At 37.7% G+C, this 288,358-nt stretch overlaps 2 protein-coding genes and 3 long non-coding RNA genes across 8 annotated transcripts; 3 read left to right on the top strand and 2 right to left on the bottom strand.

Annotated features, from left to right (window-relative positions):
• The first annotated feature begins 1,311 nt into the window (after nt 1-1,311).
• On the top strand, nt 1,312-116,283 carry LOC103036603 (adhesion G-protein coupled receptor D2). 2 transcript variants are annotated; one of them, XR_007424931.1, is made up of 26 exons: nt 1,312-1,527; nt 1,802-1,838; nt 1,936-1,963; nt 20,655-20,852; nt 21,239-21,877; nt 22,472-22,585; nt 23,296-23,363; nt 23,450-23,737; nt 24,467-24,578; nt 26,118-26,255; nt 27,487-27,592; nt 27,794-27,905; nt 28,185-28,240; nt 28,381-28,507; nt 30,114-30,217; nt 32,248-32,350; nt 32,796-32,949; nt 33,824-33,957; nt 34,487-34,602; nt 35,684-35,804; nt 64,759-64,800; nt 72,198-72,251; nt 77,186-77,342; nt 94,553-94,635; nt 113,841-115,308; nt 115,931-116,283. XR_007424931.1 is itself a non-coding variant. In XM_015601270.3 (25 exons), exons 2-25 carry the CDS (start codon nt 1,803-1,805, stop codon nt 113,967-113,969), a joined length of 3,219 nt encoding a protein of 1,072 aa, XP_015456756.3. In that variant the 5' UTR covers nt 1,312-1,527; nt 1,802; the 3' UTR covers nt 113,970-116,283. The 2 variants fall into 2 exon arrangements, 1 of the variants encoding a protein (XP_015456756.3); XM_015601270.3 differs by having other exon boundaries at nt 113,841-116,283.
• Nucleotides 11,500-12,063, top strand: LOC125782311 (uncharacterized). Its single transcript, XR_007424934.1, has 3 exons — nt 11,500-11,661; nt 11,834-11,984; nt 12,028-12,063. It is a non-coding gene; the product is annotated as an uncharacterized LOC125782311 (long non-coding RNA).
• A 2,254-nt stretch (nt 116,284-118,537) lies between the features above and the next one.
• nr5a2 (nuclear receptor subfamily 5, group A, member 2) lies at nt 118,538-172,752 on the bottom strand. Its single transcript, XM_022669757.2, has 8 exons — nt 172,704-172,752; nt 170,362-170,496; nt 168,436-168,554; nt 166,111-166,252; nt 161,788-162,479; nt 141,402-141,521; nt 136,171-136,318; nt 118,538-119,563 (listed from the first exon to the last, which is right to left on the bottom strand). Exons 1-8 carry the CDS (start codon nt 172,735-172,737, stop codon nt 119,316-119,318), a joined length of 1,638 nt encoding a protein of 545 aa, XP_022525478.1. The 5' UTR covers nt 172,738-172,752; the 3' UTR covers nt 118,538-119,315.
• LOC125782312 (uncharacterized) lies at nt 168,470-175,178 on the top strand. Its single transcript, XR_007424935.1, has 2 exons — nt 168,470-168,594; nt 174,403-175,178. It is a non-coding gene; the product is annotated as an uncharacterized LOC125782312 (long non-coding RNA).
• Nucleotides 175,179-199,207: 24,029 nt separating this feature from the next.
• LOC103038064 (uncharacterized) lies at nt 199,208-270,172 on the bottom strand. 3 transcript variants are annotated; one of them, XR_453095.4, is made up of 9 exons: nt 269,739-270,171; nt 259,501-259,621; nt 247,528-247,629; nt 245,188-245,299; nt 242,865-243,025; nt 222,375-222,468; nt 200,256-200,339; nt 199,626-199,710; nt 199,208-199,436 (listed from the first exon to the last, which is right to left on the bottom strand). It is a non-coding gene; the product is annotated as an uncharacterized LOC103038064 (long non-coding RNA). The 3 variants fall into 3 exon arrangements; XR_007424933.1 differs by lacking the exon at nt 200,256-200,339 and having other exon boundaries at nt 269,739-270,172; XR_007424932.1 differs by lacking the exon at nt 242,865-243,025.
• Nucleotides 270,173-288,358: the final 18,186 nt, after the last annotated feature.

Below are 288,358 nucleotides of genomic sequence, written 5' to 3' on the forward strand. Positions count from 1 at the left end.
CAGTGTTGTGTTATTGGAAACAGCTTGTACCTGGTTTTTAAAAAGAACAGCAGTGATTCTACTGTATATGTATATGGCATATTCTGCCGAATCTGTGCCATTTCTGTTCCCAGGAAATTACATGTATAAATGTGCACACAAAATAACTTTAAAATACATTTTATTATTAAGCATAGTGTCTTGTACATTGACCTAATTGCAAATGTAAGATATGTAATTTAAAAAATGAATATAGAAAAAAAATAGCATTTGTTACCTGACCCCATTCTAACTATAAATTGTACCATAGTGTAATTGTTAAAATCTTTTAGAGATGTAATTTTTGCATTGTTGTGCAAGTCCAAATCCCATCTATACTTTAAAAAAAAGTTTTTTATAATAAATCCATAAAAATTCAGTTAAAATACCCATTTTAGTTGTGTCCCTGGGTTTCACTTATTCCTGTTGCCATAACACATTACCCCATCTGAAACATCTGGAACATTCTACAAGTCACATCTACAACAGGAAGCGACATCAGTCAGTTCTTGTAATGTTCATGGGAAGACCAAAATTAAGTTCCCTCATTTGTTTTTCTGTATATTTGATCTTATTGTAACTATGACTGAGGAGATCAATCACAACACTCATTCCTCCTCCCTAAATTAATTCTTAGATGTTATTTGTTTATTTTTAAAATACAAATTTTGGGGTAATCACTAGCATTTAGTTTTTTTTTATGTTTTTGCGAATTCTATGGTAAAGACTCATTCCTGTTACTTTCTTTCCTGTTACTTAAAACATAGTACAAAAGTAACAGGAATGAATGCCAGTAACAGAAGTGATTTTTTTTGTAATAAATATCAGTCATTTAAACATGCAGTTGACCATTTCTTTAAAATAAAGACTTTTCTGAGAGATGATCAAAGGAATTAGTGGACTTGCTTTTAAACATGCTTTTTAAATGTCACATGAGTTTTGTAACCATCTTTGGATAAGAAACCTTGTAAAAATTAAGTAAAGCTGCCTGAGTTTAGGAAGATGTTTTGAATAGTAAAATACATGTGTTATTAAATTCAGAGTTCAAAAAAAGCAAATATATGACCAGTGAGTTCCATTTAGTTAAAGTTTAGTAATATAAAAAAAAAACTTTTTCCCTAGTAGTGTATATGAGGTGGATGAAAAGCAGGATTTACAACGTTTATTCTGTGTAAATTTTCAGAGTAGCCCATAAAGATAAAGCTACAGCTCCACTTTCTCATCCTCACGTGTAGAGCGTGCACGCGTCTCCCCACTACTCTGCTCGCGCTCTCGCTCTCGCCGCCGCTGCAGCTGAGCTGCTCTCAGTAAATTCCCCGATTCTGAAATCATTCAGGAGTTGTCCTCAAAACCCAGCGGAGAAGGCGTTTCCCCCAAACCCCGCTTCACAGTTCAGTTTTCGAGAACTGGAGAAGGGGAAACCGGCGGAACGAAAGGCTCGGGACGTATTTTAGTGCTTTTCTCAGTACTAAAACTTCAGAACTCGGGCTGAGAGGAGAACTCTGGAAGGTAACGTTACTCTACAGGTATCCACAACTCTGTCCGCCTCTCTGTGGCGGAAAGCCAATAACCAAAGCTAGCTAATTACGCACCCAATGACCATTACTTAATATTGTCTTTAGGTTTAACTAGTTAACTACCTGTTGTGTTTAGCTTTAACTGTTTTGCTTTTTAACAAAAAATGAAGAATAAGAACCAGCACAAGCACATTTAGACCATTTAGACTTATTGTTTTCTCCTCAGGATGTCCTTAAACACTGTTTATTTATTTTTTTTTCTGCAGGATGCAGTTTTTGGGAATTATATGTTCAAATATGATTGTAAGTTCAACCTGAATCTCATTTAAATATGGCCGGCTGTGTTATTTATTGTAGCTAAGATACACATGTATGAAAGTGTTAAATATCTCTTTCCCAGATTTTGATTCACCACTGGATGGGAAAAGGTAAGTTTCTTCTGTTTCTTAAAAACCTGTGACTAACTTTTTGTATCCAGTTTTTCTGTTTTCAATTACAATTCACTTTAACTACATTTTATAGATGCACAGAATATTCATCAGAAATTATTCTTCTAAAAATCACAGAAAAGCAGAATAAGTGAAAATGCCTAGTAATTTTTACTAGGCGATATGGCGCTAAACTTAAATACATTTTAAGTAAACTACTGCAACAAAATAAACTAGAAAAGGCAAAGTTCGTGAACGAACTTTAAGTTGGCTTGGAAAAGTACGCTAATAACGTTGAAAAGTTAAAATGATTGCTAAGTGGTTGCTAGGTAGTTGTGATCATTACTAAAGTGGTTGCTAAGCGTTTGCTAGGCAGTTGCTAACGTTTTCCAGGTGGTTGCTTAGGTGTTGCTAAGCAGTTGCTAGGCAGTTGCTAACGTATTCCACACGGTTGCTAAGCAGTTGCTAACGTTTTCCAAGTGGTGGCTAAAGTATAGCTAACTGGTTGCTAGGCAGTTGCTATCATTTCTAAAGTGGTTGCTAAGCAGTTGCTAGGCAGTTGCTAACATATTCCACATGGTTGCTAAGTGGTTGCTAGGCAGTTGCTAACATTTTCCAGGTGGCTGATAAGATGTTGTTAAGTGGTTGCTAGGCAGTTGCTATAATTTCTAAAGTGGTTGCTAGGCAGTTGCTATAATTTCTAAAGTGGTTGCTAGGCAGTTGCTAACGTTTTCCTAGTGGTTGCTAAGGTGTTGCTAAGTGGTTGCTAGGCAGTTGCTATCATTACTAAAGTGGTTGCTAAGTGGTTGCTAGGCAGTTGCTAACGTTTCCCTAGTGGTTGCTAAGGTGTTGCTAAGTGGTTGCTAGGCAGTTGCTATCATTACTAAAGTGGTTGCTAAGTGGTTGCTAGGCAGTTGCTAACGTTTTCCTAGTGGTTGCTAAGGTGTTGCGAAGTGGTTGCTAGGCAGTTGCTATCATTTCTAAAGTGGTTGCTAAGTGGTTGCTAGGCAGTTGCTAACGTTTTCCAAGTGGTTGCTAAGGTGTAGCTAACTGGTTGCTAGGCAGTTGCTATAATTTCTAAAGTGGTTGCTAGGCAGTTGCTAACGTTTTCCTAGTGGTTGCTAAGGTGTTGCTAAGTGGTTGCTAGGCAGTTGCTATCATTACTAAAGTGGTTGCTAAGTGGTTGCTAGGCAGTTGCTAACGTTTTCCTAGTGGTTGCTAAGGTGTTGCTAAGTGGTTGCTAGGCAGTTGCTATCGGTTCTAAAGTGGTTGCTAAGCAGTTGCTAGGCAGTTGCTAACATATTCCACATGGTTGCTAAGTGGTTGCTAGGCAGTTGCTATAATTTCTAAAGTGGTTGCTAGGCAGTTTCTAACGTTTCCCTAGTGGTTGCTAAGGTGTTGCTAAGTGGTTGCTAGGCAGTTGCTATCATTACTAAAGTGGTTGCTAAGTGGTTGCTAGGCAGTTGCTAACGTTTTCCTAGTGGTTGCTAAGGTGTTGCGAAGTGGTTGCTAGGCAGTTGCTATCATTTCTAAAGTGGTTGCTAAGTGGTTGCTAGGCAGTTGCTAACGTTTTCCAAGTGGTTGCTAAGGTGTAGCTAACTGGTTGCTAGGCAGTTGCTATAATTTCTAAAGTGGTTGCTAGGCAGTTGCTAACGTTTTCCTAGTGGTTGCTAAGGTGTTGCTAAGTGGTTGCTAGGCAGTTGCTATCATTACTAAAGTGGTTGCTAAGTGGTTGCTAGGCAGTTGCTAACGTTTTCCTAGTGGTTGCTAAGGTGTTGCTAAGTGGTTGCTAGGCAGTTGCTATCGGTTCTAAAGTGGTTGCTAAGCAGTTGCTAGGCAGTTGCTAACATATTCCACATGGTTGCTAAGTGGTTGCTAGGCAGTTGCTATAATTTCTAAAGTGGTTGCTAGGCAGTTTCTAACGTTTCCCTAGTGGTTGCTAAGGTGTTGCTAAGTGGTTGATAGGCAGTTGCTATCATTACTAATGTGGTTGCTAAGCAGTTGCTAACGTTTTCCTAGTGGTTGCTAAGGTGTTGCTAAGTGGTTGCTAGGCAGTTGCTATCATTACTAAAGTGGTTGCTAAGTGGTTGCAAGGCAGTTACTAACGTTTTCCTAGTGGTTGCTAAGGTGTTGCTAAGTGGTTGCTAGGCAGTTGCTAACGTTTTCCTAGTGGTTGCTAAGGTGTTGCTAAGTGGTTGCTAGGCAGTTGCTATCATTTCTAAAGTGGTTGCTAAGTGGTTGCTAGGCAGTTGCTAACGTTTTCCAAGTGGTTGCTAAGGTGTAGCTAACTGGTTGCTAGGCAGTTGCTATCATTTTTAAAGTATTTGCTAGGCAGTTGCCAACACATTCCACATAGTTGCTAAGTGGTTGCTAGACAGTTTGCTATCATTTCTAAAGTGGTTGCTAAGCGGTTGCTAGGCAGTTGCTAACCTTTTCCAGGTGGTTGCTAAGGTGTAGCTAACTGGTTGCTAGGCAGTTGCTAACGTATTCCACATGGTTGCTAAGTAGTTGCCAAGTGGTTGCTAGGCAGTTGCTAACGTTTTCCAGGTGGTTGCTAAGGTGTTGCTAACTGGTTGCTAGGCAGTTGCCATCATTTCTAAAGTGGTTGCTAAATGGTTGCTAGGCAGTTGCTAACATTTTCCAGGTGGTTGCTAAGGTGTAGCTAACTGGTTGCTAGGCAGCTGCTATTATTTTTAAAGTAGTTGCTAGGCAGTTGCTAACGTATTCCACATGGTTGCTAAGTGGTTGCTAGACAGTTGCTATCATTTCTAAAGTGGTTGCTAAGTGGTTGCTAGGCAGTTGCTAACGTTTTCCGGGTGGTTGCTAAGGCAGTTGCTAAGGCAGCAGCTAACTGGTTGCTAGGCAGTTGCTATCAATTTAAAGTAGTTGCTAGGCAGTTGCCAACATATTCCAAATGGTTGCTAAGTGGTTGCTAGACAGTTGCTGTCATTTCTAAAGTGGTTGCTAAGCAGTTGCTAGGCAGTTGCTAACGTTTTCCAGGTGGTTGCTAACTGGTTGCTAGGCAGTTGCTAATTTATTCCACATGGTTGCTACGTGGTTGCTAGGCAGTTTCTAATATTTTCCAGGTGGTTGCTAAGGTGTTGCAAGGCAGTTGCCATCATTTATAAAGTGGTTGCTAAGTGGTTGCTAGGCAGTTGCTAAAGTTTTCCAGGTGGTTGCTAAGGTGGTTGCTAAGCAGTTAATAGGTGGTTGCAAAGCCCTGACTGGGGTGCCGGGGTGTCCAAACTTTTGACTGATAGCTGCTCCATACAGCAGCTCCTCCATACACTCACAGTACTGGAGGAGCAGGGGAGAGAAAGGGTTCCGTGCGCAGAGCTGCTCGTGTGTGAGATGGAACTCTGGTCCCCCCATTCATTTCTATGGGGCAACTTCGTACGACATTTGTACGAAATCCGTACGACATATCGTTTCGTAAAGCATATTTTCGGAAAGAACTCACTAAGTTCTATAGACCATCCGAATTTCGTCTTCGTATCTCAAAAATTGTGACGCTCACAGCCATTCAAAATTCTTCTAGTTCATTGTCTATGGAAAAAAGGGCGTACGTTTACGAAGTTTTTACGAAAATCGTACGATGTATCGCTCCAAAAAGCACAAGCACACCCCGCGGCTATAAGTTCTACCATTGTGTGAAGTTTCGTGGTTCTAGCTCGAAAGCTCTAGGAGGAGTAGTTGTTTATAAAACGTGGCGAGAATAATAATAATAATAATAATAACTAGAAAAGGAAAGTTCGATAACGAACTTTAAGTTGGCTTGGAAAAGTACGTTATTAACGTTGAATAGTTAAAATGGTTGCTAAGATATTTCTGTCTAAAGCGTGTGAAGAGTGGTTGCTATGCTGTTGACTTTCGGCTAAATGTTGAAGTCCAAAAAGTTTTGGCTAACATGGTGAAAAGCTTATAATTATCTTATAAAGTAAAGTGTTGCTAAGTGGTTGCTAGGTAGTTGCTAGGCAGTTGCTAATGTAGTCCACATCGTTGCTTAGTGTTTGCTAATTGGTTGCTAGGCAGTTGCGAACATATTCAAGGTGGTTGCTAAGCTGTTGCTAACTTGTTGCTAGGCAACTCCTAACGTATTCCAAATGGTTTTTAAGTGGTTATTAGGCAGTTTCTAATATTTTCCAGGTGGTTGCTAACTGGTTGCTATGGTATCCGGGGTGGTTGCTAAGATGTTGCTAGGTGGTTGCTAAGGTGTTGCTATGGTATCTGGGGTGGTTGCTAAGGTGTTGCTAGGTGGTTGCTAGAGGGTTAATAGGTGGTTGCTAAGGTGTTGCTATGGGATCCGGGGTGGTTGCTAAGGTGTTGCTATGGTATCCGGGTTGGTTGCTAAGGTGTTGCTAGGTGGTTGCTAAGGTGTTGCTATGGTATCCAGGGTGGTTGCTAAGGTGTTGCTAGGTGGTTGCTAGGGTGTTGCTAGGCGGTTGCTATGGTATCCAGGGTGGTTGCTAAGGTGTTGCTAGGTGGTTGCTAAGGTGTTGCTATGGTATCCGGGGTGGTTGCTAAGGTGTTGCTAGGTGGTTGCTATGGTGTTGCTATGGTATCCAGGGTGGTTGCTAAGGTGTTGCTAGGTGGTTGCTAAGGTGTTGCTATGGTATCCTGGGTGGTTGCTAAGGTGTTGCTAGGTGGTTGCTAGGCAGTCGCTAAGGTGTTGCTATGGTATCCTGGGTGGTTGCTAAGGAGTTTCTAGGTGGTTGCTAAGGTGTTGCTAGGTGGTTGCTAAGGTGTTGCCATTGTATCCGGGGTGGTTGCTAAGGTGTTGCTAGGTGGTTGCTAGGCGGTTGCTTAGGTGTTGCTATGGTATCCGGGGTGGTTGCTACGGTGTTTCTAAGTGGTTGCTAAGGTGTTGCTAGGTGGTTGCTAAGGTGTTGCTATGGTATCCAGGGTGGTTGCTAAGGTGTTGCTAGGTGGTTGCTAAGGTGTTGCTATGGTATCCAGGGTGGTTGCTAAGGTGTTGCTAGGTGGTTGCTAGGTGGTTGCTAGGGTGTTGCTAGGTGGTTGCTAAGGTGTTGCTATGGTATCCAGGGTGGTTGCAAAGGTGTTGCTAGGTGGTTGCTAGGTGGTTGCTAGGTGGTTGCTAAGGTGTTGCTAGGTGGTTGCTAAGGTGTTGCTATGGTATCCAGGGTGGTTGCTAAGGTGTTGCTAGGTGGTTGCTAAGGTGTTGCTAGGTGGTTGCTAAGGTGTTGCTATGGTATCCGGGGTGGTTGCTAAGGTGTTGCTAGGTGGTTGCAAGGTGGTTGCTAAGGTGTTGCTAGGTGGTTGCTAGGGTGTTGCTAGGTGGTTGCTAAGGTGTTGCTATGGTATCCAGGGTGGTTGCTAAGGTGTTGCTAGGTGGTTGCTAAGGTGTTGCTAGGTGGTTGCTAAGGTGTTGCTATGGTATCCGGGGTGGTTGCTAAGGTGTTGCTAGGTGGTTGCTAAGGTGTTGCTAGGTGGTTGCTAGGGTGTTGCTAGGTGGTTGCTAAGGTTTTGCTAGGTGGTTGCTAAGGTGTTGCTATGGTATCCAGGGTGGTTGCTAAGGTGTTGCTAGGTGGTTGCTAAGGTGTTGCTATGGTATCCGGGGTGGTTGCTAAGGTGTTGCTAGGTGGTTGCTAGACGGTTGCTAGGCGGTTGCTAAGGTGTTGCTATGGTGTCTGTGGTGGTTGCTAAGGTGTTGCTAGGTGGTTGCTAAGATGTTGCTATGGTATCTGGGGTGGTTGCTAAGGTGTTGCTAGGTGTATCTGACTGGTCGCTAGGCAGTTGCTACCATTTCTAAAGTGGTTGCTAAGCAGTTGCTAACGTTTTCCAGGTGGTTGCTAAGGTGTTGCTATCTGGTTGCTAGGCAGTTGCTAACGTATTACACATGGTTGCTAAGTGGTTGCTAGGCAGTTGCTAATGTTTTCCAGGTGTTTGCTAAGGTGTATCTAACTGGTTGCTAGGCAGTAGTAGATAAAAAGAAAGAGTGTTAAATGTAGAAGTACAGAAAAAGGGAGAGCCTGAAATAGAGAAGTAGAGAGAAAATCAGCGTGAGAAGTAGAGAAAGAACACCCGAGAATGTGAGAAAAAGAGTGACAAGTAGAGAGAAATATTGAGCGAGAGAAAGAGAATTAGGGAAAAAGAGAGATCGAGAAATAAAGAAGTAGAGAAAGAAAGAGGATGTAGTAGAGAGATAGATAGAAAGAGAAAGCAAGACAGAAAAGTAGAGTGAAAGAGAAGTAGAGAGAAGAGCGAGAAATAAAGAGTAAGAGAGAAATAGAGAAATAGAAAAGTAGAAAGAAAGAGACAGAAAAGTAGAGAGAGTGAGAAATAGAGAAGTAGAGAGAGAGTGAGAAAGAGAGAGTGAGAAATAGAGAAGAAGAGAGCAAAAGAGAGTGAGAAATAGAGAAGCAGAGAGAGTGAGAAATATAGAAGTAGAGAGAGAGAGTGAGAAATAGAGACGTAGAGAGAGAGTGAGAAAGAGAGAGTGAGATAGAGAAGTAGAGAGAGAGTGAGAAATAGAGTGAGAAATAGACGTAGAGAGAGAGTGAGAAAGAGAGTGAGAAATAGAGACGTAGAGAGAGAGTGAGAAATAGAGACGTAGAGAGAGAGTGAGAAAGAGAGTGAGAAATAGAGGAGTAGAGAGCAAAAGAGAGTGAGAAATAGAGAAGTAGAGAGCAAAAGAGAGAGTGAGAAGTAGAGAAGTAGAGAGCAAAAGAAAGAGTGAGAAATATAGAAATAGAGAGAGAGTGAGAATTAGAGAAGTAGAGAGCGAAAGAGAGAGTGAGAAAGAGAGAGTGGTTGCTAAGCAGTTAATAGGTGGTTGCAAAGCCCTGGCTGGGGTGCCGGGGTGTCCAAACTTTTGACTGATAGCTGCTCCATACAGCAGCTCCTCCATACACTCACAGTACTGGAGGAGCAGGGGAGAGAAGGGGTTCCGTGCGCAGAGCTGCTCGTGTGCGAGATGGAACTCTGGGCCCCCCATTCATTTCTATGGGAAAACTTCGTACGAAAATTGTACGAAAACCGTACGTCGTATCGCTTCGCAACCTGCTATTAATTTAAAGATCTCGGTAAGATCTATAAGCTCGCCAAATTTGGTCTTCGTATCTCAAAAATTGTGGCGGTTACGGACGTTTAAAATTTCGCCCCATTCATTCCTATGGGGAAAAAATGCGTACGTTTACGAAGTTTTTACGAAAACCGTACGATAAATCGCTCCAAAAAGCACAAGCACGCTAAGTTGGCATAGGTCCTACGATCCGTGAAAGTTTCGTGATTCTACGTTGAAAGCTCTAGGAGGAGTAGCGTACAGAAAAAAAGGCGTAAGAATAATAATAATAACTAGAAAAGGTAAAGTTCGTGAACGAACTTTAAGTTGGCTTGGAAAAGAACGCTAATAACGTTAAAAAGTTAAAATGGTTGCTAAGCTTTTTCCGTCTGAAGAGTGTGAAGAGTCATTGATATGCTGTTAACTTTTGGCTAAACGCTAAATGCTAAAAACGCTGAAATCTAAAAACATTTGGTTAAACGCTGAAATCTAAAAACATTTGGTTAAACGCTGAAATCTAAAAACGTTTGATTAAACGCTGAAATCTAAAAACGTTTGGTTAAACACTGAAATCTAAAAACATTTAGTTAAACGCTGAAATCTAAAAACGTTTGATTAAACGCTGAAATCTAAAAACGTTTGGTTTAACGCTGAAATCTAAAAACGTTTAATTAAACACTGAAATCTAAAAACGCTTGTTTAAATGCTGAAATCGTAAAACTTTTGGTTAAACTTTTGATTGCTAATGTGTTGCTAGGCAGTTGCTATCATTTCTGAAAAGGTTTCTAAGCTGTTGCTACGTGGTTGCTAGGGTGTTGCTATGGTATCCGGGGTGGTTGCTAAGGTGTCGCTAGGTGGTTGCTAGGGTGTTGCTAGGTGGTTGCTAAGGTGTTGCTATGGTATCCGGGGTGGTTGCTAAGATGTTGCTAGGTGGTTGCTAAGGTGTTTCTATGGTATCTGGGGTGGTTGCTAAGGTGTTTCTAGGTGGTTGCTAGGTGGTTGCTAAGATGTTGCTATGGTATCCGGGGTGGTTGCTAAGATGTTGCTAGGTGGTTGCTAAGGTGTTGCTATGGTATCTGGGGTGGTTGCTAAGGTGTTTCTAGGTGGTTGCTAGGTGGTTGCTAAGGTATTCCAGGTGGTTGCTAGGCAGTTGCTAAGTGGTTGCTAGGCAGTTGCTAATGTTTTCCAGGTGGTTGCTAAGTGGTTGCTAGGCAGTTGCTAACGTATTCCAGGTGGTTGCTAGGCAGTTGCTAAGTAGTTGCTAGGCAGTTGCTAACATTTTCCAAGTGGTTGCTAGGCAGTTGCTAAGTGGTTGCTAGGCAGTTGCTAACGTTTTCCAGGTGGTTGCTAAGTGGTTCCTAGGCAGTTGCTAATGTTTTCCAGGTGGTTGCTAAGTGGTTGCTAGGCAGTTGCTAACATATTCCAGGTGGTTGCTAGGCAGTTGCTAAGTGGTTGCTAGGCAGTTGCTAACGTTATCCAAGTGGTTGCTAGGCAGTTGCTTAGTGGTTGCTAGGCAGTTGCTAACGTTTTCCAGGTGGTTGCTAAGTGGTTGCTAGGCAGTTGCTAACATATTCCAGGTGGTTGCTAGGCAGTTGCTAAGTGGTTGCCAGGCAGTTGCTAACGTTTTCCAGGTGGTTGCTAAGTGGTTGCTAGGCAGTTGCTAACGTATTCCAGGTGGTTGCTAGGCAGTTGCTAAGTGGTTGCTAGGCAGTTGCTAACGTTTTCCAGGTGGTTGCTAAGTGGTTGGTAGGCAGTTGCTAACGTTTTCCAGGTGGTTGCTAAGTGGTTGCTAGGCAGTTGCTAACGTTTTCCAGGTGGTTGCTAGGCAGTTGCTAACGTTTTCCAGGTGGTTGCTAGGCAGTTGCTAAGTGGTTGCTAGGCAGTTGCTAACGTTTTCCAAGTGGTTGCTAGGCAGTTGCTAAGTGGTTGCTAGGCAGTTGCTAACATTTTCCAGGTGGTTGCTAAGTGGTTGCTAGGTAGTTGCTAACATATTCCAGGTGGTTGCTAGGCAGCTGCTAAGTGGTTGCTAGGCAGTTGCTAACGTTTTCCAGGTGGTTGCTAAGTGGTTGCTAGGCAGTTGCTAACGTTTTCCAGGTGGCCGCTAGGCAGTTGCTAAGTGGTTGCTAGGCAGTTGCTAACGTTTTCCAAATGGTTGCTAGGCAGTTGCTAAGTGGTTGCTAGGCAGTTGCTAACGTTTTCCAGGTGGTTGCTAAGTGGTTGCTAGGCAGTTGCTAACGTTTTCCAGGTGGTTGCTAGGCAGTTGCTAAGTTGTTGCTAGGCAGTTGCTAACGTTTTCCAGGTGGTTGCTAAGTGGTTGCTAGGCAGTTGCTAAGTGGTTGCTAGGCAGTTGCTAAGTGGTTGCTAGGCAGTTGCTAACATTTTCCAGGTGGTTGCTAAGTGGTTGCTAGGTAGTTGCTAACATATTCCAGGTGGTTGCTAGGCAGCTGCTAAGTGGTTGCTAGGCAGTTGCTAACGTTTTCCAGGTGGTTGCTAAGTGGTTGCTAGGCAGTTGCTAACGTTTTCCAAGTGGTTGCTAGGCAGTTGCTAAGTGGTTGCTAGGCAGTTGCTAACGTTTTCCAGGTGGTTGCTAAGTGGTTGCTAGGCAGTTGCTAACGTATTCCAGGTGGTTGCTAGGCAGTTGCTAAGTGGTTGCTAGGCAGTTGCTAACGTTTTCCAGGTGGTTGCTAAGTGGTTGCTAGGCAGTTGCTAACGTTTTCCAGGTGGTTGCTAGGCAGTTGCTAACGTTTTCCAGGTGGTTGCTAGGCAGTTGCTAAGTGGTTGCTAGGCAGTTGCTAACGTTTTCCAGGTGGTTGCTCAGTGGTTGCTAGGCAGTTGCTAATGTTTTCCAGGTGGTTGCTAAGTGGTTGCTAGGCAGTTGCTAACGTATTCCAGGTGGTTGCTAGGCAGTTGCTAAGTGGTTGCTATGCAGTTGCTAACGTTTTCCAAGTGGTTGCTAGGCAGTTGCTAAGTGGTTGCTAGGCAGTTGCTAACGTTTTCCAGGTGGTTGCTAAGTGGTTGCTAGGCAGTTGCTAACGTTTTCCAGGTGGTTGCTAGGCAGTTGCTAAGTGGTTGCTAGGCAGTTGCTAACGTTTTCCAAGTGGTTGCTAGGCAGTTGCTAAGTGGTTGCTAGGCAGTTGCTAACGTTTTCCAGGTGGTTGCTAAGGTGTTGCTAAGTGGTTGCTAGGCAGTTGCTAACGTTTTCCAGGTGGTTGCTAAGGTGGTTGCTAAGCAGTTATTAGGTGGTTGCTAAGCCCTGGCTGGGGTGCCAGGGTGTCCAAACTTTTGACTGATAGCTGCTCCATACAGCAGCTCCTCCATACACTCACAGTACTGGAGGAGCAGGGGAGAGAAGGGGTTCCGTGCGCAGAGCTGCTCGTGTGTGAGATGGAGCTCTGGGCCCCCCATTCATTTCAATGGGAAAACTTCGTACGACATTTGTACGAAAACCGTACAACGTATCGTCGAAACGTTAAAATTTTCGGAAAGAACGCGGTAAGTTCTATAGACCGTCCGATTTTTGTCTTTGTATGTCAAAAATTGTTACCTACACAAACGTTCAAAGTTGTCCCCCATTCATTTCCTATGGGAAAAAAAAGCGTACGTTTACGAAGTTTTTACGAAAACCGTACGATGTATCGCTTAAAAAAGCACAAGCAACCTATTCGGGTATAGGTCCTACGATACTGCAAAGTTTTGTGGTTCTACGTCAAAAGCCCTAGGAGGAGATAGTGATTAAATTTTGCGAATAGAATAATAATAATAAGAATAAGATTACGAAGAACAATAAGTTGGCTTTTCCAAGCCAACTTAACTAGAAAAGGAAAGTTCGATAACGAACTTTAAGTTGGCTTGGAAAAGTACGTTAATAACGTTGAAAAAGTTAAAATGGTTGCTAAGATATTTCTGTCTAAAGCGTGTGAAGAGTGGTTGCTTTGCTGTTGACTTTCAGCTAAATGTTAAAGTCCAAAAAGTTTTGGCTAACATGGTGAAAAGCTAATAATTGTCTTATAAAGTAATATAAACACTTTACTTTATATATACCTATATAAAGTAAAGTGTTGCTAAGTGGTTGCTAGGTAGTTACTAGGCAGTTGCTAATGTATTCCACATCGTTGCTCAGTGTTTGCTAATTGGTTGCTAAGCAGATTCTTACATATTCCAGGTGGTTGCTAAGCTGTTGCTAACTGGTTGCTAGGCAATTGCTAATGTATTCCACATGGTTTCCAAGTGGTTGCTAAGGTGTTGATATGGTATCCGGGTTGGTTGCTAAGGTGTTGCTAGGTGGTTGCTAAGGTGTTGCTATGGTATCCAGGGTGGTTGGTAAGGTGTTGCTAGGTGGTTGCTAGGTGGTTGCTAAGGTGTTGCTATGGTATCTGGGGTGTTGCCAAGGTGTTGCTAAGGTGTTGCTAGGTGGTTGCTAGGGTGTTGATATGGTATCTGGGGTGGTTGCTAAGGTGTTGCTAGATGGTTGCTAAGGTGTTGCTATGGTATCTGGGGTGGTTGCTAAGGTGTTGCTAGGTGGTTGCTAAGGTGTTGTTATGGTATCCTGGGTGGTTGCTAAGGTGTTGCTAGGTGGTTGCTAGGCGGTTGCTAAGGTGTTGTTATGGTATCCGGGGTGGTTGCTAAGATGTTGCTAGGTGGTTGCTAAGGTGTTGCTATGGTATCCGGGGTGGTTGCTAAGGTGTTGCTAGGCGGTTGCTAAGGTGTTGCTAGGTGGTTGCTAAGGTGTTGCTATGGTATCTGGGGTGGTTGCTAAGGTGTTGCTAGGCGGTTGCTAAGGTGTTGCTAGGTGGTTGCTAAGGTGTTGCTATGGTATCTGTGGTGGTTGCTAAGGTGTTGCTATGGTATCCGGGTGGTTGCTAGGTGGTTGCTAACGTGTTGCTAGGCGGTTGCTAAGGTGTTGCTATGGTATCCAGGGTGGTTGCTAAGGTGTTGCTAGGCGGTTGCTAAGGTATTGCTATGGTATCCGGGGTGGTTGCTAAGGTGCTGCTAGGTGGTTGCAAGGTGGTTGCTAAGGTGTTGCTAGGCGGTTGCTAAGGTGTTGCTATGGTGTCTGGGGTGGTTCCTAAGGTGTTGCTAGGTGGTTGCTAAGGTGTTGCTATGGTATCTGGGGTGGTTGCTAAGGTGTTGCTAAGGTGTTGCTATGGTATCCAGGGTGGTTGCCAAGGTGTTGCTAGGTGGTTGCTAGGGTGTTGCTAGGCGGTTGCTAAGCGGTTGCTATGGTATCCAGGGTGGTTGCTAAGGTGTTGCTAGGTGGTTGCTAGGTGGTTGCTAAGGTGTTGCTAGGTGGTTGCTAAAGTGTTGCCATGGTATCCGGGGTGTTTGCTAAGGTGTTGCTAGGCGGTTGCTATGGTATCTGGGTTGGTTGCTAAGGTGTTGCTAGGTGGTTGCTAAGGTGTTGCTAGATGGTTGCTAAGGTGTTGCTATGGTATCTGGGGTGGTTGCTAAGGTGTTGCTAGGTGGTTGCTAAGGTGTTGCTATGGTATCCGGGGTGGTTGCTAAGGTGTTGCTAGGTGGTTGCTAGGCGGTTGCCAAGGTGTTGCTATGGTATCCGAGGTGGTTGCTAAATGGTTACTAGGCAGTTGCTAACGTATTCCACATGGTTGCTAAGTGGTTGCTAGGCACTTGCTAATGTTTTCCAAGTGGTTGCTAAGGTGTTGCTAACTGGTTGCTAGGCAGTTGCTAACGTATTCCACATGGTTGCTAAGTGGTTGCTAGGCAGTTGTGATCATTTCTAAAGTGGTTGCTAAGTGGTTTCTAGGCAGTTGCTAACATTTTCCAGGTGGTTGCTAAGGTGTTGCTAACTGGTTGCTAGGCAGTTGCTAACATATTCCAGATGGTTGCTGAGCGGTTGTCATCATTTCTAAAGTGGTTGCTAGGCAGTTGCTAATGTTTACCAGGTGGTTGCTAAGGTGTTGATAACTGGTTGCTAGGCAGTTGCTAACATATTCCAGATGGTTGCTGAGCGGTTGTCATCATTTCTAAAGTGGTTGCTAGGCAGTTGCTAATGTTTACCAGGTGGTTGCTAAGGTGTTGATAACTGGTTGCTAGGTTGTTGCTATAATTTCTAAAATGGTTGAAGTAGAGAAAAAGAGAGAGTGTTAAATGTAGAAGTACAGAAAAAGGGAGAGCAAGAAATAAAGAAGTAGGGAGAAAATCGCGAGAAAAAGAGAAAGAACACGCGAGAATGTTAGAAAAAAAGTTGAGAGAAATATTGAGCGAGAAAAAGAGAATTAGAGAAAAAGGGACATCGAGAAATAAAGAAGTAGAGAAAGAAAGAGGAAGTAGTAGAGAGATAGATAGAAAGAGAAAGCAAGACAGAAAAGTAGAGTGAAAGAGAAGTAGAGAGAAGAGCGAGAAATAAAGAAAGAGTAGAGAATAGAGAAATAGAAAAGTAGCGAGAAAGAGAAATTGAGACGTAGAGAGAGAGTGAGAAAGAGAGAAAGAAAGAGTGAGAAATAGAGAAGTAGAGAGTAAAAGAGAGAGTGAGAAATAGAGACGTAGAGAGAGAGTGAGAAAGAGAGTGAGAAATTCAGAAGTAGAGTGAGAAAGAGAGTGAGAAATAGAGAAGTAGAGAGCAAAAGAGAGTGAGAAATAGAGAAGTAGAGAGAGAGTGAGAAAGAGAGAAAGAGAGAGTGAGAAATAAAGAAATGTAAAGAGCAAAAGAGAGAGTGAGAAATAGAGAAGTAGAGAGAGTGAGAAAGAGAGTGTGAGAAATAGAGACGTAGAGAGAGTGAGAAAGAAAGAGTGAGAAATAGAGAAGTAGAGAGCAAAAGAGAGAGTGAGAAGTAGAGAGCAAAAGAGAGAGCGAGAAGTAGAGAGCAAAAGAGAGAGTGAGAAATAGAGAAGTAGAAAGCAAAAGAGAGTGAGAAATAGAGAAGTAGAGAGCAAAAGAGAGTGTGAGAAGTAGAGAGCAAAAGAGAGAGTGAGAAATAGAGAAGCAGAGAGCAAAAGAGAGAGTGAGAAGTAGAGAAGTAGAGAGCAAAAGAGAGAGTGAGAAGTAGATAAGTAGAGAGCAAAAGAGAGAGTGAGAAATAGAGACGTAGAGAGAGAGTGAGAAAGAGAGAGTGAGAAATAGAGAAGTAGAGAGCAAAAGAGAGTGAAAAGTAGAGAGAGTGAGAAAGAGAGAGTGAGAGAAGTAGAGAGAGAGTGAGAAAGAGAGAGTGGTTGCTAAACAGTTAATAGGTGGTTGCAAAGCGCTGGCTGAGGTGCCCGGGGTGTCCAAACTTTTGACTGATAGCTGCTCCATACAGCAGCTCCTCCATACACTCACAGTACTGGAGGAGCAGGGGAGAGAAGGGGTTCCGTGCGCAGAGCTGCTCGTCTGTGAGATGGAACTCTGGGCCCCCCATTCATTTCTATGGGAAAACTTCGTACGACAATTGTACGAAAACCGTACGTCGTATCGCTTCGCAACCAACTATTAATTTAAAGATCTTGATAAGATCTATTAGCTCGCCGAATTTGGTCTCCGTATCTCAAAAATTGTGATCGTCACGGACGTTCAAAATTCTCCCCCATTCATTCCTATGGGGAAAAAATGCGTACGTTTACGAAGTTTTTACGAAAACCGTACGATAAATCGCTCCAAAAAGCACAAGCAACGTAATTCACTATAGGTCCTACGATCCGTGAAAGTTTCGTGATTCTACGATAAAAGCTCTAGGAGGAGTAGCGTACAGAAAAAAAGGCGTAAGAATAATAATAATAACTAGAAAAGGCAAAGTTCGTGAACGAACTTTAAGTTGGCTTGTCAAATAGTTACTAAGTTGTGTAGTGTGGTGTGGAGTGTGTGGGGTGTGGAGTGGGTTGTGGAGTGTGTTTGGTGTGGTGTGTTTGGAATGTGGGGTGGAGTGTGGTGTATGTGTGGTGGAGTGTGGGCTGAGTTGTGTGTATTAGGTGTGGAGTGTGTGTGTTGTGGAGTGTGTGTGGTGTGGGGTTTGTGTGGTGTGGAGTGTGTGTGGTGTGGGGTATGTGTGGTTTGAAGTGTGTGTGGTGTGGGGTATGTGTGGTTTGAAGTGTGTGTGGTGTGGGGTATGTGTGGTTTGAAGTGTGTGTGGTGTGGGGTTTGTGTGGTGTGGAGTGTGTGTGGTGTGGGGTATGTGTGGTTTGAAGTGTGTGTGGTGTGGGGTATGTGTGATGTGGAGTGTGTGTGGTGTGGGGTGTGAAGTGTCTGTGGTATGTGTGTGGTGGAGTGTGTGTGGTGTGGGGTATGTTAGCTGTGGAGTGTGTGTGTGGTTTAAAGTGTGTGTGGTGTGGGGTATGAAGTGTGTGTGGGGTGGAGTGTGTGTGGTGTGGGCTATGTGAGCTGTGGAGTGTGTGTGGTTTAAAGTGTGTGTGGTGTGGGGTTTGTGTGGTGTGGAGTGTGTGTGGTGTGGGGTATGTGTGGTTTGAAGTGTGTGTGGTGTGGGGTATGTGTGGTTTGAAGTGTGTGTGGTGTGGGGTTTGTGTGGTGTGGAGTGTGTGTGGTGTGGGGTATGTGTGGTTTGAAGTGTGTGTGGTGTGGGGTATGTGTGGTTTGAAGTGTGTGTGGTGTGGGGTATGTGTGGTTTGAAGTGTGTGTGGTGTGGGGTTTGTGTGGTGTGAAGTGTGTGTGGTGTGGGGTTTGTGTGGTGTGGAGTGTGTGTGGTGTGGGGTATGTGTGGTTTGAAGTGTGTGTGGTGTGGGGTATGTGTGCTGTGGAGTGTGTGTGGTGTGGGGTGTGAAGTGTGTGTGGTATGTGTGTGGTGGAGTGTGTGTGGTGTGGGGTATGTGAGCTGTGGAGTGTGTGTGTGGTTTAAAGTGTGTGTGGTGTGGGGTATGAAGTGTGTGTGGGGTGGAGTGTGTGTGGTGTGGGCTATGTGAGCTGTGGAGTGTGTGTGGTTTAAAGTGTGTGTGGTGTGGGGTTTGTGTGGTGTGGAGTGTGTGTGGGATGGGGTATGTGTGGTTTGAAGTGTGTGTGGTGTGGGGTATGTGTGGTTTGAAGTGTGTGTGGTGTGGGGTTTGTGTGGTTTGAAGTGTGTGTGGTGTGGGGTTTGTGTGGTGTGGAGTGGGGTATGTGTGGTTTGAAGTGTGTGTGGTGTGGGGTATGTGTGGTTTGAAGTGTGTGTGGTGTGGGGTATGTGTGGTTTGAAGTGTGTGTGGTGTGGGGTTTGTGTGGTTTGAAGTGTGTGTGGTGTGGGGTTTGTGTGGTGTGGAGTGTGTGTGGTGTGGGGTATGTGTGGTTTGAAGTGTGTGTGGTGTGGGGTATGTGTGGTTTGAAGTGTGTGTGGTGTGGGGTATGTGTGGTTTGAAGTGTGTGTGGTGTGGGGTTTGTGTGGTGTGGAGTGTGTGACGTGTGGGGTATGTGTGCTGTGGAGTGTGTGTGGTGTGGGGTGTGAAGTGTGTGTGGTATGTGTGGGGTGGAGTGTGTGTGGTGTGGGGTATGTGAGCTGTGGAGTTTGTGTGTGGTTTAAAGTGTGTGTGGTGTGGGGTATGAAGTGTGTGTGGGGTGGAGTGTGTGTGGTGTGGGCTATGTGAGCTGTGGAGTGTGTGTGGTTTAAAGTGTGTGTGGTGTGGGGTTTGTGTGGTGTGGAGTGTGTGTGTGGTGTGGGTTATGTGTGGTTTGAAGCGTGTGTGGTGTGGGGTATGTGTGGTTTGAAGTGTGTGTGTAGTTAGTGTGTGTGTGGTGTGGGGTGTGTGTGTGGTGTGTGTGTGGTGTGGGTTATGTGTGGTTTGAAGCGTGTGTGGTGTGGGGTATGTGTGGTTTGAAGTGTGTGTGTGTGGTGTGGGGTATGTGTGGTTTGAAGTGTGTGTGTAGTTAGTGTGTGTGTGTGGTGTGGGGTGTGTGTGTGGTGTGGGTTATGTGTGGTTTGAAGCGTGTGTGGTGTGGGGTATGTGTGGTTTGAAGTGTGTGTGTGTGGTGTGGGGTATGTGTGGTTTGAAGTGTGTGTGTAGTTAGTGTGTGTGTGTGGTGTGGGGTGTGTGTGTGGTGTGGGGTATGTGTGGTTTGAAGTGTGTGTGGTGTGGGGTATGTGTGGTTTGAAGTGTGTGTGGTGTGGTGTGTGGTGTGTTGTGTGTGTAGTGTGGTATTGGTTCTGGTGTGGGTTGTGTTCAGCAGTCTCTTCTCCATACAGATACAGTACTGAGGAGCAGGGCAGAGAGGGGGGCCGTGCGCAGGATCGGCTGGTGTGTGTGAGATGGCCAACATTCCGCCCATTCATTCCTATGGGGAAAGTTCGTACGATAATTTTACGAAAACCGTAAATCGTATCGGTGAGATCAGCATATCGTCTGAAACGTCTCTGCAAGTTCTGTATGTCTTGTGAATTTCGTGGTTCTAGCTTGAAAATTGTGACTTTTAGAGCAGTTTGAAAAAAGTGTGAATGGAAGTCTATGGGGAAAAAAGTGACTTTGACGGAACCGTGCTAGAACCCTGGTTCTCCGATCGCTTAGAAAAGCACAAGCACACTCCACGGCTATGGGTTCTACCATCCTGTGAAGTTTGGTGGTTCTAGCTCGAAAACTGTAGGAGGAGTAGCGTTGAGAAATTTTAGCGTAGAATAATAATAATAATAATAATAATAATAATAAGAAGAATAAGAAGAACAGTAAGTTGGCTTTGACAAGCCAACTTAATAATAAGAAGAAAACGAAGAACAATAAGTTGGCTTTTCCAAAGCCAACTTAATAAGAAGATTACGAAGAACAATAAGTTGGCTTTTCCAAGCCAACTTAATAATAAAAAAAATAAGAAGATTACGAAGAACAATAAGTTGGCTTTTCCAAGCCAACTTAATACAAATGTTTTATTTAGTATATATAACAGTTTTATACACGTGCTGTTTTATACTACTGTGCTGTTAGCAGGTAGCCTGTTAGTTAGCTAGCATTAACATTATCGGCCTGTGCTGTTAGCAAGTAATCTGTTAGCTAGCTAGCGTTAACATTATCGGTCTGTGCCGTTAGCGGTTAGCCTGTTAGCTAACGTTATCCGTCTGTGCTGCTATTGGTTAGCCTGTTAGCTAAAGTTATTGCTCTGTGCTGCTATCGGTTAGCCTGTTAGCTAACGTTATCTGTCTGTGCTGCTATTGGTTAGCCTGTTAGCTAAAGTTATTGCTCTGTGCTGCTATCGGTTAGCCTGTTAGCTAATGTTATTGATTTGTGCTGTTAGCGGTTATTCTGTTAGCTAACGTTTTCGACCTGTGCTGTTATTGGTTAGCTTGTTAGCTAAAGTTATTGCTCTGTGCTGCTATCGGTTAGCCTGTTAGCTAATGTTATCGATTTGTGCTGTTAGCGGTTATTCTGTTAGCTAACGTTTTCGACCTGTGCTGTTATTGGTTAGCCTGTTAGCTAACGTTATTGCTCTGTGCTGCTATCGGTTAGCCTGTTAGCTAATGTTATCGATTTCTGCTGTTAGCGGTTAATCTGTTATCTAACGTTGTCGACCTGTGCTGTGGTGTTAGCAGTTATCCTGCTAGCTAACGATATCTAACGTTAGCTGGGTTAACTCCCTAACACTCTTTTTTCCTCTTTTCACTAATATGGCTGAAACATTAAATATTTGAAACCTTCTTTTTCATCTGATGTATCAGTGATAAAACAGCTTAAAATTATAATGATAATACTAATTACAGTAATATTAATAATAATTTCACCCTCTGTTGGATTTGCTGTAACATTTAATCTCTTCTCTTGTTTACCACCTGACAGCTCATTCCATCGCTCCGGAAAGCAGAACCCCATCAACAAATGAGGAAATTGATGTGGTCAAGCTGTGCAGACAACAGTTAGGGATCGTAGCAGTAGTACCTAGTACTGAAGAAAACCATAACCAGACCATCTTCCTTCTGTCTGGGAACATCTCTCTGCCTCAGTGGATTATAGGAAGAGATACAACTGAAATAAGTGGTGAGCTCTATTAGTCATCTAGCTTTTTTTATTCTTTGCTTTGATAATGTCAAAGTTTCCGTCACTTCCAACCTGTTAAAGAAATAATAATAAAAATTCATAAATGTCATTATGGAGATAAAACGCTTATTACAGATTTCTCAGATGCTTGATAAATATGTGCCTTGATACGGGCAACATGACCCCATTATTGAAATTGAAGTTGAGTGGTTAGTTCTCATGGTAGTTTAGATGGCTGCGATGTTACCCTCCTGGCTGTGAACAGGTTGATGGACGTATAGGATGTATGGGATGCTATACAGTGCCACCTATGGATCCAAATGATGGAATTTTTTTAGATGTAATCTTTCAAAACCAATTACTCATTGTTTTGTCTTTTGTCTAAGGTACTGCCTCTGATACCCTGGAATTTCTGTGCCAAAATGAACACGGGTCTGCTCGTCTCCAGCACACATTCTCCAACATGTCTGCTGTTAGTGTGTGCTCTCGAGTTCGATTTGATCCAAATCATTATGGAGATTTTATTGTGTTCTCTTATTCCACAACCTTATTCACAAATGAGTTCCAGCTACGAGCAAAAGTTAGTCCAAAAGAAATCAAGGTTGCACTTTGTGTTCATGGAAATCAGAGCTCCTATCACACTGCCTTTGCAAATAATGCCTCCTTCCATTCGTTGTGTGTGATCTGGGCAGGAAATAGTGGTAATTGGTCTTTTTCAGTAGACGGTCAAGCGTTTGATGGTGGGAATCTTCAGCACCCGTCCAAACACATCAGGGGCGATGGCTTTTTCACCGTTGGCCAGGAGCAAGACATGCTCAATGGATCTCTCAACAGCGAGAAGACATTCTGTGGGAGCATTACTCAGCTCTACATATGGAATCGGACGTTAGGTGCCAGTGAAATCCAAACCATGGAAAAAGAGTGCAAACCCGTTATTTCTGGCCTGATTTTCAAATGGAACACCTCTGGACTGATTATAAAAAACAACTTCATACAGATGCACCGGGAGTCCTTCCATTGTCGAGGTAAAGTGTTGCTGGTGTTGATATTTTGGTGTTTGTGTTGTATTTGAACTGGATTTAGTTCTAAACTGCTTTTGCAAATACGTAATGTGTAATGATTTCCAATTCTCCCAGCCCGCTCCCTGTAGACACGAATGCAGGAACTCTCAGCCAAGTTGTAATTGGCAAACTCAGGCTTAAACAGTTGTAAATATTTCATCTATGCTGTAATTCAGAAACCCACCCATCAAAACAAACCACTGACACAGTCCGAGCTCATAGGAAACAGACTCACAGTTCATATTACTCATTTGAGCAAGGTACATACGTTAGGACAAGCTTTATATGTGTTTTACTCTTGGATTAAAGGATTATACTGCAGTGGTGACTCATGGTGGCATCAATTCAAATTAGTCAGACCGTTAAACATAATCAGAGAATTCAGCATTGTCTGATTTCAGACTGTTAAATATACATAGAAAAAAAAACTTTTTTCATAATTCTGTATTTTATATATATATATAAAATTTTGTGTGTGTATTTTTCATCATACATCTGATTATCCAGTGTATCATAATGGGTTGTATTAAAATTTACAGTGCTACAATTTTTCTTTAGTGATTTCCCAGATGCCAAATAAGGATACCTGTGTCACGTATGACCCTGATAGTGGAAAGTGTTACATGGATCTTTGTGAGACACAAAATGGAAATGACAATCAGTTCCAGAAAGGTAATAACTCGATGTATGGTACAGAATATTGCTAACTCTGTGTGCCGTATTGTTAAAAAAAATACAAATAAAAAAACGCAAAAATACCACATATTTAACATCAAACAAAAAAGGTTAGTGTGTCAGGTGATATTTTGTTCCATTCTTCCTGTAAACACATCCTAAGGTGTGCAACAGTACTAGGCATCATTGTCACATTTTTTTTTATTATTCTCATCACATTCTCTATTGGGGACAGGACAGATTTTCAGGCAGCTCAGTTCACTACCAGTACCCTCTTCTTCTGCATACATGGTTCTGTAAAGAGTGCAGCATGTGATTTTGCACTGTCTTGTTTAAAATGTGTGGGATCCCTGGCATATGTTGCTCTAACATCTTAATGTACATTCTGCATTAATGCTGCTTCACCAAAGTTTATTGACACTCTCCATACCATGACTCATCCTGGTTTAAAACATTATATAACATTATATTACATTATATAACATTATATAACGTTATAAAACATTTATACTGTCTGCAACGAAATTAAGTAAAACTAAATATCAATCACTGAATTTTTTAACTTACATTCCCCATACTACACTAAATTCTCAGCTGCTCACTATTTGTAAATCTAAAATTAATCTATTTAATTAAATTGGTTCATATTATGATAATGCTGTGTCTTTCACCCTACAATATAATGATTGTTTCTTTTTTGTTTCCAGATAACACAGAAAACTTTCCCAATACACCATTTTTTACAGAAGTCATCAAGTATTTACAAGCCAGCCCTGTGAGTGAGAGAGCTTTCTCAGTAGCTCTAGCTTTGCTTAATTCACAAACTGTATCTTATATCTGCTGTTTTTCATCTCTCAATAGGATCTAGAAGATTTCAATTCAACTTCACCAACAGATAGTGAGCTTCTTCGGCTGAGCTTGATTGCTCAATCCGTTGTGAAGGTTATTAATAATAGTCCTGGCATAATTACACCCTCTGATCTTCTGTACCTCACACAAACCATTGAAATGGCTGCTGCTGCTCAAGCCAATAAAACATCTGTCTCTTCTGCAATCGTCATGTCTATGACTACCAACTACCTGAACCTAGCCAGTGGTCTCATTGATCCTGCAATGGAGAAGCAGTGGGAGGATTTGAAGCCATTAGGGGTATGTAATTTGAGTTTGGATGTGTGAATTTCCTAGTTCCAAGTAGAAAAGTTTAACTGTAATGCTCCTATAGGGTGTTTTTTTTACTAGTTTAAAATTCAAGATGGCTGCTTTGCGCATCATCAGTAGTAAAAGTAGTAGTATTATACATTTTATTAGCACTTTTATTTATTTGTGTCTTATTAAATTAGTAGTACACAAAGTAGTGCTGCAAAATTACATTGCAAATGTTCTTTTTTTGATTATATATATCGCGATATTAAACATTACAAGGTCCATGACATCACCAGCCCCACCCCCACCTGAGCACTGTTTTGCGTCTAGACCGATCAAGAGTCAGCCAAGCACTTAAACCGGAGGAAAAGAGCAAAACAACAATAATCGCCTCTTTAATCAGGCATTTACATGGCTTTTAAAAAGGTAAATAAGAGCATTTTTCTGGAATTAAAAGCGTGAATTCAGCTGTAACTGGAATTATCTGCATAAATCTGTGCTGGACTGAGGTGCACAGCTTTCCGCACGTGAGTTTACAAGCACCTGCCCAACCATGTGGATGGAGGCCATGCAGTCACCTTGTGTTTACTCCTGACAGCTGATATTTAAATGTTTAATTATAATGCAGTTAAATCGGGTGTAACTTTATTCCCAGCTTCAGCATCCAAGGTAAATGTAAGGAGACAACTGCAATATGCAAAAATACTTAATAATGTCATTGTAATCTTTCTACAGATTCAACATAGACCATGGATGGTTGTGGAGAACATTGACAAATTACTTTGGGCGCTGGCAGATACAATCTATGCAGAAAAGACAAGCTTCAAAGTTTCATCCAAAAACCTAGGCAAGGTTTTTTTACTCTCAGTTGTTTATAATGGGTTTTCATAGTCTGTGACCTGCCAAAATGCCAACAGTTCCTTATGTTTCCCATATAAACCACTAAAACTTATGTTGCGACTAGGGTACTGTACGGAATGCATAGTGTTCATTGAGAGGGAAGAACACTTATCATTTTTAGGATTTTTACCTCCTTTACTCTTGTCCAAAAATTGAAAGTTGCTGCACTTGCTGGTGATGTTGCTGAAGCCTCATCTCTGGTTAAATCACACATCAAATCAAGCATTCTATGAGTTATGAACATTTAATTTGTTCATCTATGCCGTCAAACAAGTCGTAAAGTTTTTATGGAACATGATCTGAGAACAAGCATCAATAAAAATACACAACTCATAAAATGATTCTAGTACAAGACAGAAACTTTCTCATAGGAAATAAACATTAAAACAGACATTTAACAAGATTTGTATTAAGTGTAGTTGAATGATTAGGGTAAGCACACTTTATCAAAATTGCATAGAAATATAATAGCATTCAATGGAGCTCAACAGAACCTGAAAATGAAAGTTAAGTTAACAGTTTAAAAGGCTATATAAACTGTTATGTTGATGGATAATTAGCTTTTTAACAGTTAAATATACTAACTTGTACTCTGCTACCATGTTAGCTGTATGCTAATCCAAATGATCCACATCATGTAAAAGTACACATTAGGTGCATCCCACTTGTTTTTTTTTACAGTGACATGCTTGTCACTTTCTTTATTCCTGATTAAACAGTAATGGCAGAAAAAATGCATTTAATCTGATCTGATCGTTCACATTCATGCTGCATACCCAGAGAAATCCAACCGGATACACGTGGTCTAGGACCACATATGAAAGTGGCTTAAACCTGATTTGTAAAGATTTGACACAACCCTGAAAAACATCTGATTTCAGGCAACTTCAGGCTGGTAACGTGAACATAAACTTTGCTATTATTAAGTCACACGAAATGAGTCATGAAAACATATTTCATTATATTGTAATGATTCATGTTTGTGGACCAGAGTGCAGCAGGCATACATCAGTGACACATGCTCATAATTAAAGAAACTGTTGCAAAAATATTTGCACCTGTTTGAATAGTGCAACAAAGTTTGCATTCAGAAAATACTAGGGCAACTGGTTTCAGGACCTCTTTGGGCTGTCAAAGTGCCTGTAATATAGACCAAAGGTTAGCTGGCATTGTACAAAATTGCACCATGGCACCAGGTCTTTTGGATGTGTGACTTGGGCAACACATCATTATTCTGGGTGCTGACCATGGTGCCTAAATTCAAAAGCAGGACTAGTCACTGAGCTTAACCTGCTGAATTCTGAGCCACGCCATGACAATCTAAAAAGTTTTATTCCTTACAGCTGATTCCTTCTGGGTGCAACTATTTATTTTGACATGTGACTTATATATGCTTAATATGCCTTTTAGACTTTTCAGTCAGCCTTATTCTAATCATGGGTGCTTATTGATTTCTGTGAGTTAATATGGTGTGGTTGTTTTGTAGATGTTTATATGGAGCCAAAAAGGTTATCTCAGATGAGCTGCAGCTGTGTGTATAAACCTTCCACCCAGGCTGTTCAGTCCGGCAGCCAAGATGAAATTCTGATTCCAGACACCGAGGTCCAAAGAGTCTACTCCCTTGGTAACCAGTTCTGTCAGATTTTGACTGTTGTTACTAATTTATTTTCATGTTTTGTTTCTTTGGAACTGGGCGTTTCTCAGTTGCAGAGTAGCTCTGTCTTTCACAGTATCATTTTTTGCTCTGCTCTACACACCTGTATTAACACAAGAGTAACTTCTTAATTCACTGATTAGTTAGATGAGGTGTGCTAAGGATGTCAGTGACATGCCAAAAGTCATGGGATATCAGTATATAGCTCGATCATAAAGTGTTACCTCAGATGGGATGTTGTGAACACCCACACCTGTATTGTGAGACGTAAGTTGTGAGTTGTCATCCTGTGAATGAGGTAAATGCTGGGCAGCATGTTCATGGTTAGTTGAGGCCTGATAGTTGGTTCATAAATGGGACATTCCATTTCCAAAAGGGGTTCAGATATTTAATGTTACTTAATTCACAGTGTCACATTTGTACCAGAAAAATATCTTAAAAGACATAACCACCATGGAATTGTCCATGTAGCACACAAGTAGCTCTGGCAGAAGTCACATCTGCATTCAGTACAGGAGTCCATACACACATACATGCAGGTCAGGACAGAGTTCCTTAGTGTCCATAGGACATGACAAAAGACAAAAGAAAATGGCATAATATTTCTCGTCAGGTGTTAAATGTGTCAAGTAAGATGGTAAACAAAAGAACACACGTGGCAGCAAGGTTCATCAGGTTGCTAGGTCAGTAAAGAACCATCATGGGGGGTGCCTGGAGGGATGTTTGAGTAAACTGAACATTATTGATTTATTCTATAAACTGCGGACAACATTTCTCCCAAATTCCCAATAAAAATATTGTCATTTAGAGCATTTATTTGCAGTAAATAAAAAATGGCAGAAATAACAAAAAAGATGCAGAGCTTTCAGACCTCAAATAATGCAAAGAAAACAAGGTAATAATTATAAAGTTCAGAAATCAATATTTGGTAGAATAACCCTGTTTTTTAATCACAGTTTTCATGCATCTTATCATGTTCTCCTCCACCATTCTTACACACTGCTTTTGGATAACTTTATGCCACTCCTGGTGATTATATTGATTGATTATATTCCATAGGTTTTCAATTTAGTAAAATGAAGGAAACTCATCCTTTTTAAGTGGTCTATTATTTTTTCCAGAGCTGTAGATCAACATCAATTACAAGATGATTACTTACAGTCTTGTCACATTCCTACTCTTGACACTCTGTTGTTGACAGGTCACAAGGATGTGATGTTCATCCATTCGTACTACAGCAGTCTGTCAGACATACTTTTCCAAAGTGAAATCAAAGCTCCAGTACTGCAGAAGACAGACAGTGCACGGTATGATTATGATTATTTGACTAATCTAAGAACATCACGAATGAAATAAATAATCACTGTTTATTGAGTTTCACCCTTTATTAGATTTTTTATTTTATTAAGTATCAAAATGTCTACTGAAGAATACTGGAAGAAAAGAATATAGTTTTTTTCAGAGTGATTGTATGCCACTACATTGAGGCTGTTTAATTTTGTTTCCAGTTCATCTGTTCGTCGTCTCGCTACAGCAATCATATCGGCTACAGTACGAGATGTGTCCATGGGAAAGAATGTTCCAGTCTCTGTCCAATATTCTTTATCCACTGTGAAAAAGGCAAGGAACAGAGTCTAATTGTGATATTTTTTGGTAATGTTGTGTGTTGTTCATGAAATGGTCTAATTTGACAGACATTTACAGCCTGTAGCCTAAAGAATACTAAGGAAAGTTGAAAGAATTGTAATGTGCACTGTGTATTGCCGATACGCAATTTACATGCAGAGCTGAAGTAGTTAAGTGTTAAGTGTTAAGTGAATGTTAACTGCTACTCAGTCTTGGCTCTGGGTTGCGCTAAAGAGGGAGTTGTATTAGAGCAAACATCTGTTCTCATTATAGGTGGAGTATTCCAAGCCTGTCACGCCTGCTTGCATGTTCTGGAATGTCAGTATGATGTAAGTACATCACAGTAAAACACTTTCCTACAAACAGTGACTAAAAGTGGCAAATTTACTTTTTTGGTTTATTTCTGTGTTTTTTATTATATTGTATTTTAGTAACGAAATCATGTATTTATTATTTCACTTTTTTTAAGGGGTACTTATGCAAGTGATTGGTCAGATAAGGGCTGTGTAGTGTTGCATTCTGGATCTGACACTACCTCTTGCTTCTGCAACCACACCACCAACTTTGCTGTCCTTATGAATTACATGGAGATCCGGGTATGTGCTGAAATAACATGGGCATATATATATATCTTTATTTGTATATATCTTTAAATGTATAAGCTATTTTGGATTACAGTGAAGGTTTTAAAGACAATTTTTAGTTTTTTTTCTTATTCAGAACCATTTAAAGCTATCAGGTATGCAAATTATTGTTTCTTTTATATTTATTTTCAAGAAAATCAAAGCGGTGCACAATAAAACATCTTTAAAGCACTTAAATCTTTTTTTATGTAGTTTAATTTAGCAATTTGTTAAATGCAAAAATAAAATTTCAGTTATTTCCATTATGGAATCATGCAAAATGTTTAAATCACTGCCAAATAAAATAATTCCTTACGGGATTCTTAATAGAAGCACAGCTCTATTTACTGAGATGTCCTCTGGCAGGTTATGTAGGTAAAGATAAATAATTTCAAATATCCGATTTTGAAACTCGCATTAAAACAATGATTCAGCTAATTGTGTTCATTTATTTAGTCTCCCAGCACTGTTTTATTGTATTTCATAATCACGTATTGTTTGATTGTATTACATTTTCTATGAATTTATTTAAAACTATTGAAATTATTGCAATTTTATTTATTTATTTATTATTCAGTACCATTTGGAGCTATCAAGTATGCAAATTATTGTTTCTTTTATATTTTCAAGGCAGCCAAAGCGGTGCACAAAAACATTTTAAAACATTTTTTTTTAATTTAAATTTGTTTAATGTAGACATTTGTTTATGCAAAAACAGCATTTCGATTACAGAATAGTGCAAAATATGAAAATCACTGTCAAACAATAGGTCTGTGCTTCTATTAAGAATCTAGGCAGGTTCTGTATGTTAAGATGAGTAATCTCAATTTTGAAAATTAAAACAGAAATTCAGTTAATTGTGTTTATTTAATCTCCCAGCACTGTTTCATTCTATTTTAATATCCATTATTTTTATTGTATTGTATTAGATTGTCTGTGAATTTAAAACAATTAAAATTAAAGAACATTTGTTTTTGTTTTACAGTGTGTTAATATACTTTTGTCCAGCAGAGGTCACTGTTAGCTTTCAGATCTAAAAGGTTGCTTGGTTTGATTACACAGGTAGGGCACTAGTCCCTTTGCTAATAGTACAGTATATACCAAATATTATTTAGGAAGTCATTGAAGAAGCCAGTGTAGAAATATATTGGTGCTGTCAAGCAAAAACCGTGCACCTCTATCTCCAAAATACAAGAAACATTTAAATCTTTTTGCAGTGTTTCTGTTGGTCTATTCATTCACTGCTGGATTCAAATTCTGTCAAAAAGTGGAAAAAAAAACAGAAAGTTTTTGCATGAAAGCGCTTATGTTCTGGAATTACTTGGGCTGAGTGCAGACAGACCCATCACTTTTAATCATAACCTATAGTCTGTACTGTTTTTTTTTTTTTTTTTTAAAGAAACATTCAATCACTCTTAATAAGATTCAGGACATGCAGCCGAATATATGATCTAGTTTGTATTCTATGGCACTTAATCTAAATGCACTTAATGAAGAAAAGAAGTCAGAGAGTTAGTGAGAAAGAGAGAGAATCTAGGGGCTGTTTGTTTTGACGGGCCTTTACTCTCTGTCTATGCAGTGGAGTGCGGAGGAGGAGAGCATTTTGACCAAGCTGACGTTTATCGGGTCGGGAGCATCGCTCTGCGCACTGGTGGTGACCTTGATGCTGTTTACCGTGCTGGAGTAAGTGGTTTCCAGGGATACACTGCCACAGCAACAGCACCCCTGTGAATGTGTGTTAGTGTGTGTGTGTGTGTATGTCTGGGTTTGCGAGGCCTTCTGAATTTAATGTAATGGACACGTATTATGCCATGATTTGCTTTAAGTTCAGCCGGGCCATTAGCTTCAGTTACTGCCATTTGTAGTCCTCATAATGTCAGTGCAGCACTACTGTAAGAAGTAGCAGTGCCATTCCCCCATTATTGGCTGAAGCCATATATCATGCATTTGTGACTGTAAGCTATCAGGCCCTCATCCACAGGTCAATAGGACTCGTTTTTGAGGCAGGAGAAGTATTGAACATTGCTAATCTGGTAATTAGTGCTCTGAGTCTGAACAGACTCGCAGAGCTCAGACCTGGGCTTTTATGGTAACATTACAGTGGAGATAATTAAGCACAAAGATCACTTGGGGACACACTAATCAGTACTTGGCTAGCTGATTTCATTAGGAGATTTATGGCCAGTTTGCACCTAATCAGCCGGTGAACTTCCAGCTTTCTAAAAGACACAGAGAACCAGGACAGTATTAAAAAAAAACAGTAGTCGATTAAATTGATGTCCTATGTAAATCTGGGATGTTCTGTATTTTTGTATGTTAGTTAAATGTACAGTAATAAATAAATGTAGACTCGAAACATTTTACTGTAAAAATCTGCTTAAAAAACATTTGTTCTTGAGAAACGTATTGATTCAAGATGTGTTGTTAACAGTTAAGACTAATCAACAACATTTTATTATACAAAGATTTATACAAAGAATTTTAGAATCTTTGTAAAGACCTTTTGGTAAGTGATTCTATATTATTGTATATAGAGATATCCCAATCACATTTTTTGCCTTCGAGGCATCTGAATTTGAGTATCTGACAATATCGAATCCCAATCTGATACTATGGCAATGCAGTAAAAAAAAAAAGAATGCACAAGTGTTTAAAAAATGTTTTAATTATTTTGAAATAACGGTATCAAAAAACACTGTTTTTATGGTATGTACAATACAGCCATAAAAATGACTACAGACTATAAAAAATTATAAAAACTATAAAAATGTCACACAACAACAATTCTGTGATTAATCATAATTAAGATTATGATTCATATTTCTTTTTAAATCCTGGTAGTTTCCTGTATTGCTGGGAGGTGTGGTTTAAGCCTGGCAGGCTAGATTTAGACTAGACCTTTTGTGTTTTTGTGGGGGTTTTTTTTGTAACAATATCTCAGGGTAGTTTTGATGCTTTTCAAATTAAAATATTGTAATATATTTTTTTTCACCTTGGAAAGTGTGTGTGTGTGTGTGTGTGTGTGTGAGAGAGAGAGTGAGTGCACCTGAGAGCCTTCACAATGTGTCAGCGCGAGTGTCCACAAACACACTCAAGACATGAGGGACTTGTCGCGTCGAGTGAGGGCAGCATGGGCATTCTAGCGTCTATAGTTAACTGGTATAACAACGCAACAATATATTTTTGATAAATTAGTGATCCAGATCTTTTTTCCCCCGATTCTGATCCCCAAGTGATTATGTGATCAGATCGGGGACATCCATAGTTACTGGAGTAAAAATATAAGACTAACTCAAGTTTCATTTACTTTGATCAGACAGTTGTGCAAGTTACAGTTTGTTCCACCCATTTGTGCCGTGTTACACTCCCTGAGCTAGTGTGTTGTGTTAATTAAGCAGGTCTTAGCATTAGCATGTTTATTATGTTTCTACCCACACCAAAAACACCTAGAAAACTCACCCAGTCCACCATGGTTTCATTAGCTGAAATGAGATGATGATAGTCAGAATGTCAGTGAAATGTTGGTTAACTGTGTGAACAAAACTGTCTTCCTGTACTTTGAAAGAAAATATGACATGTATTGTTAAGCCCATATGATGATTTTTGCTACTTTAACCATCTGCATGTATGTACAATATTAGAATGTATTTTTAGTATGTGTATTATTTGATTAGTCCTTAATGTTTAATATATTTTTGCTTTATCTTTTTCAGTATTCCAAAATCAGACCGGATATCCATCCACAAGAATCTTTTCATTTCTCTGACCTTAGCCCAAATTGTCCTTCTCTGCAGTGGCTCTGCTATTCATAATAAGGTATGTGTGGCACAGCTGTGGCAAATGTTAAATTTCCAGTTTAAAATGATAGCTCATATTTAAATAGCACAAAGAATGTAGTACAGTTATTTGTACAAGTTGTAAAATGTGTAATCAATTAAAGATAAACTGAAGTAAAACAAATAAATACACACATTTGAAAAAACACTTATTTTATAGAAGCCTTGCTTTCTTTTAAAACAGCAAATCTAAAACATATTACAGAGTATATTTTAAAATCATTTAGCATTCTTATACCGAACAAAAGCCTCCGATTGAATAACAAAGGCCGTAAACACCAGCCCAAGAAAGCAGTGCCGCTGAGTCTTTAAACGTTGTCTCTGCTGCCGTATTTGGTGTGATGGATAAGTTGGCATGTGACTGTGTTATGTGGTTGTTGGACCTTTTGACCTCTGAGCGTTTATCCTTTGACCTATACCCTTAGGTGGCCTGCACCATGGTGGCGGCTCTGCTCCATCTGTTCTTCATGGCAGCGTTTAGCTGGATGCTGGTGGAGGGGCTCCTGCTCTGGAGCAAAGTGGTGACTGTTAACTTGAGCGAAGATCGTCACATGAAATACTACTACTTGATTGGCTGGGGTAATACGATGAGAAAACTTATCCAAATAAAGCTTTTAATATTATGTTTTCATTATTCAGAAAATTAGGCCATACATAAAATGAAATATTTTATATAAAGATTAAATATTATTAATAGTGTGTTTATATTATTACAAACAATATTCCTAATCAAACTGTAGCAATCTATATAAACTTTGTACATTTTCAAAATATATAATTTGAAATAAAGAAAACAGAGAAGCCTTTAGAAATATAATTAAACTGTATTGTAATAGAGTGTTCAGGCTCTTATTATAAGCCAGTATGATGTAAGCAAATTGGCAGCTTCTCATTATCAATTTATTAAGCAGGATTCTTTTTAGCCATAATATGAAACATGTTGTATTATAGATGTGTGTTCTTGTTTGTGAAATATAGGTGCTTTTTTTCAGATTTATATGTGCACATTGTTTTAATCTAGAATATATGTGCATTTAACTTGATAAAACAATGCTATTCATCATTCTATCCAGAGCAAAGCACTTAAACACATGATCATAATTCTACCATAACAGAATCTTGCTATGGATTTAGTGTGTTTTGCTGGTGCTTTTCACAGACTCCATTGACTTTTTACTTCCATTTAAATGCAAATATTTTAATGCATTTACATTAAAATTCTTAACTAGCTCAAATAACACATCTGCATTGAATGAGTAGTTTTATTCGTATGACACTTAAATGCACCGTTGGGCAAAAGTTTTCTTTATGAAAAAAATCAAAAATCAAATGATTTAGCAACAAATGAAAGGGCTGTGCCCCACTCACCCATACAGAACAGTACAGTACAGTAAATGCATCCTTATGCAGATGTGCATGCACTCATCTAACTGCAGTGGCTTTCTTCCACTAGGTCTGCCTGTTCTGATAGTTACCATTACTCTGGCCTCGGCTTCAGGGAACTACTCCGCTGACGGCCACTGTTGGCTCAGCGTACAGAATGGAGTCATTTGGGGCTTTGCTGGCCCAGTTATCTTCATCATTATGGTAGGATGGAATCTTTTTTTTTCTTGCACCGTTTATCTGTTTCACATGTACACAGTTCCTCTCGTTTATTCATTTCTGAACCCTCCACTCAACTTCAATTTAAATTCAGAGTGGGTATTTTCTATATTCTGTATCCTTATTTATTATGGTACTGCTATAGTACAGTATAAATCTTTAAATTTTTTTAAAGAAAAAAATAAAACTTCTGTATATCAAGACAATGCATGTAGTCTTATGTAGATTTGTAAGTAATTGCAATGTTTTAAAATAGTTCAAGAATGAAACGCTACACATTACTATTGCTTGTTTTTCATAGAAGTATGTTTTTCCTAAAAATATTATATAGTTAAAATTGTAAAAACAGAAAAAAGAAAAAAGGAGAAAAGAATATGTATTTGTAATGCTTTTGGTGTTCATTAATTTACAGTACATTTTTAGAACCATATTCCAGTTTGACTACTGGTCCAGTTCATGATTTCTATAGTGGTCATTTTAATCTAAATAAAAAATATTTGCTGGTGTGCTGCAGGTGAACATTATGGTCCTGACCCGAGTGGTGGTCATCACCATCTCCACAGCCAAGAGAAGATCTTTAATGTTGGCAGCCAACACAAGTCCAGTAGAGCAGGTGTCTGAACAGATAAGGTAAAGGTTTCTTTCTCTTTTTTTGCTGTCTTCCCTCTCTCTCTTAATAATTAGTAGTAATTTATATACTAAACAGAACTAAAATCAGTTTAGATTGAAAATGATTACAAGTTAAGACTAAGCAAGTCTTATTTAAATTTCACATCTTTCACTCTTTTACAAGTCCCTTTTTTTCCATTCACCACATGGAGGCGCCATTTCATAACTGTAACATCTGTAACAACTGAACTGAAAGCTGTTTAGTTTCTTTTGAAAATATCCTCAGATTTTAATTTTGACAGCAGAGAAATATATGTCTAGTTTTATGAATGCCACCTTTATTTTAATTTTTATTTATTTATTTATTTATATTTGTGGTCTTTTAGTTGAGCATCGGACTGCACCTTTGGGAGGTCTAGCAAACATGTAAGCTAGCCCTATTACTAGGGTAAAATTAGATTTAACCAACAGACCCATATACTGTCAGTCCTGTTGACTTGTAAATAGTCTCCCTTGCTCTTGATATTATAAACAAACATAATACAAATTAAGCTGCCACCATCAACAAGAACTTATTTGAAGTGAAAGTGAATTTGTTTTAGTATGTGAAGTGCGGTCCACACAATTAGACCTGCTCTGTGAAGGATTTTAGCACAGATCTCAATAAGTCTGTGTGAGTGAGTATCAATGCAAGCGTTGAAAGTTGGTGGCCAAGCGTGGCGTCGGCATGCAGGGGAAAATCAAACACACGCTTCCTCCGCCTGGCGAGGCCGACTTCTCTCACAGCTGGTTCACTTTAGTGGTCACCTGAACTGGAAGGTAATTTTATACTAAACAGAATTAAAAGCGATTTAGCATGGAAATTGTCACAATGTGAGACTAAGCAGTAGTTCTTGTTGTGCTTGGAAAGACCCCCAGTGTGGCCAAGAGGCTCGATAAGGCATGAGACTGGCAGGAATGAACAGAGAGACTTTAAAGAAACATTAGAAATTCATTCATGTGTGTGTGTGTGTGTGTGTGTGTGTGTGTGTGTGTGTGTGGGAGAGAGATCCAGCCTGCAAGTGTTGATTCTAACAGATCAACTGTGTTTCGCTTTTCACAGGGCAGCAATAAAAGCAGTGCTGGTTTTGTTGCCAATTCTAGGCCTAACCTGGCTGTGTGGGGTTTTGGTGCCTTTCTCCATCATCATGGCCTACATCTTCATCCTCCTCAACTCACTCCAGGTATGCTAGTTCTCTCTCTCTCTCTCTCTCTCTCTCTCTCTCTTTCTCTCTCTCTCTCTCTCTCTCGCTCACTTTCCCCTCCCCCCTTTCACTCAACTTTGTTCTTGCTCACTGTTTCTTAACCTTTTTGTCAACTGAAATACATTTATGTGTTTAGGTATCAATTTTTATTTTTTTCTCCAAAGTGTTAATTAATGTACAGACCAGAGAACACGCTCAAATTTAAAATATAAATTTGTTTTAGGAATGATTTATGAAATTTAGTTCTCATATTTGATTTCATTCATTTTTATACCTGCTTAAATTTGATGAAAAATGTATAATCTAGTATTTCAGCTTGTCTGGTAAATATTGTGTGGAATTCTTTATTACTGTTTTTAAAACGTTTGCTGCAAATCTGTTTTCAGCAAACTATGCTATTTATTCTCTGTTTATAATTTGATTTGAGGCATTTTATCTTACTAATACTAAATGTATCCAAAAATCAAAAATCTACTATAAATTGGCAAACTAAAAAATATACTTTTTATTTATTATTACATATGTATCTATAATCTGAACATTTCAGTTCATTCCTGTTTAGTTTTTTTTTAAACGTGTATGGTATAAATTATATTATATTAGTTTATTCATTAAAAAAGAAACAAAACTAGGCTATTGCTTTCCTTATGCTTGCTGCTTAAATACTGTGTTGGCAATTTGTGTTGCTTAATCAGTTGCCTCTACAATAGAGCCGTATATTTAACAGTAAAATCAATAGAGATTTAGCCCGATTCAGATCATTAAACATCTCACTATAAATAGTTTATGTTATTCACTCACATCTAATTAAAAGATGTTTCACCACAGTGGTAATTAATGCAGACGGTTGTTAGGTTCATAGTTTTGTTGGGTCGCTTTATTTTACATCTGTGTGCACAAGAAAAAGTTTGTTTGTATATTTGTCACAGAACAGTAATTATAGTAATGACACTGGATTCTCCTAAGGGTCTAAATTATCTGTTTTTTTTGATGGAATGTATTTTAAAGTGTATTTTGGCCACATTCTGAGTGATCTTGCTTTTGAAGTAGAGCTGAGTGATATATGAAAATTTTTATATCACAATTTTTTTATAGAAATATTTATTATAGTAAGATAAAAACTGCTGTTCATTCACTTAAAAAAACATATTTGTTACAATAAAGACATTTATCACAATATGATAAAAGTAGATGTTGACAGTATTATGATATAATGATATAATGATATAAAGTACAGTAAAGTAAGTAAGCGTTTTATGGATAACCAGTAATAATGCGGGTCACTACTGGGGATTGGTTAAGCCAGTTAGATTAGTTATACGCTGGGTGTGTGATAAATCAGTAATAAAAGAAAACCCCCAAACCAACATAATTAGTGATATTGCTGCTGTTGTATCTGGGTAATTGTTATCAATTGCATTCAGTGTGTTCATTTGGTATCCATTCATTATAGAGAAGCCTTGAATTCTTGGCAGCAGCATCATCTGGATCATCATTGCACTACTTGGCAATCTGATGCATAGGAAGCTGGTGTCCCTGGTTTGTCATTTAGCACTGGGGCTGTGTGTTGGCAAGAACCTGCCAATCCGATACGCATCATATTACTGCGGTTACAACTCAGCATATTGCCATATATTACGAAACTGTAAGCAAGTCGATTTGTTGCAGTTTTTTATGGTACGAAACCCAAACTATTATAATCTTAAAATCTGAATAAAACAAGAAAATATGTGTTATCCAATTAAGAAAGTAGGATCTAAGGACAGACTACAACACAATCTTCTGTCTGACAGTAATCTTTATGGACCCTTAAGTCTTAGAAGCTTTAAACCAGGCCTTAAGTTGTCTATTAAAAATGCCACAGACAGTATATACTGATTTGGTTTCATTTCTGTAGGCATTTCACAATTTCCAAATTTGCTGTGCAGGTTAGCAGAGATGGCAAAGTGTAAATTTAACACAAACCCCATTTTTGCACTGAACCCTGTTTTTAGTGTATAAACAGGTATTTTGATGCAAATTTGTTACTTTGTATTTGATAAAAATATTGGGAAAACTTTTGTGACCAGTACTTACGACAGAATGCCTTAACTAATAAATAATTGACTTAAATTAAGACATTGTTTATTGCATTTATTTTTAACTGATGCCTCAATTCATTATTATTTTAAAAATCTTAAGCATTAAGATTTAGTAATGGTTTTAATAATGTCTTAACTAGTATTAAATAATTAGTGAGACATTACTTATCATCTTATCATTTGTGTCACTTATTGTAAAGAGTTACAGAAATGTTAATTTGTCAGAAATTACATGAATCATAAGTTTTCTATAAATCCTGTACACTAATTTTGTTGTGTGCTTCTTCCATTTTTGTATTATGACAATAAGTGACAGTTGCTGTGTTTTTGTTGAGAATGTGTAATTGCAGCAAACACTCTAAGAAGTACCTTTAAAACATGCTTTGTGGTGCAGTCTCTTTTCGGAGTGAATGAATCTGGTGACTTTAGCAAGAATTCTGTTGTGCTTTCTTTTAGCTTGTCAGCTCTCTTCAGTTCTAGTTCTGCATTTATTCATTCGTGAGTGAGCAGAGTGAGCAAGACTTTTGACTTTGCTGTTGCTATCTCCAAGTTCGCAATAGCTTATGTATTAGCTCTAGTTCAGAAAATAATAGAGATTAGTAGAGATTTCCCACTTTATACAGCAGGAACAAAGTGTAAAATGAAAAAAATACTCTGATTTCTTGAAGTGACTCTATGGGGTGTCATATTGTATCGTTATTTTCAGTCTGTTCTGTTTTGCTGTTTACTGTAAAGCTATCAGTGTATTTTTTTTTTGAGCATTTTAGTATTGCAGTATTTTGATAAATGACATTTTATTTTTATGTTACATTGCACTTTTTGTTTGGTTACATAACTGTTATTTTATACAAATTAGGGTCTTGCATAGTTACTGTTGTTTACAAGACCGCCGCAAGTTTGCAGAATTTTTTGTTAATACTGAATGGTTTAAAAATGTATGTAGTTTTGTTGCAAAAGTATAATTTTGGTCGTATTCCTAAGAATATTGTTATTGCAAAAATACTTAAATATTGTGGCCATGTTGCCACATGTTGCCTGGACTTCAGAAGGTTAACCACAGTCTGAAGATATTGATGCATAACTCAAATACTCAAACTTCACTTCAGAATTCACACAACAGTGAAATGTGAATTGTATTGCAAACTGTATGTGCTTTTAAGTGAAGGGTAGCCTATATATGTTCAGCCTTTTATTTGTGGATTGTATATTCTTAATTGTGTGGCTTAGATACTTTCTAAGCACTGCCCTTGAACATTATGAAGGCACAATAGCAGCCTTAATGTAGAGCGTGTGCAAGAACTTGGTGGCCATTTATGAAATTCCTGTTATGATCCCTCCACCCCCTCCATGTTTCATCGTATTTTCAATAGGCAGCAAAAACAACATAAAACTTAAGCTAGAGGGCTTTATTGTTAAATCAATAAAACAGATAATGTTGACAAGCCCTTTTCATTGCTCACACTTTCTGTTGGTAGCTTGACAAAGCTGCTTTACTTTTACTGTCTTTTCTGTTGCTTTTTTTAATCTTTCTGATACAGTGGCATGCAAAGGTTTGGGTACCCTTTGTTAGGGTACAGTATCTGTTAATGTGAATAGTTAAACATGTAAAAGATTACCTGATTTTTAAAAAGCAAAATTGTTAAAGGTGAAACATTTCTTCATTCAGAATATTTAGATTTATAAGATTGTTCTTCCAAAAATACTGGATGGTTAGTTATTTAGTAACACTTCCTTAAAATATTACAGCTTGTAAATGTTTCTCTTTTTTTTTTAGCCAGCTATACGTAAAAGAGGCTCTCAGTTTTGGTTTGAGAGATTTTCACCCATTCTTCCTTGCAAGAGGCTTTTAAATTTGTGAGAACCTTGGCTTGTCCTGCTGCACTGCTCTTTTAAATTTCATACGGAGATTTTTAATTATGTTTAGGTTACTATGAGAACCAAATCAAAGCAATTAGCATCTTCCTCTTTAGGTAGTCTATTGTAGATTTTGTTGTAGATGGATGGAAATCCATGTTTCTAATACAGACAGTTTGATTTTTAATTCCAGTATTCACAATTCCATTGTGTTTTATTACTAGTACAGTGTTTCCTGTGTTACTAACTGCAACACAAGTGCAAAGCATGTTTGACTCAGCCCATACTTAACAGTTGGAGAGGTGTTCTTTACTTGAAATACTTGTTGTTCTTTTGTAGGGCCGCAAGATTAACTGTGTGTTAGTTGTTACCACAATATAAGCCTTTGAAAAACAGCAAACTCAAATTGCATTATCCCCATGCATAATGTGCATGCATCAACAGAGGGAGCTCTTAATGCTGTAAATTGTGCTCATGTGACATAAAGAGGCTGGAGGTAGAGCGAGTTAAAGCAAGATAAAGTAAGTTAAATTTTCGCAGGGAACACACAAACCAAGCTACTTCTTAGACTGAAAAAAATGAGTGCAGTCAAGTTTCAAAATCCTTGTATAAGCTTACCGGTAAACCAATTAAGAGTATAAATTTATCATGTTTTAAGTTGCTATTGCAGGGCTCCGGACTAACTTTTTGCACAACCGTCTCAGAACCATCCCAAAGCTTTTTGGCATCTGTCCCAGACTAAAAAGCATTACATTTTTTTTACCATTTACCATTTACTGTTGTATTTATTTGTGTATTTTTCTACAGCCTTAACATTGTCAGTTGTTTGCCCCTCCTCTTCTTGCAGCATTACCAGATTATGCGCTAAGCAATATAAAAGCCCCCAGTCATATTTCAACCAGTCTCCACATAAACAACTCTTAACCAGTTTTACGGCGCACAGATTCACCATTCCAAAAGAGCTTTAATATTGTCCCATTTTTGCCTATAACGTGCACCCCTACTCTGTAATCTAAATACATTGTTTCTAGTTGCAGCTAAAATGTTCTGTTATTACTTTATCAGTCAACAGGACTCTCCAAAATATTTTGGGAATATTTGGATGTTCCTTTCAAAACTTCCTTTTTTTCTGGTGAGAATGCAGACTGAAGATCATATATCTGCAGCTGTCACTGCACAGTAGGACAGTGCACCACCATTGCAGTGCAGAGTCTGCTAAATCTGCTAAAATTGTGTTCTATCAATCCTTAACTTGACCTCCACTGTTTCTGTTAACTGCTATTTTTTTATTAGATTAAGAACTGTAAAAACTGCTACCTGAAAATAACTTATAATTAGCATAAAATAATAATAATTAGCATTATTTAAGAAAATATTAAAAGACCACTTCAGTTTCTGAATTAGTTTCTCTGATTTTACTATTTATAGGTATATGTTTGAGTACAATTAACATGTTGTTTTATTCTATAAACTATGGACAACATTTCTCCCACATTCCAAATAAAAATGTTGTCATTAGGAGCATTTATTTGCAGAAAATGAGAAATGGCTGAAATTACAAAAAAGACGCAGAGCTTTCAGACCTCAAATAAAGCAAAGAAAACAAGTTCATATTCATAAAGTGAAAAAAATGAATATTTGATGGAATAACCCTGGTTTCTAATCACAGCTTTCATGCATCTTGGCATGTTCTCCTCCAGAAGTCTTACACACTGCTTTTGGATAATTTTATGCCACTCCTTGTGCAGAAATTCAAGCAGTTCAGCTTGGTTTAATGGCTTGTGATTATTCGTCTCCCTATTTGGTAAAACAAATAATTTTTAAGTTAGCCTTCTTTAAAAAATATATTATCATTTTACATACTTCATGTTTGCTCAAACAATTGTATTCATGGTTATACTTTATGTGTTTGTGTTTGATTACAGCGATGCAGTCTCTTAGCATTTTTTCAGAGCTACAGATACTTTCAAATAGCATGCTTCCAAATGATTGAATCGCACAACCCGATGATTACCAGCAGGAAAGGCTGGTAATATAATGCTAATACACCTCTTGCAGTTACCCACAAATCACAAACGAAATGATTCTACTTGTGACCGAGAACAGCGTTCCCCTGTTTAGGAAGGTGCCTGAAACAACAGGCAGATTAAATGATTTCAGTTCTATTTACGAACCTATGAACCCCCTGAAATAGCCGCGTCTCGTGTGCCCCTTTATCAAGCTGGAAGTGGAAGGTTGTGGGAGGAGGAAGGACTTGATTTGACCATAAATCGCTCGACCCTCTGTCATCCAATCTCAGTGCAATGTCATTCAAAAGCTCGCCACTATCTATTACCTGCATATAATAGGCCCTCACCATGCATTGTCCGTCGCATTATTAGCCCATAACTCCACCCTATCAATAACTTTGAGGGTAAAGCGAGCAGAGAGAGAGGGTTGGGGTCACAAACTCGAGTCAAGTTTTTGGGGGATTTGAAGCGTAGAGTGCAGAGTGGTTTGCTGGTGATTTATTGAAGTTTCTTAATACTTGATCTTGTGGATTTTCTGTTCTAGCGTGGCTGCAGTTTTCTCAGTTGGTTGCAGTTCTGCGGGCTCTCACCGCAACAGGAACACGTCTATTTAGTGCTCAGTGGGGTTCTTTGTCAGTTGAAAATACAGAAGTGTGCTATTCTCTGAGCACTATTGTACTAAAATCTGGCTTTGAGGGGAAGAGATTTTTTCTGGGTTGTTTGAGTTGCCACGGATATTTGTTTCATTTGGTTTGGACTGAATCTGTACAAATTGGTTTCAGAAACCCTATTGGTGAGCATGTGACGTCTGTAGCACAGATTTCAGCTTATAAAGTAAAACCTGAAACTTTCTTGTGCTGCAAAAATGAAATTTTCACTGGATATTGAGGAAATTACATGCTTTCTCTATTTGAACAAAGTAGACTTTTAGAAAGCTTAGCATTTTCACAGTAATAATTTAAGAGGGTGTATGAGGTTATGTGTGTCTATTATCTCATGCAATAAATTCAAATGGAACACTTTAATTTTCATTTACATCATGTAATAATTGTGGACTTTTAAATCATGTAAAGTCATGTAATTGAACCTTTGGGTTTAAAAAAATCTCAGTGAAACTGTACAAAATGTGTAAATCCTTTTTATTCATTTTTCTTAATTTTGTTCTGTTAAAACCCCCTTGTAAATCAAATGAAACTGTTCTTGATTATGTAATGAACTTCAAGCCAAAAGTCAGTGGCATGTTGGTTCACACAAAAGTGTGTAATTGTTAAATATTTATTGTCAGTTATTGTAAAATCTATAACATCAAAATAACACATATTCTATTGATCCATCCATCATGAAAGTTCACCAAATATGAATGACAACTGCCCGATTTACATTTACATGTCAAAAAGTCAACACTGAGGTGAAAATAACAAGGTTTTGTGTGACACTGGCGATAATTCATTAATAATATTAAATAATGCTTAAAGTATTAATTTACTTTTACGTTATTACATCATATTACACTTCATTAAAATTGTTTAAAATAAGTGCTATTTGGGTAGAGATATTTAACTTAATTGACTCAACCCAAAAACAGTTTTTTACACTCCAGTGGCCAGATTTGGAAAAAAAAAACAATAAAAGAAATTCAGAAGAATCTTTAATCATACGACATTTATAAGAATATGCTATAGTGCAATTTAAATTTTAAAAAGTTCTCAAATATTCTCTTGAGCAAATATTAATTATTCTCTTAAGATTTTCTAAGATTATGCATTTTACAGCTTATTAGTAACAACGTGAAATTATTTTTTACAATTTTCCACTGTTCTGTTAAATCCATTCAGTGGAAAGCAAAAGGGGAAATAAAAGAAACAAACTAAGCCTTTGAGGAGGGGATTTATCTTATCTAGACACTAACAGTACACTTAGAATAGTTTCCACTTTTAGTTTTAGTAAATTGAGAATAAATTCTATCAAACTATAAACTCTATTAGACTATATAGTCATACCTTTTGAATTATTACAAATATTTTCTTTTTTACCAACTGCTCTTAAAAATTGTCATGAATGTGCAAAAATAATTAAGATAATTTGTGAATCCAGCTTTGGGTAAACATCTGTTCTGTCCTGTTTAATCTTGTTCAAGCTGGTTTTGATAAACTATAATGGCACAAAAATTGCATCAAGAAGAATACAACATGAATGCATGGGTGCATGTGTAAAGAAGTATTCTCCATCAGGTCTGTTACCCTATGGATTTTTATACTGTGTGTAGTTAATGATTAAAAAGGCAGCACTGACAAAATATCAGTACGTGGCATTGAGATGCAAAAAACGACAAGAAAAAAACACAAAAAAAGGTAAGGAGGTGCCAAGTCCGTAGTGGAATGTAACAAAGGATAATCATTGTGAATAGCGTGCTTCCTGTCAGGAGTAAAGGGAATTTCACTGTGATCACACAGCACTAAAAGAGCTTGTCGTCGTTGGCACCCACCCGCATTTATTTGCTTTAGAATTACCTGCCAGATCCATTTAGTAATAGTTTGTGTCATATGAAAGCAAACCATGCTGTTTCCCGGGCAGGAGACTAGGGATCACATGACCCACTGGGCCTGACCTCACGACCTCACTAAGAGCACCCCAACCTCTCTTCTCACACAGACCTACACACACACACATACATACAGACACTCAGTTCCCCCTCCCTCTGAAAGTGTCAGACGCCCCTTTGACACCCAAATTGTCTGTGTCAAAACAACGACTGTTCTATATATAAGTTTACCATTTTGCCATCGCAAACTGTCATGGGATCGTGAGGTGATGTGAAGTAGGGGGTTATTGTAGGGGGTTATCTTGACGGGTTGGGGCGGGAGGGTGGTGGGTTCGTAACACACAGATCTTTTAAATCTGTTTTAATCTAACTGCTGTGGACTGGTTGGCTTTGAGGTATACTTTGCAGATAATTAACAAGAACTGGGTCAGCGTAGGGCAGAAAAAGCTTGCTCTCTCTCTTCCTGTCTCTCTCCTTGTCTCTCTCTCACTTTCTCTCTCTCTCTCTCATTCCATAAAAGCTGTCAAACGCTGATGCCAATTTGCAAGTGAGCAATTCGTTTGCTGCATGGAAATGAAATCCAAAATAAACACATGCCGTATGTATTATTCATGCCTCCACTCTTTGCAAGTCGTTATTTCTTTTGAACGCAAGCTTAATTGTGTAGCGCTGTTGTTTCTGACTGAACAGAACAAATTCAACAAATGGGCCACAGATCCGCTCCAGTGTGAATTATCGGTAAACAGCAAATCAATCTGATGTCTGGCGGTTGAGGTTTATTTATTAGCATTGGGGAATCCTGTGCATATTTCATCTGCAGGAGGAGTGTATACGCAAGAGGTGAAGTGAGGGGGAAGAAAGAAAGAAGCCTAGTGAGCTTAGTTTCAGTGATAGCGCCGAAACCTCTTGGCCCCTTGACCTTCCTGCATGGCGAGGCCGTCACGAGGGCCCGTCGCCCGCGATGGACGCACCCCTCCTGTGTCATTCCCCCCTGGGCCCGCTGTGCTGCCTCGTCCCTAACGAGTGTTTACCGAGACACGCTGATTCTTATTAATCTGGTTCTTGTCGGCTGCTCCCCTGCGCCGGGAGGGGAGCCGGGGGCCATGGTTTGTGTTAAGAGTTCGGCACCCTAGGTGGGAAAAACACAAAAAGCCCTGACAGATCCGTGGGCTACTCTCAAGCCTGGCTCTTTACACTGTGCAGATGTGGCCCTCCACTTTGTTATTCTTAGTAATTATCCTCATTAAGTGAAAGCATGTGCCAATCACAGGCCTTTGAATCGGACCCGGTTCAGGTCTAAAACCACCCCCTCCCTCCGCACAACGTCTCAGAGCGTGTCAAAGCCTGTCTAAACTGAGCTCATTAGCAGATGAAGAAAGCCGAGGCGTGAGGCGTGAGATGGTGCAATGAGCGGCAGCGGCGACAACATTATCTGCGGCTCATTTGGCCCCTGAGTGGGTACAAATTTGATGATTATGAAATTTAAGACTCTTCACCAAACCCACCCAACCCTCCCCCACGCAGCCCCAGTTTAACCATATGAAAGTATCTATGGCCCATTTAAGTCAATACACATCTTATGCAATATTTTCTCTTTGACTAAATGAGGCTGGTATGGCGGGAATGACAGCGAAGAAAAACAAAGTGAAAGCATTCCCAAAAGCAAAAGCATGATAAGTGTCTCCAGCTGAAACGATTCCAAGAGTGAAGAGACTGTTTTACTGTGCTGAGGAGAGCGGGAGCGAAAGAGGCAGAAAGACAGAGAAACAAAGAGACTGGAAAACTAAGATGTATGAAGTCTTCATGACGATGAGCTACTATTCGTTTTCACTTTGGACTCCTGTGATCCGTAGTCAGCTGTGATTGCATGTGACGCTCGCACAGAGCAACGCCTGATAAGGATTGATGCTTTCGGTAAGAAGTGCCTTAACCGCATGTGGCACTCCTCGGGCACATGCCATTAACCCCCGGCCCACTCAGCTCTGGAGAAAAGAGGGGGCGAAACAAATGACCCCCATGTGTCTGTCTTTGGACATTTCAGATTTGAATTTAGTACTCAGATACACTTGTCAGATTTATGATATCGTTGCCTGTTTATATATATATATATATATATATATATATATATATATATATATATAAATTTGCTTTTTAAATTTTTAAACTCTGTCTGAATAGTTGTTCTACTGCTGTTCTTTTATTTGAGCCCTTTCTATTGAATAACCATATATCGACTAATTTCTCATTTTTGGGGAAAACAGTTCTTCTTCTTCTTATTTTTTTTACTGTAAGTTATTGTGTTTTAAGTTACATCATAAAATAATAAATATACATCTCAATACAAAAAAAGCACTATTTAGTTTAAAGTGAAAAAATATATAGTTATTCGTTTGAAAGGGCTCTTTTATTATGCAATCTGATTATTAAGTTCACCAAAGGAATATTAGTTTGTTTGAGCATATCGTTTCAGGATCATCACTGTGATGTGGGCACACTGCAGTAATTTGTAAAACAAATCAAACACCTCATGCTGAACATTTTTGCTGCTTAATATAAAATGAACATTTACTTTAGTTATTATTGTTCATGCCATATCTACCAAAGTCAGAATAGATTTGCCCCAAATATATATATATATATATATGTAATGATGGATACACAGAATGAAAGTCTGAACATTTTTTAAACATCCTTTATTTTTATTTTTTATTGCATGTATAAATGTATATCAGGAAAAAAATGCCATGTAATTTTTTCTCAATATTGTTAAGACTTTTTTTTTCTATTAATCATGTTTTATTTTAGAAATAAATATCATGACATATTAGGGATGCTCCGATGTGAGAATTCTGGGCCGATGACGATATACACATTTAAAACTAGTCAGAGACTAGACACCCCGGTATTACTTTAAAACTAATACAAATGAAAAAAATGTTTAAATCAATGAATTTTAAAGTAGCACAGCAAACAATAAATACATCAGCAAGTATTGGTTTGAAATTTTGGCAATATCAACACATAGCAAATTTTCTAAAAAAAAAAAAAGAAAAAAAGAAAAAGAAAGCAATTATCAGCTGATGCCAATATAATTCCGATATCATCATATATCCCTGTTGGCATATTATTTTATAAACTTGAAAATATTAAAACTAACAAGAAATATCATGTTTTGCTTGTACAGTGACTGTATTTTGACACAAAATTTGTCAGCCAGAAGTTTTGAATTATGTGAAGTAAATTCTAATTTATGAGAGAGATTAGTCTTCCCAAACAAACACTTGTATAACCTTTGGATGATAAATGTACCATGAGTGTTTAGTTTGATAGACTACTCTGGTCTATTCCAAAAATTCCAATTCCGTTCTCATTTCTTGCAATTGTTTTTAAACTCCCATATTAAACGCTCTCCACATATCTGCTGTATTTTGTTTTTTAAACCATCTAGATGGCTTGTGGCGGTTTTAAACATCAGTACATCTGCACTTTGTCTGATGAAGCTGACATGCTAACTGAGAGCGAGCCTGAGTTTGGTGAGAGCTCGAGGCCCAGCTGTGCTGTCTTAACTGGCTACGGCTTCACATTTTTCCCGCTGTCAGTGGAAACTATGTAATTAGAATATGCCTGACACTGGCGGTACAGTCTCATGCGTTTTGACAAGGGGGCACTCAGAAATGTCTGTTGGATACCTAAGTATTTTTAATTAAACAGTTTTTTGGCACACAGATGTCTCTTTCCTCCGCGAGTTCAAAGAGCGCGGTTTGACCCATGTGCTAAAAGTTTGTATCAATTTTCTGCAGGGATGTTTGACTTGGCCCTCCGAGTATGCAATGTGAAATCGTCTTGTTTAAAAGCTGGTTTGTTTACCATTCATTCTCTCTCTCTCTCCTCCCTCTCTCATTCACTCACTCTCTCCCTCACATATGTGCACCATGAGTTTTTGGGATATAGTTACCCTGCGGATTCACAGTATTTTGGAGTTTATGGTCGACGTTCAAAACAAAACTTAGATGTGAAGTTCACAAGTCACCATTTCATTTGTAGAATGATGCGTGTCAGTCTGACATCTGTCAGTTTTCTAACCACATTGTTCACCACTAGATACGTCTCTTATGACAAACATATTTAAAGCAGTAAACTGTAGTAGCATCTGTTCTTTCAGAGGTTTAATTTGGCATTACTATTGTTAGCCTGAGTTTATTCATTGTCACGCTTTGCATTACCCTGATTTCTGACTTTTAAGTCACCTTGAATTTAAAGTCTGCTACATTCAAAAGGCACCTTTAGTCAATTTACATGTTTTGTTTACCACAGTTTATTTGTTAAGAAGGATGCTCATTGACCTTTCCTAAAGAAATTTTGCTAACCCATCATCATGCACGGGTTAATTGATGTTCTGTGCATTATCAAGTTGAAATATTCTTTATTTTTTGGACTTTTTGGATACATGTAAACCTCAGAAATCCGAGGACCAGCTTAGAGAACCTGGAAGTTAACATATGTGTGGTTAGTGGTGTTTGCTAGCTTGGCTGTTTTATGATACTCAACAAACTGGGCTGTGTAAGATACTCTTGACAGGGGTATCCGATGAGTGGTGTTAAAATTCTTTACTCTGCTTCCTCAATGTTAGTTTTACACATTCTAAAAATATGTAAGTTTGAGTCAGATACAAAAAAGGCATTTGCAACTGTGCACAATGTCTGCTTTGTCAATTTTTTTTGCCAAAATATTATAGTCGATATTGATAAATAGTCAATCGATTCAGATAGACAGAAATTTTGCACTAACATAAGCAAAAAATATGTTTTCTGCAAAAAAAAGAGGAATTGAAGAGGAATTGTTTAGTTATTTGCACTTTGAAAAACTAAAGAACATCACATTTTTTGTGACACAAAATCCTTTTTCCAGACCGTATATTAGAAGCCAAAATCGACTTTAATTTGAATATGAATTAGCCTAAAAAAATAATATTTATTGTAAATTCAGTTAGTTTGTATTCGAGAGTTGAGGTTTACAGCAGCACTGTAATAGATCACTGGCCACAGAAAGCTGCAGTTCCTCGTTTATCCACTAGATGGAACTCTGGAGCTGAAGCACAGCTGCAGACACTTAGCTTAATCAGAAGCCAGTCAGGGCTGGAGCAGCGTTTCTGGCTGGAGCGTCTGACAGAGAAACTTCGGCTTTTGGCTTGATTTAATTTAGCTAGTCTGCAGTTTTTGCAGTTCATATTTGTGCAATGTGTTGCTAAAACTCATGAAGGAACGAAAATGAAGAATTTTAACCCTGCTAACCGGATAATACCACCCTCAACAGAGCAACTTTCAGCCCAGACAGTGAGTAGCAGAGCAAACCAGCAACACTGCTAACCACAAAACACCAAACATTTAACATAATGGAGTTTTAGAGCTGGATAAGAAGCTCTTTTCACTTGTGTTTCTCTTTTAATCTCCACAGTGTTTTAGATATGGGGAATTCACATATTGAATTTCACACTGTTTTAATGTGTTTTTTTTTTGTAGAAAGTAAAGTATATTTAATGTTGAGAAACAGTGCACAGCATAATACAGAAGCCTGTCTTTCACCTCTTGCATGCAGGCCAGTCTATTCTGACAAAAAATGAAATAAAAATAAAAATATGCTATTGCAAATAAATGTTAAAAAAATAATTATATTATTTAACATAAGTATGTAAAAGCTAAATTACAATGACTTTTTTTTTTACACAATCCTATGTATGAATATTTAGTACATGTAACCAATGTAACATAAAATAATCTAATATTATCTAATATATCTAATAATATTTTCGCATATAACAGAAGCCTGTTTCCTGTTCATGCAGTATTGCTACCTAAATTGACAAAATTGTGATTATAAAACAGGTTTTGGACAATAATCTTCACATATCTCTTCTGAGAACTGTATATTTGGATGAGTTGATCCCTTCTGTTTATTAACAGCCATTAATTTGTTTATTAATGTGTATAGAGGTGGCCAATATAATGCAATATTAGGTTCCCAAATCAGCCCTAAAAAGCTTATATATGTATATATGTGTGTATATATGTATATATATATATATATATATATATATATATATATATATATATATATATATATATATATATATATATATATATATACATACATACAGTACAACTATGCAACTAAATACACCTATTGGCTATTATCGGTCATCTCTTGCATGTAGGCCAGTCTTAGGCATGCCAATGAAGTGTTTGTATTGATATTGACCCCTCTGTTTTTATTAGGGATGCACAGTGATATCAGAATTATATGAGTATTGGCAGGTAATCGATACATGATTGTGGATAGGGTATGAGGGTGGGATGCAGTATTTATGATTTATTGAGCTTTCTAGACTCTTGTGCACATTTTGTTGCAGTCTTTTCATGAATCATATCTTTGAGAGCTTAATTAGATTTCAATAATATAACAGCAATGAATTCTTAACATACAGGCCAATAATCAGTTTTAATTAAGGTTGTTTTTCTTAGCGCTTTGAATCCCTGTAAACATTCCATTCAGTCTGTTTTTTCTGTACATCACATGTAGTATCTATACAGTATATATACAGTATCTGTGTGTGTGTATATATGTGATGCTGGATGCTGGTGTTGTTGTACACTTATTGTTTGTATTATTCTTATTATAAACTGTAAATGTCAAATAAATTAGTGTTTATCAGATACGTTAAATCAGTTCATAATCTAATAATAGTGTTAAAAGGTACCTCATATTTTGTGCACTTTATGGAGACTGCTGCTGAGCTTGAAATGAAAGCTTGGCAGATTTTTTTCATTCCATGTGCAAAATCCCCTGCAATTTGCAGTTATTTAACTGTAGGTGTTAGTTATTTAACCTCCCACATTCTCCTGAACAGATGACTTTCACAGCATGCATAGCAAATTGCTCCATGATATCCTTTTCCAACCTCTGTATTGTTGATGGCACTTAAAGGTGGATTTGGCCTTAGAGCCAAGCTATAGTTATTAAGTCTGCTCTAAATAGGGTTATGTATTGACAAGAACAGAGGCAGTACGATACTTTATTATATATTAGATATTTTGCACAACACGGGTTATGATTAAATATCTTGCAATATACTGTGATTTGGGATTAGTGATATGGCCAAGGGTATTTTTGCAATACTAGTATTATAGATGGTACTAAAACAATACATTGAAAACTATTTATTTAATTTTATAAATATACTACTACAATATTTAGCTCAAATATAACAGCTTCATAAATCCATAAATAGAAATAGGGGAAAAAATAAAGAAAAAACTGGACAATATGACCCTAAATTAATATCACCATATGCAAAAACACTGAAAATGTATGAATTAAAAATATGCTATTGCAACTAAAAAATGTTAAATAACAAATAAAAACTGTTTTAAACTTATGTATGTAAATGATCAATTATTTTACACAATCCTATAGTAAGGAATATTTAGTATGTATAAAACTTTAATGTAATAAAAATCATTTAAAAAAGTGCAGAATATTTAGTTTACGTGCAAATATAAATAATTATACAAAAATGCATTTAAGGCTTCACAGTAAAACACAGCAAAACAAATACAGAATAGTCTTTCATAGTTTTCAAGACAATACTGCTTTTATCATGAAATGGATTTTTACAATTTAAAAAAAAAATATGGTGTATGTGTTTAGTGTTGCAGTCAAGACTGCTAGAGCCGAGGCAAAGGCAAGTAGTGTTTTTTTTTTATTTATTTCTTTTATTTATATATATATATAAATAAGCGCTGCATCGTTGCTAGTTTACCTGTATGTGGCGGAGTAATACATGGAGAGCTTTGGTTGCAGTACATTACCGGCTGATAGAATGTCTCTCAGCCAATCACATTGCAGGGCCGGAACTAACTGTGGTAAAATCGTATGTAATATCGCGATACTTTGATTTATATATCAAAATATTCTTACATCTCTAACTAAAGCTGTAAAGTTCTGTAATGCGCCGTTGTGAAGAAGTCTTTATGTGAACTTACATGGTGATATCCTCGGCTCACAAAGAACATGCATAGCACTGTTTCTTGCTAAAAGGCATATAAATGTGGATATTATTATGGCCATGATTGTTGTTTTTGTCAGTGTGTGTCAGATTTGAAAGGAGGGCGAGGTATTTCAGTTGTATACACGGTTGCACCCAGTGGTGGAGGGAACATCTGTTTTGCGCTTGTTGTTCCTCTTGGCTGCTTTTCAATTGGATTTCCTCAAGCAGGTCCAAGAGCTGTCACCTCTGCCAGGCTCTGTTAGCTATCACTGCTGGCCCCTATATTAAGTAGGTGTTTCAGGGCTAAGTTAATAACTCTCCCCTCCTCTCCTGACTGCCTCTCTGGTGGTGCTCCTCAGCCCCGTACCCTCCTCCTCTCCTGTCCTCAGGACTGGGTGGCCCATGGATATCCCTCCATCCTTCTCACTTCTCACGCTGTTTTTTTCTTTTTCTCCCTCTTCACAGCCACAGGCTTGCCGTGGTGTAGGGTGGATTTTCTGAACACTGGCCACCCTTTGCTTTCTGTTTTGCCTGCCCCCATTTCTCTCTCTGGCTCTCTTTCTTTTTCTTGTTCCTGATTACTAGGAGTGGGCAATATGACCCTAAAGAAATATCACAATATTTTAGAGTAATTTTGCGATAATGATATGTCAAAACACTGTAAATTGTATTAATTAAATATATACTACTGCAACTAAATAAATAGTAACAAATAAAAATGTATATAAAAAAAAACTATAAACGTGTCTTATTTTTGTAAACAGTAAATTCTAAAATATTTTTAATATAATATAAATATTATATAATATTTTTAGAAAGTTGTTTGTTACTGTAATGCAACATAAAAATAAGAAAAGTTATTTTAAAATTGACTAAAAACCTAAAGTGCAGAAAATTTAAGACATGAATAAAATGTTTACAATATTTTTAAAAGAATATCACAGATTTTTTTTTTTAGTGCTTCAAATTGTATTGACGATATTATTGTGTACGATACAATATGGCACACCCCTACTATTCACTCCCATCTTCTTCCTCCTCCTCCTCCTCCTATTTTTCTTCTCCTTCTTCTGTTATGATAAGCCACTGTACATTTATAAATTAATAAAAAATGCTAATTCATATAGTTGTGTACATTGAGTTACATTAATAGTTACATTATATATTGACAGCTTTGGGTTTGCTGACGCATTTCATACACTTCACTTTGAGGTGATTGAGTTCACTTTATAGTAATATAATACAGGAAATTGACAAATCCTGCACCTAACAGCTGGGGTTATGCATAGGGCTCAGCCAGGATCTACTACTCACTCAACTAACAACAATAGCAAAACCACCACAATCTGATACTGGCTCGACAAGAATCCAGAAGCACAGCCTAACACTATGTTCATGGTCCATTGCCTCAACTGCCAAGTAACAGACCTACCAAAAAATAACCTATGAACACATAGAATCCCTCCTTAATCTAAGCTCACTTCCTTTAACTATGGCAACAACACACTTACCTAAGCACAATCACACACAATAAATCACATTATAAGTTGCGTGAGCAGAACACAGCAACCACTACCATCTGATACTGGCTCGACAAGAATCCAGAAGCATAGCGAACTATGTTCATGGTCCGTGCCTCAACTGCCAAGTACTCAGACGTCTACAAAAACTCATGAGGCAAATTATTACAAGAGCAGGACCACACCAATCCCCTTCATCCAAACTTAAACACAAACTTCAGTGCAAGCTCTTCTCAGGGGTCATCAGGCAGGCACCTTCCTTCGTCAGTGTTTCGCTGAATAGGAGATGAAATAGTCTATAGTTGCATAGCATAGTATATATGCAGTGTATAAAGACTGATGAAGATTTTGATCAAATATCTAACTCCAATGATAATTTGTATATTGTCTTTATTCAGAAATAATCTTGCATCTTCAAACCACAGGTTTATGACAAACATGGATGCTAAAACTGCATCTGATTAAAACTATTATTATTAACAATTATTAAAAAAAATGTTTTTGATTAATCAGTTATTACAATTAATTACTATGTTCTATTTTTAGGTAATTTATTAAGTATTCTAAAGCATGGATTGTTAAGCTTGGACTTGCTTTGGATTATTTTTTTTTGTCAAAGGTGTTCAAAGGGTTTTATTGTGTGCTTCTCAGGAATATTAATTATTTATAAAATATGATAAAAATAAACAAAACATATCTTATTATTTCTATATTTTTTAAATAATATTCTCATAAAATACTAAACTACTTAAGGACATTATTTTATTTTATACAACCATTCACCTGAAATAAAGCATTATTTTTCAATTTAATACTGGAGTTCAGGCATAAAATGAGTATATGTTAGAATGATTTGGTAAAAAGATTTTTGCAGTAATGTATTAGAAGGAAAATGTACGAGGTGTAGCAACAGATGGATATGTTGATATGTTGTTATTGTTAATGAATGCACTTCTAATAGTGGTGCAATATTTTAAACACTATTTAGTGCAGGTTTGGAACACAGACCCTTTTTTCAGTGAATGTGATCTTTACAATGTTGAGGCACTTTTAAACAAATTATTACACAAATAATTTTCGATTAGATTAACGTGTCGCCCCAGTCTTTGTGGGGATACAAGAATTTTGTGTGAACATGATGATATAATATATATTCAACCCCCTGGTTAACTTTGTACAAAAGGAAATACAGTTGCAAGACAAAAAATATGTGAACCCTTTGGGATTGCTTGAATTACTGCATAAATAAGTAATTAAAGTGTTCTGATCTTCATCTAAGTCACATCAATAGACAAACACAGTCTGCTTAAACTGATAACACACAAATTATGTTTGCATGGTTTTATTGAACACATGTTAACATGCACAGTTTAATAACTGCTTGACCGTCCTTTGGCAGCAATAACCTCAACCACCATACCCTGCACTGTGAATGTTAACATGTGTTCAATAAATCCATGCCAACATATTTTTTGTGTGGTATTAGTTTAAGCAGACTGTGTTTGTCTATTGTTGTGACTTAGGTCAATTTATGCAGAAATCAAAGCAGTTCCAAAGGGTTCACTTATTTTTTCTTGCAACTGTACATATTACAGCTGTGTCTAGTTTCAAAGTTCTGGCAAAAAAGCTGAATCATTTGTGTCTGGGTGAGTCAGTGAATTTGATACAATACATGGGTCTGCAGTGTGTCAGCACAGAGCTGACATTTGTACAATTCTTTAAAATCTCAGGGCATTTGAAATGATTGTAGTGTACACAAGTTCATTAAACTGCTTTTGTGCTGAAGGTGTCAGAAACATTAGCAGGTCTTTTTCCAAAGTATGCATTTACTTTTTATTTTTTTCCTTCTTTTTTTGGGGAGGGAGCGTTTTGTGTCTTATTTCTGTAATTACAGCCACATGTTGGAGAGTTTCTTGCTCACACATGAAAAATTCTCTGCTCTCTTGACCTTGTAGTGATTGATTTATCAAACCTCAGTTTTATAGAAAGAGACGTTTCTCCATGTTTTGTGCGTGTAATCTCACAAAGATTAAAATGAGAATGAATGCCTGAAACATCTGATATTCCATTAGCTGCAGTCCCTTTACGTTTGTAGAAGCGGCACATTAGCCATGCATGTTTATCGACCTTGGAAATAAATTTGTTGATTTTTTTTTTCCAACAACAATGAGGATAGTGAATTAGCAATGCCATTAGCATTTTATTTATTTACTCTGTGCGTAATTATTTATCTGTTCAACAACAGGAAGTCTGGCAACAGTCGAGTCTGCTTAGTGCAAGGGTCTTAGGAGAATATGAAAAATACAGAATATATCTTGTTTGTGTGTATATGTATGCACAGATGAAGCATAACAGTTTGGCTGCTCATAGATGAAGCAAATGATGTTGATTATCTTGTCAGAAATGCATGAGAATGTCTGGGATAGGGGTTGGCGATATGACCCTAAAATAATATCACAATATTTCACTGTATTTTCATGATAAAAATACTCTTGACAAAATGACAAAACACGGAATTAAAAAAGAATTATTTCCAGAATACACTGCTGCAACAAAATGAAAATGAAATGTTATTATTGCATGCAATATGATATGGCTCACTCCTAACTCAGATATTAAAAAAAATATAAGAATTTTATCAGATTAGTAACAGAAGTCAAAGATGACGAATGTCATGATGCTTATAATGCACTCTAAATATCTCCATATATCCAGGATTAAAATTAAATAAATGATACTGGACAGATATAATCTGTCTCTAGTAGATATGTAATGGGAAATGACAACAGTGTGACACATCCCAAAATGGAAAGACTTTGCTGTGTTTTGTATTAGTGGACTTGAAGAAAGGCAAATCCAAAACCACTGACGGGCTGTTGGGCATCCAAGACTCATGAATGTTTAAGGGCAACGAAGGCAAACCTGTCTGGTCAGAAAGACAGAAGGGCAACTATGTGGCAGAGAAAGGTCTCAAATATTTTTTGCTGGCTTATGGAGGAATATCTCAGAAAACACAGTATTGAACCCTGTGTTGCCTCCTCTGCTGTAAATATTTCTTAGAATTGTAAAAATTAAAAGTGAAAAAAAGCTGCTTTTCCCTTCAAGTAATAATCAACTATAGTCACACACAAATGTTTGGGTGGCCCTGGTCATTTTTCTTATTTTATTTTAGAAATGACAGTAAGTACACATTTAATGAATACACACAGCTGGCAAAAATGTGGTTGGTGCAAAAATTGGTGCATTTTATATACAGCTCTGGAAAAAATAAGATACCACCTAAAAACAATGAGTTTCTTTGAAAAATAATCAATAGGAAGATGAATGATCACAAGCCATAAAACCAAACTGAACTGCTTGACTTTTTGTACCAGGAGTGGCATAAATTTAATCAAAAGCAGTGTGTAGGACTGGTGGAGGAGCACATGCTAAGATGCATGAAAACTGTGATTAAAAAACAGGGTTATTCCACCAGATATTGATTTCTAAACTAAACCTTGATTATGAACTTTTTTTTCTTTGCATTATTTGAGCTCTGCATTAGGGCTGAACGATTAATTGCATTTGCGATTATCTCGCGATATTTTAAAACGAGATTCTCTAACCGCACAGGCTGCGATTTGACTGGTCACGTGACTTGGGAGCGAGCCGAGCCGAGGACGAGCGGAGCAAACCCGAGCAGGAGGCAGGGAGGTGGAGAAGTGAAGTCAACACAGCGCACTTTCACACCAGCACTGTTTGGTCTGGTTAAATCGAACTCTGGTCCGTTTGTAACTTTAGTGCGGTTCGATTGAGCAGGTGTGAAAACAGTAATCGCACTCGGGTGCGGATCAAAAGAACCGAACCGAGACCAGCTAGAGGAGGTGAATAATGTTAATTACCACAGCTGTGAACAAACACTGTCTCCATGCTCGCGCCGTCTGCGCTGTATTCACCGCTCACAGCCGCGTGACTCTGTTTATTATGTATAAATCTGCGCTGCACGTAGAAACACAATCTTCTCGCTGTATTTACTTTTTTCGTATATTTATATTTAACGTACTCCCGTGTCAGACAGCTCTGACCAATCAGAGGACACAGGCTGCTCGCGTGGTTTATTGATGCGCATTTTGGTGCGTTTACATTTATGCCTATGTGAAACCAGACCGAACAGAGCGAGAAAGCGCTCCAAGTAAACAAACTCATTAACTGATTCAGACCAGAGAAACCAACTACAGGTGTGAAAACGCCCAAAAAAAACATCACAAAGCCTCGTATGGTATTTGCAAGGCTAAAATGCCAACGACCAGTGCTGCATCTTCAAATACAGAAAATAACGAGTCGGTTAAAGCAGATTCTCTTTATGTTTTTTGCACTTTATTTTTTTATGATGTTACTAGCTGGAGAGCAGTAAGTTTAATTTTTTATATCTATTTTTTCTATAAAAAAAATGGTGAAAAGGAAAAGCTATTTATATATTTATATTTCTATTAAAAAAAATGGTTAAAAGGAAAAGCATAGATTTGTTTGCTTTATTGTTATCTGTGCTTTAAATAAATCTGACTGTTTTATTATTAAACAAATTGATTTATTGCTTCTGTTTGTTGAAAAATACTTGAGAAGACATTAAAAAATCGCGTTTTAAATCGCAATCGCAATTTATAGATAAAAAATTGCAATTAGATTATTTTCCAAAATCGTTCAGCCCTACTCTGCATCTTTTATTTTATTTCAGCCGTTTCAGGGATTTGGGAGAAATGTTGTCCGTAGCTAGAATAAAACAACAATGTTCATTTTAATCAAACGCATACCTATAAATAGCAAAAATCAGAGAAACAGATTCAGAAACGGAAGTGGTCTCTTAATGTTTTGTTTTTAAAAAATGTAATAATAGTATGAAACTGTGTTCTTCTATTCTGATTAAATATTTTGTATTGGCTGTATTATGTTTTTTGTAGAGGAGATTAAGCTTTGAAAAGCTTTGTTAAATTTACAGGACAATGAAAGGCAATCTGATCTTGTAGTTTAAATAGTTTTTTTAGCCATTTGTGTTTCCTGTTAATTTTCATTTTCGCGAAATGTCAGTTTCAGTTGGACAAATTATTGTGGAAAACAATATTATTGGTAATTTAAGACATAAGTATAATGATCATATAACACATGCCCCTTTAAAAAGCATCTTAAACTAACTAAACATTTTTGCCATTTTGGTAAAAAAAAAAAAAAAAAAAAAAAAAAAAAACTAAATAAGTAGCTTTTGGCTAAAATAATTTCATAAAATGTGAAACGCACACATTGTAGGTTTGTGTAATGTACTGTAATGTCCAAAAAGGTACATACACACAATGCCTATAGCACTTTCCAGACAGCTGTTACCGTGACTGACGGTTAGAGGGAGTTATTATTTGGATTCCCGTGTTTAAATCTGCCCTGAGGGTAACCCCCGCCTAGCCTTCAACTCCTAAGTGAAGTCACTAGCAAACCACACACACCTGATACTCCTTGTGCTATCATCAAAGCTCGGTGGCGCTATTTGCAAAATTGAAAAATTGGTTCCAAACTTAAAAAACAGGAGGACGCCCTCGGCTCGAGTGGTTCTCATTTTGTAGCAAGGTGTTTTTAATGAGTGATACTGTGGACACTGTTTCTGTTTTTTTGCATGTTGTCAGTTTATGAAAGCAAGTTCTATAAATCCATCAGCCTGCTTATTTATATATTTATTTATTTATTTTTTATAGTTAATTTCAAAATTTCTCCCATTTTCTCCCAATTTGAGAGGCTAATTATCCTACACACTCACTAAGACTGCCCTTATCATTAGTTAAGCAAGTAATGCCCCTAACACTAGGGGGGTGAAGACTGGCACATGTCTCCTCTGACACATGTGAAGTCAGACACCACCTCTTTTTCAACTGGGAAGCCAGTATGCTCGGAGGAAAGCGCAGCTTCCCAGTTCTGAACACAACAGCCATCAGACCCCTGTGCTGACCAACATCACACTAGCAGTAACGTGGGAGCACACAATATACACCTAGTCAAAGAGAGCAAAGCCAGTTGAATCTCAAAATAACAACAAATATAAAATAGAAAAACAGTAAAACATATGTAATACATTCTTATTATATGACCAAAATTTATTAGACTAAAACTAGACTAAAATGTGACTAAACCTAATAATATCCGATAGACTAAAATGTATTTATTATACAATTTAGTCAAAAGACTAAGACTGAACTGTATCAAAATCACCTGTCAAAATGAACTGTGATATACTCTTGTACTTTGCTTTATGTATTTGCCTGCATTCAGGGAGGGGAATAATCCTTTGTTTAAATATAATTATATTAAAAATCCAAGTGCTATTGCAATTTAAATAAAACAGACAAATAATGTAAAGGATCTGAATTTTTTTTTTAGTTTATATATTTGTCCCCATGTACTTTTCCGGACCTGTGTGGATGTATAATGACTTTTTAAAATTAATTTAAAAGCTGTCTGAGCACCTTGTACCCACCTAGCAAGATGTGAACATCCTAGTGTCTGTCCACAAGGCTCTGAGCCTGCTAGTGATTTTGGCCATAACTCTCTTATTCTATCACTTATGAATAAGAATAAACCTTTAAGTGTAACAGAAAGTGATTTGATTTATATTGTGATGCATATCGATATTGGCTGATATGGAAAACTATATCGTGATAAGATTTTTTTTCTATATCGCCCAGCCCTATTACCACACCTTTCATTATTTACTATTGATTTTGTGCTAATAAGAAATATCAGTGTTTGAGTATTTGTCTTCTGAAAGCTCTCTCCATCCATCCGTCCATCCCTCCGTCCGGTCAGCTCCGTTTGCTCCTGAAGTGATGTCACAAGGTATCATATCCACTCAAGAGACAGAAAGCTGCAGCTCTCTCTCTCTCTCTCTCTCTCTCTCTCCGCCAGCCCCCTCTGCCAAGACGCTGTGTCTCTTTAATCATAGTTTTCATTTCAGTACATTGAAATTTCTGTTACCAAGGACAACGTCATAAATAAAAAGGGGTTTGTGGGGATTTTTACCTGCTTGCTCTCTAACTTTTTGTGCATTAGAGGAGAGTACAAAAGGGAAAAAAAGATGAGGTGGTCATCTGTGAAAATTTATTATCATTTATTACGCAGGGGCTGGAAAGGGGAAGTAAGTAAAAGCTTGAAGGCACACATCCATAAAAAGGGACGAGAGACCCTTAAATGAAAAGCAAAGTGAATTTCTGTATCTTGTCTTGCCCTAATGAGGAGGAAGAGCCTTTATTCATTCTAGTGTATGGCGCCTTCACTCTCTTCAGTTGAACAGCATGTGCTCTGTACTGATGTATGGTCAGAATCTGAGAGGAATTTGTCTGGGCTTCATACGGTGTGTGTAGGCTGCATTGTAGATGTTGTAGTGCATGAGTATGAATGGCCTACAATCTAAGGCTTTATTTTTTAAATAATATCTTTATTCGATTTTCACAATTATAGATGGAAAGACAGTTTACAATTTAAAAACAACAAAAAAAAAACACAAACAATAAATAAACAAAATATGTATGTAACCTTTATAATTCACTTTATATGGGTCTGTTACACTGCTTTTTTTGTAGTGTTCTTCTTTACACTTCATATTAAACTACAAATCATTTAATTATTAATTATTAATTAATTATCAAAGTCAGCAAGCTCCCTTTTTTAATATTCAGAAAAAATTTATCTCCCATTTATCTCTGAATAATTTTATTTTACCCTTAATGAAATTAAGTTATTCCATTTTTAAGGATTAAGTTTAAAAGTTAGTCTTCCAAAAGATGTGGGTTAATCAAGATGAATTCTTTTATTTAGACTTAGAACTTAGGATTTAGGACTAATTTATTGTTTATTTAAAACCATTATTTTAATTACAATAATATTATTTATTTATATAATAATTTGATATTACCTGTCTTCTATCATCACAGACCCTTCAGCACACTATAAGAAAGTATGCTTCATTGGATTTTTAGGAATGTTTTCATGAGATTTTTCCTCATCTTGGTCGTATCTGGGCCGCTGATTATCTAAATGAACTGAAGTTCCTGCCTTCCTTTGCACTACATTGCAGCCTCAAGGGTGCTCGTTTCCAGAGCGCAATGTTTACTGAAATCATCTTTTTTTTTAACCATACAATTGTTTCCTAATTAATTTTTCCCGTAATTAATTTATGCGTTTTGTTTGATGTATAGCAATACTTTGAAAGCAGGACTGCCAGTCTATTGCATACTTTTCGACCATTTCGCTGTGGCGAGTTCAAAAGAAACAATGTATTTAAACCCAAAAATGCACAATGCATTTAAATGTGCTCCATTTTTACGTGTTTGTTTTTAACTGGACATTAATGAATTAACATTTTTAAACAATCCATCATCATTGTTTTGATGCCACTTATTTTTAACTCAATTATATTCTAATTGCTCATTTTTTTGTAATATGCAGGGGATGCTTTCCCCACTTTGTTTAACACACAACAAAAGATTAATCACAAATAAGAGCATGATCAAAAACATGGTAATTAATTTGCAGCACTAAATAGGAAATTGTAATCCTAATAAAAACAATGGGTTATGCATTGTAAATTAACACCCTCTGTCTCTGGGTATTCATTCAGTGTGTGGTTTTATGTGCAGAGTAGCAGAGCAGCAGGCAGTGTGTGTTTAGACATGGCAGAAAGTGGTCCTACGGTGTCTGTTACTATGCCGTTCCCACACACTCAAAATTATATATATATTTTTTAAGTGAACAGAAAAAGTATAAATTAGTTTAAAGACATGTCATGTTTTCCGCATGGCTGAATGTATAGGAAATTTCATCATGTTTCATCCTCAGGTCAGAGAGTCTTTGGTCATTTTGGTCATTGGTCATTTTATTTTTTTGCGAATATACAGAATATCCACACAATAAATGTGTTTATTCTAATAATTTCACAACATGCCTGTAAATACTGTTTACAGTTTATCAGGTTGACATTTAATGACATATTTCAGTTTAATTCAGTGGAAAGACCCGTCACTGTTTGAAATATGAATTGGAATTTCTGTAACGCTCAGCGTGGCACCTGTGTACACGTAAAGTTTGGCCCTTTGACAAAGGAAACGATAAGCTCACTAGTTACTGTCTGAGTAGAGTTTGATTGACTATTGGGGAAAGCCAATAAGAAAGGGCTCCATCTACCCACCCAGAGAGAGGACGGTCGGTTGTGCTCTCTCAGACTCTGGCAGCTGATGGTATGCTACATGATTCGAACCAGTGATCAGATTATAGTGACAGCGCTTTAGACCACTGGACTACTTAGCGCACTAAAAAGCATATTTAACATCACTGATTAAATATATAAAAGCAACAACTCCTTTTGTCAATAATAACCAATGCCTTCTGGCTACTGCGTGATGTGGTGATCAACTGGTGGCTGAATCTTTTTGTTATTTCAGCCATTTTTCACTGTCTGCAAATAAATTTTCTAAATGACCATATTTCTATTTGGAATTTGGGAGACATGTCTGTAGTTTATAGAGTAAAACATGATGTTCATTTTACTCAAACAAATACCTATAAATAGCAAAATCAGAGAAACTTATTCAGAAACTGAAGTGGTCTCTTATTTTTTTTGTCAGAACTGTATATTAGTTTTTCCAAGTACACACATATTCCAATAAGCGTTTTGGTATTTCTCACTTTCAGCACTGGTTTAATTCAGCTTTCAGAAAAGGAACATGATTCTTGTTAGAACCAAAATAAGGCACAGATAGGTGTATTTCAATTTTTTAATGTTTATTCTTTAATCGAAAACCAATGCACCTCTTAATATGACTAAAATATATATTCACACAACACACAGCTCACTCTGGATTCTGGGCTAACATTTGAAACAAGCCACTTCAGATTGTCAATAATGATATATTGAGAGAGCTGTGCTGTGCTGTCCACTAGCTGTGGCAAAGTGGATGTTCCAAACTCCTGGTTGATTGATGGCTGGATGCTGCCATTCTTTTAAAGATGTCATAGGTGTGTGATATTAGTAAAAATGCTGCACCTTCCATAGATGAAAACATTTAATTGCACAGTTGGACAAGACTCTGCAGAACTTCTCTTCTTGTATGAATCGATGGATTTCTAATGGCTTTTGCGTCTTGTTATTTTGGTACAGCATGTCTCTTGCTTCCCTGTAAAGTGTTCTTTTTCAGCCTGTCCTTTGTCCAAATCTCTTTACCTCTGGATTGTATTGAGCTGGAAGGTGAATGCGTTTCTTGAACATTCAATAAGAACAGCGCTGGAGATAATGAAAAACTGCTGCTGTTTTGCCACCATATGCGCCCTCATTGTGTACCCAAGGGCAGCTCATTCATGTTCCTCTCAGCGTTGGCCACAGAGGGTTTTATTTTTTTTGTGGTTTTGAAATAGTTGTACTTTGTTACTTTCATTATTTTATCTTTACCTCTTCTGCCGATTGTTGTTGATTAGCTACTCCATAACTGGCGCTTTGTCTTCTCGCATGTTTGTGCTTCTGGCTCATCTCTGGGTGAGTGGGTATTGAACGTGGGCACTTAAAGCTGAAAAATGTGAGCTTCACAAAGCTGGAGAAAACCTTGGGATGAGCTTCTCAATTAGGTAGCATATGAGCAACAGTGGCTGCTGGATGCTTAGTTCTCAGTGCTTGTCCAGTTTAGAGAGCTTGCATCATTTTAAACATATAGAGGAATTATATTTTCTTCTTACTCAGCTGTACTTGTATTGGGTTTCTAAACATGGTCCCTTTTTTGTTGTCTCTATCCTATAGCATCCTCAATGAAATGAAGAGGAAAAAAGAAAATAGCCCTAACAACTTCTTTTTCTTTTTTCTTTTCCGTTTTCTTCTTTTGCAGGGTCTCTTCATCTTCCTGATATATGGCGTGTACAACACGGAGGTAAGTCTGCAGTGTGTCTCAAGGCTGAGTGAGTGAGTGAGAGAAATGACAAGTTTCTGATGGCTCCCCACCAATGGGATGTGGGGTGAGTGGTGGGGGGAGGCCCGAAGTCAACGTTGTCTTTTTTTTTTTTTTTTCTCCTCTCTCCCCTTCTCCTCTCTCTCTTTTTTTTCCACATGAGCGTCCCACTGCCCTTCATGCTTGGGCTAACTTATATGCATCCAGGCCCGCCATTAACCACTGACACGCAGAGTAAAGAGCTAGTCATTCCTCACCCACATTGGCTAATATTTCACTGCCTCTTTAAGTTTTTAAACTCATGGTCCTCCATTTAACATCCTGACATTAGGGCCCTGCCAGCTTAGGGCGTCTTTGCTGGAAGTCCAGGGTGAAAATAGAATATATGCAGGACAGCAGGCACATAGTTCCAGGCATGTCACAGAAAAACAGATATTAACATTTAGATGCTCCTTTAGAGGGGAAAACTAATGGTACACAATAAAATAGAATATCGGTTTAATGGATGAGGGCTGTTTTTGAATAAACACTTCTTGGTAAATTGTCCTCTTTAAATTCTAATGAAAACATGAATAAAGTAAATATGGATAAGTATAGCACACGCACAGAATTGGTTATAGATCATCTTTGTAAACGTGTATTTGTAAGGACATATGCTATACAGTATATGAGTATCTGGCATACATCTGTCCGGTTGGGAGGCTCAAACACCTGCACCTTTTTGTTGGGTAATTTTTAAAAAGTATTTTATTTATTTTACAAAAGCTAATTGATTATTTAATTATACATTAATTAGCCATCGCTTTATTTGGAAGATGTTGTTATCGATTATGTGTTATTTTTTATCATTAATAAAGTTTTCACTTATTCACTCATTAAACCCATCCTATTGCAAACCTCCTTAAATCTCTTTTAATCCTTTATTTGATTAAATCTACAGGCAAAGTAGTTTACAATGCAGGGTTTTTAACTGCACATAGTAAAACAGATCATGTACAATATGTGCTTTCTGGATTATTTCTGAACCACTTACTCATTTACTTAATTACTCATTTACTTACTTATTTTCTCACAGTATGAGTCTAACGTATACATTTTCTTCTCAGGCTAACTTATTTTATTTATTATTATACATCCATTTCTGCATTCAAGGCCTGAAAAACATTCCAAAATCAATGAGATGAAGCTATAAAGGGCTAATAATGGTAAAAAAAAAAAAAATACAAAAAAAAAATAAAATATTGAATAATAATGTAATTTAAGAACGCTAATGTCAACAGGTGAAAAGAAATATCCATGAAAGGCTTAGTCTTTAAGAAGCAAAATGGACAGGGAATCTCCAATTAGTCAAAGAGTGTGTGAGAAGATTAATGCTTTCAAAAATGGCACTTACAGCTTTACTGTTCAAAACAGAAGTTGTATATCAATCATGTTAAGAAGCAGTGAAAACCTCTCTGGGATGGATCTAGAATGGACCAAGTTATACAGTTGAAACCTGTATTATGCTCAGACAAATCAGGACTCCATATCATGAGCTCCTGACCAAAGCTTAAAAGAACCATTCAGACTGTTAGCCAATGTGTCATGGTACAGGCATTATTCATACAGACAAGTGCATAAAGAGCTCAAATAATTGAGTTCTGCCTGTAAAATGACATTGTTTTTAAATATGTTCATGCACTTTTCAACAAGACAATGGAAAACCACATGCTGCACATATTTAAAAGGTGTGGCTGCAGAAGAAGAGAGTAAAGCTTGCAGTGCTTATCTGTGGAGAGTTTTGAGATTGAGACCCCTGGAGACCCTTGTACTGCATGGGTTGCAGGGAGAATGGGACAGTATAACATTTAAAAAAACACTTAATTGTTTGGTATCCTCCTTTCCAAACATCCCTCCCTGTGAGAATGATAGCATTACATATAAATAAATAAATAAATAAAACATTTTTACCATCACAACTTTTTGGTATGGATGTATATCAACAGATGAAATTAAGCTGACCCATAAAAAATGTGAAACCTCTTTGGTTCATTTTAGGGCAGGGAGGTTAATTAAATTAATTTGAATTGATTAAATTACTCTTTTTATGAGATTTTCAAAATAGGATAATTGAGATTTTACATATTTACATATAGAAGCTGTCAGAGGGAATCTTAGTAGATAGACAATTGCTGTTGTCAGAAACCTGTAAGGTATTTTACACTTTTTCTTCGGCTGGAGGTTATGTTTACACCACGTTTTATATAAAAATGCACCATGTAAGGTTGAAGGGTGCTGCTTACTATTTAAAAAAAAATACTGAAATCATTGAAATTAAATGTAAAGGAAACAACAACTTGAGCATCACTTTAAATTTTTCTGTCTGTTTACAAATAAAACAAACTGAAGTTATATAAGAACTAAAAATTCAAATTGAGAATCGCTCAAGATTTTTTTCTTTTACAAAATCACCCAACCTTAATTAATGCTGTATAATGCTGCAATTAAAATACTCTTAATGTCAAATCGCTAACAAGTCAGACATTTTATTTACTAATGTACGAAACACCTACATGTTTTTTTTTTTTCATTTTGTTTGTTTTTGCATTTTATGTACATCGTGCTTTTTATGTTCTTCTCTAGTTGAGAGTGCTGTCTCCTTTAGAGCTCATATTCTGTGTGATTTGAGAAAGCTTTTATAATTATCCACCATGTATCAAGCAAATGCAATAACATCAGTGAGGCAATATATCTAATAATAATATAAAAGATATTAATAGAGTAAGGTTCAATAAAGAGTGGAAATCAGCCTGAAAAGGAGGTTAAAGGTGAGCCATTTGCAATATAAGCTAGTTTGACAGAATAATACGATTAATAATTTGTACAAAAATACCTATGTAAAAATAGTCTGCTGTAACCAAAGTGTAATTTTGACTGCCATGCTAAAATTTAGTCTTTGCTTATTGGCCTTTTCATCCTTTTGTTTTTTAATTGGAATTTCTGTCTTTTCATCACTTTGTTGAAATAGTTCAACATCATTGACGTGACCTTCTGTTGCGTACTGTAGGCTTTGGTGTGCTTTTCTATTAGAAATATTTTATGATCGTGAAACAAGATGTGTAGCAAATGTAACGTAATTAACCTGCTTAATCTATACATTAACTCATATAAATCATATTCGATACTAGCTAGAATAGAACTGGAATGAAAATTAAATAATTTAGACCTGATCACTGTTACAGTTTATTTCAGCATTAAATGTGTATTTAAAGTCATTTTCAGGTAAATCAATATTTTTAGCTTTTATCAGCTTATTTAAAAAAAATGTAATTAACTTTATTGGTATAGTAATGTTGAGGTTTGAGGGTTTTTTTTTTTTTTTTTTTTTTTTAAAGATTTTTTTAGATTTTTTTTTATGTGCTGCTTGGATATCAGTTCTTGCTGTACTTAAACAGGTTATACTATAGTTGGTGTTTTAAAATCTTGAACCTGTCTGTTCAAGATTTTAACAGCACAGGTCTGGTATGTGGCAATGAATGTAAAGAGCATTTTAAGATGCTTGTGCATTTAGTATTATTGTATTCTTTTGTATATTTTACATTTTAAGGTTTACTTTTATAATACAGTTTATACTGTTTTAACGCCCACAACTAATACATAAAGCGTTCATTTCTATAGACCGTTTCCTTACATTTTGTTGGATGGAAAGAAATCCGCTTCTTATTTAGATGAGCTCTCATGCAAATAGTGTTTATATAGCTTTGAGTACGTGGGCAAGGTCAGAGCCACCTGGGTACAGACCTCCACCCTTCAATACCTTCAGCCTGGCACAGTCTGAGTGCCTCAGCCTTTTGTCTTCCTCCGCTTGTACCTTTTCACCCACCATAAAAGAGGTGTGAGGAGGTGGCCCTGAGTCAGAGCCCTGCATTGACATCGCACAGTCTCGCCGCTGACCCTCTCCGCATTGTAAAATAAATCATCGCTGCATTCTTGCTTAAGTGGCTTTTTTAGTGCTTGGGAATCTATTTTCCAACTCCCAGCTCTCCTTGACCCTGGGGTCTTCACAATTTGTGAGCAACCCATGTTTGCTTTATGCGCTTTTCAAAGGGGGTTTTGTAAATATAAAATGTAATAATCTTTCCCTTTTTCTTTTCTCCTGCTCGCTCTTTTTTTCCATGCTCCTCATTCCTCTGCTTTGTTCACTTTCGCGAAGGTGTGACAAGAAACACTGGCAGATTAGGTTTCACCCCTCCCAACACAGCAAAGGAAATTCTCCTTTAATAGAAAAATTACACAAAGCTGAGGAGAATGGTCAAAGTTTTAGTTTATGAAGAAAAAAAATCGTAGTAATTATAGAGCGGAAGAAAGAGGCCAAAGGGAAAAGTTCTGTTCTGTCTGCTCTCATTGAAGAAAACCTCTCCACATCTTCAAGAACCATGAAATCTGTTTCAGACATCTGTACACTTGATTTTCCTTCACATGAGGGAAAAAAAAACGGCTAAGATGCTCTGTTGGAAGATTCTTGCTGAATAAAAGAAGCAAGTGAGCTCATCATACTCATAATTGGCAGAGATCAAGTTCAAGTTGACTGATTGCAGCATATATTCTTTTTTTTATATATATATGTTTTTGATCTTTAGATCAGCAGCTTACAGTTTTTTTTCTTATTTTGATATGTAGTGCGTTTGGTATTTGTGGAATGTAAGTTTACATACGCTGTAGGTCTCACATCTCTAAAGTAAAGTGTTGTAGAGATAATGTAACGTAGTACACACATGTTCAAGTAACCTACTTCAGTGTGTGTGTGTGTGCTACATTTAGTTATCTCTATTCACTCTCTCTCTCTTGTTGCACTCGTATGATTAAATTCCCATTAAATTCATTTCATAGACTGCGCTATACACATTGGATGAACTTCTTAACATTGAGGGAGGTTGTTAAGTTCATGCAGTATATTCATTTAAAGCAATCCCTCATTTCCTCTAAATGATTAGCGTTTCCTTGTGGCAGCACGTTAAACCTGGATGAAGCGTTTTACTGTAATCATAAGACAAAAGGGCTCGTTATTGATTTAAGTGAGATTTCCCTCGCTGGTCACCTTATTATTTCCCTTTTTTGATGACCTTGCTTTCTTTCGTCCTCATTCCAAGGATATCAGCAGGTGTTACCATTTGCATCACTTTCATATGGAAATCACATCTAATACATTTTTACATAGAAAGCCTGAATTGCATCACTATAGTAATAATAATAATAATGATAAAAAAAAAACCTTGAGAGCAAGGCAGGCAAACAGCCCATCAGTATAGTAAGTTGAAGCTGTGTCCTCGGCGGCCCAATTGCTGGAAATATGCTTTTTCTACATTGCTTCCCCTGATTTTCTCCTGAAATAAATTGATTTGATTTCCCAATTCCATTCATTAGGGCTACAGTGCACTTTGGACATTTCAAATCATAACTCACTGGAGAAGCAGAAAGAGACAGAGGAAGAGAGAGAGAGAGAATCCAAATCTGACATATTACTGTTGACTGGGGGTTGTCAAAGGTGCTTTGTTCTCTTCATTAGCCCTGTCGACACAGGCAATGGTGTCTATGCAAAACATGCCCATGTGTGTATGTCTGTGTGGCAGCATAATTTATGACGATGCCAGGATCTAATAAAGTCATAAGACATAATGCATATTCACCAGCGTGAGGGGCTGGGCTGTGGCTTGCAGCAGGCTGACTCGGGGAAAATGCTGTGTATTTGTTCTGGGTGGTGACAGCCTCAGTGAGACAAAATCCTGTAGCAGGGAAAGTAATTGTCTTTAGATAGAAGAGGTGCTTTACTTGTTTGAACATAAGACTTAGGAATTTCATGGGATAATAATTGTATTTTATGTATAAATACGTATGTATACAAGCACAAGATAATAAGATAAATGGAGTAAGAAATACAGTCCATCAAGTGGTTTACTCTGTGGGAACATTGCATGATAAATAGACCAACAGAAATGATCCATGATTACTGTAGTGTTTCTTCTTACATTTTTTTTACTTCGTTTTAGGGCTGGGAGGTTAAACTGATTTAATTAATTTTATTAAACAAACTACTGTTTTAATGTGATTTTCAGCATGCGATGATGAAGATTTTACATATTTACATCTAGAACCTACCAGAAGGAATCGCAGTAGATGGACATTTGCTTCTGTCAGAAACCTGTAAAGAACTCTTAAATGGCAGTGATTTTCATATTTTATATATTTATATATTTTATATATTTACTAAAATCAACTAGCAACAGGTATTAGTAGATAAAAAAAAAAAAAAAAAAAAAAATATATATATATATATATATATATATATATATATATATATATATATATATATATATATATATATATATATATATATATATTTATTTATAAATGTGAAAAGGTGAATGCAGTAAATGAGAATAAAACTGTCTCATAGTAGGGGTGGGCGATATGGCCCTAAAATAATATCACGATATTTTATAGTATTTTTGCGATAACGATACTCTTGGCAACATAACAAAACATTAAATAAATAAAAAATATTTCAAGCATATACTATTGCAACAAAATGAAAATAAAATGCTATTATTGCATACAATACGATATGGCACACCACTGAGATATATATATATAAAAAAAAAGAAGAATTTTATCAGATTTGTAACAGAAATCAGTGATCCAGAATGTCATTATACTAATAATGCATTCCAAATATCTCCATATATCCTGGATTAAAGTAAAATAAATGATACTGGGCATATATAATCTGCCTGTATTAGATATATAATGGGAAAATGAAAACCGTGGGAATTTTTCTTTTACTATTTCAGGATATAATACCGTTCACGGTATTCAAAAATGTTTGCGATATTATTGTGTATGATACGATCTGGCACACCCATAATACATTGTTCATGTAATAATACATAATTTGTAATGCAAAACATTTGGAATCAGTGCTGTTGGTGATATTTTTACTGGTACTGCCCGACATTATCAGCCACCTGATATATGAGTCAGGCTCAAGAGCCTTTGCATGTGCTCTTCCATACATCCTCCCTCTTTCTCACACTGTACAAATGCAATCTGTTCTGCAAGGATGGTCCTTTCCTCAAGTGCTTCATTTCTGCAGCTCTTTGGTGTCATGTGACAGATGATGGGTTAAAGTGCTCTCCTTACTTTAGCAGCTCTGCGTGTCACTTTCAGGACCCATTACCTGTGACAAACTGGAATGTTTCAGTCCACTCTCATACTAGTGATGGCTGGAACACAGTGTCTGCTGTGTGGTGTCTGTATTTTTCTTTGAACTGAATGTTATGCTGTGATAATATACAGTACAGATACAGTAGGCAACACTATTAAATATTATTTTTCTCTTACAGATACGCAACACAGTCAGACGATTCAAAGAAAGAAGGAAAGCTCAGAATTTCTCTGTAAGTACACAAGCTTAAAGTATTTCAGAATTATCATTTACTGTGTGTTTAAATTATTATGCATTTAAAAAAGTTAGTTTGGGTGGTAAGAAACGATGCAATGTCATCCATAGATTAACCATTTAATTTATATCTAATGTTTTCTATGGTAAAATAGTGGTTAATATAAAATGTATATTTTTAGTGGAACTATTTTGCCTTTAAACACACCGCTTATATTTTTCATAAAACAGCAATGAACAGCAAATTGTCCATTTATAACATCTTACAAAACCGTAAAATAAAGTCCTTTCAGCTCATTGTCCATTTATGATGTCATAAGAACATTTTATTGTTCACAAGAACACTTCACAGAGAGTTCATGGTCCGCTTATGACATCACAAGAACAGCTCATTGTCTCTTTATGAAATTACAACGACACTCCATTGTTAATTTATAATATTACAAGAACAGCTAATTTTTCACTTATGACATCACAAGAACAATCCATTGTTCATGACATCACACAAACAAACCATTGTCCACCAATGACAACACAAGAACAGCTCATTGTCCACTTATGACATAAGAACAGCTCTATGTCTGTCCACTTTTGACATCGCAAGAGCAATCCATTGTTCATGACATCACAAGAGCAATCCATTGTTCATGACATCACAAAAGCAATCCATTGTTCATGACATCACAAGATCAAATCATTATTCACTTATGACATCAAAACCAGCTTAGAGTCCACTCATGACATCACAAGAACAGCTCATTGTTAGTTTATGATATCCCAAGGACAATCTTACGTCCACTTATGACATCACAAAAAATGGTTAATTGTCCACTTTTGACATTACCGGAAATCCATTGTTCATTTATGACATCAGAAGAACAATAATTCATTGTTATATTATGATATCACAAGAACATTCATTTATGTCAGTGTGGTTCATGAACTGTGGTCATATTCTGTAAACAACAAAATAAGTTTTTTTTGCACATTGATAAAGAATAGAACTGTTTTATGTATTAATATGTGCATATGTAATCATACCTGATCCAGTTAGTCTGTACACGTTTTAAAGTAAGTGTTTAACTAAACTGTAATTTTCCCAGTTTTCTTAACGCAGTTCCTTTTTGCCCAAACGTAATTGCATTAGATTTATTTAGAAATTTATAAAAAATATATTTATTTATTTACTTATTTATGAATCATAGTTCACCTTTCCACTCTGGCCACCTCAATCCTAGGAATGTCAGGCGGCGGCCCAGGGTTACAAGTTTCTAATCCCGCACAAGCTTGTCCCTTGACATTAAACTGTCAGCTCAGTATTTATACGTAGGGCCGCCATTCGTGGAGATCACTTAGCTTCTGCAAAGCGGTTTAAAAGTAGTTAATAGCCCCTGCCCCCCTCACCCTTCCACCCCTCTATGCTTCTCTCTCTCTCACACACGCGCGCACACACACATGCAGTGCTCTCTCCTTCAGCCCCACTCCACCACTGCAACTTGTCCCCTTATGAATGATCATATTAACTCTCCTCCAGGCTTGTCATGGTTTATGGCCTACGGCAGTATGTAGTATGTCCCTCTCAGCCCTGCTGTGCCACCTGGTCATTGAGAGCCGAATGAGACAATTTCTAAAGGTAGATTGATTTTAGACTATGCTCCCCCCCCCTCTTTGCTTTGACCCCCCTGACAGGCCCGACACCGTTAAGTCTGACTCTAGTAAAAAACGACCACGGCCCCAAACGCTAGCGGCAGGTAGTGGCTGATATATATTGTCACGGACCGTATTAGCGGTGGGACCCTTTCGCACTCTCAGGGCAGTTTTCCAATTTTCTAAGTCCACACGACTGAAGTCGACAGCTGTACGCGGTGGATGGCTTTTTAGCTAATGCTGTTTTGCTTCATAAATCTAAGGGCGATATACTGTATCTACCTGAGTGGTTTGGTGCTGGACATGCTGTAGAGTGGGATGAAAACATATACAGTTCTTTATTGGACTGGAGAGTGTGGACAAAGTGTTCCAGTGCAACTAGCGTAGCTTAGTAGATGAAAAGCCACATCAATTCTTTCCAATATAGTGCTATTCTGGGGCCTCTGAAGCACCTGCCTGTGTTGATGAATGTTATACTTCATTAACCTTAAAAATGTAGGACAGTTTATTTATTTACTTTTTTGTTCTTTAAAACCTAAAAAAAAAAAACCTTTCTAAACATCTAATAGAAGCATCATTGTTGAGGTGTAGTTTAGGGTGTAAATAAGGTAGATTGCAGTGTAAAATACTTCAGATAGCAGGACACACTACATGGCTGGACCTAACAATGTCTTTACTTCTTTTAAAAAGTGACATGACTTTTTAGGTGATAATAGACTGACAACAACTTACAACTTACAAATTATTTTTTCAGATTAGTCGATTATTTCTGCAGTGCCCTTTATCGCTGCTTACTGTTTGTACGGCTCCTGTTTTTAGCATTGTCTGTCACTGCAAAACAGTACAAACAGCTAAACATGGTATTTCAATGCTGCTCAAATGTCCAGAACATTTTAATGTGGAAAGTGCTGTTATTTATTGAAGAAATGTGTAATCTGTTGTGATTGGGTACTTTCAGAGACGCAGGCCGAGGTGACTGTACAAGTCAGCCCATTACCCTTCTCCCACTGTGTTTGTCCCCAGTACTTTGTGTAATTATTAATGATTCATTATGAACATTATGACTATGAACATTGAATCATTCATATGACTATGAACATTTGGAGTCAACAGATTCTTATAATCTATATTTATAGATCATATTGACTTATTGTTGCAGCCCTATTGACTAACAATGTAATATAATAACATTACTTTTTTAGAACAGTGATTTAAAGATCCATTGTTTTTTCCAGCTCATTGTCTCCTAATGTCGTTACACATCACAAGAACAAATGTTTGTCCTTTATGTAAAATGGTAACTTAGCAGGAAGAAAAAAAAACTTTTTAACCTTTAGTGAAGATCAATGAAAAAATATTTCATTCCAAGCCATTTTGGAGCTTTTTTGTTTTTCCATTTTACAAGACATTTATTATTTGTCTTTTAACAACAGATTTTAATACAATGCAAGAACAAGAACAATAGAGATCCAAGTGTTTCTGTGACAGCAACAGTGTTTCTTTTATTATTTTGTCAATTTAAGTAAAACCGTTAACTGGGTTAGTTAATTGAGGCAGTTAAAGCAAAATTGATCAAATTTGTTTTATTATATATAAAATTTTAGGATTCAGTTCTAATACTGTCAGCTGAATGAACTAATCCTATTTCAGTTTAAAGGCTACTGAACGTTTGACCTCCTGGATAAGTGTGATTTTCTCATGCCTAATATCATTTTTATGTTGGCCTGACCACTGTCACTAGAGTGTCTGCTGTCTGCTGACCTGAATGACCTCACACTTGTACACACTGTGGCAGATTGCTTGGAGGAATAAAGCTGTCAGTTGTACTGGCCAAATAAAAAACGACCCCCCTTTCAATACTTGCTGGGTCTGGGTCGGTGACAACCCAGAAATATAGATATAAATTGGAAGCAGATTAGTTTTTTGATCCTAATTCAAGTTTTGACAAGATATAGGATAGATAAGAGCTAGAGTGCATGCTGCATATATGTGCATTTCCAACAGAGTGAAAAAGAGTAAACATACAGTACATGAGTTCTGAGGCCTGTGACAAAAATTTATGATGTCGGATGTTTGTAGGTGTGAGATTATATTCTTACACTTGTACCAGAAAGTGTGAAAGAGGTTTTAGCTTGAATTAAGTTAAGGGATGTCCCAGACTTGATGATTTTGTCTGACTTTCACTAATTTATTGTTTAGGGTTCCGCTTAGGTCCACTTCGTTGTTTTGCGAACTGTGAATTGCATAATGTGCTTTCAATAATTTTCAGAAGCTGCCAGTACATAAAACAATCTTTAAAGTCCAGAATTTCACAGGAGTAAATGCATATATTTAAGGGTTTAATGCTACAACAGACCCAATCAGAATTCCTCCATCAGTGAGGGGTGGGATATTGTAGAGTCAAACCTAGAGGCAGAACCAATCAGAATCTCTGTATCAGGCGAGTAGTGGGACATTGTAAAGTCAAAGCTAAATGCAGAACCAATCAGAATCTCTGTATCAGCGAGGGGTGGAACATCGCAGAGTGAAAGCTAGACGCAGAACCAATCAGAATCTCTTTATCAGCATAGGGGTGGGACATCGTAGAGTCAAAACTAGAGGCAGAACCATTCGGAATCTCTGTATCAGTAAAGGTTGGGACATCATAGAGTCAAACCTAGACGCATGACCAATTAGAATCTCTGTATCAGCGAGGGGTGGGACATCGTAGAGTCAAAGCTAAATGCAGAACCAATCAGAGTCTTTGTACCAGCAGAGGGTGGGACATTATAGAGTCAAAGCTAGAGGTAGAACCAATCAGAATCTGTATTTAGGTGAGTGGATCAACACTCAGAGATAGAACCAATCTTCGTTGTAGAATGGACGAAACCATGAGGTTTTCTTTAGCAGTGTTATGTCAGATGGGGTAGTGGATAACACCACATGTTGCATTACACAAAAATGTAAAAATGGTACACACAGAGTAATGCATTGATTTGCGTCAGTCTTGAGGCTCATTTTTTAAATCAATGATAAATACAGATACAGACGAAGCTTTTATCCATATTTTTAGCCATTATTTTGTTGTGTTGGATACAATAGAACAGTACTCTTAGGGTAAATGGCAGTTTATTGAGGTATTGTCTACATTGCCCACATGATTTCTGTCATTTGTGCTGCTAACCCTTTTGCTTTTCTGACTGTTTTCAAATTAAGTTCACTTAATGCAAGCTTCATTTGTAGTTGGAGCAGAAAGGCTGTGTTTGACACAGTTCTAATGAAGTGTCCCTGTGCTATTTCCCTTAGAACTGTGGCAGCTCCAGACCATCCAGCTCCGTCCACAGCTCTCGGCCAGGCAGCTCCCCTGTGCCCGGCTCTCTGGGTGGGCTTGGGGTCGATGCCAATCATCCAGGAAGCTTCTCCACAGCCAGCGACAGCACCAGCTTGAGCTACAGCCACGAGAGTAAGTGCACGGCTCTTACGTTCGCCTTTTAGGCTGCCAGAGTTTGGAGTGCTTTTTCAGTAACTGTGCAGTTAGGAACCTCTAAATGCCCTGCGTAGCATTTACACTCATTTTAATGTGCATGTGTGTCCATGTGTGTGCGTGTGGTTGGGAAAGTGTGTATATAAAGCAGAGATTCTGTAGAAATCTGTGCTGCATTATGAGCTGAGGAAAGCCTAGCGACTGGTGGAGGGGTGGTGAACTTCAGAATGACAGCTATGTTTTAGACTGTAACATTCTCCAGACCCAGCAGACTGCAGGGCTCCACTCGCCTTTTCTGACCTCAACATTATTGGGTTGCATCACAGTAATTGGCAAGGGGCTACATGCCAGTTCTTGAAAGAACTGAATGACAGAGCTTTTGACAGCAGGGGCACTGACGAAGAATAACATTGTTGATTTTTATTAAATATATTATTTTCGGTTGAAAAATGGATTTCAGTTAAATTTATTTAGTACATTTTTCCCAAAGTTTCATTACGTCAGCATATTAACTGATTGAGGTGTGCATTTCTTTGCACATTATGAGAATATAGTTTTATAAATATTATTGAAGCAGCCCTTCTTGTTGAAAACATTTACATTTTTAATCAAGGTAGAATGGTCTTTTATATGAAATCAGTAACTTATACTTCACACCAGTTTGGAAGACTTTTAGAAGACAAAAAAAAATAAGGGGATTAAGTGACTTTTACTTTTTCTACAATTTTTTAAAAGGATTATTCCATTAATTTCAGCCAAATTTCAGTTTCATTCACAATATAGTTTTAATATATAGTTTAACTGCCATACCAGTTTTCTACAAGGGCTTTTTCATGCGTGATCTGTTGGAGCACATATTCATTCAAACCATTTCCAATAAATGTTACTTTTCGGTGCTCATATTTTTAAACATTGGTGTCGAGATTCATTTTTTTCTTTTTCACTATTTTTCTTGGCTACAAGCACTCAAGTGGTGAAGAACTGCACTTTATAGAGACATTTCACTTTACAGGAACACCTGCAAACAAGGAGCCGTTCTCATAAGAGAAAGCTTTTAAACATGTGTTTTTGCCAAATGTGCCAAACTCTCAGAACAATTACTCCAAGGTCCAGAAAATGCCCTAATGTTATATAGGAATCTAAAGGTGACGATCTACATTAGATTTGGAATTCTACAGCTTATCAGCTTAGTCCAGTAAAATGTTTGAAATTACTTATTTTTGTCTTAATTTATTAAACTATTTTAAAATATTTTTTATATTTTGTCCTAATTATCCTATTGTCCTAATCATGTCTCAAAACCATAACAAAATAATAATAAAAAAATTAATCCGGTAAATTGTGGTGACAATTTGAAATTGTGACATTAAATTGTTTATCAATTAATCGTATAAAATGTAATAAAATGTGTTCGTTGTCGCATTAAGAGATTTCTGTTTCTGCAGCTACAGTAATGTTACAGTATTTAAGTAAGCTACTTATTTACACTGATTGACAGAGCATATACGGAATGTTACATTTTCTTTAATTGAAAGCTCTGATGATTCAAACTGCCTTACCCATTGTCACGCTGGCCCTTTTTTAACCTCACTCACAAGGTAGCACCTTACAATTTAGGAAACTCTGGGAAAAAAAATGAGACCACTTAAAGATGAGTTTCTTTGATTTTACCAAATTGAAAACCTCTGGAATAAAATCAAGAGGAGGGTGGATGATCACAAACCATCAAAACAAATGGAACTGCTTGAATTTTTGCGCCAGGAGTGGCATACAGTTATCCAAAAGCAGTGTGTAAGACTGGTGGAGGAGAACATGCCAAGATGCATGAAAACTGTGATTAAAATCCAGAGTTATTCCACCATTTCTTTACATTATTTAAGGTCTGACAGCTCTGCATCTTTTTTGTTACTTCAGCCATTTCTCATTTTCTGCAAATAAATACTATATATATATATATATATATATATATATATATATATATATATATATATATATATATATATATATATATATATATATATATATATATAGTTGCAATAATACTATTGTTAAATCTAAAGGCAAACACATAAATCATCTTTATATATCCATCATTACTGTGTTATCTCTCTAATAGCTAATAAAGCTGGACACTGCAAATTTAAGATGAGTAGAACAAGTGAAAACGCCCGCGACATATTGATTGGCTGCTTGATATAACCCACCCTATTACTCTAGGTGTGTGTGTGTTTCTTTAGTGTTACACTAATGGGAATGCAAATAGATGGATTTTTTTCCTTTGTGTAGACTGGATACATATGCAGGGGGGGGCTGTCCTGCACAGGAGCTCTGCAACTAATCATGCTGACGAGGCTTCCACACTGGGGCAATAATCCCATGCAACGCAGGCCATGATTAAATATTTGTTTTTAAAGCTGAGCAATTTTTTAAAGGCAAACAGACATCAGAGGAGCTAGCGTACTGAATGAGGAGCTGTGCTTATGAATGTCTATTGAAAGCCAATGAAGGACACGAGGACTGCATGAAGCAGGCAGCATTGAGAAGTACAGATTGTTCTCGGCTATGTATATGGCTGTTTTTTTATTTTTTATTTATACTCATACTGATTATCACAGTCCATATCGTATCTTTGGTGGTTAAGGTCAAATAATTCATCATGCAAACATAATCAAGAGATCTTTGCTTGTCGAATGAGGTTCTGATCAGTTATTGCATTTAATTCTGAATAAGACATTTAGTACAACACGCCATATGGGACACTGTATTGATCGCAAAGAAAGAGGGTAAGGACAAGTGGCATTTCAGCTGTAAAAAGGAAGAGAAAAAAAGCAGTTTTGGTACAGAAACACTAAAGGAATGAAAAGGGGATTTTCCTCTAATATCAGTTGTACTCGTGTACTGTGAATAAGACTGAAGGTTAAAGATGATGGTTCTAAAGAAGCAGGTCTATACTAATATATCTATACAATATCCAACATGCTGTCAATGTTCTTTTTCAGCTCTTTAATTCTATGGACTTTTGCCCTTTTAAACAGACCTCTTTACCCTTAGAACATCTTTATTGAACTGCTCACATTAACTTGTCCTTTAACTTTAACAGTAAGACTGGCTGTAGTTGGTTGGTAAAACTGATTTATCTTTTAAAATGGAGTCTTTGATTCGTATTTATTCGGCTCGTTACCTTAAACCAGTCCTTAGAAATTGCATTTATCAGAAGTTTTAAAAGAAATACGAGAATTGCGTAATATAATGTAAAGGTTTTTTACACAAAGTTTTATGACAGAAAACACCAATTAAATATGTGTATCTCAACTTTCAGATAATACTAGTACTATTTTAAGTTCGAAATGTTGTGTGATTAGTTTTATTCTGAAGTGATTGACATGTCCTCCGCCCATTGCTTACGCCTATTGGTTCTCCGGCCTGCACTAGTGGATTTCTGACCATTGTTGTTCAAACAATGCAACTGCATTATATTTTATAGTAACAGAACGTGAAATTGTCTGTTCCTGCGATGCACATGGTCACACTTTTCAATCCCAATACATTTTTGCAAACATAGTTTATACTGCATTTTATCATTACTTAAAATTTATTGCAACATTTTGTATGTAATTTTATTTTTTATTTTATTAAATTTTTTTGAGTGAGGTGGACAGTGGACACTGTACTCATGGCAAAGTGGCAAACTGGAGTGAGGCCTGATAGATGGGACATTTCTTTTCTGAAATTCCTCCGGCATTTAACATGCCTTGATCCACAGTGTCTCGTGTGTATCAAGAAAACACCAACAGACAGCGCAGTGGATGAGTATGATAGTGACCATCTGGGTCTGGTTAAAATCGTCCATGTATGCAGACGAGACTCTTTACCTTATCAAACACATTTGTGATAAAGTAGAAGGGTGACTGTAAGCAGGGTTAGATCAACAACATCAGCACCTGGACCTGACGATGGTAATGTTCACATTACCAGTCTAAAGTGACTCAATTATATATATTTTTTTTCTAAATGTGATTTTGTTCAGAGCTGTGTGGACATGTCAAATCTGATCTTTTCAAGTCACTTTAATGTGTGGTTTTAGATTGGATACGTATCCAATTTGTGGATTTGCAACTTTAAAGTAAATGGTCATATTGGATTTTTTTTTGTCAGATTTTTGCGTGTACACATGCACTTAGCCAGTTTTTAACCAGTGCACATGTCTCCCTGTTCACATTACAGATAGATACAGGTCTCTGACATTAATTCATGTGAACCATCAAGATCTGAAAAATCTGAATTGATTAATAAAGCTTGTAATATGAACATAGGCTAATTCTCACAGTATTGCTAGTGGAAATCTTCTTCTAGCCTCACTAGTAGAAGGGTTAAGGCTGTTATAGCAAATCAACTCTCACTAATACACAAGCAACGAGATGTTCAGCTTGCATACATGGATATCCACATACTTTGCAAGAGCACATATACAATAGACTTATCGTTACAAATAGTTTGTTAGAGCACCCTTAGAGACTCATTGTGTTAAGATTAGAGTTTCTGTATTTTATTTGGTTGTCTGCCACACCAATGCTCATAAAACAACAAACTTCAGCTTGTCCAAAGAGCCTGCAATATAAATCTTTTCAACATAACAAAATGTTCCTTTCCCCCCCTATTTGAACAATTTACCTTTATCCTTATTTTTCTTCTCTGTAAGTATAGCCAGATAGGTCCTGGCCTTGGCAGTTGTATCTAAGTAGACTTTATGGCAGCTTTCTGGCATTTGGTAAAAGTGTGGCTCCAAATCAGGTTGTGCTGTTGGGAGTGCTGGACCTGAGCACTTGATTGGAGCTTATTCTTGTAAATACTCAAATAAACAGCAAGCGCTGAGTGTTGTCACTGGAGCAAGTGTTTACATTCCTCTCCCATTTTCTACAGTCTAATGCTGGCCATGTTCTTTCTGTCTATTTCAAATTCTTGGAGAGAAAATGTCTTGGAAAGAAACCATGTTGCAAAACGGTAGGTAGAAGAAAAAATCATAGGTTTAAAAATAAAGCTCCAGATTGTTGGCATTAACAGATTATTTATTGCATCCACTAGCTGGTTTAGACTGACAAATCCCTTGATGCATTGATGCATATTTAATATAAATCACCATACTCCTCACAGACAGTGACTAGAGCGGGGGGATTCAGCCCACAACTCCAATCCCTAGGCGCTACTTCATTTATACTAGACAGTAAACTGTGTATCTCTACTCACCCATCTTAAACCTAGTTGTTAGAAAAGATATTAGCCTCACAACAGTCTTTATGAACCTTTCCAATCCGGCTCCTGTACCACGCAGCAGCACTGAGACAGCTCTTGTCATGTGTCCTCTTTATCTTGTGCTCCTCCTAGATTTAAGTGCTGCATTTGACATAAGTAATCATGACACATCAGTCATATTTTAGCAATTGAAATGACCAACATTTTATTTTCTATATTTCTCAGATTTCACTTTGTTTTCTGTGGCAAACAAAAAGTAAATCTGCCAAAGATCATTATGTTCATTAGGTAGTCCCCCAAGAGTCACTTTTTTTGGTCCTCCTCTTTCAATCATTTACATGTTACCCCTCAGTCAGATCAGTGGCAGTTAGGGTCTTCATTTTCACTGCTGATAAAATACATACGTGATTTGTTTTTAAATTAACCCTAACCAATTTTAAATTACAGATATTAGGTAAGATTTTCACTTTCCATTTTTTTGTGTGATTTTTAATATCACAAATTAGGTCACTGGTTAAAATATTTTTTACAAACATAATTTTGCAAGATTCTGCACCTCAGGTCCATAGTTTCATACTGTCACATTTAGATTTTAAACATTAAACCAGGCTGAAGTGACTTAAATATATATTTTTGCCAGAGTAGTCAGCACCAGTGTTGTGCCACATTTTGACTGGGCACAACAGATTACCCTATATACCGTTTTCTGTCACAGCAACCAACATTGGTAGTGTTATGCTGATTTTCGCCACCTAGCCAGAAACACTAACTCCCTTAAAACAGTTCTAGATTGCAAAGCTCTGGTCTATGCTTTCATATTGTCCTGTACAGATTATTGCAACTTTTTTTTTTTATGGTATCCCCTTGGATTTCACCAGTTTTTGACAGTTTTCAACATAAATCCATGGTTTCTATGCCTTAAATGTATTCTAAAGCCATGTTCACAATTTGTTTATGCACTCCCTCTTTCCATACAAAAAACAATCCACATTGCTCAAATTAAATTTTTTGCTCAGATCAGATTTGGTTAGGATATTGGATTAGGCATGTTCACAGAGCCATGAGAAAATCAGATCTGAGCCACATTAAACAAAACAAAAATCTGATTTTTGTGAACGTAGCTATAGAAAAGCACAAAGCTCCCCAGCAGCTCCCCCAGGCTGGACAGGGTGACCACTCGTGTAAATACAACATTTAAGTAGACTTTTGAAAAGAAATCTGTTCATAACTCACATTGTGGCATGCGTGTGTGGCGGGACAGTGTCAGCGATAACAAATTGGAGAGAAAGTTGAATTTGTTTCCGCTTAGGACGCTGGCTGCTTCATACATATGACTCCAGCTTTTGTAGTAATGGGATCTATGATGGATGACAGCCTCCATTCTTTAGAGATATTTATTTATTTATGAGTCTGTCTATTTATTCAGTCAGATTGCCTATAGCAGGTCTGCCACCAGTGAAGGGTGGGTCACTGCCACCTGAGATGTCCACCATCAAAGTTGCTGAATCTCGCCACCACCCACAACCCCCATTTCCCGGTAGCCAATGCTACTGTTCAACATCAGAGTGGGCCAATATTTTCTCCACCAGCCTTAGGCTAGCAGAAGGGACGGGTGGCAGATTCATGATATGCCCTCTCTGTCTTCTCATCTGTGGGCTTTGGCTTGCTTTGGCCTGCCTCTCCCTTAACTCCCATCTGCTTAATTGTTGACAGATGTCAGCTGAAAGGGCCAGTACTGTATGCCCTTCACATGAAGCCATGTGTTGTATGTATATTTAAGATGAAATTGCCCTTACAATTGTGCCTTAGTTGAAATCTGTTCAAGCAAAGGAGAATTTGGGAAACACTGAAATACATCTGTTTTTTTATGCAAGATTTTTTTAAACATAGTAAGTATTAAAGGAATTATCTGGTGCTTTCAGTCAAATCTCTGGTCCATCTGAACACAGAACAGTAATTGGACTAGGGGTGTAACGATGCCACGCCATTTCTGATACCCATTCCAATACTGCAATCTAGAGAATCTGCAGATGCCGATACCAATCTCATTCCAACTTTTTCCTCTTTCTTTAACTAACCAGTTAATAATACATTTGTCTGAAAGCAGTTTGCTTAACATAGCCATCTAAATGAATTGATGCTCAAATTGTGATATAGTTCCCTAATTTTTGATTGTCAGTTATGCATTCTGGTGTATAGGCTTGAATACATGTTGGCTTGAGTTCCAGAATTTAAGCATTTACCAATAGATTAGACTTATGCATTATATCGTACTGAACTTTTGTTTTTTTATTTGATATTTCCATTGATTTTGGGCAGTATTGGAATGAAACTGATGATACTTATTGTAATGGCACCCCTTAAATTATTGTATGATTTTTATTTTGAGTATTTTATGTAGAAATAAACTAGAAACCCTTTATGATGCAAAATAAACTTTTTAAAACCAAACAGTGGCTTCACTGTTGTTAAATAAATAAAATATTGATAATGCATCTATTGTTATATAAATGTAGGGTACAGTGTTGATAATTTTTTTCCCCTAAATGCTTGTTGGAGTCCATTTCATGATTCTCTCTAAACAGAACCATTATATTTAAAACTTTTAAATACCGTTATCGCTATTGCAAAAAAAAAAAATTGAAGATTCTTCCATTTAATTTTTTTTTTTTTTTTTTTAGGGAAGGTTACTGGCAGTAAGGCAAAATTCGGACCTTGAAATGGAATCTCAACAAATAGGCAACATGCTGCCGTCCAACTTGTGCCTTTCTAAAAACTAATCAGTGTTGAGTTTAAGTAGATGTGGCCCACATGGTGATGACAGGATATGGCAAAGATCACTAAACTGCAGTTTGAACCCAAGCTTAATGTACACAATGTGACACATACATGAATCTTGGTTTGAACTTTAAGGTGTAAAAAGGCCCCTAAGACAAGTAAGGCAATATTTATGTACTTCTCTTTAGTGTCAATGTCCTACTAAAGACAGTTCTAATACCCCTTTGTTTTAATGTCTGTTTTCTATGACAATTTTCCCCAAAGCACTGTTGTTTTTAAGAGTATATTCTTAATATAGAAACCCACATGCTGCTCTTTTAGTTTCTCTCTGTTGTTTCTTTGCGTGAATTGACTGAGTCATTGATCATTATCTTCATTAAATGCGGTGCTCGAGCAGCAGCCAGCTGTGCACCTTTTCCTTTAGGAGCCCACCTCGTGTAAACGCCTGCCGGTCATCGTTTAATCCCAGTCCCGAAGCCAAATCAAGGTCTTTCAATCACTGGGCCGTGTCCCTTTAGGGGTGACCTCCTCTAACTCACCGTGTCACACCCCTGAACCCGGGAGGGCTTCACAGCCCTCGATGGGGACGTGGGCGGTTTAGGGGGGTTAGGGGGTGTCGGGAAGGATTGGCGAGGGGGTAAGGGAAGGGGGGTTAAGCAGGTACCATCAGAGGCAGGGCGTCCAGAGGTGGGGGGCGTTTGACAGCGCTGGAAACCAATGGTGCATCAAGACACTTCTCCCCTAGCGTGGCGACCATAGATCAGAGCAGGGCTGCCGGAGGAGCGGCTGAGGGTGACAGGGGAATAACATCCCTTTCTCTTCAATCGACAGGGCCCATAACTCCTGCATCCCCAGGGATAGATTGAGAAAGGCAATAGCCAGGGGCTGTGAAGCAGGGATGCTTAGGAGAATTGAAAGTTAAAAAAGCAGTGGTGGAATATGTTTTTTTTTTTTCCTTTTTTCCTTTTCTTTTGACTGTCTCTTGTCCTCCTCTTTGAGACAGACTTTACAAAACACTAACACAAAACCTTGCAAATTGGTTGCCACACTTGACCCTGCAGTTGAAAGGATTTTAACTTGACCCTGTGAAGACCAGAATACTGTTCTTATAAATGGATTGAAACTCTCCACACTGAATGTGTGTGCATGTATTCAATTCCACTAGAGAAAGTTTTTTTTTTTTTTTTTTTTTGATGGGATGGTCTTCAAAGATTTAAAGGAGACCCCAAAGGCTGCAGGGATAGCAGATAGTGCTGTGTCAGAATCGGGGCGCTGTCTCCACCTCCATACCAGCCTCTCCACCCCTGAGAGGACAGCTTTTATAGCCTGATCAATTTCCCACTGGCTTATTGAATGTCTTTTAAATGGCCTTTTTATTTTCAATTATAACCCACTGTGTCTCAGCTGCCGCAATGGGCCAACATTTACACTGTGGGATAATTTAAAAGCCCTTAAAAAAATTATGCATTTCGTTCTTTTTATAATCGCCATTCGTAGTTGTAACAATAAAACCCCATAGATTTCTGCGTTAAAGAAGAAGTAGCACGTCAATGAAAAGAAACGAGAAAAAAAAAAAAAAACGAACCAGTAAGTACACATTTGTGGAGTGTGGCACCTTTTTTATCAGAGCCCTCAAGCCCACAGATTTTGAGGTTGGCAGCTACCGTCGGCAGAGGGGGTAAAATTTAAGCGCTCATGGAGATTTATTGGTTATTAAATTTAACTGGCTTTTAGGTATAACCTGGCTGATGAAGGCAAACACAGACAGGACTTTCAAAGACATGAGAGACGAGAGAGGAGAGAGGAGAGAAAGTGCCTGCGGTGATAAGCTTTGGGAAATTGATTCCTGAAGAAAGTTTGTTTGATGCATTTAGGGCTCTTCCTTGTGTCCCTACTGACCCAACCCCTCCCATTATATTCGTCTGTCTGTCTCCCTCTTTCTTTCTCTCTCTCTTTCTCTCACCCCGGACTCACAAAGCAACCTGAAGGTGAAAGAAGTGCTCACCGGAGCTCATTGGAAAGTAGATGTGACAGTAAATTTTTCAGCCCCTCTCTCCTTGTTTCTCTCTCGCTCTCTCCCTTTCTTTCCTCTCTCTCTCTCTCTCTCTCTCTCTCTCTCTCTCTCTCTCTCTCTCTGTTTCCCTTCCTCCTCCTTTCTTTCTTTCTTTCTCTCTCTCTCTCTCTCTCTCTTTTTCTCGCCTGAGATGGGAGATCTTGTTATAGCAGTCAGGATGAGAGGGGGTCAGGGCAGCGAGCCGCCGTGCCTGTTGATGATTGAGGAAAAGAGAAGTAAATTCATTCTGCTCGCGGCACTTTGTCAAGTGCCAGTAGCTTACCGTTGAGAGCCAGTCACCCATCACCGTGTTACGGCCTCAGAGGTCAGCCGTCGCCAATAAATCAGGGAGGGCGTTGCAGCAGACCTGGGCAGAACCGCTGGAGCTATTGCCTGCAGCCCCTCCACCCCCCCCAAACTCCCCCCACCCCCTATTCCTGCCACATATGAAAAAGAAGCACAGTGAAGTGCAGGCCGGAAAGGAAATGGCACTCAGCTCCTCACAACATGTTGCAACCTCATAAAAAAACACCCCACAGTATCAATATCTCTGAAAAGAGAGTGTTGAAGAGATGAAAGTGTGCATTGTGTTTCTGTGCTAATAATTATAACCGTATAGTACTATTTATTAGTACTATTTATTAGTCAGTAGATGCATTAAATTTATCATGGCACTCATTTTGAATGCTGTCACCAACTGTATTTCTAGAATGAACTGGTGATCACACTGATTTAAAGAAGTCCACTTCTTACTGTGTTATTCTCTTTCTCCTTGGTTTGGTGGCAACTGGTTTGGTGCAATGGTGACAGGTGTGACAGGTGTGACAATTGACAGATGCTATTTCAAAGATGTGGTGTTTTAAAGGTGAGAAGACCCTATTAATCTTTATGCGAGCATTCTGTGTAACATGCATCATGATTTGGGGCGTGTCAGTGTGTCTTTGCTATCGCAATGACGGGAAAAGTATGCATTGCTTGTCTTTTATTTTATTAATGATGGGTGTTTTTTAGGGCATAATGTGCAATAAACCAGTCGGCGTGTAACTTGCCTTTTCCTTTAAGAGCCAGGTGCGCTCTGACTTTGCCAGATTTCTGTTTTAACAATGCAGTTACCTGGATGTGTCCAATGTGTCCAATTTACAAGGCCAGTTACCCAACCCACTCATTAGGACTCATTAGGACTCCCTCTATCATTAGTAATGACCCAACACCAGAAGGGTGAAGACTAGATCATGCCTCCTTGGTCACGTGTGAAGTCAGCCACCGCCATTGCAGAGTAGTATCACAGCGCGTTCGGAGGGAACTCGGTTGTGACTCGGTTTCCGATACATCAGCTTACAGGCGCCTTGTGCTGCAGACATCACCCTTTGGAATGATGTAGGGAGAGAGCAAGGCCAATTGTGCTCTCTCAGGGCTCCGGCAGCCGATGGCAAGCTGCATGAATAGGATTCGAACCAGTGATCTCCTGATTAGAGTGGCAGCGCTTAACCCGCTGGACCACCCACAGCCCCCGTGGATGTAATTTCTTTTTTGGTTGGTTAAACACATATTATTTTTTCTTTGGGCTGTGATGTTATCCACTGTGCGATCCAGTGTATGTGCAGGCAAAAGCTAAAACAGCCAGTGAATGTTTGGTTATCAACTCTAAAGCCTTAGTCTGACTGATAATAATAGTTATATATTTTTATTTTTGTCAGGTTTAGTGCATTATATATTGGCTGCTGATGTAGTGGGCACTCTTAATCAGTGGCGTCATTTTCTTTCCTTCCTTTTTTTTCCATTGATTTATACGAATGAGGGGCAATTAAGTAGCCTGTTTGTAGCGTGCTTCCTCATTCCAGCCATATAAAGTACGTAGATCTGCTTTAACAAAGCCCCGGCCTCATAAGTGACAATGGTTTTGATTAGTCCTGATGAACCTCCTCAGAGTATTAATTAAAACAGCAGCAGATGTGCAGGTAGGGAAAAATCATTAGAAAGAGGCCCAGTATGCAGACACGTTTTGTTCTCCCAGCATGCAACATCCATGCATGGCAAATATGACACCTTAGAGAGAACAACCTTATAACTTCATTTTTTTTCATAGAAAAAAAAGGGAAAAGGTGGAAAAATCAGCTACAATGCATGCGCACACAAAAAGAGCCAGCAGGTGTTTTTTTTTTTTTTTTTGAGTCTGCTTTTATTGCTTTTTAAAATGCCTGTGAAAAGACTAAAACCAGAAGGGATTTTAGCCCTGTCTGAATGTGTGTTATTATGTATCTAGCTTGATGTTTTCTATAGTCTTTAATTATTATAGTTGTTCTGTGTTAATAGTCTCAGTAGCTTGTGTGTTAGTGCTGTTAAGCTGTGCATATGACAATAGACTTTTGATTCCTGAATCTTAAATCTAGATAAAATTTGTTTTACCGGACAGGACTTTAGACAGGTTTGTTGTTTTTTGAGGGTTTCATATCTTCCTCAGATTTTTCTTTCTGTCTGTGGAAGTGTAAGCAGTAAAAAGGGCTGTATCTTTGTGTTAGTTTTTTCTGCTCTCTGGATCTTCCTGCTTTTTGGACTGGTTTGGGAGCTGCCGTCACATTTTTTGAAATTTTTAATAAGAGGCAGTCTTCCCGCTGCCACTGGCAAAGAATCCTCCAAAGCAAACAGCCAACAAACGTCAGCTGAAAGGTCTCTTGTTTTTGTAACGGTTGATTGCTATGTTATAAAATGATCAATATCTCATGTGACCATATGCTAACATTTTGCTAGGGAAGGAGGAGAGCGGGTAAGAAAGAGGATCTGCTGCATGAGCTGCTGCTTTCAATATTCTCTCCTATTAGACTGTGATTATCCTGCAGGGCCTGGCTTGTCTCAGCGTGGGAATGAGAGAGGGCAGGCCAAGACAACGTTTTTTCCAAAAAGTAAAAACTTCCTGACCTGTGTTTCTGTCGTATTTTTTTATATCACATTTCTAAATGATAATTTGGGTTAATTCACTTCAATCCAATTCATTCAGAGCATCATATTGCTGTTTCTTACTGTCATCACAGGTGAAGCATGCATAGTATTCTTATAGTAGAGGTCATACAATGGGTTCTTTTGGACAGTGCCATAGAAAAACACTTTTGGTTCCGTTCCATAAGAACTGAGTGTGAAACCTTTACCTTTACATCATGCTATATTTTTTAGACCTTTAAAAGCTTTTTCAAATATCCCTATTTTTTGGAATCAGAGATTGTCATTCTATGGCATTATTTACCACTTATACCACTTGCCACCAACAAACTGCTGTTGTCGGTTCCTGCAAAATAGCAAAGCTTTTAAGGCTAAAGATGTTGTACGTGGATATGGGCATTGCATTAAAAGATGTGCACTTAGCACAGATATTTAGCACACCATGCTGACATAAGCTTTTTAAATTTGAAGTTAAAATATGTACTTTGGGAATAAATATAAAAAAATGTTGAACTAATCAATTCATTTTGTATCAGATTTTTAAAGTAACAATTAAGTTTAACTATTGCAGTGCATTGGAACCAGCTCGTTTTGCCATATTTGGCATGGTAAGGTCTCATTCAGTGCAATATTTGGTGACAAATAGAGAATCATGGTAAATTCTTTCACTCATCAAAACCCACATATTAACCGGATATTGCATTTCGGGACTACCAGAACTACCTTGTGCTATTCCTATTCATTCTGAAGTCTTGTCTATACAGACATCAGTTAAAAAAGGAACAAAACTTGATGTTGGATAAAGACATTTGTGGTAAATTCATCTTGTTAAGGAAAGTCCATTTTCTGTCAGGATTCTTCATCTCATCTTAGTTTGATTAGCCTGTGGAAAAGATTGCGGGTCTGCTTTGCTTGGACACAAACACTCGCTTACCCCCACAGTTGAGCGAGGCCTGCCACTTCAGAGTGATGGACTCCTTGAATTCACTGACCTTTTCACTCCGGACATCCCCTCCTCCCTCCATCTCATCCCTCCTTCTCTCCTCATGTAGATGAGACAGAGAAGGATGAAGATATTTCTGATGGGGGCCCATTTCATGGCAAGACACTAAATGGGTTCTGGCTATTCCGGCCCACCCTGCTCTGGAGAAGATTAATCCTGACACAGGGCACTTTCAGACCATGACGGTTGTCAAAAAGTCCAGGACTTGACAGGACGTGTGTGTCTGTGTGTGTCTGTGTGTGTCTGTGTGTGTCTGTGTGTGTCTGTGTGTGTCTGTGTGTGTCTGTGTGTGTCTGTGTGTGTCTGTGTGTGTCTGTGTGTGTCTGTGTGTGTCTGTGTGTGTAAAAGAAAGAGATGTAGAACTGGTACAGTATTAAGCAGATACATATAAAACACATGGTTTCTAAGAAATGCATTTATGAAACTTGTGGTTAGCAAATTGAAAAAGGTTTGTCCTTTTGTTTTACATTTATTTTTATGCATAGTAATAAAGAAGTCTAATTAAATGTCCAGTCCGGCTTCTGGCTTAAGCATGGAATACCTTCTTCAACTGTGTAAAATGCTGAGAAACATTTCAGTATTGATTTGAGCCAATTCTAAAATCATTTATAATAGATAAATTTACTATATTAAAATGTGATATTTCAGGATATTGACCTCAGTAGCAGCCAATCCAAATGGACTTGTTAATGAGATAATGCATACTGCTGACCAAATCTGTTTAAGTGTAAAAATAGACTAAAAATCTTAGACGAATCTGAGCCATAGACGCTAATAAACAAAGAGAACTAATGTTTAATAAAAAAAATACTTTTAAAATTATTTGGTAAACAACAAAAATCTAGTAGAAAAAATAGTATATTTCAGTGCTTGAAAAATCATAATTTACTTAATAACTTAATTATAACAAATGTAAATATTATATTTTATGATTGACTGAGCCAAATTAATACTCAGTATTAATTAATTCTGCATTAATTGTATTCTAAAATCTCTCAACAAAACCAAGTTCATCCCAACTGCAGTAATATTTATTATGATCAAAAGAGATCAAATTAGGCCTGTTATATTAATGACCTTAATGACTTGTACAATAAATATATATGACCGCAATAATATTTAATAATCATGATATCGTCTATTGTGTTTATTTATATATGTTTGTTTGCATATATATCTCAGAACAGTTTTTTTTAGCTAGTCATATATTAACCAATGCTTTATTAACTGTGACTCCATACACACAGTTTGCAGTGACTGCAGCAGGTGAAGAGAAAAGTTTATATTTCTCAATCTATGATTAATAAAAAATGTTGTCTTAAAACGGGTATTAATGCTTTGTTATGCCATTCTATTAGCATTATTTCAGTGGTATTTAATGGGCTTAAAAGGACAATAATATTGTTTATCGCAATTATTTCTAGGATGATATATTGTCCACAAAAATATATATATATAATGTGACTAGCTCAAATATAGTTTTTTTTTTTTTTTTTTTTTTTTTTTATAAATGTGGCACATGCAAATGAACGAAAAATGTGAAGGTGCCAGATTTGCACAAACAGTAAAACAGGCCAGTAAACCTCATATATGACTGACATGTTACCACTATGCTATTTCCCTTTAGTGTCACGCTATGTGTGGTGGTGCATTTTACGAATCTGGCCCACCAAGTCTTGTGGAGCTGGTTAGAGCTAGACAGATGCTGTGCTGTGCTTTTATCCTCTTCTGCATTCAAAGCTGTTCCATGTTTGTGCATGTTTGTATGGCAGTGTGTGAACAGAGACGTAGACCACAAACATATTTTACCATTGATGGACAGAGATGGATTTATTTTGTATGGCACAGTTCCTGGAACTTGGCAAGACAAAGAAAGATAATTTGCCCAGAACTTTATTTTTGCAGATTTTTCAGCTTTGTAAATTCAAAAATCATACTTGACATGTAGTAACATAATGTATTGATGATGTTCTTTATTTTGAAAGAACATGAAAACACATAATTGTTAAGTTTCCGATCATAGGGTCACCTTTTACATGAGGTTTTAGTAAATTGCAGGTCGCCATGTAGTTATCAAGCTAATTGACAAATTTATTGTTTTTTAGTTTAAGCCATATCCAGTGCTACATTGGTAGAAATGTCAAATTGTTAAAAATATCAGGCCCTCATAGAGCAACGTTCATGTTTTGTTTTTGGATCATAAGCTACTCCCTATCCAGAGTTGGATGAGGAAAATGAACCAAACATACAGCTCTGGGAAAAAAATGAGACCACTTAAAATTGAGTTTCTTTGATTTTACTAAATTGAAAACCTCTGGCATATAATCAAGAGCAAGATGGATGATCACAAGCCATCAAACCAAGATGAACTGCTTGAATGTTTGCTCCAGGAGTGGCACAAAGTTATCCAAAAGCAGTGTGTAAGACTGGTGGAGGAGAACATGCCAAGATGCATAAAAACTGAGACTAAAAAACAGTTATTCCACCAAATATTGATTTCTGAACTATTAAACTTGTAAATATAAACTTGTTTTCTTTGCATTATTTGAGGTCTGGAAGTTTGCATTTTTTTTGTTATTTCAGCCATTTCTGTTATTTCTAATTTTCTGCAAAAAATCCTCTGAATGACGATATTTTATTTGGAATTTGGGAAAAATGATGTCCGTAGTTTATAGAGCTTATTCATTAAAGTAACTCTTTAAATCATCCTAAAATAGGCAAAGTCTAGACTTACTATAGCTATAGAAGAGTCAACAGTGTCTGCACTGAAGAAAACTAACTCTTTAACAGCCTCTATCACCTTACTGTTGCTGTAAATGTATTTTTAAAGTTATTTCTCACAGTGCAGGTCTTCACAATATGTATAGAATTCCACATTGGGGTTGCTACATTTTATAGTTATTAATTTACAGTATATTAAACTTTTTTTTAATATTTAATGACTTTGGAATGGCCTACATTTATACCTAAATTAATTTTATAACATTTTTTGGAAACTTCTGTTCAGATTATCTATTTTAGCCATAAGTTGTCTGTTCATATCTGGTAGAATCATGTTTATTTCAGAAGTTAAGACAAAACTTACTTGCTTTGCTGCACAAAAACATATATATTGAATCTTGTATTCATATGAATTGATTAACAAATAATTGTCATTGTGTTGTTTTACAGGACATCTTTCCCTTCCTTGTGTGAATGGCAACCTGGATGAAGATCCCAACTGTCATCCTGTTGGTATCTACATGACTGGAGAGGTGGGACATCATTATACTGGATAAATCATTGCAGAAATGTATGTAGTTGCATGCAGCCATTCATAGATTTGTACAGTCAAATATTATATATATATATATATATATATATATATAAATCTTTGACTGTACAATATATATATTTAAAGATTGAAGTGGTCAGTATTTTGGTCAGGTGTAATTTTTTGGTCGCAGTCACACAGCTGGTGTAAAAGTAAAGTGGATGTAAAAAGCTGTGGCCCTCTGGTGGCTGTGAGGATACAGGAACTAAAACAACTAGTTCAGCTCAGCGTGTTCTCCTTTACACAGCCAGTTCAACTCAAAAAACAGTCTTTAAACTGAGTAACACTGATTTATTTACACCAGACACAGCCCCTCACAACCTGTTTTGTCCTCTTTTTTGGGTGGTCCCCTATCTATAAGGCTTGGAGTACTGCTGTTCTTTCTGTTTTGGGTTGGTGGAGTTTGAAATGTAATCCTCAAGTATATACAGTTCAGTTCAGTGGAGTTTTTTCATGGAAATGGCCAGATTCCCAGAGGTGTGAATCAATTTGAGGTGCACACATTGTGGGAGGTTCCACTCCCTGGCCAAGGTCACAGGATTTTGGGCAGACAGAGGTGGAGGCGGGACTAAAAGTTGAATGGCACTCATTGGAGCAAGCACTGGTGATCTATGCGAATCATGTGTTATACCACAAAGCGACAGATCCCCACAGAACTGCTGATCATTCTCAGCTGTGCTGCACGCCTGCTAAACACCAGGCAGGCCCTGCAGTGTTTGGTGTTTTCATCTGTTTAAATTGGTCCAGTACTCAACTCTCCACATATTGATCCCATTTGACACTGGTATCCTCATACACATCTAATTTTCTCAAGGCTTTTTTTTCCTTCTGTCAGATGGAGTAATTAGGAAAAAGCCATATTCAAAATTACACAGTAATTGTATCTGGAATGCTGGTTTATAGCATGTTCTTCATAATTGATTATGATTGAAATGATTGTTAGCATTTTCGATTTTTTCAGTTATTATTACATCACAAAAAATATGATTTCATTGATTAGAATAATTGTAAGTTTGTTTTTTTTTTGCCCCCAAAATTGATATTTGGAAAATAAGAAAAATAATGTTGTTTTTGTAAGAAACAATAAATGAGCAGGTGTCCCAAAACTTTTGTCCATTTAATGTATGTTACACTTTGTAATTTTAGAAAAATTATAGTTTACAATTGTATAGTTATAGTTATATGATGCATATTCCTTGTGAATCTGTTAAAATGACTAAGTGGCTTAATATTACAACTCTGGTATTTGAATTCCCGGGGGAACTAATTTTATATTTCTGCTCACCCACTTTCCTCTCCACATTATGCAAATGTGTGGTGTTTACAACATGAACATATAGAGAACAACAAGACATTTTGATACATTAGTGATCCTGATCTTTAATCATTTAGAAATTACACAATTGAACACTGTTTTATTATTGTGTAATTGGATTGTAGACATCCCTAATGTTTATGTTAATTTTTTATGTAAACCAACCCTTAAATACAATTGGCAATATTGAGGTCAGCAGAAATGGCCGAGGTCATGTTCACATATTGTAAGATAAGTCTGTAACATAATAACTGTGACAGGCCTAGCTGGGCCCTGTATCTTCTAGGTCTGGTAAGAGAGAAGTGCAGGCTACTGTGCTGTGACACACACTGAGCACTCCCCCTTCCCACACCAGGTGACCCCATAATCACGGCCCAACATGGTCTTTGAGCCGGCAGGGTTCTCTATGGACATCCACCAGTGAGCCAGTGTGTCAGTCACTGAGGGAGTTGCAGGGCTTCCTGTTTTGGCAGTGTGCGGTTACACATCCTGGCAAGGGACCTGCTGTCAGCCGCAGGACCTCTGGCTGGCTGTCTGTCTCCCACACACACACACACACACACACACACTGTCTCCCTCTCCCCCGCAGGGATCTCCTGACTCGCAGGCTTGTTACTCACCAGCGGAGGTGCTGCACTAATTCCTGTTCTATTTCACACCTGCACTGTGCTGTCAGAGCTGGCCGCCTGACCGCACGAGAGGTCCACCATTACATTTAAATAAGGACAGAAGAGAGAGATACCAGAACTTCTCTTGACATGAGGAAAGTCAGCATAGATGGAATGGAAAGTAAACAATTTTGTGGCCATCTATTACAGTACTGTAACCTATGATCTTCTGTGAGTGCTTCTTCCCACTTCGCGGTGCATTTTTATTTATTTTTTCTTGTGTAATACTGATATGGAGAGGCTAATATTTAGCCTGTAATATAAAGAATTACCTGTATATTGAGCCTAATAGATATTTAGCAAATCTACAATATATTTTGCCAGTTTAGCACATTTAAGGTCTAGGCAGATACACCCTAATTCCAAAAACAAAAAGTTTGGATGCTAGGTAAAATCTACAGAATCAACAGAATGCAATGATTGGAAGATGTCATATTCTTATATTTTGTTTACAATAGGACATAAAACACATGCCAAATGGTACAAGTGAGAAATTTCTCCATTTCACTAAAACATTAACTCACTTAGAATTTGAGGCAGCATCATATTTAAAAAAACAGATATGAGAGCTGCAACAAAAGGCTGGAAATATAAGTTGTACTAATAAACAACAGCTGCAATGGGTGCAACTAAATAACTTAAACGGAGCATTTTAGACAGGCAAAGTCTTCTAGAAGCAAAAATGCTAAACAATTTTAGAAGAGAGTCCTCCACGTAAAATACAGGTAGAAGACTTTGATTATATTATGTAATGTAGATGATGGGATATCCAAAGTATACATATAATCAGGAGAAACCACTGAGCGTAATAGGCAATTATAATACTTTTAAATGAGAAATTTTAAATTTTAAAATCAACTACTGTTACCATCTGCAAAAACGGACATAAGCAAAAATTACTTCCTGTACTAAGACGCATTTTTGTACTTGTTAGGTCCTACTAATCCCAAATAGCTAGGAAAAATAATAAAAAATGCACACCTAGCTGAAGTCCAGGTCTCAGGAGGTTAAAACAGGCACGATTCTGTACTGAAAATCATTAGATAAAAACATTTCCAGAAAACATTGTCTGTTCAATTGCTATGTAGTCCACAAATGCTAAAGAATGTATAAATGATCCAGAAACGTTGCTGTTTTCTCTGGTCCAAAGCTTCTTTATAAGCTTAAATTTTGATTAATTAGTTTTGACAGTTTTATATTAGTTTTAGCTTAGATAATTGATTTGATTGTAAATCTGTTTACATATAACACAGTGCACCAACTTTTTATCTTTAGAATTTGGGTTGTATTGTGGCCCTAATTATCTTCTATTTACCCTCTTTAGCACACCAGTATCTAAGCCATTATTTAGACTCATATATTGTCCAGCCAAAATGAACCTTTTCAGTGCTTAGTCTGACATTTAAACCCTTCATTATTTTCCTTGATATTCAGCCTGTCCAATATTTGGCTCAGTACACAACCGATCCATTTTACAATCTAATATTTAGCCCATTAACTGCATCAGTAATAAGCCAACGCATCTGTATGGGCAATTATGTTCTGTATTGACGTCCTGCAAGTAATTCCCACACAATCTGCTCAAAATAACCTGTTCATAAATATCACAGATTTATTTGGAAAAGCACCAAATGCTTCAAAACCCAAGTGCAACTTCACTCTCTTCTCCCACCTCTTTGAAGTGCTGCCCGTCTGTTGCTATTGTCCCATATAAAACAATTCTCATTGAATCTCAGCCATGTTGTCTTTTGTTCTGGAGATGCGGCTGCCTGTCTGAGGCCCTGTCGTTAATGTGCCATCACAGCAGCTCACATCCTCGTTAGACACGGCTGCTGATGTTATTTCCTGCGGCTGGGGGGCACTGCCGGCAGGACACTTGCTCCTACTAATCTTTCAGCAAGGAGAGGAAGAGAGCGGTGCTACGCTTATGTCACGCTGCCCCAGCCACCTGAGTCCCTGTGACTAAGACCATAGCAGGAAGACGGGCGGACCACCAGCTCTGGCTGCTTTTACTCACACAGAACTGTTCAGGAAGATTGCCGGCCAGATGTGCTGAGTGTTTTGGGGATCTGTTCCAGGGGCTTGACCTTTTTACCTTTGCAACAGGTTTACAGGCCAGGACTGAGGGACAGCCTCACCTCCTTATACTTACATAACAAACTTTTATCTTAGTAACAAGTAATAGTTACTATATATAAACTAAACATTGAACCAGGAAAGATTTTTCCATTGCCTTGAGGTCAAGTTCCAAGGCTAGAATGGTTTCACTTGTCAGCCAAGAACAGAATCCTGAGGCTGCAGTGGGTGCAAGTTCTTCACCAAAATTGGTGAAGTTAAAGGAGAACTCTGGTGTATCTTGACTTTGAGTGTAGTAAAACATGATAAAGAGTACTTACCTTTGTTAAATAGCCCACCTCTGTTCTCCTGAAGCCTTTCGAGATCCAGAAATTTGTGCCTTTTTCCCAGCATTCTTTACAGCGGCCGCTTCAGGGCATAAATAAATAATATGCCCTGAGTATAAATAAATAATAAATCGTTATCCAGGCTCAAAGTAGCTTCACACTTCATTGGTAGAATCCGAAGAGCCCTGACATTTAAAATCAGGCATTAATAACTTTAGAAGTGCACAAGAAGCTTACTAAAAACCTCTGTTTACATCCAGTAGCGCTAGCTTTAGCTCCAGGTGCCACCATCATGGTACTGATTGACATAGTCATATATACATAGACACTGCATAGCCTGCCTGCTGGCGTACCAGCCGGCCGCTATATTGGAGGAGTTAACCATGCTCCCCCAGTGCATTAATTTGTACTGAGGAAAGTGTATGACACCTATTATAATCACAACAGTTTTTACCTTTTCTTGGCAAACTTTGAGCCTATTAACACAAATCAATAATGGCTTCAGTGTTACAGTCTATGAGAGTGTTGTTGCTGACCTCTGCATCCCTTCATGGCCACAGTTTACCCATCTTTTAATGTCACAAGGAAATGCTCATATTTTTCAGGAACTTTCCCAGTAACTCGATTTTTAAAATCCATGCCACTAAGAGCAGATCCCATGTAAGGGTTTTAGAAAATGTTATCATAAAGCAGGGTCCATGTAAACACACACTGGGTCGGCGTGCATTGCGTCAGTGCTCATATGTTTTGGTGAATGGGTGTGTAATACATAGGAGATGAAAAACCAAAGCAGGAGACACTCATCCTGGTGTCACCAGAGTGGAGACAAAATGTTAATTAATCATCAAAGCGGAATCTCACACAGAGACGCTCATCTCCCCAGGCCCCGCCTCCTCACCTCTGCGCCACTGGAATGGTGGTGGTGTGTGTGATGGACATTTCCGCTTATGGCGTGGGTGGATTGGAGAGTGACACCCACTTCCACTCCCACTAGAGAGGAAGTCCCTATCAGAACACAACAGGAAAGGAAAAAGGAAAACAAGCTGACATCTTTTCACTCATGAAATCACTTCCTACAGGCCCTTTGTTGACCCCGAACTTTGGGTTTTAAACCAGGTGACCCTTGACATGGCTAGAGAGGAATAGTGGATTGTAAAATGCAGAAATGTGTTTAATAACTGATTATTTTTTCTTTCAAGACGGTCATACAGCGCTAAATACATTGTCATTAGATTTTTTATTTTAAATGCCTATATTTAACAGTGGAATAATCAGACAGTTCTTGTTTTGTTTCTATTGGTGCCTGCCTAAAAAAATAGATTAGATTGGAATCGAAGTGTTACATCAACAAATTATGAGATAAAAAATATATTTTTTTTAGATAAAAATGAAATGTCTAGTCAATATCAGACATATATAAAGTACCAGAGACCCAGACTTCAGTAAAAGTTTAAAAAAGTGTTTAAGTGTTCGAGTGTTCGCTTAATATTGAGGAAATTTATCATCTCTCTGACAGTGCCATCTATGGCTCTCCCAGTGATAAGGAGTGTTTGGAATAATTCGTAACATTTTTAGAATTGTAATGAGTAATAATGCAAAAAATCCATTGGCAAAAAATAGACAATTTTTGTAAATTGAGACATATATGCTTATATTAAGTAAAGAAAAACAAACCTAATCACAGATTTTTGGCTTACATTTGCACATTTTTTTTTGTTTTGCTTATTTGAGTTAAAATTACTTAACATAAGGTGACAACATAATCCTACACTTACAATGCTTAGTAAGCCAAACATTCTTATAAAAAAAAAATGCGATTGCTTGCCTTGAAAATAAAAATTGTAATTTCACTTGCTAATATATATTTATGTATTTATCTTATGTATAGAAAATATGAAGTGAAGTAAAAGTGTAATTAGGAGAAAAAATTACCCGTCATAAATTGTCAAATTGTGTTCTATATAAAAGTGCTTCATATAGCAATATGAATTTTTGCACATAGGGAATAGTGAATAAGGCACAGTTTTAGACAGAGCTTGTAAATGAGGTGCAACTAAAAATCTAAAAAGGATCACTAATTCAGTTAACTTCCGTAATTACTGTCCTACAGTGCAGATTGTGTTATAAAATAAAATGTTGTGGATTGTTTCCTTTAATAGGCCATCTTATAGTTTCAGAATCTTCTCATTATTGTTAAATAGAGCCATTTAAAGAAAATGCAGAGGCTTTCAGCAGCTAATGCTAGTGAAAGGAACGTCACAGTTGGTCCTTTATCCTTGTAAACATCTTTACCGTTAGTCAATTATCAGTGGCCATTCGAGAAATTGATCTGTGTCGACCATATGAAGCAGTCCACGAGACTGGGGAAAAAAAAAGAAAAATAAAGACCACTTCCTTCCATCCTGCAAGCATTTTCCTGTTTACCTTGCATTGTGGGTCAGCAGCTTGAGATAACGCCATTAGTTGTGCTGTACACCAACATGAACATGACCTCTTGTTTATTATGTGTGCATTTTGTCCACATGGAAGCAAATAATTTCCTCACAAAGAAACTTCTCACAACTTTGAATCGTTTGTTACAAGCTTATTTTAATATTTTCATTTAAGAAGAAAAAAATACATGATGGCACTGGTTTGAGTAGCCAGTAGTAACTGCCTCTATCTGGCTCCACAACTATGTTGCCCAACCAAACTGAGGCTGGATTAAATGAATGTTTCATTAAAAACCTGTGGAGCAGTTTAACAGTGTGGAGAATCTAGCAGGGGTTGTGGTGGTCTCCTGGTGGAGCCATTAAAGAACCTTAGCAGATCTGAGATGAGATGGTTGCAATGTTCTCTCTCTCTCTCTCTCTCTCTCTCTCTCTCTCTCTCTCTCTCTCTCTCTCTCTCAGTTCATTGAAGATACTCCCCAGTTACATGTGTGTTCATTATTCATAAATGCCAAATTTCAGTCTGACATGTATATCAGAGGAGGCTTGAGCTTTCTGATCTCCCCATGTGCATCAGCTATTGAGAAACTAGGCCCTGAAATCGCTCATACAGGTGCATCTCAAAAAATTAGAATATTGTTAAAAAAAAACTTACTTTATTTCAGTAATTCAGTTCAAAATGTGAAACTCATATATTACACACAGACTGATCTATTTTAAGTAAGGGTGTCACGATTCTCGAAATCCTTGATTCGTTTTTATTTCCAATTTTATAGTCACGATTTGATTCTCGATTTTCTTTTTTTTTTAGCCTATGATCAGTCTTTGGTTTGATTTAATCAAATTTACAATATCTTGTTTCAAAAGGTGGGCTTTTGATATAAGTGATGCAAAGTGATACAAGTGATCTGTAATACACCACATTAGGCACTAATGGTCAAACTTAAATAATTTAATTGATATAAATGTAATGCCATCTAGTGGCTTTTTTGGTAGCAGCAGTGTGCACTATTAAAACAGCAATGTGCAACATAAAATAAATAATAAAAAAAATACAGGAACAGTCATGTACAAAATAATAGAACAATTAGAGCCTTAACAAACTGAACTTTATCCTACTATAACAGTTAAACATGAAAAATAAGACTTTAAGACTTTTTCGGTCCCTGAGAATGAGAAGTTTTTTTCTTTAACAAAGATATATTATCAACTTTATCTGAGAGAAAGATGCTCCTTAAGGTATATAAACTATTAACATATTTGAGGATAGACAAAACAACTGTTATTTTTATATTTTCAAGTTTTTCTTTAAGAAGATGAGAATGTCCACATTCTCTGGAGAAAGGGCTGCTCTTTGAGCAGTCACAATGTCCGTGGTGTCGGCTACAGTGTGCTGTCACTTTGCGTAGTGTTCTGCGCCATTTGTGTAGCGCGTGTGCGTGCTTGCGTAGCTTAGAGGGAGGAATCGTCAATACTCTTTTTGACTTCTTTTTGACTTCGAGGCTCGAGACCATGACATAATTTCGATCGATTTGATAAAACACACTGGACCAACACCAGCAGATGACATGTCTCTCCAAACCATCACTGATTGTGGAAAATTTACACTAGACCTCAATCAGCTTGGACTGTGTGTCTCTCCACTCTTTCTCCAGACGCTGGTCCCTTGATTTCCAAATTCACTTCGTGCTTCCCTCTGCTGATAACTTTTATGGAGATGCAGATTTTATTTTCCAGCAGGATTTGGCACACTGCCCACACTGACAAATGTTTCAATTGGTACTAGCTATGTTGTTAAGAGATTGTATGTTTTATCCCTGGTAAAACCCCAGAAGCCACCTGCAGCTTTAATGTCTCTAGGTGGCAAAGGTGGGCCTCATGTTGGTGGCAGATTAAAGTGTCTCAGGCGAAGCACATGCTGGCCTTTACCATCCCTCCATCACGTTTGGTAAAGAGACCTTGACACAAATTAATTGGTGGCAAAGTTGTGGGTAAGGGAGCGATAAAATAAAAAAATCACAAAAAAATCCTATTATTTTATTCTTACCAGTTGTTTGATGTTTAACTGTAGGTCATTCCTAACTTTTTTAGATATGGAAAAAAATGTTCAAACCTGAAGATAATGAAATTTTCTTTCATGTACTAATGTCTCCAGTTTTCCCAGTAGTAATATCACTTTTTTCTTCAATATTTTATGTTCCTCAGCGGAACACTAGATGATTTCACAACTACCTCAGACGTTTTAGTTTGTGTTGAATGTGTAAACTTAAATATTCTTTCAACACTTAAACAAGAAGAAATGGCTGCATTTGCTCAGATCTAGCAGGAAAATGCCTGCATGCGCGTGTCTGTGTGTTTGCACATGTGCATGTATGTGTGTGTTCAGTCTGGAAGTGATGATTGCTTCTTCCCATCACTGTCTTGGACTCTCCGTGTGGGCAGCCGCTGGTTTGAAGCCTTCTCACTGGGGAGCTCTGCAGATCATGTGTGGAAGAGTATTGATCTGATTTAGCTGCTTCAGGTGCTCGTCTGCCCTGTTTCTTCTATATCAGAATCCTCTGCCTGAACCACAGGCTGTTGCATGAGAAGTCAAAGTGCAAAACTGGCCTCAGATCAGCAGTGGTTTCTAGCCGTCTTCGGTCATACACTGGCTGGACTTCATTCTGTTTGAAGATTTAACATCCCTGCCTCTTGGAGATGTTGTAGTTCTGGAGTGATGGAGCAGCCATGTGTTACTATGCCAGGTCCTGCTCCTGTTGCATTTAAAATTTTAGTTTAATGTGGGAGGCATTGGATCTGAATTCATGAAGTAAAACACCAAATAAATCTGAAGTGTAGATCATAAAGTGATGGTTGGACAAGGTGTTCATTCACACACCACACCTGTGAAAAATGTTGTCCTTCTGAATCTTTGGACTGGACAATTTTCAATATTGTGATATGAAATGTTAATTGTATGATAGTTCGATATACATTTTTTATATTCTGTTTTGAGTATACAGTACCAGTCAAAAGTTTGGACACCTTTAATTCCGTGTTTTTTTATTATTTTATTATGAAGCCTATAAAGGAAAACATGATATTTTTTTTTTGATTAACAAAAAAAGTGTTAAACCAGAATATACAGTTCTGGAAAAAATGAGGAGACTTTCAGTTTCTGAATAAGTTTCTCTGATTTTGCTATTTATAGGTATGTGTTTCAGTAAAATGAACATTGTTGTTTTATTCTATAAACTATTTATGACATTTCTCCCAAATTCCAAATAACAAATATTGTAATTTAGAGCATTTATTTGCAGAAAATGAGAAATGGCTGAAATAACAAAAAAAGACGCAGAGCTTTCAGACCTCAAATAATGCAAAGAAAATAAGTTCATATTAATAAAGTTTTAAGAGTTGAGAAATCAATATTTGGTGGACTAACCCTGATTTTTTTTAACACAGTTTTCATGCATCTTGGCATGTTCTTCTCCACCAGCCTTACACACTGCTTTTGAATAACTTTATGCCACTCCTGGTGAAAACAATTCAACCAGTTCTGCTTGATTTGATGGCTTGTGAACATTCATCTTCCTCTTGATTATATTCCAGATGTTTTCAATGTGGTAAAATCTAAGAAACTCATCATTTTAAGTGCTCTCTTATTTTTATTTATTTTTATTTTTTATTTTCCAGAGCTGTATTTTATATTTTAGATTCTAGCACCTCTTGCTAAGATGACAGCCTTGCACCTCTTATCTTTGTCTCACTCTGGAATGGCTGTCAGTTAACAGCTTGAGTTAGATACTTGAATCTCTTGCCTCTTAATGTGTTTGAGAGCATCAGTTGTAAAGTTGTGAAGAGGTAGACTTGGTATACAGTGAATATCTTTATTTGAGTTAATCCATATTATGGAAAGAACTACTTAACTAAGTACGGAAAAAAGTACTTTAAATAATGACGAGTAAGTAAATCCGAAAAATGCAAAAACTTGAAAATTATCCTCAGGTGCATTCACAAAGACCATTAAAAATGATATGATAAAACTGGCTCTCATCAGGACCACTCCAGGAAAGGAAACAAAGAGTTATCTCTGTTGCACAGGAGAAGTTCATCAGAGTTACGAGCCTCATAAACCACAAGTTAACAGCATACTACAAAATGTTTTTATACATATTTTAGCTCTTAAGTTACTATGTTTCCTTATGTGTTCCTTCATAGTCTGGATGACTTCAGTATTCATTTACAGTGTATGAAAAAATGAAAAGGTGTGTGTTTGGCACTATTTCTGTAGCGTTTTTTGTTTTTGTTTTTTTTCCTCAGATTGCTAATGTAATTATTGTGAATCATATAGACACAAATTGTATACAAAATGTATATATATATACATTTTTGGTCATATCATGCACTACTTTGTGTATATGTGTGTAAATGACATATCCAGTGGCAGTGACCATGAGGGTGAAGTGGACAGGCCTGCTATAGGTCAATAACAGCTTGACAGGCCTGGACTGTTCTCTCTGCAGGTGACGAGATCCAGCCTGGTTCTCCTCTGCAGGCTGGAACAGATGCAGGTCTCTGGAGCTCCTTCCACATTCTCTTTGATGCTCCGGGGCTCCAGCCCTGTGTGATGTGGCTTTTTTTTTCTCCGGCGTGTCATGTTCGTTTGGCATGCACAGGCCTCTCTGATATCAAGTGGCTTCTGTCGGGAAGCCACCGCTGCGGTGGAACCGCATGGTCTCGGAGGAGCTGCTGGCAGACTAAATAACCGTTTTTTTGCCATTTCCTATCTGCTGTTTATGAACAGCTGTTTATCAAAGAAAGAAAAGGAGAGAGAGTGAGTGTGTGTGACAAAGAGAGAAAGTGAGAGAGAGAGAGAGAGAGAGAGAGAGAGAGAGAGAGAGAGAGAGAGAGAAGGAAAGAGTCAAAAGTTTTCAGATCTCTTTTTCTGTTGGTTTGAAGAGCAAGAAGTTAAAGACTTGGTTCTTCTTCTCTTCTTTTGGCTTCTGGTCCTTTTAAGCTGTGCTCCTCTCCCTTGAGGCATTCTTAAATTGCTTCTTCTTCTTTTCTGGCATTGTCCTTAGCTAGGTATATTTTAGGTAGTGAATTTTAACTGGTTTGCTGGATGTTTTTGAGGTGGTGAAAAGTGTGGCAAATAAAGAAATGGTACAAAGTGAGATGGTGTAGCAGAACCCCTTCCTAAATTAATTTAATCATTGACCTTGAAGAGAAATTGTACTGGCTGCACTTTAAAAAGCTCAGGCATAGAAAAAAAAAGCATTAATTCAGTATTTATCTCCCAATAAATGCAATAGTATTTTAGAATCTCGCATATTCAAATGTAAAAAATAATAATATGTGTTTTGTGCATCAGCTTCTTTTATTGCCTTTATATCCCCTCAGTCTGTCTGATCATAAGCTTTGGTATGAATACATGTGAAATGTGTTAGGGGCCTAGGTGTGCTAGCTGAGCTTTTTTAGTATATTTTGGGTACCACTTTAAAATAAGACTACCTTTATAAAGGGTTTATAAATGGTTTACAATTAGTTTATTAATGGTTACTAATTAGATTGTAAATGCCTTAAAATCATTAAAAATCAGTTATAACTCATACGTAGAAAGGTCAACAATATAGATGGCTTTGGGTTCACTATTTGGCAAACAGGTCGTTGTTGCCCTTTCTACGTATGTGTTATAACTGATTATGAATGATTTTAAGGCATTTACAACCTAATTAGTAATCATAAATAAACTCATTGTAAACCATTTATAAATTCTTTATATAGGTAGTCTTATTTTAAAGTGGTACCATATTTTGCCTCTACTAAGAAACAGCTTGCCGTTATTTAGTTCGATTCAGTGCTGTGCTGTCTCTGCATGAACTTGAACGTCTGCTCCCCCCTGCTCTCTGTTATTTCCTGAGCTTTCCATCAGTGGGTCACAAATCAAGGTTTTCCAGCCTCACTGGAGATGGAGTCAGGACTGGAGTCCTGCTCATGCTCTGCTTCACATGGCTTCACCAAATGGGGCTGGGGGTTCCACAGAATTCAGAAATTTTCTTTTAATACATTTTGTTAATGTTATCATGATCTTGGCATTTGCAGTACTGATATGCAGTTGAGCTTTGTTTGCAGGCTAATCTTTAATCACATCCCATGATCCAAAGAATTCATAAATCTTTATGATTCATATAATATTGGCCCGGGACCAGTGAAGGTTACCATGTTAACAGCCTACCGTGGTGGTAAATGCTAATTTGGCAGCTTAAAACACTCTAATTTAAGATGAAATGTTGAATGCTGTTGAGCTCACAGTGTCACAGTGTTGCAGGTAGATATCATACATCAGTCAGGTTAAACTCGGCATGCACTGAATGTTTGGCAACCAACGTTTTTATGGTCTTTTATTGTTGGGCCTATTAACTGACAAAGAATAAAGAAAGCATATAGAAGAATAACTCATTTATTTATTATATTTAAGTCATATTTTAGTGTTAACATTCCACAAGCCTCTTTCGGGAGCGAGAGCCAACAAACTGCATGTTTAAGTTAATTTTTCCGCACTACTCACAAAATAAGCTAGAAAAAACATTTAGTATAACTCATCACACTCAGGATCAGTTTACTTCCTTTACCCTCTTCCCCAGCTGATAAATATGAGCTTATAAGCCATGGTAAATAACATTAGCTGAGGTAGCTAGTGTGTTTTAACAAGGACACATTTCAACAGAACAACATTTCAGAACAAAATTCAGTGTTTGCATACAACCAACGCAAAATATAGCCGGGTAGCAGAAACAATGCATAGTGCTTTGTTTGCAAAAATACACTTAAGTTATTTAATTTAAACAATAGGGAGAAATTGGCAAAATTAATGGAAACTTTTTTTTTTGCATTATTTTGCATAATTATTTTGACCTTAATTACATTTTTACAAAAGCAGTAAAGGGGGAATATATCCAATGGATTGAACACTATTAATGGGCTCTATGAGTGGTTAGGTATTTTGTGTTTGTGTGCGAGTCTGTCAGGACCTGTGTGTAGTATTGTGCAGATCCTCCCTATGCTCTCAAGGCTCCTCAGCGTGACCTTGAGTGACATTTTGAAGCCGATTTATCAAATGCTGCATCTGAAGACTACAGTTCTATTGTGAGCCAACAAAGAAACACCTAATCATTAAATCTGGTTGGATTCAGTTGGCTGAGACACAATGAAGTCATAACCTTGGACCTACCCAGCCTAATTTTTACCCAGGCAAGTTTATCTGTATACAATTTTTTGGTTTGATTGTTTTTAGTCTGAAAAGGTGCAGATTAGGCGCATGTCGGTGAGCTTCTGCTTAGTGACAGTCGTCACAAAATGGTCATCTTACTTTTCAGACATTTATTATGGTCATTATAGATTACTCGTATTTTTCAGACTATACAGTGCACCGTATTATAAAGTGAACTATCAATGAATGTATATATATTTTTTTTGTATATTTTCATACATAAGGTGCACCAGATTATAGGGCGCATTAAGCAACACTACTAAGAATGCATACTTGAAGTGAACAAGGGTGTTGCCATGTTTTCATTCCATTTCAGCAGGTCTCACCCCTGATGGGGTGGTGACTAAGAAAACTAAATTCTTAAAAATAATTATTTCAAAGTCAATTGAGTGCTGGATATTAATCTACACAGATTTCTCTCCTTTAATAATTTATTTGGGTGAATAAAGTGCATCCATTTATTTACAGTAAGCTTAGAATTCCGCAATTTTGTTCAAGAGTGACCACTAGCTTTGGTTAGCGAGCACTTAGCCAGCCCTGGTTAGCAGCGCTTAGCCCAATAGCGGTAGACAGAGTGTTCCGGTAACCCAGGGAGCTATCAGCTAGCGATTCTTCCCATGTAGCTTTTTTAAAACACAGTTAACACGCAGACTACAGTCCAATATACTCACCTCTGACCTGCAAAAGAGCTAGCGCTGTGGTTAGCGACTAATGCTAATGCTTCTGCACTCTATACTTCATCAGAGTGGCTTTACTGCTCCTTACAACCTGACTAGTAGAATTCATACATAAGGCACACTGTCAATTATTGGGAAAATGAAAGGAATTTACGTGTGCCTTAAAGTCTGAAAAATACGGTACAGCTCCAGTGTCTGGAAAAGCTTTAGACCTATAATCAAACAACTGTAACTTAACCCCCAACAAGCCAGGATTTTTGTCAAGTTTCTGACTGACATTACAGCACTAAATCTTGAGGATTTCTACTCAAGCTTTACATAAAAAGCTTTCATGTTTGATAATGAGCATTAATGAAAATCATAATTGTAAATTTTATATAAAATATAAAACAATATTCAAGGAAATATGCTAATGTCAAAATATAATGAATAAAATCATAAAATTGTCTCTTTTATGAACTTCATTTTAAAATCAATATTTTTCCTGAATACCGATCAAACAGTTCATGTCCTCCGAACCCTTAGTTTCGTTATGTTTGTCTAGTTTTTACGTCTATTTTTAAACATGCAGAATTTGGGTTGATTCCTGTTACTGATTTGAAATTATTAAGTGAAGTAGAGAAAAAACAGGCAGCTTCTCCAAGTGTTCTGTAGGAGATTTCAGAATGTAAATAACTTACTAACTTATTTTACTGCAGAGAATAAGGGTTTTGTATCACCTACACCTGAAGCCCGTATAGAGATCAAGGCATGTTAATAGTTTAAAATATCAAATGGATTTTACAATCCCAAATTAAACAAAGTTTAGACTGTATGGCAGTAAATGCAAATAAGTCAAAAGTTGTTTCTTACTTTTACCCAAAAGTTCTTTCATTTCATTTGATAATAGAGCATAGATTCATCCCCAGATTTAGCTGCAACACATTCTGAAAAAAGTTGGGACAGTAAAGCGTTTGCCACTTTTGAATGTTGTGAGAAGGAATGACATTACAAACACATTTTTGACACCGAGGATACCAAGCAATGTCAAGTATTTTATTGTTATGTCCTCATCTTCCTTTAAATTATCAAACATGCACAGGTTAATCATTGTTGCTTTTTTCTTTTTTAATTTTCCACACATTTTTCTTTTGGGGACAGGCCAGGACTACAGGCATGCCAGGTCTCTACCTGTACCCTCTTGTATCGCAGTTTATGTTTGAAATGTGTGCAACATGTGCTTTTGCATTGTTTTGTTGAAAAATGAAGACATCATCTTGCAGGCAGAATGCATTGTTCCTAGTGTAGTATTCTCAGTCACAGAAATATACTGACACACCCTTATACCAAGACCAGATTTTTTTAGTATCAGTTTGTCCACATCCAAACTGTTTTGCTATGTGTTTCAGGCCTGAAATGCAGGAATGGATGTATATAAATAAATGCAAATGAAGTTAAGCAGACAAAACATGAAATAAAAAGGTTTTGTTCTGAAATATTTTTTTTATTAAATTGTTTTTATTAAAAGTTAGTTTCTTTTTGCGGCCGGGTCCCATCACCTTCCTCCTCAGCCTGAGTTGGTGCATCATTCCAGATTGCCCCAGCAGCCCAGCGTTTATCACCACAAAAATAGTTTTCCGCTTGTAACCGGCTGTTGAAACTGAGCATCTGGTCTTGTGTAATTATGTGTTTTTTGCTGCAGAGTTTGATCACTTTTACAAAGAGGCCAGGTAAACATGAGTGGGAAAATAGGGAGTTTTGAAGACTGAGCACGAGCATTTTAACAGAACGACATGTTTGAATTAGATGCTTCAGCGCAGGTTCTAAATGGATTTCTGAAGTGGTTGTTTGTGGGGGTTTTCAATCGGACGTAACCTTGAGTCCTCTTTTTTTTTTTGTACGGAACGTCTGTAGGATTTAAGTGGCAGTATAGCATGAAGAAGCTGAATACATACGCTTCTTTTTCTCTTTCTCCATCTCCCTGTCTTTTTGTTCTGGTTTTAAAATTGAAAATTCTGCCTCTAAAGTTGCGCTATTGTCCAGGTAATTAATGGAATGCTGAGAGCGAGGTCCAGGTGCTTAAATTTTTTCCCCTCTTTTCTAACGACTAATAAGAATATAAAATAGAGATTAGTGCTTTTGGGGTCTCTCTTTTTAATATAAACTTATGCATAATACATGCATTTAAATGAAAGGACTGTGACCTTGGCTGTGGTTCATTTCCAGCTCCCTGCATTTGTTTTGCATGTTGAGGTTAGGTTTAGCATAACAATCAAAGTGATTCGATTTAATGTGCACCTATTCGTTTTCACAGTTCAGATGTTTCAAAGTTTGGTGTGGTTTGGAATGCTGTTTGAAGAACTTTGTTGCAGGAAGTTTGTTTCATACAGTATAGAGAAATAGAACAGCCTTTAGTGTAGTTTTGTCACCATCACTCAATTACATCATTTCACCATGATGGCAGCTTTGTAGGCGAAGGGGGAAAAAAAACTTTCAATAAAAGTTTATGTAAAAAGATTTTATGTTGAGCCATTGTGGAGCATTTCTACAAAATGTAAAGAACATCTGCCATTTTCTATTGTTAAAAAGGAAAGAAAAATCCAAAAATGGGGGACACTATTTTTTGCTAGGGGTGGGGAAAATGTTTGATTCTTAGATGCATCTGATTGAGGCGTACATGATACTGAATCGATTCACAAATGCCGAAAGTTGATTCACACACAGAGCTGATGGCACGTTTCCTTTTTCTAAGTTAGTAAAACTCCCAGTTAAACTTAGTAACTTGGCACATTCTCGTTTAAAAAGCATCAAAAACTACCCTAAGATATTATAAGACTGAAAAGCTCTATTATGCTTTATTCATTTGCAGATCAAACACAGATCAGCCACAACATTAAAACCATCTCTGTATATACATTACACTGGGCAGCTATAACATTATAATCACCTTGTTTCTGCTTTCCTTGTAGCAGAATTTAATACTACCCTAACATTTAATACTAGAATTTTGCATTAATCATTTGACTAATTTTGATTTACTTTTTGAAGTAAAATAACTATGCTTTTTTTCAAGTAAATAGAAATTAAAATAGAAGGAGTCAAAGAGCCTGTTAAATAGTGGGATTCAATCTGGATAATTACAAATACTTTACTTTAAAAGTATCAAGTAATCATGAAATTAAGAAAAAAGAAATCTTGTATAGAAGAAAATCGATAAACGATTTATAATCGCATTTCAAAACTGAATCATAATTAAATCGTAAGGTGCCTAGATTCCTAATTTTAGCTATAGCAGATTCTCTTCATTTGCTTAGCTTGCTCATATACAGCTCTGGAAAAAATAAGAGACTACTTAAAAATGATGAGTTTCTTTGATTTTACCAAATTGAAAACCTCTGGAATATAATCAAGAGGAAGATGGGTGATCACAAGCCATCAAATCAAGCTGAACTTCTTGAATTTTTGCACCAGTAGTGGCATAAAGTTATCCAAAAGCAGTGTGTAAGACTGGTGGAGGAGAACATGCCAAGATGCATAAAAATGGTGATTAAAAACCAGGGGTATTTCACTAAATATTGATTTCTGAACTCTTAAATCTTTATGAATATAAACTTGTTGTCTTTGCATTATTTGAGGTCTGAAATCTCTGCAAATTGCTTTAAATGACCATTTTTATTTGGAATTGAAATGTTGTCTGTAGTTTATAGAATAAAACATTAATGTTCATTGTACTCAAACATTTACCTATAAATAGCAAAATCAGAGAAACTGAAGAGAAACTGAAACTGTAGTCTCTTAATTTTTTTTTCCAGAGCTGTATATAATTCCTCTAGTTTGCAAACACAATTAGTAGCAGCAATAAATAAGGCATTATACGTGCTGTGGTCTACCTCTACTTACACCACTTCTGTCTGATAGAATCAGGAACCGCTACATCTGTATCATCGTATCACAGCCTTCGCTCACCACTCTTTAACTCTCGGCAGGGCGACTCTCAAAATGGAGGGCTTCAGTAAATCTTGCGGCTGTGTCAGTCCTGAGTTTGGGCTCGATAAAGCTGAAACAGATGTGTGTGTGCCCGCTCTGCTGCTATTTTTGATTGACCGCCTCTGAATGGCATCTTCTTTGACTCTTGGCTGAAGGCCACCCAGTCCAGGCCTCTGGGCTTCTGTTCCTAAACGCCTCAAGCAGCCAAAAATGAACAATCAGAGCGATGTGATCGCTGCCCGTGTGAACATCTTACGCCTTACAGCACAGTCTTGATTAAAATCGTACTACATGTTCTGGCTCTTATTTTAGTAGTCCTGCTTTGCATACCTGCTTTGTTCTCACAGTAACTTGTTCATACAGCTTAGAACATACACCTTAATGAAAATCAGAGTAAGAAATAATAGCATTGTCTCTTTATTTTCTCTTTCCTTTAGGAGCATGTAGAACCTCTGGACTGTGTGGCAGATTCCTGTAGTCTCCATGTTCCCATGGATGAAGAGCTGAGCTCCTGCCGTGCATTAGGCTCGTGTCCACAACACCACAACAGCGCTGACCCTTTCTGAAGATTCCCTGCTCACGCTTTTTTTTTTTTTTTTAGTAATGTTTGTAGGGGGTTGTGTAGTAGTTTTTTTTTGTAGGTCCTCTGTAAATACACCTGCATGTTATTATTTTCTATGAAACTGACCTGAGACGCATCTTCCTAAAATGTAATGCTATACAGCTCTGGAAAAAATGAAGAGACCACTTCAGTTTCTGAATCAGTTTCTCTGATTTTGCTATTTATATGTATATGTTTGAGTACAACGATCATTGTTGTTTTATTCTATAAATTACAGACAATATTTTTCCCAAATTCCAAATAAAAAGTAATTTAGGGCATTTATTTGTAGAAAATAAGAAATAGCTGAAATAACAAAAAAGATGCAGAGCTTTCAGACCTCAAATAATGCAAAGAAAACAAGTTCATATTCATGGAGTTTTAAGAGTTCAGAAATCAATATTTGGTGGAATAACCCTGTTTTTTTAATCACAGTTTTTATGCATCTTGGCATGTTCTCCCCCACCAGTCTTACACACTGATTTTGGATAACTTTGTCACTCCTGGTGGAAAATTTTAAGCAGTTCAGCTTGGTTTGATGGCTTGTGATCATCCATCTTCCTCTTGATTATATTCCATTTTCAATTTGCGAAATCAAAGAAACTCATCATTTTTAAGTGGTCTCTTATTTTTTTCCAGAGCTGTATATAGGGAGTGGTATATTACTAAAAAATGTTAGATAATAACTTATAAAAAAAATCACATTAACATATATTTATGCTGTCCAGTAAAAAAAAAAAGGTATTCTTGATTTTACAGGAGAAGGAAAACTGCTCTTAACTGGAAATGGAAGTCAGTGTAAAATAACCATTTATCTAGCTAATATTAGAGCATTTCTATTGGTCCACAGTGCAGAGGGCAGACACATTATTCATCATTAGAGTTCTAATGATGGAGAAAACTAAAAAAGGAAAAAAATAGACAAAAACAAAGGTTTTTTTTTTTGGACAGCAGCTTTATATGTTCACTGTCATAACAAAACCTCACCTTTCCAAAATCCTAATTTTATTATCATTTACTGTATTTACACACAATGTAAAAGGCAGCTGACACTCAAATTTAAAAAAGAAAATGAAGAAATGTATACTGATGTGCCTAAAGTCATGGGACAGCAGTATGTAACTTGATCATGAATTGTTACCTCAGGGAATGGCTTGGGAGCGACAAGTTGAGGTGTTATCTTGTGAGTAATGCTGAACAATGGCCAGCATGCTCATGGCAAGACGGTGTGAACTATTGGAGTTCAAGCAAAGTTGGATTGTGGATGCAACATGGATGAGACGTTCCATTTCCAAATTTTGCAGGTATTTAGCATTCCTCAATCCACATCCAGTCATGCATATACCAGGAATATGTCAGAGAGGGCATTACTACCCACAGTGATCAGCACAGTGGGTTGTAATGAGCATGACTAACAGCGCCTGGCTACAATTGTGTATGCATATAGGCAGGCATTAACTCTTGCATTAATCACATCCACATTTAATGCAGGAGGCCACACACACATATTCCACAGCTTAGTGTAGCATTCTTTAGCTTCCATGGGACACAGCGAAACTTTTGGAAGTGTGTATACACTAAGTTTTGATGTGACAGTGACTATGATTTGTAAAGGCATGGATCAAACCTTGACTATGTATCCTACTAATACACTTCCTTTTAAATGATGAGCCAGTACTGTCAATACTTTAAAAACTAAACGACGAAGCAGATATTTACATTCTGTTCAGTAATGATTTTTTTCTTTTTTTTTTTGGAATGTCTCTTAGCATCACAGATGTGTTTTTGTGTGTGTGTAGAACTGTCATACTGAATAACTTGTGCCAACTATTTTTAGGAATTGATATTATAAGCTTAAATGATCAGTAGAAACTTTAAGAGACAAGTTTGTTTGTGAATCATTTCTACACATCTCTGTTTGCACAGGAGGAAAGGAGGAAATGAGCAGACTTTTTGCATGATAAGAATTTATTGAAATATGAGGGATCAATTCCACCAGCTGGCAAGGAAACTCTCCATGGCAGGAAGTGGATCAGGCTGTGACATCCAGGGCTTGAAAGGTAGTTCACAATATCAACACATTTAGAGGTTTGTGGAACATTCAAGGCAGCTAAAGAACTTTAAAGGACAAGTTAAATCGGGACAGAGATGAGAACTCGAAGATGAGCTTGAAGGTCTGAGATTGTCAGGGTAATGTAAAATTATAATTAAACATATAATGCCTAATCTCATGCTGCATTCCATTTACCTCAGAAGTCAGATGTTGGAGCTGGAAATGGAGTTGAAAAAAAATAATTTTACATTATTTCAAAACATTTTCATGTATCACAGCTGGTTTGCTTATATTATCTGTTATCTGTTGAATATAACACACATTTATTGCACAGGTTTAACAATGGTTTTAGCCAAATGTAGTAATATTACTACATTACTACTGTTGACGTGTGGCAGATTGTGAATTCTGGGTTTTTTTCTGCTCTTTCGAGTAGGAAATCCAACGTCCAACAGGGATATTTCACTTGTTATGTCCAGCTTGGAACTCAGTAATTCCAACATCCAGGTTTAAATGGAATGCAGCACCAGTCAAGCATGAAGATATGGATTTTAATATACAAACAGAAGGGCAATTAGATATTTCGGCTACTTATATTAATTTGAGGATTGTGCAAAGTTGACTTTACAGTACTTCAAATTAGTGTAGGGCCCAATCTATTAAATGTGATGTTTTAAGCCATTTTTACAAGCTATTAATTACAGTTGAATAAGCTGAATTATTGTTAATGTCATTAAATAAATGATGCCACCACATGGTAATTATTTTAATGAATGACTAAAACAAACAGGAAGTGTTGAAATTTATTATGTCCCAACACTAATCACGGCCCAACACTTGTGTAAGACATCCAGAGCCTTCCAACTGACCATATGGAATGCCAGTCTGATCAATAGATGAAGATAAAAGCTCAGAGCTGTCGTCCATTCATTGTGATGCAGAACAGGTAATTACAAGTCAGAGGACAGATGCTGTCTTTGGTATAGAACACACACTCTCGCACTCACTCACACACGCAAACGCGCACGCACACACTCACAACTGTGATGGAGATGTTTTGTGTTAAAGCCTATTATAGAAAAGGACACAGTCAGTCACACCACTTCACTGGAATACGGCTCTCTGCGTTTTACAGTGGCGAGATGGAGAGACGTTTAATGTAAATAAATGGGATCACGTTTTGGCTCCTGAACTGCATCTCGTATTTACATTTTTAGAAACATGCTTTAGTAAACAAATACATTGTTTATGACCCCCCTTCTGCTTCCGACGCACGTGGGCGAAACCAGGACACAATAAATTATGCTTATCTTTTAAGCTTAAACAGTGACATACAATTAGAAAGTAGAACAGAACGTTCCACAAAATAAAGAAACCAAAAAATAAAAACTAGCACAATCAGCAAAAAATTGATCATATGACCAAAACAACTTGAAACACAAATATTAAGCGAGATTTCTCTCTGATTTTAGTGTCTCACGACATAATTAAGTACTGGTCAAGATGAAAACTGTACACACGAAAAAAAGAGAAAAAAAAAACTAAACAAACCAGAGGAACATATTTTTCTTTCATTCTTTTTCATGTTTTTTTTTTATATAAGAAATCATTGCTTTGCAATTTGCCTCACCTTAAATTTACATCACAGTTCTTTCCCACACAACCACATGAATGTAAACACCTCTTGTCTCTTCTTAATTGAATTACATTAATACTTTATATATATTCTTTTTTTTTATTTTACATGTTAAAGTTCACATCAGCACGGTTAGCTAGCATGATAATGAAATAAGGCAAGACTCACATAACTGTGACATCACAAATTCATAATACTGATAGTTAAGGTTTGTTTGTTTCGTTTTTTTTTGTTCTGCAGCAGGCTTTGGTCTTGTTTTGACTGAGGCAGTATTTTTCTTCATCTTGGCTCCGGAACAGTGTTGTCCTCCATCTTGGAAGGTTGGCGGTGAGGGGGTTGTGGTGGTGGTGGTTTAGTGTACAGTCGCACTGATTAGTAAAATTATACTGGCAAACAGACCCATATCTAATAACTTACATTTGTTTTCATTTGATTGAGGTAAAAGTTCTTTAACCTTCTATGGTCCACAAACTCACTGCTGAATGCATTTTAATGTTTCTGAAGGTTTCTTTTAGCCTTAGACTTACAGTAATGCAGCCAGTAGGGAAACTCATCTTCTGCTAGATTTGTTTGTCACCTGCTTCTCATTTGTGGTTGATGGATTTGTGTGTCTATCTTTCTTCTGTGTAAAACTGGCCCATGGAGACTCTTGGAAATCACAACTTACTCAAACTTATAACTGAATAATAACTTTATAGATTCTAACTCTGGATTTGACTTGAGTTTGGCGGACTGAAATTGGCTGTGCTGTATTATCACAAAGTTATTAATCGAAACATTAAGATGACCAGCGAGTTTGTGGACTCGGGGTTTATTATTATATTTTTTTGTTGTTTGAAAGGGAGGAGACTGGCATGTGTTAGCCTCTTAAGTAAGAGGAAGAAGTAATTTTAAAAGATACATACTATTTATCAGTGTTTTGTCTTATTTTTATGCATGACTTGTTTGGCTGCGTACAGGTCTCTGTGGGTGGCACAGTTGTGGGCATGGCAAAATGGCAGCTGATCCAGCTCACCCCATTCTGCAACTCGAGCTCTACTGTGACGTGCGTGCCTTAAAACAGACATGAAAGAGCAGTTCGGCTGAGTGTTCATTAAAATACAGGTCCAACACTAACAAAGCAGTTTAAATAAGTCTTGGAGGAGAAGATGCCTGTGGTCATCTTATCCTGTCCAGTTCAGTCTTAATGAAAGGGAGATAGTTTAAGATGTTTATCTTAAGTTTGTCTGCTCAAAAAACAGGTGATGATGCTTGCAGTTTGTCAGAAGTGTACCAGGAGATGAGAAGTTAATTACATCACTCTTTCGTTTTGCTTTCTCTCTGATCACAGAGAAACAAGTGAGCCGAAGTTCAAGTGAGTCATTTTCAAGTGTTTGTTTTCTCCCTTAGCGCTTATTTTTTTTGGCCCAAAGTATTCAATGGAATCTTCATGAACCATGCACGCTGTTGTGAAGATGCCACAGAGTCGAGTCGAGTGAGTCACTGTGTGCGGGCATCTGTCTGCGTTTGAAGGCTATGGTTGGTGATGATGCTGGACGGGAAGGGTGCTGCTGCTGCTGCTAGCGAGTGTGTGCGGCACGTCGAGTCTGGAGAGTGGAAAAAAAATGCTTGGTTTTTAAAGTTTAAGCACGTTTGGCATGCAGCATCTCGATGAGCAGGTTGTTGCAGGGCACGTCTCCGTTTAGGTGCTTGTAGTAGAGGTACTCCTCGGCCTGCAGACTTATAGCCCGGATTTCAGGCAGCCGCAGAAGCAGCTGACCAAACTTGTCTGTCTGCTGAGGATAGTTGCACATCACGTAGTCCAGCAGTGCGGCGTTGACCTGCTCCTGGACACTCTCCACCAGGTGGAAGTTCTCCAGGTTTTTGACGTCTGGAGAAAGGAAGAAACAAACACAAACAAACGACACTGTTAGAGGGACTAGCTTGCTTGTTAGCTAAGAAGCAGATGAACCCATCAACAGACTTATGAACTGACTCATATCCTGGTCTCTGAAGCAGTTATTTTTTCTTGTTTTTAGTTCCTGCTTAGATTTTTCTCAGGAGATTTGGAGTGAAATAAGAATCAAGTGGGGAAAAGAGATCTCAGGGGATGTGCTGCACACCCTGGAGAATGTAAATTATGCAGTGCAAGGTTGTAGATGCATGGAGGCTTTACAGCAGCATTGCTGTAAATTGCTACAACCACAAATCATAAAAAAGAAGATAAAAATACCAAAACTAGGTACTAGTTGTCTCACCTAAGTATTCTGTTTTTAAATTAAATTTTGTTTGCAATTGTGTTCTGCATAAAAATTAATTATGTAAGGTATAATGTGTTTCAATGCTGAAAAAACAATGTACAATGTTTTACAGTGTACAGTATGGTGTAAACTGCACATATTCTGTGGTGCAAGTGGTTTAAATTGTGGTGTGATCCACATGAATTCTGTAGTGTCAGATGAATGTGTACCTGGCTGAATGGCTGGCAGTGTAATGTATGAGGTACTAATTAATCCCCGCTGAGTGTCCGTATTTAATCAGGTCGGAGGGGCTGCCGTTATGTGATCTTTTATTAATCCCTTTGACCTGAGGTTGAGCGTGAGCACGTCCCAGTATTCGCTCCTCTGCCGGGGTCCCTGGACCCTCCCCCGACACCACAGAGTGATTGTGAAAGGACCCGGACGCGCTCGGCCACGGCTAATGAGGCAGCTGGCCCTTCGTTCTGCTCTTTCCCGCGCAGAGAAATGAGTGCGACTGCCTCGCCCGCCGGAAAAAGAGGGAGAGGACGGGCAGAAAAGAGCAAGTGAGAAGGGGGAGGGAGGGAGGGAGAGATACTTCAGCGTGTAATGAGGTCTGTAGAACGAGCTGCGAGTCCTTCATGGCACCGAGCGAGGATGTTCTCCCTGACCCCTGGGTGACACCGCCGGGCAAGCTCAGGACAAGGTGAAGGAGGAGGGAGGGGCCCGTCAGGAGACGACCAATTACAAAGCTCCGACTCCATCCCCTGCGATTTTCTCCCCAGCCAGAGAAAAAGGTAAACAAACGATGTGCTTTCCAGCTCTGTCACTCATTGCTGTGTTTGGGCACAGTGCTAGAAGGCAGTGATTTGAAAAGTATGTTGAGAGCATGTTGCTGAAATACACCACCTATACACCTGACGCACTCGCCACCTGAAGAAAGCTGGGAGATGCTGTTGATGGTGAAGTGAGTGCCTCATTTAGTGCTTTCACTCTTTCACAGCAAACACTCAAAACAAAACAGTTTTAATTAAACTGGCAATCAAGACAATTATCTTATCATGACTTCATTGCTTCACATCACGATGAGCAAGAGAAAACTATGGAGATCTGGGTAAAGCCTTATGTCTTGTTCAGACTAATTAAACAAAAATGGTACAAAAAAGATGAATTTTAATTGCTAATTATTGTAAAGCTGCTTTTGAGTGCAGAAAAAATGAAAATAACAAGGGAAAAGGGTGTTAAAAAGGCATGGCTGATCGATGACAATGGCTTGATCTCTTCTCCCGTAAGCAAGAAGCCAGACTGCTGAGAGAGAATTAGTGTTTGTATAATTTATCCACAGCGAGAAACACTTGATCATGCCCTGCTGACAACGAGGGGAAAAAAAAATCTATCTAGTTACTATCCAGTCAGGTCAAAGCATCGCACGGTAAGCACTCTTATCTTCTATCTCAACATTTAGCCACTGTGGGACTAATTATGAACTTTTTTACATGAAACAGCCTCAGTGTGCAGCACAGCTGTGCCGAAGCTCAACTACAGACCCTTAGGTTCTGTGCAATACATTGTTCATTTCACGAGCGATCATGCCAGACGACCCTAAATATCCACACGCCGCCCCCATCCTCTGCTCTGAAAACATACTATTTTTTTAATTAGAAAGGATTATCTTGGTAAAAACAGGAACTCTCAGGAATTCACCTCGGCTACCCTGCCGATAAGCCCCCCTTTAGATGGTCTAGATGTGTATAATCATATCTATATTGATGTATCCTAATATACTGTATATATTTGCACAAACAACAAAGCTATGTTATGACGATGTACCAAATGTACTGGCAAATAAGCATAACTCGTGCATGAATAAATAAAAAAAATAAATAAATAATGATTTGTAGCCTAGTCATTTCCGATTACTGCTTCCGATCATTGGCTCTGTAAAACTAAAGCATTTTCTATTGATCTCATTTTATTGGTCTGCATATTGCAAATGAAGACGCACTTGAGCATGGATTGGATTTTTACCTCTAATAGTTTAATCAATGAGCAGTTAAATCATAACACGACATTTGAAAGGCAAATTATGAAGCTCCAGCAGGTTGTTGTCACCACAGAATGAATAGCTTCCTCTTAAAGAGCTGAAACACCAGACCTAATCAAAAACAACTTTGTTTGCCAGCAGTGAAATGTGACAGAGATAGACTGTCAGGCGTGTGTGTGTGTGTGTGTACATTATAGCAGTGTTTGTGAGTGTTTCAGGCCCTTGCAGAGTGTTAGTGTGGGATTTCAAAGGGCAATATGTACCTTGTGCTTTCTTTCCTCTTTTACTTTACAGCACCCCTGCAATCAGTCCAGCCTGTGCGTTGTCTTTTTATTCATTATTAACCTAAATGCCTGACCCACGCCAATCAGAGGAAGGGGCGGTGCTGCTGCCCTCTGGCCTAGAGTGGATTTGGAAAGGCCCCCACTTCCCAACCTAACATAACCGCCCAGAGGAGACCACGGCTAATGTCCGATCAGTCACAATACGACAATATTTACCCAACTGCCGAATCTACTGTGTTTTTCCTTTCCTATCAAAACTGGAGAGCAAAGCAGGCGTGCACGTTATCTGGTTTATTATTAATGTCTTTCATCTTTATTATCTGTATAATATGTATCGGAGAGTCAGTTTACACTCCCTTGTATATCGTGAGCAATATCCTTCCCTCTAAAAAACAGTTGCCTTTAAGAAAATGTCTGACCACTTAACATTTCAGATCCAATTTATACCTGGTCACTTCTTGCATCTTACAAATCAGGACTATTTCCAGATATGGCCACATGAAATTATGGTTTCAACACACCCAAGACTCAATAAAGATACCAATCTGATCACTATAGGAAGTGATCTGAAATGCATTGTTAGAGCAGTGTCAATCTTGTCAAGACAAATTTTAGAACAAAAACTGAAACTTCTCTACACACAGTATCAAATGAATGCATGTAAAATTATGATTTTCAAAACAGCAACTATTTATAACCCAGAACAGGAAGAAGCTACATTTTCCTTATAACTAATGAAAATGCATATGGGTCAAATCTTACCAGGATACAAGCCAGATACTAGTCACATAAAATTACAAAGTGGAAACAAGGCCTCTGTCACAAATGGCTCAAAATGTACATTATCAATCTGAATATAATAACTATTTATTATCTGTTTCTAATTAACAGAACACGAGTTAAACTAGCAATCAAATGATTCACATGCAGCAAAAAATCCTTTAACATGAAACCAAGCTGTTCTATTCATTACTGGCAAGTCTGTCCCCAGGACATCTTTCACTGTCCAAACAAACTTTCTCTCTTCCTCTCTCCCTCTCCCTTTCTGTCTGTTAATGATGCATATCAATGACTCCAGCTCTTCCCTCGTTTCTCAGAGGGGCATTCCTCATGACTAAGCTGTGAAGAGCCAGAAGGAACAGTGTTTTTTTTGGCGAGGGGGTACGCATTGTCAGAATAAAGCATGAAGGCTCAATCTGCTTCTCCCTACTCAAATCGGAATGCTGGGCCCGGAGTGGCCCACTGCTATGAAAGAGAATTAAACAGGACTGCTCCATCTGGGGATACATTAAGTCAAATCTGAGCCCGTCGCTGTCGAGTTAAGCAGGTAGAGGAGAAGTCCTGGTTGCCCAAGGACGGGTTTGACCTGCACCACTCGTAATGCGGAGAGTGGGGGCAGAAACTGGGGGAGTGGAGGGGGGGGGAAGCGCCTTAGGTATGATGAAATAAACACGAGAAACTTGGGCAAGCCTGTCTTTTAACAAATGCTGGCTGAGAGATGCTGTTTGTTCATTACTGCCCTGGCTCCAACATTGTTAAGCACAGTGTGCTTTCTGAATTACTCTTACATAATTAACTATGTTGTGAATTTGCAGATGTTTGTAATTATAGCCGAGGTAAGAACTTCATTATTCACTATTCATCAAAAGTTTGGTTAAAGGGCAAATGCTAGAGATATTTTTTACTTTAATTTTTTGCAACACTGTTTTATATTCATCAAATATCTTTCTTGGTAAGAATAGCATACTAAAGAGAACAATATAAACTATTGTCTGAAGCACGTACTGAAAATCAATAAAGGTTCGAGCATATTTACAGGTAATACCCCAAATATATATTTTACATATTTGAGGTATAATAATTGTCACAAATACATTCTGTAGTATTTTTTCCTCATCACAAACCTGGTTATTTCTTTCTTTGGAACAGTTAACTTTAACTCTTAATGTTTGTCGCTAAACCTTCTTAGTTTCCTAGCCCTATGACAGGAACTAGGTTTTTATCCCATGAAATCAAAGACCACAGTGAGAGCCATTATTCACAAACGACAAAAATGTGAACAGTGGTGAACCTACCTAGGAGTGGCCAGCTGACCAAAATTACCCCCAACAGCTCAGCGACGACTCATCCAAGAGGTCAAGAGGACTCCACAACAACATCCAAAGAACTGCAGGCCACACTTGCCTCAGTTGCCATCTGTTTGTGACTTTAAGCTGTAAACTTGGGTTCTGCAGCACAACAATGATCCAAAACACACCAGCAAGTCCACCTCTAAGTGGCTAAAGAAAAAAAAAGTGAAGACTTTGGAGTGGCCTAGTCATAGTCCTGAACTAAATCCTATTGAGATGTTGCGGCAGGACCTTAAAAAGTGTTTCATGCTTAAAAACATTTCAGTGTGGCGGAATTACAACAATTCCGCAAAAATGAGTGAACCAAAATTCCTCCAATGTGCTGTGAAAGACTTACTGCAAGTTACCTCAAATGCTTGATTGCAGTTGTTGCTGTTAAGGGTGGCCCGACCAGCTATTAATACATGACTAATATTTAAATTAGTTTGATGATCTAAAACATTTAAGAGTAACAAACATGAAAAAATAATCATGAAGAGGGCAAACACTTTCACACTTGTGTGTGTACACACACACCTACACACACACACACACACACCCACAGAGTATATACAGTATATATTAAATAGTAAAATCCAGACTAATATTAGTGGATGTATTTTTACAGTGCTTTAAGGTGTGGAACGCCCCAAGTTCAAATGGCATTCTCACAGCATTCTAAAATCTCTCCTTAACACCCAATATCCATCTCTCTCTATCCCCATCTTAGTGTGCGAACCCTCTAGAGAGTCTAGTTTACATTCAGCCCACTTTCACACACACTAATTACATGCATACAGGAGTAAAGGGGCATGTCAGAAGCTTCTTGTTTATGATAAAGTGACAGAAAATCATTCAGGGGTCAAGTATACCCCCATTTCCCCCTAAACTCCTGGAGCAGTGCAAATACCGCCCATAGTGGAAACCACAAACCTAATGAGGTCATTAAAGCCAACCTCCCATCAATATATATTTTTTTTATTCTCCCCCCCCTTTTTGACAAATTTGAATTAATAATTCACCAGAGTGCCTGGGGATGTATATTTTTTGAGTGAAGGACAGTTAATCCATAGCATGATTGCCCCCCTCCCCACTCACATAAAGAGACACAAACACTCCTATTCCATTTCGCCTCCATCCTTCTTTTCTTGCTTGACTATTGAACACTTCTTGTGCTGACTAAAGAAACTGTCTTTTGCATCTTTGCCAATATGCACACCGTTTTCAGATGGCAGTCGAGTCAAGAGCTGAAATTTGACTTTAAAATTTAGTTGTGGTCTTCTTTACCTCTGGGGTAATATAACATGACGTATTTATAAACTGCTTGTCAAAACTATGTTAATTTATGGTTCTTCACATTTAGATTACATTTCTGGCAAATCTGCTAAATCTGGAAGCAAAGTATTGACTACTTTAAGACAACTCTTATTTGTTAATTTAAAGCCATGACTGACAGTAAAAACTAGATGGAACAAATTTGATTGGAAAAATACTTTAAACTCACAGTGCATGTATTATAATGTACTGAACTATGTATTTAACTTGTATTTAGAGCTGTAAACTCAACCAAAGCAGACAGATGAACAGCTCTTTTTTCCTGATTTGGCAACACAGCTTTTGACCCAGCAGTTGTTAACACCTCTGCTGGAGTGGGTTGGAATCAGGTGCCAAGTTAAGTGTTGACATGACAGAGTAATACCCTATTTACACCTAGTCACTTCATGCGTCTTGAGTATAAGGATTAGGAAAAGGCCTAGAAAAAGGAAAGTCACATAAAATGCAGATGGAAACACACCCAAGTATTTGTATTTAAAACCCACCACTCAAACCAGTTTAGCATATTGTCTAAAACACATTTGAAGTGACACATTCAACATCCAAAAATCCTCTCAGTACAACTAAAACTATTTCCCATTCAGTGCATCACTGGGCACATGATTCGTGTCTGTTAGGAAAATAATCATAAAAGACAAACTGCAAAGGAAGAGGCTGCACAGATGTACAACTGGTTGCCACAGATTTGCATATAAGCATATTTGCATGCATCATCCAACGCAGCAATCGGATTTTAGTCCAACTAACTAAAGAAACATTTTACTACCTAGTCACATAAAGTCACCTGGTGTAAACAGTGTCTTTACCTTTACTACTTAACATATGTCTAACCTGTTACTTTCACAGTTACACAATAATTCAGAGTGCTTTCAATTAAGTAAGACTTAACAGAACTTTTTTCATTTCTACTGGGGTTCATTTAGCACAGATGTGTTATCTTCAGTGATGTCAGTAATGCGTTACTTAGTAACTTCTGTTTATGCGACACACACACCATGCAGCGCCACAAACAAATCCATGGAGGCAGGCGAGAGAAGCGCGATTTGTAGCAGAGGTTTGAGAAGCTTCTATTAATGAGGTTCAACCATTGGTTTACTCACCCCACTTCACTGTTTCGCTCTTAAAATGTGATTACAAAATAAAACTAGGCCAAAGTTACAGAAGTACACATGATGTCAGCCTAGACCATATACAGGGTTTTGTTTTGTAAAACCACTCCTTGCTGCCCTGCTGAGAACAAAAGGTTCAATGTTCAGATAATATTTCAGGTCAGGAAAGACTTTCTTTATTTGATATTTATGTTTATTTATGTTAAGGGAAATCAAGATTATTTTTTTTTTATAAAAACAATTATTTATCTTAAATGGTCTTTTATTTTTTGCTGTTAAAAATGCATTTTCCAATAAAGGGAGTATTGGCAAAACTGGTTATAATTTTTATGTTAAGGCGGTGGGCGGGAGGTGGTGTCTGCAGCTGCTTAAAGTAACTTGTAAAGTAACTTAGTTACTTTTAAAATCAAGTAATCCAGTAATCGGATTACTTTTTCAAAGTAACTATACAATCACTGGTTATCTTAGGTTGTAACGTCACTGGTTCAAAATAGTAATGGCCATTCAGGGCAAGTGATTGTTTGTGCGCACTACACACAGAAATAGCTCAAATACAAAGCCACCCAGACCCTCTCCCTACCCCCTTCAAAAACATTTCAACTGCCCCCCCCCCCCCCCCCCCCCCCCCCCCCCCAATTTCTTACCCATTAACACTTCACACTTGCGACACTTGTGGGTTTACATTACAGGATCACTGATGATGATGCTGCATTTTTTCCAGTCGGAAGACAGTGCCGGCATTCCAAAGCTTTGTTGCTAAATATACAACAGCACTGCAATGAATGGGTCGCAGGTCAGGGAGGGTAAAGGAGAACAAGAGAGAAACGCAGAGCACCTGTTGGCTCTTTTGCATCAATGTGCTTAATCTGGGGTCTGGGGTTAGGCCAAAACATCAACATAAGATGCTGGGTGAGACTGAGAGAATACATTCTGACATGTTTTCCAAGTATGTATAAAATGTGCTTTCAGTGTAGTATATCTCAAACATAATATTCTTAACGTAATATTCTTTAACTTCAATGGGACATGATTATAGTCAAGTTAAGGGACACAATGCATGTCAGTATATAACTTTCTGTTTAGGTTTTTGTTATCCATCAATATTGCTAATAATCAGACTAAATGTGCAAACAGCAACTTTCTTTATATATTCTGCACTAAAACGAAGTGTAAAGCTTTGAGTCTGAAGACAGATAGAGCTTCTTTTTTATGATGTCCTGCTTGGCTAGCAGCAGAAACAAGATAAATGGCACCTTAGCGCCTCTCAGATGGATGCTTGACATCAAAACATCAGAGTGAAAAATGACAAACATACTGTTATGATGTCTATTACTAGTAACTTTTTCATTACGAGTTCCGAGGCGATGGCTTTCATAAAATTAATGAAGTCACACAGATTTAAAGCTGTAAAGTCAAGGGTGACTGGGTGTGTCGGGTGCTTGAAATGACACAATGAACAATATGAATAATGAATTAATGTCTAATTTACTCTAGTTTACTGTAGCCTTTAAACCTAACTAGGATTAAAGTGTTAATGCTACATGAATACAGATTTTAATATGAAGTTAAGAACATAATCAGATTATTTAAAACTGATTCATTAGCTTTCCATTTAAGAAGTCAACATATTTTGTTCATGTATTTGTATATGTATTATGTTCATGTAGTTAAAAAATAATCTATCTGTAATTACTAGTTACATTTAATTAGTACAGCAAAATAAAAGCAGAAATATATGTTTAACACATTCAGCTTTAACATTCACATTGTGTTGCGAGAGCAAGTGAACAGCTCTTAGAATGAATAATCATTCGTAATGCAGGGGTCACTCTGAAAAGGTCATGTCTTCTCAGCTGTTTAGTTTGTGTGTGTGTGGGTTTGACCCTGCTGCCTGCCCAGGGGCTAGGAGCTGCTACTGCTGCGTTTTCCCTCTCGTGCGACCAAGGAGCTTTATGGATGGCCGTGGCTCAGAAATCTTTCTGTGAGATCGATTGAGAAATGACAGGTCGGGAGGGGCGCGAGGGTGCTATGGAGCTTGTGTAACATGCTTATCTGTGTTTGTGCGCAATGTTTAAATAATGGCAGCCACCTGATCAATAGAGCCGTCCCTACGGCGGCTGTAGCTCAGGCTGTCTCCTCGAATTGGCCACGGAAAGGCACTGTGCTGGGCTTCAGGCCTGGGGAAGCTTTCCTCTCGCGCCCACAGAAGATGCACTCTTTAATTGGCCCAGACTGAGCTAACCGAGTTGGCTACACTACACCCATGATACAGTATTAGCATCGTGGAATGCTGCTATCCATGAGCTATGATAACCTCCAGCAGCAGCAATGGACATGTAAAAGAAATCAAAAACTGCACCACCCCCACAACCACACACACACACACACACACGCACACATGGGCAACAACAACAGGGCCCCTTTACAACTTGTAAAAACCGAAAAGTACCGCTGTAGTGAAGGTAAATAATAAACTTCGGCCCATTGATCGGTAAAACAAAGGTTTTGTGCATGTTTGTCCCGGCAGGATCGCAAGCCTCATAAATCTTTTAAGGTGCTCTGTTTTCACTACAGCTCCTGTTTAGCTCTCCCTCTTCAAAAGCATCCCTCTCAATTCAGGTGATGGACAGAATCTACGGGTTATTTTAATTTCAAATTTGGTTTTGTAGCAAACATATGTGCATAATGCTTAAATTTTACACTCCTAGTCAATTAGGATTGGTAAAAAACAACCCACAAAAACAGTAAAAATGAAATGCAAAATCGGAACCTGTCCAAGATATCGATGCTGTTTGGAAAGAAGTTTGGCCGCACAGGTTTCACAAAAAAAAAAAATGGCTGAAGAAAAGTGGCAGTAGAGTAACTACAGAAAACACGCCAGCCCTCACATGATTGATATTTCCAGTGCAGGTATCAGTTAGGAAACACCTGACATGTGTGGAGCATGTTGTGCGCAGGCCTGTCTGCTTAGTAGCGCAGCGTCGGCCCGGTCAGCGCGTTATGCAGCCGGTAATAAAAGTTGGCCATTGATTTTCTGTAGCTGCTTGTAACTGTTAATGTTGATACATCAATAGCCAAAGGAAAGCACAGGCCTTAATAGGAGGCTGAGAATGTGGAAATACGGGAGGGCCGGGCGCTAAATCACAGAATCTATCCCTCCCGATCGATAAGACAGTAACTGCAAGTGTCCCTCTGCTTTCCTAATGTTTTATAATAAACTGACAGCTTGTAATAAGGGTCGGGCAGAGAAAGAGAGTGAGCGAGCCGGAGGGAGAGAGGTGGAGACAGAACGTGGGTAGAGAGAGAGCGAAATCAGCACATACACCTTGCTATGTCTATTCTAAATCACACCATCTGGGAAAGGAGTGGGTGTTTTGTGAAAGTTTGGAGAGTAGTAGTCTGTTCAGCACAGCCAACAAAGTTACAACAACTTCTGAAACTGGTGGAAAATTCCAACCAACATTTCTGACATTTTTGAATTTTCCTGTGTGAGCTATTTTAAAAACAATAAATACTTCTGTCAAGATGGCTTCTCTGTTGGGATGTTTCTATGTTGTTTTGTATACATATCAATCATTTAAAACTCATTTAACTTTAATTTAACATGCTATTAAATTAAACTGGCATGCTGTCATGCCTCCTGTGATTAATGCCAGAATTGCCTGCCTGTCCACACTTCCGACAATTCTAGCTAGACACTGAGAGTCATGGTAGTTACCACCCACTGCACTGTCCACTGTGGGTGGTAATGTCTTCTGTGATGTATTCCCAATACACATGTTAACGCTGGAATTCATCTAGGAATGTAAAATGCCCACAAAGCATAAAATTCAGAAACGAAATGTTACATCCATCTAACCCGGCTATCAGGCCAAGTCCTAAATGCAGAAAGTCTGCCTTCAAGTCGAGTGCCATCACAAGATAACACCTAACAATTTATACAGGTGTGCGTGTTCCCAACTCATCCTCAGAGATAACACTTCATGATCAATTTACATACTGTTCTCCCACAGCTTTTGGCGAGCTAGTGCATGTTTTCAATCTGCCATGCATTTTGACCTAGTGCAAAAGGTTAGGGAGCAAATTGGGGAAGTAGACAAGTACTATTAGGCCTCAACACTAAAAGGTTCTTGATCCAGTGCATAATTTCTTGCATTTTCTCTTCTTTAAAGCACCTGATTTAATTCCCTCTCCTTTTAAAGGTGGTGTTTGTAAATATAACCTACAGCAAGAGTGAAAATGGGCTATGCGACGTGTTGAAATCTGTGACTGGGCTACGATAAACATACTCAAACTGCGGCAAAAGTTAGTAGGGTTAAAGGTAAAGTGCTGCAGTTTAGCCTCCTACATCCCTTTAATAAGTGGAGCGTGCACTATTGGTCCATATAGTAAACTGTGGGAGATCTCTGCAGCTTTTAAAGCTTGATAAAGTCTGAAAGCCTCTTAGGGCTCCTAATAAGGACAGCGTCTTGCAGAGAGCCTCTTAGCAATGTGGCCAGGTTAAGCTTTTTGATTTCTGGCATCTGTGAAGTAGGGATAGTGAGAAAAAAATAAGCCCTAAATATTAGGGTCATTGTGAAGGCCTGCGACTGCCTCCACTCAAGATTTGTAAAATATCAGAACACTCAGAGTTGATTGGTGGTTTCTCTACATTCGAGTGAAATCCAAATGAATGTGTTTGTTCAAACAATGAATACTCAGAGAGAGAGCACAGGCAGGTGAGGGATGTGGGGATGTCAGATCAGTCAAGGGCTGCTGCATATTGTCACAAATCACAGAAATGAATGTAAGCTTTAGTGTTTATCCTCAAATACTACTATAAACCTTTTTCTATGTAAGCATGCATACTTTTCCAGCTGTGGCCCCTGTCTGAAATTCACACACACACACACACACACACACACACACACACACACACACACACACACACACACACACACACACACACACACACACACACACACACACACACACACACACACACACACACACACACACACACACACACACACACACACACACACACACACACACACACACACACAAGCTTGTTTTATATGTGTATTGATTGGGCCTAGGCCTCACATCTTCCAAATGACTTACTGCCTGTCAGTGTCAAACTGCTTGGCTCACAAGAAAAACCTGCTCCTATTATCTTGCATTTAATTAAGACGTAGCTGTAGTTTTATGCACCATTATTTGCCCCCAGCTGGGGGTCTCCGAGGCATAAATATTGAACCGTCGCAGCCCTCGAATGTTAATCAAGCCCCTCTACTTCCAAATTATTTGGTCCGTTTCAGGAAATTAATATTTGCGCCAGTTATGAGAAGCCATGCATGCATTACTGATCTCTCTCTCTCTCTCTCTCTCTCTCTCTCTCTCTGCGCAAGGGTAGATGCATCGATTTTGGCCAGGGAAATAAGGCAAGGCTGCTTAATTAGACCCTACCTATCTGGGAACTTTCTCTTTTCCTCTTTAAAGAGCAAGAAAATCCACTTTCTAAATAAACAACCTGAGAGCATGCCATACTTTTTTTTTCCAAGAGGCCGGTAGGAGGGGTCCAGTGGCTGGCAGGTTTGTGGGAAAGCCTAAATCCCTTACCACTCCACCCTCCCTGTTTGTGTTTATTATTCTGCACAATGCATAATAAAGAGTATCATAATAGCAGTGTCAATAACCAGAATGCTTCTACAATAATTTGACTGTTACTGCGGGAATGCAATGAAATTCCTACCTAGAAGCTCTGCATACTATTAAGGTAACAATCAAGTCTTACTGAATTTTGGCATTGTGTTTAACAATAACATTTTGCTCTTTACAACTTTTTAAAACTAATCAATTATAAAACAAATTTAGTGTACAGGATTTTTTTGTGTTGTGAATAAACATTGTTTTAAATGGGCCTGTTATCTAGTAGGCTCAGAACCCCAGAGCCCTTTGTCTAGACCAGAGGTCTTCAAGTCTCGACCTTGAATTCATTTTCCTGTCGAGGACTTAGTAATCTTTGTGGCCAATCAAATTACATTAACTGTCCCTTTAACTTTCCAGTGAGAACAAAATACAATTGTCACACACACTCACACACACAGTGTTAAAGAACTGCTCGCTTTGCAGTTCATGCAGTTTGTATATGGAAAATAAAGGCTAATTCATGCTGAATGTTAAACACAGTTCCGGATACGGATGGAGTCTTCAGTCCATATTTTTGTTTATTCATGTATTTTTGTATGTTTTCTGAAAGCCACTAACTAAGGGACCTGGCTAAAAAGAAACACTGGCAGAAAATAACAGTTTTTAACAGTGTGAATAGAAATATAAATGAGCCTCAAGCTGCACACATTGTTTTAGCAGAATCCACAAGCACATTTCTTCTACGTATTCTATGCATTTCAACATGATGTGGCATTTTTGAATGCAAATAGTGTAATAGAACTGCCATGAAGTAGGCAGTAACAGTTTTAAAATTGTCATTTTTAAATCAATCTCATTTTAATCTATAGTTTCAGACAGCTGTTTTCAGCTTATTTTTCACATTTGAAAGGTGTCTGTTCTGTATGCATCAGCCTGCTCTTCCTTGATTGGCTAGATACAGCATGGCACTACACTAAACAAAGTGGTTCTTTACGGTCAGCACTTTAAGTAAAAAAGAAAAACATTCTTACTAACTAGAGAAAGAAGAAACATTCTAACTAACTATTCCAACAGCAAAAACGGGGTCCTATCACACTTCAGGTGTGTAAAGTCATGGCAACAGCCTCACCTAGCCATTCCACTGCTAACGGAGCATCCTCAGCTTCTGCTGCCCCTCTCACTGCGGAGGAAATCAATGCCCCTGCTGCAATTATTTACCCATTGATAAAGCCTTCAGCTCCGGCGAGAGCCACTCCATCCACTCAACCCGTGGAGACTGATAAAGGATAGGCGATAGAGACATGGCAGAAGAAAGAGTGTGGGAGGCGTTCTGCTGGGCGCAATCGCTCCATTCGACAGCCCCCCAAATCTGACGAGACAAGCTGCTGCTCTTGGGTCAAGCCATGTCCATCCTCCTCTTTATCGACACTTACCTTTACAAAGAGTCCCCCCTCCCTCGGGTGGCCCGACAGTGACCGATCACGAAGCTTCTCCAGAGCTGACAGAGAACGGCTGCAGCTTAGAGCTATGGGGCCTGAAATGGCACGTCAAGCATGGGGAAATGTGCCTTTGATTTTCTTTAAAAGGCTTCATTTGTAAAAGCGGGTCAGAGAGTGAAGACTGCGCTTAGACAGAGTGAGAAGAGGCACTTGAGTGAATTGATGTGATTGAGGTTGGGACAAGACGTTGGGGGTGAGAAGAAAGTGCCTCTCAGAACATGAGGCTTCAGCATTCTAGTACTTTCTGTGCTTTTCAGCAAAAAAAGCAAAAAATAACCACTTAAAATTAGCCCTGTATATGGTTTCATAATTCAGTTCACTCTATTAATTAATCTAGTCATGCAAATATTTGTCTGATAGTAGTAACTGAGTCAAAAAGGGCAAAGTCAGATATCTAGAAATCAGGGAGAAGACTGAGCGCTAAGCCTCCCTCATTAAAATTCCCTCAATCCAAGCTGAACAGATGTAGACTGGGAGAGTGGATATTACTCTGCATTGCCTTAGGTATTCATAAAGCACTAAGGTATTTTCATGCTTCATTTCATTAACCTCTGATTAATTGGCTCTTCAATAGCATGTGGCAAGAAGGATCATCACACACACACACATACACACAAAAAGAACAAACAACACAGAGAAGCCTCCGTCCACAGGATGATATTAATCAGTGCGGTCTCTAATCTCCAGACTTAGTCTCTTACTCTCCCTCAGCCAGACAAACGAGTGGTTGACGCTAGCCGCTAGTGCGGGGCAGCGCCGGGGGCGATACACTCCCCTCAGGTGAGTGTTTCATTATGGATGATGTTTCCGCCAAATAATTTAGAGCTGAAATCCATCCCCCATCGTAAGCTAAAACATCCGCCATGCAACAACAAAAAAACACAAATATAAATCCCATCAGGCTCAGAAGGCCGGACCTAAGACAGGGGGAGCTTTACTGAACGCCACGGTTCTGGTTATTTGTTGGTTTGTGAGGAGGAACGTTCTCAAGGTGTGGTGAGGGCCCATGTGGAACTGCTCGAAAGCTATCGCTGCGCACTTTGCTGTGTGATGATGCTACTCCAAAGAACTCGGGTCGGAAGTCGGAGAATGCACCTAACATTCTGTCTCTTCTTTTTCTGGACTGAGCAGACAGAGTGATATGATAATGTTGTTGACACGCACAGCAGTGTATTAATATTCCAGTATTGCGAGACCACAAGACCTGTATATTGGGTTTGATGGTGAAGACCAGCATCTTTTTTTACAGTTTGTGTTCAGAATGTTACCTTGACTTCACTGACTTCATTAATGAGTGATGGCAAGCTAACTTATGAAAAAGAACCCAGAAGGGGAGATAACCGATGACTTTTTGATTATTGAGTGGGGAACTGCAATGTAGTGTAGGATAATCTTGAGATGTTTGTCATTGAGGAAGTTATGGCTTGACTTTTACCGGAATCTTTAGGTTTTAGAATAGAAGTGGAAAACTAGTGTCCTTGTGTGTGTCTTAACTTTAAAATTGATTCGGAAACTGATTCATTTGTGGATTCATTTTGAAGTGAGTAGCAAGCTACCAAAATCATGTTTTTATAACCATGTAGGCAACCCTCATAAATTATTCAGTAAAGGTCACAGTCCAGCAGTTATATTGTAACTGTTGTGAAAGCAACTGCATCTGATAAAGAACAGCTTAACACCCAAGGGAGATTAAACAGAACGATAGATAGCACATTATATGGTATTATTAATAGTTCTGCAAATAGCACCGAAAACACAAAAGCTTAAAGATTTAAGATTTAAACACTTCTTGAGGAGAACATTCACCTCACGATTTCCTTTACAAAACTTGAACCCCAAAAAGCACAATTATTTGATAGGATTAATCTTAAACCTACAGAAAGTAAGAATTATCAACTAATCTGTGTGTACGATTACAGTATGAAAGTACTGTAATCTATAAATATTGTTGTGAGAGTGAGGAATTGATTTATGACTTATGATTTAAAGGGTTATTTTTTAGCCAGATTAGTGCGTAAGCTGCTCCTAGATCAGCGACAAGAGGCTGACCTCTACATTCTGGATCAGGGTGTAAGACAGTGGTACATAACAGCCGTCTGCAGCAGCATGCTTATCAGACAGGGATAGGGAGGGAGAGAGAGAGAAGTGCCGTCTTTCGGATTATCCCAAGGTCCCCCAAGAACCTTGGGACGGTGTGTGAGGGATCCTGCCTCCTCCCAACTATCTGCCCTTCCCCTTTTTCTGTACTCACCCAAGCTGAACAGCACCAGGAACTTGAGGCAGACAAACTCCCTCTGGTCCAGCTGGAGGGAGCGCAGTTTGCTCACCAGCTCCTGAGCGTGACTCAGGAGGTTGTTGAGTGTAGCCCCAGCTTGGGAGGCAATTAGGGCATAATCCACCTGAAGGAGAGGGGCAACAGCGCACACACACACACAAACACACACACACACACACACACAGAATGTCAGTATGGCAATTGCTTTGGCCTGAACACACAAACAGAGCTGGGTTCAAATATTCAGCTACAGCATCTCCCTTATTAGCACTTCATGTTAGTCACTGCACCTGTAAATACATATGAATTAATTTCTTCAGAAACATATTGGGAATGCATTCTGACACATGGGTAAAATCATGGGTACTGATTCTTGATGTTCTTTTCCTAGCATATGCTGGAAGTATTAAGCACATTTGAATGAATGTTTCATATTGAATATAAAAGTTTCTCTATGTTTTTCTTGTTTGGGGCAAAAGCATCTGTACATTGCATCAGTACATTTCAGTGTTTCAGTACATCGTTATTTTGTATTTGGCTACAAACTGGCTAGCACAAAATTTTACTCACAACAGCATTGTCTCCTGCACCACATATAATATAAAATAATAATATACGGTAATGTTGACACATGCAGTCTCTTTTGGCTGGTAGATGCAAGTTCCTTGACATAAACTGCAGCGAGAGCTGCCTGTAGGTTCTGTGATGACATTTCAGGATTGTTGGAGACTTCTTTACAATATACTGTTCTGCTCCTAAGTTCAACTAGCTTGGTTGTCCCAGTCTGGCCATTCTGGAAATTGTACATTGTCATTTATTTTGCAGACAGTAAAACTGTTGAACTTTTTAAATCATTGTCTAGACCAGAACATCCACAGCCTTATTTCTAATGTCTTTCTAAAGAAAATTCTTTGGATCTCATCATGGTGAACCTTTACCAGTCAACAGAGCAAAGCAAACTAATGTCTGAGGCTTACATAAGACAGGCTCCTTTATTACTGATCATCGCTAATGATGTTTTTATTAGCTACATTTGCTGGACCTAATATAATTTTTAGAGATTTTAATAAAATGGTAGGGGTGTTCTAACTTCCTTTTATTACAGTTATTACATTAATTACAACAAATATAATATAATAAATATAATAAAACAAATATAATATACAAACGTCTATAAGTTTACAATTCTAAAAAAAAAAATAGTGTGCTCTATATTTTTCTCACATGACTGTACATCCCACATCTCGCTTACATTAGCCCTGGCCAAGACCACCCTGCAAACTGAAGCACACACCTAACCAGTAAGCACAGCAGGTACAGCCCTGTGCACTGCTCCCTTTCGTTCTCTGACTGTGTGCGCGCGCGCGCGCATGTTCTCCAGCACAGCTCAGCTGCTCTCAGCACAGCAGGGAAAGTGTGCAGGAGTGAGGGTGGAATGATAATCAACATCAAAATGAAGAAGGGGGAGAGCAGCACGTTTCTCCGTCCCCAGCGTGCGGACCCTCAGACCCATGCTCCCATCAACAGACGAAGGGGGGGTGGGCTGAAGAGAGGCACGAGCGTGCGGGGGGCCCCCGGAGGTCCCCCAGGCTACCGGGCTCAACCCTCCCCTTTCAGGTGCACTTAATATCTGCAGCAGCAGCAAATTTGTCTTGGAGGCAAGTCCTTAGCTGCCACTCACTGTAAGCAGGCCATATTAAATTTTTATATTTATTGACAATTCATTACCATAATTGACTGTGCTAGGGTTTCTGGAGGTAGGTAGACGGCGGGCCTCCTAAGCACAGGGAGGGCTCCCTTGGAGCTAGATTTGCAATTAAAAACGCGTGCGGATTGGAATTTTTTTATTGTGTAAATATGATGAGCGGAATTTTTTAAAGCCCAGCCTAGAGAATTTCTCACCGGCGTAAGCTCCCCCTCCCACACTCCACCCCACCAACCAACAATCTTACATTTTCTGTCTTCCTCATCCCTCATTCTGTCGTGCGTTCATTCTTTCAGCGCATCTTGTTTCTTTTTTTATGAGTCAGTGAAACCCAACCCTTACCTTACCCAAAGGTGTCAGCCTACTTCCATAAAATCAACTGTGCATGAAATAACGTCAATGACTGAAGCGTCTCTCAGCTAGCTCCAACCAACCTTCTCTTTAAATGTAATCAATTACCGGGGGTTATAAGTGCGGTGTTCCGGACCCACACGTCAACAGAGTGCTTGAAATAAAAGATATTCAGAAGATATTGCACGGGACAAAAAGCCACAAAATGATTAGCCCACTTTTAAAAGCATTCTTTCAAACCTTTCAGAGGAATTCTAGGAGTTTCTTTTGGGGCAGGAGGGACAAAAACGAGACCTTGCTGTAGGACTCAGTAAACATTATGCAGCAATATTCTCTAACTCGGTCTGACATTCCGCCACCATCGCTGCTTGATCTTGACAAAAGACAAAGCGCTGTATAAATTTGATTATAAATGTGCTGCCTATCTCTGATTTGGATTCCTCTGAAGGCCAGGCTGCCTGGGTGTTCAAGAGCCCAGGAGAGAAAGAAAGCGAGAACACAAGAGAGAGGGAGAAAAGGAAGAGAAGGGAGAGAGAGAGCGCTGCTATGTTCAAAGCAGCGGGAGGGAGGGATGTAGGCTGGTGACATTTTTGAAAGCCGTCCACGCGGTGTCGTGTGTCGCTACATTTCGGGGCTAATCCCCCACAGTGCTTTGCTGCCATGCCGCATGACACTGAGGAGCAACGACACATGCTTGGGTGAGAGAGAGAGAGAAAAAAAAAAACGGCAAGAAAAATCAGCGCTACACTCACCTAACTGCATCTCACATACTTGTTAGGACAAAGAGAGGGAGATAATAGAAGAAGATGAAGAAGTAACTTTAATATTGTATCTTTATTCTGTAACTTTATTTTGCTTGAATATGTGTCACTATATATCTAAATATAAATACATTTGTCAAAGTTTATAACCTACATTAATTTATATCTACATAAAGAGACTAGGTGCGTATATATGAGTATGTATAAATGTGTGTGACCAGGCTGTCACTTCTGGCCTGCCGTAGAATAATAGGACATAATGAACAGCGTGTGTGATTCCTGCTCCTCTCCCCACAGGCCCTTTCAACACCAGCTGTTCATTAGCCAAAATATGCAAACGAGACCCTAGCCCACCGCTCTCAGTCAGCACTCAGCAGTCTGACACAGAGAGGCCAGTGACCACGCAGCCCTTACTAATCAAATACAGAGACTTCAGCCCACCTCACAGCATGAGCTGAGGTGCTAAAGCATCCTAAAGAGGAGCTAAACACCTAAATAAATCAAATTGCCAATGACTGATGATGGATGTAGGTTGAGTATTTAATTACAAATTGGTTTAACCCAACTAACACCAGTGCTATCCACATTTTACCTTCCCCTCCTTGTTGTTCTGTCAATAAACTACAAATCACAATTTATAGTAACTGATTATCCAGTATAATTCAGTTTCATTTATATATATAATTATTAAGACACCAGATCGTTTGTTGTTTCTAACAAAATTAAGGGTATTAAAAGTTTTTTTTCTGTTTATTCGCTTTTGTTGGAGTATCTGTCTCTACTGTCCTGTGGTGGTGGTGGGGATGCGTAATGCTAGTCCATGCCTAGCATTAGGCACAGTGCCAACAGGTTCCTGTTTATCTACTATGAGAGATTCAATAGTTTTTTTACAAGCAGCCCTTCTCTACAGGGATTAGACAGGCCCTGTGTATACAGTTTATGAATTTCCATATCTGTGTCAGTTAGAAATTATATAGGTGCAGCTCAAAGTAGATAAATGCATTCATTAGAAGAGTTGTCCACAAACATTTAGACATATACGTGTATATTTATTCAGGTGCTGTCAGGTAAAACCAAAAATCTCAAAAAAAAAAAAAAAGACATTGCCACTTTTCCTGAAGAAGTAATTCAGATACAAGGTTTTTGTGTGTTTGGCACAGTGGAAATAATGCAAAGTCCCTCACATCTCTTATATTTGATCTGATACCAGCACTCATCATAATTTAAGTATTTAAACTTAATTATGGTCAATTCATTTTAAAATGTGTAGGAAATATTAGATAACATAAGCAGAATTTTATGAACGGGTGATGTAAATTATTATTATTTTTGTTGTTAGAGCAAATCTTTCAGCAGCAGTCTAGCAGGTGCAGGTCACACATAACCTTGTCTGACGCAAGTGGCGGGTCACACAGTTTTTCTGAACGGATGGACGAGAACTCTATCTATCTAAACATTCAGTTTAACCACAGCACTCATACCGCTGGCTAGAGAACAGGGTGACCCTGTCATTCTACCAGCCAATGAGTGTTAAATACACCCTTGAGGATCAGCAGGCGGTGTCAAACTTGCCAAAGATTCACCTTAACCGCTCAATAGATGAGCAGGCTGCTCCACACACTTTGTGTAAAATTAAAGCAGAGTTAGAAATGGTGTTGAATAGAAGTGGTGAAGTTATTGATTTTCAGTGCTTCAACAAAATGTAGAGCCGGTATCAGTGCTGAAATAGTGGCTGTGTATTTTGCCTCTCTAAATCCCTGTTTCACTTTCATATTTATGACTCTATTGTTGAACATTTTGTTGAAGTTCTCATTGCAGATGGGGGAGGGCAAAAAAAATCTAATTAATAATTAAAGCCTTACATTCTACTGACAGACGGACTGTGCTCAGAAGCATATTTATAATGAGCAATTTAAACATTTTATGTGCGACTCTGTATGAGTGTGTGTGTGTGCCTATGTGTATGTGTGTATAAGCCCTAGACAGAATGAAAGGACCCCCTGCACTGAGAACTCTAGCAAAGCCTGAGGCATCCACCCAGCGCTGTTCCGCAGAGACCAGCAAGGTAAATCACGGCTTCTTCCCTCCTCTCTCTTCCTTTTTCTCTCATAGAGCGCAATGACTTGTGCATGCCTAACCAGCCGTTTTATTTATTCGGACTCTGCAGACTTGATAAGAAATGCACAATTGATTATTCTGGTCACATTAGCTTATACCTATAAGCGTAATCTATTTTTAATGGAGTGGTGACTGCATAGGCAGGGCCAGTCGATGGTACTTTAAAGGATGTTGATCCACGCTGGTGAGATGCCTGATGAGCTCTACGGGGAGGTCGAGCATAGACGGAGAAGTGTTCAGGTAACAGGAACGGCTACGGAACTGAAACTCACCTGTTGCCCTGTAACCAGCAGGATGGAGCCCTCTTTGGCGTGCATCACCTGCCGGAAAATGTGGTCAAGGATGAGCAGCTCGCTCCAGCAGTTCTGCAGCAGCTTCATTTGGTCGTCAACCTGAGGAAAAACAAGAAATGCGAAGTGAAGTGAGCTACACATACTTTCTGCAGCATTTTTTTTATTTAAAATTACGTTTTTATGCCATAATCTAAAAAAAACTGATGGGGAAAAACTGATGGAAGAGATCCATCTTTCAAACTACTACTCTAGACCTGTGGAAAAATGTATATTTCTAATTTCTTACACTATTTGAAAGTGCCCTCAATTGCCCAAAATTACTCTTATGACCACTGAACTGACAGAGGTTTGTGTTAACATTGTCTAACACAAACATACTACCTTTTGTTGAGCCGCCAAAATTTTGTTCACTTTCTAAAATAAACCAGCTCCACTTATACACTTATCTCATGAGAACATAGCCGCACACCTGTCCACTCTCTCACCGTGTGCATGTCACCACTGCTCCCTGTTGCTAATTAATCTGTTTGTCCAGTCGAGTTGCCCCATTTGCTATTCGTCTATCACCTGTGATTACGTTAGTGCTACCTAGTGAGATTCCCCACTCCTGGAACTGTGGGAACACATTCAATAGAGAACAACAGCATCTTTGTCACTGCTAGCTTCTCATGGGTGCTGAAATCAATGATTACACAGTTTAGCCAGAAGAGGACAGGAGCGGAATGAGCAGGAGACGAGGAGGGAAAAAAAGCCTTCCTGGTCCATCTCATGCCGCACAAACATTGTCCTGTTAATAATTCTTGTTGTTATGAAGAGTGTAAAAATGCTTAGCCATTAATTTTTGTCAAAGAAAAGCCTGGAGATATCACGGTATCACGGTATGAAAAAGTTCACATTCATAACAGTGAGTGATTTGGTCTCTCTCCATTCATAGAAATCAGAGCCTCATTTTTTTGACTGGAAATAACTGCCTGGTGGCATTCACATTCATTCTGACCATTCACTTTCATGTCACAACAGATATTAGATATCTGACCTAGGTGACTCAAACCTAATTGAGAATGAGATTTGACATGTCCACATAGCCCTAAAAAATCTAATCATAAATGTCACATTGAGGCAAAAAATCAGATCTGAATAACCTCACCCTGGAATACTTACATTTTTTAAATTCATTTATCTTAATGCCTTAAGAGACATAACCACCATCAATGCCTCTCTTTCAATGTCTCTGCAAATGTTTTGACTCCTACAAGTCTGGCAGTCATAACAAAGGCAAACAAAAACAGATGTTAAAAAGAGCTAAACTATTGATATGGCAAGTACAAATATTTAAGCTGTGCTTGTGCACATCCACCACTAAACCACAAAAAAAAATCCAAAGACCTGTCCTCTATCTGCATCATATCAAAAAATCATATTTTTCATATTTTACAGTTTTCATTGAACACACGTCCTTGTACTCTTAAAAAATAAGTGTTTTGTATGAAGACCAGTGTGAAAAGGGGTGTATCTAAAGCAAAATTTTGTCTCCAGATTTCTGTGCTTCAAAGAGACTGCTACGCATGTCTGTCGACTATGTCGGGTGTTTGCCCAGGCTACAAAGGAACCTGTCTCTTACTCCAAATTTTGAGACCTTCCCCTCAAATTTTTAGCATGGCAGGCGAGTTTGAATGATCAAAAGGGGATGAGAATGCCACAGGGCTGTGGGGAAAGTCCGCTAAGGTTGGGAGACGGCAGACTGAGATACGACAGGCGGACAGAAAGGGCATCTCTGACCTTTCTGAGTCCCCCCGCCACTGCTTCTTCACGGTCAGCTTCCTCTTTGCCCTGTCACAGCGCAGTGTAATTCATCCTCGCTGTGATATGTGCTGTTTGGCTTAGGCCCCTTTACATCCAGAAATAAAAGTATGCCATGTGTACCATAGCACCATAGTAGCTTTAGTTTCAGCACAGTACCACCAGATCAAATCTCAGCACGTAGCCCTGCACGCTGCACAAGTCACTCCAGTAAACAGACTGAGCACTCTAGTGAGGGCTATATAACAAAACCCGCTGATACAAAAGACTCTGTCACTATGGGGTTTATTCTTAGAAAACCGAGCTGGGAACTCAAAGGAATATTCCAACTGGTCATAAAATATGTTATGATTATGAAGGATGTGATAAAATTAAGACCGCAGCTGTGTTAATGTTTATCTACACTGAGCTACGCTGAAAGCAGTTGTAAATATGCCTGGAGGACTGCCAAAATGAATTATAGTTTCTGACATCAGCTAGTCTCAAATTCAGGACTTGAGACAACAAATAGATTGTGCTTCTCTGAACAGTAGAATGAAGCCCAGCGACAAGAGTGCTTGTGAAGATGTTTACCGAGGCTTACAGACTGCATTTAAAGATTTGGTGTCATGAGACTCAACTAGAATTATTATAAAAATACAAGCTTATAAGCTGCATTTATAGAAGTAGCCGGCAGTGCTAGTCTTAGCTCGTGTCGTTACACCGACTCTTCACCCAGATTGACTCTAAAGCTTTCATTTAGTAGCCTTGTTCAAGGTAGCTTTGTAAATATTTCAAAATCATCACAGTGCTTTTACAAGGAACTCTCTCTCAGCACTTATAATGAAAAATGCATATCCTCCAAGAAACCAATTTAACGCCTTTACAGTCATTCAGGTATTGCTACATCAATGCGCCGATCAATTGCTCCGCAACCTTTAACTCGTCTCCATATGAATTTAGAGTCTTTAATACGATGCTGCACATAGTGCTGGGCGATAAAACGATATCGATAGTTATCGAGGAAACTATATATCGCGATAAGTCGGGGCGAGAAATTCGATAAACTAAATTTTCTATTTCCCGTTTAAGTAGCGTTGTGAAAAGGCGCAGCACGAGATCAGGCAGCACGCTGAACTGCTGCTCAGCCCAGTACAACCCCTCCCCTCCCCTCTCCACCATCCCCCTCCGCCCCACCCCCCGAGCCCCTCCACTCTGAACTCCTCACATAGCGGCTCCTTCTCTCCCATTTACTGGATAAACTTCATTTATACTATTCAGCGGCGCTACACTGGAAAACTCACCTTTTAAATATGAGGCATGCGTCTCCAAGATATTTAGAGAGGTGAGCTTGTTCAGATTTCTGAAGGCAGGTAAACGCTGCTCTGTTTGCTGCTAGTTAGATTAGCTTGTCTCCAGTTTAAAGTTAGCGATGTTTAGGTGTAAAAGGGATCTGTGCAATCTGTCATCATTAGCTAAGATGCTTTCACTGCTTTTTACATTCTAATAAACTAATGGGTAACGCACGTTAGCCGTGTTAATCCACGTTTCGTGTAAATTAAGGTTAACTTCAGCACGAGTGAGGGGTTAGTATATAAACACACAGAAAGGAAGCACTTTCCATCTTTTTTCCTAACTCTCACTGTTTCTGTTAGAAAACCCTGAGGGCAGCATTCTCCTCTGTCTTTGTGTTTTATAGTTTTTAACAGATAGAGAGTCTGTTATGCTGGATATTTTACTAAATACAGAAGATTATATAATCTGTCTAGCTGTATTTGAACTGAGCTAAACATTGCTGTTACTGAACTGGAGTTTTAAATACACTTAAGTAATGTAAGTCTAGTCTACTGAAAGCCAGTAATGTTAGTATAAATCTGTACTGCAGTAGAAGTGGATCATTTCAGAAACTTGACTTTATTCCTCCCACCTCCATTATAGGCCACTTTTTTTTTTAAATATTTAAATGTTAGCTTAATTTAAATGAAAAAAAAAACTAAAGGCTCTTATTTAAAAAAAAACATAAGCAGTAAATTATCTAAAATTACAACAAATAGAAAATAGAAAAACAGTAAAACATATGTAATACATACTTTTTATATGACCAAAATTAAACTAGACTGAAATCTGACTAAAACTAATAATATCCGATAGACTAAAATGTAACTAAAACTATTATACATTTTAGTGAAAAGACTAAGACTGTATCAAAATCACCTGTCAAAATGAACACTGTGATATACTCTTGTATTTTGCTTTATGTAGTTGCCTGCATTCAGGGAGGGGAATGATCTTTTGATTAAATATAATTTTATAAAAATAAATAAAGTGTTATTGCAATTTAAATTAAACAGACATATAATGTAAAGGGTCTTACATATTTTTTAGTTTATATATTTGTCCCCTTTTTAAAATTAATTTAAAAGCTGTACCCACCTGGCAAGATGTTAACATCCTAGTGTCTGTCCACAAGGCTCTGAGCCTGCTAGTGATTTTGTCCATAACTCCCTTATTCTGTCACTTCTGAGTAAAAATAGAAACCTTTAAGTGTAACAGAAAGTGATTTGATTTATATCGTGATACATATCGATATCGGCTGATATGAAAAACTATATCGTAATAAGATTTTTTTCCATATCGCCCAGCCCTAGCTGCACATAATTCCACACATATACCAGATATACCAAGAGGTATTGTGGAAACACAAAAATAAACGTATGTGGTAATTAAGCTTGGGCACGTGTATGTGTATGTTGTGTGTTCTGTGTGCCTGATTTTCAAATGTAAATGATGTGCAAATAGATCTCCTTCACATACCCAAAAGCAATGTTTATTCATCACTGCCTGCAAGTCCAGACCAATGATAATGGAACAGAGTCCAAATTGCCAAACATGGCCGTCCTTTCCCCCCTTATGTTTTTGGTAGAGTGCCACAAGCATTGTTAAGCGCTGTGGATAAGAAAGAATAACGAGGGTACACAGCTGGAACTGCTTTTAATAAGTAGCTTCGTTTTTTTTTCTTCTTTTTTTTGAAGTGCCCTAATGACCAGATTAATAGAATCTTCTTTAATGCCTCTTAATGAACAGAATGAAATGAATGATTTATTCAAACACGCGCACACACACACACACACACACACATGCGCACACACACACACATATGCATAAACACAAAAGACTTGGAGTACATGGCCCAAAATGACATTTACATAAAGACATGGGGGGAAAAAAGAAGAAATGCTACATGAACCTTTTTGACTTCTTGGATGTGGATCAGTGTGGCTGGTGGGGAAACCTACGGGTGGGGTTTGATGTCACTTCAATGAGCCTGTTGGGCAGCGAAAAAGCTTTGAGTCGTCTTCGCTGGACATCTGTTCATCTGCTGTTACGCACACTTCCTTTCCACCAGGGTGACACACATTAATTATTTCATGGAGGGTGGATTTTGTCCTCTGCTTGAGAATTCCCATTAGTCTATAATACTAGCTGTCCTTTTAACTACAATGTGAATAATGAGTACAATAAGAAAAACAATGAAAAGCCTATCTTTTAATTTGTTGATGGCTGGAACACCCTATGTAACCAGTATCCACTTAGTAATGAAAGGTTTAATGCTGGAGTTTACTTCTAGTTGAATTTCAGCAAAGCTACAAGCCATCTACAGGCAGGAATCCATAAGAATGCCATCTGTTCTGTTCTTTTAGAGGAAACCAGACAGTAAATCTTGAAAAAACATTGGTACAGTGTTATGGACACAAAATCCATTGATAATTGATAATTATATGCATTGATAAATGCATTAGAATTAAAATTAATTTAAAACAAAAAAATATTTTAATTTTATTTAATGGTAAACATCATATAGGAAAGAACAGCTTCCTGTACTCTCCTGTGGAGATGCGAACTGTGTGTGGAGCTGCTAAATTCTACGCTCCGCTTTGGGCATCCCAGAGGCTTCAGGCTAAAGCCGGAGAGGTACAGAGCAGAGTGGCCAGGTTCATGTGGCCTCTCTTTTCCCTGATCCAGTGGAAATCTCCCCGCTTGTTTATCATGGCAGGGCCTCTATTTGTTCCCCTGCTTTCCCATACGCCTGCTGCCCTGGGTGATAAGCATGCTGGGACTTTGAGCAGGTGGCCACCAGCCGCTGTGGGCACATTTCTCCATACACATACTCCTCTGGGGAACAGCCTGGGATTGCTCCCTCTCCTCTCTCCACCTATCTCTCCCCGTCTTTCTCTCTGGCTCTCTCTCAACTTACTTTAGCTTAAGTAACTTCAGTATTCAGCTGACTAAAAGGCTTTGTGATGAAGCTACATTTAATTTCAGTGGTTTCACCTCAAATTATTGGAGATATTTTAAATTACTTTAAAATGTACCCATGTTCTAAGAGGTGCTGCAACTAATCATTATTTTAGTGGTCAATTTTCTTTGCCATGTGTTATTTAAAAAAAAAATAATTATCCACTAAAATAAGCTAAGACAAGATTTATTGTATTTTCTAAGTACTTATAGTGACATAACACCCCACAAGTTCTTATGAACAGATATTATAAAGGTACTGTATCTTATACTGTACTTTGTATGTTACTATAAGTACTTATAAGTTATTATGTACCGTAAACTTAGGACTCATTATGAAGTACTATGTATGGCATATACTGTATTATAAATAAGTATTACCATATTAACTGTTCGCAATCAGTTTGTTTGCGAACTTCCTTCACACTCATGTTGCCTAGATGTGCTGATCTGGAACCTGAAACAGGCAGTCAGTCTGTGTTAGGCTGCAAATCGGAGGGTCCTGATTGGTTCCTCTGGGCTAACAGTGGATGTTTTGTCTGAGTGTGGGTCCTGCATTGATCGAGCAAAAGAATGGAGATTGATCAGTTCCCACAGTGACCACATTAACAGAGCCCTGAGTCTGACCCCTGACCTGTAAAACTAACTGCATTTGATTGGAGCCCCCTGCTTTCAGGTTATAGCGTCAGGGGGAGAAAAAAAACGTCAGTGGTGGTAAGCTCTGCTAGTTTATTATCTGACTTGAGATCAGTTGTGTGTTTTCTCCTACGACAGCAAAAACAAGGATTTAAGGACTGGAGGTTAAATTACTGACCTGTGACCAATGCACTGGTAATGGCAGTAAAGTACTGCAGTAAAACCTACAGACATAAAACCAGCATATTCACGCTTATTTAATACTGTATAATGTCATGATTACAGATACTGCACTGTAAACTGAAAATGTTCAATTTCTCACTCAATTAGTGCACTGTAATTTTAATATCACTGTCATATAATAACATGGTAATGCAATTACACCCTATAGTGTGCAATTAAATTATAATTAATAATAGTTTGGGAAAAGTATGTTGTTTTTTACACGCCATGTTCCACTCTGCACAACTGGCCAAAATATTGGTAAACTTCATTCTTTCATTCAGTGCTGTGCTGCCAGGAGCTTCACTCGCCTCTCAAGGTCACATCACAGACGGGCAAACTGGCTGCAGATATTTTTTGGAGTGTGGCACAAGTGAATTATGCAATATAGTCAATCTAAATGCAAAATAAAATGTGCAGAAATGAGACTAGCAATTATTTAATTTATAGTAAGAATCATTTAATTTGAACAACCTTTTATTATATTATAAAACCCTTCAAACCTTCTATCTGCACACACACAAATCAGTCTAGAATAAAGGAAACAGTTCATCACTACAAAAAGCAAGCTATGTTTTTTTTTCAATAAAAAAAAAAAAAACACATTCGGAATGTGAGTTTTTTTTTGTCTTCCTTTACTTTCCTTTTTAAGCTACTTGAGTAAAAACCTAGGTTCACTCTAGAGAGAGCGAAGAGAAACATCATGAGAAAGCATGGATGGAAGCAAGTTATGAGAAAAAACTCGCTCTTTCTCTCCTCTTCCCAACTCATAAGCCATTGAGGAGCACAGCTCAGTCCATTTGAGCTCTTAAGCGCTGCTGTTGCTCTGCAACATGCTCATAACATGTTTTGAAAAAAGAAAAAAAAAAGAAAGCAAGAAAATGAATCGGAGCCTCGCAGTCTCTTACTACAGATCTAAGAGCTTAAAGCTAAGAAGCTATCAACTAATTATCAAAAACAGAGCAGCCCTAATCAATTATTCAGTTGAACATTAGTCTCCTAATATACATGAAGTCAAGGGAGCAAGAGATCCCTGAAGTACACCCCCCCCCCCTCCAAACACACACACACACAATTCCTTTTCACCCCACCCCAAAACAAAGCACACAGTGAGAAAATAATGCTTTCCAAATCCAAAATGAGTTCTGCACTGCGCGTCGACTGAATATCGATCCGCCACCGGTGCTCAATCTACAACACGCAAGTGCATAAGCACACACACTCACACAAACACACACGCATTCCCCACCTCTGGAATGACTGCCGCATTTTTATTTGATTTTATTTCCCCTTGTACTGTTTTCTCCACCCTCGATTTTACAATTTATGGGAGTCTTTATTGGCAATGGCTGTCAATATTTATTTCTTTTGTGTGACAACTTGATGGACAGGAGGAAATGACTGTTGATTGGCTCAGAGAGGGGAATGGGTGCGGACTCCTGTATTATTCAGCTGGACAGGAGCAGGCATGCGTGAGTGGCTTTATGCATGCAGTGTTGGGCTGCATGCCGATATCCTGTGGAATACTAACCAACTAACATCAGTGATATGATGGAGCCTCTTTTTAATAATAGTGGTCCTAACTGAACCAAACCTAACCTAAACCACCACTACTTTACAATATGTTAGCACTGTACATTTAATTATGTTTTATATGCTATAAAACACCACCTGTCTATTTCTGTGTAGCTTGTGCTACCACAGTCGTTTAGACCATTTGATGCATGAACTTCTAATTAAATACTGATCACTAGACCTCTAAAGTTATCCTGCGGTGTCATTCTGTAATCAAGACCAGGGGTTGCATCAGTAAGTCTCAGGTGCCAATCATTCTGTCACTGGTTCACCATTACTGTCCTTTGTTGGAGCGCTTTTATGTTGGAACTGACCTCTGCATATAGGGAAAACTCAAGACCTTCCTGATGTTTAAAGGTGACCTGGCTATATGTAGAATCATCTAGCCCTCACAATCTAGCTTTTGTCAATGTATCTCATACACTTCCTGCTTTCAACACATCAACTTCAACATGAGTAAGAACTGACTTTTCACTTGCTGCCTAACATGTAGATCTGACCCCTTGATGACACTTTAGTTGAATATAATCACTTCATTTAACCTGTCAGTGTTGCTGATGTTTTGGCTGATATAAGCATTTCTATACCTCAAATAGTAAAAACAAAAGGTATTTTCAGATATTTTATTATGTTAATTGTTTAGCAGTTAAAGTCAAAAAGTCGTTTAAAACTACATGAACACTAATATGGCATGTTTTTGCTCTATTTAATTTTTTATAATAACTTTTTGTAAAAGTAAATTAACTTACTACAACAATTCTAAAACACTTCTCTATTTTCTCATTCTCGTTTAGCTTATGTTAACTATTCTCTGTTCAACCATGCGTACTGCTGCATGTTTAAACTTTTACAAAGACCCTGCCAGCTAATAGAAACAAAAAATTGTGACCAATTACCCAATACAATCTGTCTATATCTATCTAAATTACAATGCACATCCATGAACGTCTGCAGTTTTTATTTGAATGAATCAGTATCATAGGCACCCATTTAAAATTAGGGGGCTGACTATGATGCTGAGCGCGAGCCAAAAAGCATGTAATGTGAAATTTATTGTAATGAGTGTCAGGAAAAGCACTTGTGCAGCTGCAGACTTCCCTTCCCTTCCCTTCTGATTCATCTGAACATTAAGTAAAGAGGGTACTAAAAAGTCCACAACCTGCTCACACAGTTGTGATTGTTACAGACAGCGAAGGGTACGGCCTGTAGGGTTTGGCGTTAGTTTAACGCAGCTCGCCTTGCCATTTGAATCATGACAGCATTGCAATGCTCCTGTCAAACTTTAAAGCCACTGTCAACACATCACTTGCTTGCCATGCTCTAAGCATCTGTGAGCTGTGAGTTTTACATATTTGGCTCCTTCACATCGTTCTGCTCTTTTCATCTTTCCTGAAAGTTCGCAATAGAGAAAGAATGCTATTGTAATAGCAATAGAAAAGGAGTCCTGCTGTCATATGTAATGTGTATGGAAACGCTTAGCAAAGGGCTGTGCCAGCCTGCCAGGTTTGACCTAAAGAGGCTGAGACGAAGTAGCTCTGAAAGAAGCAGCAATTTAGAGCTGCGTAACGAACAGGTGGCTACGTCCTCCCTTCTTCATGGTCCAAGCACTTACAGCCTCGTCCTAAACCGAGCGTAATGTTGCGCAGCTGAAACTCACATGGTGTTCAGCAGCACACCAATCAGAGCCCACACACCGGTTAAATATAAGTGTAAGCTTAAACTGCAGCGCTGCCTGTCTTTCTGACTAGCATGCTCATGTATTGTCTTTGGACCCTTTCAGCGCGTCCAGAATAGATGGCTGAAAAGAAGCGGCAAAAATAGACATCGAAGACAACTGCTGACAGATAGAGGGAGGCGGCAGGCACAGGCTGTCAACCTCAGACCCACACCCATTACAAGCAGATAATTAAGCTGCAAGCGAGAACATTAGAGAACGAGTGTGACTCCACTTAGCTAAAGTAAAGAAACCTGCCACATTTAAGTGCGTCTACTAAAAAGAACAACCAGGGCTGAACCAATAAATTCCATTTTTTGCCCAGAGGTTTTTTTTTTAGCTAAAAGGGGAAAAAGGAACTTTAACGAAAACTGTCTGTTTTACATAAAGCACCAGTCCCTAGTGCTAAAATTCTTCACACTTAAACTGTACTTTTCTTCTCTGTTTTATGGCTTCATTTTTAAACCCATCAGTAAGAACAGGTGTAAACTTATAGGGGCTTCATAAATCTAGCCCACGTTAGTGTGTCGTATGTCAGGAGATATTCGAGTGGAAGGAGAGGGTGGCAAAAACAACTACAGCATGAGTGACATTTGCATTCCTGGTGTCACAAACTGTAAACTGTAAAGAAAACATTACACATTGTAGCAATTTCATTACATTGCCATACTTATATTTAATGCACTACAACTCTGGGGAAACAAACACATTAACAGCATTATGGCTGTCATTGGATAAAGACACTTCTTTACAATTATTCAACACAACTAATTAAATGAGCTTAAATCAAAATTAAATTAAATTGACCGTCTTGGTCAAATCTCTGGTGCAAAAGATCACTTTAAAAACGTGCACTGTGGTGCATTCTTCTTTTAAAGTGGATGCATCTGGAAATTATTTTTACCTTAACATTTATTTTGAATTGTGTTTCATTGGTTTAATAATGCGTGGAAGAACAGAAAGAGTAAAACCTGCATTTGCCCATAATATCTTCACATGTTCACAGTAGCTCTTGTATCAGTGTATCAGCCATTAGCAGCATTGTGATTCATTAACTAACCAGCAAAAGCTGTCTAAAAGATGTGAACAAATGTGAAAAAAATCACTCTGTTCTACAACAAATATATCTGGCTTTGCAAATATTTACTACTAATACTACTGTGTTTGATTTAAAAAAAGTCTTAAGGATTCCTGCTTAAAAATAAAGCATTTGTATTTGCAAGGTTCTTTCTTTAAGAGTACCAAGAGAAGATGCATTGCTCCCTGTCTCCTTCCCGTCCCCTCGTCAAGCAAAAAAAGCCATAAAGGAAGGGTTAAAAAAAGAACCTAAACCACATCTGAATGGGAGTAAGCTCACAGTATGAAGGAAAGGGGGATCTGGATGAGTCTATCAGCTCTTCTGCAGGAACATGGACTTCATGACAGGCTTTTATCCCTCATCAAAGCAACAAGTGGATGAGCAGAACCCCGTCCGCCTGCTGCTGCCCCTCCCTAGAGCCCCTCGGCCAGCCCTGCAGGGACTTTCGGACCCTAAATCTTTCCTTTTAACAAGTGCGCACACTTCCTTCCTTAGCCCAGCAACATCTCTGGGGCATTGGGGCGGCTTTTTGGGGATAGAGCAAGACTGCTTAGCTGACCTCAGCTGCCGAAGAGGGGACACTGCGTTGCAGAGACAAGCATGCCACAGTTGGCCACAACAGTCAAAACAGATACAGATACAGTGTAGAGGCTATAGTAATGAACAAAGGCGAAACAAAAATGAGTAGGTTATTAATATGATTAGTTTTGTTTCTTAAACTCCCATAGGTTAAAGTGATCTATACTTTAATCTGTAACATTTGTAATTTACGTACTAGCTTGAATTAGATAGCATTAGCATATTTACTATATCGATTGAGACTGATAACTGAATACTATGCAATAATACAGTTTAAGGAATTAAAATTTCTACGGTCTATTTTTTGAGTGTGAAGTCAATAGGGGCAAAAATATATACACCTTACACTGCAATATTTATAAACTACCAAAGCAGTGCACTGCTCCAGAATACATAACAATCCTGTCTATTTTTTACATAATTTATGAATGAAAAGAGGCCTCTGTGACCCCACTCTTGCTCCCCATATCTCCTTATCTAACAGATATTGCTAACAGTGAAATTGCAACTGTATGCCCAAAAGCCTTTAGCTGAGAGGAGAGTGAGAGAGTTCAATAGGCTGAAAAAGACAGAGAGAGAGACAGAGAGAGAGACAGAGAGAGAGAGAGAAAATATGTACAGGAGCTGGCCTTACAAAAACTCACACGCCATCTCCAATTGTGGCTGCTGGTGAGCGGGGGGATATCATCTATCAGTGGACAAATGCGGGGACGAGAATGCTGCTCCTCAAATGAAATAATATATCTTTGAAAGCCTACGCCCGCACCAGGCCCAAAGCCCATATATCAAGTCTGAGCGGCTGGTGGATCTGGTCCAGGGGCCATTAACCTCCCACCTGTTTCCCCCCCTGTCCTTCACCATGCACCCCTGCCCTTGGTGCCGCTCGCAGGGCCTTGTTCATCTCCTCCCTCCCCCACCTCCACTTATACCCTCCCCGAGCGTCCCATCCTTCCCCGCTGGCCCCCTTCTCCTCCCCCCGGGCTCTTATACTTACACGGTAATGTAAAGCAACACAAGGCCCGGGTGGAATAATTCAAATGCAATGGACCAGGGACACAGTTACAAATCTGTGGCCCGGTCGGCAGCCGTGAGCTCTCGGCCGTTTGTCAGGGAGCAACCCCGGCTGACCCGGAGCAGGACGGCACGCTGCTACTGGACAGATACGGCCGATCTGGGTGGAGGCTGAGATGGAGAGAAAGAGGGGGGTGGAGGGAGGAGGGGGAGGGTTTATGTTTGCGCGTGTGCATGTGGTGTATGTGTGTGTGTGAGGGTGTCGAGTGGACGGGGGTGGTATAAATCGCCTTCAAGTTCACAGATCACATCCGCAACGCCTTATTAATTCCTGTAGATACGAGCTCACTTGGAAATTACAGTCTCTAACCCGCTCCCCTGAAATTGGACTGTCAGATAAAAAAAAAAGAAAAAAAAAGCTGTAGGGGGATGCTGTGAATTTTATAAAAGTAAATTCATGTAATATTAATGGAGAGTGAAATCATACAGCGATCTGCCAATGTGAACTCTCTGTGTGCTTCAGTCAAAACAAAAGTCAAAAATGGCAGAAAACATGATGCCAAAAAAAAAAAAAAAAAAAGGAGGCGAGTGCTGTCACTCTCTGTGTTGATGAGCAGGTGCACCTGGAGAATTAACTGAATCAGACTATGATTGCTCAAACTTAAGCTTCTGTAGCATTTGTGATGCTGATAGCCAGGAGTTTTCTCTCATTTAACTGGAAAAAAAACTAAATCATCCTGCATTTACTCACTGGATTTGAGATTTTAACTTTGTTGAGGTTGTAAAGGATGAAAGCTTGGGGGCATATATCACAAGATATGGCAACCCTTTTTTTCTAACTTGGCCTATTTTGGTGTTTATTACTGAAATACTATAACTACTGGGTTAGAATTCTTATGTACTGGTTCTATCTTAAGTTCATATGTAATTAGCTAAATATTTCAATCACATACATCATATACTAAAAAAAAAAAAATATTCCTATGTGTGTTTTTTTGAAATACACAGTGAAGTTTGCATCTATTAATAAACAAAACACTGGAAATTGTCACAAAGTTATTTTTTTAAGTACATATATAAATATAGTATATATAAAGAATTCAAGTAAACACCAAAACACTGATCAACTCTGAAAGACCCCATACACAAAAAATAACCCCCTACCACACAAATAGCACAGTTTTAATCATTTACAGAGTAGAGAAAATCAAGCTCCACTCTTGGCTCAAATCTAAAACCTTCCACCTTTCCACTCTCAGAAGATGACTCAACACTATGAGTGTGAAAAGATGTGGAGCTGACCAGGAATCTCTTTCGAAAAAAAAAGGCTTCCAGACAAAAAAAAAAAAGAACATCTAAGAAACCAAGCTGCTGAAGCTGCAGCTATTGTCAAAACAATGGGTTGACCATCCCAGAATCCTTCAACATAGACTTCAGCATCACTGAATGTGTTTGTGATGACCTGAATGGTAAGAGGCAGAACTTCCTCCAGTTTCTAGGATTGAGCTTTTTTGATGTGGAGAAATTTCAATGAAGAACTAAAAGTGAGTCTTCTGAAAATAATTTAAATTGCATTAAAAGGTACACAGTAAACAGACAAAATATGAGTAAATATATAAATCAAAACAACACTAAATACTATATACTATTAGAGTAAGGCACTGCAGTGTGTTTAATTGCAGTGCAGTGTTTAATTTCAAGGCTTTAAATGTTTTAACTGCAAACAGGCTAATTGGTTGTAATAAATTAAGAGTTTACAGAGAGTGGTCACAGATGAGACTGTTAGATGAGACTCCACTCTGAAGAAAAAAAAATATAAGGGTCACTGACTGGGACACAATTAGGTCGACAGACAACGAGACCTGGAACTTCAAGTTCTCCTCTCCCCTCTCTCTCTCTCTTCTCCAGCTGCTATTTCAATAAGCATGAGCCTCGCGGCTGGGTGCAGACTGGAGAACAAGGCTCTAATACAGTGCTGCATGGCTTAATGGCAGGCCTGGTATTGTCATTCTCTTGGCTGTAGAGGGAAATAAAAGAGAGGAGAACTTTGCCGAACTGCCCCCGAGCAGCCATGAAAGGACAAAAATAAATTTTGGTGCCACATGTCAAGACATTGTAAGCTCGGTGCAGGTGACTTATCAGCTCAGAGGACTAAATATATGGACAGGGTCGCAACAGAACACCGCAAGTTCATTTACGCTGCGATGTACGCCCTCGGTGTTAAAGTTTACCGTGAAAAAGGAGGGACACATATACTCAGAAGAATAATAAAAAGTGGGGTGAATCTGTGTATTTTGGTCCTATTGTGTAGTGAGGAAAACTGCACCGCACGCATCCTACCCGGCTGAACAATGGCATGGCGTTCACAATGAACAGAGTGATCTCTGTGGACGTGAATCACTCTCCACGTCTCTGCACTAACGACAGAGCCAGGAGAAGAGAGGCACGCAGCAGTCCTGAGACGGGACAGCCAGCAGGGGAAGACTGCATCTGTTTCCCCCACCTCCCCATGTCCAGCGCACGCCCCAACCATGACACTCCACAAGCCATTACATGTGCACATACACACACACACACTAGCAGCCAAACTTGAATTAGTAGAAAGATATAAGAAACAGTGAGGAACAGGATCACATAATAATATGTAGTTTAGTAACTTGACACTACTAGAAAAAGCATCCTGAACAGGTATGTTAATGTCCTTAGTGGCACAGTACACTTTCCTCAATGGTGCAAATTCTGAATTAAAATTCCTGTACTAAATGTGCGATCATACCTGGAAAGCGTTTTTTATATTGTGAGATACAATAGTTTTACCCCTGTAAGACCAGAAACGGTAAAGTTAATAGTAATAAGTTAAAGTAAATAGACTTTTCTGCGCATACACTGACATGTCAAAAGCAGTATAGCAGTAAATAAATTCAAAGTACGGCTTGGATTTCCACGCCCAGGCCTGCATAAGTTGTAAAGTATTATCTTATAAGTGAGGCTGAACACTGGCCAGTGTGCTCATGGCAAGATGATGAATTGTTAAGCACAACCAAGGCCTGATAGTGAATGTCATATGGATATAACATTCCTCGATCCACAATGTCACGAGTGTATTCGGAATATGTTATATAAGGTATTCCCACCCACAGTGGACAGTGCAGTGGGAGGTAATAACCATGACTCTCTATTTGTGCTGACAATTCTAGCCAGCCACTGCCAATCAGTTCTGGTAAAAAATAAAATAAATCACAACCACATCATACTAGTTCCTGTCACATGACTTTTTTCATGTCAGATTATTCACAAGATCACAGTACATTTCCTCTCTAGTCGCATTTTATCCAGAAGGGAATACAAAGACACACAATCCAATGCACACGGTTTAAACTGTGTTTTACCAAAAGCAGCATGTAAGCACAGAAATGGTAATGTTAGCTTATTTAAAAATTACAAATGATATAGAGATGTTTAAACTAACTATAAACAGGCATTCAGCTTACAAAAGTTCAACCTAAAATACCTCTGCACTAACTATCAGAAAAAAAGCCAGAATATCTGAAGATGCCAATCAGGACTCACCGTCTCTAACGGAAAGTTTCAGAACTGTAAACAGAGGCATTTCAACACCAGCACAGCAAATCAGATGCAAAATTTTGGCCTGTCACAACAATTATGTTATCTAATTATCAGATACAAATTAGAGAAATCAAATAATTTCTGCTGACCTGAATATTTTGTTTACTTAGCAAGATGACAATTAACATGATTGAGATAGTAGGCTAAATTGGTTTGTTTTTAACACTTAAAAAATGCTGCATTAAAGTGAATTATTTTACGAATGTATTATCACTATATATTAGATTGTCAATATAATTTATCGCAAAAATGTATTTTCCAAAAAAAACGGTTAGGTTATCGTGTCAGGCCAATACTAAAGTCAGAATAACATGCCTTACAATCTTATTGCCAAGCCCACACATTAGTGCAGCCTCACTCTGCTTTTTTATTTTATGTTTTATTATTTTTTAAAGCCCTTAACTCTTGTCCAAGGTGTGAGAAATAGCCACTGGAATGTTTCTCTCACTCTTTCTCTTTTATTCATTTGAACGCAATAGGGAGCTCTCTTTAGAGATCCCATCATGGCTAAATATTTATAAATGCAGTAACTAAGTCCAACTTATGGAAACTAAATCTTTAAACACTTGGCAGACGTTTCACACTCGGCTCTATTACCACAGAAATTCTTTTGTTCTTACGAGACTAATAATAGTGTCGCAGATGAAGGTGTATTTATAGTCACCTTGCAGCCCCTGGATCCTCTGACAAGTCTCATATTCACTTGCATTTCCTCTGTTTATTAAACGCTACCTGTGGCTTTGTTGTTAGCATGCTCAGGAGAACATTAAGCATTGCGTATAAACAAAAGATAATGACAGATTTTTTTCCCTCAAATGCCCAATGGTGGCGCCTACTATTCCACTGCGTGTGGCGTGTGTGGTGCCACAAGTTGAAAGGTCACGTTGAGCAGGTGTGTGTGACTGTCCAGTCAATCTGTTTGAGTTTCTAACATGTCACTAGTGACACAAACATACCAATGTACACAGTCTGTGACCCTGTACAGCTTTTGTTGTGTTACAGCATAGTAAATGCAGAAAGCATTTACAAGGAGAAAGCACTTTTTCTTACAAACAGAATAAAAGTCTTAAGAAACCAATTAACTCCTTTATATGTATATTGATATTAGGGTTGCGCAATATGCCAAAAAAAAACTTGGTATACTAAAGGGAAATATACAGGATATACAGAAAAAAATGAGAAAATGTTTTAAAATGTAATGTTAAAAAACTGTATTTACATAAAACACAACATTACAAAAAAACAACATGTTGTATATTTGAATAGCACATATATACACATATTTAATCTAATAATATTTTAACAATAAATGTAAGATATTTTTTCTCTTTGCGTGGTATTTCATTAACTGCATAAACTGCACTGGATTATGTTATGTGAGATAACATGATAAGTTGATATGCTGCTCTTTTAATTAAGATGCTTCCAAGAAATAATCTGCCAAACCACACACATTTCCAAACAAACTAACAGTATGCATAATTTTTGGACTTAAATCACACACAAGCGGTAATTTGTACAGCAGGTGCGATATTACGATATCATATTTTTTATATCTTTTATAAATGATATGTAACGATATTTATGATAAGCACTATATAAATCGAGAAAAACAAATGTAATAGAATAAAAAAAAAAAATTCTGTTAGCTGCTCTGTTCATGTATTCCCTGCCTCACTAAAGCTATTGCTAAACATAGCCTGTTGAAACTGGGAGGGATCCCCTTACACAGGCTTAAGCGTCTATAAGCATCACAAAGCTTTCTGCTCAACAATAACTGTACAAGTATCCACTAATTAATGTCAGTAGCGGGTCTGAGAACATAGCAGAGCTGCCAGCTCTAGCTGTTTAAATTTGTTTTAATTTTTTTTTTTATGAGCGCGATTTACTGAGGGCATCTCACTAAACGTGAGCCTCGCTAATCACGGTTTTATTGCTGTCCGCCATTCACTAATGTCAAACGCGACAGCTACACCATAGTATCTTTAAACAAGAGGTGTGCTAACCAATCAGCCTGGCTGAGGCAAAGTGGGCTAGTCACCACATCAAGGGGGTGCTCAGCTCCACCACTGTAAAAGGTGAAGCCACAATTAAAGATAAATTATATGGACAGCCATTATCCAAACACAATGCTAATCCAAGCTGAAGTGAGGCTGGGCCATTTGAGTGCCAGAGGGTGTGGGAATGGGTAGTAGAGGTCTATTGTTAACATCACTGTGAAAAAGATGACAATTATACATCATAATAAACAAATAAAAGACTCTAAACTGAACAACCATCTCAAACGTGAAGAGCATCTGATGGACTAAGTCTGTCTGCTCCAGTTAATAGCCACAAATAAAATGGAAATGTACAGAAAATCTGGTAGTACAGATCCAAAAAGCTACAGGAGGAAACCATTTTTCACTTTTTACTTGAAAAATGGACAAATATTGAAAACACAGAGGCAGGTCAGAACAAAAACACAGAAAAAGGCAAACATGACAATGAGGAATAAAGGACGATGAAAAAATTGCAGAAAACAGGTGTCCAAAAAAATCTTTTCCTCCCATGAGTGGAGTAGGTATTGTCTTATTTTTACAGGACGAGTTTGAGTTATTATTCATTTTCAGATTTGGCACAGCGCTCATCAGCAAGCGGTTCACAAACACAATGAGTGAGAATGAAGCCAGTGACATTTAGATCTGAAAAACTCAGAAGGGGCTTAAAGTGAACACTGATATAAAAACTCTGAAAACTGCAGAAGCCAATAAAAAATCTGTAATTTAAATCTAAACATACATATAAAACAAAAGTATATATAATAACTCCATACTTTACACAAAAGATGTTGAGCAGCCAATCTGTTTGTCTGTCTGTCAGTCAGTAATAGCAGTTCTGCATGCTTAGAGTATGTCTGACCGCCACAGATCAGAGATCACTAATTCATTAAAACCTTACACCTCACTCACTCAGCACTTTAAGTGGAAGAATCAACTTAAAAAAAAAAAGTAAACTAAAAATAAGTTTAAAGAAGCCTAACTGCAAGCGTAAGCTTGTGATACAGACAGCAATTATAGAGGGCAGCATGGCAATGAAAGATTTAAAGCCACAACAAAACACATGATGTATTATTTAAGTCAAGCCATGCATACTATAATGCATGTCTATACAAACAAGTAGATAAATGCATGTACATGTACATATAAAAATTACTGAGAATTCATAGAAATGTGTTTGACTTACATTAACAATTTGGCACAGTAATTAAAGCGAATATATCAGTAATAAATAAAAATAGATAAATGGAGCTGTGGTAAAAGAGTACATGAGCCTGAACTGAATTAATTTAGTGTATTTGGATTTTAAAAGTGAATACCCAACCATAGGGCTGGGCAATATATCTTACATACAGATATATTATATTTTATGCAAGAAAAAAATGACATCATGACAAATGCATTATTGTAATATAATACGTACTATGCACGTTACCACCTGGTTGCATGAGACGCATGTATGTAATACTTTAGACTCTCAAGAATGTACACTACTCTGAAACATATGCTTAAGAAACATTACAAATAAAGATCCATTATAATTAACTTATTTCACTGTATTTTTTAAATATATAACTTTTTTATATATAACTTTTATATAAAAGCATGCTGCATTTTTGCTGCAACAAACAAATGTGCATACTTTAACATTAGCCTTTGTTAATATTTGCATTGTATTACATTGTATTGTATCATTTTTGTAATGTCTCTTAAGCATATCAAGATCACCCAACCATATTTCCGTGTTCACTTCACAGCATCATTACACTCTGCTAAAAAAAAAAAACTTAGCTTAAAAATTTGACTTACCTTTAGTTCACGGAAAAAGATGCTGCTCCTGGCCCACTCCACGATGGAAAAGAGCGTCTGGTCAGCCATTTTGCACATGAGGCCGAAAGTGTTCAGTTTTTCATGCTTGCCTCGGCTGGCCTGCTCCTGCTGAAGGTAGGCCAGGATCTTGGCCTGCACCTGGGGCTCGTCGGGCTCGCACTTGAGCAGTTCAACCACTAGGTGGGGGAAGCTGGGCGGTGAGCCCCCGGTGTATGCCTCTACATAGGGGTAGCCCATGAGCGATTCGGGCGAGCTCGTGTAGGGGTCGGGGTATTCGGATTTGATGGTGCGGCTCTGGAAGTGGCCGTAAGCCTGGTAGCCCTGCAGGCCTCCGGCATGGGGGGGCATGGCCATACTGACCGGGGAGGTGACGAAGGGGCTTCGGTCATAGTCTGTGGGTGGCAGGCCGGCACTGGACGAGCTGTGGTGGTGATGGTGGTGGTGGTGGTGATGGTGGCTGAGCGGGAGCCCTTTAGAGGCTGAGTGAATGTTCTGAATGGCGGAGGAGATGGTGAGGTCGGCCGGCACTGTCTGCATGGCTTGCGTCATGGCCTCCAGCTTCAGGCCGTTAGCTCGTATTAGGGCCTTCTTCTGCTGCTTCAGCGCTCGGTCACGCTTGTACATGGGGCCAAACTTGTTGCGGCCTCCTCGCATGCGGTCAGCCCTCACAGCTAGTGCATGTCAAAAAAGAGAGAATAGATTAAATACATTTTAATAAACATACAACGTATACACTTAATAGATAATTTAATAGAAAATCTAAAGGCTAGTATTAAATGAATGTCATTTAATAACAAAAAATGGGAATGAATATAGAGGAAATCAATAACGATAGCTAATTTATATTAATTTGTGTAACTCTAACTGTTTCAGGATGCTGGCAGGTTTTGTGTTCCCTCATCTTCTGCTCCCACAATCTGCTCACAGAGGTGTAACTTGGTTGTGCAGTTTTATAGGGTAGTTACTTATTGACTTGAGGCAATCAATTTCATTCACTACCAGAGTGAAAGAACTTTACAATCTAGGTGCTACAGTCTGCATTGCAACATATCTAGATAATGACACATTCAAAACTATTCAATTGTGTCCCTTATGCTGCGCGACACAATTTGTTCATAATGACAAAAATAGCTTGGATCACATGCTACAAAAATATGAATTCAAACTGAATGCAGCCAAAGTCAGACAGTCTACTCATTATGGTAAATAAATGAAGGCAGAACCGCAGCCCAGCGGAGCTCTGATCTCTGCTATGGGGCTGTACACTCCACTTCAGTCAGCTGGACCACATGTTAATTATTTATGCTTAATTATTTCTCTTTTATGCCCCATACTGTCGGCAGGTGGATGGCTGGAGGATCCAACATCCTCCTTTCACGTACAGACACAGAGGCGCACACACCAGGCACATAAACACATGACACACGCGCAGACACACACCAGGACCTGAGCAGCGTGAGCTCACTCGTTAGATCAGCCCTCTAATAACCAGAACACACACACATTGGAGCAGAAGAAAATGAAATGAATACAACAATTAAAAGAAAAAAAGCAGAGTCCAACAGCTGCCTTGGGAGTGATTTTAATGGTCCCTGTCACAGCGGTGTGTGTGTGTGTGTGAGCTAGCCTGCATATATCTGCGTGTGTCTGTGTGAATGTGTGTGTCACTATGCGTCCGATCTGACGGAGCTGCTGCTGCCAAGTGAGAGCCGACACCACTGGTGAGAGGGATATTTCGCTGCGACCCTGCCGACAGCCCCATGACGCCTCGACAACCTCGAATCCCCGGGCCAGGAGAGGCATTTTTCTATGTTTCAAGCATTCATATGACTTTTAAAAATCCCAATCTATCTATTATACATTATTATTGTAGCAACTTTAAGTATTAATGATTCTGAGTAACGCGGTAATTAATGAGCTGGAACCTAATAGTCGACCCTTTTGGGAAATCACAATTAGATGTGGACCAGAGAGGGACTCAGGAATCAGGAATGCATGATTCTTCCTTCTGTGCCCCCCTCTTCCTTAACCTTCCCCCACTGAACCTCTACCTCTCTTTTTCTGTTTTTTTTCATTCAGTGTCTAATTAAACAAGCTTATTTACATGCATGTCATACTGATTTCCTTGCCCTAAGAAAGTAGGGGGGAGTAAAAGGTCCTCTCTTTTGTGTGCACTGGTGGTATTTGCCTGTTTATGGAGCTACAGATCCCCATGAACCTTTAGTAGTTCAGTTTATCAGTCAGTGTAGAGGGGTGTATGAACACATGTTTACAGACCCCCATGAACCTATGCGTGTGTCTGTTTGTGTGTATTTTATGTTAGGTTGCACTCGCTTGCTTATTTGTATGTATGTATGTGTGTGTGTGTGTGTGTTTGTGTGTGCGCTCTGTATATCCTCAGACAAGTCTTAGTACAAGCAGACTAGTGTGGAGGCAAGCTAGTGTGCGCCTCTGCTTATTGGCTGATTTATGTATGTTTAATATACAGGAATATTAAGTGTTGCTTGGGCGAGGATGGCTGTCCTATCACGGGCATATGAATGCCTCCCCAGGCCAGCTCCTGACACACTGTTTGTCATGTCTGCTGGAGCCCTACTTGGAAAGCGCGCTATTCCACGCACACACATGAATAGCTATGATACCTATGCATAAGTAATGGGACAGCAAACCGCTTCTCCGCGCGGGCCGCCAAAAGGCGAGATACCCGGGCCGGTTCTCACTCCAAAAATGACAAAGTGCCGGGCGCGAGAGCCAGGGCTCGTTTTGAATATCCATTCTCGCGTGTTGTGAGATGCTTTGATTCATGAAGGTACTTAATATGGGTAACAGACGTTTGATGAATTTGAAATCATTTTACGCTTCGCTGTGCACAACATTGCTCACAAATGGAATGAATAAACTCTCGTTCTCGCCTATTCTACTTCTTTAACTTTCTCGCCTGCGATAGTTCGATGGTAAACAAAGCCTCTGCATCGCATCCTTAATCTCTAGCTAAGACCAAAATCAAGGATCATGCAAAATCATGCAAGGGGAGCATGCAAGATAATCCACAGGAAGACACAACACAACACAACACAAGGACTCTCACCCAGGAGGCATTCTGTATATTCTGAGACGTTATGCTCAGCTAGGACAAAAAGTCGCCATTACTTATCAGTAATGATAATGAGACTTTTGTGGGGACATGGAAGTACATCTATCTGTGTTGGGCAGATATGACCAAAACGTGCCTGAAATAATCCTTGCCTGATTAAACACTACAAATTATCAGAAATAACATAGTCAGATAATACTCATAGCACATTTTTATTAAACAAACAAAACAGCAGTGTGTCTGCATGGCATTGTTTAGGTCTAGTCTATAATATATATGACCCTCTTGCATTCACAACTAAGACCTTCCAGTAAATAACCATATATCAAATATTTTTGGAAGAAATCAGTTATTTTCTTTATCTATTTTCTATTGTATGTTATTTTAAGTGTCTTCATGAATGAAGAAACATGTGTTATGTATTTTAGTAAAGAATAAATAAATAAAAAAAGAAAAACTAATTTGTTCCAAAAGTAAGAAATTGTAAATATGTGGTTATTTGAGTTTGAAGTGTATCTTATGAAGTGTATTTTAGCCTTATTCTTCTCTCTCTTGTAACAGTGGAAAAGTTATATAAGGTACAGTGTAGTCTGAATGTTTTTATATTGAACTATTGTTAAAAAAAAAAAAAACTACTAACCTGTATAATAATAACTTTTTGTTTTCTTTTTGTTAGGATACAATTAATGAAATGTACTTTATCTTTACATGAAGCATTAATTCAGATTGGAATTCACTGAAAATTTCCCCTCCAATTTCTTTTTTGTCAGATCAGTCTGTAGATTCACTGTAAAAGGTTTGAGAAATGTTGCAATAAGCCTGCACTGCCAGACCGTGGGTCTGAGTGCTGCCTAGCTCTCATTTCTCTGGACATCTCTGACACGATGCTGGAGGGCCTAAGAACCCGCTGCTAGAAAAGGCCCGCAAATCAAAGCGGCTACCTTTAAAGATGACATCACTGGACATTCTGCCCTCCGGCAATTACACAATTAATAGTCATTGGAGTCCTGATTTTACATATTAACAGAAAAAGACTCTCAAGTCAAAGAGAGGCTTATACTTTTAGACACTTGTCTGCGCGTTTCAAAATGGTCTGAGGCAAGCTGGCCCGTTAAAGCTCTGCCATGAGCAGCTCATAGTGAATTTGTTTTTGTCTCAGGTTACAACAGGGAGCAGAGCCTAGAAGAGAAACCAAGTGGCTTTCTTACCTTCCAGCTTCATGCCGACGTTCAGGCACTTCTGGAAGCGGCAGTAGGGGCAGCGTTTGCGCTGGGTTTTGTCTATCTGACAGCTCTGGTTCTCGATACACGTGTAGCGTTTGTTGTTTTGCACCGTGCGCTTGAAGAAGCCCTGCCGAGGAGGATGAATGAAGATGTCAAACACCTGACCCTCGGCATTTGTTAATGTGCTATTCAGCCACAGACAAGCAACACACACACTCTCACTCTCACTCTCTCTCTCTCTCTCTCTCTCTCACACACACACACACACACACACACACACACACACAGACACACATTCATTTTCATTTACTCAGGAATAAGGGGGAAAACACACTCAAGGCCACACAAGCTGATGCACATGAAAAGAGAGCCAGGGGCCAACAAATGCTCACCAGCTAATGCTTACTTGTATAAACACAAACATGGACATGAACACACATACACACACACACAAATTGACATGTGCATATACATGCGCTGACATGAATAAACAAGAACAAAGTCAAAAGGCATCAAATGTGAGATATCCCTTAAACAACTCTCTGCAGGAACTGGACATATCTGCGGTTAGTGTTAACTGTCATAACTATTCCACAATTCATATATTTTTAAACCTACAGCTCATCTTTTTAGCGGGAGGAGAGTTAAAATAAAAGTAAAATACAAAATACTTTCAGTACAAAAACAGTGTTATAAAATATAATCAGTTTTTTTTACACCTATAGGTTTAATAGATGCGTCCAAGATGTGCCCAAAATTAAATGCATATTATTATATATGTTTTTAACTGTATTTTGTGTCCCATATGCTAACTACACCAAGACATGAAATCTAAAAGTTAGTATTTAAGTGAAAAAAATCTATATTTATATTTTTTTTAGCAAACAACACATTCATAAAAGCTATATATATATATATATATATATATATATATATATATATATTTGTGCAATTCCAATAAACATTAATAAATATATATCTATTTCAAAATCCTATATCTGAAATTTGTCTAACTGGAGCCAAATTACTTTTAGCTCTGTAGACGTGGAGATATCTAAAAAATGTATAATATACATAGTGTCTCCACCATCTCCTGAGTTCTCCTTTTTCATACATTAGACATAAGTGCAAAAATCCAATAAATAATATCCATAATTTACAGTGGCTGAATTACAAGCTTCTATCTGCAACAGAGTGGAATTTATTTTCAGAGCAGGAGAGAATCAAACGGGAAAAAGCATTAACTTATTCTAGAGCAACACCATAGGGAGAGTTGTTAAACCTGCCCCATTTTGATCTGAAATGATCAATATTGCATAGAACTCTGTCTCTGTCTCTCTCTCTGTCTCTCTCTCTCACACACACACACACACACACACACACACTCGTTCACACACTCAAACAGAATGCGGCTCTGCATTTCTCTATGCAATGCTTCAAAACTGTCTACAAATTTTGACTTCACAGCCCAAAGTCACTGACAATTTTTTTTCCTAAAGCATTTTAAAAGTGTAACTGCAATGTAAAAGTGTGGGCCAATGACCGTATTATGTCAATGAACTCTAGCAGGACTCCTGTAACCTTTTGCAGTGCCGCTATTTTTTTCTATTAAAGCAGATTTACGAGCTTGGCTGTTGCAAATCATTGATTGTTCACAGCTCAGAAAAAAACATGTAAAAAAACAAACAAAAAAAAAAACAAAACAAACAAAAAAAAAAATATATATATATATATAGTTGTAAAACATGAACGGCTGAAACAAAGCAGCATCAAAGTTAATATAGTTCTAGTTTTAATGAAACCACTGCAAAAAATGAATTAGATTAAATGTATAATCTTTATGGTTTCATTTTTTTATCTCTTGATATGACTGATTGATTCACGAATTTATGGAAAATTATTTGACAAAGGCAAACCAGAAACAAATTGTGTATGAGTGAATTTGGGGAAAAGAGCTATTAAAACTCAAACACAAACACCGTTCTTCTGAACTCTCCACATCTGGATTTTTTAAAGAGTCTGTTTCTTGGCTAAAAGTCTAAATAATTTTACATTATAAAGACTAAGAAACAAAGAAAATCTAAACCACATTTACAACACTTTTTCTTTCTTTATCGGTTTATGAATAATGTATAATAATAAAATGTGAGATTTCCAAGTTCAGCCTTCCCTAACATTTAATAAACCACTACACTACAGCACTTCAATAGACCAACATGACTTGTACTTTGACCAACAAACACCACACTGACCACAAAACCCATTTCTCTCTTTTTCCCTAATCTAAGTGTAGAGAAGAGCATCTCACACCTTGCAGCTCTCACAGGTGAGCAAACCGTAGTGATATCCGGACACCTTGTCTCCGCACACGGGACACATCTCGTCCAAGTCTTCGTCGTAGGAATAGTCCATCATTTTAAACTGGGGAGCTGCAAAAAAAGCACAAACAGCATAAGAACGGGGTCACAGGTACAGATTTTTTGTATTCACATTTTTCACTATATATTTGAATTTCTGCTCAGAGCCTGCCTACTGTTTTACAAAGTGTACCATTTAGACCTGGGTTAAGATTTTAGTCTCTGCTACAGTAGCCTACAGTTGTATTAAAACACACACTGTGAAGAAAAAAAAGTCTTGTCTGTGAGAAACAGCAAGACAGCAAGTCTAGTGTGGAGGATGGTCGCAGCCAGGGCAAACATCCCTTTCAATCTCGTTAATATTCATGATGGCTGATAAATTGGAGGCAGAAGCTCTGGAGTTGGAGTTAAGCTTTTAGCCACGAGGCAGAGGAAAGCACAGCAGCACTGCTGCTAACCACGGGCTGGTGTGTGTGAGAGCAAATTAACACGTCTACTCCAACGCTTATCCTCTTACACTTTTTAGGTCGGAGCCTCAGTATGTGTCTATGCTATTTTCTTTTCTATCTTTTTTTTTTTTTTACCGCGTGTGATGCTAACGGGCTAATGGAGCGAGTTCACTTTTACGAAGCGTAAACGGTAGAAATTCACTCAAAGCTGTGTGTAATACATTAATATTCACCATTAAATACAAACTATTGTTATTGCTCGCTCGGTTTTATTAGAAAAACTGCGAGTGGGTGGAAATGCGGTGCTAACACGCTAAATTAAAATGGTGTGCGAGGCCAGAGACGGGCCTTGAAAAATAAAATAAAATAAACAAAAACACAGCTAAATTCGTTTGTTGTGAACACGCCACTGTTTTAATTGCTTAACAGTCAGCAAGCTGTGTGTCGTGTATTAATGATTACCGAGCAGTGCTGCTTTTTTTTTATTACACTGGGAGCTTGTATATGAACTGAGAACAGAGAGCGCTCGCACATGCAACAAGTTGATTTTTTAATTCTTTTTAAGCGCTCAAAATACAAATTCTTAATTAAACCAGCTATAATGCGTGTATTTTTCTTCAAGCATTTTTCATGCATTCAGCTTCAAGCACAAACAATTATGCAATTTTATGTATTTTTTCACATATCAAAAAAATGTTTAAGCTAAATCTAACGGTGAAAATCTTATATTAATTATAAAAATAAATTGTGAATTTTCCTTAAGGTAGAAAACTATATACTGTAAATGCTAAATCACTACAGATCTAATGGTGAATTTTTTAAACAAAATTTTAGCTCAGAGTTCCTCAACTTTGTTTTCTATCAATCAGCTGAACAATTGAAAGCTGAAAGGGGGGACCTATAAAACGCTAACAAAATACACACTGCTGCTAATTTTCTAATATTTGCTAACAACTGTTTGTGTGAATTTTCTGCATGTTCTACAAGAAAATGTTATATTAGTTAATTTAATAGAAAAAAATGCATTGGAGCGCTTGTGTCAGTTTAATTTACGTTACTTTTAATTTACTGTGAAAATTATCAGATCTTAATTTACTAACGTTACAATGTAGTCTATTCACTTCTCGCATTATTCTCCGAAAAATAAAACGGAAACTTGCTCTACTTCTTTTACTTTAGGCTTTCAAATTTTGGAAAAAAGTAAATGGAAAAAATATCACAGCCACTATAAAAAACCTTTCTTGTTCAGTAACCTAAACAACAAATTCAGCGGAGAATCTTTTTACACAGCAGTGATTTTTAATAGAGCCACTAATAGAACACTGACAGCAGCATCTGCTCTGCCAAGCCTTTATTTTGGCCTGGACCAAAAGGAAACCGCAGTTTCACACATGGTGCTACAGTAACGCTCTCTCTCCTCAGTTTCTTACCTTGCATATTTCCAGGCATGTGGCCCTGTTCTCCATGCGACCGAGCGAGTCCCAGAGAGTCTGACTCGACTTTGGGCAGCATGACAGCTCCGCTAAGCCGAAGGGGACCCGCCGCCGCTCCGTCCGGTGATCCACCTGGACGCGACAAAACACGGCAGAGAGCTCACTCAGAACAGCGTGGCGAGTGGAGGGAGTAGCTTCACCAAAAAATAATAAAATAATAAAAAAAATCCCTGCGTTTATCGTTTCCTACACCTCAGCGGAGGCAGTAGCGCTGACTACACGCTTCTTTTAGTGTTTTTAAGTTGTTGTATTTTTTTTCTGAGCGGCGAGTGAGTGAGTTCATTGAGGCGGGTATCAGCTAACGATACTAACTCAGAGAGAGCTACATTATAACACTAACTATAAAGTAGCAGCAGCTGCAGCAGCTCGAGCTAAACAGTGAGGTGACCAACAAACAGCCCGAGGTGACCAAAAAAAAGTGACGCGACGGCACCGCGTTTCCTCTCACCGGCTAAGAGTTAACGAGCTTTCGGGACAGAGTAACCCCTCCGGCGGCCGCTGGCTCCTCCGCGGTCCGGTCTGAGCTAGGCGAGTTGGCGCACTGTGAGGAAGTTTGCCTCAGCGTTGGCTCGGACTCGCCGGCCCCCCTCTGCCCGCGCGCTGATGTGAACTTCAAACCCCGCTGCTCTCGCCGCTTTGTTTACGCCGCACCGACGCCGCTTCGGCCAATCGGCGCCTCGCTCGCGTGGCCTACGTCACGAGCCCTAGCCAATCACTCTGCGAGGAGAGCAGCGGCGCTCCGGCACCGTTTTCTCCAGGGCGGACAAGAGCTGCGTAAAATGATGGAGTTTAAAGCGCAGAGAAACGCCGGGACACGGACACATGCACTCACGCGCCCGAGCGCGCAAAAATAAATAAAAAATAAACTAATTTAAATAATAAGACACAAAGTTGGCGATGTGTTAGAGAACAACATAGCAGCTCCAGAAATGAACAGTTCTAACACTTATTCTTGGCTATATATTATTTTATAAGGTTGGTCATTTGCATTGGTCCATTACGCGCACCCAAATGAACCCCTTGGCAAATCGATGCAAAAAGTAAAAAACTCCATGTTTACGATCAACCACTCAGAAAAGGTAAATACGAGTGATCGGAAAGACACCAGGGAGGTCAAACGACTTTCTAATAAAGTCCAGTGAATTTCCAATAAACTCAACGCAGCTTTTTATTTTTTTTTTTACCAAAGTAGACTATTCATGCACGAAAAAAAGCAAAAAAATTTAGCTATAATGGATGTATAAGCATAGATTCTGCACCTTTAAATTGTACCTTAATGGGTCTAAATGCAAACGTTATTTTGTATACGTATAAAAACATTTAATTATTTAGTTATATCTCCTTTATCAATTAAAATATATTTCTATTAAGCCATATATGTGAATTGAGTCACTCTCGGCATGTTTCCAGAATTGCACACAGGATACACACACACACAGACTCAGGAAAGGGAAATTTAAATGCCACACGTTAAGGCCTCTCAAGTTCACGGAGACTTCGCACACACACTGTTTTCATGTGCTGTTATTTAACTGTCGACCAAAATAAATATTTGTTTATATTTTATAAATTTAACCATATTTTAGGTTTCCGTTAGAGTTAATTGCGTTTGCTAAAATTCGGTCGTTACTTGTTAAAATTCGTTACGCACAAATAAGGTAATTTGTTTTTAACGTATAATAATATTAATAATACTAGTAATAAGAACATTATAGTTAAATACATTTTGTTTTAAAAGATTTAAGTGCTCTAGTGGATGTTTATTTTTTACTAAATAAAACTGATATTGTTTTATTGGTAAAAAAGCAAAATAAAAATGTTCAATGTGTCTCTGCATTCAAAACGACCAATTAACCAATAATTACAGCATTTTTAGAATATATAAGTGTTCGGCTTGATAAGTCTACTACTAATAATTATTATTAGTATTATTAAAACATTAGTTACAGTCAATAAACTCTTTATCTAACACTGTAAAATGTCCAGTAATTGTAGTTATGTGTTATATAGTATGTGTAGCCACTCCTCGCCAGTTTTAAAACATTATCACCTATAAGAGCCTTCGGGCTAAACCATCAACTCCACACGCGGCATCTCAGCTAAAGCTACCCCGACCCACCTCCCCTGCTCCGTCACAGGTGTCTTACAGGATCTTTAGAGCAGACCTGAGCGCTTATAGCACCTACTTTTCTCCTGTTCATTACTCTTTCAGTCTAAACCAACTAGATAGCCTACTTAACCTACCTAAACATGCCCCCCCTCCTCCTCCTTGCACTCACCTGCTCCTACTCCCCTCTCAACACCTGAAGACATTGAAGCCGAAAATAAAAAGACTTTGGCTTTTTAAACAGAAGCTCTGCGGCCGCTCAAACCATACTTCAGTGTGTGTGCCATGTTCCCCTCACAGGTAGAACTGGGAGAGTTTCTGTGTTTTAGTTTCACAGCGCCATGTTACAGTATATTATAAGGTGAAGCGGCGGCTAATACACGCCGCGTTCGCCCCACGAGCCTCCCTGCTTCCCGCGCTAATCAACAGAGTACAATCAGCCGCTCCGCTGACTGGCCGGTCTGAGTCACGTGGTGCCTCCCTCATCGATAACGAGCGGTTATAAAGTGACACAGAAGTAGAAGAGAAGCTGGCGGATAGTAATGAAGGAATGATTAACCGGCGTGAAGTATGAGGTAAAACTGTTATCCGAGGAAAAGGTGGTAAAAACGAGATCAAACAGACACACCAACAGGTGAACACAGAGTGTTCTTCAACTTTCAACTATTTTGGCCACCTATTATACATAAATAAGAGTCCATCTAAAAATTATGTGTTTCTTTAATTTTACCAAATTGAAAACCTCTGGAATATAGGATGATCACAAGCCATCAAACCAAGCTGAACTGCTTGAATTTTTGCACCAGGAGGGGCATAAAGTTAGCCAAAAGCAGTGTGTAAGACTGGTGGAGGAGAACATGCCAAGATGCGTGTAAACTGATTAAAAACCAGGGTTATTTCACCAAATATTGATTTCTGAACTTTTAAAACTTTATGAATATGAACATGTTTGTTGAGGTCTAAAAGCTCTGCATCTTGTTTTTTATTTCAGCTGTTTCTAATTTTCTGCAAATAAATGCTCTAAATGACAATATTTTATATTTGGAATTTGGGAGAAATGTTGTCCTAGTTTATAGAATAAAACAACAATGTTCATTTTATTCAAACATATACCTATAAATGGCAAAATCAGAGAAACTGATTCAAAAACTGAAGTGGTCTCTTATTTTTTTTCAGAGCTGTATATATGTATATATTGTTCTATATTTATATATTTCATTATATTTCTACAATATTTTGTAATTTACAGTCATTACAGAATTTAAAATGCCAGTTTTGCTGCACTTTGTGCCGACTTTCAATAATATTTTGGTTAAACATGAAGGCTCCGTTTTTCCAGCCTTAGTGGTTATCTGAGGTGAAATTATAGGAGACCACTAACAGTCAGTGAGTAAGTCAGTCTCAGATAAACACACAAAAAACATTATATCTAGCTAATTTTATGTTATGGCTTTCCATATGCTGCACTCACATGTTTGTTTGGGTATGTGCACTAAAACAGGTCTATGACAATGTATAACAATGTTTTTTTCCCTTTAAATTAAACGTACTACTTTAGTTGTTGTGCCATTAGAACTTTATTAGATAAGAAAAAAAACATAAAACATTGTTGAAATAGCCTCGATAGTTAACTCAGTTAACTCAGCAGTCAGTCTCAGATTAACACATAAACACAAGATGTTAAAAAGCATAGCTGTCGTAATAAGTCAAGCTTTTTAATAAAAACAGGGTGAAAAACTGTTTCCTTTGTAAGGGGCTTTTTAATACATTATACTTAGAATCAGTCCAAAAATATAAAACATTATTTCTTATTTAAACTTTATGTTGAATTAAAAATAAAACAAACACTGACATTTCTTTCTATTTTCCAGTGTATCAATCAGTGGTTTTCAGCAAGCCCAAAAGGCCAACAATGACCCAGGAGGACGAGTGGCCCAGTAAACACAGGCCTGTTGACTGAGGCGAGAGGACCTAACGACCCTGCCGTCACTGGCCCACGCAGCGGCTGCAATACCAACAGAGCGTGGCTGTCTTGACTACCATAAGTGGATGTGCACTGATAACAGAAGTGTACCTGAGAGCTCTTTGCTTACCCCCGAGATTACTGGCCCAGCAGGGCTCAAAGCCAGGGGATTTGTCAACTTAACCCTGTCTCCTCTCTCTTTTTTTCTTTCTTCCTCCAAGCTCGTTTTACGACACTGTGTGGAGCACAGAGCCCTTTACTGCTGAATAAACCATGGCTGAGCCTAACACAGGAGGGGTCAAGGTTTCAATCTCAGAGGAGAGGGCTTCAGGAGCTGATGAAACAGGGATTATGTACTGTTAGTGTCGTTTGCATTCATTTATTCACACGCGGGGCAAGATTTATGTGGACTTTTATATCAGACCTGATGTTTCAATAAAATACATTTGCAGTGTGTCACCGTTTACGGTTCATCACATTTGAGGGTAATGACCTTGCCTTCTTTATAAGCACTGTCCTTTGTTACATCTTTAGTGTTATTTTACTTTCCATTAGATAAAAAGTGCAGTAGATAAAATGTAGAGGTGTAACAAGTCACATATTGGGTAATTCTATTCTATGCAGTGCAGCTCAATTTGTTGTGTTTTTTTCCATACAGCTAAAAATAAAAAGTGAAAGAAAATCCACTTTGTGGTAATCTTCTGATTTTTTTTTTTTAGAACATTAGCGTTACAAATATATAATAAAAGTGTGACAACAGATGTGAAAAAGGCAAACAGAAGGGTTTAACCTATTTTTTATTTTCTGCAGTATAACCAACACAAATTACATCAAAGTGACATTAATAATGTAATATTTGGTTGCTGTGCATACTGACCTGGGAAGCTTCCATTGAACAGTACCATACAAAATGGGTTTCTTAAGGATTCTTTACTAAGCCTAACATGTTTTACTAAAACAAGCATTGTATCTTCATTTATATTATAATTGATTTCTTTTTTCTGTTTTGACAAATTGAAGAAGCTCATTACATTATGAGATAATATGTAAAACTTGCAGCATATAGTTGGTGGTCTTATCCTCTTACGCTCTTATGCTGTTAAGAAACTTAAATGTGAATGTTAAAGGTAGGAAAATTTAACATAAGGAGTTTTCACAATGACTCTTTAAACCTTGGAAAATAGAAAAGTAAAACTAATAGAAAAGTAAAGCATTTTGTTTTTAGATTTGCCAATGGCAATACAAGGTTTGGTTTAGTCTGAGATATGAGTTTGTCCAAACAGTGATAATATTGTGTTCTGATATTTTTTTTTAGAAAGTGTTAAAATAGGAACTCTCTAAAATCTGACTAAAATGTAAACTTTTCTTACGTTTTCACTAAAGATGACTCTTGATGATATCATAGTATGTGATAAAAAGAGTTATGTTCACATTTCAGCTCCTGCAGTCACTGAAATGGAATATCATAGATATATAGTGGAGGTAAAAGCCAAAGGGCGTGGGACATCCAGATTTTGGGATGTTTCCTGGTTGTGACAGGACTGCTCTTTGTTTTGAATGGTATAAACTGTCTGTGTGTGTGTGTATGTGTGTGAGAGAGACAGTGTGTGGGTGGGTGGGGATGTTATCATTACCACCAGTGGCTATTACACAGCCACAGTGTGAAACCAATGTTATATTGACCTTCCTCGCTTGTCATTACAGAACTGTACAGTATATAGTAGAAACCAGGAGATGAGTGAGTGAGAGAGAGAGGGGAGTGTGTGTATGGTGTATCTGTGTATCTGTGTGTGTGTGTGTGTCGTTGAGCATTGTCGACAGAGTAAACAGTACTCCAAGCCTGGGAAAAGGCCGGGATGTGTGCCATGGCACTTCTGACTCATACGCCTCGGTTATCATGTTTGTTTCATGGTTCTACCTGTGATATGTTTACTTTAGCATTCTTCTCTTTTGGGCTGAGCGCCGCTGGCAGGCATGTTCCCAGAAAAAGGAATGTCTGTGCCGCTCCAATCGGATCTGTCGTGTCCCGTGTTTAATTAAAACCCATATGTTTCCCTCCTCTCTTCTCCTCTTTCTTTCTGATACCATGTGTGTGTGTGTGAACGAGAGAGAGAGAGAGAGAGAGAGAGAGAGAGAGAGAGAGAGAGAGAGAGAGAACATGTCCGACCGCTGCTAGATCCATTAGTAGGTCAAGCAACAGTCATTGTTCATTGCTTCCTATATGCTTCTATTTTCAAGAGCTTCAAGGAACAATGGTGCATGTGGAGCCATCAGGTGTTCACAGTTCGAGCAAAATCAAAACAAAGCCAGTAAGAGTCCAGAGAGAGAAAGCTCCAAAAGCAGACAGCAGACTGGTGTGTGTTTATCAACACAGCCACGGCTGGCTGCTTTCACTGGCTTCATCGTGACATTGGGAAAGTAGGCTGATCCCGAGATTGGGTGTTAAGGTGAAGCTTCATTTGTTTGTGATAGGTTTCTCATATGCTCCTCAGGCTGGGGAGTAAATATGAAACCAGCTGTGCTTGGAATGTCAGGTTGATGCAGTGCATTGTCCAGCCATATAGAAGGTGCAGATGAGGGATTGTGGAAAGCCTATATGAGCATGCCCAGTCTGGAAGCATCAGACAACTTGCAAAAGGACAGTAGGCTATAGAACTTTTTTTTTACAGTAAATGTGAACACTTTTCTATTGTGAGTGCGAAACATTACAGGCCTTTATTGTATCTTAACACTTGAACATACAGTAAAGTGTATTAATTAAGGATAGAAGTGCCAGTATCTTCAAAAAAGAGAGAAAGTTCCTTCAAATTTGCAAACTTTTGGGAAATCCTATTTGCCAGCATTATCAATGGTTGATAAATTATGGGATATTAGTAAGAAATTGATAATTTATTGAGAATGCCCATATCTGTATGTTTTGAGGTGTTATCTTTTGAGTTAGACTGAACACTGTTCAGCATGCTCATGACAAGACTTATGACATTGGTAAACCAACCATTATCTCATAGTGGGTGCCAAATGAATGGGATATTCCATTTCCAAAGTTGTGCACATCGTCCACAGTCAGTGGTAATGATTGTGACCGGCAGCATCTGGCTAGATTTGTACATGCGAACAGACAAGAAACTCTGGCAGGAACACATCCACATTCAATGAAGGAGGCCCCACATACATATCTTGCAGGTCAGTGCAGTTTTCTTTAGCTTCCATTGATATTACAAAAGTCATGGGATATATTACAAGTTCCAGTCCCATGACATGAAGCACATCATGTTAAGTATAATTAATAGGTAAGAACCCTCAATAAAAAAAATATATAGATATGTTATATCTGAAACAAATCCACATGACACATGGATTTCGGGAGTTCTGGGACCTATATGCAAGTGAGGAATAGCTAAAGTATAATTTAGATCATTTTAAAGGTTTAGACTCCCAAAAAGAGAACAACTATGTGAGACATTTGTGGCTTTTTTATTTTGTGAATCTTACCATGCAAGTGCAGAACAACTAAAGCATGCATATAATTTGTAATTGTATAGTTCTGGTGTTAAAATTGCCTTTTTTTGCAGAATATAAGATTTTAAATTTCACAGTCAGGAGCAGAATAACTGTACATGCCAGTTTTAATGTTTAAATTGTATATGCCAACAAAATAGAATAACTGACATCTATACATTATAAAGAGTAATATTCTGAAAAAAGTACAAATGCCAAACGAAGACATTTCTTTGATTTTGGTATCTGTTTTGTGGTTAATTGTTTTCTTTATGTAATCTCATATATCAGCACTGAAAAATAAATATTAGTAATAATAATTTTAATGCAATTGAATAAAGGTCCGAGATCCATGCAGAAATTAATATTGTTCTGGACCTTTTCCCGTCTGTGTCGACCTACAAGCATGACATACAGACAAACATAAAAAAACACAATCTCCCAGAAGAAACATCCTTGATTGGATGGAATCCTCTCTGGTTTGTCCCCGAGACAAACTGTTCATCTTAAATCACAGGTGATGGAGCGACACTGACACGCTGGCCTCTCTCCCCTCTGCCTGACCCCTGAACAGGCCATTCTCCCCTCCACACCGCCCCTCTCCTCACACGGGGCCTGAGCAGCCGGGCGGAACAGAAGACATGGGCCGGCCAAGCGTGAGTGCCCTTATTCCCTCGCAATAGCCCAATCCACCAGTATGCTAATGACTCAGAACTGATAAGAGTATACTAGGAGACCCTTAAGTATCTTCGGCCCACATCAGAGAGGCATTAAGATATTCCTTTTTTACCTCTCAAGGACCCGCACTGCACATCCTTAGAAGGGCAATTATCACCTTGTCAATATCGTTAATCCATTCTGCCATTTTCAATGATATCTGCTTGAGTCAACTGTAACACATAATAAAAGCTAATTGCACATAACAACCCTAGATCAATAAATTAGGAGGTGGCAAGAGATGGAGACAATAATGACAGCTACACTCTCTTTTTCTAGTGGTGCATTAGTGTGATCTCATAAGCATTTTTATATTCTAATATAATATATTTTCTTATTGCACTGGACAGAAAAATGGAACAGTATGGAAAATGCAAAAATGAAATGTTTCTTACATTCACTTTATTTATTTTTTATCTGATTGATTTCTATTTAGTTTGATTGCATTGCAGACAGTATATTTCATGTTTTGTCTGGTCAATTGTCATTTGTTAATATATAAAAAATCTTATACACATAATATACAGTACTGTGCAAAAGTTTTAGGCACCTAAGCAAATTACACTAATTCATTTATTTTAGTAATACAAGTATTTTTGCCTGAAAAAAAAGCACCACATGTGATTTAAACAGATGCAAATAAAGATTGGCTGGGTTTTTTACTTGTTGCTTCTCTGGGTGGCCCTTTTATCTTTGGTCTGGAGCACACAGAATCTATTTTTTTTATCTATTTGTTCTCAACAGAAATCTGGATTACTGTGTTATGGTCCATCCTATATGCCTGCAAAGTTAAAAAGGAGTCAACACCACTTCTGGATATGTTTGATAAGGCTTTGACTTTGCACTTTAAAAGTTTAAGTGGTATTTATAAAAGTAACATATTGTAGAGTTTGACAAAGATGTATCAGCTATTGCTCAATGACAATTCTTTATGCACTCCTTCTGAGGGATCAGAGAACATGGGTGTTTTGGCTTAGATTTGAATCCTTACCCTAAATGCACGGAAATCACAATTTATTAAATGGTTTAATTATATTATTAACTGTACAGTGAAAAATAGACAAATGCCTTCCAATATTTCTTTGAGGTACATTACTTTAAACATTCCAATCACTTCTCATGCATTTGTTGACAAACTGAAGATCATCTACCCATTTTTAATCCTCAAAGATTCGTGGATACTACCTTTGAGCAGCAAATCATGAGTACACTTATCTGATGATATTGCCTGTTTTAAATCACACCATTTTTTGGAATGCAGGCCTGAAATGCAGGATTTAATGTCTATTTTATTTAAAAAATAGGCTGAATCTGGTATTGTTAAAAAGTGCTCAAAGACCTTGATAGAATCCACCGAGATGTATAAAAAGGAGATAACCCTAGTGAAAAAAAGTAGATTAAAGTATACTAAGCATTATGCTTTAGTGTACTAAAGTGTACTTGTAGCCACATTAATAATCAGTATATTTAAAGAGTGCTAAAGTGGAACAACTTTTTTTTACTTATTACACTTTAATTGTATAAAAATAGTTCAAAAGTCTAACTTAAATTGTGCTAAGTGTACTTAACTGTACTAAAATGAAATTATTTTACATTTAATGAGTATTACAACTGTATCACTATTATACACCAGGTATATTAGGAATGTACTAAGAATATATTTACATTAGAGTACAAATATGCTTCTTGTTTCTGTCTTTTTTAAGTAGCATACTTACAAATTTTACTACAATTTTAGCATGTTACAAAATTTACTTTAATTAAAAAAATAATAATAGTAGTAATTTATTTTACCTTCTGAAAAGTTAGATGATACATTGTACTTTAAGTGAACTATGTAACAGTTGTTTTAACACACTTTGCTTAAAATGTACAAAAGTATATTTGGAAACAAGTATATTGAATTACATTAAACTAAAAGTGTACTTTATAGTAATCTATTTTTTAAAATACACTATATTATACTTTTTTAAAGTTTACTTTTAAACATTTGATGAAAGCATAATAATATTAATGTACTTTTAATATATATTATTTTCTGTTAGTATATTTACAGCATACATTTCTCATTGAGACATTTCTGAATATGTTTTAAGTACAATTAGGTATAATTTTCCGTCACCAGGGAATGCAAAGGTTTTTCAAATCACTGGAAGGTTTTTCACACTTACAAATCATTTTTCTTATATGATTCCTTTGAAAAAGTGGTTCTTCTAAATCATCGCTCAAAGACCCCTTTGTGGCACCTTGTGGCACAGTCAGTGACTAGTTGTGTCTGGCTCAAATGCACTGTTTGCTGACCACTTCCTGAGGGACAGCAGCGGTGAGGCACCTTCTAGCACTCAGACTACATTTACTCACCCTCTCTCTTTGTCTGCTTCTTCCATCATCAAGAGTTGCCATTGTGCTGGCCTAGCCGTGGGCTAATGTCGAGTAAATACTTTGCCTAACCATTAACGTGGGGACGCTGTTTGAACAGTCCAACACACTGGAATGGCATTTACGGTGGGGGGCCTGTTTTGATAGGGAAGAATCTCCATCAATTAGTCCCATCACATGCTGCTTAATCCTCTTGCCAGGGATGAGGTGTGTGTGGTGAGAGAGAGAGAGAGACAGAAAGAGAGAGAGAGAGAAAGATATACAGTTTTCCCAGCATTTAATGGCACTCTAACCCAAGAGCCGATCATTAACCCATTAGACTAGCATGTCTCCGCAGCTTTCCCATAGGAGGCTCCTTGAGAGCAGTGCCTCTTCTCCTCGTGTTCTAGAGCTTACTGTAAACCCGAGGCTCAGGGGAGATGTGGGGAGGAATCACAGCACTTGCACTAAGCTCACATGGGCTCTCCCTCATTACCCAAGGTGTTAACTGCGGTGGTGTAGCGGTGGTTTGGACGTTTAGGTGTTTATGTGCTGTGAGGACACCGTTTCTGGAAGTGTTCGCTCTTTAAAAAGGGACTCCACAAACATTCCGCAAGGCGTTTATTGGCTCTCTCAATTTAAAATAACAATTATTAATATGTCCCTGAACTTGAGAGCCAAGAAAAGAGCTCTCAAGTTCAGTGAACACACTTCACATGTTCTGCAGCTTATTCATATAATGCATTATCCATGCCTGGATGTGTGTTTAATTGATACTTCGTTTGGAATTTTCCAATATTCAGCCAAAGATTAATTATACAACCATAGTCCATAGTCCAGTTATTGGACTGTTATCTACAGCTTAGATATTTATTTAATAACAGCTCCACACATGTCCCCCTCTCCTAGAAAAAAGTTACCAGACTGTTCATTGGGTAGTACCCTGAAGAACCCTTTAGTTAAGTAACATACTGTATTTGAGAAAATTATATATTTGTATATTTTCCTCTTGCACTTGTTTGTTTCCTGATTTTAAGGTGCACTGTGGAGGAATTGTGCTGTGTTTTACCTTGTAAGGATACATTTGCACAGTTTTTACTTTAGTGAACAAACATGTACCTGTACAGTACCTTTATGTCTAACAATGCAGTTCATTCACTTGCCTAAATTCCCAGAATATTCTCCCAATATTTAATTTTTAGCTGTGAGAACGCTCCCCCAACATTCCCTCAATGTGACTGTGTACAGTTTTCCTAACATTCCCAAAATATTTTAGATTCTCACAAGTTACCAAAAGGGCAACAAAAAACACTCCAACATTATTTGCCTGGATATTGTGGCTTTGGCTTGAAACATTGTGAGACGATGATGATTATATTTTTTAAGCATTCCTCTTACATTCCATTTTGGTTGAGGAAATGTTGGATTGGATTATTTCCTCAGTGTAAATCTGTCCAGATTTTGCATTGTTTCCTGAAAAAATGGTTCAATGGAACATTACTTGTCCAATGGAACACTACCTGTAACATGAATTAAATTTTTTTGTAACACTGTCCAAATTCTTGGAATGCGATGTTGCATTTTGGTAACAAGGTCTCAAGGAAGATAAGTGAATTCCCTGAACTTGCACTTTTTTAATATAATGTTATTTAAACATGATACATGCGAAGTCAGCCACTGCCTATCGTTGAACTGCTGCTTATACAGCATTGCTGAGTAGCATCACAGCACACAGCTTTCGGAGGAAAGCGCAGCGACTTGGTTCTGATACATCAGCCCACAGTCTGCGGACATCACCCTTTAGAGTGATGTGGGAAAAGAGCATTATCTACCTACCCAGAGAGAGCAAGGCCAGTTGTTCTCTTTTGGGGCTTCGGTAGCTGATGGCAAGGTACATGACTAGGATTTGAATCGGCGATCTCCTGATCATAGTGGCAAAGCTTAGCCCGCTGGACCACTTGCCCCCGAACTTGCACTTCTAAATGGTTTCTAGAGTGCTGTTATTTGGTTGCTATATGTCAAAGTTGTTGGTTGACAATGTGTTGCAATGCTGTTGGTCATGCCTGCTAAGGTTGTGGTATGATTTTGCTAAGGTGTAGCTGTGTGATTGCTGTGGGTTTGTTGCTAAGATGTTGCTGAGCAGTTCTTAAGCTGTTGCTAGGAGGTTGCCATGGTTTAGCAGGTGTCAAAGCCTATATGCCTGTGCCCTTGAAACCCATATGAGCCTCATGTGAGCATGTAGACTGGGAATCTTTGCAGTTTATGATTTTATGGGTCATGCAGAATTAGGACATTGAACACATATTCTAATTTAACTTCATTAGTGTTTTAACTCATCCAGAAGTGGCTTAAAAAGCAACACATTGTATGCAGATAATTTTCTTATGGGAGGCCCATAGTGCCACTGGATCAAGAGGTTAAATCAAGTGTACTATATTCTTTTAGATTCATAGAAAACTGTTGTAATGAGTGGTGTTATTGACATCATGTCGTTGAGGCTCATGGGGCTGTGTTTGTTTTGGCTCGAGTGGGCCTGCATTGTGTCGAGGAGTACTCCGTCTATTTCTTCCTTCTCTCCATGACCCTACTCTTCCTGTCTGGCAGCAGCCCCATTCTCACAGATATGGAAAGGCGCCCAAATCAAACATGCGTCTTCAATTTGGCCTTACGAGCAAAACAATCGCACGCTCCTTCCTCCCCAGGACCCAGAATCCCTGCCGTGACAAGACCCCCCCTCCCCCTCCTCCTCCTCCTCTCGCTGTCCTGACGAGAGGGAGCGAGACGTGGCCGTGCCGGGTTGAAATCCAGGATTGACGGAAGTTTGGACTGAGGATTTGGGAGGGATCTGGATGTAAATTGGGCTCTAATGGCAGATGCTCAGCGAGGCGGGGATGACTTGATCTGAGCGGCTGGAGAAGCTTTGTATATTTTCTGAGTTTTGGCGGCTAGTGGAAACAGCTTGGGCCAGGGCGATGAGGACCACCCATGTCCTTTCTCTCCAGGAGGGAGCTCCAGAGCTCCACTGCCATTCATTAGAGCCCTTCTCTGAGGTGGGTTCTGGGTTCCGCGGCCAGGACACCTGTGAACTCAGAAGTGGGCCATCATCAAAAAAAAAAGAAAGAAAAAAGAAAGAGAGTGTGTGTGTGTGAAAAAAAGAGAGAGGGAGAAAATCCCTGATCCACATTTCTGGGTAAAAGATCACTTCCAGCTTCCACTCGCAGCCACACTAGATTCCTCACCATATGTTTCTCATGCAACAACATCTCACGTCCATGCTCAGGTTGACAGGTTGCAGCAACATGTGAACATTATGAAAAAAAAGGTGCTCACAAGCTATTATGTGAGAAAATAAATGTCATTCTATGCGGGATTCAGGCCTTCCCGGCCCTCCCGGTCTGGGAGCCACTGCATGAAATATTTTACAAGAAACAGACTGGATATAAATGGGGGTTCGATCTATCCCCTCAGTGATCTGGGCCCTTTATAGGGACTTTGAGGTGTTTTACCTCATGTAGACGCCAATAAATCTGTCTCCCCCCGAGATTCGTCTCCTGACTCCTGGAGGGAACAAATTGTGGCTTTCAATGGGGCCAAAAGAAGTGACCTGTCAGACCACGCCATTCATCACCCGGGACAAAACGCTTCCAATTCATTCTGCTGACCACGTCCAATCTCGCCCCTGCAAAGCACATTCAGTAGATGCAGATCCTGATCTCTGAATATTTTCATTTGATCAATATAAACCCACACCACAGAAAAACCCACTGATTGGATCCCCCCTCCCCCTTTTTATCTATTTTTCCTCCTTATGGTCCACAGTTGGACAACAGGGCTAAATCAGGAGCCCTATTTTTAGAAGATTTTTGATCCACATATCCACATATGAGCACATACTACAGCGCAGAATCAGCACTAGTATTTACAACGTCATTCATGCACTAATGAATTAACTAGCTGGGATAAATATATGATTTCATTCAGCTATTAAAAGCTGGCAGGTGCTGCGGTCAAATAATTAAAGACCTCCGAGTGAATCAGTGGAGTTATTAGAAACCGGACAAGTGTTTTCTTTCCACACTATGGCTGGAATTTAGCGCTTGACACATGGTAATGCACCCACACACATATAATGAGAGATAGACGTTGTTGTCACTTAATGAATTCTATAATATTTTGAAAAAGAAAAAAAAATACAGTATGTATTTTTGTGTTTGTGAAAGCAATGAATAGAGAAGGTAAAAAGGGATTATTACTGAAATAAAGCATAATTAATTGATTGAGAACAAAATCCTTCAATGTAGTTTGACGTGAAATATATTCTAAAGAAACACTTTTTCAAAAAAATCGAATTAAAAAAAGTCGGTAAGCTCTAAAAGCCACTTCACACAAAGCTACAACAATGCCAATAAATATGCTGCTTTAAGCGTGAGACCTTATTTTATTACTTATTAAGATTTAATAAGATGGATATACATTTTCTTTTCATATATTTGTGAGGAAAAAGGCTCTGAATAAAGCTTTAAGTCAAATCAGAGAAATACTCTGAAGATATGTATTGTATGTTCACTGTCGGATTTTAAAAAGTAAAAAAAAAAATTTGACAATTGTAATTTTTAAATAGATTCTGTACACTGTACTCTATCACATTAAAATAGTCTGAACTACTTTAATTACAATAAAATGCAAAAACTTTAGGTGAGAAGTTCTGCTTTAAATATGAGTAGTACCTGACTAATTTATTTGATTAATGTAAATTGAATAGGAAGTTTTGCTTTTCAAATTTTATGAGATCTTTATCACAGCACTGAGTGTGTTCTTGATTGTAAAACTCACTGGAACTTATAAATATATATTTAAAAAATATATATAAACAAATGTACAATTCAGTGGCAAATAACAAGACTTTCTTTTGAGGAAACTGATATGTTGATCAGAAAAACACACAATCTAAAAAAGTGATCTTGTGTTTTAGTCAGAAAGACTAATATTATTAAGTTGAGTAAATTTACCTTAACATGTGTTATAGAACAGTAACTCTTTGGTCTCAGTTAAGTTAAATAAAGTGCTTCTTAGAGTGATTTTTCAGTCAGCTGAACAAGAAATATTAAAATGCATCGTAAACTGTAGCAAACTAATTACTTCAAATACCATTATTAAGTTTCTTGTTAAAAAGTGACCAAACTAAATAATTTGTGTTGGCAAAATGTACAAATTGTAGTTAATTACAAACCACAGTTGAGGTCAAGCCAACTACTTAAGGTCAAGCCTATCTACTACATTACTGCAAATGCTCAGTTTGTCTCTTTAGTTAAACAGGGTCTACTGAGCAATTATGCAGGGGGTTTTACCTGATGTTGTTCACACTATTTGCATGTTGGGTGTGACCTCTCATCTCTCACTCACTGTCAGTGTCAGTGTCACTGTCAGTGTGCAGCTGGTCATATTTACCTATTTGACACAATGCAAAATATGCAGTTAGAACGACTTCAGAGGTGGTTCACAGGTAATATTCATTGACTTATTGTGTTTAATTGGACAAATTTTTTTTGTTGTCAGCAGAAATTAAAATATGCATTTCACAGAACTTAAATTTGACCAACTAAAACAATAGGTGCAAGGGGGTCACTAATTTTTTAAGTAGCTGAGAGTTCTCCTCCACCAGTCTTACACACTGCTTTTGGATATCTTTATGCCACTCCTGCAAAATAGATTTTATTGCACTTATATTACAGAGGTTTTCAATTTGGTAATATATATATTTAAAATATAATAAAAGATTACTTTTAAAATATTCTTAATAAAACTATCTTTAATAAAGTTTTTGTCCTAATCATTTAATCTAAAACCTTTGTGGAAAAACTGTATGAGGGAGTGTAGGACATCCCCAAAGGAACGTCAGATATTTGTTTTCCATTTGTTTTTTCCCTATTGACTCCTATTTGCATTAGCAGTCCTCCTACATGCATATTGACTGTCCTATTAGAGTCAGCATATTTGACCTGATTAACTATTCAAATCACATTTTTCACAGCGGTGTTTCACCTATCAGTCTCAGCAATTATAATATCCCAAAGCACAGCTGAGTGACTTTTATCATATTGCTCAAACTGCATATCTTTTTGAAGTAACAGCATGTAATGATTTCTCTATATTTCACTCCAAGTTCAGTGGATAGCTTATAACGGTACTAATAGAGCGATCATGATGTCAAACCGCAAATTTGGACTTAATCCAAACTCAGCCAGATGGAACTGGGGCGAATCCCCCTGTATTGGCGAACTGCGCGGGCTGGTGTGATAAATGAGCTATCCAACCACGGCTGTCAATAGAAAGCATATATGGGAAATAAAGCAAAATTGTTCTCAATGGCAGCTATCTGGGAAGATAAATCATTGTAACAGCCAATAATAAATGCATCATGCTTCTATGTTTTAAACCCTCTGGCAGGTGTATTGAATGGGAAACCTTGTGTGGGAGAAAATAGACCTTTATTGATCAGAAACAAGTGCACAAAAAATCTACTGACATCCAGGAAAATGATCCTCTTCTACAATTCTTTATGGATTACCTAGGCCATAAATATATGTGATGTAGCATATTTTGAATATATGGCGTGATGATGAAGCTAGTAGTCACATCAAAATAAGATCATATATCAGAATATTGTGTCTGTTTTTCCAATACTATAAAAAAACTGATTATCAATGTAATGGTTGATCAAAAATATTTGCATTCATCCAGAAGGAAGTACAACATATTAAAATGCTAATCAGAAGGCAGGTAAAAAAATAAAGGTAAGTAGGAAGAAAGATTGATAAAAAAAGAAATTACGGCCCTATTTTAACAATCTTCAGGTGAGTCCAACTAAAAACAATCTGTCATATATTTAAATGATTAAATGTGGCGTTGTTGTGTTCCCCACATACCTTAAACTTGGCGAATCTCAGCCTCCGAGCAGAATGAGCTGAAGCTGCTGTGCTCCTCCACTGTAGACTGTTCATCTTCCTAAGGTGGGTTGAGGTCTTCATCCTTGTCAGCAACGGTCACAATATATGTGCTATTAGCACTAAAGATGGTACAAAAGCAACATAAAAATCTTTCATTACTTACTTATTATTAATGAATTAAGTTACTGTAACTTAAATGCCACAGAAATTTGGGAACGCTTAAACCTGATTAGAACTAAAAAAAAACTAAATAAAAAATAATTACTTGAGATACACACTCAGATCATTTGTATAAGATTAAGTTTTGGGCATAGATTGAGTTAAGATGATTCAGTGGCATTACGCTGACAGCAGTGATTCATTTAATTAAAATATGGTAACATTTAGGGTGTGTCTTATGTCTTAAGTGTAATGCAGCATTAATGAGTAAAACAACTTTCCTTTTATTTGCATACTGGGTGTCTCCCTCACTTTTACTCACCATTCATGAGCAGCTTTTCCCGACAGACTACCTTCCCTTATGTGGAGTTTTAGTATATAAGGTTATACAGCTCCCTGGTTTCAGTGTTGTAGGATGTAGGAGCAAGTCACCATTTTTTTTTTGCTGCAGAGAAACCTGTTACATGTTAAATTAGATTAGTAAGCTGTGTTTCCAGTTTTGTTCAAGTTTTAAAATTAGAATTTTTAATCCAGAGTCCAGTCTTGGATTTTGTTTTCTTGATTTTTTTTGCTGGATTTAAAGGAGCAGTTCATGTATTTGATTGGCCAGTTAGCACCACATCTACCAAATATTACAAATCAAGGACTGGATCCTGGAATAAAGGTCCAGATGTAACAGAGTTTTTTAAAGTAATCCTTAAGTAGTCTGTATCAAATCATTTAAGTTATTACACTGGAATGATTTAGATTGGTTTGCTTTACAATTTAGGTTGCATTAATGCAAACCTAAACTTAAAAACATTCAGATAATTAGTTTAAGCCAACTTACGGTAACTGTGTTCATTTAATTTGTTAACTTCATTTAGAAAAACTTAATTCAATTATATATTAATTACCAATTTAAGCAATTTATTTAAGTTGGTTCAACAATTCTCCTTTTTTCAGTGCACCTGATTGTACACTTAGGACATGTACAGCCACATATGGTTGCAGGACCTTATTTTTCTTATTCCTGTCATTTGACTCCTTCTGGGTGCAGCTATTTTTTGTCAATGAGTGTATAAAGAGGAAAGTATTTGGATATACACTTGGATTCCACTTAACCGTAAGATACACAAACAGGGCCTATAGAACGGACATTTTTATTTCCTCAATCTATCCTGCCAGTCCTGCTTCAACAATTATCTCTTCCCTGCTCTCGAACACGCGGCTGCATACAACCGAAGCGATTACAGCCAAAAGTCTGGTACTGGCCCAATTTAAACATCCAGGTCCTGAGTTAAGCACTAGCTGTAGTGGTGTGGTCTCAAAATATTTTGTCTGTGGCCAGACAATTAAGGATTTAGGTGTGGCAGAGAGGAAGAATGTGGAAACTGGATCCACACTGAGGGCCCAGACCCACACCCTGTAGTCTTGGCTTCCTGTAAATGCCACACGCACCCGTACGCACCAGCGATGGCTCTGCATGGGTTCGCCAGCATTGTTTATTTATTTATTTATTTTTTTAAGCTTCCCTGACTGTTTCCAGGCGTCCCATGAGGTGCAGAACGGGGCCACGTACTGGCCCTGTTACCTTCCCCTCCGCAACCTGTGGGACACCAATGGGAACCCATCAGTCAGAGCATATGACGGCTGAGCTTTCCTGCTGGAGGCTTTGGTTTCGGTGCTCTTGCGGCGCCTCGGCGAGGGCTGTATATGTGTGTGTTGGAACGTGATAGCATGGCATTAAGTGTAAGCTCACGATGAGACGTGGAAAAGTACTAAAGGGTAAAACATGTGATGAAGTTTTTAGGTTCAGAAACATCAGATGCCCTGATAACACCGGACAACATGGATAGTTCCAAACAGGAAGAAGTACAACGGGTTCAGCTGACCAAGGCCCCCAAGGGTCACAGTGACATCCTGCCCTTTAAAATCTCTGTCTGCAAACTCAAATCTTCTTAAAGTCTTCCAAGAAAAAGTGCCACATATTAAGAATCTGTGCTAGGGAGGTAATCAAAGGCAATTTTTTTCAGATTATAAACCAATTATTAATGAGAACAGAAGAAATATACTTTTTATATAACTCTGTTGATTCCAGTTTTTGACTGGTAGGAAACCATTAGCTGGTAGGAATCCATCTGAATCCATTGTACACTGTGAACTGTAGTCACTGTTAATACATTGTAATGGCTGTGTACAAATCCTGTCAATTTTTGCCACAATTTAAATTTGCCAGTTGTTCTTTAGACTTTGTCCAAATTGCATAATGATTGGACAAATAGAAATGCTCCAAAATTTGCATATTAAAGATACAATGTTTTTTGTGAAGGTAATGATATACTAACCTGAATGCTCATTGTGCATGTTCTTTCTTAAAAATATATATGTTATACAGTACCAGTCAAAAGTTTGGACACATCTTCTCATTCAATTTTTTTTATTATTATTTAAATTATATTGATTTATTTTCTACATTGTAGATTAATATTAAAGACATCAAAACAATAATTAAGGGAGACATATACAATAGTAAATTCACTAGTGTTAAATCAACACTGTTAGTGTTAAATTAGCATTAAGAGTGTAAAATTTAACACTGAGTGTTGATTTAACACTGGCGAATTTACTGTGTATGCCATTATGAAGTAAAACCAAAAATGTGTTTGTCCTCCACAATATAAGATTTGCAATGTAAAAAAAATCATAAAAAGAATAAAAACACATTGAATGAGAAGAGGTGTGTCCAAACTTTCGAGTGGTACTGAACATATACACATGAAAGCTATAGTTAAAGTTCTACCAGAAGTGATGTCACTTCATATCCAGACCTAGGCCCCACCCACCTGAGCCAAATTAACCTACTGGAACTATATAAATAATAATATATTCATTCAAGTTAACATAATTGGAAAGAGTTTGTGTCAAACACTGATTTATTTCATTTTACCACAAATATAGAAAAGAAATATCAGCAAATTTGAGAAGAAATTGTTCAATTACATAAAAAGTATGTGTTACACTTCATGATGTCATGCCATGGTCTTCATCATACATGTTCAAGCTGACTTTTGCACTAACACCATGTGGTTTATTTAAAACAAATGATTTTCTCCAATGATTTTCTGCTTCAGAAAAGCCTGAAACCCTGCAGGCCTGTCTCTGGGTGCAGTGGTGGAAGTGGAAGAACAACTTCTTTCTGTGACCTCAGTGACTTTACTCCAGTTCTCAACAATGCAACTTATCAAATCAAATCTCTTACAAATCACTGTTAGAATGGGGAAATATTACTGATTTGGCAGGGAGATACCGAGAGGAGAAAGAATAAATTGAGTCATCCCTCAAAATGTATGCAGTGTACTGACGTTCCTGAAATAGGTACGGCTGTAATGGCGTCTTTTACCTTGACTTCTGCAGGTTCTGGCCCGGGCAGGTACGGCTCTTAGGGTACTTTCTTTCACAATTTCTCGTTCTCATCAGGCCTCTATCTGTTCCAGTCAGCTCGGTGCTGATCGATGATCAGTACGGTCCGTCTCCTGAAGGAGAAAGTGTCCTCGTATAGATGTAATACTTTCATTTGTCCTGCTAGATTAAAAAGAGTAATTCATCAGTCTAGAGACAAGATATTAAGTTCAATTAGGGATGTATAGTCATTAAGCCCTTAGCAGTTGTAAACTGTCAGCTTTCAATCTAGTAACTTAATAATTATTGTGATTCCATGTATTTTCAGAATGACGATGTTCATATTTCAATGCCTGATTATAATTTTCCAAAAAATTAAAATGCATAAATTTGGGTGTATATACACAGTACCCAATATTACAATATTATGACCACATCCTTTCTACACTCATTATCCATTTTAAGCTTCACTATGCATATAAAAAACACCTTCTAGTTTATTAATCATAGACTATAGTATTTTACCTTTTTCCCTGCTCTTCAATGGTCGGGAACCAATAGGACCACCACAGAGCAGGCATTATTTGGGTGGTGGATCATTCTTAGCACTGTAATTACATGGATATGGTGGTGGTGTGTTAGTGGTGTGTGTTGTGCTCACATGATCAGTGAATCAAACACAGTAGTGTTGCTGGAGTTTTTAAACACCTCAGTTTCACTGCGGACTTTTAATAGTTGAGAAAACTCTCAACTCGCAACTAAATTGAACAGCAACATGATACATTAAGATTCTTAGTCTGGGGTTAGTCTCAACAGCTGCACTATTTGTCATTCTTTTTTTAAATTTTATTAAAATTTTCCCATTTTGTCCCCTATTTGCTAGGCCAATTACCTAACCTAACATTAGGACTCTACCTATCACTAGTGATGCCCCAAATCCAGGAGGGTGAAGACTAACACATACCTCCTCCGATACATGTGAAGCCCGCCACCACCTCTTTTAGAACTGCTGCTGATGTAGCATTGCTGTGTAGCATCACAGAGCACTCAGAGGAAAGCACAGCGACTCGGTTCCAGTACAATATTCTCAATATTCAATATTCAATACTCAATATATGAGGTCAATATTCAACAGTATGATCAACTTTATTCAGTACTTTGGTAATGTAAAAATATCTGTTGATAGTGACAGTTATGAAATTTATGCTATTTAAAAATGCTTTCTACTATACCTGAAAAACTAATTCACCATACTTAAAATACTTTTTTGGATCAATGTAATTTTACAAGAAGTTGACACAACTCTATTGCAAAACATTGCGTTGATTTTTGTTGTCCCAAGGGATTCTTTTTTAGAGTCTACTAATAGTGTCAAATAGTCTAATAGAGTGGACAGTAAGTGCAGTGTTTGCAGTGTTTAAAAACTCCAGCAGCACTGCTGTGTCTGATCCACTCACACCAGCACAACACACACTAACACACACAAACCATAATACCTGCTCTGTGGTGGTGCTGTGGGATCTTGACCGTTGAAGAACAAGAAACAGGGTGAAATGAGGATAATAAAGTATGTAACAGAGAAACAGATACAGGACTACAGTTTGTAATTATAGATTATACTGTATCTAGTGCTCCTATACGGTCAGTTGTTATGATATTGTAAACTGACTGTGTATGACTGGTAGTCATGTATTCTGTGTGCTTATTTTAGTATTTTCTGCTCACAATTTAGTTTCCTTTATAAAAATGCAAGCTCCGACTGTTTCCACGAACGTAGTAAGGGGACAGAAACGCCAACGCTGGAGAGGAAGTTAAGGAGGTGGTACTGCATGGGATTTCCTGACATAACTGTATCAATACATCCAGCATGTTCTCCTTCCATCTTTTACTATCAGTCTGTGGGCCTCCACTGCTCTGCCTAGCCCTAACCACATAAACCACGTCAGCATCTCTCTCCTCCACAGCTTGAAAAGACGTTCATGAGTCTTCCAAGAGGGAGAAGCCGTCGCAGGGGTCCTGTCTCCACCCTTCAGAAACGTTCACTGCACTTTTCCGTGATGGTGACTTCTACAACCCTGGAGTAATATATTCATCCAGTGAGCTGCACAGTGATCATACATGGGGAACAGGCTTAGATTTATACTACTCTTCTGGCAGGCAATAGAAATACTGTAGGTTTTTATCATTAACTAATACTGTCGTTAATATCCAATATTCCAATCTATGACATCCTGAACAGTTCACCTGATATTACTGCCAAGAGTTTGCCAAGAGTTCTCATGTTTACTTGCTAATGCTTATAACTGCACAGGGCTGACAATTTTATCTGATACAGATAAAAATGTTATGGTGCGAAATATTTTGAGCCTTATTTTAGCGACTTATAGGTGAGCCATCAACCGTGCACCGTGCAGCTTGATTTCGGGCGTATCAGTGTGTCTTTGCTATCATAACGACAGGAAAAGTATGTATTGCACATCTTGAAACGCGCAAAAGGCATGTACTAATTCTCTTAATCAATGATTGATGTTTTTTTTTGGCATAACGTGTAATAAACCAATCAGCATTTTACTTGCTGTTAGCTTTAAGAGACAGGTTGCTGTAACTTACTAAGCAAACTTAGTGGCTGTTAGTACTTTTCTAATGCTAAATCTTCAGCCCTGAATCTCTTAACAATGTAAGAGACAAATTTTTGTAATCTGTATTTTTGTATATCATCAAAGAAATTGTGTTTTGTGTATTAAAATTCATTTTTTTTAACAAATACATTCTTGTTTATTAGTTAAGCTTAACAAATTATCCTATAGTATCTTGATATCTATGGCATTGTAATTTTATGTAGATTTTTGCTACACTCAAACACAGACGCGGTGCCAGAAGCCCAAGGATGCTCCTGGGTTCAACTGCCGGGAAGACGTTGTTTTCTTCAGTGGAAATTCACTACAAATCTAATCCTTTTGTTGACTGTTTCTTGATTGTTGCAAACTACAGACCTGTTAGCAAGAAATGAAAACCATGCAAATGCATTTAAAATCAGCAAGAGATGCCAAAAGGAAACAGAGAAATAAGCAAACAACATTTGACCTTTTATTCTTATACTGAATTGAAACAATCTACTGTAAATAATTTCCAAAAGGTTGAGTCAATATTTAACGTCATTAATGGGTTAAAATAACATTTTGTAACTTTTTATTGATAAAACAACAGATTTTAAATCATTGTGAGGATGCAGTGGTCTGTAATAGGTAGAATGGTGTCTCTGGCAACTGCACTATGTAACTTTTGGTGAAGAACACAGAACAACACTCACAAGAACTGCCTAATGTTGTGTTGCCTAGTCATAAAATTCTGTAATATTAATGTAGCACATCCATACAAGTGCTACCTTAACTTCAGATGTTGGTCCTACCTTTCAGCTTATCCAGAAATGCATGTGAAAAACAGGATGGATGTACCAAGGAACTGAACAAGCATGAAAAATAAAGCAAAAAATAAAGTAAACCTATAGATAAATAAAAAAAATTAAAATATATTAAATAAATCATAATAATTATTATACAGCTTTGGAAAAAATAAGAAATTACTTCAGTTTCTCTGATTTAGCTATTTATAGGTATATGTTTGAGTAAAATGGACATTTTTTTTATTCTACAAACTACTGACAACATTTCTCTCGAATTCCAAATAAAAATATTTTCATTTATTATGAGTTTTTATTTTATTTTTCCAGAGCTGTATGTACCATATAAATCTCTGTCAAACTTACCTTCTGACTTACTGATCAGGAACGATTTGAAAATCAGTTTTAGGTTAAAATTGGACTAAAATTGTATAGTGTTTGTCTGTCTTTACCAGGATTTTGACATAAAAAGCAGTTAACACTATCCAGATGAAAGATTTTATAATTCAGTAAAAAAACATAAAAAAATTACCAAAAAAAAGATTTTGACATATCTTCTTTTGAATTAGATTAATAACAGTGTTGCTCATTTAAAATAAAGCACCACATTTTCACAAAACAGCTTCCACCACATTTTGTAATCTGACAGTTGAGAAGTCGGCTAAGACCGGGCTTTATGGGTAAACTAAGGCCATTACAGAGGACTGCTGCCTCAGCAGAGAGAACTTGTGTTTTCTTCAGGAAATATCTGTGGAGCAGAGAGAGCTGGCTGCCATATTCACTGAGGATTAAGATCAGAGGTAGAGGGATGACTCCCTGGAAGAACTTAAACTGAACACATGTGAACTTTAGAGTAATGCGACTGTATGACATGCAAAAACAATGATGCAATCGCTATTATGTTCGAAAGAGGAATTCTCAGCGGGAAACATTAAAATATGTGTTTCTTCAAGATTTAAACTCTTTAACCAAAATGAAGGTGATGCTTTAAACACATTCAGAACATCGCTACTCTGGTTCTTACCACAGTAATGACATAAAGAGGGACATTTTTCGTATGATGTTGTCCATACGTTTGGGCTACGCACAGAAATAAGCAGAATCTGTGGCGAACACGTACACGTGGTTTTGGGGCAGGAAACATCCTGTAGTTTATTAATTTCTCCTCCCCCCTCTAAAAGAGAGAAGAACCAATTAATCCACACTGGCCTGTGGCTTGAGAAAAAGTGCACATGCCACAGTTTGCAGAACTTGGCATGGCCGCGCTCCATACCGCCCCACTTTTCCAACCATCGCAGAAGGGAGAGAAGGAAAGAAAAACGAAAAGCGTGAGGCCCGGTGAGAAACTCCAGATTCAGTCACGTTGACCACACAGGGATTGGGGGATTACGTCTCGATTACCACGTTTCAAACATCATCTCGCGGTGGAGGAATACATTAATCAGAAGTGAGAAACGCCACATTCAAAGGATGAACCTGAATTACAAGCCTGGATGAATTTCTCTCAAAATAAAGGTTGCAAAGTAAAGACCAGTTTGAATATGGGGAACATGTGTTCTTTCAGCCTAGTCTTTCTCTCATAAAGAAAGCAAACGTTATTATTACAGAGCTGTGCAGCGTTAAACACAAAAAACTCAAAGTTAAACAGTTCATCAGAATAAAAACTCCTAAAAAAGTTTTTATTCTTAGAAAAACATTTAATTAGTAACAGAATATTTACAGCATATAGAGTTTCTGTAGCTTTGAGTAAAATAATCTTTAAAATTAAAGCTAATTCACTCAATTATTCCAGAAGAAACTAACTGCAGCTTTCACATTTCCAGACCAAAGTGACTCAAATTGAATTGTTTGCCTTAATGTGACAAAGATCTGATTTATTAAGTGGTGTGTGAAAATGTCAAATCAGATTTTTTACCTTTAAGTGACAATGATCTGATTTTTTAAATGGTGTATGGACATGTCGAATCGGACTTTTTGCTTACGTGTGACAGAGATCACATTTTTAACGGTGTGTGGACATCTGACTTTTTTCTAATTTAATTTTAGTCACTCTGATATGTGATCTTAGACTAAATACATATTCAATTTGTGGGCATGTACATTGATGTGAACCATCAGATCAGATTTCACACATATTTTTGCCTTTAGCCATGTGCTGTCATCAGCCAGCACCATTTTTAAAATTTCTTAATCTGACAAAGATCTGATTTGTGGTGTGTGTGCATGTCAAATCAGATACTTTGCCTTAATGTGATCAAGATAAGATTTTCTAAATGGTGTGTGGAAATGTGAAATCATTTTTTTTGCTACAATGTGACAAAGATCTGATTTTTTAATTGGTGTGTAGACACAACAAATTAGATTTTTTTTTTTTTTGCTTTAATGTGACAAAGATCTGATTTTGTAAATGGGGTGTGGAAATGTCAAATCAGATTTTTGCCTTAATGTGACAGAGATCAGATTTTTTTATTGTTGTGTAGACATGTGAAATTAGACTTTTTTGCTTTAATGTGACAAAGATCTGATTTTATAAATGGTGTGTGGAAATCAGATTTTTTTATTGAATTTGAGTCACTCTGATATGTAAACTTGGATTAAATACATATCCAATTTGTGGGCATGGACATTAATGTAAACCGTCAGAACTGATTTCATGCATATTTTTGCCTTTAGCCATGTGCTTAAGTGCTGTTGTCATCAGCCAGCTCCAGTTCTGTGCCAAATTCAGATTTCCTGCTTGAATCCCACTTTCCTATCCATGTGTCACACAAGTATAGTCACAAATAATTATACCTGAGACACAGATTTATTATTACGCTTTTTTTTTCACAACAGATAACAGAATATTGCTTAAAGGAAGTGTCAGTGTGAATAAATATAGAAATGTGTGCATGCCTGTTGTTTCAGGTACCAATCTGTTCAGATTACAGACAGATTGTGTAAAACATCACTTACATTTATGAATGTGAACTGACAAGACAGCCACATCTAATCTGAGTAAAATATTTGGTTTGATTATTGAGGCTTGTAATGTGCACATATCCTTTTTGGCATTGCTCCAAAGACAAAGGATGTAGTTTTAAAATGTACTGTTCACACCCTATCTCATACAGTCTATATATGGACTTAAAGCTGTAGAAACAGTCCATTTTCAATGTTTTATATGCTGAAAAAATGTAAATCAGGACTACTTATAATGATTTAATTAATAATAATATATTTTTTAAATATAGTACATGTTGAGTTAAGTACTTTTAAGTAAACACACTGCAGCTAATATTGTTTAAAAATGTGTAAGACATTTAGTCTGTGTTCCTCCACCTCAAATAGTTTATTGTTTATTTCCATTGGTAGATTACAACTTCCCTAATCGCACGACGCCCCCAGACTGGGAAGCTTTTGACAATAGAGCGCTGAACCCTTGCTGGGATTTGAACTTTTAATACTCTTCTCACACTTAATGAGCATCAGACCACCTTAAATTCATTTTAAAATGTTCTGCATTGTTGATGTATTCGGAGATGTAATATCAACATTATCCAAACTATGAGGAAAAACATGGAATTATTTAGTAAACAAAAAAAGTGTTAAACAAACCAGAATATTTTTGATATTTTATATTCTTCAATGTAGACACCTCTTACTTAGATGACAGCTTTACACATCTACTTAACTAAGTAAGTTACTTAAGTACTAAGTACTTAACTAAGTAAGTTAACTAAGTAAAATACTTTAAGGATACTTTTAAATACTTTTTACTTTACTTTAAGTTTTGATGAAACTGGCTCTCATCAGGACCACCCCAGGAAAGGAAGACCAAGAGTTACCTTTGTTTTATTATTTGAAATCTGTTTATCAGGGTTACCAGCCTCAGAAACTGCAAGCTTACAGAACCCCAGATAAGAGCACCTAAATGCTTCCTCACAGAGTATTTTTTTTTTTTTTTAACTTTTAAGATACTACATGATTCCTAGAACTACTATGTGTTCCTTCATAGTCTAGATCATACAGTATTAATTTACAATGTAAAAATAAAAACATTATATGAGAAGGTGTGTCCAAACATCTTATTTGTATTGTATGTACATTATGGAACTACTTAAACTAAATTTGAATAATGAATAACTGCTTCTTCTTTTTTTTTGCAAAACAACCCAGATAAAAGTGACATAAAACAACCCTAACCCTATGAGTCACTGAGCATTTTCCTCCCAGCAACCGTACAGGAACTGTGGTAAATAGGAAACAGTGAGTAAAAAATCAAGGGAGGACAAAAATCCTCCCACTTCTCTTTTCTACAATTCTCTCAGCCTCAGGAAGAGATAGGAAGCCTAGGAACAGGTTTGATCGATGTCATGGTGTGCAGAGAGGAAGAAACAACATGGAAGGGTGCAGAGGGCCCGGCTATTTTTGCGCCATCAGACGGAAATGGGACGCGGCCCAGAGAGGAAGCAGATAGGCCTAAGCGTGTCACATAGCAACCTAAAGCAGGAAAGAAGCGAGAAGCGTTTTCTGTAGACATCTGCTGGAGTGAGGCGAGGAAACAAAAGCAGCATGCTCTAATGCAAACATGCACGACACCACAACACCAAAATAATGATCAGCAAACAAGTGATATCAGATATAAAAGAAGTGATGTGACTGACATCATTACAAAGAGCTGGATCTTACCTCAGTCATCTTGTTTCTCCGTCCATGTATATTCTTATATCCGAATATCCAGATTCCTCAGTCTTTGAATGTGTGAAAACAGACCCTGGAAACAGAAAAGGGTGAGGAGTGTGTAACAAGGCAACTGCGAGATGTTGACAAAACATTAGTGTTTTATTGACCTATTCGTGCAAACTGGAGTATTTCCGGGACGAATACCACATGCCAAGCCTGAGTTGCATGGGTCTGGCTGCAGTTATAATCTAGGCCCTATTCTGTCCCGAACACTCGGCTCAGATCTGGGCTGAGTGTTGCCATTATCAACACCGCTGCTTGCTGAATGTGATAGGGCAATCAGGCTGAGTCACACATACCAACACCCCAGTTGCAGAGTATAATATATAAATTGGCCTGCGCTGCCACCACAACACCAAAATAACGATCAGCAAACATGTGATATCAGATATCAGAAACTTAGAACTGTGTGTGTTGTTTGTTTTTGAATGGAGGAGCTTTAATACTGTATAAGTGATGTGACTGACTTCATTACATGCACTTAATAATCCGCTATATTACCAGATTATTTTCAGTAATAATTTGAACAGCATACTCCAGTAATTAAAAAATCTAATTAAGAGAGCTGGATCTTACCTCAGTCATTTTGTTTCTCCGTCCATGTATATTCTTAACCCGAATATTCAGATTCCTCAGTCTTTGAATGTGTGAAAACAGACCCTGGAAACAGAAAAGGGTGAGGAGTGTGTAACAAGGCAACTGCAAGATGGTGACAAAACATTAGTGTTTTATTGACCTATTCGTGCAAACTGGAGTATTTCCGGGACGAATACCACATGCCAAGCCTGAGTTGCATGGGTCTGGCTGCAGTTATAATCTAGGCCCTATTCTGTCCCGAACACTCGGCTCAAATCTGGGCTGAGTGTTGCCATTATCAACATCGCTGCTTGCTGAATGTGATAGGGCAATCAGGCCGAGTCGCATATACCAACACCCCAGTTGCAGAGTATAATATATAAATTGGCCTGCGCTGCTTTTGCCAGCTGACTGAATACAAAGTATAAACCACATTCTGGCCAATTTTTAATGGCCAATGCTGCCATACATCAGCTAAACTCATACTGATCCATACTGAAATGCTTCTGAATATTCACTTTTTAATGTACCAACTTTTAACTGGAAGCAATGATATGCTAAATCCAGCATCAGCCCAAAACTCTCCACTTACCATAATTGGTTTCAAATGATAAAATGGTTTAAAAATAATTTTCGATGTAGGTGGTATTTACACAGCATATGCTTTACTCGGAGAAAGTAAATCATCCAGCTGACATCTACAGCGGAGATCGCCTAAAAATACTGCCGTACTTCATCCCGACTCAGAACCCCAGACTGAGGACTGCCCGTGTGGTCTCTCCTTAATGGCTTTCAGTTAATATCACAGCTGGACCGTGCACTTTACCAGGAAAGAGAAAGAGAAACCCCAAACTTATGTCAGTTAAAGGGAAAGTTGCTGCCTTTGTCAAGCTGAAATTCCAGTCTAGCTCCTGCACCAGGTCTCTTTCAGAAGTTCTGTTCTGCAATAATCACTTATTCTAGCTTCATAAACATTTTCGGATGCTTTATTTAAGTGTCGGCTCCCTCGAAACAATCCCCCTCCGCCTCTTAGGTTTTTTGGACTCTATCATAAGTGGCGGCTGACCGCAGTGTTTGGACGGGGCGGTCGGCTGCCCGTCCTGCTCCCACGTTTCAGAGACCACAGCGAGGAAGGAGCTTGTTCAACATGTTTCCCTTCATGCTGCCCCACCTCGTCTATACCTCCCAAGTGCGAAACACTTTCAGCACACGATGACATCACATGATTTAACGGACCTGGGCTGCTGATTGCAAACATACGGCCCAGTCTGCCTTTAAAGGGTAGGTTCGCAGTTTCTCAGCCCAGAACTTATTAAAGTCATCGTTTTTCCTCGTTTATAATCGCAGGTTGCGCAGCATTATTGATAGTTGTAGCACAAAAAAAAAAAAAAAACACTGATCTGCAGTTTCTCGCTGGGTTTAAGTGCAGTGAAATGTGGCAAATGGTTAAGCCTAACAAAAACTGCAATCAAGCTTGTTGTTGAGAACAGAACTCCCTGTGAAGCTTGGTTTTGAGAACAGATTACTTCTGAAAATTTACAGACATGCCTGGATTCATGTTTAATGTTTCTGCAGAACATATTTCAAAATGAAACATAATGGAATTTTACTGTTATTTTTTGGAGGTTTTGTAAAAAAGTCTTGGTGCCTACTTATACCTTACTTCAGATCCAGTTTTCATGATTCAGATCCTATGAAAAAAATTAACAATACTTAAGTTTTAATTTCAATAGAGATAAATGAATTATAAATAAACTAGTGGTTTCAATCAATTAAAGGAAATTATTGGATTAATCACTCCAGAATTCTGTGATAAATCATGACTAGTTGCACCGTTTCTTCTTCCTAAAACTTTTAATAATGCCTATTTAAACGTAAATAGCTTGGGAACATCTCTATTGAATTGTGAAGTGTTATCTTGTGAGTGAGTTTAAGAGACTAGATAAAGCTGTGTGAGTATATATTTGAAATGCTGGACTTGATAAGTATTGGGACACCTGCTAATTTATTGATTCTTTTTATTTTTATTTATTTATTTTTTTTTTAAAAAGAGTTTACCCTGTTTTTGTTGGAGAAACTGTGTCCACTGTCCAATCAAGGCTTTCAAGAATTTGGACTTAGTGGATGAACAGCCTCCACCTCACCCCCAACTCCCCTACTCATCCCAGAAATACAGGAAACACAATTCTACTGCTCCACAGCTCAGAGTTGGTGGGCTTCATACCCCTCAACATGGGGCCAATAGGATAATGTTTATGTGCTCCCGAGAGTTCTATTTCATCAACAATCCCATATCAGCTGGGATTAGAAAAGCACTGTTTGTGCTTTTGCAAATCTCTGTCAGCAAGGGGTGCAACTTTTATTGACGTTGCCTAGCCGAATGCATTTATTATAAGAGGTGTTGTTTAGAAACATTTGAACATATAGTGCCTTTACAAACTGCAGTGCTATATACTGTATGTAAAAATACAGCATGTGTAAGGCGTGTTCAGTGTTGGGGAGAATGGTTGATTAATCAGTATGTGTTGGGGGGTGTGGGGGGGGATGGTGTGTGTGGGTTTTGGTAAATAGGCACTCATTCTCTCTGCAATCCGTCACTCCTGTTATTACTCGGGCCTCGTGCACAATGAGTGCTGACCTTCACCAAGAGTGCTCCAGCTCCTCTCCACCTGAGCTCCCCCCATACACTGCTCTCCATACAGCCACACAACACACAACCTATTCTCACTCCAACTTCACCCACAGACTGCAAATTCTGCGCCTTTAAACTTCATATAAAAATCTTTATTTAGTGAGAATTAAGTACTATATCAAGATGTGAAAAGTGTTTATTTTGACCTAGTGATTAAGATTATCACCATTTTTAAATGTAAGTATTTTACATATTTGTGTATGTGTTATTAGATAGATAGATAGATAGATAGATAGATAGATCATTACATCATTATTGCAGAATTATTCAGATTTACAGTAAGTTTGAATGTTTGATTAAAAATGCAATGCAAATATACAAAGAAATATTTGATTTTCAGCTTATATTAAACTTATATGAAGTTGTACAGTCTCCAATAACTACACTTATTTATAAACAACCCAAGTAGCAACCATGTATCGACTGCTTTTTTATTTCCTGATTACACTTTTACAGATTATGTAAATGTACATATAAGCTTCGGTCTTTTACATGCTTTTCCCAATCAATCTTACAATTTTGTCTAGAAAATAAAATGACACAGTAGAATTAGAAGAATAAATTGTTTATTAATATTAATATGATTTAATGTAACATTATGTGGAATACCTTCGATGATATGTTTTTAACAGTTTTAGCTGGCGATTTTAGCAAAACTAACCATACAATAATATATTGTATAAAATATAAGAACTATTTGTTTTTGTTAAAACATTTCTGTTAATCATTTTATCGTTTTACAGAAATTAGCTGCATTTTGTAAAAATAAAAATAGCCTTTTTTTTTTCGAAAGAGCAAGCCATTTTTGAAAGCACTCTCCAGCATGGAGATTTTTTAAAGCTGTTTTCAAATTTTATATCTGTCAACATTTTACAAAATGCCAATGTTGAAATCAGGCCGTTAACTTGTAGAAGGTTGCAATTATCACATTTTGTCACATTGTGCCTTGAAGAAAAAAAAGCAAAATGAAAAAAAAAAAAAAACTTGTCCAGATATGCATGTGTAAAGGCAAGTTTATACTTCTGCATTAAGTCAACGTGTTGTCTGAGTAACCTACACAGCTCTGTGACTAAAGGAGGAGCATGGTTCAATTAAATTAAATTTAAATTTATTTTTTTAGCGCTTTTTACAATAAAAGTTGCCACAAAGCAGCTTTACAGGGAAAACTGGTCCAAGCCTCTTATGAGCAGCACCACAGAGATGCCAATAATTATGGCGGCAACAGTGGCAAGGAAAAACTGTTGTAAACTAAGAGTAAGAAATCTTAGGAGGAACCAAGGGCCAATCAGAGGAATCCAGAGGAACAAATAACAGAACAAAGACAACAGTACAGAGACATAATGTGGAGCAATAGCTGATGTAAAAACAGGTTCAGAGTTATGAGTGTGAATAGGCGATGGGCACATAGTAGATACTGGAGAGCTATTGCTAATTTAGGGGAGCAAGAAAATACAAATTGCTTATTAGTTTCATGCTACATGAGGAATTTCCTATCATTTTTTAGGAAGTGCTTCTCCTGATGGGCTGGTACCATCCTGAGATCATAACGGATTATATTAAATCTGTTCTAATGTGAAAATACTATATTTCATAATGTTGTTAAAGCCATTAAGAACAGTTTACGTTTCCAAAACATACAGATACGTATAGACAGGGTTTGTTCACTCTCGTGAAAGGGCACTTTAGGAGCACACTGCAGTGCAAGCAAATTTCATTGCCTCAGATTCAGATCTCCTCAGAGGTTAGACTGATAAAAGCGTAGCTCAGTGGTGAAGTGTTGAGGCATGTGATTCCTTAAAGAAAGCTATTTATTACACTCTAAAGGGTGTTGACCTCCTATTCGCAATCCGGGGTTTTATTTGGAGGCAGTCAATTAATTCATAAATACTTTATCATGCTTACAGTAAGAGAAAAGATGGATATTGATCCTCCCTGTTAAAACACACACACACACATTTTCCCCACGGCTTTCTAATGAACGTGCATTTTCATGCCTAATGTATAACCACATGTAAAACTGTATTGATACTTCAACACAAAATAATCGTCTCTATTTTAGACTCAATAGAGGATCACATTAAATATTGCAAAGTGTGAGCATCAGTATTATTAGTCTTTATGTTCTTCAGATTGAGTTACTGTGGCGTTGACTTTTACATATGGTCATTTTGATCATCCTGTTAAGAAGGCCTATTATGTGAATTTGATGTATATTTTAATTAATGAAAAACGATTTAAATGTTGTTTTAATCCACACCTTTGCCAAGTCATGACAGAGTGCTATAAAGTGACTCTCTCAATGTTTCAGCGAGTCCCGCTTTTGTCTTGGTTTAAAGTGGCCAATGAATCTGTGTGTGAAATCACTGTGATCAGTGCCGAAATCAATGGTTCGTTGTCACGCATCACACATCCAGAAGGCCTGGTATTATGGTGTTTTCATGTCTACATTTTTTTTTAATGATGCCTGATCACCTTAGGTCTTTAATACAGGCACTTTAACAGCCACACTACATTGCTGAGGTCCTGCCATCAGTGTTCCTATTCCTATTCCTTTTCTACAACTTTCTATGTCTTATAATCTATATTTTAGGTCCTAGGTCATAGGCACAATTACACAGGCCATGTGCCGCAGATCAGCACAACAGTGCCAATATTACTCGTTATAGCACAAATCTCGAGGGTATTATTGTACACCACAGTTTCATTATCGCTGTTTATTAAAAGATTTTGAGTTAAAGTGGATGAAAAAATCTGATCTGTTTGGTTATAAAAACTTCACGAGTTAAAACAGGTCCATTGCTGCTCTGTTTGTAGCTGTGCTGTTTGGTTTGTAAGTGCTGCACCGTTGCAAGGTTACCTGTATGAGGTGCAGTAACACATGGAGAGCTTCGGTTACAGTGCATTACTGGCTAATAACGGCATTAATAAAGCGCCTCTCAGCCAATTGCATTGCAGGGGTGCAAGTAACTGTGGTATAATTTATAGTTAATAATTTATGTTAGGCTCTTCTTGTGTAATTGTACAAGTACAATGTGCACTGACAGTAAAGGTTCATTTCATTTCATTTAAACGCACACTCTGGTGCTCTATTTTAAAAAGACAATGCTCATCCACATACTGCTTTTCCAGATGCTGTTTTATTGCTAAGTGCATCGCCAGACCTTTCCCCAAATGAAAATGTGTGGGTTGCTATTGGATGTGCTACTGTATCTGCACTTTACTCCTACTGCAAAAATCAGCAGGAACTGTGTGTAAATATTGAAGCTGCATGAGATGTATTATCAGAGGACACCACAAGAAACCTCTGCAGCTTCATGCTGAAACATATTCTTAAGACTGAGTTGTAGTGTGGGCTTTTATATGATGCAGAGGTTTAAGAAAAATTCAGTTAATTTGCTAAAATTATTTTGTAAAAAATGGAAAACAATATACAGCTCTAAAAAAAATAAGAGACCACTTAAAAAGTTTCTTTGATTTTACCAGATTAAAACCTCTGGAATATAATCAAGAGAAACACGAATGAACACAAGCCATCAAACCACGCTGAACTGCTTAAATTTTTGCACCAGAAGTGGCATTAAGTTATCCAAAAGCAGTGTGTAAGACTGGTGGAGGAGAACATGTATGAAAACTGTGATTAAAAACCAGGCTTATTCCATGTAATATCAAGTTCTTAACTCTTAAAACTTTATGAATATGAACGTGTTTTCTTTGCATTATTTGAGGTCTGAAAGCTCTGCATCATTTTTGTTATTTCATCCATTTTTCATTTTTTGCAAATAAATGCTCTAAATGACACTATTTTTATTTGAAATTTGGGAGAAATGTTGTCTGTCGTTTATAGAAAAAAAATAACAATATTAATTTTACTCAAACATGTAGTTATAAATAGCAAAATCAGAGAAACTGATTCAGAAACTGAAGTGGTCTATTATTTTTTTCCAGAGCTGTATATATGTTCATTCTGTACCTTTGATGATCATGTTCTATAACACCTGAGACACAACTAATTCACTCGAGGGACCTGATCCACATAAGATATACACTTTTACGACTTAAACGAGGTACAATAATCACATATGGTCTGTTAATTAGTATTTCAGCCACCCCCCTGTACAGTCTACAGTATCGATGACATGGCACTGTATAAGGGAAACTTGTAAATTTCATTCTACACTTAAACGCTGTGGTAAATCTAACGCTGCGGTCGTTTCATTTCTCCTCACATAGTCTATTTCTCCTGTTGTAAAACTGTCCCCCAAAGAAGGGGGTGGTCTGGATGTGGAGGGCCCTCCGTGTAGCTGGCCTGACCCCAGGCAGATTGTGGTGAAGCAGCAGAAAGGTGTGACCTCATTTCTTCTCTGCTTAGATGGGCAGTCCTACACTGACCTGCAGGCAGACCTCTGCAGTTTGAAAAAGTCAGCACTTCAGACAAAGAAGTAACCCACTGAGGATCAACATCACACCTTTAGGACACCTGAAAGCGCAGGTTTTATTGCACTGTTTAACTACTTTTAAAAATGGTTCTTTAGGGAATAAAACTTCTGTTACAAAAAATGTGTAAATACTAATGTAACGTAATGAATTGACTAAACATCAAACAGGAAATCTAAAAAAATGAATAAAGTTGTAGAATATCAGGAATAAAGGTATTATACATTAAATAATAAGAAAGCCTTATTATTTAGAAGTGTTTTTTAGATAAAATTACATGTGTAAATGATTTAATATAGAATAACAAACATTAATCTGAATTTTCGAACAGTATTTTAATATTAAATATACAGTAATTATATATATATATATATTGTATATTTAATAATATATAATTAATGTATAGCTGTACGATCATTTTGGCCAATAGAAAAATGCAGGAATTAATATAGATAAAAAGTATTTTTTTTAGGAAACAAAACTTCTATTACAAACAAATGTGTTAAATTAATACTAATGTATTCGAATTTACTGGACATCAAATAGTCAAACATTAAAGTTAACAGAACATAAATCTTTGTGTGATATTTGAATACACTAGTAACTGTTAATTATATATTTCTATGAAGATTTTTTAAATATATCATTTGGACTTCTATAATTAAAAAAATTTACACTGCCTAAGGACAATTTGCCTTCTGCAGAGACTAAAAGCTTCTCCCTTTTTTATGTAAAAACAAGGAAAAGTGGGGAAAAATTACACAAAAATAAATAAACCAGCATGTGGTAAACGCTAAACATGTTTTTAGACAGGTAAATATATTATATTTTGGCTATTTTGTCTTATTTCAAGATTATCGTCATTTGTAGTTTGACACTTCCTTTTTGTACATTATTGCAACATTTTGTACATTATTTTTTGTTGAAAGTGACGATTTTTGATTACTAGATTGTGGGAAGTTAAAGAATTCACATCCCTTTCAATTAAACCATTCAAACAGTGGCTAAAGTACATCCTACATGTGGTGTCACTACCATTTTTTCTTACATATCAAAAAGAAAATTAATTCAGAATAAAGGCAATTAAAAGTCTTGAACCTTTTACAGATGGATCACCAAAGATATACCGTAGTTTCATTAGCATTGATTTTGGCTGAAGTATTTTCTTTTGCATTTGTAGGAGACAATTTATTGTAATATTGCATTAATTTAGCATTAGATCAAAATCGTGAGCTATTTATTGTATTAATGCAATTGTTAAAAAGGGAAAATAGATAAATAAATAAATAAATAAACAGAAATGGTTTATCTTGTAGCCCATTGTATCATGTGAACATTGCATTATGAATAGCACACTAGAAAATGTCCACACATGCTCAGAAAATAATCATGCTATATTAACTTACATTAGACAGAATATATTAAAAAGCATTTTGGCTTTGCTGAAAAAAGTGACCACTGTGAGAACTGCTGTCCACAAGCGTTGGATGGACAGTGTATAGTCGGAGTAGTCCACTGTGGTCAGCTCTTACACTGTTTCCCAAATTTAGTTGCACTCTTTCCCAAAATTTCCAACCACAGCTTATGAGCTATGTCTCACAGTGGATGGAGCTCGGAGACAGAAAGTCAGAAAGTTTATCCATGACATCAGATGTGGTGAAAAAGAGTAGCCAACTGCGTCCTGCTTTGATGCATGACAGGAATTTTACCTCTCTGTCTGTGAAGAAGGGAAGAGAAATTTGGCCATAGAATTTCTGAGGACCATATTTCTCTGTAACTACAAACAAACTACAAATATATATATATATATATGTGTATATATATGGAATGGAATGGCTTTCAGGTAATTACTTGAATTTCTTGTCCTCTTAATGTGTTTGGGAGCATCACACTCAAATAAGTAAAAAAAACATTTCTTAAAAATTGAAAATTTTAAGAACTTTGAAAGTATCTTCAAGTGCAGTCGCAGAGACCATCCAAAACATTAAGATGAAACTGGCTCTCATCAGTACTGCCCCAGGAAAGTAAGAGCAAGTGTTACCTCTGTTGCACTGGATAAGAAACTGCCCAGAAATTTAACAGCACCCCAGATAAGAGCTACCTAAATGCTCCTAAAGGTGTATTTTGGCTTGTTTAACACTTTTAAATATGCAATAAAATAAATGTAAAAGGAGCAGAGGCTCCAGAACATGTACCATTCTGTAACTTACAGTTTTTTTTTTTAACAGTGTATACAGAAATATTATTATTAGTATTATTATAGTACTCTTCATTCACATACTTTTCCTTCACATACTAATGTGTGCTCAAAGAATATAGTTCTACATAGTCAGAATATAATAGTAGAAATAAGGTCCCCAGAACGTAGGTGTAAATTCTGACATATCTGAACCCAATAGGATAGTGATACAGTTTTACTGTAAGAGTTTGTTTGTGTGTGTGTGTGTGTGTGTATACATGCGGATGTGTTTGTGTGTGTTTGTGTGTGTGTGTGTGTATGCCCTCATCTGTCCTGCTCAGGGCCCCCAAAGCAATCAGTGCGTCAGTTGGGAGTGAGCTGGCTAATTTCCCTCCCCGCCTCCTCCCCCTGCTCGGCTGTGAAGACGGATGCGGTGGGTAATAAGGATAATCAATAGACTTCCTTATTCTCCGCAGTCCCCCGCCATTATTAGCCATTTGTCATTAGGCATCAGCCTCTCTTATCCAACATCACCATCTTGTTTACACGGTGCGCTCAGCCTCCCCAGTGTCTGCACCCCTGTCAAGATTACCCACGGGCCCCTACACACACACACACACACATATGTACCGACTCTTTTCTTTCCCCTGAGGTGATGAATAGATACATCTACACACTGACAGCTTACACATGCACACTCCTGTTGTGATTTACCTCCAGAAAATTAATCAAGCGATGACAAGATGAGCAAAATTGAAGCGAGAGAGAGAAAGAGAGAGAGATCATGGTAGAAGTAATCTTCCTGCCTTTGATTTCTCAGGAGTCTTGCGCAAATGGTAGTGTTTCTTAATTAATTAATGAGCGACATGAGACTTTATCATCAGAGGAACATTTAGAATTCAGTCTTGTCTTGCTTTATTCACTGCAAGAGTTTTTTTTTGTCTTTAAGAACTTCAACCATTCTGCAGTAAACCTTCTAGTGGTACAACTTTATAACTCTTAAATAAAAAAAATTGTTTTTAAAAAAGTTTTTAAAAAATGAATCAGAAGAACCATTTTTGGTTCATTATATATGCCTCATAGATATTCAACTAACATTATATTTACTTACATTTATGCCATTATGTAAGCAGTTAATTATATTAACTGAATATACAGTACCAGTCAAATGTTTCAGTAACCTTCCCATTAAATGTTTTTTATGTCTTTATTTAATTTAATTTCTACATTGTAGATTAGTATTAAAGATATGAAAAACAATTAAGGGACACACATGGAATTACATAGTAAACAGTAAAAAAAGTGTTTGTCCTCCACAATCCCCTGACCTAAACCTGATCAACTGAGATAGTGATTTGAGGTGATTTCAGATGAGCTGGAAAAAAACAGTGTAAAGAAAACGCAGCAGCTATTATTCAGCACCTTCAGGAACTCCTTTAAGACGCTGAGAAAACAATTTCAGGTGACTCTACCTCATGAAGACACTGAGATTAAAATACCAAAAGTGTGCAGATCTGCCCTCAAAGCTAAATGTGTAATCTAAAGTATAACACATATTCTGGTTTGTTTAACACTTTTTTAAAAATAATTCAGCATGTGTTCCTGTATCGTGCAAGAAAACACATTGAATGAGAAGAGGTGTGTCCAAACTTTTGACTGGTACTGTATACAATTGAGGGCACCACCCCAGAGACAATTTGAGAGTATATGAAATTAAATACACTTTTATGGAATAGAATGGAATTACAGAACCCTCATTTTCTTCATATCTGACAGACAAATATAAATAACAATATATGAAAAGTCTAAAGTCTAAAATATTGATCCCATGCTGCTTTACAAATTTAAAATTATTAGTAAGAACCTGCAAATGATAGGCAGGCCAGGATTTTTGGCAATTGTCTGCTAACATTACACCACTAAATCTTGAGGATTTCTATTCAAGCATTACAGTAAAAACTTTCAAGTTTAATAATAAAGGTTTCTAAAAATTATCAATCTTTTTAATTGTAATAGAAAATATCAAAAAATAAAAACATTTAAAAGTTATAAATCTGCTAGTCAAAAAATAAATAAATATGGCTCTTTCCTGAACTTTATTTTAACATCAATATTTTTCTGAATACAAATCAAACTGTTCATGTCCTCCAAACCCTTAGTTTCATTATGTTTGTCTAGTTTTTACGTCTATTTTCAAACCTGCAGAATTTGGATTGATTCCTGTTACTGATCTGGAATTATTAGGTGGAGTAGAGAGTGAGCAGGCAGCTTCTCCAATTGTGATGAAGGAGATTACAAAGCCCTCAAATTTTCAGATAGTAAATAAGTTATTTTACTGCAGGAAAAAATAGTTTTGTATCACCTACACCTAAAGCCAGTTTACAGGACAAGGCATTTTAAGGGGTTATAAGTTATAAGGATATGTTACCTGTGTCTAAAACTATGAACATAGGTAAAAATGCCTTTAAAAAGGAATAAAAATGAATAAAGTTGTATAGTATATATATATATATATATGTATAGTTGTATATATTAGTGATGAAGGTATTATACATAAATAATTAGAATACCTTACAATTCAGAAGTGGTGTTTAGACTTAAGAGGAAAGAAAACTGGAACAAAAATCACTGACTATACATAAGCTTTAAAGTTTTAAATAATTTAAATTGTGTTTGAAATACTGAACAAAAGATTTGATGATAAAAAAAAGGTTTATGATACAATTACATGTGTAAATGTTTAAATATGTAGAGTAACAAACATTATTCTGAACTTTTGAACACTAAATTATGTAAATAAATGTATACAATTGTACAATCTGTACAATCATGCTGTACCTCCTTTTTTTCCAAAGTAAAATGCAATTAAAATATTAAAGATACACTCAAGAAAACAAAGGCGTTTCCTGAGCAGTTGAGGATGAAGGCGGTGAGTTATCAGAGCTGGGACAGGTCGCCCTGCACCACTTAATTTAAATGACAGGTAGGTTAACAGGTGAGCGCCCTCTCCCTTTGATTCTCCTGCTGGTCTAGTCCAGGGGGAGCCAGGACCCTCTCTGGGGCCAACGGTCAGTCGGCAGCACTGTTTGTCTGTTGTGATACAGCTCTGAATGATACGGCCCCTCCTGACGGCCGGGTCGTTTATCACTCACTGTCCCGGGTTAATAATGGATAATGATAGAAAGCATGTCTGCGCATGGTGACGTGTGGGTGGGATTGGTTGCGGTGGCGGTGGGGCAGGGGGGGTTACAGCTCTAATCAGCGCACCAGTCTCACAGAGGGAACGAGGGAACACACAGACAGATGAGACCTCGTCTATGGGTCAGGCTCATATGGGCATGTTGGCCTGAAATTGATTACTGAATTATGGATTCCTGTAATACATCTACTAAAGCATACGTGTCTTTACAAGGTGAGGAACAAAATTAACACAGGGATAGTAATGAAGTAAAAAAAATACAATGATAATATATAATGATTTTAACAAATGTTAACATTTGATTGAATTCAACATGATTTTCTACAAAAGCAGTATTCAAAAAAGGCTGGGTCTTTGATGAACAAAAATCAACTGTTTGTAACAAACATGATAAATAAAACATTTCTTCCATTACAGTGAATATTATCAATAACTAACTCAAGGAATTTAAGGAAGCTTCGTGTTAACAATGACCAGAAGTGCCATCGACTGTTTTGGACTTTGAGGCATCTGAGGTGGACCATCACACTGTGAAACGTGTATTGTGTTCAGACAAATCTCTATTCTATATTTTTGTTGAGCAAAATGAGCACCATGTACTCTAGACCAAAGTCAAAAAGGATCAAGTTCAAATGCCAGGGTCTGAAATGGTATGGGGTTCCGTGATGCAGGGTTGCCAGGTCCACCAAAAATATCTGGCCCAAAGTCAGTCTAAAACCCGCCCTTCAGAAGCTTAAACTAGCCTAAAATAAATGTCTGTCACAGGTTTGCAGCAAATGGCAAAATAACCATGAGTGTTTTTTTTTTTTTTGTATTTTGTTTATAAGGGATTTTTCATTACTATTGATATTTATCAATTTATTTTAAGTACTTTAAGTAAAGTCATTAATAATATTGTGCTGTTTTATTGTTTGAACATGGTTTATTAGTTCTTTTATAACAGTTTTATATCCCAGCTAAGAACATTTAATTATTAAGTAATTGAGTGATTTCTCTTTCTCTTTTTTGTCTTTTGGCGGTACTGGTCATTTCTAAAAGTAGTCAAAACTTATCCCTGCCATCACTGAATTTCCCCGCAACTGTTTTTTTCAAACAAGCCCAATTTGGCAGGGACCCCGCAAACCTGGCAACTCTGCTGTGATGGCAGTATTAGTAGTTTTTAAGAGAGATCCCTCCTTCTGGGTCTGAAATGCAGGAATGGATGTACTGAATATTAATAAATGAAATGAAGATGACCAGAAATATGCATAAAAACACTGTGTCTGATTTGGGGTTGTAGGAAGGTTTAATGTGATTATTTGATCCAAACTTCAGCAGGAAACTATATTATATGGCTATTTTATATAGGGGGGTACTAACTAATGGAGAAAACAATATCCAGTTCACTTAAAAGTCTTTTTTCAAGGAAATACTTCTTTTATTGGGATTCCCATAAAGTCCCTGTCTGGGTGAAGGTGAAGGTAAAAGAGAAAAAAGTATTTTTTAAGAGTGTCCATATACAGTATTACAGAACCAACCTAACAGATCCTGCTCTGTCCACTCTGAACAGAAATAACTTTTTGAAAACGAGCGTATAGGCCTAAACAATCCGAACGAACGAGAGGTTGCTGCTGCTCCGGAAGCAAACAGATCATCAGAGCTTAAAAAACGAAAACTCAGAGTAGGAAAAAGCCTGCTGCCTTTGAAAGATTCCCTCGATGAAAATGTGTAATATAAATAAAGCGAGGCCCTTTGAAAAAAAGAAAAGGCTTCCTTCCTGGAGCTGTCATCCAGGGGGGGGGGGAGAGCGCGCTCCAAGCTACTCTTAAATTCCCAAAGACTATTCTGTCATCAAACTCCCAACTGCTGCCTTCAAACACGCAACGGCCAGCCTCCTTCTCTCCCCAGCACCACCAGGTGCCCCCCTCCAGCCCCCCCCACCCCGCAGGCCTTTCATCTGCAGAGGGGGGGGGAGCAGAGGCCCCCAGCCTGAGTGGCCAAGCTGCTGGAATAGGCACAGCACACTAACAAGATCAGGAAATAACAAATGAACGCTGTGCATTCGCTGTGCTGATTGATGGTGAGAGGCGAGACAGATTTGCTGTGTGAACGGGACAGTGATGTACGTTCTCTCGTTCGGCGACGTGTGAAGTGTGTTGTAGTGTTTAGTCACGGCCTTGATATTAATTAGCCAGAAGTAGTCCGAGGAAAAACGATTTGCCGTGATTTGATCTCGCCCAGAGAAAACATTGAGTGCGCTCCAAGTGAAGGTTCCAATAATGTTAGTCCAGTTTTCTCTATTATACGGTCTTAAAGTAATAACTCACGGCTCATAAAGCAAAAAACATGCAAGTCTAGTTTTGCCGGACCTCTATTGTCTGCACAGAATTGCAGTCAGTGGAATTTCAACAATAAGGATTTTGAAATGTATTTTAAAACAGACGTGGTGGCATAAAATGTGCCTTTTGTAATATTAAATGTACTATTTAATGTGCTCCTGTCTGGTAAATAACTCAAGCCTTGCTCTCAGAGCCTTAAGATGTAAACCATATACAGCTCTGGAAAAAAATATCACTTCAGTTTCTGAATCAGTTGGTCTGATTTTGCTATTTATAGGTATATGTTTGAGTAAAATGAACATTGTTGTTTTATTCTATAAACTACCGACAACATTTCTCCCAAATTCCAAATAACAATATTGTCATTTAGAGCATTTATTTGCAGAAAACGAGAAATGACTGAAATAACAAAAAGATGCAGAGCTTTCAGACCTCAAATAATGCAAAGAAAACAAGTTCATATTCAAAAAATCAATATTTGGTGAAATAACCCTGGTTTTTAATTACAGTTTACATGCATCTTGACATGATCTCCTCCACCAGTCTTACACACTGCTTTTGGATACCTTTATGTCACTCCTAGTGCAAAAATTCAAGCAGTTCAGCTTGGTTTGATGGCTTGTGATCATTTATCTTCCTCTTGATTATATTCCAGAGGTTTTCAATTGGTAAAATCAAAGAAACTCTTATTTTTTCCAGAGCTTTATTAACTGTATTTTATACTGTTCAGACGAAGGGCCTTGATAAACATGGGTTGTGATTAACACCAGGGTAGCGCAGTTACATGGGATGCTCGGTAAAACCACCGCTGCTATAGCAATTCTAATATCACAGTAGTCATGTCAAGTCAGATTAGTGGCTGGCATGATAGAACTGGAAAAAGCATAGTAGTAGCAATGTGAACAGTACAGTGGCGATGCTAATGGCATGGTGGCAATGCTTACAGCACAGTAGCAATGCTACAGCAAATTGATGATGCTAACATCGCAGTGGCAATTGTATTAACACGATAGGAATACTAAGGCAGTGCTTGTCACACTGTAACTAATCGTTGCATTTTTTACAGTAAATTTATACAGTAAATAACTGTTTAGCGATGTTCGGTTGTAAAACTGTAGACCCTATGAAAACTATTAAAAATGCATGGTTACATTTAAGATGTTTCCCCGGAATTAACTGCATTGTTGTAAGTAATTTCCCTTCATCTGTACATTATTTACATTTTGGATAGATTTTAAAATGAATGGGCCAATAGAAGCCTTCCAAAATTGATTGAAAGGAAGCAATCGCTTTACATTAGTGGATTTTCCATCCACTCTGCTTTAATGAATTTTAACAAAGTATATAAAAAACCTGAATGGAAAAAGGACAACATTAAAAGATTTACAACAGGATGAATAGTGAATTTCATTGCAAATGACTGAGAAGATAATAATGCAAAAAGCTGACTTAAAGAGTTAAATCTCTGCATTTTTTGGCATTCTTTTAAAAATGCTTTGCATTTCAATGTGCGTGCCATTTGGATAGATTAACCCTGTGATTCTGTGCATATTAAAGTACTACATTACACTATTTCAAACAGGATCAACTTTTTTTTATTCTTTAGATCATTACAGAAGATGTATAAAACTTATCTGGACTTAAATTTAAAGAGCAATGTCAGTTATGAGTGAACTGAATTTAAAATTAAATGTAAAGAGTGTTTTTTTACCTTCTCCTCTAAAGTTTTTGTTATCTGTAGGAAACTTTTTGTTCTGATGCTGTCCATTGACAGAATTACAACAATCTACATCCAGACTCCACTCAAACTAAACACTCATAGACTACAGTGACCCCCTGCAGCAGAGCTCTTTAATGACATCCTCTCCCTTGGCTAGAGCTGGCCGGTCCCCGCTCGTCCAGCAGGTCCTGGGAGTGGAGATTTTTTCTGCCTGCTTTTTCAGCAGATCTGCTTGAGTGCTGCTCTGTGTGGGTCAAGGGAATGGCTGTGCGGCTATACGGTCAGATTCCTGGTGGCACTTGGGCCCTTAGATTAATGGCCCCTCACTAGAGGTCCTGCTACTGCCTGCCCTGTACCTTTATCATCCCACCTCTCACACTCTCTACACACCCCTCACACTCAGAGAGGTCTGAGTCAGGGTGGGCTGAATATTTCCACAAAAAAAGGATTTTTACGTGAACTGGATTTTATTTTCTCCATTATCTAGTGCCCCCATATAATTAAGCTGTATAATATAGTCTTCTGCAGATGTTTGGATAAATTCATCACATTAAACCTTTCTTTACGTATGTTATCTATCTAAATATGTTATGTTATATGTTAAATATTGTAGATAAATTTTATTTAATTTTAGTGTTGATAGCACATAAAATGAGATCCCACAAATGTTTAATCAAGGATATGTAGTGACATGTAGTAAGACTGGTTATTGCATAGCATCTTTAAATGCATCTTGAGAATGCAGCAGTATGTGAATGGGCATTGTCCTGTTAGTATAGACAGCTCTGGAAAGAATTAAGAGACCACTTCAGTTTCTGAATCTGATTTTGCTATTTATAGGTTCATGTTTGAGTAAAATGAACATTGTTGTTTTATTCTATAAACTACAGACAACATTTCTCCCAAATTCCAAATAAAAATATTGTCATTTAGAGCATTTATTTGCAGAAAATGAAAAATGGCTGAAATAACAAAAAAGATGCAGAGCTTTCAGACCTCAAATAATACAAAGAAAATACGTTCATATTAATAAAGTTTTAAGAGTTCAAAATGAATCAATATTTGGTGAAAAAACTCTGGTTTTTAATCACAGTTGTCATGTATCTTGGCATCTTCTTCTCCACCAGTCTTACACACTGCTTTTGAATAAATTTATCCCACTCCTGGTGCAAAAATTCAAGCAGTTCGGCTTGATTTGATGGCTTGTGATCATCCATCTTCCTCTTGATTATATTCCAGAGGTTTTCAATTTTGTAAACCTCATCATTTTTAAGTGGTCTCTAATGGTTTTTTTTATGATTGAAGTTTTTTATGATACAGTTTATGGTTTTGTTAGTTACATCAACAAACTTTTACAAGTATTACAATATTTAGTAAATATTCGTTTGAATAAATAGATGTTCCACATAAAACATTTAATATTGGAAATTGCAAGTTTGCATGAGAAGTTTCATACTTTTAATGTATTTGAATTAATTAATTAATTAATTCAAGTAATTTCAGAGCATTTTATTACTGTCAGAAAATTAAAACTATTGTTATGTTACATCTACACATGAAAACATATATTGTATAAACAAGGTTGACAGAGGTTATTTATTTATACAGTATTTTATTTTTATATTTAATTAAATAAATAAGTTTATTTGCTGGTGGCTATAATTATGTCAATATAATTTGAATAAATTATTCATATGGAAATGCTGTACAGGATGCTCTTTTAATCAGATAACAACGCAGTCACAATGCATCCCTTTTTGTAGTGTAGTTAGAATTATTTAGTATTAACTTAATATTTTGGCCCTTTTCACTGAAAGCAATCCACAAATCATAGAGCTCATAATATTTGGATGGCACACCACCAATGAAAACACGAGTTTTATTCCTTCCTGACAGAAACATTTAAAGTGCAATGTATTGTCTTTGTCAGGCCAAATGTGAGGGAAGCGAGAGGCAATCAAGTAAAAGAGAAAGAAAAAAAAGGTTCGTGAGAAACAGACGTAAATAATGGACAGGAAGTGAAGATCAAAGTGGCCGAGCAGGTCCGTTTGTTTTCATATTCACCCACCTCCCCGTCCCGCTCTTAAAACACGCAAAGCGCCTTCTGAGGCCCAGCCTGGAGGAAGTGTTGAAAACGGTTACGTCCCATCCTGAGGGTCCGGAGCTGCCATCCCCCCTGCATTGTGAAGGGGTGTCACGACAGGGAGGAAAGGTGTTGTATGGTTTGGTGTTTTCCAGGAAAAGGCTTCAGAGAGCTGCTATGAGTTCAGAAGCAGAGTTATGCCATCTTGCGTAATAGACAAAAGGTGTGCGTATGGCAGTGTTTTTACTTTTTTTCATCTATTGTTGGAGAAGAAGACCTTTGGGATGCGAAGGATGATGGGCTATGATGGAGGGATCGCTTTAGTGCATGTCTCACACTGGACCTGCTGGCTTTGGATTGTTGGTTAAAATTAAACTGGTAGAAAGAAGAACGAGTTCACAACAGTTTGCCTAATTTCCTTATGTACAATTTTGGGTATTGTTTCAACAATACTAAAAGGATTTATTGATGATAAAATAGACTTTCTATATATATATTAAATGGCAAGAGTGGTAAACAGTGGTATTCAACAACCTAAATTCTGAAAAAATTGGCATGCTGTGTAAAATGCTAATAAAAGTTAAATAAAACCAGAATGCAATAATTTGCATATCTCAGACATCAATTGTTTCTCACAATAGAACATAAACACAGGTTAGTTGTTCACAGAATGTTCACCATTTCATGAAAAGCATTAACAAATTTAGAAATTGACAGCAGCAAATTGGGACACAGCAGCAAAAGGCAGGAAACCTAAGCGGTACTGAAAAAAACTGCTGCAATAGGAGCAACCTACAACTAATTCACAAAAATGGGTATAAAAAGAACATTTTAGAGAGGAAGAATCTTTCAGAAGCAAAGAAGGTAGAGCCAACGGTTTAACAATCTACATAAAATTGTCTTAAATTGTGAAGCAGTTCCAGAAATCACCAAATTTTACCCAATGTAAAATTTGCTAAGTCTTTGGATAACCCATACTATGCAAACTTTTACATCTAGAATAAACAGAATGAACGAGAGTGAACGAGCAGTTCAGTGTCCTTTGCTGAGAAGCATTGGACAAGTAGCTGCACTATTGAAATAGCAATCTGCCAAAGTCAGAGAACACCTGGGTCTTATTGCCATGTATGCCTACAACACACCCACAATTAATTAAGAGAATTAATACATGCCTTTTGCAAGTTTAGAGCCGCTCAAGGTGTACTTTTCCCGTCATTACGATAGCAAAGACACACACCGGCTCACCTGTAGATTGCTAAAATAGAGCCCAGTAACATGTAAAGATTAGGAGAAATAAGACTGCTATGCAAGGTCGGCATTGGATGCTGATGATCTTTGAGCCCCCTGGCAGCACTTGATTCTGCATGTATTCTGCGTGATTCTGTACTGGAAATCACTTTATGGGCTCAGGAACACAGGTTAGCCATGCAATCCACAAATGTTACCGGTAGTTAAAGCTGTATCATGCAAACACCACCATCTTCTGTAGGTCAGAGCTCATTTAAAATTGTGTTTATCTGACAACAGAACTGTTTTAAATGAGTCTTGCATGAACCTTTATATCAAAATTGTCTAATTTGTAACTAATTATACATGTTTTTTTGCTAATATACAGGATTACAATTAAATTATTTTATTTAAACAAGCAAATTGTAGCACTGTCGAACATTCTGAAGTGTGCTTATTAAAAGCAGTTGTTCTCTGCGGTTTATACAGTATGTGTGAAAAGAGCCAGGGATTGTCCCCGCGTACCCTTTAGCCAAGCGATTATCCCCTGTATGTTTTCACAGCGATGGTTATAATCTTTTATCACGTCTCTCACAGGTCCCTCACAGCGGGCTAATGTAGGTAATAGCCGTTTGATTTAACCATTATAGACGTTTCAGGGGAAGAAATACTTGTTCATCTAGATAACTGTCTCGCGAGCGCTGCAGCATTTGGCACTCCCCATTAGCTTTCATTCATCACTGAAATAATGTCCGACATGGTGGAATTTTCGCATGGTTGAGTAGGCTTTCCTGCTCATTAAATGCCTCTCTCTCTCTCTCTCTCTCTCTCTCTCGCGCTCTCTCTCATTCTATTTCTCAATAGGGAAGAAAATGTTTGCCTTTCTGCCTATTACCCTCTGCCTTCAGACGAGTAACAGTAGCTCATATTAGACAGCCCCTTTAGGCACAGTGTTTTTTTTTCTCTTTAGCCATTTAAAATGTGCTACGATAACGATTTGTATTTATTTTCATTTATTATATGATCACAAATGTTTGATGTCGTATCCAATTATGTCTGTAATTATCTTAAAATCTGTTAATGTATTTCACACATACATTAAACATAGCTACACAATTATGACTTAATTAAATTTAAATTATAACTTGATAGATTATTTTCCTAGATTTATAGATTTATTTTTGAGCTATGCTTCCATGAGGAACAATAAATTATTTTATTATTTTACAATTAGACAAATACAGGCAATATCTACTAAGCTACACTTATAAAAGTAGTGTGTAACACATGTGTAACACATCTGTAACATTGTATTGTAGAGGTTCCTAATGATGTCCTGTGATAATCCATCCTATGCAGCTCAAATATACAATATCTTACAAAAGTGCACCCCTCACATTTCTGTGAATATTTAATTATATATTTTTTTAATGGGAAAACAACATGGAAAATAAAACTTGGATATAAGTTAGAGTAGTCAGTGTAGAGCTTGCATAGCTGTACTGTTTAAATGAACTCAACACTCAGCCATTAATGTCAAAAGTAAAAAAAAAAAAAGTCCAAATTCTACCCAATTGTGTCATTATCCCTTCCTGGTTTCATGCAAATTGTTAAAGTTACAGATGTGAACAGGAAGCAAGGCGAGGTAAATTGGGTGTTTTAAGTACAATTCTCATTCTGGCCACTGGATATTCAACATGGCACCTCATGGTAAAAAAACTCTCTGAGGATGTGAGAAATAGAATAGTTGCTCTCCACAAAGATAGCCAAGGCTATAAGAATATTAAAACTAAGCCACAGCATGGTGGCTAAGATCATACAGCAGTTTTCCAGGATGGATTCCACTTGGAACAGGATTGACCAAAGGATAGGTCTGGCAATGCAGCCGGCCATTGCGTAGTATATGTGTTTTCTAGGCTAGCTATTTAGACAGCAGCAGTATGTGTACAAGCATTGTCCTGTTGGAACAGTGCACCAGCATGTGTCTATTCTGCCTTTATCTTGGAAGGGATATCCAATATATCTGTGTGTGAGAGGTGTTAAATCTTCAATCTATGTGTGGTTGGTTGAAATGTAGTTTAAGAGTAGTATTGTGGATAACAGCACTGCATTTTATGTGGTGGCTAAAAAGGGTGTATCAGAATTGTTTAACAGTTGTAATGTATGTGTGTGTGAGGAAACACACAGATTAAGCTAAAGATATAATGACATTTTACTGTTTACTAATGACAGTTTAAAATAAAAAAAATAAACAAGTAATCTCATACCTTTCTGTTGGTTGCTTTCCACTGTATCGAAACTGCAGTGGAATGCTCATTTTGTGTGCCATTATAACCTTAGTAGTTGAGAGAAAGAGTAATCCTGGCGAGAAAGAAAGAGAGAGAGAGAGAGAGAGAGAGAGCACAGTGAGTGGGGTGATGTTTGCTCAGTCTTTCATATTAACAACATCTAGTAGGAAAAATATGTACAAAAAAACAACAACAAAAAAACAAATACAGTGCCATGTAAAGGTATTTGCTAACCTACAGATTTCTTTAGTTTTAGGGTTTTTTTTAATAAGTTTTCCAATTAACACATTTTTATATATCAGACAAATATAACCCGAGTAAAAAACCCTTTTTTAAATGATGATGTCATTCATTAAAGGGAAGATGTATTCAAATCAACCTGGCCCTATGTGAAAATGTATCTGCCCCTAAACCTTATAACTTAGTTGTGCCACCCTTGGTGGCAACAACTATAATCAAACATTTGCAATAACTGGCAACCAGTCTTTTACATCTCTATGGAGGAATATTGGTCCACTCTTCAACAGAATTGTTTTAATTCAGTCCCACTGATGGGTTTTTGTGCATAAATGGCCTGTGTATGATCATGCCACAACATCCCAATCAGACTTTGATTTGTTTTTTTGTTTTTTAAAGCCATTCTGAGATGGACTTGCTGGCAGGCATCTCTTTCTTATTATTGAATCATGAACACTAACTTTGTGGTGGGTGTGGCCTGCAATTCTTTAGATGTTGTCCTGGGTTCTTTTGCAACCTCCTGGATGAGTTGTCCCTGCCCTTTTGGAGTAATTTTGGATGGCTGGTGACTCACGGGAAGGTTCACCAGTGTTCCATATTTTCTTAATCTGTGGTCTGCTGGAGACCCAAGCCTTAGAAATTTAACCCTTGTATCCGTTTCCAGACTGATAGATGGCAATGACATCTGTTCTTGAATTACTTCAGTTTGGGGCGTAATGTGTTGCTTTTTGAGATATTTTATCCTGCTTCATGTTGTCAGACAGGTTCTATTTAAGTGATCCTATTTACTTAATTCTACAGGTCTGGTAGTAATCAGGCCTAAACTGTGGTTAATTCATGTGGGGCAATTACTTTTCATATAGGGCCAGGATAGTTTGGATTGTTTTTTCTCTTAATAAATTAAATAATCTTTCATTTACTCTGAGGTCTTGAGGTTGTATGATAATCTGAAAAAACGCAAGTTTGACAAAAAAGCAAAAACAAAAGCAATCTGTAAGGGGCTAAATACTTTTTCACAGCACTTATAAAGGTTAAAAGTGTATAAAATTATGTCAAAAATCATAAATCACAAGTTTGAGTTTTCTCCTCACAGTTATTTGTGGTCAGTTGGTCACTTGATTCACTCTGAACACCATCCAGATTGTTTTCTAGATAACAGGGGTGGACATTGCCCTTTTGACCCAAAACTTTCTGGGAACTCTCTTTTTGTGTTCTAACAAAAGCCTATGTAACACAAACCTAATCATGTCACATTTTTTATTTTAGATATTTTTCTGGGGTTTCAATTAAAGCAAAAAAAACAACAACAACAGACTGATCTATTTGAAAGTGTTTAAAATATTGATTCCTATTGATTCCTATAGATTACATTCGAAATTTTGACAGCATACGTCTTAATTCCAAGCCTCTAATTTCATTTAGATAACCTTGGGTAGTGCACTTCAATGAACTTTAGCCTTGTATGACCATATGAACCCTGATCAATAAGTGTGACTCCAATTTGAACCAGAAGCCATTGCTTTAATATTGCTTTCATATTCAGCAGATGTGTTTCTTTAAATGGACATTTGGGCCAGTAGACCTTGGTCCCATCAAAAAGATGAAGAAAGAGGAGAAATAGCATGCCTTACTCATTCGTTTCCATTCAAATTGCTATTCAGCGGTCAAGCACTAGTGTGCTGCCTCACCCTATACAACTGTTAGTACTCTTCAGGGACCAATCATTAAGAATGAATAGTTTGTAGTGCACATTTGTTGGAGTCAGATGCATGTTTAAATGAAATACTGCAATACTGCCTTATTGAAGTCGGATACAAAATGTTTAAACGTCCATCCTGAACAGCTCAGTTCATCCTATCATCTCTACAATACATTACTCAGAGTGAGAGAAGATAGGAGAGAGGTTTTGAAATCTCCAAAGGAATATAAGCTCCAGCTATCACATCACCAATATGCTGTCATCAGATCCTGATGTTTACTTGTTTTTTTGTTTTTTTTTTGACTGGATGTGTTGCAATATAGATGCTCATCTGCAAGGCTGAAACAGAAGCTTATGGTTCAGCCTTGAACACACTAACGTGGCCTGCAAATGTGTCAAAAAACCCTTAAGCACAAGCTTTGAACTGAAGACCACGAAGTGTTAAATTTTTTTTTTACGATAAATTATGTTTTAACATAATTTTATATCATTAAGTAATACATAACCTTATTCTTTAAATATTTTTTCACACTGTTACTCTGAACAAACTATATATTGTACAGTTTAATATTGTTTAGATATGTCATAATGTATAGAACAGGAGAGATCTTTTTATTTTCTAAGTTTATAAGATCAAGAAATACAATACACTTGTCTAGTTTTCTTCTCTTCTATTGGCAGTTAACATTTTCTCAATTCTTTTTTATTGACATGGTAGACAGATTGTATGTATTTAGCATGGGAGCTGTAGTATGTAGTATGATTCATGAAATATGCAGAAAATAAATGAGAATTGGCAGGCATCTCTTTCTTATTATTGAATCACGAACACTAACTTTATGGTGGGTGTGGCCTGCAATTCTTTAGATGTTATCCTGGGTTCTTTTGCAACCTCCTGGATGAGTTGTCCATGCCCTTTTGGAGTAATTTTGGATGGCTGGTGACTCCCAGGAAGGTTCACCAGTGTTCAATATTTTCTTAATCTGTGGTCTGCTGGAGACCCAAGCCTTAGACATGTACCCTTTGTATCCGTTTCCATATATATATATATATATATATATATATATATATATATATATATATATATATATATATATATATATAGAGAGAGAGAGAGAGAGAGAGAGAGAGAGAGAGAGAGAGAGATTTAAGAGTTCAGTTCTCCTTCTTCAGTCTTACACACTGCTTTTGGATAACTTTATGCTACTCCTGGTGCAAAAATTCAATGGTTTTCAAGTTTTCAATTTGGTAAAATCAAAGAAACTCATCATTTTTAAGTGGTCTTTTATTTATTTTTTTCAGAGCTGTATATGTATAGTATGTATTCCATTAGATATTACTGCCCTCTAAATACCTTTTTTGTCAGTTTAATTACTTATTATTCCATAGTGAATAGTGACAACAATACGTCCTATAACTCATGGTTCACCTTATTTTTAATATTATTTTAAAGCAATCTTCAACTGTTGAACCACTGTGGAGAGTATTATACTGGCTACTTGTGTGAATGTTTAATTCCCTTTACACACTGATAACCACTTTCTGCCGTTAAAAGAATCAGAAATACTGAATGGGCTAGCAGAGAAAAGTTTTGTTCACAGTACAAGGCTGCAGAATGGGGATTGATGTTTCTTTGAAAAGCTGAGCAAAGTCAGCATGCAGGGTTACTGAGACTCACCATTAGAAAAGCATTGACAAAGACGAAAGAGAATCGAAAATATTTTTTTTCCCTCTATTACTGCATTTTAAACTCCACGGTTATCTGTTACTCGCTTAGACTTTCAAGGCTGGGCTCTTCTGCGAGATACCAAGGCACCTTGGGCATTCCTTGTCAGGAACGCTGTGTATGCAGTTGTCAATGATGGAAAAACATTCTTTCCTTTTGAAAGCTCATCTCGACAGGCACAGCTATGCCACAAGTGATTGGTTCTACAAACCCAGAAACTCTGCTAGCTCTTAAAAGTGAGCTTCGAATTTGTTTTGTTTAACTTTAACCTGTTGAGATAACACACAAGGTTTTGGCAGAGCAGGAAGCTGTAATCAGAATTAAATTGTTTATCAGTTTTTGTAGCTTAGTTAAGACTGAAATGTTTTACTCGGATGAACTTTGGACATGGGTTTTCAAAATAAAGTATGTTAAGTAGCTAGACATAGATGCAGATACAGTAGGACAGAAAAGAAAGAAAAAAGGGAGGAAAGTAAGAGAAAGAAATAACTTTTTCAAATGTAAATGATAGGGTGACAACAAAGCAACAAAAATGTCCTTAACACTAAGTACCATACAATAAGTACCATGTACCCTAAATATTTGAAATAATACTTTAAATAATATAAGAAATTACAAAACTTACATAACCTAAATAGGATTTTAAAGATGGTTTCTATACAAAAATATGCATCAGCATGAATTAATTTTATTTTATTTTACACATTGGTTTAACCATGGTCTTTACTTTGTCTAAACACCGACAGATGGATGGCTCAAATGTTTAAATAACAGTAGCATTTTATTAAGACACAGCAGTTCTGGGGAACTGTAGAGGTTAAGCTGAGACCTAAATTACCAAGAAAGTTTTGGATGAGATTTGCTCATATGCTGGTAAAAAAAAGGCAAATCAAATCCCCATGACACCAAGAACCTGCATGAAATATTAATGCTTTGAATACAGGTCTGGTTCTTTGATTTTACCAAGTTGAAAACCTGTGGAATATAATCAGGAGGAAGATGGATGATCACAAGCCATCAAACCAACTGAACTGCTTAAATTTTTGGACCAGGAGTAAAATAAAGTTATCCAAAAGCAGTGTGTAAGACTGGTGGAGGAGAACATGCCAAGATGCATGAAAATGTATTATTCCACCAAATAGTGATTTCCGAACTCTTAAAACTTTATGAATAGGATCTTGTTTTCTTTGCATTATTTGAGGTCTGAAAGCTCTGCATCTTTTTGTCATTTCAGCCATTTTTCATTTTCTGCAAATAAATGCTCTAAATGACAATTATTTTTGGAATTTAGGAGAAATTATATCCATAGTTTATAGAATAAGACAACAATTTTTATTTTACTCAAACGTATACCTATAAATAGCCAAATCAGAGACACTGATTCAGAAACTGAAGTGGTCTCTTATTTTTTTCCATAGCCAGTGTAGCTATTGAGTATTGCTTATATGTGGACTCTGTAGCCCTTCCCACAATCCAGTGTGCAATTCCAACAGGACAATGCTCCTCCACATACTGCTGCTCTCTCAAGACACAAATACTACAGCTAAGATTTCTGTCATGTTCTACACATTACTTCAGAATAAATTTTACATTTAAACTGGTAACATTTATGTTCCTTATGAAATGCATTTATGTTCAACCATTTCCTTAACTGTGAGTGTTTATTTGTCTGTGCTTTAGCTGAAGTTACAGCAGAGAAACAAGACAATGCAAGACTAATGTAACTACAGGAGCACTGAGATAATAAGTGGACCAGGTCAATTATTAAGCAACAAAGTTCCCCTCTGGCTAAGTGATTAAGTGATTTCAGAAGTTCACAGCTTTCGGATGTGCCCCTCATATGTGTCAAACAGAGATGGAGTCATCAAAGATATGCGACAACGACTCCCCCCCCTACACTACCCCCCCCCAAAAAAGAGGGAGCAGGAAAAAAAAAGATGAACAGCCGGCCGAGTAGACTTCCTCTGATGAAAGGGTCAGTGGCACCTGTAAATCTAGGGGCTTGGGGTGCAGCTGCAGAGACTTCAGCAGCTTAGCACCGAGGGACCCTAAACTACCCTTAAACACACACACACACATACACTTATACACTTACACACATGTACACTAGAGAGCGATGGAGGCGGATGTTCAGGAAAACACAGCAAATGGCACTGGAAACACACCCACATTGTCCTGCAAGTGTCTACTCACAATGTTGTAGAAAACTTATTAAAGTAAAAACTTAAATGTCTTAAAATCTAAAAAAAGCTTTTTTTTAAGATTTACCCTAAGCACTTTGCTTTTTTTACTAAAATAAAATAGCATTTTAACATCAATGTTTTAAAGCTCTGAGTTGTGATTTCTCCTAGCTATTTGGGATTAGTATGGCCTAATAAACTTTGTCTTTGTTCTTTGTCTTTGTTCAGGAAGTCATCATGTGGGGACATTGGTTTATTTTGTTTATTTAACAATTAAAAATGATCATTGACAATTTTATGCTATCTACAGTATGTAAATAAATTAGCTTCAAACATAAAATTGGATAAGAATTTTACCTGGCCGATGTTTTTTTGTCTGGACTGTCTGTAGAGACTTGGATACCAGCCATCTTATTTTTTAATCAATTGAGTTTAATGTTGTCATGTGAGGTTTTAATCATGGTACAAAGAAGCAGAAATGTAAGGTCTCCTTAATCTATCACAATTAGTTATTACATTAGATATAATGTTTGTTTTCTGCAGGATTTTTCACTACAACGTAGGAGAGTAGGCATAAATTTATTAGTAGGAGAGATTTTTTTAGTCAACATTAGTTCAAATACTTTTAATAAGAAAATATATGCCCTGATCATCTCTACAATAATGAAATGAACATCATCACTATCATGACAAAACAGAACTTCTCTTAAAGGATAATTTTATTAAAAACTTAAGTGTAGTGGAAGTGTAATGGAACAAGACTGTAGTCCACACTCTACAAATTCTACAAAGCATTTATGGACTGACAATCCTGACAAAAACACATTTGGATTCCTAAAAATCTATGTATGTATGTGCAAAAGGTTGATGAACCTTTTTTTAATGATTCAAAGAATCTTCACATGATGTATAGGTCCTGTGCAAAATAATACAAAGGTCTGTTATTGAACATTTACTTTATAGGTCGGTGATTAATCCTAGTTGAAGACTATATTTTCCTTTCATATAAAAAATATCAATTTAAAATGCTCTGCAGTCCAAGACTAGACTTAGCTCCTGTCTGGGAAACGATATGGAGCTCCACATATTGTGGCTCTTAAATTTTTCCTAAGTCCTTGACATTCACACATGTCCATTTTAGAGGATCAAAGATGAAGATTTCAAATAGTAAGCATGCAAAAGAAAAGAAAATGTTATAAATTATTGAAATGAAGATGATACCTCTTTTACAACTCATACAAATACATAATTTGTGTTTAGTTAATTAAAACGTACAATCTGTGTGCGTGTGTCTGTGTGTGTGTCTATGTGTGTGCGTGTGTGTGTTTAACAGAGACAGAGAAAAAGAAACAACAGCTATAGAAGTGTGGCAGGATGCCAAATAGACTGGGTTGGCATGATACAACCACATTCATGTTAGCCTCTAAGTATGCTCATGTAATGCACACGCTCTCCACTGGGACATCAACAAATGCTGCATTGAAGGTAATACCACACCAAACAGGACCCCCGGAGGCAGCGACATGCCAGCAAATGAGGAGCGCTCTCCTGTGGGCCGTCCCGCTTCCACATCTGTGTCACGCCAAGCCAAAGATTTGCATGACTGACATTCCAGGTAGGATAATCTTTGATTTCTTTTGTCTTTTTCGTCAAGTCAAAATAAGTCAAAATCTTGTAGCTTTAATTAATATAATTGCACATTCATTTAGCTGCCAGATTTTCACTGCTTCATATATTTTACTTTTGCATGGCAGAAAGGGCTCTCATTTGGCCTGCACTTGTTTGTTTGTCATTTTATTTTCATCCCTTGTGCTTCCTATTCACTCCCATTCATTTTTGGCCCTACCAAATATTAGTCCCTCAGTCCCAGTCTGATAGCCTCTAATCTGCAGGTGCTACTTCAGGGCAGGACCCCAAGCTTTAATCCAGAGTCATACTGACCCATAATAATCTACATGTTGTTCATTTATCTCTTGTTGCTTCCTTTCAGTCCTGTTAATTTCCATACATGACCAAGCCACAGAATTTCTGTGTACCAACAACCAACAATCCAAACCTCTATCCAAACCTACTTTGCTTAAATTCTTGTCTTATTAACCTCTATAAAAAGCTAAATTCCAATTGTCCTCCAATAATGGCTTTCTGTTTCTCTTCTAATGATACTGTATGTCAAGAGTAAGATCTCTGTCTATGAGATGACAAACAAGAAGCAGTGGCAGTGTCTAAAATAAAAAAGAGACATCCAAAATTCTCTCCCACACTTAATTGTCTTCCATGCTTAAAAAGGAAAAAAACAAAACACAAAAACAACCAGAGCGCTTCTAACTGTGGGTCTGGTAACTCTACACTGGCAGGCCCCCCACATGACAATGTCAGGTGGCGCAGGCCTTAAGCCTCTGACAGCAGGCCCTGGGTGTCACAGGAGCCCATTGTTATTTTGGAGGGAGCATGTGTTTGTCTTGTAGTGGCTCGGGTTTCTCGTCCCGTGCCTAGCCTGTCCCTTTACGCTGGGCTTCAAACCCGTGTGATGGATGGCGACCCCCGGCTGCTGGCGCTCACCCACCATACTCCTCTCTGAGCGCATTCCCCGAGACCTTATTTATATTCCCTCCAAAGAGCAAAGGTGCTCGGAATATCTTTTTATGGGCCTCGGTGGCTCCTCAACGGCAAGCCACACCGTGTCCAATTCTATAAGACAGAGGATCCTCCTTTACTGCTACTGGAAAGCGACATGTAGGGAAGAGACAAATGTGAGCCTGTAGCAGAACAATGGAAAATATGAGGATTAAACGGAATTCGCTCTGATCCAAAGCACAAAAAGCTTTATCTGTGAACAATGATGGAGTTAAGGCTGTGGGTTTGGCGTTTAACTGCCACTGGAACTCCCTGACTGAGGGCAATATGTGACACAAAAAAACAAAAAACTTACTCTGAACAAATAAATGGACAGTTGACTGGCTAGGTCAGTTACCCAGACTAAGTCCAGTAGCCCATAAATTACATAAGTTGTTGATCTAAAACTAAACCCATAGCTAGCAAAGTCAAGCTATGGGTTTGTGTACTGCTGCATTTCCATGCGTGCGTTACAAGTGTGTGTATACAGGTATTGGGCACACGGCTGTTGACAATTTACTGCCAAGATAGTAATCAACGTCTGACGCTTGACGACTGCCTAGGTCCATTTTAGTTAGTGATGCACCTGTGTTTTCTTTATTCAAGATAGCAATACACCAGAAATTTACCTGAAAACATTTCATTTTGAGACCACCACATCCATCGGCGTGATTATTTACACTGACGCTGTTGCTATTTAAACAACGCAGGTGCTAGGAATGAAAATAGACTGTTTGCAGGGTGTAAGACAGCAATGAGCATTACAACGTGTCTTGCACAGGGTGTAAGATAGGGCCCGAAACCTTTTTTGAATTTGGAGCCTATTAATATTAGTTTTTGATGTTCTGAATGAATGTCTAAGCACTTTTGTACTTTTGAGTGTTTGAAAAATTGCATCTGGGAAAGTCGTCTTAGTTGTAATAATAAACAAAAAAGTTTTTAAAAAGTTAAAATTATTTGGAAAGGAGATACAGCAGCTTCTTCAGTAAGCTATAGACTTTTTTCATTCCATACACTGGTCAAGTAACAGATAAATGAATGTGCATTAAATACTCGGAGCAGATCACCTGAGACCACCTTTTCCGTGACCTCAATCCTTAACGATAATTGAGTGGTTTTCATCCACAGTTCCTCCTCCCACTGATGTGTGTTTAGCATTTCGTTCATGGGACGGCCGTAATGAGAGAAAAACAACGATTTGGAAGAGAACGAAAGGCGGGATGGAGAGAAGATTCCCCAGAGTTGGAAACTCTCTCGCCTGTGCTCGGCCATAATTACCCAGCGGTAAAGTTTACCTGAGAGCCTTGTTTCGCCATTCTCCACCACACGCTTCCTGCGCTTCTGCAGGGCCTCGGTGAAGACGGTGTTAATTGGCCTCCTGAGTTAGCACAACAGTCAGGGTAAAGGTGGTATCCTTGATGTCTCAGCACACTCGCCACCAGTGACTGATTCCTTTCGAGTCAGCCACGTTGCTCGCATATCCTATAGCTCATTAAACACGCAGAGCAGCGATGAACGGGGGGAGGAGGTGAGGAGGGATTTGTCCTCACGGATTACCGGCTCAAAGAAATTCTGACTAAAACGTAATTAATAGTTCTAGCGTGAGGACCGTTCCCTGAGCATGATGAGCTCTCAGTCATGGCAGTGAATTAGTGAGGAGGTTTGGTGCTGTTTGATGTCCTAAGCGAATTGTGTGACAAGTTTGCGAGAGTTAGCCTGAGGTTATCTAACGTAAAGTTGTATGGGCTGTTGTGTCACATTTAGGCCTACAGTCCTAGCACAACCTAGAAGTTCTTTAGCAGAAATAAACACAAACCGTCCTTTACACTGTGTCAAAATTTCTTGATGAATGGACCAACAGAAGTTCTCCAGAATTACCTAAAATTGATGATTTTTACACTGACTTCCACTGAAAATTTGCAAGGTTTTTCTCTCTCCTGTAAAATTGCTGTTTTGGTGATACTTGTTTTTCATTGACAAATTAAAAGATTAATGTTCCTTTTGTTTCCTCAAAACAAAAAACAAAAAAAACCTCTTTATTCTTTTGACTTCTTTTTGAGTTCAGTCTTTACAGAAATCTTATTTTTCCAGTTTAATTACTTTTTATTTCTGTGAACAACATTAGTGAAGATTTCCTAAAAACATGTTTTTTAGAATTTTTAGTTGTTCAAAGATACACTGTGAAATTGTAAAATAATTGAAATACATTGATATCTTACTGTGACAGGGTGTACAGCTTAACTTAGCTTACCACAGCTAAGTATGGAGACAAAGTAAGAAATATTAGGTTCAATTTATAATATTAATCGCTGAACATTCAGTAAGTGTCTTCATTCACTTGTAAATAAAACAGTATGATGGTTGTGATGTCACTGATGTCAAAGGTCACTTTTTAAAGGTGTCATCAATAGATGACATAGTTGTGAGGGAATTCTCAGACACATTTATACAGCTTGATATTCTAATGAAAATAAATTAATCACTAATTGAAATGTCTTTCAATGATTAAAAAAAACATATTCAACACTATAAAAAAATATAAAGTAAAAAAATATTTTACAGTGCCTCTATATTTGAAATGATGTGTTTATTCATTTTAAATCTTGAAAAATGTATTGTTACATTGTGTTTGTATGAAATGTAAACAAATATTCTGTTGACATAAAAGGCACATTATGTCAATACTGATACATTTATTTATTTGGAGATTAATTGATATTTTTTTGGACACAAGCAATATGCGTCTAACATACTGTAAATTATGGATTCCCTGTTTTTCACAACTAACTTTACAATACGTTCATTTTTCATACAGACGCTTATATTATATTGTCTTGTAATCATATTGTAAGTTAACTAAAACTCGTTTTAACGACCTTCTGTTTTTTCTCTGATACAAGAAAAAGGCCGGACAGCTCAGCTGACAGGCAACTGTAAACTGCGCCTTTGAAAATGATAATGAGGCCTGCTTGCAAAACATAACAAATGTTTGCAGAATTAGTTTCCCAGGACGAAAGTCAAATATTAACTTTTCACCTGCCGTCCGCTCAGCTCTGCTCGCCTACATTGGCAGGTATTCCTAAAGATCTAAATTTTGCATTGGTTCAGGCAGGGGATTTAATTTCAATACACTGTGTTTCATTATTCATTTCGTATCAATTTTAAAATATTTTTTTTCTTTGTGGAAGAACAAGAAAGTCATTATTTAGTAGAGTGTATCTGTCTCATTATTATTAAATATTTTTTTTTAGCATTTTTGAAATAAAAAAAAACATTCCTTACAGGGAATTGTTTGACAACTGTAGCTACTGTACGCCCATCAACATAGAAAGCGATGAAGTGCTGCAGTGTGCTGCAGTGGAAGAAGACCCGATAACAATGATAACAATGCCATCTGAAAATGATCTCACTCACAGCCCTCTATCATTAATTTAATTCAGCAATTAACGCTCAGGAATGTGCAGGGCTTTGAATGAAAAATGGATCACAGCATTTTAAACCCACTGGAAAATGTTCATTTTCCCTTTAATGGGCTCATCAGCTCCTCTAAATTCTTCAGCTGGACGGCCCTAATCAGCTGCAGTTAGCACTCTGACGACTGTGCTGGAGCTCAGAGTGAAGGCTTTTCCGTGGACAGGTGGAGATATATCTCTTTCTGTCTTGTTTGCTCTGTCTAGGTTGTTTGTGGGCGGTAAAACCATATGTATCACTGCTGTCATGAAAAACATATCTTTTCAAAATGGGGAATATACGGGGGAAGGCAAAGATGTTCTTAAATTTGAAAATCAATGTAAACACTCCAGGAATTGTAGAGTATTTTATTGATCTATTGATCCAAAATTATATACACAGTGTACAGAGCAGCTATGGTTCAAATGATGGAGAAGACCTAAACCACGAATAAATGGAGAAGCATGTTTTTATTTAGACAGCAGCGGTATATACGGATCAATTCAATTAAACTTAAATACTGTGCTGAGAAGTCAGAATGTGTGGAGTGATGTCAGTAAAGCTATTGATATTGTATGCTGGTTAGGAGAATCCAGTCTGGCTTCTTTGTGAATCTCAACCATTGTATAAATAGAAAACCTTATCCACCCTCTCTGGACATTTTTCTCTGGCTTCACCATTATAGCCCAAATGAATTAATTAATCAAATAGAAGTATACGTGCACATAAAAAAAATAAAATAAAAAAAAAACCCAGATAATTTTATGTACTGAATGAATACATTAATTACAAATAATTACAAATTAGCTACATTTTCATCAGTGTAATACTTGACCTAAGTGTTAATAAAAAATGACAATGAATAAATTAATACCCTATAATACTTTGCAGAAGGAAGCAGATTAAATGCAACTATTTTTTAGACTATAAATAAATTAGGACCTCGCTTACACCTAGTCATTCAATATAGCCTGATAAGATCATAAAATCTGTTTATTTGTATATATACTAACGCTAGTTCTATTTTATATGTTAGTTATCAGAGAAGTTATCCTGGAAGTGTCATTTTGAGGTTATAACTCATGTAACATAACGTGTAGGAATTTACATATTTTACATATAAACTATATATTCCATTTACACTATACACCAATCTTCACAATTAAAATGTGAAGCACTAAAGGCTGTTCACCTCTGTACAGAATATACTGGTATAGCTATTATGCACACACAAATACTCAGCCACACCAATCAGGAAACAATTCACACATGGTTTACTGCAGCAGGTGGAAAAGTCTGAATGGCTCCGTCCAGCTCGTGCCAGAGTCATAGACGTTTTCAGTCATTTCTTGGCTCAGTGCACAGTACCCATCTGCTTCTAGCCTGCTCTTATGATCCGTCTTTCAAAAAACAGCTCAAAATCACCTGCCTCAATAACTATAAGCCTGTTACACTCACATTAGTGCTAATGGCAACACTTGGTTATAAATGCTTGCCGCATGATTGACCACATGTTACCGTGTTGGAACAGAAAGTATCTCCAGTGCCAGTCAGTGTTTCAATCCCTGCTCTCGTATTTATTACTGAGCTGACCTTATATTTACAAGCATTATACTGTAAGTAATGATTACTATTAATCACTATAAATTAGCGCTGAATTATAAAAGACTTTTATACTCTATCAATGTTAAGCTAACTTTGCTGGCCCTTTATATCTGTCACTGCTCCTCAGCTGGGTGCCCTACAGTTTGCATACAGGGCATTTAGCATCTGGACTCCAGAGGTGCACACATAGCAGAATCCTGTTTTTTGCAGACTTCAGCTGGGCATTCAACATCCCTGAACTACTACTGAACTGACAAACAGGAAACAGTATGTACTGACTGTATGGCTGGGTATCTGTCTCTCACGGTGCCTCTCTTTCAGCACAGGTGTACCACAAGGCTCTATGCTTGGCCCCCTAATGAATAGCCGCCGTATGTTCACTGCTCACAGCACAGAAGTGTAATTTAGCCCTTTCTGGATCAGACGTAAAAGAACTACAATACCAGTCAGAATTTTGGATGCACCTCCTTATTCAATGTTTTTTGTTATTTTTTTATTTAATGTATTTTTTGCACTGTATATTAGTATTAACGACATCACAACAATTATGGAACACTTATGGAATTACGTAGTAAACTATTTAAAAAAGTGTTAGGCCTCTACAATCCCCTGACATAAACCCGATCAACTGAGATTGGTGATTTGAGATGATTTGGGATGAGCTGGAGCTTCACATGGTGAAGGAAAAGCAGTCAACTATTGTTCAGCACATATTCCAGGTGACCCTACCTGATGAAGCAATTTAGATTAAAATACCAATAGTGTGTAAATCTGTCCTCAAAGCTAAATGTGGTACTTAGAAGAATCTAAAGTAGAAAACATAGTCTGGTTTGTTTAACACTGTTTGTTTACAATAATAAGTCTGCATAGCTTTAAGGTCTTATCTGTTTCCTATAGAGAGCATTGGACAAACTAAACAGGTTGTAAAACAAACCTTTAAGAACATAAATGAACTTCATTTGAATTTAATTCATTGTAATGGCAAAAATATGCCAGCTTGTGTAAACAGCACATTTTCCATTGCTGTGAGAATTCAGAAAGAAAGCGAAATTTAAATCAAATGGTGGAAGACATGCATTTACACCCCCATGCATGGGTACTACTCTATAGGCAGGTCTACGCACATGATACTATCTTTATTAAAAATAATAAATGTACTAATAAATAAATAAATAAATATATATATATATATATATATATATATATATATATATATATATATATATATATATATATATATATATATATATATACATATATATATAAAACACTTTAACACAGAATTCATATTATCTTATTTTGTAACACTAATTCAATCAATTAATACTACAGTTTATAGTTTTAATGTAAATACTGCTTATATTATTACCTACAGTAAGAGATAAGTCTATCATAGGTGATTATGGAAATAATAAAATATTGTTACTAAGAAAGGTTTATCACCGTTATATATCACAACACTGCCCACGCTCCATCATAACCCACTGATCAGGAGGCTCATGCGTAGCTTCTTTGCATGAGTCCCATTCCTGTGCCTCTATAATTCAGCTGCTCAAAGCAATCATACATTCCTAGTTTGATCCTGATAAAACTAATGAAACAGGGGGGGGGGGGGGGGGGGGGGGATGGGGGAATCATTTGAACATCCTAGACTTGTTTAATGTGTTTAGAGCTTAGAATCTGTGTTTTTTAAGGTATTGTTAACAGGGTTGGGGGGTTGACACCCACACATTAGTAATATTTAAACCTTGAAGCCAATCTCTGCATTTTGCATTTTTTTTATTATATAGAGAAACCTTCACATTTTTGTCCACAACAGTCTCTAAATTTTTCAGGTTTTAATAATTGACAGATTTGTTTGATTGCAATAAAGTGTGTAAGTTAATGTGTGTAAGTTTATGGAACTTATTTTGGCTTGTAGTGTGTTACATTGGCAATAACAAAATCTTAATAAATAATTTTAGATTTAAGATTTCTTTGTCTTACTAAACATTATAAATGTAATTCTTTTGCTTATTTTAGGAATAACGCTGGGAATGAATTACTTAGAAATTTCACCTCATTTTAAGTATTTTAAATTCAAAATAGGCACAAACAGCCCACAATCAAGCTATTTTTAATTCTTGTGTCTAAATGTATGCCAAATATCTGTGATTTTACTTGTTTTAATATTAAAGTATAAACAATAAGTCTTCACTCATTTTGAGACTTGCGTATAATTATAATTTAATACACACTAAATGGTATTGGGGGCTGTAGTTTGTTTAAAAACTCCAGTATATACACTTAACTATATTATACAGGGTTCTTTTTTATCTTTGTATGTCATAAGGTTGAGATTTGCCCGGTTAGGCTGTGTCACCAGACCTGTAGTGCCATCTAGGGGACAATACATAAATAACATGAAAATTCAATAATCCTACATATTCATTTATTGCATTTCCCAAATTCTATTGCGTGTTTAATCCAAAATAATCTCTTTTTGGGACCTTTAATTCCTTTCATTCTGCTTTAATTCAGTTTGTTCAATACCTTTGGGAAATATATTACATCACTAGTCCACAGATGTGAACTCATTTTAATGGTCATTTTCAGGATCACCTATTTTGTCTGGTCAGATTGGCTGTAAGGTATCTGACAGAGAGAGAGAGAGAGAGAGAGAGAGAGAGAGAGAGAGAGAGAGAGAGAGAGAGAGAGAGAGAGAGAGAGAGGATATGAGGCAGAAATAAAAAGCTTCGCCCTCTCGCCCTGAATGCTGTTTTGCAGGAGCCTGTAAATCACCTCTACAGCAAGTAGGCTCAGTGTTTTGGAACCAGGAGATGACTCCCTTTGCACCATTAGGTGCTAATAAGACACCAGTACCCTCCCTCATTCCCTACACACACACATATGCACACATCTTTCATGGCTGCCACAGGCTCCAAATGAGAATCCTGACCCAGCTGACCCTGAGATTGGGGTCACTGGTGGGTCATCTCTCCCTGCCTTGTATGACAGGCTCCAGTGTTGTCCAGTTATAAATGTCCCAATGAAACAGCAGGATGCTTGTGTGTAAAGGATGTGAGTATTTTTGGTATTTTGCTGCTTAAGTGTTTCAGCGGAGAAGCATCATATCACTTTTAGGTTTAGATATTTCATTAATATTGTAAAGACTGTCATTAAAGTAAAATAATGTTTCAGGGAGAAAAACAAAAGTTGCTTTTGTATCAAATTATATAATGCAAACACATTTGGAATGAACAAGCTATAAGGAACAGCACTGCCAGGATACTGTGCCATTTTAAAGCCATTTTTACCTTATGTCTAACTCAGTGCCCAACTATGTACAGACAGAATGTACAGATACAGAATTGATTATTATTATTATTATTATTATTATTATTATTATTATTATTATTATTATTATTATTATTATTATTATTATTATTATTACTACTATTACTTTGTTTTTTAGAAATGAGCAGCTGGCCATGAATGTCAAAATATGTTTTGCCCCGATAGCAACATTATTGTGGTCCGAACCTCAACATATAGCATTTACTAGTGGCCCACATACCCCTTAGAATGATGGCCCGAAAGTGGGCTATATGTAATAGCTGGAAGTTTTCAACTAGATTTTGTTGTTAAACATAAGTAAGAAAAAAAGCCATAGCATTAAATAACACAGTAAATGTAATAATTGTAATTTTCATAATATTTCCAATAAATAACCATATATCAACCATTTCTTCCTTATTTTTAGTACTTTTGTACACCATTTATTTTAGCTGCTTTGATGAATGATAAATACATAAGCCTGTATAAACCAAATTTACGTTTTTATGTAAAAAAAATATATATATATATATTTTTTTTGTAACAGTTGATGTTGAAATTTTGTTGGTTTTAAGTTGTGATGTTAATTAAGTAAAATTTACAAATCTTCCAAATATCACATGCTAACACCCTAGTAAAGAAAAAAAACAAAATTCAGAAACAAACATAAATGAGCTGCTCACTGAATTTATCTGATTCAATTTTGAATTTGGTATTAATATACATTTCGATAACTGTACAATAAGCTTTCCAATGAAACTGATTTGTATTTTGGGATTCTCCCATACATTCCACACCACATAGAACTCTGCTCTGTTTAGTTTCCCTATAGGCTAGTGGGTAGCACCACCCCACGTGTTTTGTAGTGATGGTAAAATTATAAAAGTAGGGTTTTTTAAAAATTGAATCAAATGAGCCAATTTATATGGAAAAAGATTCAGTCTTGTGAGATGTTTGAATCATCCACCACAGTGACATCTGGTGGGCAGCCAGGCACTTTACTTGTGTGTCTTTAAGTTCAAAATGATCCCAAACAGCAAACCTAGGCCTTTTTGAGATCCTGCCATTTCACAAATGCTAAACTTTTGACAAATATTAACAATAAATAATAAAGGATTACATGCAATTCTTAACACAAAGTTACAATGCTCTCCAAATCTTGTTCATTTTTTCATCGCTAATGCATGTCAGAACTGATAAAGTCGTGCACAATGATTTTACATTGATTTAAAACTGATTTAATGTTATGGTCTTATATGTATCAGTTGTATTAAACTGTACTTATATTAAATACTGTATGTATATTGTGTTTTTATTCTGTTTTAGAGCCTGTACTGTGAATTTACTTGAGAATAGGACATTAACAATAAAATTAATATTGTTTTTGGGAAGCACCTTTCTCCTAAAAGCACTGAAGTGTTCTATAGTTTCTACACATTTTGTGCAGATATTTACTGTGTTAAACATGCTCTTTTTACAAGTACCTATCTATTGTTTCCCACCTCAGTCTAAAAATGTCTGAACAAATGTAAATTATCTTTTTATTTATAGATGCAGGGAGACAATTGAGCAATATAGGGAATTAAGATTATTTATTAGTCTTAAATTAATAAATGTTTGTCTTCACCAGTTGTATGACCTTAGAGTCATTACAGACCCAGATTGCCTACCCCAGATAACAAAACATGTTGAATAGTAATCTTTCCACCTCCAATTCATTAATACAATGTTTTAATTAAAATGATTGAAACTTTATAATTAAACTTTACTTGCAAAAAGAACGTAAACATCTTGTTTGATTTATATTCTTATAACTTGTACTATGTTCTTACAGTATAGAAAGACATTTTATTAATTTGTGACTAGTAACTTTCACCTAAAAGCTTTAAGAGTGACTAAGAGGCAATGTTAAATAAAGGTTGTTTTTTCTTCAACAACATTTAAAAGATGCAACACAACAAAAAAAATGAACATTTATTCAATGTTCTTTGCTATGAGGAACTTGAAACCTCCCAGTCACAACCGCTTAACAATGTGTCCCCAGTGTGCTCTTGTTTGAAAACCACAATAAGGTCACTCTACATTAAAGTCCAACATTATTTACTTCTGACATCAAACTGATGTCCGGTGCTTATTTCACCACCAATAGCTTACGTAGATTCTCTTCATGAAAAGTTTATCTTGAGGTAGCTGTCTTTCCAGGAAGGCTTTCAGTTTAATGAACTAAAGGAGACAATACATTTGATATGACTAAAGACATCTTGATAACTGTATGACTGTTAAAGGAGTGGCTATCAATTTTGTCTACAAAAATAAGTTCTACAAAGTCACATGCTTTTACAACATCTCCTAAAGTATGCTTTTGTCGAAATTGGACATTTCCATAAGAAAATTAAATATTAGGTAATTTTGTTTTCATACTAAATGTTGCTATATCCACACATATCTTACCATATTTAATTTTCAAATCTTTTAACACAAAATTAAGATTTTCTCTGTCTCTTGTAAAATTGCTTTTTTGGAGATATATGGCAATTGTATTATACTTTATTCTACTAGACTATACTGTTTACTGTAGACTATTGTTTTAGCCTGGGCTTTTGTGAATAGCATACATCACAATAATGTGAATGTTTAAAGGTTCACTAAGAATAAACTCATATCTGGCATCATGCAAGTCAGTGTAATGGTCGCTAGGGGGCAGCATCTGTATAATTTTACGTAATAAAGGGGTGCGTTCCAGCTCGTACAAAAATACAATTTCTAAGCACAAGGGGGCGTAGTGAAGTCGTGGAGATGAATTAATTAAATGAGGCTGCTCGTGTTTTAACACAGTATACTATGAAACTGAAAATGATCAGACCTAAATATGCTTTAAGAATATATGATGTAATGCACGTGTTTCTTACAAATGTGTCACAAATAAAATTGGTCAAATGATTGTTCTAATTCCTAATGATAATCAATTCAGAATGCAGGAGTCTGTGTACTTTTGTAGGCCTACATATAATAAAACCTCAGTATTTAGTACATAGCAAAACCCACCTGCTTTTATTCTGTATGTGAGAATTACTCACTCATAAGCATGAATTAATTTGGCAGCCATATATGTGAATGAAATTATCATCAATGCAGATTCATTCACGTCCCAAACTCAGTGTTTCCACATTTATGCCGTTAATTCCAAAAAATTGTATGAGAAACATTTATTAAAAACTATCTGCATATTTGTGGAAACTAAATTTAATTTTATTTAAGACTTTTTAAATACCATTGAGAGATCAAATCAAGACCACTTCAACAATAACAAATTGACAAAGTACATCACCACAATATGATGTTTATTTGAAAAATAAAACCAGAATTGTATTTTAGTGTTACATGCTGTTACAATCTGACAAACACTGCCAATGTTCAGAGACTGGTACTCTAAACCATACAGCCAGACAGAGACACTGAAGACAGTGGTGGTTTTAGATTTTTTTTCAGGAAATTATTTTGGAATGTGGTAGAGATGGCTCCAAAAAAACATCTGAAAATTGTTTAGTGTTTTTAAGAACGTTGGTCAACATGTTTGACCTGTGTTAAATCTGTCTTACCTACACAGTGCCTGTAGTCTGTCAATGCACTATTTTAACACTCACCAATTTCCTTGACTTTTTTTGTTGTTGTTGTTGACCATCCTGTAGCTTCTTTTCCACACATTTCACTGGTGCCAGTTTCTAACCACAGCCACCAAAATCTGAGAGCACCGAGATGTTCTCTCTGAAAATACAGCTGAAGTCAGTGGCTTTGAAACGCCTCCCTGGAAACAAAAGCAAAGCAACCCACAGTACCTAATTAAAGATGCCCAGACAAAGAGCAAATAAAAGACATCAAAGGACTTGACAGAAGCCGAATTCTGTAGTTTTTGCAATAAAAGGCCTTTGATCATTCTCCCTAGGGTCGTCAATGGACTGCAAGGCTTTGCTAGTAGCCGACATAAGAGCGTTCTCGTAAAGTAATTGACCAGCCTGGTGGCTTGGTGAACTACTGCTTAAATGAACAGTGAATTACATTACAGATCCTGAGGCAATTTTTTTAAAACTTTAATGTTTTATGAAATAAGGCTGTGTAGGCCTCTACTTCCCACACTTTGTGGATGTCACTGGTGTGACACTTCCATCAACACCCCACGAAGCATATAATCGCACGGCAAACCAACACACATAGCACTGACACAAAGCTGCACACCGTTAAAGAAGACAGCCGCTGTGGCAGGTTTTAGATTGAACTGTAATCTGATGTTAATTAATCCGCTGGATTGACTGGCGTTTTCCCCAGATAATGTAGAGTCAATCTCTGTCAGCACTGTCACTGAGGTGCCTCTGGGCTCTCACCCACACTGATACGATAAGCCACTTCAGCTACTTGACCAATATAATTTGGATTAATTTTTCATAAACTACCAAGGATGAGCCATAATCTTGGATTGGCCTAGAAACGGACAGTAAAACCGTTAGCCTCTAATTAAGATGCAGCTGCTAAACGCTCAGCACTATCCCTCCTCTGATCTCCCAATGATCCGCTCAATTTAGCTTCAATGTGACGCATCTCGCAAGTGAATTTATTAAGGGGTGGATACGCAGGCCAGCAGAATCAGGTGCATAATTCGAATTAAATCCAGTGACTCATTTGGCTCATGTATTTTTTTTATATATATAAATATTTCCGGTAAATGTGAGCTTTAAGAGTGAAAGGGATAAAAAAGGTTTTGTGAAGTAAACTGTTAAAACCTCAGTGTAAAAAAAGAGAAAAGAAAACTACGACAGACTAAAAAAAAACTGAAATCTGAAATTACAAGCATGTGGGAAAACTTTTATTTCACATTTCAAATGAACGAAAGAAACCCTACAACACAAACAATACAGATTCATTTAAGGTTAAACACGTTCTGTTTAGACAGTTCTTAAGTTACTCAAAAGTGATTATACATTAAAATAAGCGGTGAGCTAGAAATGAAAGTATGCTGACCTGATTAAGACATCATTAAACAGAAAGGAAAACGAGAGATGAGAGACTAGGCATTGCTCTAAAACACAAAGGAGCAGAGAGGTATTCCCAATACGCTTTATTCTCATTTTTCTTTTACAGATAATACAGGTCTCTGATTAACTTCATGAAGAAGATGTCTGAAATGTAGTCTATTGGCTCTTCTTCCTCTTCATTACAGGAAAAAACAAGCTGAGAGGGATACTCTTGGTTAATTTTCACGTCCATCACTGCTGTGACGATGAAGACTGGGACACAGTTGCATTCATTGTTCAGTGAGCTTTTCCTCACAGTCCAACCCACCGACAGCAATGAATGTTGATTGTGACCTTTGCTGAAGTTCCTCAAGCCAGAAGTCGTTTGAGGATGAAGGCGATGCTGGAGGACAGGACCCTCAGCTTTTCATGCTGAACTGTGGATCATTGCACGCAAGTGTGTGTGTGTGTGTTTCTATGTGTGGGGGATGAACAGGCTTGTCAGGGCTTGGCCACGAGGTACAATCAACGGTCGATGGTTTTTTCAATTTAGCTCAAACTCACCGACAGCGTTGAATGTTCACCGAGGCAAACAGGGACCTGATGGTGAAGCAACATGACAGTCCGCTCTGAGGCCACAGTAAAAAACATTGTGGTCAGGTGGTGAAAAGCACCCTTTATGCCTTTGCTGGAAGGAATTTTCACCTATTCCTACACGCATCAGCCTGCTGTGGTTAAGCTTCTTTTTATAATGTCTCATTCTATATACATATTAAGATAATATTTTGTTTCAACAATATTTCAATATATAACAATTAAAAGCTAAGAAAGGATGTACAACATGAAAAAACATCTTTTACTAGTGCCTATGTAAAGGGTCTGTCATTCAGTCAAATGCACATTCTCTTCATGTCGGGACACATTAAACATAGATTTCTGACATGTGTGCGCACACACTCACAAAGGTGCTGGAGAGATGTCAACCACTGGCCTATGTATTTGTGGCTCAGAGCAGGAGAGTTGGCTGAAGATCTAAAGATCTGGCCTAAATCCAAGTGACAGCATTCACTGCGCTGTAGGGAGAGTGAGAGGGAAAGAAAAATAGGCAGGGAGGGGGATGAGAGAAAGAATCTAAAATTCACAGAGGTAGATGCCTACATTTCCAACATACCAGTGGTTTGAGCTAAATAGGGCATGCATATTTTTATAATTACTACAGTATAAATGCTTCAATAAGGAAAAAGACTACATGCACACACTCTGGAAAGGCATTCAAATAGTGCTGGGCGGTGATGATAAAATTAAACCATGTTTTTAAATGTGTGTGTGTGTTATGTCACATATTATTTCTCTTATTGTTTATGTTCTTTTTATTATTGTTATTATACATGTAGGGTTGCAGCGGTAACCGGTTTCACGGTATACCATGGTATTAAAATGCACGGTTATCATACCGTGTGTGTTTGCTTATTACCGGTAAAACGCAAGCCAGCGGAGAAACTCACCCGCGCATGCGCAACTCTGCTCCGCTTCAGCTGCTCAGCACACAGCGGTGAGAACAGCAGAAAGTGCATCAGACTAAACAAATCTCCGTCCGCCTAAAAAAAGGCTAAACTAAAATCAGCAGTGTGGGACTATTTCAGAGACCCGCCGAACGCACCCGAGGATGGTTATCCGATTTATAATCAATGTGGCCGTAAAGTCACAGCTAAAGGTGGACATACGTCAAACCTGTTCTCCCATCTCCAAGAACACCACCCCGCCGTGCAGCGCAAAGTATGTGTTTAGTTTATAATTTTAATCTGAACATAAATAAAATCTCTTTGTAGTCGTGCACAACCCATGCGGTAAGCGCCCGCAAAAGCGCTGAGTTATCCGAAATTTGGGCACGCAGGTACAGGCGTGAAGTGCGTGCTACGACGGATTCACGTGTCCGTGTAAAGGTGCTCGCCGGACTGGATGTGAAAGACGCCATTCATTTACATGCGTTAATTTTCAAATTCTGACGTGCCTGTTTTTCATGTGTTAAAACCAGACTCAGAAATAAATCCCCTCTATCTGGTTATATACCAACTTGGCAGTAAAACGGACGTTTACAACAGTTGTTGATCAGACACTGACCCAGGCTCAGTTTATCAGATATTAAATAATTTAAACTTAAATAATTGTACTGAATAGTTTAAACACAGGATCTTTACTTCTTAGAGGACATGTAATGTGTGACACGTGTGTGTGTGTGTATATATATATATATATATATATATATATATATATATATATATATATATATATATATAATTATATACACCCTTAATGACCTTAAGAGTAGTGGAAAAACCTGGTTTCCTTCACCTAATGGTGTACAGTTTATTTTTTTTAAGGAGACATTATCTATATATTTGTTCCAGGTTTCTACAATAAATAGTTAATTGAACAAAAAACCTTTGTTGTAATTTCTTTAAGGGTCAGTTTAATAATATATGTAACAAACTGTGATACCGTGATAACCGTGATACCGCGGTATTTTCTGAGACGGTTATCATACCGTGAAAATCTCATACCGTTGCAACCCTATATACATGACAATAAGGAAGTGTTGGGTTTAGCAAAAGCTTAACTAGCATGTAAGGTTAAGCTCCTTTAAACTTCACAATATTATATTTTTTTCGCTAATGAATATTTTCATTATGGGTTTACCTGCTGATTTCTCTTGTAACTGATTGATTGTTTGGTGTTTAACAAATTCTGTTTGGCTGTATTTTTCCCAGTAAGGGTATGAAGAAAATGTACACTGCATGAGAACCTTCAATTTTTATACCAAGGTATACCTAATAACGATATACTGCAACCGTAATCATGTAATTTAAAAATATTTACTTTATATTATTAATATTATTTATTTGTATTAATGTGATATATCAAATCCATACTTGTTGAGTACTGCCAATACTGTAGTTCATGTTGACTGTTGTGTTACATTTTTAAGACAAAAACCTACTATTTAGTCCTTATGTATTTTAAAATGTACTTTTTGAACAAAGTTTTGCATCCAGAAAATAAAATACAGTTTTCAATAAATCAATGTCAATACCACTTAACTAAAAATCAGTAGTATTGTGATACGAATACTGGCAAACATGATTATATCGACCAGCCGTAAGAGTGATGCAATTATGCAAAACCATTACAATACAGAAGTGTATACAGAATAGGAGGCACTCTTCTGAAGTGACGCAGCAGTTCACCTGGGTTACAATGCAGAATGGCAGTGTGAACTACTCCACTGTGGGATATATTTTACCTGCTGTTCTCTTTAGCTGCAGGTCTGATGTCCTGGTGGAATTAGACCAGCCAACCATTTCCAAATTATAGCAACTGAGACATCCCATTCATACCGCAGTGACTGTGAATAAAAAAAACACACATACACACAAAAAGAGAGCAAAAAGGATTTAGAATTAATCTGTGCATGAAACTGAACAGTATAAGCCCTCCCCATCCCAGCTCCACCCCTTCACACACACACACACACATCTCCCTTTGACTCAACTGATGCCCTCTTCTTTGCAACACCCGCTCTTTGATCTTGTGATTACAGTAATTGGGTCTGTAAGATCCTCACACTAGAGGTTTCTGTGAGGACGAGAAGGGAGGACAGACACACACGCGCACACACACACACACACACGCACACTAAAGTCTCTAATTGCATCCTTCAGTGACGGAGAAAAATACAGTTTCATTGCATTCAGAGACAATAACCTCTGCTCTGGTGTTCACCAGCCAACAATTTCCTAGCCATGTACGCCATAGCTCTCTGCAGCCTAAAAGCAGCTACAATGCATATGGGTGGGTGTGTTTGACTGCCACACGGTGTGTGAATGAATAGTCCAGCTAAAGCGCACTGACTGATGGGTAGACTGCAGGGTTTGCACAGTGTTTTCTATTATTATATATATTATTTATGCAGTTTGCATGTCTCATGCCTGTTCTGATTAATCAGTGGGTCTTGCCACAAAAGGGAATAAAAATACTTAATCTCCTGCCCTCTCAAAGGTTACTTCTGGGTAGTGTAGCTCTTGGTAAAAGATCACTCACTGCTAGACATGCCTCTATGATGCACTGGAAGATATTTTTTTCCTTTGACAGACTTCAAGAGGGGCATATTTCTAGGTAGCAATATGTGATTCTCTACATGCATTGCCTCTCATGGCTGAACTGCCAAATAACCTTTTTAAACAGGATAATGCTTGTGCATACACAGCAAGGGTTTCTCAGGCATGTGTCAGGCAAATTGCAACACTTCCTTGGCCTGCCTGGTCAAAAGATTTATCGCCAAATGAGCACTCACAAAAACGTACTGAGGATGCCAGATCTGGGATGCCAGCTTTGGCAACCTACAAGTGTGCAGCTTCTACACGCTCAGCTGCAACATCTGTGGGCAAATGTGCTGCAGGATGCATACAAAACCTGTATACCTCTACTCCCAAGCATATATCTTATCTTGCATCCAGACTAGAGGTAACCCAACAGGGTACCAGAGTCTCTTTTATTTGTACAGTTTTACCCATAAATGTGTGCTGTCCAATTTTAAAATCACCTCATTTGATCACATAAACTCTTTGTTGGTGTGTTACTTTTTTGCCAAAGAGTATGTGTGTGTTTGTTTTTATAAACACAGGTCACTTAAACAACCACAAAATGATTAACTGAATGAAATCCATCCTACTGCCAATATGCTTGCATTTAATATAAAGTTATCTTGGTTTGAGGGCCCAGCCCAGGCAATTGAAAATAAATCTACAAAACAACCTTTGTGACCTGCTACATCTGAGTTGTTAAACCCCATGCTGCGGCTACATATGATATGCTAATGAGCGCTAATGTAGACCATCAGATCATAAGTGTCCTTCCACTCGGCTGAGATTAGCTACACAGACTTAATGGATGAGCTCCAAAGCAGAGTTGCCTCTTAGAGCTTATTCCATAGCTCTTGTGTTTAAATTCTCCCTATGTGAGAGGGGGTTTGCATGGAAAACGGAGGGCTAACTAAGTGAATAATAGCATGGCTCATTATTCACATTCCACACAGTTACTATTTTTTTAGCTATTTATTGCTGGTTGTTAAATGAGAACAATAGTCAACAAAAGTCAATAAACAAGCAGCACCATAGAGGTTTCTCTTTGCTTAAGTGTCACATAGGCTACAACCTAATTAGACAATACTGAGCAGATTAAAGACATTTAATACACTGATTTTGTACTAGCAATAGATAAAGATAACATCTTCTCACTTGGTAAATTAAAATTATGTTTAGATTTAATTAGAGTGTAACCCATCAGACTGTGAGTATAAAATCAGGACCATTCATTAATTACACAGAAAAACAAAAAATACAATTATTGCATAAATGAGTCTCCAGTGTGTTTAGCTGTCAATCACAATGTTGAAGCTAAAAGGCTGTTGCGATTATCTGTAATACTAATTTTAAACCAGTAATAATTTAATTTGTCATTTATCTGTAAATAACTTCTCAGCACTCGATATTTCAACTGTAAAAAAGAGATGTGCATACGACAAACGCAACCAAACATCATGAAATAGCAGTCATTACTCTTGCATGAATAACTTCTGCCGCAGTGTCTCCTCCACGCTCCAGCCCACTCCCCTTCTCACCAAACCCCCATGGAGTGATGCACTTCTACATCTCACTGGAGGAACACTGCAGTCAGCGGGTAGGCAATCACAAAAGTAACACAAAACCATTTGAGACGATGGCCTGTATCAGGTCGAAACGACACCATTACCCATCGCCACCATGGTTTGGAGCACGTAAGCCAGGCTGCCACTCTCTAATTGGACATTATAATTGCAGATGTGAATTAATGGGCCCAACATTGATAGTGTAAGCACATAAAACAAAAGATCCTCGAGCAGCAGGATAAATGAGAACCAGACCCTGCGCCCGGGAGACAGGAGGTTCTTTCCCATGGCAACCCCCGGCTGGGGTAGGCATGTTCTAATCCTGCCAGTTCAGCAGGGCCGTTGTTACAGTGCAAAGCAGGATAGGTTTTCATTGTGCGATCGAACCAATTGTTGCCTAATGTGCAGCCCATATGTTTTAGGGGATGGAGTCTATAGCAGTTTATAGGGACTACATAGGGCATATTGAATACCCTTCCAAAGGTTGCTAAAAGAAGTACAGCTGTTTAAACTGTGGCCATCACGCTCATATACTTTCTAGTCGACAGACAGTCTGCACCCAACTTCCATTCAAGGAACAACAAAATTACTCCTCATCAGGCCTTTACGAGCCTTAAAATGGGTTGGGGTCTCTACTGACACTAACAATAAAAAACTACTGGACATCATTAACATAGAAGACTGTAGAAACAGTGAGTCTGGGAAACATCAACATGCCTCTTATGACTGAACTAACTGTACAGTCCTACTGGGTCTGTGCTTTTGGGTAATGTGACCCTAATTACTGCCAAGCAAGCCTAAGTAAATCTAGTGACTGTTTTAGATATGAAAGGAAATCATGCAGACAAGACAACTATGCCGAATATTTCGTTTTCTCTCACATAAGCCCACCTTAAGGGACAGCAATTCCCTAGCTTCACACTGAACGCTTGTCTTGTGGTGAAACAGCAAAGCCTGGTAAAAAAACTGACTCCTCTGTATTTGAATGCAAAGGGGCTGGGGGAGGGGCAGAGTGTTAAAATATGAGGAAAAAAGAAAAATGCTTTCTTTCCTGCTGTTCATTTTCCCTGTATAAAAGCATACACAAACGCTGTGTAGTAGCCTTTAGTGATGATTTGTCACAGTGGCTGCTACTGTCAGACTTGTCACATTGTCTGCCATTCTATTGCAGGTCTATGAAGCTTTAGACAACAAATTAAAGTTTTAAACCAATTATACTCTGACAAGATAATTTGTTTTTTAGAAAACTCAAATTGGCACCTCATGCAGTGACGGAGTAGAAAAAAAGACTGCTGGACTGCTGGTTTCATTTCTGTATTTAATCAAATCTGTCAGTAGTCCATTTTAAAACACAGACCATTAAGGGCAATTAATAGGTTAATCAAATAACTAAGATTACTGTGTTTTTGGCCTTTTGTACTACTAAATGTGTTCCCTTATCCTAACGTAAGAAAGACATTAAGAGACAAAAGATTTGGGGATTTAGAGACTTCTTTGGTGAGAATGTGTAATTGGAAGAGTAGAAGAATACTTTTAATGCAGGTTAATGTGAAAAATTGGGACTGCTGCTTTAAGTAAATAGTTTAAATACCAATACACTGTACTGGTATCATCAGAATGTTTAATGCTAATCCAGATAGTGACAGTATGATAAACACACACTCAAAAAAATCAGGACTGTTTTTATTCTTTGTTGTAGAAGACATCATACTGTTCTTTGCCTTTCAAAATGTGGTTAAACGTCTGTACAATGTACATGGCAAACACATTTACAATTTGTCTTCAATAAAGCTGAATTAAACAGTGTTTTGAACACTCTTCCCATGAAACCTCAGCTCAATCCTACAGTCATGTGTCCATTTTGCTGCCAGAGGGTGCTAGTTGTACAGTGAAAGCAAGGTCTGATGTGGCTAACCCAGCCAGACAAGGAACCCACACCGTGTCCCGCACTGTTCTGCCACATTCCTGGGCCCGCAGCAGGCTGCGTGAACCCTCTCACGTCCAACACCATGACATCCAGTCTCATCCTCTACAATCATGCTCTTCAGAGAACACCCAGAAAAGATGAAAGAACAGAGATCTGCAGTGTGAAAGAGGAGCTAATATATATTTTCCATCAGTCTAGAGATTAATGATTAGTTAAATTAAATTGAATTTAAATCCCACTGCTGCTGCACAATTGTGATACAATATATTAAACCTTACAAATGTTATACAACATTTTACAGTAAGACTGCACAATCGCATCTACACTCTATTCCATGCTTCTTTTAACACATACAGTGGAAGAAATACTAAGTGATTTACTGATCAAAAAGATACTGATACAGATGAATTACAAGAATTATATCAAGAATTAACCAAGTTCTAATTAAAAATAATATAAACTGTAAACTGATAAAAAAAACATTTATTTTAGTTTATCAAAAATGTTTTTTTCTTTTTTTGTACTACAATAAGTCCATGAAACCTTGATGGGTGTTTTTCATTTGGAGACTTCATTCATGCTACCTGATTTATATATGTGCATGCTAAGGAGTTACATGAGACCACCCACACATATGTACCCTGTCAGCTGTTCCTGCTAATAGTGATACTGCACAGGACTGACTAAAATGCACATTTTGATTAGTTAAATTGCTGGCAGACTTTTTAAAACCCAAATGACACAATTAGCACATGGAAGCACATGCAGTGGATTTTGATTCCACTACATTACAAGGCAAAAAAAAAAAAGTAACCATTATATCTGCAGTCCCTACATGCAACCCAGCAGTGTGCTGTGCTTTGGGTAGCATTTGGCATGGCATTAGCCAGTCGAGACTTGTCTTCCCGGCTCTAGACCACCCAGATCAGACGTCTAAACAAGGCCTTAGATGTTTTAATTGTCTCCATCCTCTGGGTGTGTCATCGACTTGAAATGGTTTAGAAATAACAGCAGTTCCCCTCTCAGCTCCACACCTCTCTTTTTAGGCTTTATACTTAGAACAAAACACACCACAGATGAACCCGGCCATTACACTCGTCAGGGATTCCTCTCCCCATCAAAAATAGACTTACAAATACATTTGCCGATATTACATTACATTAGTCAATGTAGGCCTATTTTCCAAAAACCAAGACAGCTATATAAAGAAGACAGCTAGGTTTAAAGAAGGCAAACTCTTAAACAACTAGTAAAGACCTAATTTACAAATGCCGACAAATGCTCATATTAGACTTAGTCTATTTACAGATGCAGCTAAATGCTATGAGACAAGAACAACCACACTGTGCATACAAGTACAAAGGTATGCCAATATACAAAGATGGGCTACAAGATGAAAGGGCGTAATAAAGTCACAGACACTGTAATAAAAGACTGTCGCCTGAACCAGCAAGCACTGAGGCCTCGGGAAGTCTGTAATTTACAATGACAATATCACGGACAGTCACGAAACAGGAGACAAAGTGTAGGATGGCGGCAGAACACAGTCTTCCTTCTTGCTTTAACGATTCATCCACTACGTCAAAACCTTTGATCGTCAGCTTAACTAAACAAATTGTTTTCATTTTAAAATGTTTAAAGCCACCATTAAATCAAGCTCCCTCAACATTAAGACCAACAACAGTAAACGCTACAACCGCAAAAGCAAACAAAACAGAGCACAACCCCCACACAATATGCAAACTCCTGGCTTGAGGTATTAATCTTTTCCTATTGTAGTGAAACATTGATGCTATCAAGCTCCACTTGTGATACACAGGGAGGGTAATGACCCTGAACTCAGACAAGAGTGGCTCCTAGCTTGCACGCACAAATGTGTTCCCAGTGTGGTAAATGAATCTTCTTCTTCCATGCGCATGTGTATGTTTGTGTGTGCATGTGTGAGTAAGAAAGAGTCTTGCACTCATTTTCCGGTCTCTAACATCTGTACAGAGAGAGAGGAAGTGCTTCCAGGAGGCTTTCCAGTTCTTTTTATCAACACACAGCAAATGAGAAAAGGCTCTTTTGTCCCTTCCAAGTTGTAAAGAGCTTTCAGTCCTTCTGAAGGTTCAGCACATCAAGAGAAAGAGAAGGGGAAAGTACAAAACAGCATTGTGTTCCAAACAAACAACCACTTATCAATGAATTCAAAGCTGTTATGATCGGTATAATGTCACTTGAAAAATGACAATATCTGAGGTATACAGTGACGTGAAGGGTTCACCAGTGTTCTACATTTTCTCCATTTGTGAATAATAGCTCTCACTGTGGTCTGCTTAAGTCCCAAAGCCTTAGAAATGACTATGAAACCTTTTTCAGATTAATAGATTATCAGTGATTTTGTTTGTTTTTTTTGTTTGTTTTTGTTCTTTAATTTCTTCAGATTGGGGTATAATGTGTTGCTTTTTGAGATCTTTTAGCCACTTTATATTGTCAGACGGGTTCTACTTAAGTGATTTCCAGTAATCAGGCCTGGTTGTGGTTGGTGAAATTAAACTCAGCTTTCCAAAATGTTATGGAGGAGCAAACACTTTTTTACAAAGGGCTATTTTGATTTAAATAGAACAAATGAAATTATTAAACAATTTAAAAAGTGTTTTTTTATTTACTCAGTTTATATTTGCCTGATAATAAAGTTAGTTTGATAATCTAAATAATGTAAGTTTTCAAGCCACTGCATTCACAAAACAATTAATTATAATGACAGGCACTGTTAAACTTTAACGTCTTGCTTTCCTCACCTTTTTTTTCCCCCAGATATCTGTGTACTTGATGGCTATGCTGATCTTAGCAGTGGGTCAAGTCGTAAATCCTCAATAATTTTCCTCTAGTTTCCAGCAATGTCCAGCAACTTTACTCTAAATTCATCTGAAACAAAACCGCCTATAAAGCCTATAATACTGGCTCGTAGCTGTCCACAATGTGGGCTTTAAATTTAGTGAATGGATCAGTTCCCTAGATGGGCCTAATTATCCGATATTGAACCTTATATCGGGTTGGTGCATCGCTATTTTTTTCCTTTAAAAATACAATGTCAGCACATTTTTGTACACCGTTTGTACTGTTAAATTGTGGAAAAATATTGCATTTTACTGCGTTTGAGGTAATCAATTCACTTACATTTAATTTTATCCATCGATATGTTTAATTTATTTGAACTCCCTTTAGTTTCTCCATAATTTAATTACTGGATGCTTGCCACAATCGCAGGTTCAATGACAAACATGCATGTAGCCTTTCTTCATAACTTTCTGCCATTTTGATGCTGATGAGTGCCTGCAGCAATTTTGTACAAACTGAACGCAGACATGCACTACCAACACAACAAATGGGCACAGTGTGCATGAAACATTTATGGTGCATACACAGAAGCATAGTTAACAGCTTGTACATCTTTAGCATAAGACAATAGGATTTTGGGATGAAACAAAAAAATGTTGCTTTGTGTGAACAGAGTGGTTAAGAGACGTGATTTACCTAATTCTGCCAGTCAGTTCGCATTCCCCCTGACATTTTCCAGCATGCTTGGAATTATCAGCCAAAATCCCTTAACATAAATAACAAGCCTTAAGAACAAGGATAAGTAGTAGCCAATGAGAGCACTAAGGTGATGAGGTATGAGGTTACTGCAACAATAACAGGCAAGGCAAAGGGCCCTTTTATTCTGTACGTAGTATAGGTCTGTATGGCAGAATGAAGAGTCCTCAGTGCACTGAAATAAGAGCAAAAAAAGTCAAGTACTTCAATCTTGTATTTCATTGCCTCTGGTAAATAAAATGTGTGGGCCTTGAGTTAGAGGTGCAAAACAAAATAGATTGCAGGTAACAAAAGCTTTTTTGTTTTCTATACTTGTTCACCAAAATTACTTATTTCAAATAAGAGAGTAGGCCTGGACAATAATTCGATATCGGTATTTATCGCGATTAAGAAATGTTTCAATAACGGTGATATCATTTTTGTGGTATATCGATATGTATTATTTACAGAATCTGTCACGGACAGGCGTTTTACTGGCGTCAGCTCGCCGCACAGCTGAACACAATCAGCCTCCGTAGCTGGACTATCTCTGTGCGTGATTATGTAATCACATAGGCACGTAGCCAGATAGGCTAGGCTAGGCTAGATTTGGCTAGGCTAGGCTAGGCTCGGGTCCGCTACGCATCTAAAATGCCTCGCGCTGGAGCCAAACGGAGCCGGGACGAGCGGATCCAAGGCTAAGGTAGGCTCGGTTCGCATCTGAAATGCTCCGCGCTGCAGTGGAACGGAGCGGAACCAAGCCGAGCCTAGCCTAGCCTAGCCTCGGGTCCGCTCGGTCCGCTCGGTCAGCCTCTGGTCCGCTCGGTCCACCCACGGGTCCGCTCGGTCAGCGGTCAGTTGCGGGTCCTCTTGGCTCCCAGCACGGGACATTTTTGATGCAAAATGAATGCCCCTGCCGCTTCCACAAGTGATCAATTGAAGGAGGGAGGTCTAATTCAGTGGTGAGGATTTGGTTCAACTCTCGAAGGTCTGCTAAACTTCAGTTTGCTGCAAATTGTGCCGGAGAGTGGAGCAGGTTAGCAGCGGTAACGTTAAAACATCTAATCTGTTCCACCACCTCAATCAGTTCCACTACATACAATATTTTCCTTATACTGGCTGAATCACTTTTATAGCGTATGTTGTAAGTTATTTAAGTTATTTAAAGTTTATGAATCCTTTAGGTTTGTTTATTTGACGGGGATATCATGTTCCTTTTATGTTTATAAAGAGTTGTATTTTGGCTGAAGCACTTTTGTAGCTTATATTGTAACTAAGTTATTTATAGTTGATAAAGCCTATAGGTTTGTTTATTTGATGGGAAAATCTTGTTGCTTTTATGTATATAAAGGCTTCTTTTATTCTTTATCCTAGTTGAAACACTTTTGTTTTGATCTGTTAAATTTGTTTACAAAAGAATAAGAAGCTCTGCTTCTGTCCTAATTTAAAGTTATTTTTATTGGTAATAGTTATATAGGCTTATGTTTGACAGGGATGTCATGTTTTTATTTTGCTATATGCAAATAAAATTGAGCATTGATTTATCTTGACTATTTTTTATTTCTTAAGTATTATAATGTTTTCGTGAAAGGAGGTTTCAAAGACTTAAATTAAATTTTCAGACAGTAGTAGGTACATATTTCCATTGCAGGGATTCTTCGCAGTTTTCTGTGGCCTTCTAAGTATTTATATCGATATCGAAATTATATCGTATCGACCGAAATTAAGGAATATATCGTGATATGAATTTTGGCCATATCGTCCAGCACTATAAGAGAGTATACTCTCAATTATAATTTCTAAAATGTAATTATATCACATTACTTTAATCTACATCTAAATCTAATCATAACTCATATTCTGAACATTAAGCATCACCTTAAGAATCCATGTTAAGGTCCATTAATTTCTTTTTGTAAGCTCCAGGAAATTAATAAATAGGATCTCTCCTCAGCACTGTTTTTCAATACTTCATTGAGAACATGGCAGACAGGTTGTGTGCATTTTGCCTAACAGCCCTAACCATGAAGAAAAAAAAACAAAAAAAAACAAAAACAAAAAAAAACCACTATATTATAGACTATATTTTTGAACAGCAATATAAGATTAATGAATGCTTGCTTCTATGTAAGAAAATGTTGTAAGGACAAGCATGCCTCTACCGTGAGTTCCTCAGTATTGACCATGAGTGCTATAAGGGTTTTGAAGGCTTTAGGCTGGTGTATACTTCTGTGTAAGTGGCATATGTTGTTGTGAAAGTTTATACTTATTCGTTGGGCTGGTTCTGCAGTACAACAAAAATGCATGAATATGATGCTGGAACAATTATAGTTGCAGTGTTTCTGGGGAAGTGTGGCTCAGACTACAGAGTAAGCTTAAATGTAGAGTAAATGCAAAAGCATAAACTGTGCTTTAAATGACGATCACATTTAATCATACTGAAGACTAGTGAGAATTTGCAGCAGACAAGCACATTTCTCAACACTAGAGCCATTGTTGAAAATGTGCAATGGACATTTGCACAAAACTTTCACTAGTAATAATTTGTAAATCATGGGTTATCAACTTTTCAGTGGTAATGTGGCAGTTACAACGATCTTTCATTAAATCAGTAATGCTCTAGTTATTATAGTTATTTACTAGGCTAAGACAAAATGCTATGCAATAATTAGCTAATGTTTAATAAGATAGGTTTCCTTTGACCAATTTAAATTGGTTATACTGAATCTTTCTCTAAATATGTTGGTGAAACGTCTGCTGCTCCCAGCTCAGAAAAAGCTAATGAACAAATCTGTTAAGTTTGCTTTATTGTCTGGGAGTGACAAAAGTGAGTAATTCACTGAAATGAGTGAGAGGTTTTGCAGAAGCGCTTCAAAAAATGAGAAATTACAGAAAAGTTTAGTGATTAATGTTTTTATTCAGATCAGCCCCTCTCATTCCAGGCAAGCTATTAAAAGAAACATTCTTTGTTATTTAGTTTGAGGCTGGATTCACCTGGCATGCGAGAGAAGTCAAAGGTGGTAGGTGTGTTGTTAACCCAGCAGGAGAGGAGAAACTAAGTGTGTGAGGGAAGAAGAACTGAACAAGTGTGTGAATGGCACACAGGAAGACAACAGCTGGAGGGGTTGTCACTCGTGGGAATCAAAGTAGCGTTTGAACACTCAACACAACTCTGGAGGGAAAAAGCTAAAGGGGATGAAGATGATGGTAAGCAAAAAAAGAATGGTGTGATCTTTTTTGTTTGTTGGAGCAGGGAGCAGGCCGTAAGGAAAAAAGATGGAGAATCTTGAGCACAAGTATCTTTAACTGGCCTCGCCATGCGTTCAGCTTTGACTTTTACAACAGAATGGTGGGGGGAAGGTGAAATTATAGCCTTCCTGCCTTTTTATGTCCATGTTACCTATAATCCGGCAGCCCCAGTCTGTCTGGCCACTTGACAGAGCAGAGATGATTTACTTGCGCTTTTAGTGCAGATAAAGAATGCTCTTAGTCTAAGTGGTTGAGAGTTCATCTTGGGAATACTAAGTGGACGCACAATACAACACTTCTTCTAACCCAAACAAAAGCTCTGTGATACAGTTAAACCACTAATAGCTGTATATTTAATTCATGTATTTTTTTAGCATTCATTCAAAGGAAAATCTGCTAAACATGAATGAAAAAACAATAAGTCAAAGCAGCTTATGAGATTCAGGCTAGGAACCAAGTGAGATGATTTCTCATCTTAGCTCAGAACTAAACTTCACCAGTCAGACTGTCAGTGGATATAGTATATAAGTTTTCAAAAAGAAAAAAATAAATAAGATCAGGCAGGTGTGGTACAAATTAATTAATTAGTTAAATCCGATAGGGTAGATAAGGAAAGGCTCAAAACTGTATATGTTGTAGTCCCTAAAACAGGGATTAAGAATCTCTGAATGAATGCTTAGACGACACATAGTGTGAGTGACGGTTAAAGCAGATGCAGACAGAAATTAAAAACGGTAACAAACTCCAGGAGAGCATGCAGAGGTTCACACATTCAGGTAGAGTCAACACATCACTTCCATATCAGACACAAACAATGTCAGAAGGCAAATGTCACTTACCTTTATCAGAGGTTCTTTTTTTTAGTTTCATCACATGGTGTCAAAAGTACAGAGCTCAAATGTTTTTCAGAAATAGCATTCATGTCCTTTTTCTCTCCTGCTCTTTCTGGCCCGCTAACCTCTGAAATACAGAAGGGTGGGAAAGAAGAAGGAGGAAAAATGATAAGAAAATCCCTTCAGCTAACAGAAATGTCTGAGGCAGAGAGCAAAATAAAAGGACCAAAAGAAATTAGAATGCAACAGAGGCTGTCAAACTTAAAGGTGGCACAATCAATATTTAAATAAGGAAAAATATCATCATATAGTGAACTATTTTTTCACTAAATATAACCATGACAGTGCCACACAAGAGCTAGTAGTTTTCTGTCCCTTAGAATGGGAGGAAATAAACAAAACATTTGACTTGAACAGTAACTGATGTGTTATATGGCTAACATAAAAAAATGAAAGGGCATTTTCATCATACATAATAATAGTATACTTTTTTTGCGAGATTTGCAAACAGCAATAGACAAAGAACAATGAGCCTTATTCACTGTTATCTTTCTAAGAACATTCCTAAATCTGCTATTCAGAAATTTCCTATTAAAATATTTATGTGACATATCAGATTTTTAGTGTTTTTAAATGGCAGAACTGTTTGCTGCTATGCCCTTATAATGATGGAATTCACTTTCTTCATAAAATAAACTAATTCTAAAGATGAAAACATTGGTTCATGTAAAAAACAAACAAATGAAAAAGTGAGTTTAAAGATTAAATATCTTAAAGGCTTTGTATTATGGGATTTCACAATTACACTGAAAAATCATTTAATAATGTCCATAGTGAAAATGTTTAGATTTAACTAATCTTTAATGTTAGTTATTTTACTCTGAATGTTTAAGTGATGCTGAATAACTGTGCCTAATATACATACAAACCTATCTATCTGCCTATATCTATGTATATATCATCGCTGTTCAAAGAGAGACCTAAAACTTCAAAAAATATGAATATACAGTATATGCATACAAAATACCAGATAACAAAACAACCCATAATTCCCATATTGTCTTATTATGTAGTGTGTAACTGATCTAAATTCGGTTTTAGTTTAATGGCATATAAAGTTGTTGATCGTTTTAAAAGTAGTAGAAAAACTTCCACCAAATTTCCACCAATAGGTGGGGCAGCATGGTATATCACATGGACTGAAGAGGTAACATCACCCAGACTTTTTAGTAGTAATAGGGGCACGGGAAATTGCTAGCAGCTGGGCTGCTATTCATTTCCCTGCAGCGCTCGCACACTTTTTTAGGGAACAGCTGCATAGATAAAGGGAGAGGGTTAAACAAATATTGCTCAGTGAACAGCAAACAGAGAGCTTCCAGAATCGCTGCAGAGGGAGGCACAAGTAAGGCTCACTGGATGTGTGAACACTCACTGCTTATGCTGCTCTGTATGGCTCTCTATGGTGCCTCTTCCATATTTAATTGCCATTCTTGCCACCCCCTTCCCGTCCGCTGCTCCCAGCAGCCTGGTCCCCCCTCCACCCCACGCAGCTCAGAAGGCCTGAAAAGCAGTGACAGTACTCCTTTGTTCACCCCTAGCTGGCCCCTCGGTACCCCACCCCCCAGCCTCCACCCTCAGCCCATTGGCTGAGAGGCATGCCTCGACAGGCTATGGAGGAAGAGAGGAGAGGGAGAGACAGAAGGAGAGACAGAAGGAGGGAGAGGAAAAGACAAAGAGAGAAAGAAAAAGAGCTAGCCTCTTGCACTCAATTTTCAGCCCTGGCTATTCCTGCACTTTTCTGTCAACTCAGCAATAAAAGAGGGCGCTTCAAAAGGGGGGCAGCAATGGTGGAGGCATTCCAATCATTACATTTGAACAATCTGTGATGTACAGCCATCAAATTACACAGGGAGTGGTTAGTGTGGCATATCCAGTATATGTTCAAATGCTAGATGGATTAGAAGAGTATAAAACATCCCAGCATTAAGCTGTGGAGCAGTGGCACTGTGTACCGCAAAATGATTGTGAATGTAGGGGACTTGGGGGTAAGGTGGGGTGTTCATTCAACACCCTGGCCTCATTTAAGCAATCAAATAAAATAAGGTAAAATAAATGAATAATAAAATAAATGAGCGGTGTGTTCCGATACTATTTTTACATACATTTAGGACATTACACTGCTTGGGTATGATACTTGGGTATGATCAGCATTTCTTCAAGAGTGGACTGTGCAAATTATAAGATCTTAAACATTGTTGAATAGTATGTAAATAAATAAAGTAAGTAACGGCACACTTTAATCATGTTGCTAATTAGAAGTTGTTATGCCTATACAATATTGTACACTCTTTACCAACTTTATTACATTCTTCCTTCCTATGTTTTGAAAAGGTATGAGGGGGAACTGGTGCTCATGTTTCCCAGCCATTTTAGGACATACTGTGTACTGTTAAAATGTCTTCCAAGTTCTAAGCTACACTTTTGCCATATGGGTGGGGGGTTGTTTAAAATAATTTCACGACTTCTATACTACAAAGCTGGAACAACTATATTTAAGTCCCTATAAAAACATCCAAGACTGCAGTCCAATTACAAACCACGTACTTGTCTTTAATTTTCTTTCATACACTATATATATATATATGATATATATGAATATATATATATATCACTTTCAAGGATGGAAAAAATGAGCAACTGCTGGATTTTGTACAGACATACAACCGTCTCTCCAAATGCATTAAAAAAAGGTTTACTGAGTGCTCATTATGATTTTGGAGGAACATTTTGTTCAGTGTTTTACAGTTTATTTTTGTCTTAGAACTATGGACAACTAATTAGCAAATGCAGACACTACAGTTAAACATTTACTCTTATCTGATGTCAAAACAGGCACAACATATGTTAAAATGTCAAGATGTAAAGATATTGTAAGGTTATATCTTAACATTTTTTTTACTTTTTTTTTTCTAAATATTTTTTAAATGTGATTTCAAAAAACAATGAAAAAGACCTGCATATACTGTCACTCAATAATGAAACTGATTATTATGAAATGTATGATTCTGGAAATAATATTAACAATGATAATGATAATAATAATAATAATAATAATATACTGTATATGTCACAAAAATGTGTTTGACCATAAATGCTGGTATTAAGTGGATGTTTAAGCATGTATTTACTTCATATTTTAAATGGATAAATCAAATCTTAATATGTAGTCAGGTGTTAATAAGGCAATTGTTATATAAAAGTTTGAATACATCTCTTCTCATTCAATGTTTTTTTTCTTTTTATGTTTTTTTTTTTTTGCATTCTACATTTAATATTGGCACCTGAAATAGTTTTCTCAGTGTTTTAGTTGGGTTTACGTCAGGGGATTGTGGAGACCAAATTTTAAAATACCATACAATATGCAGACTGCAAGCAGCACCACATCTTCATGCTTGAAGTAATAAAGGATAGTCAATGCTTCAGACAGATTTCAACGTAGTTGCTTCACAAGAGAAATCACACAGGAAGCCAGAAATTATTTTTCTCAATTCAGAAACAAAAGGTGTGTGCCACTTCCTTAGTGTTTCAAACAAATGAATGCACTCAATGCAGCATATATCACCACAGTTGGCATTCATAACATTCTATAATTCAACGTCTAAACCAATGAATGGAAAGACTCTGCATACAAAGAAATCTCTTGCAAAGAGTAAACAAACACTTTAACAGATAAATGCTTAAATGAATTAGGTTTCTTTTTTGACAAGCAAAGTCATGTCACTCAAACAGATGCCAACAAAGGCAGGACCACAAGCTGGTGGAAGAGCATGACAATGCTTACTCACGCCAGATTTACTTCAGCACACATGTATTCTAAATGGACTATTTAACTCAAATTAGGAGGTGACCAGGGCAAGACCAGAGGGAGTTGAGATGCAGTTGTAAACAGCCCATGGAAACCTCTGGAGATTAACCAGCCCAATACCCCCATTCATGAACCCAAGAGGTTTCATGAAGGTTGCTCCCCAAATAAAGTGGCCCCATGGGAGCTTGGGGTTTATTGTCCACCCTGTTTTAATTAAATAAGCTAGAAGACATTTAGTCAAACTGATCACCACATTTGTGCTAATCAACATGAGCTTTAACAACATTTAATTGCTTACAATGTTCTCATGTTCAAGACATCAATTCTCACACAAGAATAGATTTTTTAGTAAGTAACTGGATGCTGGAAGCCACGCAACATGAAAAAAAAAAACACTGAACAGAGAACAAGAAAAATAATTTCAGCCTGCTTGGGTTTTGACTTGGAAACAATCACTTAAGCAGTGTGAAAACTGTGTAAATATTTTAAATGATTTATTTTCACTACTCTTAGATAAGTCTAGAAGCTCAAATTGACACTAGGTGATGAAAACGGCATGGAAATGCGTTTTAAGACTAATAAGACTACTAGCTCATGACTAGCTTTGTACTGCTATAAATACAGATGGTTGGTTATGGCATGATATAGAGACTACAATAGTATAATTGGACATGCTTCCACCAAATGGCTTAAGAGATTGAGAGAGTATAAACATTGCTATACTAAACACTGACGTGAGCAGCAGAGATGACAAAAAGACTGTCTTTCATGTACTACACCCAGCATAAATAAAGTCTGTCCACAGCTGTTCTGCTTTGATAGTCACCCAACTGGACAAATGCTGAATTTGTAAAAATTGGGAATTTGATTTCTTTCATCTTGGATTGCGCCTGCCATGGTGGCATTAGACTTGTGTCCTCCCCTTTTGCCGTCTACTTACAGCACAGGACGCTAATCTGGTACAAACACTCGCACTGAATCTGACACGTTGTCAAATTCAAGCAGGATCATTTTAAATCACGGCAAGCGAAGAAGGCGAGGCAAATTGAGCCCTCATCCGGCAAGAGGAGGCGACAGCAAATTAATCCCACCCATCCTCTTGCACTGTCAGAAGAAACACTTGGGCTTCTGCACCCACATCTTGCAACACCCTTACCAATCCACCACACCTAAAAGCCAAGCAGCAGGGATCCAGCATACGTCATCATCCTTTTTACGGTCCATCTCAGATCTGCTCTTAGTGGGTGTTTTCTGGATGGACACCAGTGCGATTAAGGTTCCCACTTTAGACAGTTGATGCTTTTAAGCACAGGGCAGCCAATGTTATCTGATTTCAGCTACCAAAAAGCTGTCTTTATGAATCTCAATCACATCTTTTAGCCAGCATCAATTGCTCTCTTGTTTAGTTATTGATTGTCAAGCAGTCACACCTTGTTCAAAATGGATGAAGGAAAAAAAATGATATATTAAAACCGGTACAAAAATTACATGTAATATTAGCAGCAGAAGCACATGTAATTCTGCCTCTTGTTTTTTTACTGCTAAGGAAATGTAGTACTAGAACTCTTTCTTAAGATGTTAAACCTTTGGTGAAGCCCTAATGACATATTGAAAACTGCTGTAATTACAATCACAGCCTAATAATGGACTATTTTTTTAAGTCAGACCTATTAACAATGGGTACATTTTAAAAGTTCACCAAGATGAAAAACAGAACACAAAAATATATTTACTAAAATTGTTTCATCTATAACTACCAATAAATAGAGAATTAAAACATGAAATATACGGTCACTGTTTGCTTGATTATTTTTTAAGCACAATATGATGGCATGCCAAAACCAAACAATCGTAAAAATGACTATTTAGCATAATGCAAACCTGCACTGTGGAACTTTAAACAAAGAGAACAAGATCCCCTCATATACACTTTCTGCCCATATTACTAAATGCACCCAGATGGCGACAGGGCATATGGCATATGTAAATTGCCTCATTAACCTTACAGCACTTAAGTACTGTGCTGTATTGATGGTTCGACCCACACTGACATTTTTTTATTAAAGCACATTAATAGCATAAGGCAGCAGTCACCACTGCCTGAGGAAGTTTGCTCTGGCATTATCAAACACTGCAATAATTACACGCGACAACCTTCTGATTAATACATTCATGAATATTACAACGATGTATTATCTTCATTTTTCCCCCTGTCTCCTTTCTGTGTGCGTATTTAGCAGGATTGCTTTTACAAATAATTCCAACCTCGAGGTGAATAAAAAAAAAAACAAGTGTGTGCTGCCCCTTTTTCAATGGTTTTAACCCTTCACTGGCCAGCAATGCACCCCAATACAGACCCACAATAGCATGAGGTGAAACGCGGAAAGGCTTCATGTCGTCACACCATGTTACCCTAAGCTCTTCAGTGTGTGTGAATGTGTGTGTGTGCGCAATGAACTTGCTAGAGGAGAGACTTGCACCTGGAGCAGAGAGGGGTACAGCATAGGTCAAAGTTCACAGCTCACATGGAGCATTGACTAAATAGGTCTGCACCCCTTCACCGTCTGAAAGGTCCAGACAACCCCTGCGGCGACTGTGCACAACATGGGCCTTTTCGCCTTTATTTCTCTCTCTCTTTCACTCTCTCCTCTCTCTTTCTTTCTCTAATCCATAACCACTCAAACAGCCAGAAGCTCAATTATGCTTCCGTTCCGCCATTTTCTACTGCTAGATAAAGATTCAAAAACAATTAAGCTGGTCTCAGCCAAATCTTTTTCTTCACAGAACAGGCAGCAAATATGTAACATAACCTTTCTAACTCTGTAACATGACTTAACAAACTGTTTGTATATTTATTACTTTAAAAAAAATAAAGCTGTATATTTTTAGCTCACTATACATGACTTATAATACATCATTAAAGCTTAATTCTGAGCTATACGAATGAGAAGGCTGTAAACTGTCATCAAGATGACTCAAGATGTCACAGCAGTTCATTTTATTATTTCTAAAAACTAAATTTTCCAGGAGGAGCAACTAGGTGTGGTCACACCACTTCCTTTTTGCTTCTCTCCAGTTGAATCAATCTGCTGTAATTCAACATGTAAAATCACTGCATGTGCAGAAACACTAGTTTCATAATACCTTAGTGGTATTTTTTTAACTTACAGTGTGCAGCATTTAACATAGGATGAGGCCAACATCCTTCTAGTAAAGCCTGGAGTGTCATAGCAAACGAGAACCAAATAACACGAATAAAAACATTACAGTATTGATTAGCAATTAATATTTCCTAATTTTAAAAACAGGTGGCGTATAACAATGGTGTATAAATGGCTTATGGGTACCAGCAAGCATGCTGTATTTCACAGCCTGTTGCCTTAAACCAATAATACACCTCAGCTCTCTGTGGATGGCAGTTTGACTCTGTAGACTTCTCTGGCCCTTCGGCCCTCAATAAACACTCCTCCTGCAAGCCAGGGCTTCAGTGGGCCTCCTATTCATTGGCAGGTAGAATGTGCGAGAGCAGAGGAAAAAAAACAGCTTGTTGCTTCTATTGAACCTTTTATTACGCTCCTTCAAAGGCTTATGGCAAAGGAGGAGAGGGGGGAAAAGGGATCTGTCGTCCTCTTGGTGCTATTACACTCCAGAATGTCTGCTTTCAGCCTCCTCATGAAAACAAGGCCAGACTTCATCTGAGACAGTATACATGGAACTCTGATTGATAGACAGAATGGAATTTAGTATGCTTTATGTCAATTTTAAAAGGGGAATAAATAAATATATAAAAAGACAAATATATAAAGCAGGCCATTCATATGAATATGCAGATTACTGCCCTCCACTCTGAATACATGAATACAGTTTTTTGAGATACAGCTAAACTTAAAAGGGATTATGAAAGTATTGTCTGGCGCTGAGAACAAAAAGAGGGCCTCTTTTTCAGCTGCTACACTACACACTCCATGTCATGCCACATGTATAATTACTAAGCCTCAACACTAGTTTCCTTTTTTCTCCTCCCTCTTTGGAAGTCAATGCAGCAGTGACATATGGTTAATATCTAATGTAAGAAGCTATACCTTCACTAATATCTTCACTCACCTCCCAAACGAGAATTCATCAACATATAATGTTAAACTGTTTGAGCTCTACTAAAAAAAAGGGAATGGCAGAATGCAGTTGTTGTGATCAACACTCAAAAGTGACATGTCTCAAGCAGCAAAATCTACATTGCACTTGGCCAAACACAGGACAAACGGTAGCCTGTGCTGTAAGTCCCACTGCATGCAAGAGAAATGGTAGAAATGCTGCTCAGCAAATTTTGTAGCTGCATGCTAAAATTTGCACAACGGAAAAAATCTTTCCCTCACACACAAAGTAGACAGTGCTGCCTTTCATGTTTCCATGGTGTACGTATGTTTCTGTGTGTGTGTAAGAATCTGTTTTTCAGTCACATAAAAAGATACTTGTCCATAATTTTTTTTTTAGTAAAAGACAAATCAAAAAAAGAAACTCATCTTCTCCTATTTAAAATACCGGTGAACTTGACCCAACAAACATTGCATGTTGTTCCTTGATTGAAGCAAGGGGAGGGGGGCGGATGAAGAGGACAGAGGAAGGGGGGAAAAAAAAGGAAAAATGGGCAGCAATCCAGACTGACTGGGACTGTTGATCATTATGTCTAGCCTTCAGGTGTCTGTGCTGGCTGCTTTTTGAAGGAGGTGTGGTTAGCAAAGGAGGCAGACAAAGGAGGCGTAGTACACCGGCAGAGAGAGGGAGAGAGAGAGGGAAAAAGATGAAAAAACATGCTATAAAATTTTGATTAGCTGATCTCTTTACTAAAGTGACTTTCTATGTTCTGTGGCTTTTTTTCAGAGCATCGCCCCAGAGAACAAGACAGACTTGTTTTTTTTTTTGGACAAATTCTAATTAAAACCATTTGAAGTCTCTTAAAAATCCAAACAATGCTGTTAAGGTCTTGTGAGAATATCTTTTTGAAAATTAATGCCCCTCTATGATATTTCCCTGGCATAATCCTGCCCTTACACCAAAAATAAATAGAAATCCGAACATGACCTTTAAACAGCATGAATATGATGGGAGCAATGATGGAAAGTTAAAAAAAAATCAAATGTTTAACTGTTTGACTGTTATACTGGGTCAAGATGTCATGGCTTTACTATTCTTAACTTTGCTAACAAATGTACAATGCTTTCTGAACAGAAATTTGAAAAAGCCTTTTTCATCCTGGTTAAGGCACCTAACCAAAAAATGATTTCTGTATCTGAAGTATTCAATTTGCTGTTTTTTAGGCTAGCTAATTGCAGCCAGTTAGCTGTGTTGACCATCCGGTAAGCTGGAGCCTCACTGAGACCCACAGCTTCTCAATGGGTCAACGGGTTTATGGTGCTCTACACTGTGGGGGGAAAACTTTTAACTTATAACAAATTAGGGTTGCCATGGTATACCCTGCAGTTGCACCATGGTATGAAAATTGATGGTTATATTACAGTGTACATTTGCTTAATACAGGTATTAAGGTTGGGAAAAAACAACTGAACAGAGAATCCAATCAATGTGTTAGACAGAAAGGTTACTATTTTCAAAGTTTAAAAACCAAACAATCGATTGAATTAATCAAACAGTGAGCAGATTACATCAATAAAAAATATTATGAGTACAAAAAACCTTTCACGTCTGCACTTTTTATTTGTATAGTTATTTAGAGCTTTTGCTTAATCAAAATATATTCTGTTCTCATTCCTTAAGTAGTTAATGTATACTAACAACAAGAAGAATAAGACAAGGAAGAAAAAGATAAAGTAAAGGAAAACAATAAGAGGAATAATTGTGAAATATCATACACTGCAATACCGTAAGCCGCGGTAAATTTGAAACTGTTATCATATCCTAAAATACTCATATCTTTACAACCCTATTTAAACCTATTTAAATACCCTGAACGAAAGCGGTGGGGGTTAAGATAAAAACTGCGCTTTAAAACCAAGTCGGTGTTTTTTGTGCGCGTTAACAACATTTGTTACTGGTTAATGTTACTGGTTATTACTTGTTACTGGTTAATGTTACTGGTTAATAATTAAGTAAGCTACCTAGTTAGTTAGCGTTAGTTAACCTAGTTAGCCTAGGTTAATAACTCCGGTTATTAAGGTTATTTTAACGGTCACACCTCGTATTTAAATCCGGCTGTTAACAGTCTAGGTTAACTCACACACATACACTCTCAGGAAACACTCAGGAAAATGAGAAGTAAATGAACGTGTTAAACCGAGTCAACTGTCAAAAATGCAGGCATATTTTCACACTTTCAGACTGAGGAGAAAAAAAAAACAGAAGTGGCGTTAATATCAATACTAACCAACCGTCGTTTGCGCACGCGACGCCCGCCGCTGCCGCCGTCAGGGCGAGTCCTCCGGCAGAACAGCGCTCTGGAAAGTCCGTTCAGTTAGAGAAGCCTAAACCCGGCGAGCCGGAGGAGAAGAACCACCGCTGCCGCTTCGCCTCGTCTCTCTTCAGTTTAAAAGCAAAGGCTGGAGAGCCGTCAGTCACCGGTAACGCTGGCCAGCTACTCGTCCCACAGCTGGCAGACGCAGACTGGCACTCCGCCGCCCGCTTTCCTGTCTGCGCTCACCCGAGTGAGAGAGCGCGGTGGGAAAGAGGCGAGAGGGAGACCGGGCGTCACGTGACCCGTGCCGAGCGCCGCTATTGGCCGAGAGCGCCTAAATCGATAAGGCTTGTCTTTGTTCCATTGGATCCTTGCGGGCGAGCTGACTGACTAGTGTGCAAGAATGTGTGAAAAAGAGAAATGTTCACTTTGCTTTCTGCTCTTCCCCCCAATTCACTTTTATACGTCAGTGTTAAGGATTGTGCCACCGCTGGCGTTTAAACGAGCTTCTCACCAATGGAACAAAATGCAGATTTAAAAATATATATATATATCTTAAAAAAATGTTTAATGCAGGCTAATGTCTACTTTCAAATACATGCACATACTCGTGCTATAGATGCGATAGTTTATGATAGACTTTATTTACCAGAAGCTACTTTTTAAAATTCCTTTTCAAATACGACACTGGATTGTCTCACATTGCATCAGCATATAGCCATAAAACTCCTTATTTCTATGTATTCATATTGCATTTTTTTTCTGAGAAATCCAGAAATTCCCTTTTCTTGCAAGCATCATATTTCATTCACAAGGGTTCAAATACACATTGCATTTTGGAAAATATAAAAAATACAGTGAATGTAATGGTTAAAAGGGAGCCACGTGGTAAAGACATATAAGGGATAAACTCGTGAAAATGCCTATTACTTCGAAATTTTTTATTTCTTAAAAAAAAAACATTTTTTTGTATTATAAAAACTGTTAACAAATTTGTACAAAATCAAAATATATTACCAATGTGATCCTGTGATTATATAATTTGTTCAAGAATGAGTGTTTTTTTTTTTAGTAGTTTTTTTTAGCAATGCAAAACAGAAAGGAAGAAACTACTTAGTCTGGAAAAAATATTATAAGAAAAATAATGGAAATGATGGAAGTGCATTAGTTAAAAATGCTGGCACAGCAATGATGCACCACATCCTATTAGTACAAAAAAGGTTTATTTACTGACCTGCTAAACCTGCACTATTATTATATAGTCTAAACTCTACAGCATTAGTGTGCAGTACATAACTGGCATGCTCACACATAACTAGTATTTATGCTAACAGAATTCCTGAGCAAACACAGCCATTTTCACACTTTACACTGCAGAGTATTGAGGAGCACTGATACTACCCCACAGCTAAAAAAATAAGTTTTACCGGTTTTGTATCAGGATTAATTTAGGCTCACTGTTGGATTCTTAGGCCGTGCTTTTGATACTAAAGGAATATTCTGCTCTGCTCCTTTCCAAGTGGCATGAAAGCAAAGGCCCAAGGTATGGGGGGAAATAGAGCGTGTGTAATACAGGGCGCGCATCTTCCACTGCTTGAACGCAGCATTAAATCAATATTCTGCAAAGCTTTCTCTTGTTGTGTTATTCACTTGACTGCTGCCATGATGCACCATGTGGGCTTTGCAGTTGTTGTCTGATTTTTGTGACAGTCTCTCTCTCTCTCTCTCTCTCTCTCTCTCTCTCTCTCTCTCTCTCTCTCTCTTCTCTCTCTGTTTTATTTCTCCTCTGTGCCCTAATTTGGATTGCTTGCAGGCGTTATATGTGCAGAGCTCGCCCTCCCTGCTTTGATAATTCCACAGGAAGAGAAGAAACAGAAATTTTTGGCTTGTGACACGGCCGTCTTTTTCATTACACATCACGATGAAAGAGGCCAACCGACAGCTGATTATCCTGCGTTTGCTTTGACAGCCACTTGAACAAAGTTGCACCTGCTACTAGCAGCCTGTTTTTTTTCTGTAGTAGGTTTTTTCACTCTCAGAATTACGTGGTTCACATCTTGGTTGCTCAGCTTTAGACAGACTCCTTAACATGCGGTGCAAAATGCACTCCTGCTTTAGATGCATTTACCAGAAGCCACTTTTGCATTTCCTTTAAAGATACAAGACTGGCCTGACTCACATTGCTTCAGCTTATAGTCACACACTAAGACACCATCAAAGCTAGAGTCTGACCCTACTGAAGCTCACAATGTGTGAAAGGCCACTCTTATAAAAATGAAAGCTCAGTTAGGTACATGATAGGTGGTGGGAACTGGGTCTGCTGTTGGGGTGGAAATTCACACACAACATGGTTGCAAATTTATACCTGACCTTAAGGTTTTTTTTTCCAGGGCAAAAGAAGCTACAATCAGATTATCTCAGTAACCTTGGATGGTAGTTTAAGTCCCATATGAGTAATTAAAATGCCTTTTATAATTAGTTTATATCTTCATCATTACTAGATTAAACTACTGTCATATTTTACGGTGCTTGATCTAAATTGAGTGTATTTTAGTTTACACTGACAAGTTGTGTGCATTGACTACAAGGTCCTGCTTTTGTCACTAAAGTCCTTTAAAAATGTGAAAGAAACCCCACAATAATTTATAATATTTTATAAATGGTTGAATGTCGAATGTTGGAATGGTTCTGGAATGGTGTTCCAGATAATATTAGGCCTTATTAAAACTTCAAAAATATAAGGCACACATATTCCCACAGCACTGCAGTACATTTTTTTATGTGTGGTTTGAAACTGCAGATTTATTTCAATTAGAAAACAGATTTTTATAATTAGTGTTTTGATTATATACATATGTAAAACGACTGTTTTGGAGATTTTGGAAATAAAAAGTAAGGATAAATAAGGACTACAAATATTTGATACATCATAAAATGGGATAGATTTTACTTCAATAAATTGGAAACAAATACTGGATTAGTATTATAGAAAAATTAAAAGTTTAAATCACAATTACACTGTTAAATATTTGTTTTGACTGTCTGATATTATAAAGGAACATACTTTCCTAATACCCGAGCAAAAAAAAACAGGAGAGTGAATGTGTCATTTTTTTGCTTTCTGATGAAGGCCTTAGTAGGCCGTAATGTTTTGTTGCATTTTTATAGACTTTGCCATATGTTTGTGAAAGCTTTTTTATATTTATTATATAAATATATTTTATATTTTTTATATAAAATGTTGTTCCCTGGATTGTTTTTGCTCATGAATTTTGTATTATTATTTTCCATATGGATGCATATGGAATACACAGTTTTTGCTACTCCCAGTGCAAAGTCCCTAAATCAACATAAGATTTCATTGTGCATCACTAAAATATATGTCTGTTTATTTAAATAATAAGAATTTTTAAATCCTCTAAACTAGATTCTATACTAGACTATTTATGTGCAGTAATACTGTATGTCAGATGCTTAATGGCTGCTTCATTGTTTCCTCTTGTATGTTCAGAATTAGGCCTTGCCAGTTTGGTGTCACAATATCCTGCTGCAGGTGCATGTGAGTTGGGGTTGGAGTTGGGGGTGGGTGGGTTGTCGGGTATGTAATTCAAACCTTGTAGAAGATCACTGGCAAAGTGTTCAGCTCGACGTGAATGAGTAAAATCTTATCTTTGTTCCACTCCTATATTTAGACCGACATTTTGCAAGGCTTAGCATAAATTGTACAGTGCAAAGACAATTGGGAGAGCAGTTAATGCACAATGATTTAAGTCTAATTTTAGTTTCAGCAGTGATGCAAGAACAGAGGAAAAAGAATGAGGCCTGCATCCTGAAGTGGGCTTGGAAATGCCTTCACTTATCCTTCAGTATTTCTTTGAACTGACAGAAGCTTTTTACCAGCTTGGCTCAAAAACGATTAGCATGTTTGAATAAATAACGTCTATGTATTATGAATATTGATGTGTGATCAGTTGGCATGTGGGGGAGGAGTGGTGAGTGGGTGGTTGGTTGGGTGTCTCATAGGCATTAGCTATAGCATATGGATATTAGCATAGTAGCATTTGTTCAGCAATAACATGCATGAATCCAGAAATGGATGTATAGGGAAGGATGTATGTTGAGCTATGCACAGTGGAGGTGGTGAGACACCAAACAACAAGGATATTTTGTGTTCTATTTTCATTTTGAAGACAGAAAATTCTGCTTTGCAAAAATCATTCTCTCACAGATTTCCATGGAAACGTGACACACTGACAGATGATACCCTCAATTTCTTGTCTGTGGTAAAAACACAAGGCACACTCAAATTTAAATTCCTTTAAGACCTAAATATCAACATAATTTATTACTTGAAATATGCTTGTTTTTTCATCTACAGAGTCCCTAAAATGTAAACATACTGTCTAATTTTGAGTAACTCTTCCACCCCCCAATGTGATTGGCTGAGAGGTGTTTTAAGGAGTGTCAATATTCAAAATGGATTAAATAAGGATGATACCTAGACATTGTGTGTGTGTGTGTGTGTGTGTGTGTGTGTTTGTGTGGATCATGTGAGGATAATTTGTTAGTAATTTAGTTGAGATTAACAAATGAGCTTATCCCTCAGATGCCTCGGAGGTCCACCCACGGTAAGGATACACATTCACAAGTGGGTTTGCTCTTTTTAGTCTATCACTGTGAGTTAATTAGACACTATTAATGCACCATTGTAGGTGGTGAGTATGGATGTTTACAACTGATCAAGTATATACAGCTCTGGACAAAATTAAGAGACCACTTCAGTTTCCAAATCAGTTTAGCTATTTATTGGTATATGTTTGAGTAAAATGAACATTGTTGATTTGTTCTATAAACTACGGACAATATTTCTCCCAAATTCGAAATAAAAATATTGTCATTTAGAGCATTTATTTGCAGAAAATGACAAATGTCTGAAATAACAAAAAAGATGCAGAACTTTCAAATCTCGAATAATGCAAAGAAAACAAGTTCATATTCATAAAGTTTTAAGAGTTCAGAAATCAATATTTAGTTAAATACCCCTGGTTTTTAATTACAGTTTTTATGCATCTTGGCATGTTCTCCTCCACCAGTCTTACACACTGCTTTTGGATAACTTTATGCCACTCCTGGTGCAGAAATTTAAGCAGTTCAGCTTGCTTTGATGGCTTGTGATCATCCATCTTTCTCTTGATTCTATTCCAGAGGTTTTCAACTTAGTAAAATCAAAGAAACTTCATATTTTTTTCTTTGCTCCTAGTGCCCCTCTAAAAATTACAATGGATCTAATGGACATGTATGTAGGCCTATATTTAATATTCCACTGTAACGTGTAATATTAAATGTGTGCCTATATACATATCCATTAGGGCCAGCTTCTCACATACAGATGAACCTAAAGAAAATTCACTACTGGTACAGCCTTTAAATTTTTAAATAAACTGGTCCTTAGTGTTTGAGTTTAAACATGTGAACACTACAGAGGCGTTTTTTTGTCTGTAAAAGTGAGAGTTCGAAAAGAACCTTAAAAAAGAACCTGGGGACTCTTCTCAGTTCCTTAATCTGTTTGAATGCACCAGTTCCTCTGAACCTACATACCTTCATATCCTCTAGCCTGATGGCTCTGTCCATCTGTTGGATAGACCTCTCTATCTGACACTGTGGTGCTACATACAGTCTGTTTAATGTTAGTCTCTTCCTGCTTCAAGCTCTACAGCCACAGGTTTCACCCAGCACACATACATACAGACATACACATATGGAAACACACACACACACACATGCCCAAGGGACTCGAATGGCATCTGCCCTGAAGTTTGTGCCAAAACAGGAGGAAGCAGAAGCCTACAGCTTGGAGCAAACAGCCTGCCAGTCGACAGCACGGAGGGGCCTGGCAGGCCTTGCGGTTCAGCTGAGGGTTGCTGATAATATCCACATGGGTCTGCCTGTGGACACCTTCAAAGGACACCATTTTTTCCAGGAAAAGTCGCCCAGCCACTAAAGGCAGCCTCCCGGGCATATAAGCAAGATATGCCTACAGCCAAAGCGTAATCTGTTACAAAAGAGACATAACTACATTAAGGTTCACTTGCTGTATGTAATGTCTGTTGAAGTAATGGTAGTTATTAGATTTAGATTCCTTACGCTGGTCTCAGAAGCAGCAGCCATTATTATCATTTCCGCAAGACTAATGGATGACACAGCAGACCAGAACGTTTCAGTTTCCACTTTGGTCAGCTGAGGTTGTGTAGATAACCCTCAGAGGTGATTAAGACATGTGACGAGAAAAGGACATGAATAGACCTTGCATCGCTCCATTTTAAAGCGTCATAATTAATTATATAAATACAATTTTTAATTTATGAATCAGCAGATAATATTTGGCAACTAAAAAAAAGATATTGCTTTAAATATTGAGCATTTTACTCTGCAGTGTCAACTGATCCTTATTTCTGTAAAAAAAAAAAGCTGGACTGACATATTAGTTTATATGCATACTTTAAATAAAAGTCACTAAATGGCTATTGACCTGTACACATGGTCCAGAAAAAGACTTTCAGAGAGGATGTGGACAATATTGGTGAACAAATATTTTTTAAATGTGACATTCAATGTCTTTACTTAGTATTTTAAGTAGTTGTTCGATGTAACACAATACAAGAAGACAGGGGTGGCCAACCTTTCAAACACAAAGAGCCAGAAAAAAAACTCATTACTACCAAGAGCCACAGGTTATGAATTTACACAAATATGTGCAGACAAATATCAGTTCTACAACTATTGGACGCTTTAAAAAATTATGCTGATTTGGCATAATGTTCAATAAAAAATACAAATCCTCCCACTCTGGTAAGATGGTCCTGAGTTCATTTTATATTTAAGCTTGGCTTCACATTTTACGGATGCCGCCATGTTGCAGCGGCTACTGGGTCACACCAGTGCAAGGTGACGTTGCAACGTACTGCAATAGTTACCTTTAGTTACTTGCTTATATCTGCCAACAACTTTCCATCTAGAACATCATATCATTTACCAGGATTTGATGTCTGAGCTTGTTTAACATTACATGGATTTTTTTTGGCAAACCTAATTGACCTATTGCCACCAACAATGGGCATATTGTTAACGTCTATTTGCTTCTTATCATGGGCCCCTTCCTAAGCACCTGATCATGGTTCTATGTGTAGCGACCCAGCGACAAGCTTTACATGCTGACCTTACATGTCAACAGAATGTGTTTCAATGTCTTATTCTCATCATATAATGTACAGCTTGGATCTTTACCTACCCACTGCCCAAGATTTTGAAGCATTGGAAGGACACTTTTTGCTAAATGAACATTAAATAAGCTTTGAATGAGGTATATTAATTTTTCTATATATTGACATGGGTCTGTTAAATAATTATTTGTTTAGAAAATGTGGAAAAAGTAAAATTGCTTGAGAATTATGAAAGTTAGAGTATCAGTAGGTTCCCTTTCTGAGCTATGACACAATATTCAGCTAAAATGAGCCAGTAATGACTTGTTCACAAAAATCAAAGGTTCTTTTTAAATCCCACATTTGTATTTGAAAGTGCAGATCAAAACATTGTTTGGAAACATTTGGATTTGTTGGTTAGCTTACATACAATTTTAGTTTTATCACTTTTTTTTTTCTTGATGATTGAAATTTGAATTTTTGCTATTTGCTATTACTAAAATGTACAATTTCTCTTCTGTCTACTTCTGTCCTGCCCACTCTAGTAACATCATACCAATTAAAACTTGTTATATGTTGAGTTGTGTTGTTGCAACAATGCAGAAACACTTATTGTGATTGGCTGTGAAATTTTAAAGAACTATGACAATCTGTTACAATCTTATCTGGCCCATTTAACATGATGGCCCATTTTAGCTGACTCCACCATACTTACAATATACTATGTTCAGGTTTCATCATATCATGTCATATCATATCAAATATCATTAATTTTAATTAATTTTCCTGAAAAATATCTAAATATGAGTTATGAGTCATAGATCCCAGCTCTAATTAAAAAGTCGAATTGCTTAACTAATCAATAAAAGAACAAGCTAATTTCTGACTTTTATTATGAAAAAAAACTGACAGTGAGACAAAGGAAGCCTCAACAATGCAATGTGTAAAAGACCAACCGCATGGCTGAACAAGGCCTGTGAAAGGTAGGAGATCCTGGCACAGCTTCAGCGGCTCTCTGATCCTAAACCATGTCCAAGCACAGATGGAAAGTATAAATTATTAGCGAAGCATGGTGCATTTGTGCTCCTGAACATAATGTTAGGATTTTTTTTCTCACAAGCATCTATCTTTGCAGTTTTGCAAACAGTAGCAACGGGGGCTCTAATAAGCAATATTGCAGTGCTTTTGTAAAACAAGCTGTGGTGTCATCGGATTCAGCGTGGAGAACGGTGGAGGATTTCTGAGGAGCTCTAAGCTGTTTAAAGTGTGCTGAGTCTTAGGACATGGAGAGCGTGGATTAAAGCTCAAACGTACTCCCAGCAATGATAAAACCAATGCGCTTCGGCTCATAGATGTCAGAGTGTTTCTGAGCATGACCGCGCTCTACTTTTTTCCAGGCGTAAGTGCAAATAGGTGCCCTTTTCCCACTTCTCTGCCTCTAAGCATGTCAGAACAGAGCCGCTGAAGAAAAAAAAAGCTTTGGGATGACATTCGCTTTTAAACCTAACTAGTGCTTTTTGAGGAGGGCTAAAAAGAGAAGAAAGTGTTGCAGTTTTTTTTTTACACTCGTCAATCAGAGCATGTAGTCTTTTTTGCCTCTCGCCGAGCTGTGTTAGCTGAGCATTAGCTGCTCCGTTAAGCGCCGTGCTGTGCGTTCGGATTGAGCCACTGCAGTGGTGCTGCAGTAATCCGGAGCGCAGGGCAAGTGCTGTGCAGAGGGAGCAAGCCTGGATCCGGGTCAGCTGCCTGCAAGGGGCTCAGCTGTGGAGAAAAGCTTCACCTGTCATCGCCCAGGGGCCCTATGCCCCCCCATGCCCCCCATCTCCCTCCATTTCCCTCCCATCCAGCACGTGCAAGCCCCTCACCCACAAAGTCCTGCAGACAGCATCCCAACATGCTCTTTCAGGCATGCATTCCAACCAAACATGCAGGCATACTGCAGCCCTGGATCAGCAAGTTCATTTAACTGGGACAGAACAATCTGAAACAGCATTAAAACATCGATTAAGTTGTTTAGAAGGAGGAAAAAAATATTATACCACTTTGCTAACATTGTGCTCATAAGACAACAACAGAAATAGAGCTTTATAAAAATGCAATGCTATCTGTAAGTTTTGGATCAGATATCAATTATTTTGGGTTTGAATTTCTTGATTTTTGGTATATTAAATCTAAATTATGTTTGTTTTGTTAATGCCTATCCATCTGTGAATAAATAAAAAGACTGAATGAGCCAATTTCTCTTAATGTCTTTAGTTGGTTTAGTACAGGGTTTGCCTGAAAAGGGGTTACATTCACCAAGATTTTAAGAATTTTAAAAGGGCCATACTATTAACTTTATACTTTTTTTTACACCAAGATGAGGCGGAAAACTCAGTATACTGCTAAAATCAGATTGTGTAAAGACGGGTGAAAAAGGGTATTTAAATAAAAACAATGACGTACAGCTTTAGAAAAAAAAATAAGACCACGTAATGATGAAGTTTTTCCTCGATTTTCCAAAATTGAAAACCTCTGCAATATAATCAAGAGGAAGATGGATGATCACAAGCCATCAAACCAAGCTGAGCTGCTTGAATTTTTGCACCAGGAGTGGCATAAAGTAAGCAGTGTGTAAGACTAGTGAAGGAGAACATACCAAGATGCATGAAATCTGTGAACAAAAAACAGGATTATTTCACCAAATATTGATTTCTGAACTCTTAAAACGTAATGAATGTGAACTTCTTTTCTTTGCATTATTTGAAAAAGCTCTGCATCTTTTTTGTTATTTCAGCCATTTCTCATTTTCTGCAAATAAATGCTCTAAATGACAATATTTTAAACTGATTTAGAAACTGAACTGATCTCTTAATGTTTTTTTCTAGAGCTGTATATTCAGTGATGTATCATTTTATTAGTTTCACTCTTATTGCTTGACACAAGAATAGTGTTACACTCACACCAAACAGTCTTCCACTGCCATACACAGGTGGCCAGCTTATAAACAAAGATAATTCTAGTGTCTGTTGGGGCCCTAGCAAAGAATTCACTTTTTAAACTGTCCAGAAGGACATCTCTTCTTTATTTTTCATGCACGCCACTTGCAACAGGAGTGAGTGGACTCTGGCAAGGCCCTTTAATGGAGGTCAGGTGTCTCCTTCTGTCACTGCAAGCTTTGCACATCGTAGTTTATTTTGTCAGTCCTCAGGGGACCCCCTTTGGGCTGGGGCCCCAACAATTGCTTGCCCTGCCTGGTGGCAATCATCACCCCTGCTTTTATTAAGCAATGGTGATTTATCACTTTATGGGTGAGGGTGACTGGTGACATGAAACAGTTTGCCCTATGGATGGTTTGATTATGGTATACAGCTTTTTACAGGTTGCTCCAGACATCCTGAGATGGTGAATTCTAAAGTCTGCAGAAATGTTCTGCCTGTTAAATTACAGGGAAATGCATCCAATATAATTTGGAGGAACTTCCTAATCGGTAAGACAGTGACACACAACCCACTGCCAATACAGCAAAGAGTTTAATAATGGGGAAAGTGTCATTCCCCCAGACTTTAGGCGAATTGATTGTTTAACTCACCAACTCATCCCAAAAGTATTCCATGGAGCATCAACAGCATTCCAGAGTACACACTTAGTTCCACTGCTGCACAGCTCAATGCTGTCCCCAGAGGTTTATACCCCTCTAGCTAACACCTAGCATTGGGCATGGTGCCTGTAGGTTCATGTTTATCAGCTCCAGAGAGTTATTTACTTTTTTTCAATACTTCCTTTCAGGGACTAATTTAAATCTAGCATTGCTATATTAAGTTCTGGCATGTTTATGCTTTTATAACTGTATTTTAAAGATAAATCTGTGTCTCAGACTAGAGATGAAATTGCTGTTTATGCATGCATTCACATAAACAATTGACTCAATGTATTCAAATTTGAAAAGCATTCTACATTGATTGTAGGTTTGCTTATTTGCGTATCAATGCTTTACACAGACATTATACAGAATTTCATTCATATAAAAGGATATAGTTACATTAACACACACATGAGATACATGTGCACATGATAATAGATATTTTTAAAGCATAATATGGTACGTTTCTTAATGTGGTCACATTTTTTAAAGATGTAAAATGGTTGAAAATGACTATACTTATTTACCATATAGAGCATAGAGTATATTTTCTGTAGATGGGAAATCTATACACATCAGATGAAGAGAGTAGAAAGTAGAGTAGATTCTGAAGGTGTGGAGGAACGTCTGTGGCAGTAATATGAAGTAAAGGGGTGAGTTAAGTTGAAAATGTAAATCCAGTAAAAAATAACTGCTTGTGAAGTGTTCACAGGATTCTCATTTAACCGATCATCCCATTAACCGTGCTGTATAATCCTAGGCCTAAACCTTGTCCAAGAAATCAACCCATAATATCTAAATATCTTTATCAGATTAAAGGCAAATGCAGCTACCTAGTTAGTTGGTCTCATGTCTTGCTATTCTGGATGTCTCAGAAGGGCAGTGTATTGGGAAAAATCTCTGTAACCAAAAAGTATTATTAGCTCAGCTCTAAACATGAGTGATCATTTTTCATTAACATTTTCACTCAATAAAATAAGGCTAAAATGAGGCTTTTACTAAATGAGATATTACTAAACTTACATTCAGACATCACTGGGTGCCTTTCTGCCAACATTTATTACATTTTAGACACAACCCTGATTAGTTTAGGCTAACTTGGCTTGGGTATTGGCTTGCTTAGTCCGTTTATGTATCTTAGCTAGTTACAATAGGCTTCATACAACACACACATAAAAAACTCCAGTAAATTCCTGTTTAAACCTCTAGTTAAAATTGGACTTAACCCCTCATTCCTGTCACCCCATCTTGCTAACTCTCCCCTGGTTAAGCCATAGCACTTACTTTAGCTGAAGCTTCCGAGCGTGGCTCTGAAGGTGCAAATTAAAGAGAGCTGATTGGAATGCGTAGGCCTGGCATTAGTGGATTGGAACTGTTCCCATTTGGCATCATCCCCACACTCAGACACACACGCCTGCACAAAAAAAAGAAACAGCCTCAGTCAGCTCACCAATATAAGTGCATATGGTGCGTAAGCAATGTCTTTCCCTAAGGAGGCTGTTTCCTTTTGGTGGGGCAAAATATGAGGCATGCAGGCACTTCATAACAGGCAACTGTTCATATCTGAATACTCTCTACCCTCCCTAATCCCTATTTTTCCATGCCATTGGTCATGCAAGCACAATCTGAGGTAAGCATATCGCAGATATACAGAATGATTATTGATGTAGAGATAAGTGAAGAATTAAAGGTAATTTTTGTAGATGAAGAATAATATCATGCCTGATTATGGGTGAAATATCAAAAGATCCATATCTTACAGCAGAAGTTAAGATAAAGTTTAGCATATAAGCAATCCATCGACAATAAATATTGTTTTATTTGTATGATACTCTTCGCGCAATGTAGTATAAAATGTCACATGGTCTTAAAGCTTAAAACTAGATATGCTGACAAAAAAACATATTTGACAAGTAATTTGTTAATTCAATCAATCCACCACTAAATCCTTCAGCAATCCACTTCAAGAAACTCGGAGCAAAGAAAATCCTTGTAAGGACTAATAGACAAATCCCAACCTCTTTATGCTTAAAACTGCAGCCTATCCTTCCTGCAGTGTTTAATAATTCAGCTGTTTGTACCTGTGGAGTGATGAGGTCTCGTTCAGAGGCCCTAAACTGATGTATAATTAAATGCTAAGCTACATGAAAGTGCATAGGAGATCAGGTCAGAGCCTCCTTATAGAGCAAAATTGCCACAGCCATAGTGACACCACACTGAGGATGATGTTTGCTATTTTTCATGTAATAAAAGGTACTATGTTTATCCTTTTTCATTTGATACGTTTATCTTTACGACGTTGTGGTTTTTCTCTTTAAATCACTGTATAGATTTAAAACAAAATAAATGTATCAAATTGTCAATGGTACAGGTTTCTGCTTTCTGCTTTCATAACCCATGACCATCATACCATCCCCCAATCAAGAACCCCCCCCCCCTCAACAATTCTTCACCCACTCCCTCCCTCCGTCTGCAATGGTTAAGAAGGAAATATATATATATATATATATATATATATATATATATATATATATATATATATATATATATATATATATATATATATATATATATGTTAAAACAAATGATATCCCTTTTACAAATGGTAATGATCATATTATGGAGTTATTATAATACCTCTAGGGGGTTTGCACTTAAATACTTAAACAATTAGAGAGCTAGCCTTGGTATATATACTTTTGAGCCAAGGGACAATTTCCAATAGGCAATTTAACATTTTGTGTGGGAAAAATTAACAATGAAATCACTGTTAAGAGTTTAAATGAAACCCCCTAAAACTTACAGACCTGTATAGTCCTCTGAAATCATTAAGCTTTCTCTGAAGGCTTCTAGAAGGCCCTGAGGGTTCCCCTCTTACTAAAATATATATATGCATGCTTTGGGAGCTTTTAAATGATGCTTGTCAGCTACAAGCTTAACAGTGAGCCTTGTGGAACAGCAGCTCCCTGAGCCGAAATGTAACACCTGCTAGGCCTCACTGATGAACTTTGTCATAGTGTTAAATGAGTTAAAAGAAAGAAAATCTGACACAGGAGGTATGTACTACTTTTTGGAAATCAAAAGGCCTAGCCCGACAGCGTTAAGATCTTCACATCTGTCCAACATTGAGTTCTAATATCTCTACCTTGCAGGCTGCTGTGGGGACAGCTTAGAGTGCGAAGCTTCCCCTCAGAGCTGACTGTGAAGTTAAGTCTGTGGTGTCATTCTTTCTTTTCTTTTCTCCCCTCACTGAAAGAGTGTGTGGAGTCAGTGAGTCTGCGTATTATGGAGGGAACTGGGAGAGACTGATAAGAACCTCAAAGCACATCTATACATCCGAGCGAGTGAGCGCCCGACTAAGGAGAAAGGAAAGAAAGAAAGACATTAAACAGATCCTATACATTCCACTGCAAGGATTGAGCCGTGGAGTGTGCATGCAGCTCTGTAGCAATGCAATCAAGATATTAGCATAATGTATATGGCATAAGTATAAGAAGGCATATAGTAATCCAGCATTCTAGCGCTCAGTCTGCCTCTTGAAGGAGCCAGAAGCTGCTGCCACAGGAAACAGTTGTAAAAGTGATGCCTCATTTCACATCTTCATTCCAAAAATTGGATTGCCTAGCATTCTGACTACAAAACAAAGTTAATTTCAGGCAATTGGTAATAAACAGCGTGTGTTTTAATTGATTCCACCACAAGCTGAGTGCATTTCAAGATTGCCTCTCCCCCCAACAAAAGCTTCTGTGGCACTTTCTGCTCGCCCGACTCTGAGACTACAGTCTGTCACTGCCATTTACTAACCCCACTGCAGCACTAAAAACTGCCTGTCAAAAGGGCGATGATCTAAGAAATTCATGAACTCAAGCTCAAAAGAAAGCTTTATTCTCTCATTATGTCTGTTCTGAAAGGAAACAGTGAGTCATTCAAGGTGTGTTTTTGTGCGACTTTTTTAGCTGTCGTTCCCAGGCCGAGCGAATTGATGCAATTTCAGAAAGAATTCGTACAAATTCTTATGAGCAAGAGCATTTTTTAAGGATTCAAAGCAAACCCAGTCATAGAGAAAGCTGTGACTGATAAACCGCTCCTCAATAGCCTCTATTTACAATCCTCTATTTACAAATGGTTGGCTTAGGCAAATTCCAACAAATTTGCAATTACGAGACATTGTGGATGACTTGGCTGGTGCACATGAAGGAGTGTGTGATATTTCTGTATGCAGCAGACTGACCTGGTCACTATTTAGTGACTATTTACCATAGTGTCTCCAAAATTGTGAATGTACCACAGTGTTCCTTGAGAAACTTTTTTTTATAAAAAAAAAAGGTTCCATAAAGCACCTTAAAGAGTTCCTCCACAGTTTCAAATTGAAAAATCCCTAAAGGTTCCTCAAAGAATGAATACTTTTTAACAGTGAACTAGAGAATAATAAGTATACAGGTACAGTAACATGCCAAAAGTCATGGAATAGCACCATGTAAATTGATCATGACGTGTTACCTCAGGAATTAGCTTGGGAAGCCCACATCTGTATAAGTTGTGCGTGAGGTTGAACACATGACCCACCGACAGGCATAATTATGGCAAGGTGATGTGAATTATTGGAGTTTGAACGTGGCCTGATAGTGGGTGCCAGATGAATGGAAAATTCCATTTCTGAATCTGCAGGCATATAACATTGTTTAAACTACAGTGTCATGCATATGATGCATGTGAATATACATAAAATGCATTACTACTCATAGTAAACAGAAGAGTTGGTGGTGATAATCATGACCGGTCGGTTTTCTTATTGTCTGTTTTCTATGCTATGTAGAAGCATAGAAGCTTTTTTTACAGAACTGGGAATTTCACTGAAGGTGTGGTTATCTCCAATCACACCCTGATTGGAGATCACACCTTCATCACCATCACAGAAAAGCTTAAGCCTCATATTGGTATTTGTTCTGTCTTTATTCGATAAAAAAACATTGAAGGTATGTTTTGGTGCGCTACAAGGTCTTGCAAGATGATTAAAAGACCACTACTGGTATATTGTACTTTTTTGTAATTCTTCCCAACCCGAAGTTTAATTACCCAACCTATAAATTAGGACTCCTACTATGACTAGTAATGCCCCCAACACTAGCAGGGCGAATACATGCCAATTGTGCTCTCTCTGACTCCGGCTGCTGATGGCAAGCAGCATGACCCAGGATTTGAGCTGGCATTCCTTTGATCATAGTTGTACACTGGACCAATCAGAGCCCAATGGGACCACTAGATCTGTGAGCTTTTTATAGATACAATGTTCTAAACGCCAAACACTTGCCTTATTTACACCTGCTCACCTTATGTGACTAATATATTGACTGTATCCTAATAAAAGTTTATCTGATAGAGTCCTCCTACACTGTACTAAAGACGGTTGCTACCTTAAAGTTTGCAATGTTACATATTGGCAAGCATGTCTTCAAACTTCAAAAGGTTCACAGTTTAAATGTAAAAACGGCTGTTTAGTCTTAAGAGATCAGATTATTGTCTGCTTCAAAAGTGTCTTGGGTATGTTAACATTTTTTTACATTTTTATCTGTCTTGGCCTTATCCAGATTTAATCCTGATGCTCAAGGCTAAAGAATTTTCTTTTCCTGAATTTAGTAAAAAAAAAAACTGTTTCTGGCTAGAAAAAGCTTTCCAAATCCTAACGCAAAGCCTTAATCAAGGGTTGAAAAACAGAATAAAATGAGCAGTATAGATAAAGGAATTTAAACCCATGATCACGAGAATTTGCGGCACTCTGCCACAACACCACACACTAACCACTGCCAGACTTTTTTCAACACCATGGCTCTGTTGAACTTGTGTGCTTCACTGTCTGTGAAAAGGTGTGAAAACGCTTTCTTTTTACAGTACAGTACAGCTTCCAAACTGGTTTTAATAGTATTGGGCATTATTTGTGTAAACTTCTCCTATGTGTCAAAATGCCTGTGGTTGCACCTCTTGCTGACACAGATGTACAAATGCAAGCACACACAGAATTATTGCCAATATAGTTGGACTCTCTGAAACAGATAAGCATGAACCAATTTGCATCAAATCCTCAGAGCAAATGCTCTACTGGACAGTAGAGACAGTTATTCCAAAATAAGCAGAATATTTTTAATACCCTTAATTTCAGAAGAAACAATTTATATAGAGGTTACCCAAAACTTTTGTTATGAACATAAATAAAAAATTAGTTCTTCTGTAAAAACATTTACAGCACCTTATTTTCAATCGCTGTAGTCAAACGGATATACAAGTAAGTCAGCTCTTCAAACACATATACCATGTGTAGGGCATGACCTACAGATCAGACACAATCAGTGAAACCAGACATGAAAGGAAGTTTCTGGTATAGAATAAGCAAGTTGCAAGTTCTTTCCAACCAACCGACAGATTAGGATTATATATTGTTAAAAAAAATAGTATTTGTTAATGCTTTATAACAGTCTTTATATTGACTACCACTTTAGATTTAGGGCATCAGTTTAAATATTTATCGTTCATAAATAGGCATATGTCTATGTATAGGTACAGCCTATGTATTTGAATATATATATATATATATATATATATATATATATATATATATATATATTTTTTTTTTTTTTTTTTTTTTTCCCGACATATCTATATTTGGACATATTTTATATACATTTCAATGCAATATTCTTTGTTCAAGTTTATCCATGTCCTGTTCAATACAATCCAATTTATTTTACTTATTTCAAGTGTCTTATGTCATGTTAAGGTGCAGGCAAAAGCCACTCATATACAGTAAATATATAAGTATTGCTTTATAAAGGCATTGTTCAATGCTTGTGGGAATGCTATGAAGGCCCTTTGTAAGTACCCTTTATATAAAGTGTTACCAAATGTTTTTTTCCCTGTAAAGTCACAATTTCGGAGTTAATAGCATGTGTTGTGACAGGGACAATATTTTGTAATAGCTCACAGTGTCTGAACTGATGTTGAAATCTCACATATCATTGTAACCAAACCTAGAATGTTGTTTATAAAGTGAGACAGACAATAAAGTTATTTTGGAGCATTTTAGTTCGTTCATTATGCATGAAATGTTTACTTAATGCAAAAGACCATAAACTGAAAAACAATTAAACAATATGGTGCATTAGGTAAAGTGACGTTTTGTCTTTTTTCCAGGAAGTTTATATTTATCTGGTTAATGAAAATAAAATAAATTCAGTGGGAGGGTTGAGCTCCACCAACTGAACGTATAATATCCTGAAACAGGAAATGACACGGGAGTTGAGTCTGTGCTTGGGTGCTGGTTTTGGGGTTTGGGTGGGGAGGGGTCGAGAGGGGTTGTCTAGCAGTACGTTCACAAAACACACACACGCACCCACACACACACAAACACACAATCACACACACACACACACACACACACACACACACACACACACACACACACACACTAAAATGACTTAAAGAATGTACTGTGCTGCGGCCTGAAGGCTGAGCAGGGCTGGCTTTTCACAGGGAGGAGCTGTGGATGCGAACATTTAAAATATATCAAAGTAAACAGGAGGTTCAAAATAGAAACTGTGGTCCTCAGGAAACACCACACACATACACACACACACACACGTATACTGAACCTGAAAGTGTAAAGGACAGTGAAGGCTTATTTTATTCTGTTCTATCTTATGAGTGTATTTTTAGCTAGAATGTCAGGGAATTACTTTACATTTCTTAGCATATTATTATTTATGTCTTGTTTTGTATTA

The sequence above is a fragment of the Astyanax mexicanus genome, chromosome 16, assembly GCF_023375975.1.
Source record: "Astyanax mexicanus isolate ESR-SI-001 chromosome 16, AstMex3_surface, whole genome shotgun sequence".
Classification (NCBI taxonomy): Eukaryota; Metazoa; Chordata; class Actinopteri; order Characiformes; family Acestrorhamphidae; genus Astyanax; species Astyanax mexicanus.

Excerpts from the sequence above, each read along its gene's own strand:
- LOC103036603 (XM_015601270.3), top strand. The coding sequence starts at position 1,803 with ATGCAGTTTTTGGGAATTATATGTTCAAATATGATT. Across the intron at positions 27,593-27,793 it reads CAGAAGACAGACAGTGCACG|TTCATCTGTTCGTCGTCTCG; the intron begins GTATGATTATGA and ends TTTTGTTTCCAG. Across the intron at positions 30,218-32,247 it reads ATGCTGTTTACCGTGCTGGA|TATTCCAAAATCAGACCGGA; the intron begins GTAAGTGGTTTC and ends TATCTTTTTCAG.
- nr5a2 (XM_022669757.2), bottom strand. The coding sequence starts at position 172,737 with ATGTCTTCAGGTGTTGAGAGGGGAGTAGGAGCAG. Across the intron at positions 168,555-170,361 it reads CATGCCTGGAAATATGCAAG|CTCCCCAGTTTAAAATGATG; the intron begins GTAAGAAACTGA and ends CTTTTTTTGCAG. Across the intron at positions 141,522-161,787 it reads TCTTTTTCCGTGAACTAAAG|GTTGACGACCAAATGAAGCT; the intron begins GTAAGTCAAATT and ends GTTTTTCCTCAG.